This window comes from Phaethon aethereus (assembly GCF_964289735.1).
Source record: "Phaethon aethereus genome assembly, chromosome: 4".
In the NCBI taxonomy this organism is placed as follows: Eukaryota; Metazoa; Chordata; class Aves; order Phaethontiformes; family Phaethontidae; genus Phaethon; species Phaethon aethereus.
In genome coordinates this window covers 67,885,647-68,174,004 of record NC_138578.1, presented here as the reverse complement: position 1 = coordinate 68,174,004, position 288,358 = coordinate 67,885,647, and the positions used below count along the sequence as shown (strand labels likewise).

At 40.6% G+C, this 288,358-nt stretch overlaps 1 protein-coding gene across 3 annotated transcripts; it reads right to left on the bottom strand.

Moving 5' to 3' along the window:
- Positions 1–64,919: 64,919 nt before the first annotated feature.
- Positions 64,920–282,430, bottom strand: LDB2 (LIM domain binding 2; the record flags this gene model as incomplete). Of its 3 annotated transcripts, none has more annotated exons than XM_081999460.1 (8): positions 64,920–65,449; positions 74,452–74,603; positions 75,732–75,855; positions 110,062–110,145; positions 111,749–111,871; positions 117,055–117,227; positions 204,709–204,811; positions 282,299–282,430. In XM_081999460.1, 8 exons carry the CDS (start codon positions 282,428–282,430, stop codon positions 65,219–65,221), a joined length of 1,122 nt encoding a protein of 373 aa, XP_081855586.1. In that variant the 3' UTR covers positions 64,920–65,218. The 3 variants fall into 3 exon arrangements, with proteins under 3 accessions (XP_081855586.1, XP_081855587.1, XP_081855588.1); XM_081999461.1 differs by having other exon boundaries at positions 74,458–74,603; XM_081999462.1 differs by lacking the exon at positions 64,920–65,449 and adding an exon at positions 67,935–68,276.
- Positions 282,431–288,358: the final 5,928 nt, after the last annotated feature.

Here is a 288,358-nt window from a genome sequence, read left to right as displayed (position 1 = left end):
TCTGGTATCTACTATTGTAAGCTTTTTGTCAGTGAGGCTCAAACTTCTTTAGACTTTGCAATATCATTCAAAAAACACTAGATACTAAAAATGTATGGTTTAATTTCTTGAGTCTGCTGCAAGAATTATACTGAGTTATAGTCTTCAACATGATTTCAATCATGCTTAATTTTAAAAAATGTCATCACAGAGTAGACCTGCTGTGAGGAGGCAAGTCAACAAAACTCATTAAGAATTCAAAGTGCAATAATGCTGATTTTTTTCCACAATAAAATTATCAGGCCCTTTTGTAATACAAACAAGTTATTTTGTATTGGATTTGTGACTTTTAGTTCATCGATCCACTTAGTATGTGGGTACATATTCATTCTTCTACTAAACGCAATGCATCTCTTAGCAACAAACTGATATTAAGAAGCTTAGTTCTGAATCTTTCAGAACCACAGCTGTCATATATTTGCAAGGTGCAAAAGTATTGGTTGGAAGTACAATCTAATTCTGTCTCAGTCAGTTCTGTTTGGTAACTGAAGTTAAAAATATCTGTTAACGCCCACAGGAGAAAAATCATATAAAGATTCTTTCCTCCATTTTATGTTCAACATCTAAGCAGCACATAAATTTTTGCATGGGATAATCTTCACATATGAAAAATAAGCAGTATAAGAAATTGTTGTATAGACACTAGCACCCAACATGTTTCACTTACTAATTTTTTTTTCTTATCTCAACATAAAATTTACAATGCTAAAGTTTACCATCGTTTTCCTGAGTTGTAGGCTCACTAAAGATTAGGTTGACTCCTAGGTGAGCTAAGGGCATTACTCAACATCAGCATGTCCTTGAATAATTCAAGTACAAATCATGTTATGCAATACTACAGTACTTGAAAGTCAGGTTTGACTTCTCACTGGTACATTTCCATTATTTGTTTGCTTTGGATACTGTATTACATAGAACAGGAGCTGCTGCACAGTTAAAATCAATGGTGCTTTCCAGTGACAGCATGATTTTCCACACCTGCCATCTTTGAAATTTTTGGAAGAAATAATTCTTTTGAGATACTTTTATGTGGCATCTTATTCTCGGACCATAGTTTAAGGAGGACTGCAGGGCAGAGATACAGAAAGTTAGTTCAGTATTACACGTTTTTAAAAACGTGCTCACATTATATGAAAAATAAATTTTGTAATATTCTTTGATTTTTGTTACAACTTCTAGGAGTTCCCTAGTGTAATATTTTTATAGCTCTTTCCCTGTCAGAGATCTTGAATGTTTTTATCAAGGCAATACTTTTTCCGTGACCATCAGTGACTGTTTTTTCCTGCCCATGGTCTGATCTCCATTTCTCAGTGTCAAATTTTCTTCAGGATTTGTATCTTGAGCAAAATGCCACAACTAATGCTTAAACTGCTGCCTCTATTGGAAAGCAGATACCTGAACCTCTGACACCTGTTATGTGAGAAAAGTAGCAAGTGATCTTTTCAACATAACATAACTGACCTCAGTGATATATGGGGCATTTCCCCATAAGGTTCACAAATTTGAAAGTAAAGTAGCAGAAAGACTCCTAAATCTCTTCAATTCCAAGTTACTTTATTACAGTCTTCATCCTGAAGTGCTGGAAGAAAGGGTTTGTAATCTCTTTTTTAATCTTTTTTTTCTTCTTATAAGAGTAAGTTATAAGAGTGCAGCTGCCTTTGACTCCATGCTTATCTACTTCCTCAGCAGAGCTAAGCCAGACATGAGGCATCAGGGAAATAGGCGGGAGAAAATAGGTGGAGAAAATGCAGGTGGAAAAACGGTTATGAGCTCCAAAAGTAATGAACTAGGAAAAGAAGAGCACCTGGGGAAGAGGGTCTCAGCACCTAAATATGAGTTTCCAGTACCTAAGAATGAAATTCCCAGTATCAGACAGAAAGTGGTTGATGTTTTATTTAGGTGTCAGAAAAAACGTTACTTCTAAAAATTGGTTTCCTGATGCGTAAGTTTCAGTCTACCATTTCTTTGTATTTTTCATGTCCAGGGAGCAGAGGTGAAATCCCAAATTTAGAGTGGCCTGCGGTTTGTGCGTGAATTTACAATATGAGTTATCAGTCATGCCAAACCCAAGTGGAGTTTGAAATCTCTGTTATAAGAATCATTAGCAATCAGAGTTGCTGTAAACAGTCCTATTGATTTTAGTAAGTTGAAAATCTCAGCTCAGCAAGAGCATTTCTATTATGATGAAGTATGCAGATATATTCGTACATACAAACTTTGGGCCTAAAATTAGATTGTGAGATCTCTAGATAGGATCTTAAGTCTCTCACTTGTGGAAAGCATCTCTCCTCAGGAGAGAATTCAAATGTGTTAGATTTAAACATAAGGGTAAGTGCTTTTCTGATTTCAGGCAATAAAAATGTGTTCCTGAAAAATGTTGAGACTCCTGTAGGACCAACTGAATCAGTTAAGAGGTTCTGGGACCCCTAGTTTAGATTCCTGTTTCTGAAAATCATGGCTCATTTTGTAATTATAGATGCACATGAAAAACATGAACCATAGCATATACAGAAAAGGAATTGTATTGCTTATAAATGTATAACTAATGGCTCTGAGACCAAGCCTTCAGTCATTGTAAGTCAAAATAAAGTCATGGCCTTCAGTGGGCTGATGCAATTTTCATGAGGTTGGGACTGGTTTTGAATTATTTGAAGTTTGAAAGAAGAAATGTTTTATTGTTTAATTTAATTGTTATTTGCTATTTAAACATGCTATAATAGATTCAGACCACCTAATCCACTGTGCACAATATAATGAAGGTGAAAAGCTGTGTGCAGAACTGCTCTCCATGAACACAGGTGCTGTTTTTATATATATAAACACACACAAATGTTTATTTACATACACATGACAACAGAGTACTGAAATCAAGATCAACTTTAGGAGCTAAGTGTTGTTTTACCATTAGAAATGTTCTAAAATCAGCCAGTCTCCGGCAACGGTTCAGTGCTACATTTTTTAATAATTGTCATCCCTTGAGATTGTTTTTTGCTTTAGTTACTGTTTTTGTTATTAACTCTTACAATCCAATTGTCAAATGTGAAAACGGCATTTGGATCAAATTCAGCTCTGATTTAATTCCAGTAACACCAACGTACACTGCATGATCTTTTATATGTTAGTGTGCAGAGATGTATTCACGAACTGTGTCTATCAGTATATCAAATTGTATGTATCAATAGCACAGTTACAGCATCAAAGGAGTGATTTCTTCTGTCATGAACCAAAGACCCTCTATAGTAGCATAATGAGATAAGAATACATTGTCAACTGGAACTCAAAATTTCCTGTCCATTTTTTGCTCAAGTTTTATATTTTGAAGCAGGCAATTTTAACTTGGCAGGCTCTGCACAAATCCAATTACCATTTGGAACTCCAGGAGAATTGCTCTACCTTGATGAGTAACAGGATGCACTGGAATGTGTTTAGGATTGCTCTTTCAACCCTGGCAGATCATAAAGAAAGGCACTTACACTGAAAACGCTTGATATTCCTGCAAAGTAACCCTACCTGCCCTACATTTGCATCAACCTGCAGAGCATTAACTAAACATGTTTTTCCTTTCCATTTTCAAATTATTATTGTTGTGAGAGCCTGTAATTTACAACAAGTTATATGCACCAAAGCCACATTAAGAGTTGACAGAACTCATGGAAGGACATCAAGTGTAAAAGCTGAGTTTCCATCTGTCAGCCGTGGAGTTCACATTTGGAATATCAGAACATAGGCATTGGGGAAGCCATCAACTGCCTAAAGAATCCAGCAATTTAATTGAAACAATATGAAATATAATCCTTTTTGGAAAATGTTATGAAAGCACATTTTCAAACACAGGCAGCTGACTAAGAAAGAGTCCTGTAAATGATGCCTCTTAACACTATTATGTTTAAAGTACTGTCAGCATTTCTGTTACCAGGATTCACTATGGAGTACTAGATTAACTTTTAGCTCAGCCTCAAGAATATATGCTTCTTTACAATCCAATGGCTTGTTTTGGCCTTAAAAACTTGCACAGGTATGCACTGATGTTCATGTATTTTTTTAGAGCACCTGCACACAGAAATGCTTGTTCACATAACCAAGTACCCACACATTCTGTAGAGACGTTTATAAGCAAAAAGAGCCCTAGACAAGAAATTACCCAACCAGCTTGCACAGAGATGACTCCCATGCATGCGGATATTTTTGTGGGCATTAGTCAGCTGCTTCGTTATGATAACTTGATCCAAAGCCTGACGCTGGAGTTATTTTAGTGACCAGGATGCACTATTTCAGTTCTGTATTATAAATCCTTATAACATAACTGCTGACAGAACCTTTAGCACAACATTGCTAGCAGATCATTTATGATCATCATGAACTGCTAGTGGATCATTTATTAATTCAACCTGGGAATAAATGTTTGATACATAAATTTTAATAATTGCAGCCTTTCCCAGTTAGGATGACCCCTTTCCGAATGACTGGAAGTTACATGACTCATTCCCTGCTTTGTATAGTCCCAGCTGGCACATTCAGTTCCCTCCCAGTACTCCTATATTTCACAATCCATCACAATCATTCTCCCCTTTCCTTAAGTGAGATATTGTTTGAAATAAAATCAGGAGAATTATCAATTAAGATAAGAACAGTTGAATGTCTGAGTGTTGCCCCTTGGATGAATGCACAACTATCATCTTAACTGCAAGCAGCGTACTTTATGGTAATATATAAAGCACACTTTGTTTAATAGAAATATTTCATACTTCCAGTAAGATGGTTAAATTATATGTCCTGATGTGTCCGCAGAGCACTAGCATACATTTAATTTGGAGCCTATGATATGGACAAGCAAGACTAATAAAGCAATACCTGAGAATATTAACAGAAAAAAAGATAATACTGTTCACAGAATTACTGTGTCTTCTGATTTACGCTTTCCTACTCACAGCATGTTCCTGGCTTCTGGTGCTGGGAGTTAAGATTGCTCATGGTGCCAATTCACCCTTTTTTTCTACAGTATGTCTCCATGGCAGATCTTGTTCTCGCCTCCTTAGCCATGTTCGGCTCATGTCCTCAGTAGCCAAATTTTTAAAACTTTGCCTGAACATTATTGTTGGCCTTTTAGACCTCTAGCCCAACTCAAGTGAGTGGATATAACACCTGGCTGAATCAGCCGCACGGTCAGCATCATAATGTCCTGAAGGCACAGCCAGGAGTTGTGTTTAACTCTGGAAAATAACTGCTGTCCTGGGAGAGAGGAACACCCATTTGTTTGCAATGATGGCTCAAACCCTGTGATGCTAGAAGCTGCCTGTTTTAGGAAGCTAAGGAATAGACTGATCCTGAGCCAGATCTCTCTCTGCAACAAAGCCTGATTTCTGTGGGTTTCCTAGGAAGTAATTGAGCAGATAATTCAGCACTGAGAAAGTGAGAGCACTGACAAGTCTTACTGGGTTAGAGGCAGTTGGAGGTGACAAGCAGTTTTGCAAGGGAGCCACTTGCATTTAGAATTTTAGATCTGGGTTCAGGAGTGTCATTTTAGACACACAGGCCTAAAAATTGTAACTTAAATTCAGGAGTGGGTTAACAATTGAACTTCTCTTGTCAGAAACGGATTTCCAGGTTGGGTACAGCTCTAACACTTAGGCAGTTTTCCCATTTACTAAGTATAGCTATTCATTTTAATTTGCATAAAGAACATGGATATGTAAGTCCCCAATTACTTTAAAAGCAATATTTCAACTGATACAGTAAAGTAATTAGTTCAGTGAGGAAATAACATTACATAGTGGAAAGCTTGGTTTGCCAAGGATCAATTTGTTGACATTTGAATCCAGCTGGAAATGAAATACACAGAACAAAAAGTAGACTATTTTAGTAAAAAGCCATCTCATCCATTTGGAACAAATGAAAAGCATGCCTGCTTCTCAGCCAGAGGGGCTAAGTAACAGATTTCTCTGCATTAAAATGACCATTTAAAACGTGAGGTGAATAGAACAGTTTATGATTGGAGTTTATAAATTGGAGAGATACGGATTTGATGGGTGGACTGTTCACTGGATAAGGAATTGGTTGAATGGTCACATCCAGAGAATAGTGTTCAACGGCTCAATGCCCAGACGGAGATCAGTGATGAGTGCTGTCCCTCAGGGATCCCTACTGGGACCAGTACTCTTTAGTATTTTCATCAATGACAGAGACAGTGGGATCGAGTACACCCTCAGCAAGTTTGCAGACAACACCAAGCTGAGTGGTGCGGTTGACACACCTGAGGGACGGGATGCCATCCAGAGGGACCTGGACAAGTTCAAGCAGTGGACCCAAGTGAACCTCATGAGGTTCAACAAGGCCAAGTGCAGGGTCCTGCGCATAGGTTGGGGCAACCCCCAGGGATGAAGGGACTGAGAGCAGCCCTGCCCAGAAGGACTTGGTGATACTGGTGGATGAAAAGCTGGACATGAGCCGGCAATGTGCACTTGCAGCCCAGAAGGCCAACCGTATCCTGGGCTGCATCCAAAGAAGCATGGCCAGCAGGTCGAGGGAGGGGATTCTTCCCCTCTACTGCGCTCTGGTGAGACCCCACCTGGAGTCCTGCGTCCAGCTCTGGAGCCCTCAGCACAGGAAAGACATGGACCTGTTGGATTGGGTCCAGAGGAGGGCCACCAAAATGATCAGAGGGATGGAGCACTTCTGCTATGAGGACAGGCTGAGAGAGTTGGGGTTGTTCAGCCTGGAGAAGAGAAGGCTCTGGGGACACCTTCTTGCAGCCTTCCAGTACTTGAAGGGGGCTTTCTTATGAGAAAGATGGGGACAGACTTTTTAGCAGGGCCTGTAGCGATAGGACAAGGGGTAATGGTTTTAAACTAAAAGAGGGCAGATTTAGACTAGATAGAAGGAAGACATTTTTCCCAATGAGGGTGGTGAAACACTGGCACAGGTTGCCCAGAGAGATGGTAGATACCCCATCCCTGGGAACATTCCAGGTCAGGTTGGATGGGGCTCTGAGCAACCTACTCTAGTTGAAGATGTCCCTTCTCATTGCAGGGGGGTTGGACTAGATGGCCTTTGAAGGTCCCTTCCAACCCAAACTATTCTATGATTCTATGCTTAAAGCATGGGGAATCTACATGTTTCTTATTCCAGAAGTAGGATGATTATTTCTATAGCAGTTTTTCCTATATATAAAATGAGGATACTATTACATATGCCACCTTTCCACAGAGCCGTGATGCTTCATTGAGCAACAGCTGTTAATCTCTGAAATCCTCAAACAGGAAATATAACAGGACGGCAAATACCATAATTTTGAGTTACATCTGGATTTCCTTTGCTTGCTTGTTGCAGTTGTTTATGTACTGTCATATAAATTCATAGCATCTCTCCTACAAATAAAGCACAACAAGATTTTGTTTCAAGAATTTTCCTGTCTAAACTGGAGGTTATAATAACAAATCAAGTGATAGCAATGAAAAATAAGTGAGCTACAAGGGATGAAGAACATAGCTGTGGGAGTTAACAAAACAGTTACTATTATGTACATATTTTATTAGTTCATCTAAGTAACAAAGGCGAAGGACAAGGTGCTTTTTACAAGCGAGGAGGATTTCTTTCTCAGTACAAAATGAATGTGATTGCTGATATAACGGGTAAATGTAGGATTATTTAAACTGTCCAAAGCACAAAAACTTTGTGTCATTCTTGAAAATTATGGCAGGTTTTTATCATTTTATCATTACAAGCTTGGATTTAAAATATATAGGCCCCACATGAATATCTTATTTTTGTTTTTTTCCTAGAATCATATAAATAGCTACAATAAATTGTCAAGAACCATTAATTCCTATTCTAATTAATCTTACAACAGAACTGACTCCTTACGAATGCAATTGATCATTCATATTAGTGTTGGATAAACACTCAGACAGAAGATAGTAACGGTTTACTTTGTCCTCTGGAGATTGTGTAATCTTGCCTGTCAGAAATAACTATATAAAAAAAAATCTGCTGAAAAGCATAGGGACTGAAATTGAGTCAAAACAGGGATGAGGAAAAGCTCTTTTAAGAACATATAGCTATGCTACACAACAACTTCAAATATAAAATGAAGATACAATATTCATAATTGCATTGGTAAAGAGTCAGTTCTCTTGTAAGGATTAATCTTCATTCTTTTGGACATGAACCAGATTTTAACGGATGGGAGTTAGAAAAATCTGCCTACAGGAACAATTTTTATTCCAGCCTGGTATGCTTCAGGATTTCTTGCTCTTTCCTCCTAAGAAATCAGTTGGAGTTGAAGATAGGATGCTGGAGACCAGATACTGCCTCATAGTAAGTAAAGGTCTCATCAACTGTGGCCATGCTTATCTGTTTATCCAAAACATGCATAGATTTTATGAATTTGAGTATGATAGGTCTTTTAAGGACCACACAATGAGCGATTACTAGTAACTGAGAAGAATTCTCCAACACAAAAGGGGCCCCAAAATGGCTGTGTGCTGCCTTTCCATGTTTGCGCTCCCATGAATGAGCTAGGTCACTTAGAGGACTAGCCCTGGCATGCCTTGACCCTCTGCCATATTCTGCTTTCGCCTCCTTTTGCAGCTTTGACAAATTGGCATAAAAAGATTTCAAGCTGACAGAGATCGATCATGTCTCGCTCATCAATGGACACTGGTCTCTACCTCATGCTCCCATCATAACCCAGACCGAACTGGATGCCGTACCAGGGCATCTGACGCCGCCTGGGTTTCTGCTTGCACATGATTTCAGTGGCTTTCTGTGCATCAGCCATCAGAAAGGGAAGATTGCTTCTGGGTCTTTCACCCAACCACTTACCTCTTCCTAATTTGTAAGATTTGCATTTTATGCCATTTTGAAGGAGAAAAAAGTACAGAGACTTATGACTTCTTTGAGGAAGAAATTCCATTAAGTTTGAGTTTTCTCTGTATGGATTATTTTGGAAACACTAGTCATGTAGCCTATTGAATCTTTATACCTGTAATAATGATTACAAGCTGGCAATCTATGTTGATATTAAGTGATTAACATCATTAGTAATAATACAAAACATTGTGAACTGTGGAAACAATCAGCAATTAAATATATTTTGAATTCTAGAAACTTGCCCCAGCTAGGTTAACAAAGAACAACTGCAAGGCAAAACCAAAAGACTCCCCAAAATACCTGGTGCAATGAGTCGTATTGACAGAACAAGTTTGCTCACTGCTTGCAGAGGTCACTGCAAGACATGTCAAAGTGGTCTTGAGTGAATAGTTGGAGTAGGACAAAAATATGCTCTGTGTAGTCTATCATCCTGCCTATGGTTTGGCTCCTGCAAATGCTGGCAGGACAGTGAGCAGACAGGAGAAGTTATGGGAGACATTTAGACTAGGCCAGTGTACTCCAGGGGCTGCACACACCTGTGGTACCACATATACTTTTAATTATGGCATTTCTTAGCTCTCTGTTGACCTCAGGGACCTTCAGATCAGAACTCTGTTCGCTACTCTGTCTTACTGATGCATCCAGGCTTGTATTTATGAGTAATCCCTGGATTTTTAAAAATGCATCTTTCACTTCACTGTCATTTTCTTTGTAATGTGGACTTCTATCAAATCTATATAGTTGCCAGTGAAGAGTTCTTGCCAGCAGGTGAATTATCACACACTGTGCTATAATTCTGATGTGCACATAAATTGCACTTGTCTGCTTATTTATTATCGTATTATCTTCTTATATAAATTTCTCTTTGAAAGATTCACTATGAAGAAAATCCAAACATAAACAGATTTTTAAAGAAAGGCCCAGAATTCTCTAGGAAAATGTAAAATAAGAAGGTGACTATGCTTCTGGAAAATACTGAATAAATTTAGCACCAAAGGCAAAATGTTTTTGGCACTTCTAAACTCAAAGTTTATAGTAGAGAATCAAACTGAAATTCAACTAATACATGTAAGGAACAAGCACAATGTGCCAGTTATCTTTTATTCTATGCTGCCATCTTGTGACTGTAAGTGTGGCCTACTGGCATATAATAGCTAGAAAACCAAGCCCTTTAAAGACGACCTCTACAGTTCGGTGAGGACATTTTATTGAAATACTCTTTCTGTTCTTACCTTGAACGAATAGCAGGGAAAGAAAAAAGAAGATGCTTTGGCAATATTTCTGCTAATGCAGTCATCAGTGAGGAGTCCCAGGCTTGGCCGCTGTGGGTAGGACAGTGTCGTGGTTTAGCCCCAGCCGGCAACTAAGCCCTGCGCAGCCGCTCGCTCACTCCCCCACGGTGGGACGGGGGGGAGAATCAGAAGAGTAAAAGTGAGGAAACTCATGGTTTGAGATAAAGACAGTTCAATAGATAAAGCAAAAGCCGTGCAAACAAGCAAAGCAAAACAAGGAATCCATTCACCACTCCCTGTGGGCAGGCGGGTGTTCAGCCATATCCAGGGAAGCAGGGCTCCATCACACGTAATGGTCTCTTGCGAAGACAGACGCCATCACTCCAAATGTCCCTCCTCCCCTTCCTTCTTCTTCGTCTTCCCAACTTCATATATCGAGCATGACATCACATAGTATGGAATATCTCTTTGGCCAGCCTGGGTCAGCTGTATTGGCTGTGTCCCCTCGCAGCTCCCCGTGCACCCCCAGCCTTCTTGCTGGCCGGCCAGCATAAGAAGCTGGACTGTCCTTGACTACTTAGCAACAACTCAAAACATCAGCATGTTATCAACATTTTCTCATCTCAAATCCAAAACATACCCTCACACTGGCTTCTATAAAGAAAATTAACTCTATCCCAGCTGAAACCAGGACAGACGGTTTCCCAGTGAAGTCATTGTCCATGAACATTTCTGAGAAGGAAACCTCCGTAAAGCATCCATTAAATCAATTCCTGTCTTTTGGTAAACAGATCTACCAGGCAGCCCTTCTTCAAAACTCCCTAGAGAAAAATACTGAGTTAGCTATTCTATCACTATGGGAAAGCAGCATGAAATAACAGCCAGCCTGTGAGTTCCCTCTCTTCTCTGTAACATCAAAGAATAGACATTTAGCTTGGGATGAAATTCAAGGTTGAATAAGTAGGTGTTATAGAGCATTATATCCTCCTGTTTCCGCAGCTTTGCTTTGAGGTGCCTATTGAAGACGAGTGAATGAGAGCCAGTAGAGAAGGTGGCTATTAACAACTTACTTAACACGCAGTCAGATAGGCAATACCATGCACTGTAGCACTAGCACAAAGCAGAGCTGGTCTGGAAAGCCGCAGATTTTGGTGATGCTGCTCAGGATGAAGTTTTGCAAATGAAGGTGGTGCTACTCAGGATGAAGTTTTGCATGTGAAGGCACACTAGCTTTACAGTAATGGGTAGCTGATAGAGTAGATGTTCATGTCTAACACTACCAATGCACTATAAAAGCCAACTTTCAAAGCCTGAGGATGTACTGAATAACAATAACTCAGAAAGATCTGAGTGTGGATGAAATAATTTGTTATGCAAATATCATCCGATAGAGTAAAGGGCATAAATTGTCTGAGTATGAATTTAGCCTGGATTTTAGAGAAAAGCTTCTAAGCACTAAAGCAGTGAGGTTCTGGAATGGCCATCTAGAAGAACAAAGGAAACCTGGCTAGTCATAGGATGGGTCTTGTTAAAGTTCTTGAAAATGTTTTTAAGACAGGTTGCTGGCCAGAGATTGCTTTCAGTCCAGTCCAGTGTTGCTGAAGTTAACGAGATACCAAATTTTGAAAGCTCAGGGAAGAATGTTAGTTACATGTACAAATGGAAAGTGCTGTATCTTAACAAAATAATGTTAAAAACAAAACCAAACACCAAAACCCCCCAAAACTGGAGAGATCTAGATGTAGCTTGAATTGGAATAGGGGAGAGCTTGAAGGACATAGAGCTATGTGCACAGAGAGGAAACCACTGCCTATCAGGAAGGGAAATGGGAAGGAGATGGAAGACCTGAACAGAAAACAGAGACCTCTGTCTTACCCATGCTGCATTGAAAATGGCAGATTCAAAGACTAGTTCAAGACCATTGGACCTAAGTGTGCCTAAATTTCTCTCTAACACTGATGAAACTTGGCAGATTCACTCTTTCCCTGGGAGGTGCACCTGTAGTGGGGACGAGGAACTGCTGTTTGAAAGAATTCATGGTGTGTAGCTCCAGATCGGAAGTTTGCATGGGGAAGACTGAACAGTCCTTCTGAGACAACTCAACATTATTGAATTGTTTTAAGTATTTTCCATTTTAATTTGTTGTTCATCTTCAGTTTTGTTCAAACAGTACATGATCACTGTGAATTAAGAAATAACATTATTTAGAAACTAGGTGGAGCTATTTGTTTAACACATACAGCAAGTTTGATAAATTGCACTCGGTGCAGACTAAAGTGCATGGTTTATATACGTAGATGCTGCACCTACGTACATAAACCGTATCACCCATATTTCATGATGCATACATTTGATAAATTCAACGGATGCAGTGATACATTTAATGATGGATCTGAAAACTGACATATGGCGCACAGTGCACATTTGCAGAGTGGCAGTTCTTTTTATTTTAGAAGGTGTTTTCAGACAGCTTGAAGACGACAGTGGCAACTAGTTAAGTGGGCAGCAGAAATGGAGACTGCATTGGAGATTGGCTGGTAAGGAGAGACTTAAAAGACGACAGATGCTGCAGTAACAGATATTTTGAAATTATTGAATTGTAGCACAGTATACATGAGATTAGCATAGGAGAAGTATGGCATTTAGCAAATTTTTTTGAATATTCTATTGGATGTAGCAAAGTAAAAATAAATACATTGCCATTTACAAGTGCTCAGAAAGAAAACAGCAGGGTGGACATTGAAGAGAAGTGGCCATAAATTAATCCCCTGAACTACTATATGCCATGATGCTCCTGCTTTCTCAAGGTTTGCTTTGACAAATGCTACCTGCATAACCTCCTTTCTCTGAAGAGTGGCGACCAAGTGGTCAAATACGCAGCCCGTACACCATCTACATCCTAAATCTCTTTTCTAAACCTATTTTATGCTTAGAAACCGGAACCATGCGGTAAGAAAGCTGCATTGGGTGCCTTTCAATAAGGCCTCATGGCCCTAAAACCTCTCCTTCACCCTGTACCATTCCGCAGGGAGCTCTGCACGCCACCTTCATTCTGCACATTATGGATGCTTGGAGTCAAAATGTGCTGAAGGGTGACGTGCAAGTTGCAGCCATGTCTAGAATCCTATCTCAGCTCCTGGAGTTTCCTGCATCCTTGGCAAAATAAGGCTGTGCTGCTGCTGGGTGTGCTACACCTTAGAAGAACTGGGAAGCTTCTGCCTCTGGTGTTTCCATAAAAGCTTGAACTCGCAGTAGAAAAGCTGGGCTGTGTTTGGCTTACTTAGTGTAACTGCTGGCTTTACAAAAATAAATCATGATTTTTGGCCTTGGGACTGTGACTAATTCAGCCACCAGAACAGGGCACCCGTGGCAAAATAATACGCCCTTTATTAGCGCTGAGGTTGCAAATAAACTGATGGTTTTCTAATGTACTACAATCTATCATTAGTGTGGAGTAGATAATCTTTTTCCAGGTTTTAAAGACCACAGACGTTGATGATATTGCTTAATAGCTGGTTAAATACTCATAGTTAAGGCTGGCAACATTCTGCTAAAGGGCTTGAGAACTCAATCAGAATTATTTGATTGGATCATACAGTCTTTTCTGTCCCACAGTTTTCATTCTCTCAACCTTGCAAAACAAGCGTCATTTTTAAAATTACCTTTTCTCTCAAGTTTTCTGAAAGTTTGCAATGCTTGCAATACTCACCAGCAGATCATTTAACAGAGGAGAGTGCTTTGCTTTTTATACCTCTACCAAGTTAAAAGCTTGGTAAGAGCTTCCATTTGTGCTTGTGTTTGCCCTAAAGCTTAATTCCATAACCTGAAGTTTGCCTAAAGTCTTCTATTACTTCCTACTCCAGCTCCCTCCTCCATAGCTTAGGGTTTTCATCCACTCCTTATAGCTAGTCTATATATTTCTTCCCCTTTCTAAAGTCATCTTTTAAAGTCAGTTATCACTTTTGTTTCTCTTTTGCTGCCTTAGTGCTTCTTCATTTATGTTCTCTTTGCCATATCAGTTTGCAAGAGGCAAATAATGTTTTTTTTTTCCTCCATACAATCCATCACACACTATCTCCTCTGCCAGATTCAAGGAGGTCAGCAAATAAATACTTTTTGTGAGATTTCCATCTTCTGCTCAACTTCCATTAAAACAAAAGAGGTAATGCCCTCAACATTAGGGTTAAGAAGAATACGTGAATATGAATGAAGTCCAAGGACTTTTCTCTGATGAGAAAATAACCAGATAAGTATGGTCATACAGTAAGTATGTTGATACAGTAATACTGTATGAACATGTTTTCATCTACACAGAATTAGTGTTCTTCCCCAGTTTAAATAAGTTGCCTGAATACAGCATAGGTAGATCAGGAGTAATGCGGCAATGCTTCCATAAATCTTTACCAGGAGGTGTTAGCTATCCTGCAATGTGTCTAAGAAAAAAGACAAGCATGTTACAAAGTTTTGCATCACCCACTGGAAGTGATCTTTCCTTGGGACCACCAGCGAGAGATACTTTTTCTTTTGCTGATGGGAATTATATGAAGAAACTAGAGCAGACAAGGGGAGCTTTTGAGCTCAACCCACAATACCCAGGAGGAGATCAACTTTCCAGCTGATCTGGAATAAATATGTGGAATAAAATAGTGGAAATGAAGGAAAGTGCCAATGGGTTGCCAGCATGGAACCTATTGTCAAGCCTATCTAAACAGAAGTAAAGGTCTAGTTGGAGTGGCAGTGCTCTAGTGACAGGTGGGGAAAAGACCCTGAGTGTGTCTTCTCTGAGGAGGTGGGAAAGGTGAGCCATCCATCAGTGCTGACTGTCTGAAATGCAATGTAAATCCATAAACTGATTTTTTCAGCTAGAGAGAAAAGGATGAAGGGAGTGAACCTATTCTGTATCAAAGATACAGGCAGGTAGAGGATCAAGCACTATACAAGCAGTTTAAAGGGCAATATATCTTGTCAAAGTAAGCTGCAATGAGGCTAACTCATCACTATACCAAGGTACATACTGTACTCGGAGAGGAGGAGAAATTACCAGAAAGGTTTTGGACCATGCAACTGCTTGGTAAATGGTCTAAGCCTCCAAGGACCGTACATATGTTGTCATTTTAGATGATGTTGGAACATAGGCTAAAGATGGAGAAATACATCGTTGCATACAACAGCATGTTATGTCCTGGGAATAAGTATGAATTGTCTCTATCATTAGCCTGGACTAATGAAGGATCTTGAGTTTAAATACTAAGACTAATGAGCTAGTGTACTCAACAGAATATTCTGTAAATTCAGATAAATCCAGAATTACCATGCCTCTATCTTTATTAACAACCTAAATTAGGGAAGGAACATCTAGCCTCAGAACAGGGTTTCCCTATGCCCAATAATCAAAAATATTGAATTCTAGTACAACAGTGTGGCCAAGCATGAGTATCGAACTTGAGTAGCCCTGTTTCATCAGTTCCTCTTAGGTAGAGGAGAAGGTTTTGCTCTCATTTTCTCACCTAGTTGACACACAAAGACCTCATCTCTCAAATCCTCTTGTATTCCACTGAAGGGACATGATCTGCATGCAAGCTTAAAAATCCCTTTCAAGTGAAATAGGAAGAGATTCTTTCTAATAAAATTAGATATAAACTAATTGTTTTGAAAATAGATCCAGTACCAGTTGCTTGATCTGGCCCTGGAGCAGGTAGTAGGTTACTGTCAGATACTCTGCTACATTAAGCATCAGGGAGCCGCAAGCCTTGGAGCTCCAGAGCTGCAGGCACCAGCCAGGCGTCACGGTAAGGGCCTCGCCAGCACGGGCTCGTCCCACCACCCCAGAGCTTAAATGCAGGTGATGGGCCATGGGCAGAGGGTACGTAGGGGATATCCCAGGCAAGGCTTGTTGCAGCTCTTTCTCACAGGTAGCTGTTTTCACAGCAGCCTGAGCCGGTGGCACACAGCCGTGCCCTGTCCAGGCTCACCTGGGCCACAGAATCTCAACGCCTTGCATGAACCACTGGTGCACACGGGCTCGGATGCCAGGCGTATTAGAGGTTAAATCAGTGTGATCAAGAGATACTTCACTACCAAGGAAGAATATTTTAAGAAGTTCTGGAGCCTTGAATAACACGGATTCATTAATCTTGATGAACAAATGAATTTGTTTTAATAACCATGGTGATCAAGGACTACCTACCAATGCCCCAATTGTTTTGCTGCAGAGAGAGCAACTGATGTAGGTACAGAGAAAAGAGCGAGCCACGTGGTGAAGAGCAGGGCAGAAGTAAGCATTAGAAGTAAAAAAGCACAAGATAAGGACTTTGAATTCACCAGAACTGCAGCAGGAAGCAGCCTCCTGCAGGAGCCTGCAGGTAAGGATGGGCCAAGCTCCTGATCCAGGGCTTTGCTGGCTCGCAGGGTAATTTGGGGGACAATTGCGGCATTGCTTGCCTGGATCTCATGCTTCTGCCTTGACAGAAGGCTATTCCTTATCTTTTTAAGCTGGACAGGTCATATCTGCACACCTGATTAGGATTAACAAATTGAAGGTGACTCTCACAACCCACTCTTCAGCAATACGTTATATTTAACTCATAATATTCTAAACATGGGCAGGACTCATCACTTCACAACTACATTTTAAATCTCCCTATTATCTATTATTTTATCTAATTTTAGCATTTCAAATAGAGTAAGACTAATTTATTGCCCTTCTCCCAATTCAAGCCCTATCACACTGTAATGTTCTACAGTCTTAATATCAAAATAGCTCATTCACTACCACCTTACTCACTTTTCTTATTATGCTTGGATTTACAAAGGCTTGAACAGTTTCTCATATCACTTAAAGAATTCCTTTTTGTGCATACACATCTGTACTGCGTAGTCACAACATGTGAGATTAGTTTCATGCTTTACTAGAGAACTACAGCAAAACCACTTTGGTTACCTCCTACAGGACTGGTGAATCTCTCTCCCAGCCTCCTTCATACTCTAGATATTGTTCCTAGTAATAGAAGAACTAAAGGAACTGAGATTAGGATTCCTTTCAAGACAATTTATTAAAACCCCAGAAGGTCTATGTATAGGAGAAAATCTTCCAAAGCTAAGATTAAAGTTGGCACTTCAATAAATAGTGAGGTGCCTGAATAAATTGGTGGTGCCACAGGTGCTGAGCATCTGCCACTAATGTTAACTTCCGTGAGAGCAAAAACCAGGCAGCATACATGAAAACTAAGCTCTTTATGTAGGTACTTGAACATGCCAAAACCCAGGACTGTGCCCCACGGTTTCCATCCTCTTTGACTGACTTGGGTTTGGTTAACCTGTTCTCCATACACTCAGTTACTCTATAGCTGTTCGTCACAGCCACCCAAGATGGACATTCACACATCTATGCCCACTGGAAATACTCTCTTTCCTGCAGCTGTATGCTACTTGCTTATGCTAGAGATTACTGTCCCCAGGAGGAATCTTGTCAGCATTTGCTAATCTGCTTCAGACAACCACAATTGGGTTAATTTAAACAACTGATGAAAATGGTTTGCGCTAGTGGGGCTAAGTTTGCCTTATCCACCCAAGATCCCTTCCAGGAGCAGAGCCGTGGGGACAGCTTCCAGCTGCTGGCTATGCAAACAGCTGGGGGTAGAATGGTTGAACAGGCACTTGGGATCTTGGGGAGGACGTCTGTCCGTGGCCTAACATGGAGTTATTTGAGACACTGGGAAAACAAAAATGAATCACAAGAGCAACACCAAGTAAGGATAGAATCCAAATCAAGTGTTTGTCTCCAATTTGTTTACCATGAACGGAGATTTCTACTAGGATTCACTGCTGATGTCCAAATGTCCTTCAGCATCACGAGGACACTAGTCCCTCATGGCAAAGTCTTTAATGTCCCTAAAATTACTGACAGTGCCTAAGTGTCCAGCTTTGTAACCCGAGTACCCTCTTCTGCTTTATGATTTCAGAAGACAAAAGAAAATGAGAACAAGCGAATAAAATGTAATCTCTCTTTGGTAAAAAATCGTCTGTAGTAAAGTTCACAAATACATCTGTTAGCTTTCAGGCATTATTCACAGCAACAATGTCTGCCTCTTTTCCTTTCCTCTCAGTATAAAAATGAAGAGCTGGAAATCAACAGTTCCTTTTACTTCTCCCCAATATCTAATATTTTTTCCTCTTTAGTCAAGTATATAACTCAGTCCTCACACTCATATTTTCACAGTTGTGGTAATCCAGCATTCTCTGGGCTGCCTTTTGCTTTTTGCCAAGATATATTATTACCTCCTCTATGTTATGCTCTCTTCCTTCCCACCATATTTCTGGCACATTGCATGCCCCATGTGCTGGATGAGAACATTATCGGATTCCATGGTTGCAAATAACTCTGTTAATAGATCTAGATTAATGCCAGATTTAAAATAATGCTACTTCTACAGCTGTCTTTCAAGTGTGTGAACACAGACTGGCCTCATCTGGGCTGGTTTTGACTGCCGTAGTGCTCTATCCTATCCTCCACATTGTAAACAGGATCCTGTGGCCAGCATCTGAAGACTTAACCCTTCAAAGACAGGAATCATAGAATGGTTTGTGTTGGAAGGGACATTGAAAGGTCATCTAGGCCAACCCCCCTGCAATGAGCAAGGACATCTTCAACTAGATCAGGTTGCTCAGAGCCCCGTCCAACCTGACCTTGAAGGTTTCCAGGGATGGGGCATCTACCACCTCTCTGGGCAACCAGAGGGTGGTATCTCACCACCCTCATTGTAAAAAATTTCTTCCTTGTATCTAGTCTAAATCATCTACCCTCTTTTAGTTTAAAACCATTACCCCTTGTCTTATTGCTACAGGCCCTGCTAAAAAGTCTGTCCCCATCTTTCTCATAAGAAAGCCCCCTTCAGATACTGAAGAGCTGCAATAAGGTCTCCCCAGAGCCTTCTCTTCTCCAGGCTGAACAACCCCAACTCTCTCAGCCTGTCCTCACAGGAGAGGTGCTCCATCACTCAGATCCTTTTTTTGGCCTCCTCTGGACCCTCTCTAACAGGTCCATGTCTTTTCTGTGCTGAGGGCTCAGCTGGACACAGGACTGCAGGTCGTGTCTCACCAGAGCGGAGCAGAGAGGAAGAATCATCTTCCTCGACCTGCTGGCCACATTGTTTTTGATGCAGCCCAGGATACGGTTGGCCTTCTGGGCTACGAGCGCACGTTGCCGGCTCATGTCCAGCTTTTCATCCACCAGTACCCACAAGTCCTTCTCAGCAGGGCTGCTCTCAATCCCTTCATCCCCTAGCCTGTACTGATAGTGGGGGTTGCCCCAACCTGTGCGCAGGACCCTGCACTTGACCATGTTGAGCCTCATGAAGTTCACTTGATCCACTTCTTGAGCTTGTCCACGTATATGATATATGTATATCATCTATGAAGCAATAAAAATCAGTTAGCTTCACCATGAATCTCCCCAATTCACACACCTCCAGAGAGGCAGTAACATCCTGCTTGATGGGATGTTTTTACATGTTATCTCCAATTTGTATTGTATTAGATGCCAAAGTTAGTACCTAACATTTTTACATGGTCTGATGTGTTTTGCTAGGGATACACTTACTGGTTATTAACTGGATAGAACCTGATATTACCTTGTTTAATTTCTAATGTTATTTACTCTGTGATAACTGACTAACCTCAGTTAACATTGTGAATTGTTTGCCCTGTAATGACCAGATATTCCATTACGTTATGTAAATTATTTGTCTAGTGATTATGATTTAATGTTAGTGGTAATTAGAATTATTTGCCTGCTGGTAATGCTGTATAAATGATCTGTCATTAATCACAGGGCACACCTTACCAAGACCTCTAATGAGGAAAGCTGCAGTTTAATGTCAGTAAACTATTGGTCTCCTCTGGCCCATTGTTTTGCATCATGAGGAACTGTATTCTGTGTTTATTGATCATTCATTGATCATTACCATAAAGACCTGGGGCTTTTTTGTAAATACGTCTTTATTCTTTGATGTAAGATATCACCAGACTTTGAGCCACAATCAAAACGTGTAGCTGCTAAAATTTGCTCGTCGGATTTTGCACTCGCAGTTTTAAACCACATCAGAAGCATCTCCTCTTGAAGAAGGAGGAAGATCCATATTCCCAGCCTCTCACATAAATGTCAAGGGCACATCCTTGCCAAAGAAAAGGTACAAAAGGCAAAAAGCAGTGAGACCCCAGCCAGCAGAGTACCATCTTTAATTCAGGAAAAGAAACTTCCAAGGGGAATCTCCTCTTTCCCTGGAAGAAGCCAACTCAGAAAGGTTATCTTTCATTCTTTTCCACTTGCTGCTTCATTGCCATCACTTTTTTAGGAACCACTTTTATTCATTGTATATTGTCCTTGCAATAAACCACTAGTAAACTAGTAGGTGAGAAGAACAACAAAAATACACTCAGCATCCTTCCTGCCCCTGTTTGGTGCTTGCTATGCCTATTTGGATGAACTGACTCACTGTTACCATCTAAGCAGAGAATCCCATACCACTGGAAAGGTGAGTGTCCATTTAAAGCTGGGTGCCAGCAAGCCAGACCTCCGAGCTCTGCCGTGACGAGCCAGCACCGTATCCACACTGCAGACGTATACTGACACTTTCTGTGTATTGAAAACAGGACAGAACCATTAATTACCAGGATTTCTAAGGTAGGAATTAGAGCTTAAGGATCCAAAGCACAATGCCAAGACCCAGAAAAGCAGGATTTAAGGCATGCTCCCAAACCCCGCGCCTCCATGCACCCCTGCAGGCTGTGAGCAGGGACTTCAAGGTCACAGGAGAAGTCTGAGGCAGATTTTCACACACCCACCGTTAGTGCAAAACCTGCATGTTTTGTCTTCTCAGGCTCTGATGTTACTTATAATCAGACCTATCTGATTAACTAACTAAGATGACAGAGTTGTTCCCAAATAAGAGACATTCTGAAATGGGACTTATGCCTAGTAAAGATCCTTTACTATGACTTAACTGCAAGGCGTTTAGTGTAAATACTTTTTCTGAGTGTCTGAAAGAGCTAGAACTGTGTATAAAGAATGAAAATACTTGTCACAACACTTTCTGTAATTTTTGTTTAATAAAGAACTGTTTACCTATATAGCGATTCAGTCAGATTGCAATGCAATGTTTATCATGCTAAAAGATTTGAATAGTCTGAAAGAAATATTTGTAATGAAAAGCTTTATTTAGAATCACAAGGAAAATATCTGAAACCTACTGAACCAGAAAATGTAAAGGAAAATCAATGTGAATAAAATACCTCTTTTAATATTTTACTGGGGGAAAAACCAGAATCATTAATAATATTTTTAATTTTGAGCCTCTGTAGGATTATGAAGTCTTGGTTTTGCCTTGGAAGGTTAAACAAAAAGACTAGTCAGTTGGATAAGGGAGAAATGGATAACAGAGGGACATGAAGAAGAATTTCATACATTTAAAAGGTTAATTGATGATTGATCAATGCAAATAAATATAGAATATGAATGACTTTGATGAGTCTTTCTCATGGAACCTGTGTGCTTCATAAAATCTGAACTATGAAAGTCTAGTAAAACATTTGGAAGACAAGTGTCCATGCATTCTTAATGAGTAAGACAAAAAGAAGGCGGTGAATAAATTTAAAAGTATTTGGTGATGTGTCCTTTGCACCAGTCTGTACCCTTTATAAAATATCTACTGATAGAATCAAGGAGGTAAATAGTGAGATGCACATACAGCAATGTATGGGAAACGTGGTGGGTATCTTTGGTTATTCAAAATACAACAGCTACCTTTTTTGTGAAGCCAAATAAAATCAAGTGAACAGTTTGTCCACTAACATGATGTTTTTCTTAGACAAGAACATTATGTTTCTCCAAGTCTTTTGATAAACATGGAACAATCGTCCTATAATAACAAGAAACTGAAGAAATGTGTTGTATGAGTTCTGTTCGTGAGCATTTTACTAAAATAGCAGAAAATGACTTTTTCTATGAACGTAGGGATGTGTTTTGCATTTTGGCTCATTTAATTTCACTTATTTCTTTCATCAGCAAATGAAACCATGGAGGAGTATATTTTTTAATTTAGAGTTAGATACTTTTCCTAACAGTGATTCCAACAAATGTATTTCAATTTAAGTTAGAATACTGCCATCCATCAGACAGTGCATTCAGCTAAAAACGCTGGAATCACACAAGCATGGGTGCTAGACAGATGCCATGGGTAGCAACAGACTAGCCAGTGCTGCAGATCAGCTGTACAAGAAAACCAAAAACATAGATCTGGTTTCAAATGTGGGGATCCAAAGTCACAAATTAGCTTTACCAGTGTCTCTGACTTTTTTTTCCCCCACACTTAGTCAATTAATGAGATTAGGAAATCCCATTAATGCATCCTCTGTGTCTTTGCATATAGGCAAAGAAAACAGCAGGGAGCGTAGAAGGGTGTTGGAGAGGAGGTGTTCTTACAGACCTCACAATTCCTCGAAGTGTTTCAGAACATACCTATTGTGGTAAACAGTCCAGCTGCACCTATGCATTCCCTGTCCAAGAGCTGAGCTAATCTGAGCTTGCTGGCAAGCGTTTGTATGCGAGAGGGATACGAGAGGAGATAGCCTTATGGTCTGGAGGGGACAGAAGGTGTGGGACAGCCGTGTGTGCAATACCCACCATGTCCCAGACCCCTCCCGATCCTCCTGGCAATGAAGGGTCTGGCCCCGTGCAGACTGGGGAGTGGCAAGTCTTCCCACTGAGAGTCTTCGGACTCTCTTTTTCTTGTTCTGCCTGAGGGATCTGGGGGATTTCTAGCCATTCCTTTCTTCTCCAAGCTGAGGAGACTAGATGATTTGTAGATACTGGATTGATGCCACACTGTAGAGATGGGAAAAACGCCTCAGCAAAAGAGAACTACATATATATGCTAAAATACAGCCTATAAAGAAACTTACATAGCACAAAATAGGGAAATAAGTGTAAGAAAATACCGACAAACTTACTGCACAATAGTTACTGAATTTACAAAAAATTTCAAAAAGCCAATTCCAAGGACACACGTGTGTACGTTACAAAATAAAACATACGTCACTCTCTCAGCAGTTTAATTCTGAGTAATATTGACTAAACTTTGCTTGGCCTTCAGCTGAGAAGTAAAAAAAGGTAGCATCTTAGAGTTACATACTATATTACCTCAGTGCCTCCCTAATCCATAACGGAAGCATTAATCACTGTGTCTTTGTCATGGCAGCAAGGCAGTTTGCAGTCTGACTGTGTACTTGATTTATGAACAGCTGATGGCCATTGAACTGCAGCAATCCACCAAACAGTATTTTGTACTTCCTTTTGCTTTGAGTACAAATGTTACACAACGCTGACATTATATTCCATATAATATATGCAAGGGTAATTTTGTAAGCTCCTTCCATTTTTGCCTCTCGTTGGTCTGGTTTTCATGTCTTGCTCTTTCCTCCTCCATCACAAAATGCATTGTTGATCTCAAACCCCCAGCTCACCACCTTGTTTAAAAGTCTGGGCTTTGCCATGCTCAAGAGCAGGATAGGCACACTTCTATCTTCCAGCACTATCAAGGTGAGCTCCTGTCCCAGCTGAGCAAGAAATGGCACAGTCCTCAAGCCTGTTTTCCTTCTTCTCTCAGTAGGTTTCCTCTTGTCCCATGAGTTTCATGTGAAATTTGGAGTTTCAAGATCTGATGCAGATCCTTTGGGGCATGAGTCACGGATATGGCCAAACTCTACTTCACATAGTTGCTTTGGAAGGAAAAGGAAGGTGACTAGATTTGGATTTTGTCCTTTTGCAGATGCCTAAGAGGTGGGATAGTCAGCTTGAGCTACCATTTAGAAACATCCGGGAGGTCAGAGGCCCCTCCTCATCCCCTTCCGTATGAACAAGGCACAAGTCTTGAGTCCAAAAGCATTGGGCTCCAGTCTCACCAGTGTGTGGAGGGAAGTGACTCCCTGCTGGTACGTACCTGCGGTGACACGGCGGCTATGGAAACCTGCACACTTCACGACTGCGCTCGCTTCCTGTGTGTTTTCTGTTGCAGTCTGCTCTCTGGGCAAATTCTGCCCATTTTTGATGAAATATCTGAGTCCTCCCTTTCATGATGTTGTCTCATTCCTTAGACCCCCTCTGTGCTCTGGTCTGCAACTTTTAAAAGTCAAGGCTACGTCCAAATTTCTATTAATCACAAATCTATGACAGTGCAGCAGATTGCTGCATTCGGTAGTGTTTAGGAGGATATTGCTTTGTAAACTGCACTGTTCACCATTGCCTGTAACAAAACACTTTGTTGATTAATGGTGTCTAGAAAATAACAGTTAAATTTGAAGCATCTCAAATTCTGAAGAGTGTGTTAAGAAAAAAGAAAAAGCCCACCGCAAGAAAAGCTAGAGATATTAAGGCTTTATATCACCTCCCTAGGTAAGAGAATGAGGGATGTATTCACAAGTATTTGAAGGGTGCCTTGAAGAGATAGTGCTGCCCTGCAGGAACTCCTGGCATCAAAGGGTCTATAACAAGGCGTAATGGGATGAAATTAGGCAATAAAGCTAACCAGATAAGTAGTCTTTCATCCTGGAAGTACATTCCAAATGTTCATAAATGCAACAGTGATTGCAAACATTCTTGGGGGGGATTCCTACCAGCGAGATCTGCCGGGTATGGGCTGGCTCGGTGGGGAGGGAGTGAGGAAGGGGAGGCTGAGCGGCACCCTCTCCCCGTCCGGCACAGCGCTGGCTCCCTCGCAGCCCTCTGCCACCCCGGAGCGGGTCGGGCTGTGTGCCGTGGAGGGTCCCCAGGGGACCTGCCGGAAGCCCCGACCCCTGTAAAGCCGGGCCGAACCAAAGAGCTATTACGAGGCTCCACCTCACACTGGTGAAAAAAACCCTCGGGTAGGACCAGGAGCAGGGCTTGGTCCATATGTCTCCACGAAGCGCTTGGCCCAGAGCCCAGCCGGCTCTGTGGGACCCTGTCACCGCTGCCACGGGCATCACGCCAGCGGCGGCGAGGGCAGGGGCGGCGCCGCGCGCTGACCCCGGCGTGCGCGGTGGGCGACGCTCGGCTCACGAGCGGGGATGCAAAGCAGATCGCGGATGCCCGTGTACGTTAATTATTTAGGCTATAACCACCGTAAGTGATGAGAACAAATTACCGGCCCATTTCCAATGAGAGAGAGTTTGGGAGAAAACGTGCAACGAAGCAGAGTGAAGCCAGGTGGTAGGGGCTGCAGAGGGTGCTGGGGCTGGTTTGCATTACCTCTTTTGGTTTGCTGTTATTTTCTAATAAAAAGCTTGTATTATCATTTTTTTTTTTACACGAAAAAATTTAAAAATTAAAAAAAAAAAAATTAAGGGGAAAGCAACTCTGCACCCATGGTCACCCACAAGATGGAGCTCTCAGCTAAGGAGCAGGGAAGATTTTCTTTGTGTTACCGAAAAATGAAACGTTTTTGCTCTCACCCCTTTCTAATTTTTATCTTTTGCTAATATAATGCAGATTGGTTTTATACATTATTTATGGAGCCCAGAACTGGTATAGGGAATGCTGTCACTCATTTTAATGATTTAGACATGGTTTTTATTATTATTATACTCTATAGACTTTGGAAAACCTTCATTTGGATCCCATTTAGAATACAGGAAGTTGCCCAAAGCTTGGATGTGAACCTTAATTTACTGAAATCCTTGTAAGGCTGAGAATATTTACTGCTGGCATTTATTGCTCCTGTGAGAATCAGAGCGAGGGTGAGGGGCGGGGGAGAGAAAGAGAGGAAAGGAAAGACAACCGTAACTTCAGCCAAAAAAGCAAAGAACATATGTTGGAGTCGTGCTCGGCTGTGCGAGTGCAGCAGCAGGGTAATGTGCCTCTGAGCTGCTCTGCCGGGGCGAGGAGATGCCTTACTGCCTCGGAGATTCAACAGGAACTCTGACAGGACTCGCCCTCTGGAGAGCTGAGTCTGCTTTCCTAACGGCTCTCTTTATAATAAAGTGGGTTTCACGAGCAGTTAGGACACTTGGCTGGATGTACCCCATAAAGGATTGGGCCCTTTTTCTGCTGCAGCAGGAGTCCCTTTGGACTGTGCTCTGCAGGTAAAGACCATTGGGATTTTAGCTGTGTGGAGTTGCAGCCCTTCCAGGGGTGTCCAAGGGAAACCCGACGCAGGACCCCGGGCAGCCCTGGCTGGGGCAAGGGGAGTGCTGCAGGGGGCTGGAGGAGGTGACCCAGCAGCCAGCAGTGATGGAAACAGGAAAAGATCCCTTAGTTTTCCTCCTCCTTTCAGTTACTTTGTGCATGCACAATAATAATAAGCCTATACAAGCTTTGGTTGTTAAAACTCGTAGAGAAAAATATTCCTAGGACAGGGGCAATCTTTGCTCAGGCTACAAGTGCAGTTGGTTTCATCAGTCTCCAACCTTTGAGAAAATGGGAGTTCTACACTTATGGAAAAAGAGCAAGTGCCCCAGTAATTCCCACAGTGTTTTTTACTTTAAAGAAAAGCAGAGTAAAATGTTTAAAATAATTCTTTTAGGTATTTGCTTTATGCTCCCCTGGTCCTCCAGCCCCCTTTCATTCAGCTGCTTAACCTACCTTTCAGCCAGTCTCTCTGGTGGCTTGTTTGTCCTGCGCTGCGACAGTTAAAATGGTTAATAAAGCATTGTTAAGCTCCATGGCAGGAGGATGAATGAAGGGACCATGCCAGCTATTGCCCCTACCGTGGAGAAAAACAACAACGGTGAAAGTTTGATATGTCTACGTTGAAATTCCTCAGAAACCTATATATTACGGACCAGAGATTTCTTAAATGGAAACACTGTTTTGTGAATCTCTAAAGAAATGCAATGTTTTCCGAAGAGCAATTTAATTTAAGAGATTGCCTATTTACATGAAATACCCACAATTGTTTGTTACTATTATTACTGAGACAGCTTTTGATGATACACTGTCATTATTTTGAATTTAGTTATGCTTTGTTAGTATTTATTACCGGCACTGTGAAAGGATCAAGGCGTTGCTCAACAAGGCGTACCAGTGCGTGGCGAGGAGACGGTTTTTCTCTAGGAGCTCACAGCCCGAGTGTGGCCATACAGGAAAGCAGGGTGGGGTGAGAAACTGGGAGATGGCAAAAGCAGACAAACACAGTCTATGGAAAGCTGTCCCTCTCCTATAGGCCATATACTGTATGCAACAGCAGAGTGAGTCCCAGATACAAAAGACTACTGCTACGGTCTCAAATATCAAATACAGGTCAGTTAGAGAACATGACTGAAACAGCAAGTACATAAAATTGGAAGATCTATGTTCATGATACACTATCTAGATGCTTACAGTATAATTATAATGATAGCACCCAGATTGTCTCCCGCATAAACACCTCACGTCTCTCCAGTAAAGACGTTCGAGTACCTTGAAAGGCGTGCGGGTAGTTCAGATATGCAATGTCTGCTCCTAGAATTAGGAAAACTGAAAAGAAGAGAAGGGATTTGCAATTGCTTGTAGAGCTGGAAGGTTAGTGATCATTCTTTATCTCTTATTGTGTGAGTGGGAGGGCACCCATCTTAAACAAACCGCTAGACACAGTTGTTCATTTTTACATTAAGATGTCATTTCACATTAATTTAAAGGACTCCAGTGCAAAATGTGGTGGCATAGTTTCATTCTTAATAATCTCATAATGATTTCAATTTTGAGAAGATATTTAAGCATTGGAACAGATAAGGAGAACGTGGAAATTTGATCATTAGAGCTGTTTAGAGTAAGTTAGACAAATATCTGTCAGGGATGACATAGGTATGGTTGATTCTCCCTTGAGGCAGAGGAATAGATGAGGTGACCTATTTACTGTTTTCTAGGACTTATATGAGACTAGCTCCAGGTGCTTAAATGCAGAAAATATTCTGTGTCAAAATAAAGAAAAAGCCCAACTGTGTTGAAATAAAGTACAACAACCTGAAGCTAAACAAGGAATCTGTAGGAATCATGTAATTATCCAAAATCAAACATAAATAATATCTAAATTCCAAATTAAGGCGAAATTTTAAGAAAATACATAGAAGATAGCATGAGAAATGCTCAGAAATGGCATCCAAGGAACGTCAGCGCTGCTGTATAACAACATTACCAAATAAAATTATTCCAATAAGGGGCATTTTTGTGTTTCTAGTTCCAGATTCAAATGTTTGCCTAAAAATAGAAGTTATCTTTTTTTTCTCTTTGTGTCATCATAGTGTTCCCGTTAAGAATATAGTCAGCAGCTACTTTCGTTAAGGGAAGCCTGTGATCTCAGCTGCAGGAAGAACAATGGAAACATGCTGTTCTTCTCAAAATGCCCCTGTGGATACAGGCTTCTTCTGCTCTGCTTTTTCATCATAAACTCTCTTCACACCAGCGCCGCAAGCCTCAAAGCAGCCAGAGAAGAGTGGGGTCAGACTGGATTTCTAGGTACCTCTGTCACTTGGCACAGGCTGGGTGTGCGCTGGCGGTGCCCGCAGGTTGAGCTGCGGGATGACTAGGCTGCTGTTCTGAATTGCTTTTGCCATGCTGGTGCCGTGGTCTGGCCAACAGCCTGTAGACCGGATTTCTTGGCATCTTTCCTAGAAGAGCGCTCATCCTGTATCTCATACCATATGCTACAAAGGTAGCTGGGATTGATGGGCAGCCTGAGTTTTGCATGCGGTGGACATTGGGAGCTCAGCTGTAATCATCCTGTCTCCATAAATATGCCCTCAGAGAGACAGGTCAGGGGGTTTGGTGGGCTATATTCTGCTCATAGGAGCACTTATTCAAGCAGAGTATAGATGCGGCATCGTATTGGGGCTTCACTTCCACTTAGGAGACGTTTTGAAAGACAAGCTTCACATGAGATTTTCTCCATGAGATTTTCTGCAGAAGAACTTCTAAAAATAGCAACATTTAAAGAGGGAAATGGTTGTTAATGCTACAACACTGTCTTAAAGTGTAGGGGACAGACTTCCATAGTTTTAACTACCTGAAGAGTATGAAGAAAGATCACATAATCAGAGGAACAGACTACTACTTTTATTCAAAATACCCTTTTAAATTAGTATTAACTCCCAAACTGACTGCCCTGGTTTATTTATAAAACCCTAAAAATGTATAGCTATTTTGCGCTTTCCCTGTAAACAAGGTGGTTATATTTTGCAAGGCCATGACCTTCTACAATCATTTGTTTGAAGTCTTCATTGACTGTTTGATGGATACGCTGAAGAAGAACCAGGACCTTTGAGTTGACACCATTTTACTTCAGGATATCAAATGCTAGAAAGACATGGTCTTCTTGGTTCTATTTGATGAATTCTTGCAGGTGGGATTCAATCGAATGTGTAACAGGCAGTGTACAGTGACCTGATTATTTATCTTGTCAAATGGAGTCCCTGGACATAACTATCAAGCTGCCATTGATACTGGAGTATAACCAGCTCTGTATTAAACTGTCCAGCTGTGATGTGGAGACTGCAGCAATTATTTACTTAAGCAGCATAACACGCAGTGCTCAGGATGTTTGAAAGACGTGAGAGCCTGCATAATAGTATCTGCTGTCTCAGTAGCCTTTATGAAGCTGTCCCAATCTCAAATTTTCACAAGACTGCTCTAAAAGGTCATGTTTATATCAACTTTAGTGCAAATTCGTGGAACATCACCACAACTGGAGTGGTTTTATTCTTAATATTTTCATCAGCTACTTCATTCAACATAGCAAGGTATGATCAGCTAATGAAATTTCTAGATCTTGCCCACCAACGGCCTTCATTGGACTTCTTTAGTGGTGCAACAACTGAAGGGATTTCCTTCTACTGGTGCCTCAGTTTCCCTGATAGGGCTCTTTTCAACATGCCGCTGAGTTGAGGCAACGACATGAGACCTTTCAGTCATTTATGCCAGCTTCAGCCAGTGATACTTGTGCCAAAAGAAATACTAATACTGGGGACTCTTGACATGCCCAGTCTACCTTCTACCCCTGAATCACTGTCATAGCTCGCAGACTTGTTTAGTGAAGACTAGCTGTAGAGGAGGATGGTGACTGGCTACATCTCTCATGTAGCTCCACTGTAGAGTTAACTGTTGACCTGACCCTGTTTGGATCCTGTATAATTACAACAATTATCTAAAACAATAATTAGTAACTTATCTTAATTACAACCCACTTTTATAAAGTACAACTTGTGCACAAGTATTCAATTAATTTTAACTACATGGAGAGTTGAGAGAGTCTGTTAAGACTTTTCTGGACAAAGAACAGTTGCTAAATTTCTTTAAATGACCACTTTAATTTTAGCACAAATGAACAGATTTGTTTATTAATGCACAGAACACTCATCCTGGTTTTAAAGGATGAGAACTGTAAGTTTGGAGAAGGTGTGCTCATTTTTTGTACATAATAAAAATGGTGAATCTCTGCATTAGAAGCAAGAGGGAAGTCTCCCTAAACTGTAGGGTTGTGACTGGGGCCTCCATACCAGAACGGAGAACGCAATAACTTTGTGGTGAGGTGGGACAATGAGCCTTTTTCAAAGAGATTCACAAAAGTGAGACTTTTTACAAAAGATTTGCTGTGAATGGGACCTGATGCAGGGTGTCCCTGCAGCTGAGTTTTGCCTCTTCTCCATCATACTTCCTCCAACAGGCAGCCCCAAGAGCGGGAGGGGCTGCACCTCCTGCTAGTGCCACACTTCATCCCTGTGTTACGTCCACACATTATTTTCTGTTTGTCCTTAGGTCATCCTAAACTCATGTATGATCCCAAGCTATGAAACCATACCACATTTTAGACACAAGAACCAGCTTTGAGAGGTCCCCTACGTTCGCAGAAAATCTAAGCATCAAAAAATGCTGCATATCAACACCAATCAGAGTCTGTGATTCCTGGTATTCATGGGAATTAATTGGCTGTGTGAAATTTGAGAATTATACAGGTTCACTGCTAGAACTAAGTCACAATTAGTGCCAAGTGCTTTTACCACTAAAAAAGCCCCATGGATTAGGCCTTTCAGAATAAAGAAAACCTGCTTCTGAACTTTTTGCCGCAGTTGGATACTCAGTCATAGAATAGTCTACATACTGCCAGTACATTTACAATGTAAACGCTTTCTTTTCAAGGTCAGGGTTTTAAAGCACTAGACTGCTATTGAAACTGCAGGGGCAGAGCCTGAACAATTCTACTGGTTTTCTAAAAATAAGGAGCTTTATAGCTAAACTGCAGGATGTATTTTAAAAGAAAGAGTCTCAACATTTTTCTTTTTACTGCTACTTGTATCTCTACCAATTTTTACTGCTTTACACAAAGGCACATCTTTTCACAAGGCATGGCATAAAATCAACACTTTTCCATTCTAGCAGTTAAGCCTAGCCTTACAATATTTGTGATGTGCTACAATATTCAAATGCATTAACACAACACCTGACCCACCAAAGGGAATATAGCTTTACAAATAAAATGACAGAAAGGGAGAATGCCTGCTTGGCTAATTCAGACTTCTTAGCTGCAACTACTGTGTTGAATTTTACATTTTAAAATGTCATATTTTCATTTAAAACCTGCATCCCTCAAATACCTCATGAAATCCTGCAAGACTCTGAGGCATGAATGAAGCAATTGCTTCCTTCATTATAAATGATTAATTCTAATCAGTCAGGGCTTAGTATTCCCAAACCTTTAGAGTTCTCATGTTTAGCTTTTGCAGTGTTTGAAAATGTTTATTGACTGAAAGGTGAAAATGTTTTTTCTTGGAAAAGAAAATTTGGAAAAGATTTGCCGTTAACTGTGACACCTTAAATACTGAGGATTAAATGCTGGTCAGTTTGTGGCTAGGCATACTGGCAGAAAAACAGTGAGGTGTAGACTAACCTACAAGGTTACCAAAAGATCGTCCAGTGTTGCAGGTGAAAGCTGATATAGCTGCTTACGTCCATACTTCCCTGGAAGCCATGACAAATGGTCGTGTGTTTTCAGGTTTAGAGGGCAGCTCGGCGTGTGCCGGGCTGTTCCTGCTTCAGATTTCAGGGTAAGCTACTTTGGCCATAACCTCGCTGACTGTTTTGCCCAGCCCAGCTGCTACGCACAGTCCCGACGTAAAGCTCCAAGAGCGAATATAAGTGCCATTGGCCTTGCTTTCCTGGTCCTCGCCGAGTCCCAGGACTGAGGAAATGCAGGCGATGGTGAAAACCTGCCTGTGTGGATAACAGTGACTCATCTTTCATTTTCATCTGGAAGATTTTCTCTTTAGCTTTTAGTACCAAATTTAAAGGTGAAATACTTAACCTCTCTTTTATACACATCCGAAGATCTTGTTCTTCAATTCCAAGCAAGTCTAATACTGATGGTGTGTTAGCCATCATTAGCCAACGTGGGTAAAAGGACGTTTTTTACATACAAACTTTTTTTTCCTCTCATTTGGTCATTTAATATTACAATGGAGATACATATGTAGATAGTGTACATGAACAATTATTTTTACGTGGTGTCACACCTTTGATAAAGAATCTGGTAATGATAGCAAAAATCATTAAAAAGCAAATGAAACTGTGTTCTTTTGTTCCAAAATTTATAGTTCTAAACATAAAGCTTTCCTACTTATCCTAACATTTGTCCTGAACAACAACTTTTTTGAAGTCTGACAAAGTGTGGCAATTTAATTGTCCCAGTCCGAGTATGTCTTAGCTGAATTTAGGTACTAGACTGTAAAACTTCATTTTTCTTCTCTAAACATTTTCAGTTGCATCTACATCTTTCAACTTTGTTTTAGTGTTTCTATTAAGATTTGCAAAAAATATTATTTGGAAAATCTAGCAATTCTGTTAGAAATAACAGAATTGTATTTGATGAAATTTCTATAGTTATTAGGGCAAGACTCAACTATTACTAGTTTTAGGGTGCAAATTGTATCGTAGAGCTATATTCAATGCATTCTGATTTCATTCCTTCTTGAACCAGGTACACGAAGAAAAAAATGTTTCCATTCTTTAGCATATAGAAACTTATTGCACTCTACAACTACCTGAAAGGAAGTTGTAGCAAGGTGGGTGTTGGTCTCTTCTCCCAAGTAACTAGCGATAGAACGAGAGGAAATGGCCTCAAGTTGCACCAGGGGAGCTTTAGATTGGATATTAGGAAAAATTTCTTTACAGAAAGAGTGGTCAGGCATTGGAACAGGAGTGGTGGAGTCGGCATCACTGGAAGTGTTCAAAAAACGTGTAGGCGTGGCACTTCAGGACATGGTTTAGTGGGCATGGTGGAGTTGGGTTGACGGTTGGACTTGAAAACCTTACAGGTCTTTTCCAACCTTAATGATTCTATGATACATACGGTTTGCTATTACTACTGCCCAGCGCCAAAGCCAACATCTCTGTGCAAAGAAACAAGAGGAGAGCCAGTGGGTGGGCTCGAAGCATGAAACAAGGAGGGAGAGGGAGTGAGTGGGGGAGAGACTGTGTGCGTGTGTCCAGAGGAGTTAAGTAGTTAGAGCATCCGTTAGGGAGATGGAGGACCAAGACTCATATTCTTCTTCTGTATGATCCGAGAAATTTGCTTAAACTCAGGTCTACAAGATACCCAGTGGCCAAGTTATTTGGTTACTCTTTCCTTTCCAAATGTCTCATTGGAGCAGGGATATTCTGCTCATGTTAATTAACCTGGATATGCTCCTCCTTTTTTTGTTCCTGTGGTAACTAGATGAAGTGGAAGAGCACCAGTGGGACAGAGGGAAAGTTTCATCCTAAATAGACCAAGGGGTTGGAAAACATTGGTTAAAGTTCTTGCTGTGAATGAGAGCAGAGCATGGTTGCGGGATGTGTCTCACTCCTCAGGATCCTGCTGGAGGAGCATATCTGGTCAGAGTTAGGTGCCCAAATCCAGGCGGGTCAGCTGCTTTGGCTCCTAGGGCTTGTCCTCTCCTCTGAACTGCAATTGTATCTGCTAAAGCAGCTCGCTCTTCTTCCAGAAGTGCTCTCTACTCCCACAGGCTCCTAAATCAGGAGTGGAGATGGTATTAGATGGCAATCATCTATGAGTAAGATATTTTAGTGACTAAGTTACTTTGAGGATTTATTCATAGCTTTTACTGAAATCAGTGGGAAAGGCACATCTAGATTCCTCTGCAAGTCAGCCCTTAGGAGTTTCAATGGGAAAGGAATATCTGGGCATTATTAAATTTTATTTTTGATTTTATAGTTTTGCAAAAACATGTACCAAACATGGATTTTATTGCTCATAGTTAATCCAAGAAATGTGTCATAGTACAAGATGGACTGAACATAAAAGATAGCTGTTTTGGTTTTGCTTTTCAAATGTTAGCAAGTACACGGCAGTGGTCTGTAAAACTGTTAAGTAGATCAATAAATAATTCCAGTGATAGCATATTGAATTTCAATAGTCAGTGAAAACCAACACTCTGAAAACGCTGAATTTTGCTTTTCTAATGACTAAGTCTGTGTCATTTTACCATAAATACTCAACTTTAGCAATTATCATCAAGGCCTTATTCAACAAGTTTCTAATTTTAACAAATGTATTTTACTGCAGCAGTGAATTGTTGATACGATACCTATTCTTTATTCCTTGATGAGTTTAACCCATAAATTGATTATATAAGTAAAAATGTCTGCAGAGAATTTTTCGGTAAGCCTAGACAATAGGAGGAGAAAAAAAGCAGTGTTTGGGATATAGAACCAAAGGTCCCTTGGTGTTTGAGTTATCTGACACCCAGAAAGCTGGCAGCATTGAGTCCTTAGGAAGAAGCTCAGCTATCCCAGCTTGCCTGGGTAGCAGGATTTGTTCAAGGACCTTTGCTGTGGTTAGTCGGTGCTTACATGGTGGGACTTTCAATGCTGCAGTGCTGAAGATTGCAGCACCTAACCTTGCCATCTTGCCATCTCAGAGGACTGAGGTACAAGATTTTATGAACTGGAGGAGTCAGACGCTAAACATATGTTCCCATAAGGGACTGAATACTTCCAGATCTGAGCTGGGAATCACAGGCGGCTTTCCAGGAACCAGTGCCTGAAAAAATAAAGCATTGCAAAACGCTGATTTTAGAAGAAGTTAACAGAAAATATTAATAATGGATTGCTGTAAATCAATTTGTGTAATGAAAATGCTGAATAAAAGAGATAAAGGAGCAGCACAATTTTAGAAATGTATCAGAAAGAAGCCAAAACCACCAAAATTCTCGTTAAAGGATGTAAAAACCATTAATAGATGGCTAGCCAACTGGTGCTAAACCTTGTCCAAGCTTTTGCTGTTAAGGTATGAGAAAATGAGAACCTTTCTGCCCTGCAGGTGAGGACCTTGACAATCACAGATGTTCAGCTGCAGAGGACTGCTCCTGTAGGGCATGTAGATCTTTATTATCTAATCATTAATACCTTATTATCCAAACTTTAATACAGGCTGTGTTGTTACAAACAAGGCACGTGGATGTATTCCCAGGCAGACTAGATCTAAGTGCATTAGTGTGTATTCTGGGATTAGCTAAACCAGCCTGATCTCATACTGTGGTCAGTCCTATCTGCACTGTTTCATTTCTTTTTTTATCTTGATTTTTTTTTCTTGTCATCTCTTCTGACCTTTGGCAAACAGACTTGCTTTCTAAAACAGTCTATGAGGAGTCTTAAGGGCCTTAAATCACACCTGTCTGCTTCATATATCCTACTGGGTTACTGCTCCATGCAGCTGCACCCGAGAGACCAAAAGCCTATTAGACTAGGTGCTGTACAAACTTCAGTTAAAAAAAAAACGATCCTGACATGGCTTAAGGCCCTGGCCAATGGGAAATGAAAAGAGAAGCTGAGCAAAAGTAGAAAAACCACCACTACCATCTGAGGTAGTCATAATTAGCTATTAGACCAGGCACCGGACATGTGGTCAGCGGGGAGTGTACCCATCAGAGGTGTTCATATTAGGCATGAAATGCAACTTGACAGTGCCAAGAAGCTTTGAACTCTGAGTGGTACCTAAACAGGCACCAGATGAAGCTTTTGTCAGAAGGGCTCTGCTGTGAGCCAAATGGGCTTCCCACAATGGCAAAATGTTTCTAGGAACAGGTTCACAGTGAAAAAAAATAATCATTATAACTTGTTAATTTGGGCATAATGCTCAACAAAGCTCCCATGTTTCATGTGTCTGTTGCCAGGCAGGAAACTAAAGAGTGCAATTATAGCCACCAAAACACAAAAGTTACAGGTATTTCATGCTTTCCTGTCTGCAACCCACAACCTGATTCCAGACAACCCGGCATATGTAATACTGAGCCTAAAACCTACACTGTCCTATTAGGACTAACTTGTCTGATGACAACTTTTTACAGCTTCCTTCCCTTTCACAAAAAGTAAGTCAATGTGCCATGCAGTTCCTCTTGATATCATACTGTATTATTCCTCATTCCTGCGTAACATCCTTCTCGGGATAAATAACATGTAGTAAGCCTGCATGGTGTATGGAATTTAGTGCAATTTGTCTAGATTGGTCTGGTTGTTCTCACTGTGATTTGTCCCGTTCCCCATCACCCTCTCCACGCCCCCAAGCCTCCTTGAGTTTTACAGTAACACTTTAATGGTTTTGTGACCTACTAAGCATGAACACTGTGGAATGTGTCTGGGAGCTGTAGTTCACTACCTATATTTTAATCCAAATGCAGTAATGTAATAAAAATATTGGGTTCAACTTCTAGATACATAAAATATTTTGTTGTCATCAATGTGCTACTAAAATCACTTAAATCCTTTGGGAATTAATTAGGTATGTGGAAAGTAGCAAACTCTAGGGGAACTATTTAAGGTTGAGAAAATATATACCAGCCCAGTGGCTAATGCAACAACTTCTGCAATACATTTTCTGCATGCATGAGGTACGCTGTTAAAGCAGAAAGTTTAGTAACTTATACTGCTGAAAGTTGCACGATGACCCGCTAAGTCCCACTTAGCTTCCAGTAACTGTTCTGGGTACTGAGTACTTCTGAATAAACATGTCCATGTGGAAAATTATGGTTTTTTCCCTTGTACAGTATTTAAACAAGAGTATTCACATTCATGGCAGTAATTTTTGCCTGTGGAAGGAGTATATGATAAGGTCTCTATAATAATAATAGGAAAACTATTATTTGCTGGTTTTCAGATAAATGCTTACACATTATGAAGTATTAATACCTAATTACATGCAATAATCAAGTTTTGTTTCACAGTGCAAATGTCTATACCATTCGATTTGGCTTCATAGTTCTTCCTCGTTTCTGTATATGTATGTACATTAGTCAGCACCAAGCAACTCAAATTGGCATGAAAATATTACCTCACATGCACATTAAAATGATTTATAAAATGGAATCAGTAAAAAAACCCAAAGTGGACTGTTTATCACTGAGAAAGATCATGGTTTCTGACACTTTATTTAGTTCATTTATATACCCTGAGGCAGAGCTTTAACTGAAACTAACTTTTCTTGCCTTCAGCAGAGCTAGACTAGCAGGGACAGATTATGAACCAAATCTTTGATCTTGATTCCAATTTTGGTGCTAGCTGAAACTGAGAGCTGCTTTTTCAGTTGTTCAGCTCCACACATTGAAGCTGGACCTTTAGGAAAGTGGAGATTTCCCTGGAGAGTCCAGGTTTCAGCTCCACTCTGGCCCATTTGTAGAAGCCTTAACAAAGGTCTCACCGTTTACTAACATCATGATTCTGATAAATTTACGTGATTAGATCTTAAAGAGGTGAAGGGAGGTTTGGGGTTTTTTTTTCTTCTTTTTGCTCTGTAGGTCCTCCTGTTACTGAAAGGTCTTGACTCTTTAGGGAATAACAGCAAGCACTAATCCGGAACATGTTCAGACTGTTCTGCTCTACTCAAAACTATCTGTAGCTGTATAAGACCATGCCATGTTATGTCATGCAACACCGTACAGAAATTTCTGAACTTGTGGTGGGACTTCTTATTGTGTGTATGATGTGTTATTACAGCTTTTGGTCCTGGAGCAGGCTTGGACTGTCACTGCTTTGGGGGGTTATTTGCACTGGACTCAGCTGAACTGCGCAGAAATGCTTGTAGCCTGGGATGGATCCAAGCCCAGATCAAAGCCCGATCCGATCCTGCGGGGAAGGAAAGTTTTTCCCATGCCCCAAATCCTTTCTTTAGGGATTGCCTACTTCACATCAGAGCATGGGTGCTGACACTTTGGTGACAATCTGTACAAGAAAGATATTTGTCTTGCTTTCTCATAGAGTGCTACTGCTTTCACTCATTAGAAAAGCATTACTGACCCCCATCACACCCTGTATTGCACTCTACCACAAAGGTCATCTTCAGCCACGTCAAATCGTCTTCGCTACTCTTCCCAGTCTAGGTCATACCCTAAAACCACCTTAGAGGCAGTTCTGTCTTTTCCATACTGCCCTTTCAGGCATTGGGCTTGTCAAGAGGAGTCTTTTGGGCTTGTCTTCAAGCCCAGGCAGAAGAACATGAAGTGAGGAACTGAGATTTGTGGTGGTTTTGCTGCCTGAACTTTTGTGCTCCTGCTCTACAAGTCTGACTCTGACAAACTTCTCAAGGGGCAAATCCCAAAGGGAAGGTCGTTCAGTGGCTGAGAATCTGTCATATTCGTTCAGTTTAATGTGGGAGAAAAGTGGCCATAGTGTCGCAGCACTGGGGATTGCTAGGCACAGCGCTGACCTCAGTTAGGTTGGTGAAAATACACAAATTCAACCTGCATCCCATCTGCAGGGGAATTTTGCTTCACCTGCGTATGTGTTTTGTTTACAGCCCTTTTTTCTCCTTTGTTTGCTTTTTTTTTTTTTTTTTTTTTTGGTATAAGCATATAGTTACAGCTTAGGTAAGGAAAGAAACAAGTGCCCAGTCCAATCCTGCCTGTTGTTTGGATACGTCTCTTCAAGCGACACGGTTCATTCCCATAGGATGCCCCAGATAAGCCAGCAACACTCTGCTGTCAGAGGCATTATGAGCTCCACCTCGCCGGCGCAGCAAAGGCTCCGGTCCTCCCTCAGAGATGAGGCAGACAGTGCAAGAGACACAATTCACCATTAACAGATTACTTTACTATGTCTTCATTTCTGTGTTCATTTAGAGTTTGTAAGGTATTGCTCACATATATGGACACTCTCTCCTGCTTTGGGAGTTTTAACATGCAGGTTTAAGTTTTATCAGCTGATGAGCTTTTGAACGGATGCCTTCTGGTCTGCCAAATCTCTGCTGTACCAGTTTGGCCAAGCTGTTGGTTTTATTTGCTTTTAGGCACATTTGCACTGTTTGTTAATGCAGTGTAAAAAGCCTAACTAATTTCACCATCTTCACGTTTCACTCATACACACTTTCACTTCCTACAAATAAAATTCTCAGAGTCCGTATAGTCCAAACTACCCGTGTGCATGGCATCTGTATTTGCTGTTTATTTAGGAACAAGATTGCGGAGTTTCAGACTATTTCAAACGCTGGTTTTGAAATATACTTTTGGTATAGTTTTTGGATTATTCCTTTTTAGCACATCTTAAGTTTGAATATCAGAAACCCTTCTCCTGTGGATAAGGGTAGTCATTGTTAACCTAATTTCGCGTGGACTTTAAAAATTCAATCTTTTTAGCTCTTTAGGTTTGATTGTGCATGGCTTGTAGGGTTATAGCTTCTTAGTTTTAACGTCTATTTTTGAATGCTGGTTTGGGGTCAATGGTTAGAAACTCTTAGTATCACTTTTAGTGCCGAAATATCCTTTTGATTTTCATATCTGAAGTGACAAAACCTCTTATTGTTATCATTTTTGAAAAATTGCCAAGATACAGCCAAATCTTTCACTGCTTGCTGCACAGAGCTGGCTCTTTCCTTCGTGTCATGTACTGTAGAATTCATTATTGTAATGCCTTGTTTACTTACATTTCTTTCTGGTGATAATAGGCTTTTCAGCCTTCAGCATTCAAGGCCTTTGTCCGCAGAGGAAAAGAAAAGAAAAATCAGGCAAAATATCAGGCTCTTTCATCACGCTCTTCAAATCTGATTTCAAAAGTTTGCTGTTAACTACTTCAGTGTCATGATAGAGGAACAAAGACCTTCAAAATAAAAGATCTGGAATCAGAAATAGCTCTGCAGGGAAAGAGCTTTTGTTCATAAAGCTGTTTTGATGCAAAGTGTATCTTCCAAGATGCATATTCTCCTTTCAGTAGTAAGGGCTGCCTACCTTTCAATGCATTCCCCAGTGTATTTCTTTCAATAAAATAAAAAAGTAATGTGGTAGCACCCATACCGTTGACATACTATGTATGGTCATTAACCTTGCAAAGTACCAGATTTAACTACTGATCTGTACCTCTCTGAATACATGAATTTTCTTGTACGCTTCCATTCTTAAAGAATGGCAGCCGAGGCTAATGGGTTTCAAGAAGCTGTTGAAAAATTCTCAACCAATTTTCTTTGTTTTTAAAACCAAAATATTGTCTGAGAAATTTCTGACATTGTCAAAAATGTTTTATGAAAAATGTTTTTTTAACTTTTTTGATAGAAAGTGTTCACAAAATGCTATTTTTAGCTATAAGCATATTTCATGTGACTATTTAAACAGTAGGAAAAGCTTTCCTTACCACCAACAAACCTGTGGTGGTAAGGAAAGTGCATGTGTACTTAATAAGTAGGCTTCTGTTTTTCAGGTGATTTTTAAAAGCATTTTCTTTTTTAATACTAATTTCACTGCTGTTACAGTTCCTCAGACTTTCCTGTTTAACACCTGCTTCTCGATGCCTTTAAGATTGCTGCACCTTACCAGTTTGATATCATTGATGTCTGCCTAAGTAACTAGAATGTTTTAAAAACTTCTGGTTTATGTCGGTGAACACAAGTACACTATTCCAAAGGACAAAGCAAGGGGAAAACTTCTCTTTCTCACATTGGACTCACATTTTTTCCTGAGAAGATCTGCTCATTAATTGAATCCTCCTCAGGACAAGGCAGTCATTCAACAGGAGGGAACAAGAGAAGCATGTTATCATGTGTTTAAAGACCACGTACAGCGAATTAAAGTTCGTCATCAAACACTAATTCCAGAGTTTTCTGACTGCTCAGTGTTTGGCTTTGTAACTGTCAGTTCTCCAGGCTGTCTCCATTTGTTCGGCCGCTCCCATTATGAGATCTTATGACTTTGCCACATACAAAGCAGCTAGGCTGCAATTTTCTGTGCTTCATTTCTGCTCCAGGGTGATACTCTTCGGAGAGCTGGGAAATCAGTATTTCAGATGGCTTTTCCAGAGTTAAAACAGATTTCTGGCTTCTCCAGAGTTAATACTCGGAAAGAAATTATTTTTTCTAGAGTTAAAACACTATGTTTTTAAAAAGTCTCTATCATGCTCATACTATAGCAGAATTTGAAATCTGGCCAAGGGGGTTGTTTTGGTGTCAGTGACATTCCTTTTTTTCAAGCTTATGAAAACTGATCTGTGTTTTCTTCTTGCCTCTTTGAGATACATCAGAGTTTTGTGGCTAATTGTCAGAAGATTCCATCTCAGATGAGCAGGCTCCATCTTCTTGCAGCTTCTGCCTGCCAGTTAGACCGTTCTGTGCCTGAGCCATCCCCCAGCATGATAACCAAACTATTTTAGCTACAGGCCGCTGAATGTTACAGCTCTGTTGAAAGCACTTGCCCAGCGAGAATAACGGCGCTTTTGACAACAGCAGCGTGCCACGTCTGAAAGACCTCTTGGTCTATAGCAATTGCGAATCTTCCAGTAGTTTGGTGAGGACTGTCAACTCTGAACCTTCCTCTTGAATTTATTTGGTTTGCTTACCTGATGCTTAAGCTCTGGATAGCTCACTTTTATAATATCCAAGCTATGCATATCAGTACCCACTCTTCCCCATGCTGCAGAACAACGCAGTCCATCTGGAAATGTGTCACAGGCCCCATCAGCATACTGGAGAGTATTTTTACCTTTTCCCATCACATATGTAGTATTTGCTGATGGCTAAATACCATTACTTCAATTTGAACCATAAAAAAGCAGGAGCATATTTAAATATGGAATTTGAGTGTTTTAATAAACTGCACATGTTTGCAAATAGGACACTCGGGTTCCTATTTTACTATAAACAAACCTTTGTGAGTTGAGGTAAGGATTCATAAAAATAAACATTGTCATGTGCTTTATAAGCATCTTATCAATGTATAATAAACTAATTTTATTCATAGTGAGTCCTGTAATACCATAAAGAGGCTAATCTGAAATAAAATATCTTTGAAAATGTATGCTTTATTGAGTGCATGCTGCGAGCGCATCCATCTGTAAAACTGAACTTTAACATTCAGGTAATAACTGTGCTGTCAGTTTGGCATCTATCTTATGGTCAGCACTATGTCACTAAAATAATTAAGAAATATTAAGTATCTTAAGATCCTCCATTTGAAATGCTGCGTTAGAAACAGAGTTTTCCTAAGTTATTTTTACTTGCAGCGTTGGCACATGAGGATAAGTTTCTTTTCCTTTAAGGCTCTTGGAGCCCAGTGAAGTCCCACATTCTGTGCATTCCTGTGGGTTTTGAATTGCACTTAATGGGTGAACATATGAAGACGTAAAAATGCTTTACCCCCCACCATAAATTATTCATACCAATAGGCCACTCCTGCTGCTCCTGCACAGGCTGGGGAAGTTGGTGAACAACATATGGACAGACTGATATTCCTAAGTGCTTTAGTGTAAATCATGTTGGAGAGGTGTTAAGACAGCCAGCAATTCCCTAAAGATGGAGTGTGTGTGCTTTCTGCTTGGAGCATGTGCTCCTAAGAAACCCTCAACTTATTCTCCGACTAGAGTGCATTCAAAAAGATCCTTCCGAGTATATTAAGTAGAAACACTTCAGCCTTCATTAGCAGGCCTAAAAGTGAGCAAAAGCATTAAAGAAAATATTGGTACACAAGTTAGCTGTGAACCTGAGCCTGCCACATGCAGCTTTCAGAAAGCATTAAAGCAGGATTGAGACCGTGGCTTGCAAAACACCAAATTCATCAGGACGAGAGAGAGGGAGAATGAATGTCTGACGCAAAGGCAGGACGGTTCATTGGTGCGAGGATGCTGCATCCCCACACTTCAGATCAGCTCAAGCGTGCGGCAGAGACCGGCAGGCAAGCTGGGAGAGCGGCGTGGAAGACGCAAGCAGAGCTCTACACGTACGGCTGGTAGTTTTCAGGGTACATATGAAAGTCTCGACTATAGGGTTTTTCCCGTGTTTAATTTTGTGATGACAGCAGCCCCCCGTTCAACAAAGTGCAAGCCTCTGCGGATGTCGGTGGGATTTACACACAGATGTAAGTGCTTTGTTGAATTAGGGCCAATGGCACTGATGATATCAGTATGTGAGAACCAGATAGTAGGGATGTAATAGACTCATGAACCAAAACCCAGAAAGCTGGTATTAAAAACTGCAAAACTAGTTGAACGTTTCATCTTGGCACCCACAGGCAGGGGAAGGCAGGTGTATGAGATTTTAAGTAAGGACTCTGAAGAGGTTTTTAATTGCTTTAATTTTTTTTTTTGCTTTTATATTTTATGTCCTTGATTCCTTTTTACTCATGTATTTAAAACTAATAACAGTGTTATTTAAAATCATTTTTTCTTACTCCAGAAGATATGAAGCTGTACAACATAAACCCAAAACAATTATTTCTCCCATTAATAATTATTTTTTTATTAAAAAGGCGGTATGTTAAACTTAAAAGAAAAAAAGATACAGTTCAAATCTTCAGTCAGAATCAGAAGAAAAGCCCTCAGACGTAAAGACGCATTATACAGGCAGATCAATCTAGAGTATAAGGTCAATGCACTTGTGTGGAATTTAAGGATTACTGTAGGATCCGGATGTTTCTTTTTCATAGTTTCATGTTTGCCTGTCTTAAAATAAAACAGACTAAAAATGGTTGAATTTCCTTACATCTATGTAATGAATACATCCTCATTAGAAATCAATTAGCTCTGATAATTCCCATTGGTGCCATGGTTGATAAACTGAATGCCTATCAGTGTAATAAAAACATTGAAATATAATTTCTTGTTGTTCAAAGTAATGATCAACTAATCAGCAGCAAATTTAATCAGAACATATCAACATCAATCAAACATATCAGTGCTTATAAACTATAATAACCAGCTACGTCTGACAAGTTATGGGTATTGAAACCCTTGCAGACCATGTGCACGTTTAAGTATATGGTTTACACATACACGTGCAAACAGTTTAAACGTATAAGAACATAAAACTTCCACGAATAAAGTAGTTAGCCTTGTAGTAAATGTCCGTTGCTTGAACAACCTATGGTTTCTAAAATCTATACTGTGCTTTATTGTTAATGGATCCAAGAGACTCTTATAATCAATGCCAGCTCTTCTGCACGTCCTGTGAATGTGTCCACTTCTGTTCAGATGGAAGAACTTTAGCCTCTTCCCCTTTGCTGGTGGGCAGCAAGTAGGAGAAAGACTGGCCTAAAAACCAATACATTTTCCGAGATTTTCTTTCATTACTTGCTCAAAACAGTAAGGAGGAGGTAAACTGAGGACCCTCACCTGTTTATTTTCTGCCCACCAGTGGGTACTCAACCAGATGTAGGATGTCCTGCTGGAGAAGAGCCTGGCAGGACTTCGGAGCAGGGACCCTGGCTACAATCGAAATAGCTTACAGGGCAGTTCTCAAATTTGCATTGGGCTCTTTTCCTCCCAGTCATCAAAATTCAAGCTATTTGATGAAGAACGTGAGCTCAGGCATGTAGGGTATGTGGTAATTTATTAATTCCTGTGGTGGAAATGCAGACTTCTCTATTCAGGCCCTGACCTTTAAGATGTGTATATTTGCAGTGTTTAATTCTGCACTGCACATGTTTGTGGTAATGACTGAAGATCTGAAGAAGCATTTTGAAGAGCATTTATTTGATATTAAGAGAAGCATTTTAATTTATCTTCAAATAGACCACAAGTGTACATCAGAGCAGTGTACATCTGTTTGGGGTTAGTTTCCACGGCTGAATGAGTATTTTGTAGTAAATAACCTACTTAATTGATTCAACCTTTCCCTGTTTGCATATTTTCTGAAGATACTTTATAATTTTCTTGAATTAGTGGAAATTATTCTTTCAGTAGGTTCTCTGAAGATCACCTGTAGATTGCTTACATTTGAAAGACGCACTGCTCAAAATTAAAAATGTAAGAACTTTCTGAACATCACTTTCCACGTATCATTATTTCTATTCACAAATTAGGAGAGATTTCTAATGAAACTGCTCTGAGCTACAAGTTTGAATCCACTTTGTGAATAGTGTCATTATTCTTCAACACTCCTGCCTGTGAACTCATCTGCAGGAATATTCAAAGAAAGTAAATAGAAGGAAGACAAACAGCCAAGACGGATTCACTGTTTTACTTGACTGAATATTCCTAGAAAATATTTAGAAGTATTGGCTCTGTTATTAGTTATATAAATATTCATACAAATCTGTCTATCAGATTGCATCCCTGAAATTACTCAGGCCTTTTTAGGAACTTGGAGAGAAAAGTCTCTTAAAAATATATTTCTGCACATTTTCCAGAAGTATAATAGACTGGATATGGCCTTATAAATTACAGGCTTTCCCATACTCATCCAGTCATGGGGCCAAATCTCAAAGCTAACTTTAATGGGATTTTGGCTCAGCGAGGTTGGAGGAAGGGCAGCAGAATTTAGCCTATGATTTATACTGCTTTCAGAAATTGCTCAGTGAAAAAAAATACAGCAATGGTACTTATGTAGTACAGTTGCATGTAATTTATTTTCTGCATAACCCACATGAAATTTAATAAGATATAAAAAAGTCACATTTTTGACTGAAGTCTTACAAATTCTAGCTCTAGTGAAAATAACTACTGGCTTCTCAAATGAGTTGATCAAGTAAGGTAAAAAAGTGGAAAACATCTATTCATTGCACTGTGGTTTATTTGATTATTTTTATTTAAAAAAAGGAATTGCATTTCATGAAACACACTACCATATGATAGAAATTAGGAAATGTGCTGTAGCTGTGTTCTCAGCGGGGATGAAAAATGAGAATGCTCTGGCAGTCTAGGGAGATACGGTTCAAATTCAAGGGCCAGGAGTTATATTTGTCTCCAGAATAAAAAAACTGATTTTCATTAAAGGCGGTGGTACCCACTGCCTTAAAAAAAAAAAAAAAAACCACACCATTTTTTTTTAAATTGTGGATTTAGGAGCTTCCTTTGTAGAATATCAGAAGTTGGAACAATTACCGTAATGAAAACTTGTGTAAGCTATCAGCTTTGGTAACTTTTCCATAGATTTTTATACACGTTTGTGTGTGTTTGGTGATCAGATACCAAGATAAGGCAGCAGTCAACCCTGAAGTAGTCAATTCAAACAGGTTTGTGGCAAATAAATGGATTTCAGTGAATAATATTGTTTATGGACTCACCTTAAAGCAAAAAAGTAAACCTTAAAGCAAAGCAAAACAAAAAAGCAAAGCAGAGAGCTGCATGCACCCACTGGCGATTTCATCCAGCCTGCCACCCAAAGAATACCTGCCAGCCCCAGGGGCTTTGCTGTGTGCCGAAAGAATTAAGCAACCTTTGCAGAAGAAAATGATACAAAATTGGCAATTATATATATAATTTAATTAGGTCCAGTGGTAATTCTTCTTATGGAGCGTGTATGTTGATTACAGACCCAGGGACTATAAAAACAAACCAAAAATGCCCCAAGTTTTAATTGCCAGCAGTTCAGTAAAACTTGTTCCACATAGCCACAGGGCTAATGTGCGCTTGTTGTTCTCAACAGCTATAGCGCAGCAGCTGAGAGACACTGGGTTTGTATCTGGAGCAAGGACAACTCAGATTAGACATTGGGAATAGATTGCCTGGGGCATCGTCAATGCTGGAGGTCTGTAAAACAGAATTAGATAAATATTTGTCAGAAATGCGACAGATACGGCTGCCTTGATGCAATGGATCCCCGGCAGCTTTCCCAGACTTATGATTTAAGTGTATACAAAGCTATGTATACAAAGCTACAGCTTAGGTCAAAGCTATATATTAAATAAACAATAATCAAAAACTCTTCGCTAATATATTCTTTTGACACCTAAAATTAGTCCAGAACAAAGATTTCAATTGTACTGTTCAGGTTTAAAATTTGACCTAAACCATATATTTCCCTATAACTAAATACAAACATAATCACAAATTCTTTTTTTTTTTTTTTTTTTTTTTGAAGAGGGATGCCATTGCCTGGTGCTCAGAGGTCTACACTAAACATTTAGAATTCCACTAAGGGCAAAATTTTTCCCTTGCATGCAGTGTTCTCAGAAATGAGGTCAGGCATTTCTCAGTCCCTGGCAAGAAAACTTTCTGACTCATTACTCCACCACAAAGCATCCAGAATTTCCCCTTGGGCCCCAGTCAAATTGTTCAAATGCTTTGGAAAAATATATCTTTGACAACCCAAGAAAGGGAATATAGAAAAGAAGTCCTCATAGCATGAAAGCATTAGAGTCCTCTTAGATTTGAAGCAGAATGTCTTGCAGTTTCCAAGCTACTATTATTTATTAATTCATGCAATGGGTTTTACAAGCACTGAAGTACTTCACAGAATTATAAATTCTACTATAAAAACACAGACGTGAAAGTCCCATTGTTATAGACACTGCTGACACGTGATCAGTTTTCTTGTAGGACCCAGAAATCATGAGAAATCTTCGCTAATTTGGCATGGGAATGACTGAGCTCCCTCTGCATCATTGCTGGGGACTTCCAGATCCCCCAGAGCTTCCTGGCCCCGAGTTTAAAATGTCAGATGCTCACTTCAAGCATTTTGAAGGCCTCCCGCATTTTCACTTAATGGTTGATCCTATATGCTTATGTCCTGAAACTAATGCAGCTCATCCAAGCCTGCCAAGCAGTACCCAGTCTTCTGGGAGGTCTGGGGTCCTTTTCTGAATCATGAAGACTCTCATTCCTTTTCCTTATGACTAGCCAAGATCTGAGCTGGGCCTGTCCATTGCAAAAGCACGTCGATGCATTTTCACTCCACCCCTCCTTCCCCACTCAGGCTCCGGCAGGTTGGTCGGGACCTCTGAAGGTCCTCTGGTCCAGGCCGTGCTCGGAGTGGGTCCAACCATAAGTCTTCCCTTTTATTTTTCCTGGGATTCCAGCTTAAATTCTAGCTTTGTCCCCTTTGTCTACTTTCATTTTTTGGCTGCTAATACATTGTTTAGAAAAAGACTCCTTAAAGACTTCTTGTGGACAGAAAATGGACTCGTGTCTCCCACGGTCATAACCAAGAGAGCAGGTAGCTCAGGTAACTGGCACTGCTATCCTCTTAAGTCTTTAGAAAGCCTGTATACTCTGAGAATGGCTTACACAACAGGCATCAGAAAAGACTGTGAGGACGCAGGGCTGGTGGGAAGGAAAGACAAATGGCAACACTGAGTTGGTGATGAATTCATATCCCTACCTTGCGTTATCTATCTCAAGCAAAGCAGAAAAATGAGGTAAGAAAGGGCCACTCTCACGGTGTTGAACTGGAGGAAAATGGAAACCTACCCTTGATAAAATGGCAATACTAGAAAAAGTTAATAAACGTGTAACATTATTGTTATTGGGAAACCAGGAAAGATCTCTGTGAGGTGCTACAAAGCAGCCTTAAGCAAGACAACTGGCAAGAAGGAGCTTTTCCTGAGAAGGGAAGCCCTTGTCTGTGTACGTGGCTGACCACCGTCTCCCTTCTGTCTCCTCTGAATTGCTCATATAAACTCTGACACTGACTTTGGTACTGGAAGGACAAGAATCAAATGTTTGTAGGATCCCCAGGTGGTCCCAGACACCAGACAAGCCTCTTCAGAAGCATTCGTACATCTAAATAATGAAGTTTCTTTTTAAGCTTAAAATGAGTAAATAAATCTGAGTCAATTAGACTTAGATCAATTTTTAATCTCAAAAATTCAGAGTTATGCTTACATGATTAGCTGCTTTTGAGCCATCAAAAAATATCGTTGCTTTGCTTCTTGCACAGGACATGTCCTGGAGCTAGACAGCCCCAGGGCTCTAGGGCTTCAGGGTGACTTAAGACCATTCCAGACCTCTATCCACGCGCTGCCAAGGCCAAGCCCTCCATAGGTCCCCCTGCTACCGCTACCTCCAGTAACCACACCATGCAATCTTGTCTGGAAATTTCTCTCTCTCTGGCAAGAAGAAAGCTTTTCCACCCCTTTTATTCCATATTGGAAAGCAGTAACAGAAAATCATTTGTTTAGTGCACGATTATATATCAAGGGCAAGTGGTAACAGGCTGCTTTAGAGAAGGTGAAATGTCATGTTCACATATTATATTCTAATATTAATGATTTGATTTAATATTTAATATTTTCTTTTTCTGTTTAGATAAGAATTCAGCAAGCTTTCTCAATCATCTGCCACACTTCAGTTTCCTGAATATTGTGTGCCCTGTCCCTCACGGCACTTATTCACGCATTAGGAAAATATTGACATGGTGTCGTTATCCTATTTGTGCAACGGTCTCGTCTGCCATTGACACGTCTGTTCCTTTAATCAGCCGTAAGGGTGCCGATGTCTCGTACAATCAGTGACAGACGTTTATGAGCCTGACCCGGTAGCTCCTAACTCTGCACAGCTCCCGCTGATTGAAGTGGGAATTTTATATGGTTAAGGGCAGCAGGACCAGAGCAGTTCACGAAAATTATCCCTGCCGGCATTCGTGGAGGACAAAGTGAAAACTCCTGACTTTCAAACAGAGCTTCACTTACTGGGACTTCCTACACCACATTTTTCATCACCTTTTGGCTTTATGTGGCCAAGGATTACCCTAATTAAGAAAGCGCTTGGCTTTGTTTTCCTTCAGGGTGGCAGAAGAACTTTTCTTTTTTTTCAGCGTACTGCAGGGTGGTTCCTGGGAACCCTTATGGATTCCCAGGATCAGGCCCTAATTAATCTCATTTCGGGAAATCTTGAGACTAGAAAAACTGGCTTTCTGCCAGCAAATGAGACGCGTAGATTTTGTTGCTTAGACAGAAAAAGATTAGGCCGAGCCTCCAGAGCTTCCTGACCAGTCAAAGACGTGCCTCTTCAAGACACTTTTATCCCAAAGCAGCATTCATGTTTCCTCCCTTTCTACTGCTCTGCATTCGTCGTTAACAAAACCTGGCATATATTTGCCTTCCCTTTCTGAAAGAGCTTTTTTCCTGATTTAACAAAAGTTTAAAAGTCTGCCCATTAGCCCTCACGACCGCAGAACTGCAGGCCAAGGGCAACCAAGCCACCGTAATCCGGCCGGTAGCTCGCGGCGCGCCTGAGCGGACGGGTCGGAGACGGCCCTCGCCGCAGGTTCTCTCCCGCTGTGCGTTTCTGAAGGAAGGCTTGCGGGAGAAAGCCGAGAAAACAGGAGAACTGAGCGGTTATGCATTTCGGCTTCTTCCCCTACTCTTGCAAAAGAGACTGTTCTTACACTGGGTGCTGCAGAAGACAGTAGTGGGCTTCCGCTGGGCTCCCAGGGACTTCTGTAGCTATTGAGAGTTTTCAGGAATTTGTGTGAGAGTGAAATCTCACCGAGTGATTACCACCCTGGCTTTGCTACCTCACGATAAATGCACGAGTTGTTACCACAAGACGGACACGTTACGGGTTGTTTGTGTTAAAACGGCAGGGATAGTCCTCCCACGCCAGGGAACAAACTGAGGTGCTTCAGTTAAAAGTTTCATTTTCCACTTCTTTGCACCTGAGCAATGAATTCAGGTAGACATCTCTGGGGGGCTCCTTGGATTTTTGGGTGGGCTGAATCAGCTAATAGAAAAGCCTTTCTCTCTTCCCTAACGAAGGCAGTTTTGCCTCCTAACTTATTTTTGGTGAGAGACTGAATACTTTTTAAGCCCTTCCCCACATCCAGACTGGGTTCAGGAGTTTTGCAATGCTGAAGCAAACTAAGGGAGGAAACGGGGCGGACAACGGTGAAGGAGAATCAAATAACAGGCTTGCATATACCAAACAAGGACTTTCCGGAGGCTGTATTTTATTTTAGGTGGAGGTGGGTGGGGTGGGGTGTGTGTAATTTAGACTTTGTTTAGCTTTTAAACTGCCAGTGAAAGGACAAAAAAGGCAGCAACTTAAAGTGCACGTTCACTTGGGCTCGTCTCACCTTCAGCACTGCTTTGGTGCTTTGGTGTTACGTTTTAAGGAAAGAAACTCCCATGAGAATGACTTCAGGCCGTAAAGCTTAGATTTGGAAGTGAAATTTCTCAAAGCTTTGGAGTCTGCAAAGTGAAAAATGTGCTTCTGCCTGTTGTGGAGGTGAGGAAACGTAGACCTCAGTTTTCTTCACGTCCTGGCATAGTTGAGGCTCTGGGTTTTCATTTAGCCCCTCACACGTCTGTTCAGCTGCTCTCTTCTCTCCTGGGCATGCAAGAAATGGAAGGGTTGAGAGGGAGAGGAACTTATTTCATTAACAAATGGAGAGATTTTAAATTTTTTGCTGAAGTTTCACAAAATTAGAAAATGAATGGGGGAAACAGTCATTGTAACATCTTGTCATTGCTACCCTGCCTCTCCTCCAGCTCCCACCGGCTGTACTGACGTGTAGCTATCTGCAAATCTGTAAGGCATGAATCATCTCCCACGTTGCCGAGGTGAAACCTGGCAACTATTTAACAGCACCGCTGCAACGCTATGGAACATTTTAAGGCAGGAAATTAAGAATACCTGAGCCAACTAAAGCCGCGGGGGGAAGTTTAGATGGACAGAATTTAATTACCCATGTTGGAATTTGGCCAGGACACCAAAACTTACACCTCAACCCTCCTGTAAAGTGCCATCGGACCTTTAATACTAACAACTGGTCAAAACATCAGCTTTAGATCTGCTCCAAACGAGAACAGCACTAAAAGTCATCCAAGACCTGCTGAGGTATTCATTTTCTACTGACTGACAGGAAAGGGTACAACATACTGAATCGCACAAACCAGCTATAGCACAACAAGAAAAGTACCTTTCCTAGCAGCACCTTTTCTTCCCTAGAGGTAGCTTAATATTTTTATGAGAATTCGGTGAATTTTCAGAAATGCATCAAGTGACTTTGCAAAAAAACCAACACATTTCATCATCTTGGAAGTCAAAATATCCTCGTGTTCCCCTTGCAGAGTCCCCCAGTATACTTCAGTGCTCAGCCTCTTGTTTATTGCCCTAGTGTGGAAAAGAGACATACTATAGTGAATAACAGTGTGTTGACTTTAAAGGGAAGATTAAAGCCTGAAAGTCTACACTTTCTCAGTTCTCACATTATTTTTCTGAAGAAAGCTGTATACTGTTTAATGTTTATTTATGGTGAAGCTGAAAAATTCTGTGGATTATCTTTTCTAGAAGAGTAGGGTTTCTACAAATCACGGTTCTTGAAATTCCTTAGGCTGAGGAATTATGTCAGCCCTTAAAAGCATGGGTTCATTATTCACATCGTGTTATGCTGTTGACATAATTCCCTAACAGACTGGGACATGAGGTGTCCCAGTTTAATACTTCAACCTACAGTCACTGCTTTTACCTTCTCTAAATAATAAACACTTTTGTGTCTAAGTTCCTGTTTAAAAATCCTTTGAGCCATATATCTATATAAAAAAGAAAATCTGGGTTAGCTGTGGTCCACCAGCAATTTATCAAGCAGCATTAGTTATGTCTGTGGGATATTTTTCATTATCTGAGGATTATTAATAAAGACACTATATACATAGTGATTATTCATTGACTAATAATTGAGATAATATCGATATGAAGCCTAGTTTCATTAACACCTTAGTAAAGAGACTATGATTGTGAAGGGTATTTTTTCCCTCCAGTTTGTAATCAAAAGTTATTTAATAGTGAAATCAGTCTTTACTTATAACAGAGGTTGTGGACTTTGGGAGTTGGCAGAGCCAGCTGCTGGGCTGCTGGGAGCCAGACTCTTTTTGATCTTCATATTGAATGGTTTCCTTTGATCACCTAGACAATAGATCATAAAAGAACAGAGCTTTTACCCATATCTCCCTAAATTTGCAGGTAAATAATGAGATGGTCTGAACAGAGGCTGGAGTGTAAGATTTTTAACAAACAATTCTCCCCTTTGAAGTCGACTTAGTAAAATTAGCATATAAATGAGCAATGCTGCTACATCAGGACATGTGGCTGAAGAAGAGGTATAATTGGACTGAGGGGGTTAGTTTCTAAATGAGGTCGTTTGCTAAATGGCCAGCAGTTAGACTACAGGTGTGTTCGTTTTGTGAGTCAGAGATGAGATTTGAACAATGGGGTATGCTCAAGTTGGGGACCCCCGGCCAGCGTGGGCAAGGACTGGAGCTTTATAGCTAGCCTGGAAAGCATGAAGCTGGGCAGGCACAGACCATGCCTCTGTGGGAAGAGGTATCCTAACAGATGCTGTAAAGTCAGGCTGAGGTCCATTACACTGATATTTGTCTCTATCATCTTCATGTATGCAACGCTATTCATAAATATCCTATCAGTTCATCCATAAATCTCTTCAGAGCTCCATTTGCCATGCCTGTGAGAAAGGACCATTATGCTGAAATATCTGCACCGGTGGTTGCTGGCAGGGGCTGCACGGTCTGGACTCACTGAAATCAAAAAGCCAGGACAAGGGTTTATTGTGGTGGTAGCAGGATCTCTGAGCCTCACAGCTTTTCATTTCACCAAAATCAGCAGAATTACCTACCCCCGTGGGAAACTGCCACCTCTTTCTGGGTACCTTGGTCTCTCTCCTTTCTGCAGGGCCGGGACAGCCCCCCGGCACCAAAATGACCTTGTCCTTCCATGGCAGGGACACATGGCTGGAGCTCTCTCAGTAGTGGTGCTTCCTAATTTGCTAAATGAAAAAGAAGTTAAATTTAGTATTATGTTTTTGAGACAGCTTTCAACTGAAATTTCTTAGTGTGCTTGAAAGAATCATGCTCAGTTCAGTGGGACTTGCTTCTTTATTCGTTCTGACAAAAACCGAACTTGAGGTTGACAGGGGACAGTAGATGGCAGGGAGTGTGATCCCAGTGGCACTTGAATAAGCTGACAGGATTATGTTTTCCATGTGGTACAAAACCCAAGCTCAAATCCTCCCTGTGACTGGTTTGCAGGAAAGACGTGGACCAAGTTCCTGTGGACCTGCTTGCTATCCTCTGGCCCAGGTACTACTGAGATCATCTTTGCCCTTCAACAGGGAGATGAGATCACCCTCTCTCCAGTGTAACCTGCATGTAACACGGGAGGCTGAGGATTGAATCCAGCTCTTTCACATCTTAAGTGAGTGTTAAGGGCAACATTTTTGCCAGGATACAAATGACGTTTCAGTCTCTTGCGTACACAACCTGAAAAAAAGAGGTTTTGTACATCACATTTTCCCCCATCATAATTCTCCTTTCTTGTCCTGTTAGGACAGGACTACTGGTGAGTGCAGCATCCCGCTGGGATCTTTCGCTCGCTGCTGGAGCACAGGCAGAGGCTTTTTCAGGAGGTGAAGATGGGCACAGTGGGCTGCAGCAGCCAACGGTGCAGAGCCGAGTGCCTGCTCTGACATGGATGTCTGGAGCAAGACGGGGGTTTGGGGAGGTTTTCTGGAGGTGCTTGAGGTTGGGGAGCTCTGAGTGGGTTTGGGCAAGGAGAGTTTCATGCAGAGCTTTAGAAAGAGAGGTGTGGGATGGCAGAGGCTGGGGGTTCTCCAGCTGGGACCTGGGCACGTTGATGAGAAGGACTGCAGGATGTGGAAGACTGTAAGGGATGGGTTTGGAAATAGGAGCTTTGGCACAGGAGAGGGGGAGAGCTGGGGCAAGGGCTGGGTGGCAGAGCGATGGGCACCGAAGGAAATGGATTTATTAAACACCTCTGATTTAGACCTTGGGTTTGGGGTAAGAGGATCTCCTGTCCCTTTTCTTCGTCACTCCCCCCCCTTTTTTTTTTCCTGCTGGCAGCAGGAGTAGCTTAGCCAACTAAACAGAGCTGATTTGTTTCAGAAAAGTTGATATGAACTTTTTCTGCACTTCTGAAATCTTTCTGTCCTCACCTCTTATATTTATTAGTGCAAAGTGATTCACCGAAAGTTGACCTGAATTGTCAAGCTACTCTTCTTCTGGCAAATAAAGTCTTCACTAAAAACATATGTGCCTGTCACTACACTAAATGCATGCAGTCTATTTACTTGCTGTTTGGCTGATGGCTGGCCCCTTCCCAGCAGTGCAGAGGAGATGGAAGGCATTAAGAAGAGCCCTGAATATTGCTGGCTGAATAGTCTGCAAAAAAGGGATAGGGATGATAGGAATGGAATCCTAGCACTATTAAGTGGCACTTGGAAGAGTTTGCTACAAAGTTTCTATTAAAAAAAAATTCAATGGAAGCCACACAAATAAAAACCATGCACAGCGCTTTGAAACCACACCAGTGTGCTGCCCCAAATACATAGGATTAAAAAAAAAAAAAATTAAAATGAGTACCTTAGTTGTAGGCAATGCACTTGAATGGCTCAGCTCAGTATGGAATAACCTCACGAACACACGTTCCAGAAGCGGTCTCTCCATCGCGGGGAGGACGGGGGCCGGCAGAGCACGAGCATGCTGCGGCTCGGTCCGAAGTATTTTAAATAGCGCACGGGGGCCGGGGGGGCAGAGAGTAACGGTGGCTTCGCAAGCGACCGTGCCAATAGCCCGATTTGGAGCCGGCAGCAAGGAGAGTCGTGTGAGGCTCTGCCTGTCCCCCTGCCGCCGTAGAAAACGGGTGTATTTCCGCTAAAGCCATTTCCCCGCGCAAAGGGCGGGCGGGCGGCTCGGGCGGGCGGCAGGGCCGACGGGGCGGTTTCGTGCAGCGGGTGCGAGGTGTTTTAACGACGGGTTCAAATCAGGCGACACCGGCTCCCGGGACTCCCTGGAACCGAAAGCGTATCTCGGGGGATGGAACAGACACAGGGCTTTTTTTTTTTTTTTTTTTTTTCTTTTCTTCCTTCCCGTACGGCGGGGATCCATTTGGTGGCACAGGGAGGGAAACGTTTCGCTAGGAAATAGGAATAAACATCAAGGAAAGATACGGGAAACAGAGAAATCACAGGCTGGAGGAGGCTTAGTAGGAAAACAACTGGGGGTTTGAAAAATTACCAGAAAAATGATATTCTCAAGAGCACAAGCAATAGCAGAGGCTCCACTGAAAATGAGGTTAGTTTTGGAAATTAACATCACATCTGTCTAGTTCCAATAATCCTTGTCCATTTCAAAGCGGAGCTCACACCACAAGATACCTACTATAAATAATCGAATACATTATAACCTGGACATATCCTCTACATTGAATAATCCTGCTATAAAAACTGAGAATAAAGGAATTTGCTGGATGACTAGCACTTAAGAAATTGTTCCCTGGTGGGTTATTTGCAGCCTATTCTGTACTTCAGTAGGAGTTTATGTTGAATAACTCACAGCTGTGGAAATACCTGCACAATGGAATTTAATACCGCTAATAAAGGGGTCCAAATCGGCACAGCTCCACTCAAGGCTCACTGATGTTAAGACATACAAGTGTCTTGGGTCGTGTAGAGCCTGAGCGGCTTCAGCACAGAAGGGTGGATGCTCAGGCGGAGGGGCGGTACCAGCCAACGGAGGGGGGGAGTGGGGAGGGGGCAGCCCGGGGCTGGCGGAGCTGCGTGGGGCCGTGCTCCTCCGCCGGGCACGGCGCGCCTCCGCGACGAGCCGCCGACGTGCCACGAGGCCAGCGGAGGCCTTTTGTCTTTGCGCAGCAAGTGAGGTCCTCAGCACAGTCCTTTTGTGGGAATTTCAGGAAACGGGTTTTTTTTTTTAGGAACAACAGAAAGGGAGGAGGACTCAGTCCCACTTGCCGTGCTCTATACCGAGAAAACGCCATAAAGCCACCCGGGTACGCGACGGCCGCGTTACAGTCAGGGTCCTTCACTTCTGGTCACATTTAAAGCACCAGCTGCCAGCAGAGCATCCCGAGGTGTGTGCTTGTGGCTGGGAAGCCGGGGTTGTCACTCTTTACAATTTTTTTTTTTTTTTTATTGTGACTCTCCTGGATTAGTCTATTTTAAAATATTGAATGGAATTGGGGGAAGGGAGGAGAGGTGAAAGATGGAATAACTGATGCTTTGGGTGATCTATATCATTCATATGTCCTTCAAGCTACCTCTTGATCTATATCATTCATATGTCCTTCAAGCTACCTCTCTGCAATGTTTACAAGCGTATTTCTGTAGAGAGCTGGGCAGGACATGATCTGTGTAATTCACTCTGCAGCGTCGTGGCTGAGTCGGGAGCCTTGAGAAGGGAACCTCACCCACCCACCCCCAGCTGGATCAGGGGTGCTTGTATTTGATATTCGACTTTCAGCTCCAGCATTTTTAACCCGTTTGTTTTAAATCAAAATAAAATTTATAGTGCTTGTAGCTGCATGAAAATCAAATCTGGAAAAAGAATTATCAAAGTGTAAGTTAAAATTTCAATACCTGGAACTGAAAGAAAAAGTGCATTCAAACCAAACAAAAATGTTCTGGTTTAATAAAACAAAATAAAATTTTAAAAAATCATGATTTTGACGATCATTATTTCTGTACAACTATTCTAAATGTTTCACAGCAGGCTGCAGTCACGTAGGCAGGCGTTTTGCAGTGAAAGTCAAAGGGCTGCAAACCTTCCCACCAAGGAGGCACTGGCCTGGAGGAGACTGCAAGGTGCTCGGGCAGAGGGTGAAGTGTAGGTGGGTGGGTGTAACAGTCCCGGAAAAGCTGTGACTGCAGCCAGGCCTTTAACGTGACAAAATGACTTCACCGGTTTCAAGGTAGGACTGCCCGTGCGTCTTGTTTATTTTACCTCAAAGGTAAAGGTTATTTCAGATTAGCCATCTGTTAGTTAAAGGAGATCGTTGCAGTTAAGAAACCAGAGCAGTTTTGGCGCTGACCTGCGTTATTGCAGATGATTAAAAAATAAAATAAATTAATAAGATTAATAAAAAATAAAATCAGATCAATTTTCCCTCTCCCTTTCAAATCCTGACCTTGCAGCTACGTGCCCACCTGGGTACATGGCAGTGCCTGCATGAGGCCCATGTCTGGAAGGTTTCCTTCATCACTGATTGCAGTCGTCTTCCCCGGTACACGGGCTTTTCTCGGAAACGGCCGTCTTGTAGATTGCCACTTTCTGAAGCGTCAGACTGTTCGGAGGCAATTACTACACAGACCTTCCTTCCTTCCCCGACAGTTCCCCTCCCTACTTGAGAACCGGCTATGCTGCGGGTCTCATAGTAAAATCATAGGACTTGACAATTCTGTTTCCATTTTAAAAGCCCACATCCCACTCTTACATGGTCATGAGCTTAAAAATGTTGCTTCCCTGTGGAGTGCCACTGTTCAATCACTCATTACAAACTGTCCATTAGTATTATTTTTCGCCCCTCTCACCAGAATGCAGCTGGCATCTACAGTTAAGTCAAATCCTGCTGCATGAAATTGGTGAGTTAGGCCCTTCTCAAGGGAGTTCTGACTTAAAAAAAAAGGGGGGTGTTATTTAAAAATAATACCTTTTTCTGGGAGAAAGAAGGCTGACGTAGGTTATATTTTTCTGAGCTCTTAGGCTGAAATAACAGCAAAACTTGGAAGTTTGCTAAAGAAAGCCAAGTTGAAACTCCCTGTCCCTGTTGACACAAAGGCAAGCAGAGGAGATAGATAGCTGTGATGATAGGCAAAAATGAAATTGCATTGCCCCTACAAAGCTCAGGAACCACAATAAAGGTTCTTGATCGCTGTCCAGGGACACCTTAGCTATGAGCCCAGCTCCTATAAATTGAGCTCCTGCAGCACTTCACACCTGATTCACATCGGAGGAGCTGGTGATTTAAGCACAGAGACAGTCATGGGGCTGCTGAAAAACCTGTATGGAAAGATAGCTGTTTCAGTTGCTCACCTTTTGTTATCACCCTTTGGAACATGAGTTTAATGTGGAGGGGAGATTTCAAAGAAAACAGCTGAAAATTCCCTTTCAAAATGCAGTTTGCAGTCAAAGACAGACACAAGCCCCAATATCCGTCATAGTTCCTAAATTTCACACCTCCTGTCGGCTGAATTTGATCTCTCTTGGCAACCCAGGAGCAACCCACCTTGGTTTTGATGGGTTTGTGTGGAGCACATGCGAGTCCTGCATTTTGTTTTACACATAGCCAGAAGAAGGTGGAGAGTTAAAAACTTTGGGCAAAATGGCAAACAACTTTTCATAAGCTATCAAAGAGAGATGAAAGAAAATTGAATGGAAAAAAAATCCTCAACCCAGCATCTGAAAGCACCAAACACAGTTCTTAAAAGCTTTTCCAGTACTCAGACCCCCCAAGAGATCACTCAGGGAGGATGAAACTTTATGTGATGAAATGAGAGTTGCAGTCGAATGTGATAAGGAGCGTTAAATGCCTGCTTCATATCAAGCATTTGCTAAAACGTCTCCTAATGCACTTACAAAGGCGATGCTAGCCTTACACATTATAGCAGTTCAGTACAAAATTATACATAGCATCTCAGATGAATTCAGAGTTGTTGAGACAGAGCTATTAATTAAACTGGGGCGATGCGCAACTTGAGGATCTCAAGAGATCAGACAGAATTCCTTTTAGCATAATATAAAATACTGCTACACAATACTCCAGCAACTGTTCTGCACGCCACCTTCCAACTGGTAAGATCTCGGACACCTGAGAAGTATTTATGTCACAGAGCAGTGTACAAATTAAAAAACAAACCCAAGAAATCCCCACCCTCACAGAGGGTGAAAAAATCCCCACAACCACACAGGGAAAGAAAAGAAAAACAACCTGAAGCATTTTGGACTCCAGCTATGAACACAGACCTAAAGGAGCCTAAATTTGGGTGTCCAACAGGAACAGAGGCACACCGGCTGGGCCTTTATCTGGGCTCGGCTGCAGCACGTTCCCCTGTTAATGTGCAGTAATGGCATTCAGCACCTGAGTTATCAGGGATGCATTTAGCGACTTATCCAAACTGAAGCTTGTCAATCTCATCCTGCTTCCTGTAAAGTTGATGGAAGCACAACCAGGAGTTTCTTGGGGAGCTGGAGTGTTTGTGCTCTGTTGTGGCTGGATGCCCTTTATAAGGTTTTGGATTCTGTATGCACAAGTGTATTATTCTCTGATGTCATCTGTAGTGCATAATGGTGTTTCAAAGTGTGCTTATGGACTAAGACTGCCCACAGACCCATTAAAATTATTTCTTGATGTAAGGGACATAGTTCTTTTATTTCAGAAATGACTCACAGGGTCATGGTGGAAATCTAACTCCTACAGTTAGATTGCTCCATCGCTGTTCCTAATAAAGCCTCTCCCTTTGAAAGAACCAGTACTAGTCGCTGTCAAAATAACATGCTGAATTAGAACAGATTTTAATACTGTGAACATTCAGTGGAAATTCATATTTTCTCATGAATCATAGCAGCATGGTCCATAAGTTTAGGGACTTCCATAAGTGACTCTTATCTAAAGGTACCATCTGCCATTCTGCAGCGCTGGGGTACCACCAGACTTCCTAACAGAACCACAATGATGTGCTAGAGTAACATCAGTTCTAAGGGATGTTAAATACTCAGTAGCTCCTCTTACCCAGTAGAAGATTCAGGCCTTAGCCTTGTATAAAAATATGCTGTCAAAAAACTAGAAAAAACATACAAATCATCCAGTCCTACACAGTAAAACCAGCTGCTGGGGTTACTTGTGCCCCAGGGCAGCTTTAATTTGGACGTGCAATATATCACCGCAGGGCTACTTGATCAGAGTTGCAGTCTCAGGAAATATTTTCAGGACTATTCAATTTCCATTAGCAGTTTCTCCAGGATATATTAGGCACAAACTGGGTTTCCTTCAATATCAATCATTCATGTTTTCTCTTTCATCCTGTCTTTGCTAAAATGGGATTTTCATGGAGGCCATGAAATTGCAAAATTTAGTCTGTTCTTAGGGCTGGTTCTATCATTTAGGCTCCTTTAATGGTGTTTCGCAGCAGAGGCTGGGTAAGGAACCTCTCTCCGCCCCGGTGCTAGAGAACATCCAGTAATGCTCAGTATTTTGACGTTCCATTCAGTAGTTCCCCTCCCTTTACCCCCATCTCTTTCTGCACCCTTCAAGACTGATTCTCCTTGGCAGCTCTCTGGTAATGGGTACTTTTTCTCTGTTTGCCAAGGACACAAGTTGGTTACTCTTCTCCAGGACCAAGGTTAGAAATTAGTTGCTTATGACTTTCACAGAGCCCTGTGATGCTGCAGGCATACAAATGCTAGCTGTACCTCCCAAGGTCCCTTCCAAATTTAATTATCCTTCAACATTATTACATTCATACATACCGATGCAAAGATGATGAGACCTGAGGACACCTTCTTTCTGAAAAGACTACAAAGCTGGAAATATTGCTGCTTTTTGCTTGTCGTGAAAAGGGAGAAAGAAGGAGCTTGAGGAACTGGAATGTTCTCACGAGGGGCAGCTGGTGAGACCAGCTGGTGACTCATGTGAGTCGGAAGCTCCCTGAGAACTGGAATTTGCTGACCCAAGACACACACACACACACAAAAATCCCCAAACAAAGCAATTCAAAGAATAACCAAAACCCACCAGTGCTTATGATTCTTGCACGTTCCAAGTCCTTTGTAACAGCAACCAGCTTAGTTATCAGTGTTTTCTATTCACTTTACTCATTACGATTCTGCTTTTTTAAGTAAACTCCTGGAATTTCCTCCCTCTGATTTGCGAGGGCACTTCTCAGGGCCAGTATTTCCCTCCATTTAGCTAAGACAAACAAGAGCTTTCTCTTTGAAAGTATTTCAGCATCATGAGATAAGTTTCCTTCCTCCTTTTAATAATTGCAGGGGTCTCCAGAGGAAAATGTCAACAACATTATTTCCTTCCAAATTCTGAGAGATACAATGTTCTTGTAGGTGGTGAGATTAGATTCCAGTAACGCTGATCGCTGGTTTCAAGCTTTCATTCTTCAGGCAGCAACCTCAGCTCCCAGGAACGTGTTGCTGCAACTCACCTGTGATCTTTGTTTCACCTTCCCCACTTCTCTGCATCAGTCACGGAGCACACAAAAGCTGCAACCCACAGCCAAAAGGCTTAAAATCCAGCGGTTACGGCGACCGCCGTGCCTTAATTCTCTACCTGTAGGGAGTGTTCCCGAGGACGGGGCACGAGGGAAGACACAGGATCACAGGCTCCGTCTTGACAGGTTTACCACGTCATCTGAAAAGGGGTAAGGAAAGCCCACGCAGCGGTCCAGGGCATGGGGATGAAGGAGGCAGCAATGATGAGAGTGCGTGGTCAGCTGCTGCACATCTCAAACCAACCCCCTGAGCCGGCCCGTTCGGACATTGTCTTTTATGAATAAATAAGTGAATAAATAAAATCAGCTAGCTCCGTCTGTTATTCACCCTAACCACAAGAGGGTGGATTGATGGCTTATAGATGGGGGTTTTGAGGAGATATGGAGAAAGCGTCCTTCCAGATTAATTCAAGGACAGCACTCCAAGGAGTCTGTTACCCATTTTTCAAGCGTTCCTATGTTTATTTACTGAAACAACGGGAGTAATATGACATCATAAATCTTTTTAAAAATTGAAATCGTAGTGCCAGTCTTGAAAGATTAATAATAAGGAACGCCTTTTAGAGTGTGCTCACGGAAATGTAATATGAATGATTAGTGTTTTTGAACATTAGAATTACAGTGTATAATTGTAATGTTATAGCAGCTATATAGGAGCCAGTGATCCCTTAATGGAATACATTGTGAATTTAATTATTTACATGGAAAAACCAGGGCTGATACAGTCACTGAGTGATAGACCCGCCGTTTCCTACATCTTGCGAGTGTTATGAAGGAGAGCAGCGTTGCTCTCCATGCAGATACACTCAGTCCACGTTTGTTATTTTGTTAGTTTTAAATTCTACCCCCGCAGTTGACCTCCTTTGTGCTCTAGACCCTACAGAACCCTGGAGCGTCTTTTAGGCTACCTTCCCGCGAGGCCTGCCATAGGTGCCAAAATTCGCCCGACGAGGTTTTTGCTTGCAGGAGAGCGGTGTCCCCGTCACCGGCTGAGGTTCGTTCTTCAGGCAGGGAGGGAGCTCTCTCCCGCTGAAGAACCAAGGGGCAGCGCAGGGTGCTTTGCCCTGTATTTCTTCTGCAATGGTGGTTTCAAAACTAGTTGGCGGAATCACATCCGGCAAAAGCACGCTTAAAAATATCTATATATGCTTGGGAGACACATCTCCCCAGAGTGGCTTCTGGGCACATGTAGAAAAAAAAGAACGGGAGTGCTTCAGATGCTTTAGTAATGTCAGTAATATTAAAAGCAGAGCTTCAGTCACGAGCAAAACGTCACGCCCCTGCACGAAAGACAGGACCGTGTGGATTCGGTACCTCCGTGTCGGTAGTTCTCCCTGTACACATTTGCCACCTCGCAGGGCTGCCCCGGGGCGCGGGCGCGTGCCCCTGCGCCTGGCAGCCCAGCCCAGAGGTTTTGCTTCCTCCCCTGAACAACTGATTCGACAGCAAGGGGAAGAAAGAAGGAGAATTTTTTAAATCCTCTCAGCCCCGGTTGAGGGACTTATCATAAAACCATCAGACAGGATTCAGCAGAGCGGAAATCCCTGCTCTGATAAGCCCCCGCCCTGGAAGGCGAGGGAGGCAAGGTTCAGGCTGGAGGTGCGCTCGCTGGCCGCCCCGCGCTCCCTCGTGCTTGGCTCTTGCTGCTGTTGCCGACCTGCGGTGTTACATGTCATTAATGTTAAAAAAAGAGCATCTAACCAAACTGAGCTGTAGGCGATTCACACCTAGACTACAGGCCTTCCTTTTTGCTGGAAAGAAGGTTGTAATTCGGCAAAACATTAATTCCAAAAATTCCTGGTGCGTGATCCTGCGCCTGGGCGCGTGTCTTTTGCGTGCAAGGAACTGTAAAGGCACTATATAAGAGCACATTTTGTCAACACAGTTTATTGGCACACTTATTGGCAAAGCATACATAAAATGCAGTTGTATTATATAACACACTGACTCACTGTGTCTTTACATGATGAGTTGAACATATTAATATGTAAATGAAAAATTAGTTTCTTTTATAAAGTTTCACATAAATACATCGGAATTAAAAAAAAAAGAGAAAACAAAAAAACGGTTTGAGGGCTTTACAAAAATATTATACAAGAAATATACTATGAAAAGAAATAACAACAAAGCCAACTCAGGTACAATAATAAAAACACAAAAGTTTTAGATTTATTAAGCTGCCCACAAAGTTAATGGATTACATGGCTTTAAAATATCTGGATCGACAGCAATTTTACAAAGCATAAACTCTCATAGGACTGGGTGTCTTTTTCCACATAAAAATATTTTTCATGTCTTTGATGAATAAAAGACATTTCTTGTTTCAGCATTTTTATTAAATGATGGAAAGAGTATCTACTGGCATCAGCTAAATGTAAATTAAAAATGCTGGATCCTTTAAATGATTAACCAATGAAAGAAAAGTTAAAGAACAAACAAAAGTTACTTTAAATTACTTTTCCTTAAAAGCTGATTTTTTTCTGAAACAAGAAATTTCAGGTGCAAGTTGAAAAGCAGAAAATATATTACAATTGTAAAAAGTTTTACATAGTTACGTTAATGAGATCCTGAGCACTGATGACTTGTTAAAATATGGCCATTGTTTGATGAGGAAAAAACCAACCCCTTCCGATAAAATGCATTGTCGGAAATTTGCCATGAGATGCTATTTAATTTTCAATTATTTTAATTGAGGTCAGTGCCAGTATCATGTTGTATGTGAATGCTTCCAAGAAATGTATATGGAAGCTTATGCAAGAGTTTTCCCTAATTAAAAAAAATCAGATAGCTTTAGTTTAGAAATAGATACTGTATTCGTCAAAAGGTGTTTTTTTAATTTTTTTTTTTTAAGAATGCTGTGAAACAGTAACAATAACCCACTGACACACATTGCAGTGGGTACTGCTGCGGAATAGCCTATTGGGAAGCTTGTGGTGTCGGGTTTTCAGATTTAGTCTCCTGGTTAGCAGGAGGTTTGCTGTTCCACGGGCTGTTATTTCCCAGTGCAGGTGAATTGTTGAAATCTTCTTCATCATCCATGCCATTTGCTGCATCATACTGTGTATTCTCTAATCTAGTGATAAGCCTTTCGTCTTCATCCCCAAATTCGCCTCCCATCAGAGTTGGTTCTCCTACCACCATCACATCCTGTGAACAGCACCCAATATTTGTTATATGGAAACCTTGAGAGAGAAAAAATCAACTTAAAAAAATTATGTTAGAGAATTTGCATCTCTTAACTTTGTGACATTTGTACAACAGAGTTACAAGTTCCTGCATAGTAGGAACCAGGAGACAGGCTTACACTTTATTTCTAACTTAAATGAAGAACTGTAACACGTCTCTCTAGCTGCATGCTCATGGCTCTGGATCTCAGAAACCCCAGAACTGAAAAGCAGGTAGACTGAAAAATGTGCATGATTTTAAGCAAATAAGCAGGCTATGAAACTGCCTTAAACTCCTGCTTGAAACTTGAAAATGACTCATCCAGTCATTCTTTCCTGAGCCATTTTATTTGGAAAGGCACCAGGGTGCATCTCAGTTGCAACTTGGTGATAGGCGTATTTGAAAAGTAACTTAAAAGAAACCGCTTTTCTTGTCCTCAGACTTCCCAAATGTGGAGCACAGCACTCTGATAAAGATGGTAACTCTCTTATCCACAGCCAGCCAAGCCCTTTTACGCATCCAATATACTTGACATTCTGCTACTTAATTATGGTAATTAATTTAGGTAAAGTTTCCGATAAAAACAATGTTCACACTGATTTGACAATTTGCATAGCTAATTAAGTCATTAGCAAAAACCTGCTGATTGCCAACAAGCCCTGAATTTACCATCTGTTATTTCATGGTGCCTGTCACCTAACTCCATGTAGGCAACCCTGCCGCCAATCTGTGCAGTAAGAGGACCAATCTGTCCAGCTGGTACCGTAAAAGGAAGATGAAGAGTGCTAATTATAATTACACTGATGAAGCTAGTAGTCATCAAAAACTGAAGCATGCAAGAAAGAAAGAATTCATCTAATCACTGCTTTAAGTACAAATTGTCCTTCCATGAAAACAAGTAAACCGCCTACTGTACTCCAGTGCATCACACATTTGCCACAAAAAAACTAACCAGCGTGGGATAGAAAGGTGCAAACTTGAGATTGGAAAGCAAAGGTGCAAAGCCAGAGAGCTCTCTTGTTCTCTCTGTTCAACGGAGAAACAGGCTGCTGTGCTAACCGCTAAAGAAATACGTGGGACGCGTCTTTTCATGCAGCTCAGGTGCAGGGCATCAGCTAGCGTTTGGTAGAAGCGCAGTAATTCCAGATGTCTAGCTTTGTACCTGCTGATTTAAGCAGCCCTTCCAAGGATCCTAGCGAACAACAGATTCATATTTTAAAGGATCTGTTCCTCCTTATGAATGTAAAAGCATTTGTAAAAAGCAAACAGAAGACAAATGTTTGCATTCAATAAGGTTTCTTTTTAATCAGATTATGTGCTTCCTTCACCATGAAACAATACAAACTGTTGCCTGTAAGTATTTATAGTGTTTCTCGATATCCCTCAGCAAAGGCTGACATGCTACAGAAGGATGTTTATATCACATTTTCAGCCTCTGCTATGTGAAAAATTTATGAATAGATGGAAACTGTTACATGAATTCTTCTTTACGTTGTCTATATTTTGTTACTCCATATATCCATAAAATACTTGGTTTAGTAAAATCCACACACAGCTTTGCGACATAGAAGTTTAACAGACAAAAGTGTTTATAACCAGAAGTTTATTCTAATTTATTCCGCCCCTCTAAACAACAGACAACAAAGAGCGTGCACTGCTGAACCAGACCTGACCCCGTTGTATTGCGAGAGCTTTAATGACAAGAGAGACCTGGCAGAGGACAGCAAGTTGGGTTTGAGCGTGCAGTGTGGCAGGCAAAAAGGACCACAGTGGCTGAAATACAGAATCACAGACCGAGGTGGCAACAGTTCCCCTCACTTCAACGCTCTTGAGCATGGACCTCAAGTTCCGCCTGTTGCCACACCAGCAAGAGGTCGGCAACTTGGATGAGACTTAGAGAAGCGCATCAAAAATAACTATGGGGCTACAACAGCTGGCTGGGGAGGCCACGTGAAAGAATTAAGTATGTGTTACATCCACCAAATGATTGTGAGGGGTAAACATGCTTAACAGCTGCAAGTGCTGAAAGGAAGAGGATCGCTTTAGGCCAACCTGATGACATGTAAACTAGGGTAGTAAGATGACATTAAGTAAATGAAAATGTAACCCCCACTGCTAAGACAATATTTCTGATACTGAGGACCGCAGACTGAGGATTAATGACCCCACTGGAAGGGTGCTAGCTTTGCTGCTCAGGTCGCCTAACACTGGGCTGGGAAAAATCTCGATCTGTGGTAGGAAATTTTCGTGCATCAGCGGGGAGATGGAAGTATTTCCATCTCTAATTTCTCAGATTCTTTGCAAATATTATTCCTTTAATATAATGACACCCACTGAGAGGACAGTTTGCACTTGTATTTCTCTCCATGCTACTGAGTATTTCTCTCTCTCTAGGAATTAAACTACAATTATATTGAGGTTAGTGGAGTTTTCCCTCATTCTATTTAAAAGATAGATATCACAGCATTAGTTACAGGACATTTGAAAAAAAACCTCTTGACAATCCTGCCACTTATCGTTATGTCAGGCAAAAATAGTGTCTCAGGAAGCGCACATGCTGGTTCCTCCCCAGAGAGGATTCTGCTCCTCAGACTGAAAGCTGAAGACCCCACCGAGTGCACCCCATTGAACCTCCACTCACTAGATCCCGTGCAATGACCACCAACCTCTGAGGAGGACTGGAAGTGACTCCTTTTAGAGCCCCTCAATGCTTCTCCTTAAATTGGCCAGTGGGGGTCACTGCTGTTGAATGACACAAGGCTCCATCCCTCCCAGGGTTGAGGCTGCAGCTCTGGAGTGCTCCTAGCTCCTGCTCATGGAGTGAGAAGCAGAATCCAAGAATTAAACCCTAGTCTCTTGCACGGCAGCACACACTGCTATGGCCTAGTTATGGTAGCACATATTTGACTAGATTAGTTTAAAAAAGATTTAGACTGTAGTCACTCAATCTTATTAATTTACTCTGTGATTAGAAACAACATTTTTGGTCAAGGAATGTCTCATGATAGTAAAATATGGTTCCAGTGAAGCACTGTAAATAAAGCAGTGGATGTTTTACATTATGTGATAGAAATGTATTATTTAATAATATAACCACAAAAGCAGCTTTCATGTATATCATACCTTTCATCCTGAAATAACCCTAGTTGCAATCCAAACTTAAATTGATGCATATAAACTATACACAGAGATCACTTCATACACAACTCAAATGCAAGCACTTCTACTTAACAGACCGGTCATTTCTCGGGCTTCATCCTTTTTATACCTAGCCTCATAGTTTAGCTCTGCTATGCCCAGTTACGTAAACAAACTTTTTAAGTTGGGATTATTAAAGATCATCTGATAGCTAAACAATGTCTTACTGGAGTCTGGAGGCAAAAATGTGTGGTGGGCCACGTAAAAGTCCCCATCCCTGTGCCTGCCATCTTTGCTGCTGTTAATATGTAGACCCACTCGATGTGTTACGGTGATTAGTTCGTAGCTCAGGTGTCACAGTCCCCAGAAGTAGGAGAACAGTGCTTCACAAGCCTGAGATAATTAAAAACACCTGAAACTATCAAGTATATTGTTCAAGCAAGCCTCATACTCCAAGGACTGAAAGTTCCACTAGTTTTAGCAGCCAGCATACCTCTAAGTGCTAAGTCAAAAGAAGAAGGGTACCTCCTCCTGCCTTTCTTCCTTCTTACAGAATTGTTAGTGGTGATTATTTTAATAATTGATTTCTTAGCTCCTTGCCACAAAATTATTAATGACTGAGAGCCCCATTGCTGCCCACACCTGTAATGGTCACTGCCTCCAAGACAAAAACATCAGACTGACATTGGTGTTGAAATGATCTATGGAAGCAGAACTGACATTTTAATTAGGCTTCAGAGTAAACACTTTCCAGAGGAAAATAGTTATCTTTCACATCTCATCATAGTCCTCTCTGTTAACTTGACATTCTGGTCTTGTTTGGAATATTTTTCCTAAAGCGCAACAACTGGAAACCAATTTGTTCACTCTCATCTCCTTACGGCTAAATCTTAGATTCTGAATTGCACAGTTCTGAGACATGGGATAATTTCTGACACTCATCTTCTGGCCCTGGGACTGTAGCTCTGGTACTACTACATCCATTACAAACCACCTAAACGTACCCCCTGTTTCTGAAACACGTAAGAGATTGTATTGCTCCCTTCCACATTAGCAGATTTATTTATGGATTTGGCTTTTGAGGAGCTTACAGAGAACTACAAAGAGAAAGCGAGATTATTGAGGTCTGTAACTCACTTAAAGAGTGCAAGGAAGCTCTAATTAAGACTCTGGATGTAACAAAGAACATTTGATTTACTTAGTGGCATGTAGTGATGCTTTATTCTTTCCAACACAAATGATATTTCACTGGGTTCATGGTTACAGTATTACACTCAACAGGATCTTCATTAGTAAATGAAAGCAAAATCCACCTATTAATTTCTATGGTTGTGTCTGGGAGCAGCCTAGAGCAATGATACTTAGAGTTTGTGAGAGTTGTGCATTGTTGTTAAATTTCCAAATTCAAATAGATGAAAATGGATCGATGAGCACATTTTTAATTAAACTTAACAGAAAGTGATATTTAGGTGATATGGCTGTATGGACCTCTTCTGATGATCCTGCGTATACCTGTAATCCACAGATCACAGTGTACAAGTCACTGCTCTACGTACAAGGGCTGGGGCTTGCAAGAAAGTTTTTTCTGAAGCAGGAGAATATGAACAATGCAAAGGAATATGATTTCAGCCAGCAAAGAGGCTTGAAAACTGAGCAAAGACTAGGGAAAATACTGCAGCTAGCTTCAAATATTAGACGAAATTATCACTGTGTAAGTGATAAGGCAGTGACACACACAAATTAGATAATGAATTTATTTAAAATCATAGGAAGGCTAATATGGAAAGGCAGGTTTTCTATGAACCTTGCAGAAGGAGTCTTGCCCATCTTTGCTCCTTGTCTGGAGGAAAGAGGAAATTGTTAATTCCAGTTTCTGCACAATGGGTTAATGTTTCTTCCAAAGATCAGACGTGACCGAGGACATGAACAAATCTGAGAACAATTCAAATGATTGGCAACTGCTGAGACTGAGAGAGCTGAGTGGACTACAATTTCTGGATCCTTGTTCTGTCAACTTTCTTTACACACTAAAAAGAAGCCAATGCATCTGTGGAAATCACTGGAAGTGTTGAGCCTGCACCAATGAGAGCCTCGGAGAAGAAAACTTCCGGTGAGAAAAATTTGTACTATTAGAGAGACTTTTGGTTCTACTTCCAACACACTACAATGTGTTGCCTCAGGACTTACAGATTCAGGTCAAAAGAATCACTGGACAGGTAACCTAGGCATGAGTTGTGCAGTGCCATCATGTAGCACACTGGCTAACTACATTCATTTCAAGAATGTAGGAAAGGTATTAAACAAGGGACTTGGGCAGGAAGAGTCATATTGACAAGAGGAGATGCTGATGGTCTGCAACCAGTAGCACAAGAACTAACAGAATCACAGAAACCACATTATAAAAGAAAATGAATGTAATAGAGTGCAAGTGACTGTCAAAAGGGCAAAACTTTGTCTTTTATTTAGCAGGGTTGAGAAAGTATAAAAAATAGTTAGAGATATGAGGACAAACTGCAACTGACCCTTTTCAAATTACTGATGAGAGGGAAGATGCATACCCACTCACTGGCAGAGACCCTTAAGATGCTCTTCTAGACTGTGTTATTAAAGATGTATCACAATGTGTCAACACAGTCAAAGCACTCATAAATTTAAGGCAACACAAAGGGCACAAATGATTCTGATTGATTAGGCTGCAGCAACTGAACTTCAGGGTGCAATGCCAACCTGACCCATGCATGGAAATACAACCACATCATTTGCCTTTCCGGGCTTGGCTCTGTATTGTCAGCAGAAGAACCTGCCTGAAGAACTGATCAGATAATAACGCAGGTAGAGGAAATGGCACAACACCCTATTACTGAAGAAGAACATGTATGTGACAAAAAATGGTCAATCTCATTGATCAAGGTTTGCTTAGCCCCATGTATTTATCTGAAGATCTGGAAAGAGCTACGGGGAAAATAACAAATCTCTCTGAAGTTTCAAGCTTTGTCATAGCTGATGGTACTCCAGCTGTCACTGTCCTGAACATGGAATATTTGCCTCTCCAGACATGAAGACCTCATTAAAGAAACAGAAGTTAATGGTGTGGGTGAGAAATGTGGATGAGGGATATGGTAAGTTAACACATTTGCCTTAGTGTACACAGCATTACGGTATGAGCAAAACTGAGTAATTACTAATGTCCTAAACTGAGAAACATTACATAGAATAGAGGCTAAGAAAACATTCTCTAACCAGGATTAAGTTACTATCAAAGAGAAACCAACATAGGAGCATAAAAGTGACAGGAAATTAGGAGTTAGATTCTGTTATGGTGGAGAGACTGTCTTCGCTGGCTGGGAAGAAATCACTGTAGGAAAAGAGAAAGTTGGAGTTCATGACTTCATATTAATCCAAGTTTGGTATGGGTATGAGCTCATTGTTGGGGTTCTCCAGAGAGGATGATGGGAAAAGTGGAACTGAAACTAGCTCTGCTTATGTGAGTCATCTGGACAGAAGATGCAGAAGAGGATTTCATTCCTCTTCTCTAATAATGAGGGGGGAAATGCTTTTAATACTGAAAATGAATTATTTTGATAGGTTTTTTTCTACTGAGCAGGAAAGTCCTTGTGTGAATCACAGAAAGTTCTATGGCCAAACGAAACTTTTAGTTAGCAGAAAAATGTCAAATTGTGTTTGAGGATATCTTGTCTTCTGTTGCATATAAGGAAAATCAAATATTAACTACTGAATGATTCACTTCAAGGTAAAGAGAAAGGAACAGAAAGCAAGTTACTGCTACCTGCAGTTAAATTCAGAAAGCAGTGGCATGCCTGTAATAAGGCCCACTTCAAAGAATGCATAATTTTGAAGAAACACGGTAACATCTCTCTATTTAACCGAAAAGTGTTGAACAGTTTTACACCAAAATATCCTACTGCTACAATTATTTTGAGTTCTGTCTACTCTACAGGGTGGCCCAACCATCAATCCCATCTGGTTTGCTGTGCTTGCTGTGGGGAAGATGGGAAGAGCTGTTAGTATGTCAAGCCGAACAGCTGAGCGTTTTCCACTGTGCAGTGGGAAAGGAGAAGAGTCCTAAAAATGGAACCTGATCCTCCATACGAAAGAGTTTGGACCTCCGTACCAGTTTGCTACTCTGGTACGGAGAGCAAACAACATTGAAACGTATTGACTATGCAGCATCCTGAACGTCAATGAAGACTAAAAATCCATCCCTCATACCATGATAAACTTCACCATTATGTCTCAGATGCTCAACTATCATCTCCATCAGGAAGAGTAACCTTGACTGCTTCATCTGTCAGGAGTAGCCTTTCAGTACCTGAAGTCAGCTTGAATATCTGTGGGGGTGACAGGTAACTATCAGAGGGCTTAATTACACTCAAGCATACGAGCACATGTGGCTACCACTGAAGCCAACAAAAGTCATCTCTCCAGGGAGGAGCAGACTGAAAAGAGGCAGAGGGTCAGATTCTGGTCCTACTGAACTGAACTCAGAGCAGGGAGTAGCCGAGATACTTTAAAAACTTGGAGACAACAGGGAACTAGCTGGTTGCTCAGTTTTACACCTAATTGCTGATTTTTTCTTAAATATGGTTGATTATTGATCCAAGAGGTTTTCTGGCAGACACAGTTGGTGAGGCAGTGGCTCCCGCCACCAGGGGATCAGGTAGCTGGCCTTCTGACTGCTTTGTGCTGCCAGAAAAACCCAGAGATGCGTATATTAGGGAAAAAAACCCTGACTCTGGGGATGCAAGCCACGTGAAAATCTTAATATGACGAGGGAAAAATATGAGTTTAATGTACTGAAGCCCAAAGCTTCTGTAAGCTAGTGGATTGCTGAATCAGTTGCTAAACAAAAATCTTAATTTCATTTCACTGGTGTTAGTCTACTCCTCTTTTTATCTGGGTGTTCAAGCTTCCTAGGAATTGCCTGCTTTGTGCTAACAAAAGGCCTATATTCTTTGTCAGGCTTCAGAAGAGACCTAACCCTTTCTTATCTGCTGATCAGAAATCCAATAAAAATCCCTGCATGTTATTCCCGAGATACCACTTTACAGTTCCTATAACACGAAATTAAATTTCCCTAGCTTTAAAATGCATAAGCCATCTTCTTATTGACTAAGGCAAACCTGGTCACAATTTGGGGTCTGATTACCCCTATGTTGTGAATAAGGCAATAAATGTGATTATTAAAGTGCTGGTACAGTTCTGGAAAAGACTTGGTGTTTCCCTATATAATTAGGATGTCAACAGTTGCAGCTAGCAGCGTGGATAAGCTGAGACCCAGATTCCAGGGGATCTACCCCCTGCACGTGCAGTGGTTGGAAAAAGAGATAACCTCTGCAGGCAAGTTAATTCATAACCTGTTCCACTGAAGCACCTGAACCCGGCACCAATTAGAGGTAAGGTACTAACGGAGAGAGACCAGCGGTCTGCTCAGGTACGGCTGTCCTGTTCCACCGGGACTCATCCTCACTCAGCACCTGGCAGGTGAAAGCCTGCAAGACTCATGCTGTATCTAACAACACGAGGCCCAGTCTGAGTCCCACTGCCAGCGGCAGAACTCCCACTGACAAGAAGGGGAGTTGGGCCAGGCTTTAAAAAGAATAACATCTGGTCCTCAGGATACCCCTGCTTCAGGGTCATTTGTTAAAGCTGCACTGCAGAATGGCTTCTTCACATCTCTCCGCTAATTCCCCAGCTTCCACAGCACGCTGTGCAAGTTCACCTTCTGCTTGTGATAGTTTAGGCTCAAGAATGCACCTTCTTTACAATGCAAGGAAAGAATTAAAGCACCATAAGCGATTCAGGCCTAAAAAGAAAGTGAGACTTACAGGTACCTGACTTGATAGACTCAGGTTTGCAGCAGCTGACTTTTTCTTGCTGTTGGTACTATTTGCGTTGTTCCCAGCACTGCTGTTGGAAGTGCTGCTGGTAGAGTTTTTCCTTTTCCTCCGTTTGGTTGTCGGTTGTCTTGTGGGTTCTGCTGCAATAAAATGGTAAGAAGGAAAGCAAATGGCAGATATTGTGAAGTGTGTACTAACTAAAATGATCCATAAGCAGAAGTGCTGAAATATTTTTTCATCTAGTTTTAAATTCCTATGATTACTAGTAGTACTAGGTTTAACATATGAACTGTAGGATATTTGGACCCAAACCAATGGAATCTGCTTTCAATTTTGTATAAGGGACTAATGAAGTTCTCCCAGCATTATCTATAAAGATATTTGAAAGCATTTTGTCAACAGGAGTATCACGATGTCTATCATGACGTTCAAACTGACCATGTAACTTGCTGAAGGTCACACAGCAAGTAACATTTGGTGCTAAACAAAATTCTGGATCTTATTCTGATGTAGGGTACAGCCTCAACCGACCCAGCCAGAGGCAAAGGCTAAAGGTAGCTTTCTGCCTCACTGCTGCCATCGATACAGGATACGAGCCACTACCATTTCAGTTCCTTCTGCCTCTGATGTGGACTCCATCTTTACAACTGCCACTCCCAAGTGAATACGTTAGAGAGTATTGAATGCCATTTCTCTGCGAGTCTTCCAAACTTAGACCGAATCAGGACGATTACACAACTTTTCTTAAATAGGGAAAGAACAGAGGGGCAACTGTACTTTTCAAAATTTGGCCTGGGCACCCATGTGAATAGTCTTAGATATACAAATCTTTAATAATCTGAAAAAAGAGAGAGTTATTATTTTGAGGTGTAAGAGGAAGGAGATTAGGTCCAGGCCTGTAAATAACATTATATTAGTCTCAAAGACAATTAATTATGAATTGTAGCTGTAATTTCAGAGTCACAGCAGGAAGTTGAATTATACAAACGATGAATTCTAATGGAGCCAGTAGGCATTTTGCATTCCATCTACACATATTTTTGTACTAAATTATATCCTAGTCATAGTGAAACCATCTGAATGTGCACATCTATAAATCAGTTGGGCCAGACTGAAATCATAAAACATCAGAATCATTTTCAGGCTTACTTTTGGAACAGTGCTAATTCTTATTACTTTCCTTTGTAAGTAAACTTGCAGTAAATTTTCCCATTGTTTCCATATTAATTTAACCATAAAATAAGTAAAATACTGGAAATGAAACATACCTGGTGGGGCCACCATTCTCTGCCATTTTTGAAACAAGCAAGTCTTCAAGCAGTCTCGAGGACTTAGATTGTAAGTTTTATGTCTTGACATCAGTTCCTGCATTGGCTCCAGTATTACACACAACTGGAAGAAAAAGTCAGAATAGAATGATTTCATCCAAGCAAAGACTCAGTTGATCAGTATTTACATAGCTGGAAAGTATATTCTTGGCTTTTTCTACCCTTGCTAAGAGAGTATGCCTTGTACAGCTCAGTTTAAGCTGCACTGGGGTTGCAAGATCAAAACTCTGAATTGAGAAAACTTCTGCTCACTATTTGCTATCTTAAATATTTTGAAAAAAAAATCAGATAAACTTCAACTCTGGTCTTCCAGAATACAGAGATTTCAGAAGAGCAGAAAATCTTCATGCTTGACTGCCAAAGCTGCCAAGATGAATTAATAAATAATAAAATGCCCAGAGCGGGTCATTCCCATCTGGCAAAATGGACACACAGTCATCTTCTGACTTGCTGCACTCCACAATGAAGACTACCCAAAACTGAGGGTTGTACACATGATCTTTTATCTTTCTATTGCATGCAAAATAATGCAAATAATTTTGTTCCTTTCTCATTATGAGGACTATCCGTTCTCTTCCCATCAGATGAATGGCCTGTCCAAGAAAAAAAGGAAAATATTTTACTTTCCTTGTCAGCTGTAATGCTCTATTATGTTAAAGATGGAGATTTCTGAAAACATGGAATTTCAAGCAAACACCTTTTTTAAATAGAATCTTACATATTTTCTGTCTGTTCACTTAATAATTAAAATCACTGTTCGCTGCTTTTTGCTCCTGTTAGCACAGCAGATCTAGCATAAAGAACACAGTGAGCTGTTTTCTGTTCCCTCCTGTTTATCACGAAAGAATCCCTTCCGGTCAGTTAAACCCTAGGCAAAGCCACAGAAGACTACAGAACTGCACACATGTAATTGAGGGCTTACTGACACTTGCAGGATCCTTGTTTTTTGGGTCGTCCTACATGAGAAGAAAAAATCCGGGTTGACCCCTAAGTTCCACTTGAAATTTGCAGGGCTGGCACATAGGAGGAAAAGGTTCCTTACTTGCTAACTGAGCCCATTCGATAAGGAAATAGCTGACGCAGAATAAACATGGAGCCTGCATGCCATTTTTAGGGTCACTTTTCAAAGCAGCACTGCGTTTAGAAACAGGGGAAGGTTTGGCTTTTTTTTTTAACCAGCAGAAGTAAGGCAACAAGTTGGTCAAATTATTAGAAGTTAGAATGGCAACTGTAGAAAGGCCTAAGTTAAGCTGAGTCTTGCTTTGAGTTATTTACTTAATTTTAGCGAGTCTTGCTGAAGGACAATCTTAAATTTACTTCAGCAGGCGATGTTTTCCTTCCGTGCCTTTACAAATATATAAGGCATGAGGCAAATTCTTCTCTTGGGGCTGCAGAGCCAATCAATGTTTGCTCCATTCTCCCCATGTGCACCCCACTCTCAGTCATATAAATGGAGATGTAAAGTATGCAGGGAAAACAGCTGAAAGGGAGCTGCCATGAGGACTAAGAGATTAATTCATCATTTAAATATTATTGTGAATTGGCACTGCCTTTTGATGAGCCTTTCATTAACAGCAGTTAAAACAGAGATAACATAAAGCAGCAGGGAGAATGAAGAGCTTCAGTATGAGGAATTATTTTTTTCCAACTGCAAAAATTGAATCTGCAGTTGCCTTATTGACTTTTTTCTTACATAGACTTTTTACATATCTTTTTGTAGATAAATATCTGCAAGGTAATCTAATAGACAGAGAGCTCCTATCAGATTGTGCACGTTGGGCTCAGATTTTCCTCTGGTTCAATATTCTGGCAAAAATAAAGAGCATCAGGTCTTAAAATACATGCAGGATTCCGTCTATGCTGTGAAAGAGGTGTTGTATTTTGAGTTCTTATTCAATTTATTCTGTAAACCCCAGGCACTTGCTCAGATTTTGTGTGTGTGTGAGAGAGAGACTTGTGATCATAATTGACACCATTGCTTTGGTTCTCAAAAGTCTGGGTTTCTGGCAGGGCTCCCTGAATTGTCTCATTGTGAGGAGATAATAACTAGCATGAAAAAGATAGCTGTGATAATTCTTAACAAACTAGTTAGCCTGGGCAGAGCACTACACTCACATAGCTCTACAGCTGCTGGGACTAAAAGTATGTAAATAAACACGTAGGGTCTTCCAAGATTTCCTTAGGGACACTTTATTCATGACACATTTACTCCTCTGTATGTATTTACTGTTGGCAACAAACGGAATGTTTCTTCTTTATCATCTGGCAAAGATGTTTCCTATTGTGCGCTAACCGTAATGCGCACTGGGGAGGACTACGAGGTCCCTGCTGTCTGCAGGTATCTTGACTGCTAATCCTGTCTATAATGTCTTTCACTTCACATACCAGATTAGAATTGGATACGGACCCAAAATGTAGCAATGCCTGACTGATCTCACACGCGTGGACACAAAACGACATACACCGGGGCCCCTGCGCTGGGACATGGGACAGTCTCATCTCCTGGATATTTAGAAGCTGTACGGACTTGCGTGAATTCCTCTTCTGGTTCTGGGACTGGGGAATTCAAAAACATTTTCTCCCACTAAAGTCTGCAATTTGTAAGGTCATCTTTGGATGCCTGAGTAATAGGAGAGCATTGCACTCTGTAGTGACAAGTCCATTTTAAATGTCTCTGGCTCATGTGAGTTGGTCACAAATGTAAAACTAACCGACTTAACAATGATTGATATTAAATCTCACAGTCTTTTCCAGGGACCTTTGAGACTTACTTGATATCTAAAGTGACTCAAACCAAATCGCTGGAAGAGGAAAAGATTGTGGTCCAATTATCTTATGTCTGAGGAACCTGCCAGTGACAATGAGTAACTTGGTTTTTGCAAAAAGCTAGATTAAAAATGTGGGGATAAGACACATTTAAGAGCTAGGTTGGCCAAACCCACCTGCCACCTTTAACTGCTAGTGAGCAGGATAGCTTGCAGGTTGGTTTGACTGCATCATTTAACGAAGTGACTTCTTAAAACAAAGCTAATGAAATGTTTTACGTACTCCTACATTCATCGGCATATAGAAGAAGCCTGAGGCTTAGACTGCCTATTCCCCACAGATTACCTAATCTTTTCAAAGCATCTATTTTAACATTTTTTCAAGCATTGGACAATATTAAAATGTACAAGTCTTTACTGTAGTACTATAATAATAATATTTGGAACACCAAGAAAATCAATCTCTTCTACAAGCATTTCCTGCAGAGCTCAGAATCAGTCACCCACAAAATACACTAAAGACTTAAAGAGTTTAGTGCAGTGATGATGTATGATCACAGAAATAATTTCTACATTTCTAGGAACCCAGACACTATAATGGCAATGCTTGGCAAGACACAGTTAGAGATTTCCAAGCTCCACGTTTAGACAACACAAGAGGTGGGACTCATTTGCCTACACATAGGTGTCTAGCACCAGCTGAAATGCCCTAGGTTATGCTGGATTGGAACTCTCTGACCACTGTTGCTGTCCCAGAAGGACACAAGGCTCCATGTGGATGTTTCAGGCACTAGAAGGTATCTTAACCGTGTGGGCAGTTGAACAAAGCCCGAAGTTAGATGAAAAATTATGCTTCTCGGCTTTTAAAACACATTTGGAAGAATGTGAATCATAATAGATTATATACTTGCCCTCTGCAATCCTAAAACATACTGAAAGAACTCCACATGATGCTTAGTAACCCAATATTATAAGAATTAGTTTCCAGTCATGTTTTTCACTCATCTCAGTGATGTCTGACCATTACTACGGAACCGCTTGCCGTTTCACCGTGAGTTGGATCCATTGCTAGAGATGAGCACAGTGCTTTACAGTGAGAGAAGTCACTGGCATGATAAGTTTATATGTGTGGGTGCCCAGCACACAGTGGGACACAAGCACACGTTTTGGTGCTGTCAGTGATTTTGCTAGAGTTCCATATGGATCCTATGGACAATTCATCAATTACAGGGCCTGGATCCAACTTGAGAAAATGGTAATGTTACACCCTTGGGGCTCAGGGAAGTCAAAGTAGGGAACATAATAAAGCAAATTTTTTTTTGCGTTAGTAAAACACATCTGGAAGGATTTGATTTATTTTATTTTTTTAATGACTCTTTTTCAGAGGAGAAGACTAGCATTTATAGGTTTCAGAAAACAGTGTATTTTAAGAAGGGAGTTATACGAGGAGATACTGGAGGCACTGCAGACAGGAGTTAGAGGGTTCTGAGGATATGGATCCATACGTAATTTCCTGTAATACTTCAGTTATCAGCCGAGCCAAAATCGGCCTTCATAGGTAAGGGGTCAGATTCAGCTCTGAGATCACTCCAGCCACACCAAGAATTATTTTAGCCTTACGATTTTTGTTCTAACACGGGGTTTCTATTCTATTCTATTCTATTCTGATTCTATTCTGCGTTCTGATTGCAGGGAGGATTAGCAGAAAGACCAATGTGGAAGCTCTCTTTTACCTTACTTCGGCATACCATAAGCTTATGTATTCTATTGCTAATTTAATCAGCAGCTACCCTCTTCAGTGAGACCTCCTGTCTCCATGAGAATTTTTCCCCTTGCCGCAGCGAGGGTGCGCTGCGGCGCCGGCGCGGCGGTGCCGCCGGCTGTGGGCTGCAGGTGGCAGAGCTGGCCCGGCTATCAGCCTCCCCCGCTGCCGTGCGGGGCGCACAAAAGCACTGCAGCCCTTCAGTCCCTCAGTGCCTTCTGCAGTTTAAAAGAGTTCAGTCGGACTCGAGTCTCGCAGTGCTTAGGTGGTGAGACTGAGCTAACCACCAGCCAGTTTCTTTAAAGCAGGAAACACAGCTGGTCAGTAAGTGCTTGGGCAGCCGACGAGTGCCAAAGTCTACCAAATGCAGCAAGTTGTGAGAACTGTGTCTTCCCATGGTCACCAGTTTCATCTGCATAAGCAAAGGTTTCACTAACCGCAATATAAAAAATGGAAATGTCTAAAATTTTCACGTAGATGAGACTTAAAAATCTTAACATATCATGTAACATGAGGTATTCTGAATGAAACCAGCAAGGAACCTGACATTCCCTGAAGTTTTACTGAATTTACAATCCTTGCGTATACCTGGAATACACCGTGCAGCCTTGAAGGGATTCAGTGCTTTCTTTTAGAGCTCATTTTTTTATCCTCCGCAAAGATTTCGAGTTATTGACTAACAAATCTGAACACAGTGACATTTTATTTCTATGCTGAAATGCAGTCTTCCCCCTGCATGCCCTGTATGTGCTCCAGAGAGAGCGGCTCCAGTTAACGCTGCCGGTGAGATTCTGGCCCCAGTGCATTTCCCTGGGAAAGGTCCCATTGACTTCAGTGGGGGAGGATTTCTGGAAAGAACTGAAATGTCTCTGCACACTGTTTTATGGACATCCACAGGTACAGATTTCCAGAGGTCCATGATATGTTACTGATACATCTGTGATGAGGAAGGGGACATATTATGGGTATTCTTTCAGCCCCTGTGAAAGAGCTATACCTGAACGTCTGGCTTCCAGGAGTGGTGTCGAAGCCCTGTACAAGTGCCCTGCAGTCCCAGCAGTATGGCACTGAAACAGTAATGCTTTGCTGCAGTCCTCCATACAGTTCCTTCTTTGGTGTTAGAAATAGGGAAGGCTTATAGCGGAGTTTAAATTTCTCTGCTCATGCTTGTTTTTCAAAATTAATGTAAGTATCATTCCTCTGCAGAACAGAGGGAGGAATGAAAATTTCCTAGGAACATATTGCTGCTTCTTTCACTGGCCGGCTTGCAATTCACTGCTGAAAATAGCTTGTGGTTTTTTAAGAATCACATGTGAATACAGAACATTTTCATCTTAAGAACTGTCTTTGTTTTCCATTAAAAACCTGGAGATAGAAATGAGAAATGTTTTGGGTTTTTTATGAACCAAAAGAAATGAGGTTTTTTTTACATACTTGTTTTTCTGGAGGGGATTGCTTTTGCTTTGTTCTAAGCTGTTGCCCAGTATGTCAAGTCAAATATAAGTCTCTTCCATCAGTGCTTTTCAGTGGATCAACTATATCCATGCTCCTTCCCTGCATGATAAACTTTAAGCCAAAATAAGTGGTTTTGAGATTCCCATCACTCAACATACTAGTCTGCTACCTGCTTTCACTTTTTGAAAAGCCAGTGTATACTCCTGCTAAGATATGGACACTAATAAGAAGTGCTCATTGTACATCCCATGTAATGACACACATGGAATAAATAAATGATCAATTCTGAAATTTTGCAGTACTCAGTGTAGCAAGCAGCAAATTCAGTAACCACTTTGATTTAAATTATAAAAGTAGTTATTTTAACCTGACAATTCAAAATCCAGTCTGCACAGGCTTATTTATTTTAGTGAAACCTTAGATGATCTTTGGGACAGAATGAAAAGGCAGCTCGTATCGCCAATAGCTTAAGTAGTCCATTACCATAGGGTAATCCCTGACTTGTTTGCCGTGACTACTGTTCTCCCTGTATTTCCAATTCCTTCTGTGCCAAAGATTTTTAAATTGGCAGTGTATAAGCAGATTGAAGTCCTTGGTTTTGCTACATAGGTGGGGAACAATATGAGCTTTTGGTATCTAGAAGGAAGGGGGGAAACTGCTTGGAAATACAGTATATGCACATTTACTCCATTGACTCCTGAATTAAATATATTTGCTTTAAACAGACAGTAATGAAAAGGTTTAAAAACTGTCATTGAAATTTCTTTCTTTCGGCTTTGACTTAAAATCTCATTGAGACGAATGCGATCGATCGCACCTCTCAAAGAAATTGTTTTAGACTAGTTCAGGGCTCAGCAAGACAGCGCTGCATCAGCTTGAACTTGGCTCATATTTTAAGTACGTCTCCAAAACCATATGGAGTGGATATTTTGTGTTAGCTTTAAAAAACACAGAAACTCATTCTGCAGCACAATAGCATAGCAAGAGCAGATTCTGGGACAAATTCCATAACCTGAGATTTACTGGGTCTGGGATATACTTAACAGCCATCAGTCTGCACTGGAGAAGGTTCCATGTTTTGTGACTACTCACCGTGCTGAGTCAAGAAATATTTGTACTTGCAATCACCTAAGAAGCTAGGAATTAGAATTTCCAGCTTAGCACTTGCAATGATCATTAGCATCTACAGCTTATTATTTATTATTTATACAATGCCAGAGATATACACGGATATTTTACAAACTACTGAGTCCCTCGTTCTGAAGAGATTCCTATCTCAACTAGATAAGAGGGAAAATACTAAGCCAGGAGTAATTTGGCAACAGTAAGGTATGCACATGAAAACAACAATTTCATGTAGCTATCTACAAGTCCCTTGAGGACTACTGATATATATTTAAATGGTTCTCACGTGTTGTCACTTCAAAATATGGCTGTTTTGCTATGCAGATTGCCTGCTGCACATTAAGCAAAATGTCATTCATTTCATTGATAATTTGGTCATTTAGGAAACAATGTAAGACCAATTCTGCCACAAGGCTCCTGGAATTCACTCTTTCTTTCCTGTGTGTTGCCAAACCTGCAAGATGCAGTGGGATGATATGCAACTACAGAAGCTCCATGCTGGATTCACTAGTAGATACTCGGCAGTCTGTAATGTTTATTCATCCTATGCTCTGCCCTGAATGCCAGTCTAGGACTCTCCAGTTTCTCACTAACACCCAGAGGTAGCAAATGATTTCTCAATAATGCAGTATTCAGCTGCTCAATTGCTCCCAAGCTACATAGCTCATCATGTTTTTACACTGCTCTGTATCTGCAGCCATTTCAATTCCCAGCAACAGTGAGAATGGAAAGAAGCAGCATTCATTTCAGGTAAGGCTAAGCTTAAAAAAAAAAGTATTTTTCCAGGCAAATACTATGAGTGGGTAGGAAACAGAAGCAGTTCTTAACACAGCACAGCTATCACCAGCGCTGCAGCTAATTTTCTTTAGTGTGTTGAACCCCAGTTTAATTTCTTTCTCTATCTCTTTCCCTCTTTTTTTTTTTTTTTAAACATATCAGCTAGCTAACGACATCCACCAGGGCCTTCTCCTCCGCACACTCCGGAGCAACGCAGGTGGTTATGGAAACCTTGCTAGCTCTCCTGGCCATTAATTCCGCCCTTTCATGTGGTCACATGGGTGACAGCATCAAAACTCTGCAACCGGTCAGCAAGGAACCCAACCTCCTTTACAATTCACAAAGCTTCTCCCTCCTTCCCTGCATCCCAGCTGGGACTTCAGGTTCCCCACTCCCTGCAGTGCACCCACACTAGTGAAAGGGCTCCAGGCTCAGCACTTCTGTAACCAGAAAAGCATTCCTGTAAACCTCATTTGAGAGCCTCCTTAGCGCTCGGTGTTGTACCAAAATAAGCATTTCTTACGCTGGACATGAGCAGCGTTTCACAGTCTTAGTTACATCTTCAGTTTATATGTAATGAATGGTGTGAAGCACCTTCAAGACACCATGTAATGAATGCTGAACTGGACAGACGTGCTCTCCTTTCCCCGTCTGAGGGGCAGCACTCATGCTGGAGTCGCATTTGTGGAGACGAATTTGACGTCTGCCTTATTAGTTATCACTTTGGCAGTACGCTCATCATTACAGCATGTGCTGGAATGAATTCTGTTTCACAACACTCTTAAGCATTAAAAAAATGTTTTAGGCCTCCCAGTAGCTGTAACTATTTAATAACCCTCTCCTCTCAGACTTTTTGAAAAAGTATCTCTTTTCACAATGCTTGCGATTTTGCTTAATCTTTCTATTTAGATCTATAGTTTATGGGTTTAGAAAGGAGCTCTATTGTTTGTATTTTTGCTTCTCTCTTTGAAGTTTTAATACTGTTTTTAATAGATTTATATTTTTTGGACTCTTTGCAAGAACTTTGCAACTTTAAAGCATTCCCTGTTCCTCTCATTACCCAGCCATTAAAAGAAGGTTGTCTCAGTAAATGCTCTTTTTCCTATTCACCCTCTGTACAATGGGGAGATGTTTTGAAAAACCCTTCCTTCAACAGCATCACACAACTCTTACGAGCTTTTAATATTGTTTGCACCAGCTGGGCTCATGCCTCTTCTTACTTCCTACACGAAAGTGAACAGTGAAGGTTATCTGCTTCCTTTCCTTTTACTCTGATAACAAATCGGGCAACGTAAGGGCAGTTGGTTTCAATAACACAAGTAGATACTCCTGGAATCCCAATGGCAGAGGCAAACTGCATCCAGTTGTTCTATGTATTTTCAGCTAATGAAAACAAAAGGACTTGCAGGAAAAGTCTCATCTTCCTCCTGATGGGCTTAGTTCTGAAGGCTGTGAAAACCCAGAATCTGAATAATTCACCATCTAACTCTTCCTTATGGACCTCCTGGTGCAATCTGGCCTCACCCAAAGTATACAGATTGCTGTTTTCTGCAATGAGGTCGACCTGCTTGAGCCTTCTGCTTGAGCAGAGATCCTAAGTGCAGAAAAGGATCAATACATCAAATCACAAGCCTGTATCATAACAAAAAGTCTTGTACAGCCCATCATATTGTGTGATTCTTCTCTCACAACTATCCGTATATTCAATGATCAATAGGCAAGATTTGTGTCTTACACATCTCAGATCAGAATTAAGCTCTTAAATGATTTTAAGAGAGACCATAAAATTTATCTTTGTAATTTAATTTAACATTAGTGTTAAATTATATTGCAAAGTGCATCATGTTGACTGCATGATATGATCCTTTATACTGCACTTGGTATTGCGCTGAGTATCAATTTCAGAGAGCTTGTCAGGACAAAATTAAATTTTAATGTAAATCAGAACAGATTCATTGATTTCAGCCTATACTGGATTTGGATGGAGTTTCACCATTATGTGGGGGTTAAAGCTGTTCTGTAGTAATTAAGAGGAGGAAATAAGCACTTTTGACCAAATATTTTTTAATCGAGCCTCATCCTGTGAACTAATATCTCCTTTTTTTACAGCCAATTATAGGTTATGAATCAACACAGAAACCCAGTAGCTGTTGTTTTACCTCACTGTGTTTTGGTGGCCTGGTGCAAAGCACATGACATTTGAAAGCTTTCTTAATTACATTTTCTCTAGATAGTTCAAAAATCACACAGCTTACAATTTATTCTCATTTCATTATTATTGCCTCTGCTCCTAACACCAATTTTATTTCTTACATAGTACCGAGTTAAGAACAAAACAAGGGTGACTTCCGAGTCTGTTGTGCACTTCGAAAGAGGTTGGTTCCTCTCCTATTCTTTGCCAAGTGCAGATATTTAATAATCAGAATTCCTTAATAACCCACCATCACAACCAGTCCAAACAGTATCTTTAGGCAACAGCATCGGAAAGGTCTATTTCCCTGTTTGCCATCTCCCATCACTAGCACGTATGATGTTGCTGCGTGACAGTTCCTTCCTCTCTATTTCTCCAAAGGCAAACAAGCTACTATTCAGCAGTTCTGAGTCAAATCCTAACACCTGATATTTCTGATATGCAAACTGTTAGCTTTTTCTATTTGTGCAACAATGAGACCTTATCAGTTTTGCCGCTTTTCATTTTGACTATGAAATGCATCCACTATCACTCTTCACCTGTGTCCCTGGCAGCTCCCTCAGGTTCAGATGGAATCCGGTATGTTGTTTGTCTTGTTCAAACTACTGCTGATCCAAACCAAATCACAGCATTATAAAAAAGATCAAGAGTGTAGGGACTGCATTTGAATGCTGACAATTTTTAGCGTGCAGCTGTATTACAACTTGGAAATAAGTTTAGGAATGTTTTCATGGTGAAGCGGTCTGGAGAAGCATTCTCGGGCGAATGCTGCCTGAGAGATACTGAAAGCAGAACAATAGGAGAGGCTACGCCTGGCCAAAATACGAGCCTAAAAATTTAGTGGTGTGGTTGAAGTTTTAATTTAGTGTATAATTTTTTGAGGATACTTCAAAATAGGTGCCAGAGATGAAGACACTCTTTAGACTGAAAACCAAAACATCACCTTTGCCTTTGATTTTACAAATTCACTTTTGTACACTGCATTATTTTCAGGTTTCCTTGTACAAGAAATCAGCTTTCCTTCGTACAATAGATACACATGAAGAGTCATACATACTGAGGCAATACCACAACTATGAATCATCCTTCAGCCTAACGTGTACATAGCAACTCTTATCTTATTTACAACCACGCAAAAAGAAAGCTTTTTCCAGAGTATAAGCAGCTAGCTCTTCTGTGTCATGACTCTCTTCCCCGTCCGTATAAAATCCTCTTGTTTCTATACTGCAGCTCAAGCACAAATGCAGTGTTTTTCACATAACCAGTTCTATTTTTAGCCTGAATTGTAGGAAGTCTGCAGCATTAATAAATGGAAGAGAAGTACAGAACTACACCGCATGGTAATGTACCAATGCAAAAGCTAGCTTGGCCTTTAGCCAATGAACTGTGGTTAGATGTTAGAGCAATGAAAGTAAAAACACCACTTATAATGGAATGATTAATAAGCTGACAAACTTCCATGCCTTTATTTCATACTTTTTGAATGCCAACCTTATTAATACCAACATATTTTCTATTTTATTAGTGATATCTCTCAGCCTGAAGCATAGATATAGATATGTATATGTATTTTTATATATGCAATTGAGGTTTGCTTAATTCTGTGTTCAAACAGAAAGGAACAATGTAAGAGGCAGATGATTCTTCGTAGTGCAGAGCCTGACATAGGAAAAAAGGAATAAGGAAGGAGCTTTTCTTTAAAAACTAATAAAGCAACTCCACTAGACACTAAACCAGTTTTTTCGTGATTTTCTCTCCTATTGACTCTGCAATTCCCTTGTTTGGTACCAAAATTATGAAAGCAAAAATCTTCCAGAGCCGTTACACAGAGGACAAAAGTTCACAGTTCTTACAGGGACACAGAGTCTTCTCTAATCTCTCCACTTCTCACCCCATCCACAAAACTTGTCCCAGCACTGTTATGCTGTGGACAGATGGATGTTTATATAAAAGACCTTGTGCCTCAATAAAATTCCATTTCGGGGTTATATAAAAACAGTAATTACTGGAAAATGGAACTTTTTAATTAAACGTATTCGAAGAAAGTAGGGATTAATGACTTTAAAGTAGAGAGTATTTAATGCTTGCAGTCATAGATCATCCACTAGTGAAGCTGTATTATCACCATCAGGCAATGATGCTTTTAAGTATTGGTAGTGTGTGCGCGTTAATAATGCTTAAACTGTTTTCATAACAATATAATTAGTAACACAATTAATGTATACTATACTTATTATTGAAATAATGTTTTAATAAACTTAATTCACAGCAACATCCTCAAAATAAATAAGGACACACTTTGGATCAGGCTAGCTGTTCCTCGGCCCACTGAATTGTGGATGAGCTACATTTTGAATCTTTTTAGTAATGCTGATGTAGTAGGGTATGGTTCCTGGTAATTGCCCCAGCAAAATGTAATAACTGCCCAGCTGATTCTCTAATTTGTAGGTAGGAAGGAAATTATTACTTTGCACTTCAATTAAATACAGGCAATAAAACACGGGCAAAATTCTTTACTGGTTCTGAAATTGTGCCTGCACAGATCAGAGCCTGCGTCGTGCTCATCTTAAAAATCAAGCTCTAACTCCATATTCACATAGATCAAATGCTGTATGGTGAGTACAGAAACCCACGCGCAAAAGTCAAAAGAGAAAAAACCAAAAAAACCCCACCAACATTAGGTTTGTTTTTCTGTTAAGAATTCTGTTCAGGTACAGCAAAATCAATACTTTTCCTCCGACTGTACACAGTGTACTCAGAGCAGTTCTCTCAGGATCTGTACAAAACACAGGGATGGGGCTGAAGGTGGGTGGGTCTGACGGGCAGGTGGAGGTGTAACACACAGGCACACGCAGCCCTCGCTTCCCAGAACGCCTGCATCTCGCAGTGCCGTGTTCAAAAAACGTGTGGATGTGGCACTTCGGGACATGGTTTAGTGGGCACGGTGGTGTTGGGTTGACGGTTGGACTTGATGATCTTAAAGGTCTTTTCCGACCTTAATGATTCTGTGATTCTGTGATTCTACACCACCCGCCCACACAAGTGCTCGGGGGTCTGTCAGTGCTGTGGAGGTAGCCCCTGTGGACACACATCTAAACATCCCTTCTGAGAGGGAAAAGTGCTGTTGACATGGCAGCTGTGGCCAGACGGGGACAGTCCAGCCTCTTCCCACTCCCTGCACTGCAGCACAGCATTAGACAGAAAGATGGAGGAGTACCAAACCAAACCGACAGTCGCTACGCACTTAGAAAAATCAGATTGCCCCATCTGCCTGGTATCTGAATAAATTAGATACCGGATCATTCAACTGCCTTATAACACATGATGCTCTACCTCAACTTGACCTCCCCTGCACTAATCTTCTGTGACATGAAATGACTGAGATCCGTGCTCCCTCTTTCCCATGTATGTAAAGAAGTGAGCTAAAAAGCACATAGGAAAAAACAATCTCCTTAACCCTTTCCCTGCTTCTGTTTTTCCATCCCCAGTCTTTTTACAAGCCTGTTCTGCAGTAGTTCCTGAGATGCACCGGTGTCATCACACACTGCTTGGTGTGGCTGCTGTCTGGTCTCGGTGTGTGTCTTGATATGTCTGCACTGAATTTCTGGGTTAGTTGTACTGGTGAAATGGAAAAAGGAGAGCGCAATGATACACAATTGTTTCACAAAAAGAAACCTTTCCAATCGTTGTCAAATTACTTAATCCACAGACTACTTAGATGAATACCTGAGCTGCCAGCTGAACAGGAAATGTATTTTCTGGGAAGTCTTTCAAATGCATCCATTCATTTGAAGTTCTCAATAACACCAATATTGAAAAAGGTCTTCTGTGCGTGTATCAGTGCTACCAACTGCACTGCAGCACTGCTCTCAATGCCGTTAACTCTGCGACTAAGGCTGTGCTTCAGCAGCAGAGCAACCTTGGCATTAAAGCTCCTGGGTACCCGTGATGCAGAGAGATGTGGTTGTAGAAATTAATTTGACCAGTTCAAATTTTTTCAAAAATATTTGACAGACTACTTTTGCATCGGCACGCTTCATGCCGTACGAAGAATCATCTGCCAGTTCCATTCCAGCATCAGATCAGGTATTGCCCAGCACACAGAACAAAGTCAGCCTAAATTCCACGATGGATGTTATGTTAAGGTAACAGAAAAGTCATTTTGCTCCCATCTGAGCTGGGCTAAGTTTATATGACTTGGCAATCCAGTGCACAAGGATCCAGTACTAATGGGTGTGGAACCAGTGGGTACATTTGGGCTCCCAGCTAAAACGGGTGAGGCCCGTTCTCCAGCCCCCGGGGCGCGTGACAGAGCAGCGCGTGGGTACACACACCCCAGCTCTGCCTGCTGCCAGCGGAGGGTGGCCCCAGCCCCTCTTCCTACTGGAAACCCTCCCTCGCCCAGGCTGCTCTGCGAATCGTACCCAGACGCCGTCCGGGAGAGAGTGAGGTGGCAGGGGATAAATTACCTGAGAAAACGTGCCAACACCTCACCTGGGTGGGTATTTACACGCCAGCTCTCCGCTCAGTGCCGTAGCTCTGCTAGGTTTACGCACAGAAACGCAGCCAGTGGGACTTGTGCCAGGGACATTGCCAACCTAATGACAGCTGCAGATCTGGTGACTGGGATGTCCATTCGTTTTCCATGGTGAAGAAGAACTGAACTAATGGGACAGACCTACATTTCTGGATTGGGAAGCTGAAGTTTGTGATCGTTTGCAGATAGCACTGTCCATACGTTACTTATGCATATAGCCATGATCTCCCCAGAAGCTCACAAGACATGGTATCTGTCTCTGGAAGCTCTGACTACAGCAACAATTGTGATTTGGCTTTTGATACTTTATTTATAGAAAGATATTTACAATTTACATCTTCTTACATGAGCAAGGCAATGTGAATTTTACTTCTGGCACATGGTTTGGGTAATTTTGCCTATGCTAACACATCAATTTTCTTCAGGCAGTTCAGTGCTTTTAGAGAGCAAGGACAGATTTTGAACTTTTCTGCTAGTGTGATCACAGTAATGTATCCTCTATCTTCAAAACAGCTTTTTAATGTGTTCCAGCCAGGACTGAAAATATCACACAAGTCACAGAACAATCGTCAAATTCTCATTATCACCACTAGTGTCAGGAGAAGTCAGTTTTATGGGGAAGGAGTTACTGAGACCTTAAGATTCCTGTGGTCGTTTCTTTTTTTTTTTCCCCCAAGAAAATAGCCTCCTGGTAGAGCATGCGGCATCCAGAAAGACCTTCCAATGGTTCCCTGAACTACTCTATGTCCCATCAATATAATAAGGAAACTAATAATTCCATAATTCGAAATGGGCACTGTGAGGATACTTTCTGCTCTTGCCAAACACCAGTTACGTCTCAGTGAAATGGAAGCCACTGGGCTCAGTTTGGCAGTAATTCAGTAAAATGCAACAGCCTACGATATATACAAAGTCTGACCGGATTCTCTGCTGATGCTTTATGTCATTTAACAGCATCTATCTATGAATCAACAATGCTTTTGTGAGTAATTTTAAGGTATTCTGATACTATAAGAACTGAAAATTAAACTAGCTAAACAATTACTACTTTTTACTGCATTTTTAAGGACCCTTCTAATTTTTACAGTCACATTGCATAAGATTGTCCTACTCAACAGCAAAAGAAAGGACACAGAAAATTCTTTTCCTCTTTTTTTTTTCCCCCTGCAGCTAAACCAGATTTTTTCAACTCTTTAAAGATGGGACAGTATTTGCAGCTCTTGTGAGTCATCTCAGAGGCAGCCTTTTATCACCAAGTTAAACTTCTGTGCAAATGCCTTTTGACTTCCACAGCCATTATCTTTTGTGGCACAGATTGTTAAGTGTAATTATTACCAATTAAATAAGTAACAATTCAATTACATTTCTTACAACCATTTATATTACAAGGGAAAAACTGTAACTTCCAATATTTAAGCGGTCTCGATGAAGAGAATTAAACACATTTTTTCCGTGGTTGAAATGGGTTGGTATATGCTAATATGCCATATGACGTTTCAGAGAGATGCACCAGCATTTCCCAGACTACCGGAATATTGGGGTCTTTTTTCCCTATATTACTGTTGTTATGTTTGGCAACGCGTAAGTCCACTATCATCTTTTGAGTAATACACATATTTCCCAACAGTATCTGAACAACCAAGTTTCTCAGTTTTTGATCATATTTTACAGGAAAGCATCCTCAGTAACGTTATTGATCCAAAGATCAGCTGAAAGGATCCAAATGCCTATCACCTGCTCTGATCAACACAAACACAGTCTTAGGAAACAGCTGCATTGTCTAAACCAGCTAAAACACAGTCAGTCTGTGGCCGTATTCCCGTGACTGTGTCCAAGCCCAAACTGTGCATATACTCACTCACAGCATCCAGGCATGTCTGAGAAACCCATGCTGCTTATCCTCTGCATAATAATTCCCACGCTTGTGTTTCCTCTAGTTAAATAGCAATTCCTCTCTGGGTCTGAACTAGACTCCAGAGTAGACAATATTAAGCTCCACAACCTTCCACTCCTAAAATTGATAAATGAAATTATGAAATGAAAAAATAAAATCTCTGAGGTCTGTGAAGTGACATCATTCTTCCTTGCCTCTCCTGGCCACAGACTTGTAAGCACCCAGATTTTTTTCATATTTTTCAGAAACAATTTTCTTTTCCAAATGTATTTCAACACATAGTCCCACATGTCTACTATCCTTTCCCCTTCTGATTACTTGGTTCAGCACATGGTGCAAATGAACTGGCATATACAGTATTTGCTTAATCCTATGCTCCTTTGAATTGCTGTTTTGAGACTAATGCAGCTACTTTATTATTGTGAATTGTCTGCATTATGTCCTTGCCTATGCTGTTTGATTTATCGTGTTCCTCCCAAGTGGGTTCATTCTGGGAGCTGATGATGAAGACTTGTACAGCTTGGAGAGCCCTTTAGTTAGCTCCACTGAAAGGTGGAACCTCTTGCTAAGATATTTCCTGAAGTGTAAGAGATGACACAAGGTGTAAAGCACAGCCAGAGCCAGAGATTTCCAATCATTAAGAACATTCTGAGATTGAATGGGAAAAGTATGACATCATTATGCCATAAGTCAATTGATCAAGACATGAGGATAAATTAGTCTGCAGACACCACCGATCAGCAAAGCTTTAGCAGGAATATGTTCTTTCAGACCCCTTGTTTTTAAGTTTTTAACTAGTTTTGCAGTCTGCAAAAGAACCCTAGTCTCAGTCTTCTGGGAAGCAATATGGATGTGCACCACGAAGGGAATATTTAGGGTGTGGAGAACATGAAAAATGATGGCAATTTTTTTCTATTCACTAGGTATACCGCAGTTTCCCCAACCTTTCAGTAATCTGTGGCTGAGAAATGAGTTAAACTCTTCTCTTGCTGAGAAGCAAGAAGACTGCAAGTGTTCATATCCAACTGTATAACCTGTGATTGAATGACCCATCAAATATTGAATAAGCTGCTACTTGACAAAAATCTTGTTTCAGAAACATTACTACTAATTGACTGCCTTCTCTCCCTCCTCCCCCTCCCCCAGAAAGCAGGGCCCAAAGAAATCCGTGTGGAAGCTTTAGGAAGGGCCAGGATCCCAAGGACACCACACTAAGGCTGCTGTTTCTTGGGTGGCAATGCCAGCTTAAGCAGCACTGTGCTGTCCCCACAGCTGTGCGAGCCCCGCTATTCGTGTGGCTGTACAGCACACTAGCTGGGGGAACAGAGCCGTCTGAAAAATAACGAAGGGAATAGGCAGCATGTGGGCAGAAATGTGTGGCTAAAACTGGCGATGTGGGACAAATGCTGCTTAAGAAACTGGTACAGACAGCCGATCCATGTGTGGGTTTCTGAAAGCAATTGGAGGTTTTCCGCTTGGTGATAGACAAAAGGCATTTTTAGGACTGTGTTTAGAGCCAGATACTTGTTGGCTTGTTTAAGGAAAGCTATCTTACTTTAGTTCTAATTACTGCTGATTATCTCAGCTCCCCAGAAAGGGTCTTTCTGGAGCAGAGACTGATGGTACTGTGGAGGGTTGTGGCTCTTGGGTCCAGACTCAGAAGAGCTTTTGGGGATCACCCTTACTCCACTATGGCTGGGCTGCATAAGTAAGATGACACAACAGCTGGGGACCAAATCTCTTTGGCCAGAAGCCAGGAGAGATGACAACAGGGAGAAATTTAGTTCTATATTGCATTCAAATTTCTCTTTATCTGTGCATGACTTTTCTAGTTTTCCCAGTAGCCAAGTATGATGAAGAGGAAAAAATGTTTTTTAGAAGAACTGTTTTCCTGATGGAATTCCAAAGAATGGTCATTTATCTGGCAGGCTGAGCTAAAGCAGTTTTTCTTCTTACTGGGATAGAAGCCGCCCCCTGATCCTGGCAGAGTAGCAGCACTGGGAATTCAGCTTCATCCAGGGTTTGGTATTATAGTACCATGTAAAGCATTAGGGACATGTAAACAGACCACAGATGTTCAGCCACTTAAGATTCAAGAGACTGTGTCAAAGTCTTCTCTGAGCCTTGATACTCTACAACCTCATATTTTGTCTGATCCAGAGTTTAACACACCTCTGGGTTCATGCGAGGATGGGAAGAGGCTGCATCTGGGCACCAATAAGGTTAAATCTTTATTTTCCCTGGCTTTACTTTCCATGGCGATCATCTGTAACCCTGAGGTCTCCCCCATACTTACTTGTTCAGTGCCAAGAAGGCAAAAGAAAATAGGCTGGCCACAAGAGGAGCATGGGCACAGCTCGATCACTGGGTTTTACTGCGTGTACAACGCTGCATCCACTCTAATGAGGATCAAACCCCTAGGCCAATGCCGCTGACACCAGTGGGGTAACAGGTTTGCATAGCCCCTTACGTCTGGCAGAGGAAGGCTCATCTTCTGGCCATGACCATGTCAAAAGGTCCTTGAGTGGGGGGGATTCGTGGAACCTTCTCTCCTGCAGAAAGGTCAGCTTGCGTCTGGCTGCCCGGGCGGGCAGCAGCACCCAGCGTACGGAGCAATGGGGGCAGCAGGCAGGGCCGCGGTGTGCTGCTCCACCCTGCTGGCACCGCAGGGCCCGCAGCCAGGAAGGCTGCTGTGGGTTTGTTACCAGGTGTGTAAGACATCTAAATCAAACATTCAGGGAAGAATCTAAATCACGAATGCTCCCCACAATCTTATGTGGGGAGATCAAGCAACACTCTCTGCTGCTCACAGAAGAAAAAATACACAAGAACTCCATCACAGTCTCTAGATTAAGACTTTGATCCACCTAACAGCCTGGCAGTAAAAAGAAGCACTATTTTTTTATTATTATTATTGACTATAAAATAGCCCAAGGTCACCAATAAGCAAAATGAAGGCTCAAAATACCAACTCCATGTGCAGGCTTGAAACAAAAGTTAAAATTATATCAAATCAACAATAACTCATTCCCATGGTGTTCCACCTGCCCTCATTAGGTTATACAGAACAAATGTCAAAGAGATAACATTCAGGAAAAAGGTGTTCTTCTGATAAGGAAAATAGCTTTATAGCAGTTCCTTTGGGGGAAAATAAATAGTCTTCCTTCCCTCCTTTTAAAAACAGACCAGCTGATCTATTACTAGATTTGTGCAAAGTTTGGCACAACAAAGTCCTTAAACTGCAGTTATACTTCATTTTGTCTTAGTCAAATAACGTCATAAGGTCCCAAGATTATTATCTCACAGTGATTTCCAGACAAGACTTGCAGTTTACATGTACAAATATCTTTTTTCTAATTGCTAGCACTGCAAACGCTTCCTTGGAGTTTGAAAGTCAAGCTGTGCTCCTTCTGTCTTACATATCACCACAATAGAACAGTGCGCTCAGTGCTTAACAAATCTGTTGTAAAGTGGGACTCAGAAAGGAGGAACCCCTCTAATCTTTCCAAGCTGCACGACTTTGCAACACCAACAGAAGAAATCAAAGAGTAAATTCTTACTTTACAAAAAGAGGCACACAAGCACCAGAGGTACTCAAGAAGGAGCTGGCGTTTTTCTCAGATTTTAGACCAGTTTTGTGGACCCAAATACACATTTCCAAGTGTTACAGGTTTCCACAGCATTCAGGAGTTGTCCTCACATCCTGGAACACGTTGTGTTATATACCAGTTGGATGCTTGGCCGTTACACGCCTGCCTCCAATCTAGGCAGCTGGCCTCTTCCAGAGAGGCAAGTAAAGGTATTTCTGTCACTACTAGAAGTGCACATGGGAGGGGAGTCAAAAGAGACTGCCATTTCTCCTGCTAGCTGACAGCAAACTGTTATTACCAACTGTGATCCCAGTATGCAGGAGAACAATAGTAGCATTTTCCTGTGACAGAAAGAACGGGTACACAGAAGCAGGCATTTCCATTACTACAGATAGAAAAGGAATGAAAAGGTGGTAATGATATCAGGCAAAAAATTAGGAGAGGTGGTTTTCAGGCTCATTCTTGGTCTGTGACCATGGTCATACCCCTAAATGCAACACCAGAAAACAAAGGATCCAAAAGCACCTACATTTAAGCATTCAACTCCAAGACTATGAGCCATAAAGGTCTTGCTGAGGCACCTGTGTTTCACCTACCTGGGTTGAGGGGAGCCTGGCACACACTCAGACAATTCAGAATTCCCAAAATAGCGCGCTTAAGCCCCTTGAAGCCATAGCAACCCTAGTAAACTAAATGTGCCAGTGCTGCTCGCTGGCAGTGAGGCTAACTGGCAGGGAATAGCCCACCTTCATAATGCTAAGTGTTCTCATGCACCAAGGCAGGAGACCACATACAAATTGCCTTACCCAGCAATGGACTCTACATCATGCCACCTCCTGAACTGTGCCCAGGAATATTTGAGTCAGCAAAGCAGGCCAGGGACAGCTCTAGAAGAGTATAGACATTGCATTCAGGTACCTAAGAACAGCACTAGATGCTGTTTAATATACAAAGATGGACAGAACCTGAGAGTCTTGAATAAACAAATGAGCTCTAACAGACCTGGACGGCTTAAGCACATAGGAGTACAAGCTGAGTACATAGAAGAGCAAGAACTGGCACCTTCATTCCAACCTGCTATTCCAGTGGCTCTTCAGTAAACAAAATTAAGCCTAAGAGCACAGATTGGAGCACAGAAGTCCTCATTCTTAGTCAGCCACACTCCCTATCAGCTGAGACAATCTGGCTCCTTTTCGTACTCTGCTTTCTGACCCCGGCAGTCATGCCCTCCTGGTTCCGTCATGGCCCAGGTTCAACAGGTTGCTCACAGCACACACTTTTCTTTTAGCCTGCTCATGGTGCATCAGCATGTGAGGCTTTGAAGTCCCTCGGGTTAAGGAGGACATTGACACATACGTCAAGATTCCTGGGCAAGGGTTCTGGAATACTGAATAAAGCCGGGCATCACTTACTACCTCCAATGCTGTGCTGTAAAAATAAACGAAAGAATGGCTGGCTGACGCCGGCATGGCACAGACGCCTGGGGTGTCCCAAGCAATGAACTCCAGCCAAAGATAAGCCTCTAACTGAAGGCTGCAGTGAAGCCCCTACGCCTGACTGTGGCTTTATGTCTTTCTGAGGATCTTAATGCTCCTCACCTGTGCAATGCGTATAATGGCTTTTATAACAATATTGCTAGAATAAAAAATAAAAAAATTCAAAAAGATCAGATTCTGTGATGATGGGAGTGCAGGTAGATCTAAATTTTCAGAGTCCACAGAAAATATGAGAAGGCATAACAAAATTCATTATAGGAAATGGCTTTACTATGTTAGAACTTTCAGTCACATTTTCAATGATGTCATGGACATATACTCTAGTAAATGTACATGGATGAACTTTTTCCCCCCCTTCATAATTATTTCCATTTTATAATAGCTGCAAGAGCCTGCAGGCAATGCATTTTCTTGTACTTTTTGGAGCGCTGAAGTCATCTGTTTTTCCTGATGCTACACAATTCATTCAAGGTGTTTAATACTGATAACCAACCACAGATGCACTCCCTGGACTTTCCCATTGCCTCAGTAACACACTGCCTAAAATGGCCAACTAATAGATGGGGTTTTTTTTTTTCAACTAAAACTGGGGAAAACACAGAATTTTGTGTTCATGTGAAAATACCTATGTGATATGCAGAACCAAAAAAAATTTATCATAGATTAATCACTTCTGGGTTTTGTTTAATTTTTTTGAGCGCTCCCAAGCAGAAGGTTGAATTATTCATCTCCAAAGGTGTTTTCTGCGCAGTCATGATTTCTATGATATTCTATAGATTCATACAGCCTTATTTATTAAAACACAGAGAGTTAAGTGTTATTAAATGCATGTTTCTGACAGCCCCTGCAGATACAAATAAAGTAGCTACTGGGAAGAAAAACTGCCCATATTGCCTTATTCCCATCTTTAAGCTAGATTGTGATGACAAATGGTTGTTTTCACCTTTATATACATCACCTTCCATGATTACACATATAGATGAATAGCCTTTTGGACTGTATCCATAACTAGCCTCAGTCACTGTCTCAAGAACTTGATTCCAGCCTTAGTAGTAGGAAACTGAGCAAAGATGAACTGTATTAATTGTTTGGGAAAGCATATGTTTCTGTGACTAAAAAAAATAAGTGCGAGCAAAATTTAAGCAGCTCACGTTTTCAAAGCTTTGTCAAAGCAAGCTCAAAGAATATTAAATGCATGTACTTTTCCTCTAAGTTTTTTTTTCCCTGTTTTGGCCTGATTTTTTTATAGCACAGTATAATTCCACTGAAATCAACAACCCTCTTGCAGCTGATATCCTCTGAAGTTCTTTCTAATCTAATTCTTGTCCAGAAAGAAACTGTAAAAGAACAAAACTTTGAACGATTAAATCAAACATTGGAAGTTAAAAATGTAAGCTCCCTTTAGGTTTGTGTGAGAATATAAATTAGGGGTAAAAGCTGGCATGATACATCCATCTCGAGAAGTACTAAGCAGCCACAACTTCCATTTAAACAAAGGCATTATCAAGGACCGATAACTGCCTGCATAGCAGGTGTCAAAAAGGCTGCTTTCTTCTTTAATTTCATTTAAAGTAAATGGAGAGAAAAATGCCTAAAATACCACTCCAAACCAATCAGTGTTAAAAAAGTATTTTGTTTTCTATTTTGACCCTTCCTATGATTTCTCTGGTTTTCTATCCTCTTATTTTTGGTCCAGAAAGGAGACAGCGTTTTTGCCTCTAAACTGTGTTCTCAGCAGAACCAGGCTGATTGGCAGAGGCCTGGGAGCAAGCTTTGGAGGTCAGAATGTGACAGTGTCCACACGTCCTTTACTGCTGTGAAGTTCACTGATTAATCTGATAGTGTTCATACCTTGTATTTCTAAAGGTAATGAAATATATAAATAACAAGGCTTTGCACCGACTTGCGTCACTCTGGAGAAAGGCCACTGCTTTCTGAGATGTTATTCCAGTTTGTATACTTGTGTAATTGAAAGCAGAATTTTTCTTCACCATTTATTGCAGCAACAGGTTACAATTGCAAGCAAGCAACTAAGCAACTGCTTACTTTAGGCAGCAGTGCCCCACAGTAGGAATCGAAATATTAAAATGAGACTACAGGAACCAACCTAACCTTATACTAAACTAGAAAGAATTTGAAGCAGCTGAGAAATAAGGAGACCAGATGGTCTTCAAGATACAGTTAGCCACAAAGAAGGTGTACAAAAGAAACAAAAGCGTCATGAATACCATTTTGGTGGTAACATTGAAAGACTCCAAGAATATACATTTTGTTCTGAATCATCTTTCATTCTCCTTACACTGCTATCATAATGAGCAAGCTGTATTTCACGTTCTGTTTCTTATTGCAATTATTTTAATAAAATTAATTAATTTTAGAAATTACATTGTTCAGGGGCACTTAGCAATAAAGTATATGACATTCTCTCCTTTGTACGGCTGGATATTTCATCTCACACACTGGGCAGGAAAATCAGTAAGGCATCCAAGGATACAATGGAATACCACCATGATATTGGGAGAGTTATAAAAGACAGAGACTCGCTATTAAAATAGACTATAATATTTCAAATGACACCATAGAGCTAATACATCTTGTCAAAAGCTAATCAGTGGAAAGGTCCGGTGTAGCGTTTAGAAGACTGAAACTTTACTTCCTTCCTTTGCATACCACTATCAGTAGATTAGTCCATTTTATATTTCATTGCTTTGATTGGAAAGTCTCTAGAAAGAAACCTCTGCCTTCTTGCAGACTTGGGATCTACGTTGTGTTGAGGTATACAGTGGTAATACTCCTGAAGAAGCTGGTGCAGCAAAGCACCAGAGTGAGACAAGGTCTGCTCTGGGAAGTACTGTGGTCTCTCCCTAGTCACCAACACCGTTTTGTTTAGAGGGTGCATGCGTTTTCCTTGGAGGTTTTGATCCAGCATGGCTGGGTCCAATCCTGCTTTATAAATGAGACGCTATGAAATCTAGGCTAGGGAATACAGCTGTGGGCTTTTTTCATGTGCTTCATACTTACTGATGTAAAATCATCTTATCTTGGGTAGAAATGGTGCACAGTCCTTTAATTAAATCAGCTCTAAGTTTTGCCTGAATGATTAATAAAATGAGAAAATTCTCTGTCTCGCTATGAAAGCACTATTCTTTTGTATTCCTTCATTCTTTTCCATGCCTAAACCCTTTCTTCAAATCAGATCCCCAAGTTGATATTTTTTTCCTTTGGGCTCACCTAAGAACTATAATCTGTGGCTAAATCAAGTTAATTTTCTTTTGTGACAAAACTCCAAAACAAAAGAACAAAAAACAAGCAATAAAAATAACCAGTTGTTGTTGTTGTTGCTCATGAAGCATGGCATTTTCATGGCTAAAATTGCCCAAGGGAATGCAGAAATTAATTTCAATAAATTGGATTTTATGGCTATAAAAGACCTCTGAATAAATGAAAAACTATGAGATGACATTTGGATCAAAGGAGATATACCCATTGACTTTAATGGATGTTGAACTGGATCTTTGATTAACAAACTGCCTTATTATGAAGTAACAGTGAGGCAGCAACACCGACTGGAAAACGTAAGAAGGCACAGGATTAAGGAAGCCATTTGGGGTAGGGAGGAGTATTCAATGTAGCAGAGTTTTCTGGTTGTGCAGGTCACAGTACCAAAGGTGAAGCAGTTTGGACGGAAACCTGTATTAATATATTGAAAACGTCTTCTGCGTCCACTCTGCTCACAAGCCTCATGCATGTGTCAGTCCAGGTCTGGTTCAGCACCCCTGCTCATCAGCACTGCCTGTAGAGTCTCCACATTCAATCCTATGGGTCTACCTTATGTGAGGTAAACGCAAAACCATGGGCTCCTGTTTATTACTTTGATGCATGTGTTGATATTTCCCTTAAAATCAACGGAAGGTATACTCACAAATCAAAAGCAACGCACAGATTTGCACATTAATGACCACCAGATAAACATTGATATTCATGTATGTGTACATACAGCAGTGAAACAGTTCACCAAAGTTTTCTAATAGGTTAGTACAAATGGAGAATATTTGCAATTAACTGGTAAATTACTAAACAGTATGGCTCATAGGGTACCTACAAAAATGTGATTTCCATCTATATCTGTATGTACATATATATAGATAGAATGTTTTCATTCAGAACCAGTGCAATAAATCAACATTTTCTCTTTCTGGTTTTGTTTTCAGTTCAAGTTGTTTTGCAAATTACAGTCATCTGTTGTGAGCAAGACTCTGCTCAAAATTGTACTGCTGAAAGTCAGTAGTCACTGTACTGAAGTGAATAAATTTATAGCAGTGTGAGGCCATAGTAGGTCAGATACAACCACTACGATGTTCTCAGATCCAGAAGTAAGAAAGGGAAATTTACAGCTCAGGATCTGTAGGATTCCCCAGCACTTCCTTGTCTTCTTTCAGTGCTGCAAAATTTGGAGATGAAGTCTAACTTCAAGACAGGTACCAGCTGATGTGAATCCAAACTGCTGCTCTCTTTCCTGCCCAGCACAAGTAGCTCTCAGGGAACTATTAAGGATGGTCATCATTTGGGTGGAAAGGACCTGGATTAGTATTTTCATCAGTTCAGTCTCCTGACCCAGCTCCGACCAGTGTACAAGGGACGTGACTGGAAGACAAATTTAGCTTTATGTGTGCCAGTCTCTCAAACCCACAGCCACCCAGGACTATTATTGACTTTTGAAATGCTCACTCTGTTTTTTACTGTTTAGTGTCAGCTTTTGGTTTTTAGTTTCTCTTGTGAATATAAAATGTCAAGATTACAGAAGAAAAAGTGGGAGTATATAGACAGACTGAATGACACAAAGTGGTGAGGAGTCCTCCACACAGGATCAGGGCATCACACAAGAAAGATGAGAGCTCTTCAGGAACATCCTAGAAATAGGATCAAACTCAAGAGCCCAAAGCAAGCCTTCCAACATATGGAAAAGCCAAATTTGATCTTGAGATGCATCAAAGAAGATCTCTCCAGCAGAGATTGGTAAGTAGTAATGCCAATTTACCTATAAAAGACTGGCAGAGGAATGGGAAGGGACAAGCAGGCTAACCAGTAAAGTCAACTACATATAGAAAATAATTTAAAAAGATTGTATGACTTAGTTGCTTGTGATATCACAATAAACAGACTCATGAAATAATCTTTCTGAAGATTAAAAACACAAGGTGGAGGGGTATAGGATTCACTTTCCAAATCAAGAGCAGACCATAGGGCTGCCATAAGCTTTCCACAATGAATACTTCAGGTTCTAAAATAACAGCTTCCAAGAACAAAGATTTGAACCACCAGCTTTGCATTAAAGCCTATTTCTTGACCTATTCTGAGCACCCACCCCTCCCTGCATAACAATTTGCACCAAACATGCATGGATATTCAATATTAAACAACTAATTAAAATTTTTGCTGTTTTCATTGCTTTGAACAAGAAGCTGGTTTTGGTGTTTTCAGGTCTTCATACAAATCGTACCTCTGCGGCTCTCATGCCTAAACTTAATTAATAGTTATTATTATTTATGACTGCACCGCATACTAGTCCAAGCTTTAATTTGGTCTTCTAAAAACAGAGCCTGTGGCTGTGTTCTTGGACTTTTTTCTTGTCTTTTTTCTTTTCTGAAATAACATTATTAGTTCAAATCTTGTAGCTTGTTTTTATATGGCTAGTGCTTTGTCTTTGTCTCTCTTTTTCTCTTTTACCCTTCTGACTCTTTTGTTTTTAAACTGCTCCAACCTAACTTCATTCTGATTTCTTACTCATGGATGCTTCAAGGACTCACATCACTGATTATCATCCTTCCATTCTCATTAGTCCAAACCTTAATTTTATTTCAAAGGTCATATGGTCTCTATGTCCAGTGGGCATGGTAGCTGGCTTGTGTTCATATACAATATATCTTTCTCCTTAACTGATACTCATGAGCCTGGTAGTGCCCTTTGTGTGAAGACTGGCCATTACCATATCCAGAATACCAGTAAAATTTGCTATTTCTGCTAAAATCCCAATTTATTGTCTAATCACTTACTCTCTGTTCCCATTCCCCATTTTTCACTGGCTTCTGAAGTTCCTGCTATCCACAGACACTAAAATCTGTTTCTGAGCCATGAGAAGCAGCAGTGGTTGCTACTGCACCAGCTCACTGTAAGCTACAAAGTCTGGTTTAAAATGACCATCTTATTTTTCAAAATGTTATTGGGTTTGCTCCATCTTTTTTTGCTTCTGATGTGCCACAATTTTCCTATCTACAAAACACTTCATTTGTTTTAACAAAATGCACGGAGATCAATGGGCGAAAAGCACACCACTGTGTTATTAATATCAATATAAATGTTATCTTTCCAACCCATGTCCTATCTCGCTACTTCAGATTCCATCTTCTCCTCAGAACATTTCTAAGTTGGTGCTTCATTCTCTACCTGTCCTGTCTTCTGCAGCTCTCCAATCCCTGCTCCCTTGTCCCACACACTCCATCCTGACTTCTTTTTAAAAAATGTTGCTGTATCATTTTCTCTGATCTCTTCTGCTTATGGTGGAATAACTCTTGATATAACTATTCTGTGATGTTGTATCTTCATTAAAAGAGTGAAAAGCTAATATTTGACTGTATGAGCTGTTGCAAAGAATACATTTCTTCTCATTTATTATTCTGAAAGTAACATATAATACTGTCTGTAAGGCATTAGATGCATAAAAGAGAGGAACAGACACCACTGTGATCATTACTGAAATAAATGCTAAGAAATTACATTACCAGAAAACCTTGGCAGAAACAGCTAATTATAGTTGGCACAGATAGATTACGGATAGCCAGCTATAGTATCTGAATCCTTCCCTGAGAACCCTCTGATTTTTACTGCATTTTCCTGGGGAGAGCTGCCCCAAGCTGAATTGGTTTAGGTTGAAAAATTCCACCATCCAGAGAAATAAAGGCTACAAAATGTGTCTCCAGTTGCAAGGATTCTTTAAAATTTTGACAGTTTTCATAGGAAAAGCTCCAGAATGTTTAAATGATCCAAACCCTCTCCTTTGAATGCTTGTGAAACCTCAGTAGAACTTCTTATTTATATCCATTAAGATACAGCTACATGATCACATCCTCTGTTTCCCTAGCATGCCCCGCTCAGTGCACAGCACAAAGTCAATGAAGTTGCAGTGTGTAGGACTTCGTATCTACTGAAGACACGAAAACGTGGCAGAGGCATGAAGCAGGGAACTGCAGAACAAGAAAGGATGAGCTTAGAGTAACCCAATGCTGCTTTAGCAAACTGCCCCTGCCCCCAAGCTCTACTAAGTCATAGAAAAAGCATTTTCACTAGCGTGTCCCCAGAAACGCCATCTGCTTTTTCAACTATATAGCCAGCCTGAGACAACAGACTGCATCCAGTGGCAATACTTTTGTTATTAGTATATGGGACAAGAGGAAATTCCAAGAGCTCTGCAAAATCAGAATGACCACCTCCCTTTAGCTGACCCCTCTGAGTGCCCCGCTGCTCATCCACCATGTGCCTCAACGCCACGCGTGCGCACCGGGAACGACAATGCCTCTGCAGCTGGTAGGTGCTATGCAACCACCACCACTTCCAGTTGAGACACTGGAATGACGCTGCAGAAAAGCCTACGAGGAAACGCGTAGCACCGGAGCGCTTGCTACTGAGCGAGGGCTAGTCACCCTGTGCACTGCCTGCGTCAGGGGCACTGAGCGAAACACAGCGCGTGATGACGTAGTCAGAAGATGATGACACAATGTAACTCACAAAGAGAAGCGAATTCGTGTTGCATGGCTGACTATAAATATAGCATTTCTTTTCCCGAGAACCTGACTTTGCACCCTTAACACACTTGCATGTAACCTTTCTCCTTCTTCACTGAAGATATACAAACGGCTGTAAAATGTTGACCAGAGAGCTGCCACAAACTGTTACATGTTAAGAGCAAACTAGGTCCCAAATGATTTGAGTTCATATCCTTTCCATGCATGAAACTGTATTTAGAAAACCAAATTTCCCTGCACATTAGAGGAAGGTGTTGCATGCGTGTCTATTTTGCACGTGCAAAAGAAAATTCTACATACACAATGGGTATACATACAAATGGCTTTTGATGGCAATGTAAGTATTGCCTTTAGAAAACTGTGTCCCATTAAGTAACTCATGTTATCCTCCTAGCAGAAGAAATCCGAAAGCATCTAGTGAGGAACTAAATCAGTGAAAGTGGGGATACAGAAAATACAGTCCTCTGTGTTGCAAGAGTAACACTTCATTATTGGCTTATACAGAGAACAAACAAATCGGATAAGTTGTAGCTCAGATAAGCCTTGGTTAATATAGCCACCAAGGATGTGAGGGGAAATGGGAGCGTGCACTCCCCAGCCAAGACCCCTCTCCTGGCGCGGCGCGGGAGGGCTCTGCCACGCTCTCACTTTGCAAAGGGCAGATGCAGGCGCGGCTCCGCGAACACCGATACGCTGCTTGCCAGCGCAGACCACCGCGCGGGGAGGATGCAAGAGCCACACCAAGAGCGGGGAAGAGCTCTAAGACATCACGCCAACCCAGCCAGTGCGAGAAAGCAGAGACAAATTTTGAAAACCAGCTGGGCAAGATACAACCATATTTCACAGGTCAGGCCAGGTAGTCCTGCCTAACTGACAGTCGGGGCTGTTTTTTTAATAATGTCAGACATTTTGAGAGAATAAATCATTTTAAAGAAGGCAGCAAGAAACATCTGAGCTCCAAACTGTGAGTAGTGCTACTGGTATAAAGCTACTGTTTTTAGAGTGCATTCAAATCCATTATGCATTGAAGATCTAAATAAAATAGCTGAGCAACTAGAAAATTACATACGAAAAAAAAACCCCAAGGTAATGTGTAGGGACTAAATTATTGTAGCTTGGTGGAAACTGTTCTTCTGAGTGTTACCTCCATCTTCTAACTCTGTACAGGATTCCTCTTTGTTCCTGGACTCGTACTGACTGAGACTTGGATATAGGTCTTGGCCTTATTATCTGATAGTTCGTAATATCTACTACTCGATGACTTGATGAGAAATTACATTTTAAAAAGCTTGATATTAATTTAAAATGTACAAGGTTTTGCTCATTATTTCTGAGACAGCCTATTCCACTCCTAGTCAGCAGCTACAGCAAAGTATGCTGACCCCATTGATGAGGTAATCAATTATGCTGGAACAAAACAAACTAGTAACTAGAAAGAAAGGAAGCCTATGGTTTTATACAGAGCCAGGGAAAACAGGGGGAAAGAGCATTTGGCAAATGACACAAGACAAAACATTTCATTTCCAGGTTCCAAGAAGATATATGTTAAATTTGTATTAAATATGATTTACAGAATCAATGTTCTTCTATGCTGGACAGCTTTACTCGGAGTGAATGAAGACAAACCAGGGCATGCATCCAAAGCTGTGGCTCTACAGGCATGTGGCACTCTGGAACAGAAGTTTATGTGCCAGCAATTGCAACAATCCCAACTAGCAATGATTTAGCATTCTGTGATGTCTAGAGTGTAAAAAATCCAGTGTATACCTTTATATCACAACCAGCTGAAATCTAGGTTTAAATTCTGCCTTTAAAGAGACTGCAGCACAGCTTGCTGCTGTGTGCACGTTAGAAAATAAAAATGATTAATTTTGCCCATCAGTGAGGTTTTTGCTTTTGAGTATCACAAGCCTTTGCTGTGTGCAGCAGAAAAAAAATTAAAATCATTTTATGCTTAGTTTCAAAACCTTATTCAAAACCATGTAACAGTGCTAATTACTAAACACTGGGAAGACTGAATAAAATATCATAAAATGCTGATTTAAAAAAAAAAAAACCACAAAACAAAACACCTTACACCTAAGTGCATTTACCACATTTTTTAGTGCATGATTTTACAATCCTGAGTTCAGAAAAGATTTTCATGTTAAAATTAAGAGAAGAAAGTAATTGGGAAAGAAGTAAATCAAAATGGAAATATATTATCTAATACGAGCTCCCATGATGAGCTGAACATCTGAAAAAAAGAGCAGAATGATCAATTCCTCACCGCAAGAAAGAGAAATACAAAGATTGGCTTGGGAAAAAAAGGATTTCCTTTTGGAATCACCACAGCGGGAGCCAGAGGAAGCTTTGCACCCAGAGACCTAATGTTGTCTGCTAAGCTAACAAAACTAGTCTGGAAGAAGAAAAAAAGTAAGGCTTTTCATCCCCTTCCACTTCACTGCTCATCTCCCTAGTGTTTATCTTGATCCCAGTTTTCTTTTCCCGAGGATTTTTTTTCTCCCTCCCCCCCTTCTTTTCTTTTTTTTTTGATGTTGATGCCACCCGTGCCCTAACAGGGACCCCGCCGTTCCCATTTCATTGCCACACTCAGCAGTTACAGACTATGCCACCAAGGACCCTGCAAGTTCAGCACGGCCCTCCCAGCCTCGCGCAGGACGGGTACTGAGCACTGCGGCTGGTGCGGGCCAGCCCAAGTACTTGCTGGTGCATCTGGTCATGCTAAGGGGATCAAAGACCTCAAAAGCAGGGTAATGCCTCATGCCATAGGACAATTTGGAAAGAAAACATGGAAACAGCCTACCTAAGCCAGCCGCGTACTGCCCTGTTTGCCACAGGGGTGTAATGCAAAACTTGGCATGACTGAGGAGGAACTGCCAGTGGGGATTCCTGGAAAACGTGCTCAAGGATGCCTCACCACGAGACGACGACAGCATGGCGACACAGGGGTGTTGCCAAAGCACAACAGTCGCTCTCTGTACCAAACCACAGACTAAACTAACCATGAGAATACAATATGCTGTGCTGGTTTTGGCTGAGATAGAGTTAATTTTCTTCACGGTAGCTGGTATGGGGCTGTGTTTTGGATTTGTGCTGAAAGCAGTGTTGATAACACAGGGATGTTTTTGTTACTGCTGAGCAGTGCTGACACAGAGTCAAGGCCTTCTCTGCCTCTCACGCCACCCCACCAGCGAGGAGGCTGGGGGTGCACAAGAAGTTGGGAGGGGACACAGCTGGGACAGCTGACCCCAACTGACCAAAGGGATATCCCATACCGTATGACATCATGCTCAGTATATAGAGCTGAGGGAAGAAGAAGTAAGGAGGGGACATTGGGAGTGATGGCATTTCTCTCCCCAAGTAACTGTTAGGTGTGATGGAGCCCTGCTTTCCTGGAGACGGCTGAACACCCGCCTGCTGATGAGAAGCGGTGAATTAATTCCTTGGTTTGCTTTGCTTGCGTGTGCAGCTTTTGCTTTACCCATTAAACTGTCTTTATCTCAACCCATGAGTTTTCTCACTTTTACCCTTCTGATTCTCTCCCCCATCCCACCAGGAGGGGAGTGAGCAAGTGACTGTGTGGTGCTTAGTTGCCGGCTTGGGTTAAACCACGACATACACACAACAGAGACATATTATTCTTGAGTGTCTACACTGAAAAATTCTAATGCAATGTGTTATTCCTCTGAGGTTTTATGCCTTCTTCTTCTTGCAGTTATGCTACAGCAGACCTGCCCTGCACAACTCAGACTATAATCTGAACAGCAACTTTTACACTAACACACATAAGCAACAATCAGCAGTGGCTTATCATATTGGGATAGTAAGTACAACTACGGGCTGTCTATAAGCTATAGGGATACAGTGAGCGAGATCTCACCACACGGCTCAGTCCTGCACACTGTCCCCCCCGGAGTTCAAAACACTCTGGGGGTGGGACTCCATCCATAGGGAAGGTATTACAAGGTTCATAGACCTGAATGACGTGCAGCTAAAATATAGACTGTCAGGTACAGCTCTACCATAGGCTGACAATAACTGCATTTTCTAGTGTTCTTGTTATCTTAAAAAGCATGTTGAAATATTACTCACACAATTAAAAGGAATAAAATCAGATATTCTTGGGCAATTCTCCGGCAAGTTAGCTTGGTGTATCATTGAGCAAATTGCCTCATTTTATCTGCTAATGGCATGTCTAGAAGTAAGAAAAATCTGAATTTTAACCTTGAAATATGAACTCTACAAACCCATATTTCAGCGTATGCATTGTAAGCCCACACCAGGGAACGCTTTCAAAAATAAAAATAAACTTCCAAACTTTGAATGCACTTTAAGGGTCAAAAAACAATGTGAACAAATGCATTATTTAATCATAAAAACCACACTCCATTCAGTGCAAGGCTGAGGAGGGAGCTCAGGCTCCCAGAGGCAAGTGAATTGAGGACTGCTTTGAGGGACTGCTGCAAAAAGGGCTGGAGCTGAGCTTTCCCTCTGCCTGGGAGAGGTGGGGAGGTCGAAGAGCTGGAGAAGACAGGCAGCTCATAATAAGAATGAGTTGCCATTTTCTCAGGAACAGTGGGAAACGTCTTGCTTACAAAAAATAAAGCCATTATTCAAAACTGAGAAGACAGACTGTTAAAAACAGGGGCTACTCACACACTGCTTTGACTCCATGATAAAATTCTTATGCTCTTTAATGGCGCATTGTTAGCAGCTACATCTTTGATACAGTCTCTGTGTTTCTTCTTCACCCTCATTAAGGGTTAGGTCCATTTCTTACCTGACCAACACTGGCTCTGCTCTCATTACCTTGACTCAAAGCTAACAGTAACTTTTAAAAAATGCTCACAATAATCATCAGCTATGGTATGCTTACCCTGAGGTAGTTGAGGGTGAAGTTTGTCAGACCCATTCGAGTGATGTTTTTGGACAGCTGCTCCAGCACCTGAGGGTCTTGTGCCTAAACAACAGACGAAAAAAGAATTTTCACTGCTTTTTGTCTATTTGTTTTCTTCTATGTGCTTGGTGGAATGCAGGGAGGGTTCTTTGAAAAGAGGTGCCACTCCTATGGAAAAATTACACATTGATACTAATTTTACATAATAAACTACAGAGTTCTGTTTGTATAGGAAAATGTAAAACATTACGAAATTGGAGAATAAAGACTGTTTTCCAACATCTTTCTTCTGTCCCTGCCCTTTCAAAAGGGTAGACATAGGAGGTTCAGTCATGCACAGAGGTGCAAGTGAGCAGGGCCCCACCAAAGAACTTCCTGAGGGATCAGAGTACACTTTGAGCCTTCCATTTGTTGGCTGGGAGTCCCAAAAGACTAAGCAGATAAAGGCAGGAATAAAGGTATCGCTTTCTTTTTGTGGATAAGAAACTGAAACAGAGAAAACTCATCAAGGCACCTTCAGCAGAGCTGATCACATAAGTAGCATTAAGCACAGGCTGGAGAACCCTCTGGTCTAAGTTATTTTAATTCTAAACAGGAAAAATGCAAGCACAGTCCTTCACTGACCCTAACTGGGAGCTTTACCTACGAGACCAGCCTCCTCTTTAACATGAGATCAATCTCATTACTAAAATTAACACCTGCTGGTGGCTGGCTAACCTGCTTCCATTCCCTTTGAATTGCAGCAGCCCCCCTCAATACATAAAGTTGCTCATGGCCATCCTCATTGTCCCTTAATGGGATACTGTTGAAGAGTTCAGTAGATCAGCCTTCTAAAATGAAAGATAATTCTGGGACAAAAATGGTGGGGCAGGTTTGCAAAGGTATTTTCTTGAGGCCTGTAATAGCATTTTCAAAAAAGTCCAGGCTTAAGTTATTTAAAGTTCCTCACTAAGAATATATCTTTACCTATGGATATCTAAGTTCAATGTCAAAATACAGGCATATATTTCAGTCTGTGTTCTTACCCTTTATAAAACTATAGTCTTGCAATTAATTTTGTACATGGAGCACACTAGTCAGAATACTTCTACAGTGCGGAACTGAAAGTGGCTCTGTCCTCTGCTTCTCTGCAATGATTTACCTCATAATATTTTTACTTCAACTTGTAGAATATTTAATATTTTAATGTTCTATTGTGTGTGTTTTCATTCAATTACAAAAGAAAAGTCTTAAAATGTGAAAAAAAAGAGGATCTGGATTAAAATTCTAAAGGTTCCTAAGTACGTATACGGTAATTACTTTCTGTTTTATTCAAGTAGTTTGCTTCATTTAAAGACTAAATATAATTCATACCTACAATGATGCAAATCCACTGACTTTAGTGTAGTTCATATCAATAAGAACAGATTTTGGGCCCAAATCACACAGACCACCAAATGGGATTAAAAGAAAAACTATGTGCTAAACCAAAATGAAAACATAGCAACAGTGGCAACAATAGAGCACTGAGAAACAAGGGAGTGATGAAAGAACTAGTAAATGGATGTAGTTGCAGGCAAAACAAAATATTTATAGTTAATTGCCTTGGGTGTGAAATCTGCTGGAGTTCTTCATAAACCTAATCTCATCTCTTCGCATTAGGTCAAGTGACAAAAGGATTACTTACATGCATGGCTAGAATGCTGCGTGGGACTAATTCTCTGTACTGTCTAATAGTAAAGTGCCATGTTTTTATTCTCATAAGATCATCAAAAGTAAACTCCAAGATAAGACGTCCTTCTGTGCATACCTAGAATACATAAAATGCATGAAATAAATTCCCAGGAATTTTGTTTTCAATGGTATTGTATCATCGATTAAACAACATTCAAAAATATCAGAGGAGTATTCTATTGTTCATCTCTGCTAGATTAATTGTTTTTCGTCCTCTTGGGCAGAAAAAATGAAAGTGAGAAAATAACTTCATAGGCCTTACCGTGGAGACAGTAACTTATAATACTATAGATTTTACAGTGGTTTACAAACATAGAATATTGTGTGCGCTAAATCTTATTTATTGCATCAATTCTCTTTCCCTCGCAGTTCGCTACTGCTAATTAATGGCTGAACCTCGCAGTGGAGGTGGCTGTGGTGCAACTGCGCGCGCTTGATGTCAAGTTGCTGAACCGGTCATGCCCAACTTGTTTTACGTTTCCCCTTCCTTACAACCGCTTGGCATATAAACCTTCGTTTCATGTCCAGTTGGAGTACACAGTGCCCTGAACGCCTGTGGCCAAACCTGCTTTTTTTCCTGTTTTTTTCCTTCTTGTCTTTTCCAAGTGTTCTTGTCTTTTCCAGGTATTTTATGCTGGTTTAATTTTTCTTTCATTTCTTATCTACTTTTATTAATCCCCCCTTCCAAGGAAAGCCGGACAGGGTGTCTGCCATCAGGCTGCACAAGCTGCATTGCCACGGCAGGCTTGAGAGCCAGGGGACCAGAGGAGAGGTTGCAGTCGTGGACAACAGAGCTGCTTCCACAGAAAGCCGCTCCTGCAGCTTTGTGAGGGGTCTTGTCTGAGAAAGGAGAGAAAATATGGGAGGAGTAAATGCAGCAAGTGGGTACTACCTGGAAATGAAAAGTAAAATAAATTACTGGGGGCTTTTAAACAACTGTCCACAACTTTATGTGGAAAACGGCTGTGGCTGTGGTGGTCTTTAAGGTGCAAAATACATGCCCAGCATGGTATCCTGACTGGAGTATTGTAAATGGTGCATGATCTGAAAATTAACTCCCTCTGTTGTTGATCTTTTAATTTAAATTGGATGTTTAGACTTACAACTCCTATTCAAAGTAAACTTGCAAGTGCAGGGTACAGAGATGTTGTGGAAACAGGGTGCAACAGCTTTCAAAAGAAAAGGTTCCTGCAACTTTCATTTTAATGCAACTAATATTTGATTGTACAACTTGGCAGCCCAGATTCGGTTGAGTCTGTTGAGCCTTTTTACAAGTCCCAACTCAGACTTGGCCAGTTCCCACTTGGGCAATGTGTGGCTTTTCTGGTTAACCGTTCACTTAACATCATCATAGTTTTTCCTCCTGGTTGTTTCTGCAAAAACACACAGGTAATTTTAAGAGGTATACTATATAGACAAATTACTGTAGGCCTGTGAAGGAGAATCTTGCAACAGGTTCTCATCTGCCCTTTTAAACATACCTTAGTGATGCCTTCAAATATTTAATGTGACTTACTTTTGTCATTTGACCCTGATTTTGATTTTCTCATCAGTTGCACTATGATAAGAAATTACGCAGGGGTACACATGTGCACACATAAGGATTAATACAAAAAAAAAAAAGCAGCATTTTATATTAGTGTTCCTGTGTTGAGGCCAAAGATCCTGATTACTGACCGGTGAACATGAAAATATTTCGGGCTGAAAATATTTTTTTATAATAATACCTGTGGCTTCTCAAATGTTTCTTCTGTTAAGCTTAAAACCCCACAGCTCCTAAGAGATGTATTTTGTGCACTGGCATTAACAAATTTTAATAGAAAAACCGAAACACATACCTCATATCACAGTGGTAAAAATTTATACATCTTATAAAGGAATTTAATTTCCTTCTGTAGAGCAGAATTTTACGCGCTACTTTATATCAATAAAATCGGCGCAGTTCTTATTTTAAATAAGTCTCTCTTTTTTTCCTTAAAAAAACAAAAAAGCCTTTTACATAGAATCCAAAAAATCAAAAGGGTCTCCAATTAAGAAAACATTTTCTGTTGTGCTGAATTCATGTTACCGTACTGTGAGCTCTGACATTTTGTTTCTGTGGTAACCAAAATCAGCTGATTAGTTGGCATGGCAACAGAAAAGATGTAATCCCAGCAGACACACTCTAATCAATGCCCCCAGCACAGATGGTCTCCGGAGGATCAACAAGAAAGAGGCTGGCAGGCATTCAGTGTATCACGTGGTTGCTCTAGACTAGGCCAGGAAAAAAACTAAAAAAGAACATTTCTCAAACTAACCAATAGCTTTTTAACCCCTTCGCTGCACTTATTAACTGTAGGAATTTCAACTGCTCGCACCTATGAAAACCAACTCTGGTCCTGTGCCTTATTGCTCGGAGCCTCGCTCTCCTAACGCCGGGCATCCTTTAGAAGCCTTCCCCTTTTATTAATGACCATTTCTCAAACCTGAGTCGTTGCTTGAAAAGAAACATAAAGCTTATACAAATCTGGGAAATGCCTGAGATTTTCGGTAAGGATTAAAGTCACTGAGTTTCAAGGGCTTCACCTATAAAACCCAGCGGATGGCCCCACAGTTGGGCACGTGATGAGAACGCTTCGAACACGGGGCACTCACGGCTCTAGTGCTGAAGGCAAAGCTCGTCTCTGCCAATCTACCGGGGAATAGAAACATTGCTCACTGTAGAAAAACAGTTTGCCTACACATAAAGTTGGAGTGTTGGTAAACATGGTGAAAACAGAGACTTAGGAGGACTCCTAAAGCTTTCCTCTCCCTGGAGAAAAAAAAATGAAGCATCTGTCAGGTAGACAAACATGGTCATCAGGGCTTCAGTCTCTTTTACCACATTTAATTCATGCCAACTGTATTAAATTTTTGATAAAATTTATTTATATCTTGATAAAACAATTTAAGCGTGTGCCTCACTTTACAGAGACCTCTTGCCCTCTAGAGACAAGCTGGACTATTCATATTCTTACTGTTAGGCATGTTCTAGCCATATTTGTTTGGAAAAAAAATTGGAAATGCCATTTTATATATTCTTCCAATACTGCAGTATGCAGTGAGTTGCTCTAACTAGGACAATGTCTAAATGAGTAAAATGCAGGTGTGGATTCCTGATTCAATATGTGATGAGAACTGTTTCAGCCTGTTATATTAGAAGTTTGTGAATTTGTAGCTTACAAGTTGTTTGTGAAACTGAGACAGCTATTAACAAATGAAGTTAGTTTGTATTTTTGCATGAAAAAACCCCTTCGTGGTAGTTTCACTGGGTCAAATTCAGGCATGATCTAAGGAGCTATGCATTGGAGTGCTGCTTCTTATGGCAGGCCTGCTTTCTCCCACCACCAGTGCTGTGAGAGTTAGGAATTTACATTAGGAATGTAGAAGATCTGTGCCCTCGGTATCTCAGCTAAAAGTTACACACGCACAGCTGAGACAACATTCGGCTCTACCTTATTTCTGAGAGAGTAATATATTCTTTCCTCCCTTATTCCACCAACTGCTGTGTTTTATATCAAATTTCCTCTTACTAACACAGTCATATTTTAAACATGCAGCCATTAAACCTCCCTAATTCTTCTCCTAGAATACACATCACATCCCCACCTGAACTCTTCTACTGGGATACGGAGGTCCATACTGGAATCCGCAACAGGACCGTCAGGCAGTCCGTGCACTGCCAGGGCTGCAGAGCGGAGGGAGAGGCTCCCCGCACGCAGCGGGACGGTGCTACGGGACGCGACTGTGGCCGCCTCACACCAGGTGTGCACCCAGCCTGGTGCCTGCCTAAGGCTGTCGTTGACTTGCTGGATGCTACCCTCCTTTCCAAAGTAGCAACACTGCAATGTGCTGCCATGATAAGTGAAATAAATTAACTGAATTGAGAAAAGCACGTTATATCTACTGATTCAAAAAAAACCCTCTTTTGTTTGCTATTGCATTAAAGCTAACGCAAAGGGAAACGACACAGAAATCGTTTGAGGGAGCTACGTGAAGAAGCAGCTACCATATACCCTCGTCACATCCTCTGCACTTGGTCAGCACACACAACTCCTCGTGAGCAGTGGCAATGAGGTGCTACCTAGGAATATGTGGTCTCTCTGCATCTCTCTCTCTGTGTCTGGGGAAGTCACAGCAGGCTGGAGTGGGAGAGCTGGAACGACGACACCGTTAAACGCACACCTCCCAGCACACTACTGCTCTGCACACCAGCAGCTTCCTCTCCCTCTTCTTGCAGCCCCACTCCAAGAGCCGTGAAGATGGCAGAGAAAACTCTACGAAGGGGTGGGACTCGCATGCATGCTTAAACAGTGTAAGCCGTCTGGGCCTTGGTCATGATGCTGTCGACCGCTGGTGCCTTTTTTGACTCTAAAACCTCTGCAGTCCTGCAGGCCAAAGGCAACATGGACAGGTTATCTCCTCCTGCTTCCCCTTCTCCTTTTGTGCTTTTCTCCATGAAAAGGTTGAAATTCATACAGACAAACAGGTACAAGAAGGAAAATCATCATTTCCTGTTAACTTAGGAAAGAGTACATTTCCATTTTGAAAATCAGTTTACTGAGTTTTTAAATATATAAAAAAATTGTTTTCATTTGTATTTTCTACCTTTTTGGTACTGTTATTTATAAATACATAGCACTTAGTTTAATTACAGGACTAGAAGTGGCCAACGCATGAAGATAATTCACTATCAATTACAAATATTGAATATTCACTAACTGCCTGATCTAGAGCATGTTTAAATCAATTGACTCCTTCCATTGACTTCACTGCCCTTTGGACTGGCATCCTACTGTATTAAATCACTATTTTCCTAGAGATTTATAGTCCTTGGACCAGGTAAGTATCAAATGTAAAGCATACCACCCAAATGGTAGGTCCAAGCAATGTGAAATCTCATTGTTGCTTTAAAATCAAGCCCAGAGACAAGGAGATGGGCAGGCTGAATTTAATTCATGTTTAACTGATGGTTCTGGCAATCTGGCATTATGTGCTTCTCTTGCAAGCTTTCTGGCAGAATTGCAGAGGATGCCCACAGAATTTTCCAGTCACGTAATGAATATAGAAAATAGTAATTAAAAGGCTTCAAGGGGTTTCAGTATTAGAAATAATCTCAGTCTACCAGAAAAATGCAACAGCCAATATTTTTCATCCTTATACACACTGAAAAAGAAAAAAATAACCAAACCAACAAAAAAACCAAACCAACAACATGCTTTATTGAGTCTTCCCTGTTACCTTGGTAAACATGGGTTTTCCATGCTGAGTGACCATGGTGCATTGATCACAGTCCACTGTGATGGATGAGTTGTGGTATGACTCTTTTGAGTGCTTGAGAATGTAATACAGGTCTGTTACACCTCCTTCAAAGACAGTGCTAAAATAACGAGGAATGAGGGTCCTTCCAATTGCTGTGAGGAAAATACAAAGCAGAATTCAGCAAATGCTCTCGGTTATAAAATCTCAAACCATTTGCTAACAGAACATGAATAATTTTAAGTGCAATGAAATCAAACTTTCATTTAACGAATATAATACATGTTCTCTGTCTGCTGTAGAAATGAAGATGCGCCTGCTCCCATTGAAATCAATGAAAATGGCTTACTCCATTCAGAGGGAGTGGGCTCATCTTATTTAATCTTTTTACATTGATGGCGAGTTACAGTCACTCTTGAAACCATCTGCAAGGTTTTTTGTCCCAAGGTAATTATTATACAGAAAGCCACATGGTGTCAATTATGACTGAAAGTTGGATATTACTCATAAATGTATAAATACAAGCGGTGAGCACTTACAGAAATATACTCATACACCCAAAAAGGCAAAGGACATTTATGTAGGGGAGTTGTGCACACATATATGTTTATCTATGTGTGGGCATATGTATATTTATATATACCCATCCACACATACGCACACATACATGCACACACATTCTTGATTGAATAGAAGGGCTACTGCTGAGAAATCAGAAGGACCTGAGAATGCAATACGATTTATGTTACACAATATATGACTACCCACAGGTCTATCTAAGATCTATCTTTAGACCAGAAGTATTTATGTCGTAGGCTAAAAAGTCTGAGCAGATGCCTGAACTAGCTTATATGCACCACTTAAACCCCAAACTATGGACACAAGGTACCCAATTCTGCAACACCTCCTCAGGCAAAACTCTCACTGAAGTCATACCACTCACTTCAATAGCAGTTTCAGGTAAGTACAACAAGGTCTAATTCCAGATATATAATAGCAATAGTGAGCTTCTGGGTTTATTCCAGATTTCTGCACAAACTAGCAGAAGCACTGGCACCAAAGGCAATTATCTCATACGCAGCTGATGTTTTCTATCTCCTTTTTAAAGATAAATTCGAATGCAACCACAAGCCTGGTATGACAGAACACTTCAGTTTATAATAGACCGATACTTCCATACCGAATGACTCATTGCTTTGCATGTATTAATCAATCCACAATAATTCTGAGTGGTGGATACATAAAAATTGCCTCCATTTTACAGAGGGAAAAACCAAGTGATCTAAACTGTGTTTTGCAAGAATGAGAGTCACCATCAACAGGCAGGATTAGAGTCTTTTAGTTCCTAATCCTTATTTGTCTATTGAGATACTGTGGTGACTCATGCCTCCCTCATTTGTTGTATACTTTTGAGAGTAATTTCTAAAAAAATTATTTTCATAGGAATTTTGCCAGCATACAGACAAAAGCTCCTGACCCTAAAAATGTATTTGCAAGTGGGTGTTGTAAATTAAAAAGTATAGTGTTTTCACAGCAGTTCTGTGAAAATTGTTTCTGCTTTGTGCATTACAGAATCACAGAATCACAGAATCACTAGGTTGGAAAGGACCTTCAAGATCATCAAGTCCAACCATTAATCCAGAACCACCATGTCCCCTAAACAGTGTGGAATATTGCATGTGCAGTCATAATGCACATTATATAATGAAAATATAGAAAATTAGGACTTGTTAAAGCTTTTGCTGTAATATTAGATATTAATGTAATTTAATGTACAAAAATATACCATATTCTCTGGAAGTGGCTGATAATTCAATGAATGCTATGACTCTAGCTCCTAAAAAACCCCACCCACTCACCATGCATATCTTAATTTTCTACAGTCTTTTAATTTAATTTAGAAAAACTGAAGTCCAGTGTATCAGCATAGGACTCAACACAGGCTTTAACTCAAATTTTTCCATGTTCGTATGGTATATAGTAAAACATGAAATTTACCCACCAAGTTAATTTCTTGCTCCCCTAAGGCTAATTAGTGCAAATTAAATTTCCTGCTAATCATCCTAAGCAGTGAATGTGTGATATGAAAATCCAACATTCCTACTGATTGTGATAAACTTCCATTCACGTGACTTATGCACTGCATACATATCTTGAAACTATTTTAACTGCAGTTTATAGCCCATTCCCAAAGTAGCATGGTCATATTGGCATTGCTTTTTGTGTTGTATCCACAGCTACAACACATTAAAGGGTAGAAATACATTAAACACCTTATTCTTACTAATTTTCCTAGTAAGCATTATCTATGTTTGCCACAGAGATGTGCTACTGTGAACAACAAAGTGGGGGACCAAAAGGATGAAGAGGAATAGAGGTGCACACATGGATGTGCCCCATGTAACTTGATTTTCAATGACAGATGCACATGCAGGCCCTGTCCGTCCGTAAAATTGAAAATAGCTAATGTCAATGTCCAGCATAAACAATTATAGCTAATATTCACCTCCAGGAGAAACATTAATGGAAACCTGTATTAATAAGCAGACATGTCCTCAGCTCACCATGTTGCCTTGCCACAGAAGACTGAAGCAATTTCAAGGTTTTGGTTCTCTTCATGAAGCCCGCAATGGCTTAAAAAGATCATTTCATTTATAGGATAAACATGAAACTCTCTACAATGGTAACAAACCTCTCTCTCTAACAGGAGACGGTATTTCCAAGAACAACAGAAGGCTGCGGAATAGCTCTTATCAAGTCTAGGGTTCATCACAAACTTTGTGCATTTTAAGTGCAAAGGACTTTACCTTGATTTTTTCTCCTCCACAATTGTGTATATGAACATTCAAGCACATACATGTGTGGTCCCTCAGCTCTGCTGCATGCATACATACAATCCTTTCCTGGTCACAGAGATATGAACGTGGCAAACGTGTTTGTCTTTCCCTTCTTGCAGTAGATGGACAAGCTCAGGTGTGGATGTACATACTCCACCTGTGTCTGCCACTGCACATCTCAACAGGATTTTAGCAACACCATGTACCTTCTGCCAGAGTCAGCTGAAGGCTACTTCCTAGGAGGACTCCAAGTAATGTGAAGGCAGGATTATGGGACAATTTGGTACCTGTGGCCACTTCAGGATGTAGTTTAGTCATACTTGGGCCAGGAAAGTGAACTCACACCTTGCAGAGCACAGAGCAAGCTGTACGCTAGCTTGGTCTGGGGTTTGCAATTCCCCAGAGACAGTCGCTGACAATAATGGTAAGTACTGTCTAAATAGCGCATGGTGTACTATCTAATCGCACCAACAGGGCTGAATGAAGCTTTACATGCTACTGCTGTTGGAATTCCTTCATGTTTTACAGCTTGACTTTTAGTCTACAGAATACATGTTTAAGAATGCATCTCTCTGCATGGTTTTGTAGGGCTCCTCCCTCCCACACCACGCTTCCCCAAAGGAGCATCGTATGGACACCCGCAGTGCACAGATCTTTGCCACAGAAGCTCCAAGAGCGAGCGTTTGCAGTAGTACAGGGAGACTCCGGTAATTCCCTTTCCTGGTGCCAGGGCCCTGAGAGCACCCCAAGATCACCCCTGCTCTGGGCTTGGGCTGCCAGGCAGATTTTCTTTCCAGCTTCTCGGGGGAATCCTTGCCCAGCTACTGCAAGGCTTTCTGCCTACATCCTTGTGGAGTTCCCTGCAACGGCATCTCCCTCCGGTCCTGTCTCCTACCCAACTGTTGCTCTTTATTCTTTCTCCAATCTCTTTGCTCACCTACTGCCATGGTCCAGTCCTCCCTTTTCTCACCTTATGGTTGGTTGCTTTGCATCAGCTATCTTCCAAGTTCACCGTTCAATTCCCAGTACCTCCCCGTCTTCTCTTCTCTCCCCCATCCTCGCATGCTTCCACTTTTTCTCTTGCTCAGAGAGGCTCATTAACCCTTCCCAAATCCACTCTATTTCCTCATTCTCCTTACTTAAGCAGGCCCAGCTATCTACTTTCAGTCTCCTTGTTCTCCACTCTCCCCAAAATGCCAGCTTCGTGCACACTTTCTCAGTGTCCTTCCTACCCAGCCAGGCTGCCCCAGCTCCTTGTCCCAGGCTCCCTGCCTCAGCAGTCTAAGCCATCCTGCTAGATCTTGATTTTGTGTTTTTTCCCCCTCAAGATTCTCTCTCTGACCTTTTCCCCATTCTGCCTCCTCCTAACAGCAAATTCTTCCTCCAAAGGAAACCCGTCTCTCCTTCCTTCCTTCACCTTTTCATCCAGCCAGAGACCAGGCAAGAAGACCTCTTCCCTCTGTGCCCCCCATCCAGCCAAACATCTCCCCATTCCCTGTGTTTTTCTCATTGACTTCCAACTCTCCCTTGCTTAATCATCCTCCATCTTCTCCTTTCATCTCCCCCTCTCTACATCAATGTCATCTTGCCCTGATTTTTATCTTCTCTTCTCTTTCCTCCTCTTCCCTCTTCTTTCCTCCACATTCGTGTTGAGTTGCCTCCTTTGCAGGACAACCTGGATCCCGGGCGCATCCACCAGGAGTGCCGGAGAAGGAAGGGCTTCCTTCTCTTGCGTGCAGCACTGGCTGAGCCTTCCTCGTGCGCTTTGCAGCAGTAATGTCTGTGAGTTCACATAGCCCTGAGCTGCAACATGTCTAGTTACTCTTTGCAGCCGGCATGTGGATAGCCCCATTGGGCTCCTATGAGGAGCCTTACCTTGTTCCAGGGAAACGAGTCCTTGGAAATTTTAGCTGCCAAACTCTAGTAAGTACTCTGCACTGAGTACTTGAGAATGGGCACTTTTTTCCCCCAAAGATCCAGCAGGGTAGCACCTTTGCAAAGGTGAGAAACCCTCCTCCAGAGCATACAGATTCTTGGGCATTTAAAAAACAAAGTTGCAAGACTTTTGTAGCATGGGCAAGACAATATTTTTCCATTTTGGGGGAAAGAAGAAATCTTTTTTATCTTAAATAAAAAAGAACTAGGTAAAAGCAAAAACAATTTCAGCTTTATGGAGTCAAGTTTGGCAAAATTATAAATAAGTAGAAAGAAGGCCTTTTAATGAGACTTATCAAACAACATTAATAATAGATGCTATATCATCTGCCTGCAAGAACACATTAGAATAGCCATGATTGCAGATGCTGAGGCTCCGCGCCCAATACTCAGGCTTAGGAAAGCAGACGTAGGTTCATACCTGCATCTTTACAAACACTAATCCAGAAAAGACCTGTGAAATATGACACCCTGCATTGTAAGATACTGGATATACTAAAAGGAAAATTAACCCGCCCCTCAGCATTCAGGCATTAATTCCAGATCACTGGAATGCTGCTTTAAATTATCATTTTGTCCTGGGCAGCATCCTCCATCCCTAGCTGAGTATCTGAAGTTGTACTATTTCCCACGAGAAGTGGGCACTGCCCCTTAACATTTCCTTCATTTGTGCTAGCAAATCCCTGGATAGCTATGCAAACTGACAAAGATCAGCTGGATTTAGCAAGACATAATAGTTATTTATATGAAAGTGTCTATAAGAAAGGCAGATCTGAAGTGACTCTTCTGCATAAAATACAATGCTGTCGTCTGCTGGAATGTCGTACCTTTAGCCTATTCAGTGGTGTAATGGCTTGGCTATACATGATTTTGTATAACTTCCTGGTGCATCAGAGACGTAAGTACAATTTTGGAATTGAAGACAGACAGGCAGATCTGTGACCCTCCCCCGAATATGAGCGGTCCAGAAACCAATTAATCCAACTGATGAACATAGGCAAGAAGCTTTATAGGTCAGTGTCCTGGTTTCAGCTGGGATAGAGTTAATTTTCTTCCTAATAGCTGGAATAGTGCCATGTTTTGGATTTAGTGTGAGAATAATGCTGATAACGCACTGGTGTTTTTAGTTGTTGCTAAGTAGTTGTAGTGCTTATACTCAGTCAAGGACTTTCCAGCTCCCCATGCAAGTGGGGAAAGGCACAAGAAGCTGGGAGAGGGCACAGCCAGGCCAGCTGACCCAGCCTGGTCAAAAGGATATTCCCTACCACGCTGCAAAATGTCATGCTCCGTATATAAACTGGAGTTGGCCAGGGGGTGGGAATCACTGCTCGGGGACGGGCTATCAATCACCAGGTGGTGAGCGATTGCTGCATTACGCATCGCTTGTTTTTGTATATTCCTTTATCAGTATCGTTATTGGGTTTTTGTTGTTGTTGTTGTTATTTCCTCTCCCTTTGCTGTCCTGTTAAATTGTTTTTATCTCAACCTGTGAGGTTTTTTTCCGATTCTCTCTCCCATCCCACCAGCAAGCGGATGTGTGATGCTTAGTTGCTGGCTGGAGCTAAACCACGACAGTCAGTAACAGTTATATTATATATCGTTTCTTAAGTATCATTCCTGGGGAATTCTAAAGAAAAGAATGAAACCATCTGACATATTAAATGGCCCAAGGCCTGCCTCTCAGGGAGGGACACACGTAGGTCACACTCCTGCTTTTTGACCTGGGCATTCAATGATCATGATTAGGGTTCCCCTCTGTCATCCTGATCCTAGCAGTCATTATTTTCATGCTGCCTGTTCATTTATTAGCCCTTTTAAACATGTTTGACTGAGTCTGAAATACTTTATTCTCTGATGAATATGTTTAAGTTTAAAAGTATTTTCCATCACAAACTGTGCCAAAAAGTCCAAAGATCTCTAGGTGGGAACGGCCATAACTCATGAAGTTCAGGGTTTTTGCAAGCCTCAGACTAGCTATGGGTGTAAAGCCAGTTAAAAAATTACTTTGTAATATAATTGTGGTGCCGCCACATACCATGTACTGTTATTTTTTGGTTGTTTGTTGTTTTTTTCTTTTTTCCTCAAGGAAGATTTGAATAAAACGGAAAGTAAACATGTTTTTCCAGGTCACAGGAAACTGGTATTATTTGTGGGCTAGGAATAGAAGAACACTTCCTCCCTTTGTGTCCCAAAGATAGGCTGTCAAAATCTCCATTCCCTCTCTACAGAATGAAGGTTCACAGTTTCTCTGCAGAAGCAGGGCTTGATAGTAACCCCCTCCTTGCTCACTGAAGTGTTCATGTCTTGCCTTTACAGTAGAAGCTCTCAGGGGCACAGACTTGGATGTAGCATATGCATATACATATACACCATGTAAGATAACTGTCACGTTCGTATAGAAGTGAAACAATGCAAGTGTTAATCAGTGAAATAAAAATACTGGTTTTATTGCTTCCAGGCTGGTTTTTGCAGCTCTGAATGCTGTCAAGTCCTATGTCTTCAATTAGAGCTATGATATAAAATAAGTAATAAAACAGACATAAATACAAAACCATAAAATATAAAAAGTCTTTAAAAGTTCCACAGAATGAAAAAAACACCCTGTGCCTATTGCTTAAAGGAGCTCTGCCTGGAAGCTCTGGTGCAGCCTGCAGCTGATCATCTCATCAACACGCTATAGAAGGGCTTGAGGAACTCCACTGGTTGGGGCTGTGGGTTTTTTTGGCTCCCAACGCAAAATGTTGAGCCGTCCCATAAAGCTTGAGGCAGACTCTGAAAGTCTCTTGCTTGAGAGATTATCACAGTTGGATCTCAGTAATTAAATGGAGATGCTACAACTAACTCTCCCTCAGCCAGCTGTAAGGGCTCGGGAAGCCAGGAGGCAACTTCCCATTGATTGCAAATGAGCTTTCCTGAGCACTGCAGAAGAAAGCCTGAGCTTTCTGTTAGTTGTTAATTGACATCTCTGGGCATGGCTAATTGACATCTGTGTGGGCCAGAGCCCGGCATGTTCATTTACATATGTTTTTGTAACCGAAATAAGTAAATCAGTACACACAAAGCAAAACTTCACGGAGTTACATAGCGATGTCATTGCTGTGATTCTGCCTACACTTCTATTTGCCCAAATTTGTCCCAGTGAAATAGCACATCAGGTGTGTTCCCTCCCTGACACAGTCCGTCTGGCTGGGATGTGGAGGGAGGGATCCCTCCATGAAGCTGGACAACAGTAAAGCTCCAGTTTCCAGTACTGTGACCCAGCTGGGAGGCAGGCTGCTCGTGGGAACCCCCTCCACCTTTATAAGAGTGAGTGGATTCAAACCCAAACAGCATGAGTCTGTCAATTCCCAGGAAAAGCTACTGTCAGATTTGATAGTATGGCATGAAAGGCAGTGAAAAGACAGTCTAATAAGTCCAAATTCTGTCTCAGAGACATGTGGGCCATGTTGATTAAACCACCCACATGTATCCAAGGCAGAATCTGGCACACACAGACCTTTCCTTTTTTTTTTTTTCCCTGTCTAGTGGGAAGATCAGGTTCTTATAGAATAAAAATTATAATATATGGTTATTTTCCACTTATATGAAATTTTTAGTTATTTATACAAATTAAATATTATGTAAAATTAAATGTATGATTTACAATATATTACAACAGCAGTAATAATAACAATATACTACAGTCTACTAGTATACTATTAATAGTAGTATACTAGTAATACACTACATTGTATTGCTAGTATACTATTAATAGTAGTATACTAGTAATACACTACATTGTATTGCTAGTATACTATTAATAGTGGTATACTAATAATATACTACATTGTATTTAAACTTTCAGAAAACATCTGTATAATCTACAGACATCACATATTTTAAACTCCATGAACTTCAAAAGACAGTGGAAGTACTACCTCCATGTTGCTAATAAAGCACAGCTCCTTAAGAAGTAAAATTAGCTGTATATACATTCTTCCCATGTCCTTACAATTTTGTTTTTACCTTTGATGATCTACTTAGCACTTCATGAAAACTGGGAAAGTCAACCATTTTGACTTTGTTCTCAATTTTGTAACAAAACTGCAAAGTAGGATGAGTAACATGGATTCTGCACTGTGACTCAGTAACTTGAATCCTTCCCACATCCAGAACGCAATGTTTTGCCGTGTTCTTGTTTTGATCCATGATACTTTCATGGTATCTGCAATATCTTATTTATTTTATGTCAATAATACTGCCTACAGTTAAAAGCTATAACCAAAACCACCAAAGCTTATAAAATTGTAAATGTCTTGGTTTCCCTCTCCAGTTCCTTCTATTCTGTGTAATTCAAACATTCTGTTAGGTTTGACTCTGTCTTTTCGCCGATAATTATTTTCTAACAACATTTTACCCTGGTGAGGATTTGCCTGTATAATTTTGATTCAGTTGACTGTGTATTTCCTTTTCTCGAAAGTCTGTAACTAGCACTTCAGTCCTCTAAAACACACTTGAGTCAAGAACAAGCAACAGAAACTTCATGACAATGAGCCTTCAGCTTAACTCCCCACACCTTATGACCCTTATTCTCATAGACACACAATCTGCAACTCAGTCTTAAATCCATCATCTCTCTGAAGAGAGCCAATCTTTTACTATAATTCATTTTGGTAAAAACAGCTATAAAAAGCTCTATGTGCCTCAGTACAAAGCTAAACTGCATCAGCCTAGTTTTTCATTAAGGCTCAGCAAGTCTACTTATTAGAATAAAATTTCCTCCCAACCCTTTCCTTATTATACTGGCAGCACAGTACTAGTGTGCGGAATTGCTCACTGCAAAATTCAGTCTTCAGATCTCAAGTATTTCAGCCTCAGGCTAAAACAGTGTGGACCAGGGGAATTGGAGAGCAAGCGGCAGAGTCCAAGACACCTTTCACAGGATGGCAGCTGGGCTCGGAGGGCACCTCTGGGGACCATCTGGTCCAACCCCCCACTCAGAGCAGGGTCACCTGCAGTGGGTTGCCTAGGACTGTGTCTGGCTGGGTTTTGAATATCTCCAAGGATGGAGCCTTCATGACCTCTCTGGGTAACCTGTGCCAGTAGTTGACCAGCCCTTGAGGAAAACGCTTTTTCTTACGTTTAAATGAAATTTTCTTAGTTTCACTTTGTGTCCAGTGCCTCTTGCATTTCACTGGGCAACACTGAGAAAAGTCTGACTCTGTCTTCGTTACTCTGTCCCCATCATATATTTGCACATACTGATAAGATACCCCTTCTCCAGGCTGCAGAGTCTCAGCTCTCTCAGCCTCTCCTCGTATGGGAGATCCTCCAAGCCCTTAATCACATTCATGGCTCTTCTCTGGGCTTGCTCCAGTACATCCAAGTCTGTCTTCTAAATGGTGAGCCCAAACTGAATATCCTACTCCAGATGTGTCTCACGAGCACTGAGAGAAGGATCACCTCCCTCAGACTCCCTAACGCAGCCCAGGAGGCTGTCGGCTTCTTTGTTGCAACGGCACATTGCCGGCTCACGGCCAACTTCAATTCTCAGCTGCCTTCCTGCAGGTCCCATAACCAGCACCTCAAATTCAAGCACCAACAGCAGAGCACAGACCCCGCACAGTTCTGTACCAGCTTCGAGCTTGAAGTTTTCGCTCTGTATCCAGTGACAACACTCTAAGAACCCAGGGAATCTGCTAAGTGATCATAAAATGAAAACTCAGAGCCCATACAATTTGTTGTTTAAACACTGAATTAGGTTTCTAGTAGTACAGAGCAGGTCAGACCCTTACCCCGCATTGAAAAATTCATAATTTCTCATGGCAGGCACATTTCTGAGGAAGCCTATGGTCTAAGCTGATTTTTTTAGGCTGGAGGGGAGAAGCGTTTGAGGGGGTTACCCATATTCTTTTTCTACATACAAAAGACGTACCTTAGATGAGGAAGGTCCAGTTTTAACTGTAAAACTTCCACATTTTATAAGTCAAAACCATCACTTCCCAGCAAAGTTATATACACACATATTTTAGTGAAGAGAATATTTGTATTTGCATAAAAAATCTGCACTGTGAATGTCAATAAAGCCAGAACAAATGGTTTGCCTGCTTGCAGTATATAGCCAGTCACACTTCTGACTGTGCTAATAATTCTGTTTGAAGAAAGAGTGTTTCAGTTAACTTTGTTCAACAACTGCAAAGAAGAAAGTTTTAAAGGCAAGCCAAAGAGGTTATTCACAGCTGTATGACAAACCACTGTCAAAACATAACAAACCACAACCAAACTCAAGCAGAAAATGACAAAATGTAAGACTGTAAAAATGATGGAAATTGTGCAGGACAGGCATTTTAGATGAACAAATGCAATCTGTATCAGCATAAAGGACCAACACACAACAGGAAATGATACCCAGAAAAGTCGTCTCAAGAAATAAAGGCAAAAACATAAAATTAAAATGACAGGACACCAAAAGGAACAGACAAAAAACAGGCAAACCATCCAGTTGTATTAAATCAAGCACACCGCTGACCCCTGACTTCATCTGACCTAGCAGAACACTAAACATGGCAGTAAAAAAAATTATGTAAAAGCACAAGTAAAATGACATTAAGATAAAGTCACATTGGCCATACCCTCACATACTGCCACAATTCTTTTATGCAGGTACCCAAGCGGGTCTGGGGCAGAACCTAGACAGAGAGCTCAAAACCAAAGCTTAGTTGCTGCAGAAAACGGGTGTCTGCCTTTCTGTGGCAAGTTCGTGCTGGTGGTGGGTTAACTGACCAACACACACACCTCACAGCGATTGACTGAGTTAAACTCTTGTTGATCTGAATCCAAACAGTTCCACGAAAATTAAGCAAGCCACTGGAACCACACCAGTTACCACCTGCAAAGAATTTGGCCATTATGCTGAGGATCATCCTCCCTCCAGCTTGTATAAATATTCAAGCTATTGCTACGAAAGCATGCGGGAAGATCTGTTGTTCTATATTTGCTGGTGCAAGGTTGTTCTGAAGACAGATGTCTGCAAATGCAATTCTACCAGTTTCTGATCTCCACTCTCTGCTCTGAACCATGTTGAGATGGGAAGCTGAGGCAGGAAAAAAATATCTTACATGTGTTCTAGAAATACTATTAAACATTTACAGCCTATATGAGGAAGAATAAACAACTCACAAAGTACTGACCTGAATAATGCATAGGTCCCTTTCACCCTTAGAAATATTAAAAGAGAAGCTGTGAGTGACTGAGACAGAGTATCCACACAGTGGACAGCTTTTTCACTTCTAAAGCTCCTGCTTTACATCCAGGCAAAATCAGCAGCAACATACACTTCTCATTAGCTGCGAGACTGATAAATCCTGGTTTTGGTTTCAGTCCATTTTGTTATTTGCCAGAGTAGCACCTCACACCACCACCACCACCACCACGCCTGATGAGAAGCCTGATGAGAAGCCTGAGGACAAGTACAGGCTGCTGGGACCTCACAGGGCTCAGCTCAGGCAGAATTTACCTTTCTGGGATGCTTTCTGCAGCTCTCCACAAGCTCCCTTCTGCTGAGGGAAAGCTACTAATAGTACTTATGGCAGCTATAAGTTAGTTAAAACTACTCCTTCACTGTGGTTAGTACAATGTAAACATAGCCATGAATGTGTCTATAAAATATATTGCAGACAGCAACTTGCTCTGCTAAAATTCCAAGTAAACCAAAAGCTACATGTTTGCATAGCGTGGCATCACATCTGAGCACGTAAACCCTGTGAAGAGGCAGGATGTATTTGTGTGGGCTCCAAGCCAGATGAAAATGGCCACACAGTATCTGGTCAGCTTGGCATGTGGACAGAACGGTCTCGTACAGGCATTTGCCATATAGGCATAGCTGACCTCCTCAACACTGGAAGACTTATCTTCATGGCAAGACTGAAGGCCACGAGTAGGCAATGTGAAGGAGAAAGACAGTCCCTTCCCTGAACGCAGGACTTCGGGCTCAAGCACTGTGAGTCAAGCATCACAGCACGGTCCACATTCAGGTGAAAAATATCAGAGGTGAAATGTGTTGATAAGTGCATCAAAAGGGACATAAAGTAATGGGGAGTGTGTCTGGAGAACTGGTGGGAGGTGAGGGGTTACGGTGGTATGATAAAAGATACATATGGCATTCTCAAAATTCTCAAACTGCATTGAGCACATGTGGATTGATAACCAGCATGATTTTTCTGGTAATTTTATGCTCTAGACATATGAACAATATCTCACCAGTGGATAATATCAGTTGTCGGTTATATACATGTTTTATAACAACCAGAACCCTCTTTTTCAAAAAGCCATTAGGGGTTGGCTTTGATTTCTTTTTTTCTGCAGCAAAGGTTGCTTTCCCACTCCCTTTCTCTTTCAAGCTCATGGAAGCTAACTACAGAGAAAGTAAAAAGGTATTCAACACGCTAGACAAAATAATTAGGAAAATATTCTACCATTTAGAAATATTTTGTTGGTTTTAGAAGTGCAGCTTGTTTATTACCCTTAAAACGAAGGCAAGTGTCCTGTGTTCTGCTATACAAATCAGATGTCTGACAAAATAACGTCAAATAACAAAGAACCACTTTCAGAAAAGGGCAAGCAATGTAACATGTTTATAAGCTTCAGTCAGAACACACGTTATACGCAATTTTTAATAAAATTTTATGCAGCAAGGAATGCAGAATGCTCTTAACTTGAAAAAGGGAACATTAGTAATAAGTGCTGTAACAAATCTGTGCTCAAGTTGAAATAGCCTCTGCCTATGTTTTCTGTCCTTTTAGCTGTATGATACATTTTTTCCACATTACACAGAGAGTCATCATATCATCTTCTTGATATATTTTTGCTACAACAACTTACCGTGAAGTCTGGAACCACTACACGTAAGAGGCAGTTCCCGTGACAGTGCTGAACTGCCACTGGCAGGACAGCTTCAGGGACCCCCGAACATAAACCACAACAACCACCACCCGGGATCAGCCCAAATGCCACCCAGACCAACACCTGTGCCTGACAACAACCCAACTAAAAAACTAAGGAAAAAATGGAAAAAATAAAGGACAAGAGTGACATGATCCATGCCCTGGTCCATCACACCTGCTTCCAAAAATGAACAGGTGGAAAGCTACAAAGGTGATGGTTGCATTCAATTACACGTGGAATTCATGGCTACTAATAGCTATTAACATCCAAGTATGATGGGATCGCAGGGAACCCCATGCTCCAAATATCAACCTAATCACTCTTAATTTAATTACAGAAAAATATCCACACTCTTTATGATCACAGACCAGAAACATAAAAAAAAAAATTCTCTTGGAACATGTTTTCTTACAAAACTGAAGAAATTCAAGGTGGGAAGTTCTTCTCTAAAAGTTTAGCAATAATATTTATCTTTCAGAAGTGTTGATACAGTTACAGTGCACCACTACCAATAAGCATCCCTATTGACATCAGGGAGAATGATCCAGATCGATAATTTGATGTTCTGATATCTTAACATGAGTATGACTGTCTAATTCAAAATACTTTTTTGATGAATTAAATACATTTTTTCAAAATCTACCAGTTTTGGAAAATGTACAGAAATCACCGAATGTGGGAAAACCAATTTAATTTGGTATCTTTCACGTTCATTATGGTCAAGCAGGATTCTGAATAAAAAAATAAGATGCTCCACTTTGCAATGTAAACATGCAAATACGGTGCTGTCTATACAAATATTTGAAATATCCTCCTGGCTTTCAAATGATTTGTACGTATTTCACAACTAAGAATATATTTTTTAACAGCAGCATTGCAAGATCAACTCAGGATCTGGAAACAAATTTGTGTGGCAATTACTGTGGTGAATAGTTAGCTGACTTATTTGTTTACAAAGCCTAACACCATATAGTAGTAAGCTTGGTAGGAACCAATTCATACTTTTGTTAAAAGACAAATAAAAAAGTGCTGGAAAAAAACACAGAAACTGCCACTCCAAAATTGTTATGTTGTGGACATCGTTACACAGAAGAGTAATAGAAATAACACTCCTACAAAGTCATTTTTTCACCATAACCATAGAAAAATATCTCTGCCTTAAGTCATTCTTTCATCACTAGACTTGTACATGAATACAATTTCTTTGCCTCAGCCTTCACTGGCAGTCTCTCCTCCCAGACCTCTTGAGGGGATGGACCACAAGACAGGGACTGGAGGAGCAAAGTCTTTCCCACTGTAAGAGAAGATCAGGTTTGAGACTACCTGACCACTTGAACATGCACAAGTCTATGGGACCTGACAAGATGCATCACAGAGTCCTGAGGGAATTGCACTCATTTTTAAAAAGGGTCAAAAGGAAGACCCTAGGAACTACCAGCCTGTCAGCCTTGCCTGTGTGCCTGGGAAGATCATGGGACAGATCTTCCTGGAAGCTATGCTAAGGCACACGGAGGACAGAGAGGTGATTCAAGACAGCCAGCATGGCATCAGCAAGGGCAAGACCTGCCTGACCAACCTAGTGGCACTCTATGATGGAGTGACTACATCAGTGGACAAGGGAAGAGCTACGGATGTTATCTGGACTTCTGTAAGGCCTTTGACTTGGTCCCCCACAACATCCTTCTCTCTAAATTGCAGAGGTAGGGATTTGATGGGTACACAGTTGGGTGGATGACGAATTGGTTGGATGGTCACATCCAGAGGGTAGCGGTCTACGGCTCAATAACCAGATGGAGATTGGTGACGAATGGTGTCCCTCAGGGGTCTCTGCTGGGACCAGTACTCTTTAATATCTTCATCAATGACATAGTCAGTGAGATCCAGTGCACCCTCAGCAAGTTTGCAGATGACACCAAGCTGAGTGGTGTGGTTGACACACCTGAGGGACGGGATGCCATCCAGAGGGACCAGGACAAGCTCGAGGAATGGGCCCATGTGAACCTCCTGAGGTTCAATAAGGCCAAGTGCAGCATCCTGCATCTGGGTCGGGGCAGCCCCTGGTATCAGTACAGGCTGAGAGCAGCCCTGCCAAGAGGAGTTGGGATACTACTGGATGAAAAGCTGGACAGGAGCCAGCTATGTGTGCTTGTAGCCCAGAAAGCCAACCGTATCCTGGGCTGCATCCAAAGAAGCAATGGCCAGCAGGTTGAGGGAGGTGATTCTGCCCCTTTACTCTGGTCTGGGGGGACCCCACCTGGAGTCCTGTGTCCAGCTCTGGAGCCCTCAGCAGCGGAAAGACATAGGCCTGTTGGATTGGGTCCAGATTGGATTGGCCACCAAAATGATCAGAGGGATGGAACACCTCTCCTCTGAGGACAGGCTGAGAGAGTTGGGGTTGTTTGCCCTGGAGAAGAGAAGGCTCCAGGGACACCTTATTGCAGCCTTCCAGTGCTTGTAAGAAAGATTGGGAGAGACTTTTTATCAGGGCCTGTTGCAATAGAAGAGGGTAGATTTAGACTAGATATAAGGAAGAAAATTTTCCCAATGAGGGTGGTGAGACACTGGCACAGGTTGCCCAGAGAGGTGGTAGATGCCCCATACCTGGAAGCATTCAAGGTCAGGTTGGACAGGGCTCTGAGCAACCTGATCTAGCTGAAGATGTCCCTGCTCATTGCAGGACTAGATGATCTTTAAAGGTCCCTTGCAACCCAAAGTATTCTATGATTCTATGAATATTTTCAAATTATTTTTCCCCCTGTTAATCCTGATCTTAATTCAGACATTATTCAAGGACAAATCCTGGTCTCATGGATGTCCATTTAAATAGCAGGAATTTTGCTTGCATAACGATAAGAACTGGAGAAAATTATCTTCATTTTTGTGAAGTTAGTCATGTAAGAGCTAAGGGCAGAGGAGTGCTGTGCTGCGATGCAGGATGGGTAGCTGCACTGTTTCTCCTCCCTATGTGTCTGGATCATGTCAATAAAGCACACTGCGCACAACTTGAAAACCTCAGAAACCACAGGCTTTGCTCTGTAACTACTCACTATCACAAACTGAATTCTACTAATTTTTTTTCAGAAAAATTGTGGATTAATTCAAAACTAAAATGTCATTTTGCTACAAAAAAAAATGCAAAAGGAGGAAAAATCACCCACAGTGAGGCATAAGGAGAGCAATTTAGACAAATAAGAGTTGTTCCCAGACCTCTGCACAAATCTTGGACTGAACATGACATTTAAAATTTTTCTGGATCAGCACTCATATTTTATACAGTACTTTATCCTCATCCCTCCTATCCTCCTGTTCCTAGAATCAGCACAGCTAGAAATACAAATTAAAAGGTTATTCTTGCATACCTCACATCTGGTTAGTGTTAGGAAGTGCTAAAAATCATACGAGGGAGTTTATTCTCGCAGGCTTTTGAGCCTGAAATTCCTGTTGTTTCCTGCCTTTGCAAGAACCCGAGTTAAATGGTCCTTCAGAAGGGATGGCTATTTTGCTTGCCATTGGAAAAGAGTGAAATTACTTTGATCATCTGAGCTATGGCTTGGAACTTGTAAATAACCCATTAAATATTTGAATGTACACAAGTTAACGCAGAAAACAATTCACAGCAACCAACATGATACTAAAGACTCTTCTACCTTGGGCTTCATACCCAGTAGGTGCCCACAGTGACTGCACAATATAACACAACAGAAAAGACTCATAGGGTGGTTTGGTTTTGCCACACTGTTCAACCGAGTCTCACCCATTACTCCAGATGAAACTTGTATCAGTATATAGGGACCTATATTTCTAAAAGAAGAAAATATTGACCCTCTCTTACAGTATGTTCTTTGTGTCTAAATAATATGCCCACTCCAGGAGCAAAAAACATTCAGCAAAGTGATTCTGAATTTCTTCAGGCTAATCCTCTATGCCTACACACTCACACAATATCCTACCAGGGCGGAACAGGAGCTTTGAGCCATACGTACATGGTGCCGGCAAAGCAAGCGTGCGTTTGATTTCCCAAAGCTATTCCCATGAGGTGGTGTGCAGCGTAGTCACAAGCAGTGGCTCTGAGTGACACTTCTCACCTTTAATTTCTCCTAAAATTCCACCACTTCTGAGGCAGATGGCAGGCTACGCCCCCAAAGAGGCAACTTCACAGGAAGCCTTCGCTCTGTGTGGGGATGCGGCGTAGGGGAGCTGAACTTTTGCTCCTCCTCTGTTATTTCCACCTGCTTTTTTCCCCCGAGTTTCAACACTTGTATGTCATCCCATTCACATTTTACTCTCCCATGTCACAAGCTGTCTGCTCCATTCAATGTCCTTCAAAGGGGTACTCATATGGAAGTCACTCACAAGAAGGTCACCCAAAGGCTTTCCATTGAAGAGTTTGTGTTTGCCACTTGCTAAGTTATCGGTACTCCGTATGTTCTGAGGAGTGATAAGTGCACCCAAAACTGCAGACTCTCAAGAAAGGTGATGAGAATGGTTGAATTTCAGAACACAGGTTTTCATGCAACTGTGAGAAGATTTAAGAGCAAATGGTAGTACTAACAAAACAACATTTTTGTTTACTGCATCAGAGCTGCAAGTTACACTTGAGGAATGACATTCTTAACAGTGTCAAGAAAAAGTGGTGTTTACTTTATAAGGAGTAAATTTTAACCCAAATGCCATCAGAAACCAAGAAAAAAAATCTTACTTTTTTTAGAGAAACATCTATGTTTACACTCCAGTATCACCAAAAAAATTACAATGTCTATGTTGTGGTTGTCTTTTTTGTCTCCCCAGTAATTCCAGAAATTAGGAATATTTTGTATAATTCTATAGTGATTTATTTGAGATACCTAGCCGTTATGTAACTAGCCAACTGATGTGGAATAATCAACTCCTACTCATACGCTATACTTACTATACCGACTGTGGTACGTTGGGTTGACATATCTTAGGCAAATGTAGCAGTGCTCCCTGCCAAGTTTGCAAACTAGACTCAAGAGGGTGGCTGCCAATGGATGTTTCTTAATGGGCATGGTGAGATGACAATTATGGGGGATTCTTCCAACTACCTATCCACCTATGAATCATTCTCCTAGATTTACCAGGTATTACCATGTTGTCTTTATGAACTGTGATACTAAGCAGGAGTCTCGCTGAAACATCGAATAAAAACTGTACCACTGGCAACATTAGATATGTTGAAGGAAAGAGTCACCGACCGCTTGCATATCTGCTAACCACAGGAATACACTGTTGCAAGATGGATGATCCATATTATCGATATTGCTTTGGTGTCACTGTAATGGAAAACTATACAGGGTTTTTTTTGTCTTTTTCACTATTTTTTCTCAATGCATCACTGACAGTAGTAGTATGAATCTGCTCCTGTTTGAAATGTAGTGGCCTAGAAAATATATAAACTGATGACAGTGAGTCTGCTACAGAGTGGAAGGATCCCAGTGGGCACCCTTTATAAGATTATTCCAGTATGGGTCAACTGTTGCAATATCCAGCAACCTAAATATCATTAAAGGAGTTATTCCCTACTGTGTCCTTTCCTATCTAACACCTTCTTGAGCAAAAACTTGGATGTTTCCTCCAACACATATTTTTGAGTATCCCACTGATTTTACTTGTTCTTGGAAAACACCCTGGCGATCTGCAGAAATGAATCGCATGTTGCAGCATTGCTGTTTTCTGTGGCATGACAGTCCATGCTAGAGTGGTGTGTTCGCCTGGTTCACTCTACACCACAGTTCTGCTTCCTGACTCCTCTGCAGGGTTACAAGAGACATTTACTTCGTATATGATTTTGCTGGTAAAGTTAAGATCCTCACTACCTGAAAAGGTTTCAGAAATGTAGGCTCATTTTAAGAGCAAATCTCTGTATGGTCTGACACAAAGTTAATGTCATGAAAGACATTGATAGCAAGGGATGATTCTCTTCCAGAGTTGCAAGATATATTTTGAAAATAGGAAACAGACCACTGACTTTATTTATTTAGGCTTTTGAAATGTGCAATACAGAACCCCTTCTCACCATCACTGGGGACAGTCAACAGTTCAGTCTTTGCTGAGATACAGATGGGACCCTGCCTTTGAGCAGACAAACTTTCCTGTAACTCCTTACAACGAAGGCTGACTACACGCAATACCATTTGTCGTTGCAACACGCTGACAATTAGCATATGCAAATCATGAATTAAAATATGCAGATTGTATGTAAATCACACTTATTTTTAAGAGGCTTGCCTAAAGAGGGGGATGTAGCTGTCACTTTTAACAATAGCAAACACCTAACAGCAAACGCCTACATGTAAAAAGATGTAAAAAGATACAGTAGTGGTGCAGTGTTGGAGAACATCTGAACCCACATCCTCTTTCAATACACAAAGTAAGTTTTTATTAGATTTATTTTTTGTACTTGTTCACGGTGCATCGCATACATATGCCTACTAGCGAATGTTTTAAAACAGGATAGCTGGAAATATTGCAACAGATAAGCTTGCAGAGAACAAAATTTCCTCCCTGAGTATGTAAGAGAGCATATAATGCTCTGTGAGAGAAATGGTAAGCACTAAAAAAGCCCTTGTACCATGAATAAAAAGACTTGGGCCACATTATTATGTCGCTGCTTTGCTGTGAGCAGTTGAGCCCTAAAATGGAATCATAAGCTTACGATGAGCCCCAAAGTCTTCCTTAATTTATCATCATTTTCCCTTTAAAATCTTGAGAGCAAATTTCAAAGCCTCTCCCATGTCTCCTATAATGTCCTATGGCACACAGTAAACTGGGGGCAATTATTTTGTCAAGAAGCAATTAATTATTTTCACTCATGTCATGAAGACGGGTACTGAATGTGTGGGAAATTGAAACAGAACGCTTACTGCAAATACTTCCACTGCAAATACCACTCTTACAGCCTAATTCCTAAACTACGCTCAGTTTGATAGACGTATAGTTGTAGGACAGTAAATATTACTGAAGCATTCCAAGAGAGGTCACAGTAGTAGCAGCTAAATGGATATTATTCTGGTAAAGCTTATCCCTCTTTGCATACAGGCATGACGCATGCCGTTATAAACGCACCATCATGAAAGGGGTAAGGACGCCTTCTCCACGTGAGGAGAGGCCGGTGCTCCACAGGCAAGCACACGCAGTAGGCTGAGTGGGAGCAACGCAAGACGTGACCAGCCTTCGCTGCTTGCTGTCAACCTGCTGGGAGTTACAAGCCCACAGGGATACGGCTTAATGGCCCTCGTGAAGGCTCCTACTCCAAAGCAGGGCTTGGTGGTGGCTGAAGCTGACTCGGCAAGGCAGCGCGTGACGGAAGCCCCCCTCTGAGGTCACTCACCGCCAGAGGAAGAGCAGTAGCAAACAGCAAGAATGGTCACCTTTAAAACAACTACAGCTGTTTCCACACGTGACTGTGCTCTAACAGTGTGGCTTGCAACCATTATTTAATTCTAATTTCAGCTAACCATTTTGTAGTAATTGATGGCCGAATAAGAAATTCAACAGCTGCCTATATGGCTGAACAAATTATACTCTGCTTATAATACTTTCTTAACTCAGCCACCCTCTATGGCTGAAATGTTTGATTGCTAAATTGATTTTTCATTAATTTAATCTTCAAGGATGATTATTATTCTGAAGCTGGACCACACACAATAAAAATAGGCATTTTATTAGTCATATAGTCATAGGGCACATAGGCAAAAAGGCATGTGCCCTGGCTGATGAATCCTGGCTGATGTATAATTTGTTGTTCCAATGCCAACTTGCAGAACACCATTACTTCATCACAGTTGGTCTGATAGAAGTAAAAAAAAATTTGGGTCCCATTAGTCCTTTTAAAAAATCTTGACCTTGAAAATATGAAACTACTTGGAAGAGATTATTAAAAAGCTGTAATAATAAAAAATAATCCCAATACTGAAATTTTAAACTAAGGAAAACTCTTTCTCATTTCAGGAGACATTTGTTATCAGGAAGACAGTGTGTCCTGAAAGTGCTCTGTGATAGTAACCAGGTAAATAAATGTTTTTAAAACCATGGAATGTGATTACCATAAAATACATCCTTGCAAAAAATATAATCAACTAGCAAAAGGTCTTTTATACAAGGCACTTTACAAATACATGTCACTGGAATTACTCACACAAATAAATGTTTCCGGGAGAGCGAGGGGGAGACCTTAACACTTTTTCAGTGAAAACCTGCAAGAAAGCAGCTGCACCTACTTCAGCGAGTAAGAGACGTGGTCAGCAACATACATTAGCGGTCAGTGCAAGCCATCTCAAAACTCCTGCTTGGTAATGTTTTCAAATTATCTTTTTTTTTCTGGCAATCACCATTTTCAGCTCTTAACTTTCCCAGCCAAAGCAAAGCAGCAGAATACTGCTTGCGGTCTAGAGAGGCCAATTTTATTTCTAAGGTTAATATTCTCCCTTTTGGCGAGTTTTTCCTTCCATTTCTGAGAGTAACCCATGCCCAAAAGACTTCAACATGATGCCCATCAACTAATGAATTAATCAGCTACACGGAAAATGCCTAAAGCCCTGGACTGACCTGAAACTAGTAATGTCTCAAGCAACTTAGACCCACCAGGGACCTGCCTTTAACACTAGATCTTAAAAAAAGGACATGGAGAAGAAATGGAGGAAACACTAGCTTCTGTGTCATTTTCTCTCCATATTATGGGTACATAAGAATAGCAACAGCTTGGGTGATGAAGGTGTGAGGAAAGGAAGTGTAATAATACAAGAGACATAGATGGTTCTTGACATATGTCCTTTTTGCTGCTTAGCAACATATTAGTGTACTGCATTCTTTTTTTGTTTCAACTTTCTGCAAAAAGGATGTTTATACTGGAAGAACTGGGGTTTTTTGCAGAACCATATACACAACCTTCTGCAATGTCCATAATGGTAAAACAGCAGATACTTTGCGCTGAAGAGAGCCCAGAGGGTTTTATAATTGCAATACTGAAATATTTTTCAAACAAGACAAGTGTTCTCCAGTGTGCGCCAGGCAAATCCAAGATGCTGTTCCCTAAAAATTTTCTCCTACTTTCTTTTAGTAAAAACTCTTTTCATTTAAAGTGCTCTATTAAGACATACCCCCCCTCCAAAATCCATTACTGTAGGGGAGTAATGTGAAGAACCACTTCACCATTGAATTTAGATAACTTGGAATTGCTCTTCACGAGAGCCCCTTTCTTTTCTTGCCTATATTTTTAAATTATTTTTATTTCTTAAAGTCAGAAAATAATTTAGCCCATTACAAATACTTTTATCTGAAGTACCTCTAATAAATACACAAATCTTCTGTGTACATTTGAGCCATGGTTTAGGTATGAATGAGGATACCTCTCACGGAAAGGTTGCATCTTGCTGTTCAATATCAATTTGAGGATAAATAAGTTAGCACGGTCTAAGTAAGCTGTGCCACATATGATGCATACATAGGTGATTAACAGCAACAAAAAACATATGACCTCATAAATCTGCAGATTTAGTCCCCAGCTGACTCAGCAAATCACATCATATAATCTTTTCCATGAGTTTACTAAGCTCGTCTTAAAACCAGTCCATTTCTTCCTCCACCACTACTACTGATTCAGACACCATTAATCTGACGACTGGAAACGTTCTTCTAATTTCCAGCCTATATCCACTCATATCCATTTGCTTTAGTGTCAGGTGCCACTTTTCTCCCACGCTGCTGTTTCCCCCCCCGAAGAGCATGTGGACAGCAACCCAGTCTCCTCTCAACCTTGTATTACTGGCGTAAATAAGCCACAACCTTTTACGTTTTTTGCACAACATAAGCTTCTGTATCATTCTAATCATCCCCATAACCCTTCCTAATGCTTCCTCCACTTGGTTTTAATCTTTCTTAAAAATGGGTGTCCAGTTTTTCAAAAGCGAGCTCTCCAGTGCTGCTACAACATTAACATTTCCCCCTCTCTGCAGGAAATATCTCATTTGATATTTTCTAGGATCACATTGCTTTCTTCACAGCTGTATCACATCAGTGTATCATAGTTATCCTGTGACTGATTGTTACACACAGGTCTTTTGCCTCCTCTGTCATTTTCAACTGGTAAGTCTCTAGCAGAAATTCTTTTTAGCAGCCCTTAAGTGCCATCCGTACTCTTAAATTTCATCTCATTTCTATTACTTGAGTCCTCAAGGTCAGAACATTTTTCCTGTGTAATATTCTGATCATCCTTTATATTAATGATGCCTCACAATATTTTGCCACCACCAAATTCCATTCCTCTACTTCTACATTTTGTGCCAACACCATTAATTAAAATGTTAAGTAAGTCAAGTCCTCTAGATTGATCCTTGAAAAATCCTGCTGATATCTTCCTTCCAGTGTGACAGCTCTCCATTTAACATAACCTGTTGTCATCTCTTTTTTATTCAGCTCCATTCCATTCTGCAGTACCACTACTAACATTCACCATGCTGAATTGGGCTAATAATTTCCCATGTGTGATCCTGTATCAAATGCTGAACTCCAAATAGTATGAGAAATACTACTTCTCCTGTATCTAGGTATCAATGTAGTTGGGATAATAACTTTGATAAATCTATGTTGCGTTTGTTCGAACATTCTAATATTGTAGTTGCTTGAAACTAACTTAAAGGTCAGACAAAATGAGATGGTAGTAAATTACCTCTTAAGAAAATTGTCATTAAAGAAATTTTATTTCAGAGCAACTCATGAAATAAAGATGACTTGTATGCAAGAAATTAACTAAAGCACTAAAAAATCAGCCATTAACCATCAGTGATCTAAACTGGTTGCAAGAAAAAGGATAACTTATAACGCAGATTTCGTACAGAGCCTTAGAATACAATGTGTTGCAAGAAAGAAACATTCTCATATGAACTTGTGTTTTGAACATAACTATCTTCCTATATCTATTAACAAGCTAAGCATTCATGCATTTTCACAATGCACGAAAAGAAGTGGGAAAGCACAGATCTGTGAGAATATATCAGGCTTCTCATAGAAGACGGAACATAGCAAGAAAAAGCTGTTATAAGTGCTAGGCAGAAAAATAAAAAATGACACATACATTAATTTCTGTTCTTCAGACAGACAACGCATTTTCCAGGCTGGTTAGAGACTTGATCAGAGGCTGATTAGCGTCGTGCTCTAGCAGGGTTATTGAGCTTACTATTGCTAGCAAGTAAGTCAACATCGTTGCAAGAGCTGTCTCTTGTTACCCTAAATTCAGTAGTTAATATGTGGCCGTGGAAAGAGTTTTGGAAGATGTTTTGCACCACTGGACCCAGTTTTTCCTGGAGCTTTTCAGATCTTTACTGGGCACCTGTACTCACCCAGGAGGCAACCACTATGAACTGATAACAAGGATGCTTCTGAGAGCACGTAACTAAATCAACATGCCTATCTGCAGCTGAAAGAAACGTCTGATCCGACCGTAACACTGCAGCTTGCCTGAGCTTTAAACATCACATTGAAAGAAACCACAACTAGCGAACACGGCAGTATGCTGTCTAATTTGAAGGGATGGTCCGAACGAAAGACTGCCCAGGCTCAGCCCAGAGGCCAGCTGTGCCTCCTGGGATTGCCTCACTGCCTTCTCCTGCTTTCTGGAGCTCCATGGCCGCACGTCCATCACGTGCTGGGAGTGTTCCTGCCCTTCGTGACATGCTTACACGTCCCATCATGGCTCAGGAGGCGTATATGACAGGCTCGTGGCTGCCGTATGGTTGCCTCCTGCTTTACCTGGATCACAGGACAACCACATCTGTAGTCAAACAACAGAACAGGGGGCCACCAAACACTTCCTCAAGGGCCTCTATAGGATACTCCAGCCAAAAGGTTGGAAATACTGCCAAGAATATGTCAAATCTATCACCACTAGCTATGCCAGTTCCCTCCAGAATATTACATTAAGGTCAGTTCTGCAGCCTTAGCTCCAAATCACTTAAAGATATGGGTGTAGGATGTTTAAAAGACTGTTTAAATCTCAGGAGTGATGACCCTTTTCCTATGGTGCAATGTCACTCTCTATCACATGAATATAGTTAGCTTCCGCAGCAGCTTCCTTCTCTCCTCAGGTAAGACTGAGATGCACGTTTCCAGGCTTGAAAAGCAGGTTTTGAATTTATTTTCTTTACCCAGGACTTTGTTTATACAAACCTATAATGTAAAATGTTTCTACAATTTAAATATGATCTATTCATGACTGTGAATGGGTTCCTACGTCATCATCACACTAAATTTAATCTTGTTTCTCAGAATCGTTACAGAACTGCAAGAAATGCTGCTGCCACCTCACAGATTATTTAGTTATTGAAATTAGTCAAGATCTTCTGGGATACACTGTAACATGCATGAAGGCAAAACTGGAGTTAACAGGAGGAATGGTAGGAAAAAATAACCGAACTACACATATTTTCCAGGAAGAAAAAATCAAGGAATTGATTACAGACAACAACAGCAGCAAAATGAAAAAAATATACTGTCTGGAGAATGAATCAGATTATATTAATTAAAAGATGAAAACTATTTTTTTCTGAACAAAGCTATCAGGCAGGCTATCAGGCAGATTCCATTTTCCCCTACACTTCCTATATCAGAAGTTAAAGTTTTAAGGTCCAATGCCAAGTATATTGGTAAGGAACAGCTGAAAAAAATTGAGGAAAATCAGCTGTTTCCTAGATTACCACAATAGCTTCTCTTACCTTCTGTTAAAATATTTTACATCAACAGCAATATACAGTATTCATCACAGATACAGCTGAGTATAAGACAAACTCATGTTTTTCCTATGTAATGAACTAGACTATACAGCATTTTCTAGAGCAGTAACTTGCATGACTGTGGGATTAAATTTCTCCATATGCTTTTGAGCAGTGCTCTTGCACTGAACTATAGTACTCTGAGCAGGAACGTAAATGGGGACAGGCCCCACTACTTCTCATTATGGGTGGTAACAATAAAAACAACTAAAAATAACAGAGTTCATTACTGTGTGAGCTTCTTCTATTACTACAGGAACTGCAGGTGCCAGAATAATTCCTCATTTGCTGTCCAGGGAATATCACAGGAACTTGCACTATAGCTAATGCCAAAGTCGTCTTTGTAACCCATCCTGTGGGCACATGCATTTTACTGATCTCCTTCACGGGAGGCAGCACGTGTTTGCTCACTCCTTTTTTAAATGCCTTTCCAAAAGAAAAATAAAGCAAACAGGAGGAGTACAATCCTGTCCAACCATCTTAAGAAAGGCCCAGAATGAAAAAGAAATCAGTTCTGTAACACGTTCCCTTCATTTCTATGATTTCATGAGTCTTCTCCCTGGCCTTTCCTCGGTGACTTGGAGGCTCGCACAGGCACAGTATAACCTACTGGACAAAATCCTGCTCTTAGATTAGCTGAAACCTGTAATACCAACTGCTTTCCTGCAGGTATAGTGTAGGAAAAGGCTTGCATGAAGTTCATTCACATCCCTCACAGTGGAGTGGATGTGAATTAAATAGGAGAATTTAACTCACCAAGGTGAATTTCTGGTTAACTTCTATTTTTTCACCGTTTAATTCTTTTAATAATATAGTCTTAATTTGCTATGGAAGAAGAATTATTCATAGTTTAAACATACAAATACAATGATGTCAAACAGCATTAATAGCTCACTATTGTATAAACTGTTACCTCCTTAATTTACACGTATATCTAAGAGGGTGTGAGTACATCTACACAAACATATTCCAAATATAATCACCAACAAATCTTGATTACAAAACAAAGGAAAACCTTTAACAATCTAACAAGGATTATCACATAAATTTTCAAAAAAGTACATGTAACAGGCTAACATGCCAAATAGCTGTCTTAACATTTCATATTTGGCACTCAGATGATGAGTACCTTGTACTTAATAGTTGAAGACACCTAAACAGAATGCTGTTCAGTTATTTTAGGCTGTGTAAAATTCAACATACCCTTTCTAACTTACAGGTTTTTTTCCAAGCTATGTGACAAATGGCTATACTATTTTAATAAATAACTTGCATCTAATTTGCAGATTCATCATGCGCAGAGCTCTTTGGAAAATTCTTATGCTTTTACCTTCATATATAATATGTGAACATGTACATTGTAATGACCACCAAAAATATTTTTATAGGGTTTTCGTCCCTCCCAGAGAAGTTTAAAACTCAGAATTCAGGGCTTGAGTTTTACACCCTTCCTTTGAAAAATGTAATGTTCCCTTCCATTTATCAGGTTTTAATTTAAATACTCAAAAATACATTCATAAAAAATCGTATTTAGAAAAGTAGCAACATATACCTGGACCTAACCTATAGGATGAATTAAAGTAAAAACTAAAGTAGAATCTACAGTCTGCACATTTTGGGAAGTCTTTCAGTGTTAGACTTTTCTCTGAGAGAGAAGTGTTTCTTACTGGCATGTTATTTAATATGGCAGACAGATACTATCCAGCTGCTCCTTTTACATACAGGGAAACATAAAAAACAGACCGGAGATGTCTTACTATTACTTTTGCATGCTCCTACTTTGAAAAAGCAACTTACAATATAGAAAACAGCTTACTGATTCTTTTATGAGTGGAATACATAGCACAACATTTGATCTTGTATGCAAGGTACTTCTTGCAATGGGAAGTTATTCTACAAGATAGTACAAATTAAATAAACTACAACTAGGGAAAATCAACAGCATACAGGTGCAAAGAGTAAACACAAAAAAAGAAATAAATGGATAATACAATTCCTGGATATTTGCGAAAAACATTACTTGTGTTATTACATTAATCATATTAGTCATGTAAATCACAATTAAGTGAAAAGGTTTTTTTAGAACACGTTGGGTTTTTTAATAGCTACAATGATATTCTCTGAACTAAACCAGCTAAAAATCAAAGTAGCCTAAGTGGAACAGTAAACCGTATGATCCATAGCAGCAAATCTTGTTTTCCAAATCCAAAATGTTTTAATTGTATATATTCAAAATGTTCTTGTATCATAATTTTCCAGATATCAGAGGTAATGGATTTTACTGCTACATTGTATTCTACAGCCTTACACTCTTAATTTTATGAATCCAATACAGAATTTGACCCTGACAGTTAGAAGCTGAATATTGTCCTAAGTATCTAGTGTCCCTACTGACCACTCAGTTGACAGTTGACCAAGATTCTTCCAAGGAAAGCCAAAGCCTTCCAGTTTTAATTAACAGATTGTAGCTACTGTCCTTCCCGACTTATCAATTATCAGTGAAGGTGTAAAGAATCTTTTTAAATAGCTATTGTAATCAGATAAAAATGTGGAAAACTGACACTATTTCCTCTTTTAAAATACCACTGCTGCCAGCAAAATTGGCTCTCACCTGGAGAAGAGCTAGAAAACCACCTGCCCTCCTGTTGCCACACAAGAAAAACAGACTACTAATTCTCAATACTCTTATGCGTTTGCAAGAGATCAAATGATATTAAAAATGGCCAGCCAGTACACTACTGTACCTCCTCCTGGAGCAACTGAAGGTTTTATTTCCACTTTTCTATCACACCAAATCTCATGGAGAGTGCTACATGCTTCAGTGCTGGATACACATTAGTCCCGTGGCAATGTTCCAGAAATTACACATTAGAGGGGCTCATACAGCCTGGAGATAGATTCATGATTAACTGGTATTTCTTTTTAAAATCCTAGGTTGGAGTGCCTGAATGTTGACAGAAAACAGATTTGTATCTAATGCAATGGGGGACTTATTATTTAAATATTTAAACAGTAGTCAGCACTGGGCTTTTCACCTGCAAACCGTTCAGTAATCTAGATTTGATTTATGAGATTATGGGTTGTTCACCATGGCATATCAGGTACAAAACAGAGAGGCCAAATTGTTCGGTGGCATCTTTGTCTTACTTTTCAGGGATGGTTCTTAATTCTCAGGGGTTTTTGTGCATGTAGCTAAAGTCAGGATGCTTTTTGCATACACTGCTCCATTGCAGTGTGTGCAAAGAGATTGTCTTCCCTATTCTTTTGTTCCATAGAGAAGTGACATGGGGATAGTGTGTGTTTACAGATGTTCTTGCAGTAAAAGTTGTTTGGAGGAAAATACTCAGCTTTTTTGAGCAAGTTACATGTAAGCATGTGTTACCTGTTATTAAGTGCAAAGCCCAACAATAGCACCATACAATTCTTGTTCAATTATATGAGGTATCAGGTGCCATTCAACAGACAAGATCCAACACACAACGTGACAAGTTGAATGTGTTGGGATATTTGAGTGAAAGGCTGGTATATCAATTCAACTTCAGTTCAGGGATGATGAAGGTACTTTCTAAGGCTTCTGTGCAGAGCAAAAAAGGAGTGAGTGAGTTAGTGATGGCCAGACACTTTTTCAAACACCAAAACACGGTGTTAGGTACTAAAGATCTTGACTAACAGATACCATATTCCTGCTGTCTTTGTAGTACCATAATATGACTCCTTCAGTGTTTTGTGACTATTTTACCTTTCATGAGACTTTAAAATTAAATGTAGTTTCAAATATTAAACACTCCACTCAGGGTTTACATTCTGTATACATCCAAAACAGCTGTCCTACACATTCCCTCATTAAGCACGTAAGGAATGCCGATATTAGATTCAAAACAGACACGTTCTCTTTCAACAGGCTGAAGTTCAAAAGAATAGACATTGCCTATTGCTAATTAAACGATATATACACTTAGGTTATTTAAACACATTTTCAAAACACATGGGTTGAGTACTGAACTGCATAGCTGAGTCACACACCAAGACAAAAGTCAGTAAAAATTACAGCTGTCCACTGCAGCTGTGGTATCCATTATGCTGGGACTTAACAATAGACAACAATAGAAATCCCATTGCAGGCCAGAAAGCTAGGGAGAAGAACGGACTATAAATCAAGCAAGTAACATTGCTGTTGCACTTTTAAATGATCTCTCTCCTTTAGAGGTGTCTAAGTAATGGCTAAGCAAATTGTCACAATATTTTACCAAAATTCTTAAAATGGATCACTGAATGTCATTGCATTTTTTAAGGATACAGCTATGATCGATTCACATTGATGTGACTTTTTGAATTAATCTAATTTTCACGTGGAGCTGCTGGGGTGGTTTTTCATCCTGGGAAGGTTACCTACCTGAAACGCATCCCTTTGAGATGCACAGTGCCAATCGGTGCCCTAACAACAGCTGGACTTGTGTCTTGTCACACGAAACCAGAGAGGCTGGTGGATATATTCTGCCCTCTGTCCCTCCTGCCACACCAGGCAGAGAAGGGAGGGACAAGAATATGTCCTTTATGGATGTAGCAAAAGACGCTTTTCTAGTTTTGTGTGAAGGGACATGCATATTCCCAAGGATATAACCTACAATAGAAACACTCCTAAAAGGGTGACGCAAAACAAAAAGTTATATGCCTGCAGTTTAACTTTACCTTAGTCGGTTATTTTTGTGAATGAGTATACGCTCAAGTTAAAAACATCTAATATATTGGCACAATTTTTGCCAATAGGTGGAACACATTCTAAAATAACTTGCCTTAATTTGACAGTAGGAAATTAATAAACAACCCAGGGTGCTGACTTGAATTTTAAACTCTGTAAGAGGCAGCAGTTGTGGACTTGGCCCAGCCAGAGAGATACTGATAATTTTAGGGGCCTAACCTGACCCTTTCGTTCCCCAAATCCTGTTGGAGATTATTCCATTCCCATCCCACAAATAAAATTGACCTCTAAGTAAAAAAAGCTTCCAGCCCTCCTGAAGTTTCTCCTTGCCCCATTACTTCTTCTTATCATGGGGTCTATTCCCAGGGGCTTTACCTGCAGGCAACCTCTGCCAACACCCAAGGAGAATCTTGAAAATCTAATACTATCGTTTTTCTTTTCAGAAAACACCTTTTGGACTTCGGATGGCAGCAGTGATTCTAGAAGGCAGATAAATTTTTGGAACGCATTCAAATATACATTGAAAGTCGCTACTGTTAAGTTTTGATGACTTTCTTTGGTTTATAGTTGTAATCAATTTTTTCTAGAAATCCAATTCTTGAATTTTTGGGGGGATTTGCATGATCATAAATCTTACAGCTAGAATGCAACTGTGGTGAATTTATAGCTGCAGTTACTATGAGGCTGAAAATTTTTAAAAAATGTCAAAGAATATAAAAAGTTAAAAACAATTTAAATTATTTTCTTTAGGGATATTTCAAAATATCACTTGGAGATTGTAGAAATTCAGAAAGAAAACTGGATTTCCTGTGGTGTCTTGGTCTTTGGGCTCTGGTCGAACTCCCGGTGAAATCTGTGGGATTAGCAAGTACTGGCTTTCAGCCGTACATCACAGGTCTTCACAACTGGGACTTCACAACAGTTTGTATGGGCTGTTCAACACAAGGCGTATAGTCACCAGGAAAAAGAAAACTACAAATAGTTAAGCAGTTAAATGGAAGTCAGTTTTCCCTGCCAAATCTTTGGGGTCTATGTCAAATTCTTAAAATTACATTTATGTCATATGGCTGATTCCACAAGGTCTCAGCCTGTCCTTTCCTCGGACTAATCATGGCTTGTGGGTTCTGTGGGGTTGTGCCTGAAACATCTAGTGAAAACTCAAGAGCTCCAAGATGGAGAGGCCATCAAATAAACCAAAGCTTTCCTTGCTGCCTGGGCAAGGTTTCAGCCTTGAAGGACTATGCCACTGAGAAAAGCAGATCCCCAAAGAAACAGTCCTTAGCACGTGTTCAGTGAAATGGTATTTCTCTGGATATATTTCCATGGTATCCCCCAACACCAGCTCTGGTGATTAATTCTGCCTGCAGGTTGCAATTTTTTCTCTGCAATTTCTGTTATTTACCTCCTGTCCTATCCTAACTTTGCTTTGTGTTGTTTTATTGTGAGTAGTGGCTCAGTTTCACATGACTGAGCACAGCCACACGAGACAAGACCTGCCAGCACATTTTCTCACCTTTTTAAGGGTGGCCTAGCCAGTGTAATCGATTCAATTGCTACCAGAGTCAGCTAGCAATTGACTGGCTGAATGGGATATATGAGTGAGAGAGAGAATCACAGAATAGTTTGGGTTGGAAGGGACCTTTAAAGGTCACCTAGTCCAACGCCCCTTGCAGTAAGCAGGGACATCTTCAGCTAGAGCAGGTTGCTCAAAGCCGTGTCCAACTTCACGTTGAGTATTTCCAGCGATGGGGCATCAAACACCTCTCTGGGCAACCTGTGCCAGTGTCTCACCACTCTCATTGTGCAATATTTCTTCTGGTATAGATCTAGTCTGAATCTACTCTCTTTTAGTTTAAAACCATTACCCCTTGTCCTATCACTACAGGCCCTGCTAAAAAGTCTGTCCCCATCTTTCTCATAAGAAAGCTCCCTTGACGTACTGAAAGACTGCGGTAAGGTCTCCCTGGAGCCTTCCCTTCTCCAGGCTGAACAACCCCAAATCTCTCAGCCTGTCCTCAGAGGAGAGGTGTTCCATCCCGCTGATCATTTTGGTGGCCCTCCTCTGGACCCTGTGCTGAGGGCTCCAGGGCTGGATGCAGGACTCCAGGTGTGGTCTCACCAGAGCAGAGGGACAGAATCACCTCCCTCGACCTGCTGGCCATTGCTTCTTTGGATGCAGCCCAGGATACGGTTGGCTTTCTGGGCTACAAGCACACATAGCTGGCTCCTGTCCAGCTTTTCATCCAGCAATATCCCAACTCCTTCTTGGCAGGGCTGCTCTCAGCCTGTACTGATACCAGGGGCTGCCCCGACCCAGATGCAGGATGCTGCACTTGGCCTTGTTGAACCTCAGGAGGTTCACATGGGCCCATTCCTTGAGCTTGTCCTGGTCCCTCTGGATGGCATCCCGTCCCTCAGGTGTGTCAACCACACCACTCAGCTTGGTGTCATCTGCAAACTTGCTGAGGGTGCACTGGATCTCACTGACTACGTCATTGATGAAGATATTAAAGAGTACTGGTCCCAGTAGGGACCCCTGAGGGACACCATTCGTCACCGATCTCCATCTGGTTATTGAGCCGTAGACCGCTACCCTCTGGATGTGACCATCCAACCAATTCGTCATCCACCCAACCGTGTACCCATCAAATCCCTATCTCTCCAATTTAGAGAGAAGGATGTTGTGGGGGACCATATCAAAGGCCTTACAGAAGTCCAGATAGTCAACATCTGTAGCTTATAATTATTTTTTAACTTTCAAAATATCAATAATTTTTTTTTCTTGTAAAAATATTTTGAGTTATCCTAGGTTTTTTGTTGTTGTCTGATCACCCTCAGAAACATGTAGGAAATACTTAAATGCTAAGAAAACTACTTCAGTTGAGGAAGAAATATATCAGCATTTCTCTGAAATAGACTTCACAGCTTAAAGACTTGCTGTTAGTCATTATTTTAATGTAATTCTATACCCTCTTATTTCTCTTTTCAAAAACCTTAATATGATTTCAGCATGACTGCACAGCCTCAAAAATTGCGATTTTGTTTTTATAGAACAAAAACTTTTCCCAGTACTCACCTATTTGCATTTATCTGAAAATGCATTGTACGGAGAATTCTGAGTCACTGCGAACTGTGGCATAATAAAGCTCTTCTAAGTTTCTTTTTGAAAAGTGGCTGGAAGTTGCAAATCTGAAAATAAGTTCGCTATTGTATTCTGTATAACTTCAGCATGAAATCCCAGTCTCAGTTGCCCATCCATGCACAGCGTTGAATTTTCCATTTAACTTAATAGTCAAGAGAGTTCAACAGATCAGACTCCTGATTACAAAACAGACTTTCAGCGTATCTGCTTGTGGAAGGCTCTTTATTCAAGTAGAGCTAAGTCAACAAGGATCCCAAACCAGCCTGATGAACATCTGCACCTCAGCACAACAACAACTGGGGCTTGCACCCCACCCTTGCCAGTACAGAATTCATGCACCCAGCTGTTGAAATACTCCCTAAACAAGCAAAATGTAAAATCTGTGTTTGAATGTATCTTCCCTTCTCTTCCTGTTCCAGGAGAAAGGAAAAAAAAATAATATATATATATATACACACACACCACAATACCTTATTTTTGGAAAAAACCAGGAATTACATGTTTTGGTTTTTTTTTCAATACAATGTAACTGTTTTACACAAAGAAAGCATGAAAATGTAGAATGCTAGGGTTTGTAATTAAATTGCCAGTATGTGTGCAGCCATATTTTAAAATATTCTGGATTTTCAGGTAGGTAAATTCATAACATGAATACCACATTAATATTGTAGAATATGATTCTGTAAAAGAGTTATGCATGTATTAAACTCTACATGTACAATGAGCCCCATTGAATTCAGGAGCTGGCTTGAAAGAGTACTGCAAATGACACAGTTCCAAAAATAATGAACTGCATTATTCATTACATATATAAGAAAATAGCACAGTATATACATATGTATGCCTGCGTACATTTTTATTATAGGCAAGAGCTCCGGTTAAGTTTGTTTAATATTTTTTAATATAATACATTGGTTTCAGTTGCTTATGTCTTTGCCAAGCTATAATTATTTAGCTGAAATTTTCCAGGCTAGATGTTTGCCTCAGATTAAATTTTTTTTTTAACTTTCAACAAAAGCAGTTTCTGTTTTTCTGAAAAAAAAAAAAAAAGAATTTTAGGGAAACATGGGAAGCTCAAATGCCTTGATGCACTGAAGCAAGAATAGGCAGTACGGTAGGATGAAGAGAAAGGGTAAAATGCAAAGGTTTCCCTAGTATCCAGGATATGCTTGTTACTTTGTTGAAAATCCACTTTCAAAAATCTGTACTTTTCACATAATAAAATACATCAGAGGCCATTAGATCAGTCACCTCAGTCACCAAATGTTCTGTCTGTACTGACCATGCTCTCCCCTTTGGATCTGGCTGCTAAAGTACATCTCTTGGAGACTGAATTTTCCATAGCTGCCAACTAGAATTCAAGAAATGAAAACTTATTCTGCACAGCAAAAGATTCTAATAATTCTCAAGACAGTGCTTGTTTGGTTTTAAATTGTAGAAAATGGGATTTTTTAATTTTTTTTTTTTAATTCAAGAGTATTTCAATAATATCAAGGTTGCGGACTCAGTAATAACATAAGGCTCATGGCAGGAGACGAAACTTTACATCTAAAACTGTCAGTCATGCAGGGTGTGATTGAGATGGCCAGTGTTAAGTGTCTGGTGCCATCTGAGATGTTGTAGGGTACCTGAGACATCCCCATGGGGTTGGCACAAATGCCACAGCCATCATGAAGACCCGCACCCCGCCGGAGCGGTAGCCAGAGGCCAAGGCGGGCAATGCGAGGGCACTTCGAATGGCACTGGCCATACAGGCTCCGCAACCTAAAGCAACGCAGTGTCAGAGCTCTTCACAACACACAAACGTCAACTGGAACAGATGAAGAGAAGGGTTTGATCAGAAGGGTTCGGAGCTTGTTTCATGAGAAGAGATTAAATAAGAGATAATGTTTTCAGCACAGAGAAGTGAAGCCTGAAGGTGGTGTACCATGGCAGCTTAAACTGATGTAATTCACAGCTACCATATGCCCGTCCTTTTTTCTATATGTCTATATTTCTCTCGCTCTTTTTCTGTTCCAGCCACATGTTCCCTCCCTCTCCTTCGCACCGCCACTAGCACATGTGCAGTCAGGTGGTGAGTGAGTTTAGGGAGCTGCTGTGGCAGGAAAATAACCCAGCACTTAGAGTAATGAAGCTTCCATGGACCTGCACTCTGAAAGATGTGATGCAAATGAAATAGGGGGGAAACATGGGAGAGGTAAAAGGACTATTTAATCTAAAAGAGAATGTTGATGTGACAAAAAAGTAGCTCTAAGCAATCATGGAGAAATGTAATCTAGAAATGACAAAAGATTTTCTAAGCATTACCGCCTTCTCTTCTAAAATAACTTTCCAGCAGCAGTAACGAGAAAAAAAATCCTAAATAATGGAGCCTGACCAATTTAATAAAGGGATTATATGACATGGTGGCCTGTGGTACCAAACCACTGGACTTACTGCATTTCTGTGTTATACCCCTTTACTACTGTCATTCAAAACCAAACTCCTTGTTCACAAAAGCAGCCTGCAACAACGGGCATCAGCGTGATCTGTCGATGCCCTCCAGAGTATGCAAGAACCCATGTGGGCTCAGTATAACGTGTACCTTAGTCTGCTACCAGCTGTGGTTGGAGCAGTTGCCTGCAGAGCGCTTGTAACCCACCACAAGACGCTCTCGTGTGCTGAGAAAGTTGCAGGTTACTGAACGTGTCGTATTTATGCCCTCCTTGCACTTACCACTCAAGTGCCACGCATCTGTTGCTAGTGATGCAGGAGGACCCCTTCAGCATCACATCACAAACTCAAAAGTTAGAAAACAACTAGTGTTTTCTAACAAGTGTTACTGTTGCTTTGTCAACTCTAAATTGAGGTCTTGTCCTTATGTGCAACTTCTCATTACATGAGCTCCATTTATTTTTTCCACAGGCTTGTAAAAGGATCGTTTCAAAACATTCTGCTAATATACTACATACATCCTGACTTACATGCAAGGTGGAAGTAGTTACTACCTACAAAACTCATTCCAATGCGTTTCTTAGGCCAACACGAAGGTAACTCTGTACTCCAGTTCCTCATTTCACTGCATGCTATAGTTCACGCATTCCCTTAGGACACAATTTTTATTTTTAGAGAAGCCTCTATTTGCTGACTGTTGTGAAAGGAACACTCAGGAGATGCGATTAGCAGTCACTTGTTTCAGTAAACATTGAATGTAACATATGCCTCTCAAGTAATGTGTATCCAAACATACAATTTACAAATAATTAACATCATGTTAATTAGTCACATTAATTTATGCCACTTTGTGGAATTATTTCCTCAGAGTCTTTAGGAATGCTGCCAGCAGTTTGAGCCAAAGAGTGTGAAAATTTGCTTGAAGTAACTGTTGTGACTGGCTGTGACACACAGCTTGAACAACAAGCAACTAGGGGCCATAAAGACTGATTGAAGATCAGGAAGCCGTCGAGGTGGAATGCTGCTGACACCGCACGGCGCGGGAAGCCGCCGGGGAGCGCTCCCCGGGCAGGGCTGGCGCACACACGCACGCTTCCTCGCGTCCTGCCCCACGCCTCTCTCAGGAAAACCAACACGTGCGGGAGGAGATCGGCAATATCCTGACAAATTCTTGTAATTACTGGGGGTTAGTTCAGATGATGAATCTTAGAAAAAAAGCTGTTGATACCAAACATAACTTCAGAACTGATAAATGCCAAAATTAAGCTTTAACTTCTCAAAAACAAAAGAGAAGCCATGTGGAATATTGGCACAATCTCAAAAAAATCAGGCACGGCTATTCTTAAACGTGTGAGGATGGAGCTTCTAAACACAGCTGTACATTTCAGTAATACAATATGAAATGTGCCTTGTACAGAAGAAGAAAAAGAGTTGTCATCTAGGAATTGAGATGGTGAGGCCATACACAGTAAGAAACAAAAGAAGCTATCTGCAGTCACTTATGTTTTGCAATCAATAGTTCTGCTTTCATAAGTAATGATATATTACAACTATGTAACATTTGTATTGGGATTGCAACTGTTCCATTTTTAGGAAAAATAAAATTACTCCAGATAAATAACTGACTGGGAAAGGAACAGCATCACCAATTTCTCTTAATGTACCTGAATTCCAAATTATGGGGATATTAGAAACACCTCAGCTTGCAGTATACATTCATTAAATTTCTATAGAAAAAAAACAGATTGCAAAACCAGCTCAAATGATAAATACACACAGCATTCTAAGAAGGCCGCACTACGACTGATAACTAGACACCCAGAGAGGCAAGCAGGTATACAGATGATAATGCAAAAACCAACGGGCCCTGAGAAATGTATTAAGAATCTTTTTTTTTTAATCCTTCCTCCTGTGCCAAGGACCACGAGCCATGATGTTAATACAAACTGACTTATGCAGCCTCTGAAAAAACTACACTGTTGGCCCACGCTTGGGGTTTCGGTACAGGGAAAATCCCCGTTGGTGCCTGTCTCGCCTTATTGCATCACGAGGAGCGTTGCTCCCCCTCAGACAGACACAATACGCCAGCGAATGACTTTAACTACTTGCTGGGAAATACAGGTTTTCATCTGCTGCTCTTTGTAAAACTCTTCAGAAGCGACTGCTGGGACTTTAAACAGGAAGGATGACTGATGGTATTGGTGTGATCTGTTGCCCACTGCAATCACTGGACAAATTCCGCTTTTCCAATGAATGACATTTCGGTTTGCGCGGTGTACATCTGCACGGTACTTGTATATATGAGCATATTAGCAAGCGGCTGCCTCTGCTTCTTAACAAGCTCTAGGAGGAGCTACAGATAGGAGTGCCATAAATGTGCACATTAAATGGCATCTGAAACATAGATGACACATACAGGTTTGAAGCTCTCCATCACCTTTTATACACTTGTCCCATATACAGCTATAGACAAAGGTACCAACATGCTTGCCACTGCACATAGTCTAAGATTATTTTCCCCGGTCCATCAAAGACGCTTTCCCAGAAATACTGGATCATTGTAGGTTATCTAGCATAGCCAGCTGAGCTAGCTATAGAAATAAACAAACAAGTAAACAAATAATATATAAGACATTTTATGTATAATTTTTTGTATATGCATATGCATAAGTATATGAAAACCACTATATTCCAAGCATTACAAGTTGTTTTGGGGGATGCTTAGCTGGCTCATTTTGTCTTTTACTGTCTTTACCCTTTAAAAATAATTAACCAGACTCTTGTAGAACAGTGTCTGAACATGTGAAAAGTACCCATTAAAGCACAGGGTGCCACTGAGAATTTGAAAGCAGGGCATCTTTCACAGGGTTTAGATAGACTCTGCCCTTCCAAGTGATCGGGAAGGAAGCAATACATCCCTTCTCAATCTAAAACCTCACTTGGTACAAGCAACCATTCTCACTGCATACCCATTCTAAACGTATTTTAAGTGGGAGGAGAGATACCCCATCTTTTCTTGGAGCTGATGATAAAACATCCACTACTGCTCAGATACTTTTGGAAGTATCTGTTACAGAACAGAGGTATGTATTTCTAAGTTTGGTTTTCAAGGAGTAACTTTTAACGACTCAGTTCAACTTCTCTAAGGATACGAACATCCTTACATTGAACATCCTCTAAAATAAGGACACTGAAAATATTTATACTTATGTAGGCCCGGATTCTGTGCATAGGCTGTTTGCAGGATTGTGGTACCTTCCTCTGTTGAGTCTGACTCCTTGACAATTAAAAAAATTTTTTCCTTGTCATTTTTCATGCTAATTCTGAGCCTTTTGCTAGAGCAGCAGTCCTGATGAAAAGCGCCCGCAGTACACGCAGGCATGTCTGGACAGATGGCATCCTCATTATATTCAATAGGAACACTTCAGTTCTAGCCGGTGTTGCACCACCCCTCAGCTCCCTTCAGTGCGGCTGTTGTGCTCACCTGTTGTCTCTCATGTCATCTTTCCAGTGTAAGTTCTTTTATGGCCCTTTTTTACGTATCATTCATTACATGTGCGTATACAGCAGCAACACAAAAGGAACCTAAGTACTAACTGGCCACAAAACAGACCACATTAGCAACGTGTGCCATTAATTAATAAAAATCAATGGCAGTTATGCTGGAGACATCGCAAGAAGGAAGAGTCTAATGCAGGAGACAGTAAATTTGTTTCTAGTTTGGGTTGAAACAACGTTTTCTAAATTAGTTTGAGTTTAATTTATAATTTATACACTCTGTGGCCAAAAGGGACTGCTCTGATCATCTAGTCTGACCTCATCTATACACAGGACAGAATTTTTCTGAGATGCAACTCTTTCAAGAGTTATGTCATTTCGTTTTAGAGTCTCCAACTGATGAGTCTCCCACCTTCCCTGATGAGCTGTTCCCATGCTAAATTACCTTAATACAAGCAAAATCTGTCTCCAAGGCTGAATTTGTCTAAATTCAACTCTTACCCACTGGACCCTTATATGTGTTTGTTTGCAACATCCAAGCTTCCATCAAGCCTGTCTTCCATAGATAATTACCCATGTCCAATCCTAAAGTTATGTTTCAATCATCAAGTGATTCAAGTCTTTCTGCTCCTTGGATAATTCCTTTAAGACTTCTAATTGTACATTCTCTGGGCCTTTTGTTTTTGTAGCATTTCACTATAGCAGATACTGTTTCACCTTCTCGTTCACCACAGATGGTAAACTTTCCATTTCAACCACTATAACATCTCCTACTTCAAACACTGAATAGAATTATTAATTGAACGTTTCTGACTTTTCTGCATTATTTGATTTTACATTCTGTATATTGCAATGGACCTAGTCTTGGATTAAGGTGATTTTTCTTCCTAATATCCTTTAAAATCTTTCCTATTATTTTAATTCTATTTCTACTTATATCTCATTGATTTCTCTAGCTTCTCTTATCCACTTTATGGATAAGATATGTTAAAAACATGCGTTTTTAACCTGTAACTTAAATTCACTGCTTCTACTTTCACATTTTCCCATTATTTCAGTATTTAATTGTATTTACTTTTTAAAGATCACAGAATCACAGAATCATTAAGGTTGGAAAGGACCTTCGAGATCATCAAGTCCAACCGTTAACCCAACACCACCATGCCCCCCCTAAACCATGTCCCGAAGCACCACATGATTCTACTATTCTTCTATTCAGAATTTTTTTTTCATGTTTTTACAGTCATGGCTTTTGGATCAACCGGTACAATCTCTTTCAACAATACCAAGGATTTATAATTCCAATTTTAAATATAATATTTCTATCATTTATGCCAGGAGAGATTTCAGCTTTGGTAAAGTGGTAGGATTTTTTAAAGTATTACAAGTAGACATTATTGGCTGGTGCCATAATTTCTATTCACAGATATAACAAATTCATGATCACTAGTTGCATATGCAACAAATGCTTTTCGGATAATCAGTTAACTCCTCGTTCATCAGCACCCCCTGTACTGAGCAGTATTTCCTGTGCTAGTGAACCAGCATCTTTTCTTTAGGAATTCAAAAGCAACTGACTCTGGTTACATCCAAATTCTCCATCACACAGCAACTGGGGAATCTTTACGTTCACTAGGACTTACGTGCCCAATGGGGAAAGCCTTTTCTTCAGAGTGTATCAGGTTTAACAGTGAGTGTCTATGTGTTCAGAGACTTGAAGAGCTTTTGGCTCATAGTAAGATGAATCACTGAGATAAGAATGAATGTATCATTTGGTCATTTCCTGAAACCACATAAAATCATTCCCTGAGGTACACACCTGTGACTTTTCCCAACCCCTTATTTACTTATTTTTTAATCCAGTCCAACTGTTTTATTTAAGCACTTCTCAGTGGGGAGCACCATAGGGCCCATGTGATGTTCTCCCATTTACTCTAAACCTCCTCTTTTTCACGGTAGGCTACAGTTCTCATCCAGACCACACTGATTACTCCTCTCCCTTTCAAACAACTGGGCTTGCCCTTTCAAGCATTGGTGGTCAGTCCATAGCCTCTCCATTACAAGGTTCTTGCAAGGTCTCCCAGAAGCCAGCTCCTGCTTTGTCAGGGGTCCTTTTATGGTTCTGCTGTGGCAAAGAGTTGCGGTAATGAATTCTGGGGCAAAGACACAACACTTCTCAACACTGTGATGATCTAACATCTAATGATCTTAACTTCTAATGATCTTAACATCTAAGAAGAAAATATGATCTTGGAGAGAATTGCATGCCTGCTTCCCAGTGCATAGAGCTAAATACATTTTTATGCTTACCTACATAAGCAGAAGACAAGACAGCCTTTAAATTCTTACATAAGCAAAGGCATGAATAAAGCCAGACACATGCAAAGGATTCTTACGAGAAAGGACTCAAAACTCTGGCCATAGACAGCTGAATGAACAGAGATGTGAATTCTCTCATGGGTGGGGCTTTTCATTGGTGATGTGGTAGTATCTCCATCTCTCACAGAAACAGGCAGATGCATGCAAAAGGACAGTTACACAAATTAGTTTAATTTACACAGCTAATCCTCAGAGCTGTAAGTTTGCATGCGAGATGTGCATTATTTGCTTGATAGTCAATCACGACTAAACTTATAAGCCCCTATTAAAGATACAATATGTATACAATGTGTATATACAATTGTATTAAAAATACAATATTTGAAAGCTTCTTCAGTCCCTTGATGTAAATGCTTTACAGTTCATACTGATGGATGACTAGCTATATTAAAGCCCATGCTGAATCAGTCCAGAGCACAGATTTATTGTGGACTTTGTATATTTATTAACTTTTGGAAAAGGTTATAGTCTAGAAATAGAAGATATTTCTAAGTGTCCCTAGTATGCTTGTGTGCCATGCACGTTTGTCTGGAATTTTTGTTTTGTTCCATTTCTGAGAATGAAAATTGGACCCTGTTTCTTTATAACACTAACAAACTCCCAGCAAATCTGCATGTCGGGGTGAGACTGGATTCCATAAAGGAGAGGAGTAACAAAAAAAAAAATTTCATCTTTTTAACATGGGACCATGTGCCTGTGGTAGGAAATGTGCATCTACGGTTTAAAAAAGCCTAAACTCCCTTTAGACCTTAGGCTGTCAAGTTATCTGTGTACAACCTTACAGGTAAGCATAAATTACAGAAAATAATTTATAATAAAACCACAGGCAGTGGCCTGTAGCATAACCAAAGTGGGCGAGGGAGAACAGCAGTGCCCAAGGCAAGCAGAAACATACAGCCACATTCTGCCCCACCGATGTGGGACCACACAACCTGGAATCCAAGGTTATTTTTAAATAAATATCAATGCAGAATTGAAAAGATACTTTAAAAGTCATTTATGCTGTATGTTGATGTCTTCATACTGTTTTATCTCTATATGAAAATATATAGTGAAAGGAGTGAAGACAACAAGGGTTTAAAGGAAACTTGAGTTTTTTAGCTTTTTGTTCTGCTTTGAAAGCCTCCTTAAACATATGTTTTTGCTTACATAGACAGAGGTGAGTAAATCGGTTGATCAGCATTCCCCTAGAGCTGCCTATATTAACTTTCTTGGCATGATCTCATCACTTAAGTCAATATGACTTAAGAGTTTCTCTAACAGTTTATTCACCTCTAATTTGTTACTGTTCCTGAATCTAAACTTCAGTCTACTGAACAGAAAAAGGGAAAGTTTGTAGGAATGGAGAGCCCAGAGGTTTACTGTCATAAGCAGCAGACGTTCCCCTTGTAGACCTGAATTAGTGAGCTGCTTTTCTTCAGGTGTAAAAAGTTCTCCATATGGTCAACTTTGTGTTTAGGAGTAAATCAGAAGTATTCCAAAAGGAAAGTAATCTTTGTACCTTTACCACAGTCCTCCATGTTACTAAATCAAATACATTTATCCCTCTTCTCTCCAGTCTTTGCTGCGTATCGCCTGGCTGCAAAAGCCAGACGGTCCATTTGGAAAAGTATATTGTGGGGGAATGCCACGTGGATGTACTTGGAGACACTGGCTCTTTTTCTTACCACTTCTGAACGCATTCAGGGAACAAGTAGATGCAAATCACCAATTTGTTCACTCAGATGTTTACTTATCGGCTTATTTTCCTAAGTGACTACATACTTACAGCCAATAATGAGGCCTTCGTTTACACCTAACAAAGGCGTGTTTGGAAATGAACAGATGTAGGATGCAATTTGGCAGCCGCTGCCTGTCCCCAGTAGCGGGTTGTACAACCAGGCGGTGAGAAAGGAAGAAGAAACGTGTTCATGCTCTAACCCCGGCACCATCCAAGTGAGGGGACTGGGGGCACCCACATAAGTGGGTCTGCCTTTGTGGAGACACAGGAGCGTGGCGTGGCTGGAAAGCGGCAGGGTCCCGCTGCGCGGCACTGCCAGGGGCGGGTGTTGCGGCAGGCGGCGGTGACAGCAGTGCCAGCGGCCGGCGGAGTGCTGAGATCCAGCCAAGCCACACGGCGGGAGGCTGCGTCCTCCAAGCCACGGCACGCTGCTCCGGGGGCTGCAGCCAGGCGATGCAGAGCCACGCAGCACCCTGCCCGGCGGTGCCCAAACTGCCGCAGAAGAGCCTACAGACGGGTCGGGAAGCAAGACTGAAGGAGCCGGGGGGACTTCACACAAGAAAAGACTTCTGCGTCAGTGAACAGATTCTTCTCCCCCAGAACCACTCGCGGCAAAGGCTGAGCTTTCTCAGCCTGCTAACTAAGCACGAGCAGGTAACGGCACAGCCTGGCGTGCAGTCTCCAAGGGGCCTGTCTTCCCACAAAAACTGGCCATCAGCAAAACAGACATCAACATATTTTTTTGCTCTAAATCAGCACTCTCTGCTGAGACGCCCGCTGAAAAGAAACGTTTGCGCTGAACCGCAGCAAACAGCAGCAGGAGCTCACCAGGGGCCCCGCAGCGGCACACGGTCCTGCACAGGAGTCCCAGCAAGCTTAGCTGGGAGGGATGGCAGTCAGACATCTGAAAAGTACCAGAAACCCTAATAAAACACACATTTTAGCATTCATTCAAAGAAGCTAACTGCTTGATTCCCTCTCTTCCATCAACATGGAATTTTCATAAAACAGCAGAACATGTCTCAGATCTACACACAGAATTTGATCTAGTTTTCTAAGCACATACCTTTATCCTCTTCTCATATAACTGAAAGTGTTTCTTTTTTTTTTTTTGGGTTGTGGGATTTTTTTCCTGTTTGACTTATTTTCCCCCTGTTCTCTTCTTCCAATTCACATGTGTTGCTCGTGGACACACCAGTCTTCTTACAAGAAATAAATCTAAGGTCCTGACCACTGGGGACATTGGAAATCTTGTAAAAAAAATTGAGGGTAAGGTGTTAGTTTTGCTCAGTTTGCCAAAACCTAATTTGGGTTGTCACATTATGTCTTTGTAGCCTTCCCTTGTAATTTCAGCTGGATAGAGCTACACACTATTACCATCCTTTGTGTAAGAGCTGCTTCCTGTGCTGGCATTTCTGGTGAAGCAAATCCAACCTTTTATAGGTTGGGTCATACCTTCAAATGTCCTTTTTGTTCTAGTGAATTCTTTCTGAAGCCAAATGTCTGTTGCCATCAACAGCAGTTTTACCAAAGTAGTGAACAAGAACAGTAAGATCGCACTTCAGCAAAGTAATCATAACCCAGGCTTAAACTTAAGCATCTCCTGTTGAACTAATATACTGATGCAGAATTGATATAATGGGAATATATGACAGTATGTTATTGTCCTATTTTGTCTGATCAGCTTATATCTCATATATAAGAAAGAAAACTATTAAAACATGAATGATAATAATAATAGAATACATAAGACTATAAGCTGAAGTAAAATAGAATAGAAGCATGGTCTCCTGATACTCGAGCTAGCTCAAAAAGCAACCTGTCCAGGGCAGGGTATTTGATCTCCTGGGGAAAAATCAAGAATAGCTTTGAGTTTTGTACAGGCATTTGCAAAGAAGAATTACATATAGTTGTTTAACTTTTTATATTCCTGAGCAAATTCCCCATCATCTCCTTCAGTGGTTCTTTACTCCAGTTTTAACAGAACCAAGATATAAATTCAGGACCACCGCTCTTTTTGATATTTAGTCTACGTAGCTACAAATACAGAACTGTTTGGCAAAAGACCGTTACAAGTTGCCCTATGGTGCATTTCTTGGGAGAGCAGCTGCACTTTGGAGGAGGCTTTCATGAGCTACTTGCCGTAATTAGGCTTTAATCTAGAAATCCCATTATGTAGATCAGTTTGTATTACTGTAGTTGCATTTAGAATTACCCTTCACATTGTACTGGAATAAGCACAGGACAGACAAATATTTTCAGATTGCTACGCAAAGTTTTAAGGCTTGCATTTTCCAGCATAAATTGCACAGGAGTCGCATAACTACAAAACCACGCAGAGATCTGACAACACTGTTTAGGGTCAAGCTGATCTCAAATCTTTCAGCTGAAATGTTTTACTTTTTTCTTTTTTAATACCTACATTGTTAATACTCCATATAGCCAGCAAGACACATTCCTTCGATTCCAAGTGCTTAGAATACATTAAATTTGGAACTTTTTTTTCAGGTCAAAATAAACTGCACGGAGTAGATGGCTCTGCAATGAATCAGGATAACAGGAAAACAAAACCCCCCCAACAGTCTGTTGGACTAAATCTGTTGCTGAAACAGCAGCCTCTGCCCATCTCAAGTATTCCAAACGGTTCACACTAACAGTTCACAGCGGGTATTTTATACAATTCCTACAGACTGTGAAATGCAAGTGTTGTTGAAAGCACTGATGAAAGGAACCTCCATTTAACACTGCGTAGTGATAATTGCGCAGGAACGCAGGCACAGTGCGGAAGCATGGTTTGCATGAGGTGTCAGCACCACCTCCTCATGATTAGTACGGAATTAGTAGTCAAGGATTAGTAGTCATTTGAACCCCTTTTCACCTACATCTGCTTTCAGTCTGCACCAAATGAAGATGTCTGATTTTCAGCTTTACCCATGACACTGACTTCTTTCTGCAGAGAAAATGTTAAGAGTGTTTCAGCTCAGTTTACAGGCAGATGAGTCACTACACACAGTTGTGCTGAAGAGGGTTGTGCTGTAACTTCCCCTGTAACAGGCAGTGATGTAATGGGCACTCGGGATAACGCTTCGCATCACAGGAGTCAGGCAAAAGAGCTGCAGTTCGTACAGCAGTTGCTCCTACCTGCTGCCTTCTAGCTGGGCCAGCACAGACCACTTCTGCAGTCACAATCTGAGGGGTAATGAGTGACAAAAAGGATGGTAGCTCCTACAGGTGTCAGATCCACCTATGTTAACTTTTCATATAGCATACCCCCAGCGTATTTTCCCAGAAATCACATTTAAACACCACAGGCAGCACCAGCATTTGGGCTCGGAACCTGGAAGAAAACCTAAAGGTGGCACAAGTGGGACTGCAAATTCATCGGAGGCTGCTCCTCCCCAGGAGCCTGGACTGCAGGCCTGTTTTCCTCCTGCAATGCTTTGGGCCATCAAGCTTCTGGACATACTTTTGCAGGAAATGTAAAAGTCAAGGCTTCTTGAAAGGCCCGTGCCATTCCACAGAGATCAGGAGCCCTTGTACAGGGATTTTTCCATGGGACGGTGATGCTACTGCTTTCACTGAACCACTCCTAAGGTTTCTGTGTCGAGAGACCTTCTTTCCCCAGATTTGCTGGTTCCTGCATTGTGCTGTTTCTCTGGGCACATTTAAACAGCTGTCGCACCTCGCTCACGAGCTGGCCACTGTGATCCAGTTTTTATTCTACAACAGTAACAAGTCCTACCTGTTCTCCAATAATGGCCCAAATCATTTCAGTAGCACTAATGCCATCTGTAGTGTTTCAGACCATTACTTGGAAAACAGCAATTGTGCTGTTTTATGTGTCATCTATATAACAGTTTAAGTTTGTAAATCACCTCTGGATCCTTTGTGATTAAAGGTGCTATATAAACTCAAGCTATTATCATTCCTACATTTTGCTGCTCCATAAATGAGAAAGATACTACAGCAGCTCCACGCCAGCAATATGTTTGTGATCACATAACCCTCCCTTCCCAATATTTCATTTTTACTGGAATTACTGATTAACATGAACATCACACCTTTTCCTATATCCCACCCCTTTGTGGGGCTTGATTTTTATGCCTGGCAACATTGCACTGCCTTTCTGTAAGTTGTTTCACTGGAATCAGAGAAGAGCAATTAAATTGGCGATTAGGATGCAAAGCGTGCAGGTCAGTGCAGCGTCTGCCAGGCAAACCCACCTTAAAAACACAGCCTGAGAGTCCCACCCATTTCTGAAAGATTCAGGAGACTATGGAAAAGCACTTCATGCACAAGCTGCAGCAAAGAGCTCCTTTACAAACAATGGGATTATTTCCATTATAATTGCTTTATATTGGGAAAAAGTTAAGGAAAACAATTGCTGATTTCTATAGAAGGTTTAAAATAGGAGGCAGTTGATGTCCCAGTGTTCATTCTCCCCTGCTTCCCCCTCAACTTTTCCTTTTTGCTTCAGCAGGTTTTCTCTCACCAGGGCCACGCTGAGCAGGTCCCAACTGGAGAGTTTGCTATTTCCCCTCCTCCTTTTTGACGTGCCGCAGCAACCCGAGGGGAGCCCATAGTCGAAACAGATAATGAGCTAAGACAAATAATGCAAGAAAAAATGGCCAGGTAAAAGTAATTTGACAGCATGCAGTTGATATTTCTCAGCAGTGAGAGGGAATGAGGTGCACCAGGCACACTCTGCCAAAATTTCTGTCACCAATGTAAATTAAGCAACATGGCAAAAGCAATCAGAGGGTTAAAAGAATCTTGTGTTTGCCCTTGTTTGCCTCATTTCTTGTTTCTCTCTTAAACTGCACCACTGGGATGAACCACAAGACTTCCCTTCTCCTTATTAAAAAAGCAAAAACTGCTTATGCAGCAACTGCAGCAGGGCTCTGTTGTTAGCAGATAGTAAGGATGTATGGAGATGAGCTACAAACAGTATCTGTATCAGTGGAGACACTTATGGGGAAAAAATTGTTCTGTGAACATTACAAATTCTGGCTCTAATTAAACATTCATCTCTCACTCTTCCGGGGGTAGAGAAGAAAATCATTGTCCTTTTATACTGCAGTTAAAAGTGGAAAACATTGCATCCAGAAATACAAAGAAGAAATATTTTTCTATTCTGTGACAGCAATGAAAACTGAGGGTTATGCTGACTGAAGGTAATTACTAGAGCTCTTTGCTTGTTCTTAAAAAAAAGAAAAAGACTGTGCATGCCTCAAAATACTGCCTTTTAGAAAATATCTGTAAATCATTCTGTGCTATAATTTCCCTAAACCGTGGGTACAAGTGCAGACACGATTCTCCCCTTGCTGAGCTTCCTGGCCTTGAAAACATGTTCGAAGGTACGCAGATGCAAAGTTGAACAAAGAGACACAGATCGAGAAGGAGAGGTATTCCCAGCGGAGAGCAGGTTCACTGAGGGAATGAAACATTCCTACTTCCCAGGTCTCTGTTGAGGTAGATGAAAGGCATCACCAAGTTTCTTAAGTGTGGAAAGAGGCAGATGAATGTTCCAAACATTAGATAGGGAATGACCAAACGACCAAAAATGACCAGTCTCACCACAGTCTCTTTCTTGCTCTCTCTCACAAAAACGTTGGATGAAGAGTGCCAAAACCTAGAGCTAAGCAGCTTCATGAGAATAACTTAGTGACATTTTGGAAGGGCTTATACACTGCTTTGGGAACATCTCCAGTTTGCTTTTTCCTCTCCCCTGTTTGAGTTCTTTTTCTGTTACCTGTGCTTTCCTCCTTTTTCCAATGGTGCATCCTCTAGGGGTTCAGTGAAGCCTGAAGTTCTTTCTCGTGGAAGGGAAAGAGAGGGGGATTGTATCTATCAATAGTAATACAACATTCCACATCATTGATACAAATATTTTTGACTTTTTTTATGCGTTTGGGAAAGGCCTTGGCTGCCAAAGCCCATTGTCCATAGCATGCTCCCATTAACCTTCAATATTTAGGGAAGGGGAAAACTCACTCCGGTGTTTTTGAAGATCTGATGGCAATGAACTGGAGCTCAGTTCTACGGAAACACGTGGCACCATCAAAGGCGGACGAGAAGGAGGAGAAGCAGTCAGTGTACAGATAACACAGCTGGTCTCCACGGCCTAAAGGTCCGGAGATCCATAATTTGTGTGTTCTTAGATTACCACCATGGATTCTCTATTTCCCTTGCTTTTTTTTTTGATTGATCTGCAATGTTAACCAACATAAAACAATGCAAAGTGACCACTGAGGCCACAAGACACGAATAAGTGCTTTCACAGCTTCCTACCTGCAACGCCACTGAGAAGAAACGCACACAAATCCAAGTCTGAGAAGTGGTTGAAATGTAAAATACTATTATTCAATCATATGATTTCAGTTGAAAGATTAAGATAAAACTTTACTGCAGAACATTTGTGTTCACTGCAGAAGATTTGTTCATGCCGTCAAATCAGTAAACTCAATTTGATTTCTTTTTCAGCCCTGTCCTGTCAAAAACTTGGTCATCTTGTTTCTTACATGCACTCTCAATTTCTGACCATGGACTTCTAATGCCCAAACAAGTTACATGGCTTCTATATGAACTAAGAACTAGATGGAAAAATGACCTATTACCTGCTATTAAATTTACTAGGCAGTAGTGAAGGAAACAGAAATCTGAGATTTTATTTCTAGCTATGGGAGAAGCATGAATTTTAGTGTGTATGGGCAGGACAGCCAAGCAGAAAGAACATGTTTTTTCCAAACAAGTGGATAAAAGTTGGATCTATCAGCTTGATTCCTGTCTCTGCCTGGAGAGATCTCCTGCAGCCTTTCAGATTATTTAACTGTAAACCAAAAAGGAATGGTTTGTTTTCCTTCTAGATCTTTTAGCATGTGTAGCAAGCTGAAGTATTAATTATGCCACTAGTCTAGCAAATTATACATACAACATGATGGGATTTCACTGACCTAAAACTGAGATAATCCAGACTGTTATACAATACTGAAACCCGTGCTTTAAAGACCCAGTATTTCAGTTCTGGAAGAACTGTCACTTATTGCCTTTATAAAGGAGAATTAAAGTAAACAATTTTTAAAAATAAAATTAATAATGAATAGATTGTTTTGTCACTGACCAGATCCTAGACTTTCGGAATATCTTCTAGCGTTGAGGTTAGACCTGCTTTGAGATAATTTTGGACCAGTTGGCCTTCAGACAATCCTAGCAATCTAAATAGTTCTATGATTCACTTGACTGTCTAATTTACAACCCCGTCATATTTGAAGGCTCACACCACACAAGGAGGCTAAATTAGCCCCCAAGAACTGACACAAAGTGATTTTTGTATGTCCATGAATCAGATAAATAATCAGAATTTAGTTCTATAAATAGTCAAATTCCATTTAAACATGAAAACAACTTCAAGATGAAGAAAACCTGGCATTAGTTCAGGCTACAGATTAATTTCTTAAAATAATGTGTGCTCAAACATTTATTGGTCCTGCCAAATTGTGGCAAACCTTCATGTGAGGTAGTGGAGTGTATTATAAAGAAACCAAAGATAAATGTTTTCACCTAACATATATAAAAGAGAATAAGATTTACTAAATAAAATGTACTTTGATAATGCAAAATTCCGTGCGGTTCTTTGCCACATTCCTAATTTTTCCTGTTAGATAACTAACATCACTTGAGTCTAAAACACCAAGAGACAGCTATAATCTTCCTCATGTCTTAACCCAAGTCAAATATTTATTGAAGGAATCTGTTTTCAAATTATGCAAATACATTTGCATTGTAGTTTTCTGTCAGTTTGATAATAGAAGGAAATGCTCACCTGCTCACTAAAATCATGCTTTTATTCAAAATCTTACCAGAAAGACTCATTTATCATCTGTATCTTCTGACATGATAAGTAATTAAGTAAAATAATTATAATTTATAATTGGAATTATTTTTTAATTTCAGGGCTAAACATTCAGATAAAGCTCTTTATTATGTAACCTCTACTACTGTTGGAATCATTTTGATGGACAGGAATTTGCAAATACCACCTTAACTTCATCCAAGCCTTCGAGGAGAGCTACCACCATGAATAAGCATGCAAAAGTGGAGACTCTCACAGATTAAGTGTAGGAACTGCTCACAAACCTCAAAAGTAATCATAGTAGGAAAAGATCCTACCGGCCTTATCTTTATTAAGCCTCAAAGTTAGAAACGCTTAGATCCGAGCTCAAATCTAAAATTAAGTTAAATTAAATTATATCAAGAGTTTAGGTCCTGATCATTGTTTTCATTTTTAATTTTCTCCACCTAACTCTGACATATGTGCAGCAAGTACAGTTTTGCTGTTTCAGATTTCTAGTAAAATTCATGCTCTGCATGACCGTGTCACCCTTCGTCGCATTGAAGTCAGAAATGGTGGCCTGTGGGTGAGAGCATCTCTGGCTCATTGATAGTGCCCTGAAGAATGCAGTCTACCATAAACTATTAGCTGATAATTTTACTGAAAGTCTAATGATAGTTGATGACTTTCTTAAATATCAGGTCTAGGAATAAGAATCAGCCTTCCTGCGATAAAAAGAAAATCCTTATAGACTTAGTGGTTGCAGAAGAAAACCAAAACTGAACCAGCACACACCCAAAACATTGAAATCAAGTGACAAAATTTAAAAATATTATGTTCTTTAAAGCTTATGGTATTTTGGGAGAGTGATCTATCACTTATAAGCAGCTAGTTTTGGCCATGTTAGTTAAACATTGGAGACTGAACCTGTTTTCTGGAAAAGTTCATTAAATAGATTCCTAACTTTTTTGGAGTTCACAAAAACAGCATCTGGTATTCTCTAGACATTGACCAAGATCTTCCCTATTGCTCTCACTCTGAAAAGTAATCCCACTCTGCCAGATTGCCTTAATCACGAAAACAAAGCACGAATAAAACTAGTGTTGGTATAACACCCACATTTATTCCTCTCCACCTTTTTCCAGCAATGCCCAGATTCTTAAATCTTGGGTTTAGTAATTTTTTATTGTTGCTGTTTGGGAGTTTGTTTGTCTGTTTTAATCTTTCCTTGGTAATCTGAAAGGTTTTCATCAATAGCCTTCAGAGTCTCATTGCAGCTTTCTTGTTTCAGCTCACAGAAATGTCCGCTGGACACCAAGGATGCTGCTGCTGCCTTCTGTGTAGACCAGCTCAGGCAGAGAGAGATAAAAATACCGACATTGCTACCTGTAGACTACATAAATACTTCTAAGGCAACAATGCACCACGTACCAGGGTGCCCTCTTCTTTCTGCAGGGCATTACAGCAGAGAGGCTCCGCACTTACCACCAGCGTAGTTGTACCTGAGCCCTATCTATCACCTACCTGAGCTAAATCGGGAACAGCTGGATGCAAGAACTAAAATTTCTACTTCTTCAGCTAAAGGACTAACACAGAAACAACAGAAGAGTTCAAATCAGGCTGTGGTCTGGCTACCAAAGCACGGCATATAATTGTACAGGCACCCCTCATTTGCCCTGAACATGCCAAAATAATCACTGGAAAGTGGCATTTAGATCTGTTCCAGAAGAAACCTGGATTCCAACGTTCGCTCTTTCTGAGGTGACTTTGCAATAGTCTCACTGACTTCAAGCTAAGAGCGATGCATGTATACTGATCAGAGAGATTTGCCATCATCTGTATTTCAAGCAGTAGCCCAGAGACGTGAAGTTTGGTTGAACAATTCAACAATTTTGCAACACTCCTTTCTGTTCCAAATTTATCACATAGGTGGAATTATACCACTCACACCTGGCACTGTGTGAACAACTCCTTTTTCCCCAACCCCTTTCTCTAGTAACTTATTCACTAAGTGTTCTTTGTGAGACAAACATCATTGTTGTTATTGTATATACTGTCATTGTTATATTGACATACTGTTATTGTTATATTATTGTTATATTGACAAAATGATTGGTAAATAACTTTACAGCAATATTTATTGCTTAGCATTCTAACCATTACTTTCTCCTGAAATCCACTGGAAAAATAATGGCAGGGAAGATACACCGAGGACTCAAATCACTTTCAGGCTATCAGAATTTTTAGTGGACTGAAAATAAGATTATCATCATGGGTATATTTAGCACATGTGAATTTCTCATCAGAGAGTGGTCAGAGGCAAAAATAGCTTTGAAGCAAGTGAATACTTTAAAGAGACAGAGATGTTGGGGAATGTTTAAGAGCTGCCACATAAATTAAATACAAAATTTAACAACTTTTCAAATTATTGTTCTTGCCTGTGACACAATTAGTAGAGCTATTTATGTTTGTCCAAAACACTACATTTTCTCAAAGATCACCAATTCCTTCTGCAGTAAAGAGAAAGTAGTGAATTTAAAAGTTGGTATGCATTTCCCCAAAAACAGTCTTATAATGCTGTACATAGAAAAGATCCACCCCTGAAACACTGATGCACAGAACAATAATTATCTTAGTAATGTCTTGTCTACATTAATACTTGACAACCTACTTAATGTGTTTATTTATTTAAATAGAGTAGCATTTACCTAAGCTATGGGAACATCAGCCAGCCCAAAGACAGCTAAAGATCATGAAGAAAATGAAAGGACATCATTACTAACGGGCTGTGAGCAGCTTGCAAAATGAAGACTGAAGGCAGGCAGAGAGATGCTAGGGTGTGTGGTTGGGATATTATGATGAAAGGGAAAAGCAAAGTTTGATCCAATGAGCAAATTTACTGGAGTCAATGGAGAAGCAGAAGTGAAGCAGCTTTAAAAAATTATCCACAGTATCACAAGAAGAAATACAACAAATCGGACAGTATTATTTTTGACTTTGGCTTAGGATGGAAGTTCTTCTTGAGCATTGTAATCTGGACAGTATGGGTTAAATTACAGAGAGATTTTATGTAGGAAGATGTTGCAAATATGTGAAATGAGGACCTAGAGAGTCTCTCCACTGCTTATACAAGACCCAGTAGAAAGCTACACACGAGCTTTAATCATGTAGGAAGCATATCTGGGAGCTTCTCATCCCCTGCAAGAGCAGAGCTCAGCTAAAGTGAAGTTCATGACAAAGTGAATTCCAGGCAACATCTACTGCCTTAACACCAGCACACTGCACAGTGCGCAATATCTCATTCAGATCAGCAGGAGAGCCTGCTTTCCTGCATGCTCCATTCCTGCTTGCATGGGTCCTTCAGATTTAAGATGTCTCAGCCAAGGAACTTGGCAGCTCCAACTTCCTTCCATCTTACATTACTCCTCCCAAAGGACAAGTCAGAAGTTCTTCTGAACCATGTCAATGAAACAGGACAGCATGTTTGCCTCAGCCTTTGAGAAATTCAGTAGAAGTTCACCATTTCATGAATCCTTCTGCTGCTGAATACAGATGTATTTAATATGGAGCCAACATCTACATTGACTAATCTCTAATATTCAGCACAACTGAAGCAATTATGACCCATCACAGAATCTGGACTGAAGGCACTGTCTCTTGCTCCATCTCTGATTTGTCAGGCAAACTTGTCCAAGTCATTATTTCTCTCAATCCTCTACAGTCCACTTCTACAAAACAGATATGCAAACAAGTGTACCTACAAATACCACAAATTATTGCTCCAATGGGTGCACCTTTAAGATAGGATACTTTCTCCTTAATAGACAGTGTAAGATTTGACTAAGCGTGAATGTTATCCTTTCCTCCCAACACCCGGTATCTAAAAAAGGGTTAATTCAAAAACACCCTCAGAAACCAGAGAACTACAGGTACTCTTGATACCCTGAACATGTAATATTTATAACAGTCATACAACTTTAATTTTACTTCTTTGCCTTGGAAAAAAAAGAGTGCAATTTTTCTAAGCACAGCACTGCAGAAAAAAAAAATGAAGCGCTCGTTAGTTTGGAATTTTCCATTCCTTTTTGCTTCTGCCTGAAAGGCAGAAGACTGTGGGGGTTTCATAGTGGAAAGAATTTAGGCCTGTCTCCCTTTGACTTGCAAATTTTAGAAACAGTGCACTATCCATCTAACCAGTTGGCAAGGATTTAAGGTTGATTTAATATGCCTTAAGCCAGTCATGAAGCATTGTAAAGCCTTGTCTCCTCTTCCTCCTCCGTCAGTCACCCTTCAACTTGTGTATAAAAGCTCAGTCCCTGTAGAATCTACACCCATAACAGTGGTGGTCACTAGTCTCACTTTAAAGAGTCACGGTAACAGCAGTTAGAGATCGTTAGAGGTCTGGCAGTGATACTGCCATAAGCTCCGAATTTCCTTGGGCAAAACGATGCCTCACCTGTTAAAACTCATGCTGGTCCAAAATATGGTCCCTATGCATCAAATACCACAATTAAAAAACAGTATTTTTGCAATATAGACTGAAAAGTGATGAGAATCATAGAATAGTTTGGGTTGGAAGGGACCTTTAAAGGTCACATAGTTAAAACTCCCTGCAATAAGCAGGGACATCTTCAGCTAGATCAGGTTGCTCTGAGGCCCGTCCAGCCTGACCTGAAATGTTTCCAGGGATGGGGCATCTAACACCTCTCTGGGCAACCTGTGCCTGTGTCTCACCACCCTCATTGTGAAACATTTCTTTCTCATCTCCAGTCTAAATCTATCCTCTTTTAGTTTAAAACTGTTACCCCTGGAGAATCTTTCCCATCGCATTTTCAGCACTATATCAGTATGTATTTATATGTCCTCTTTTCATATTTTAGTTTATTTTTTCAGATCTCTAGAGTAGGTAGTAAAATGAGAGACCTAAAATACTAAATATAAATTATGGGCAAAAATATATCATCGTTGAATTCACTTAAAAAGCTCTTCAGAAAAAAATTTTCTAAAGCGCTTCCATCTGTTGTCCTCAAACCATATAGGAGTTCTTCTACAGTGCTCATCACAGTAACTATATATATAAAGACACTTGTCCAGTCTATGCTTGCGGTTTTTTTTCTTCTTTTGACTTGTGCTTTGAAAAGCTGACTTTTTGGGGAAGGATCTAATTAAAGAGACAAGCATATCTAAGCTAAAGCTGTGTACCTTTTTTTTAAATTGCTTGAATAGTCATAAGAACAGGTAAGATTGAAGAAAAACCTGCATATTTATTGTGTCACAACTCCCCTTGCACTTTCAGGGAGTAATTTGTACCTAAAATCCCATTTGTACATGTTGCGCTCTCAACTGGACACGACCTTTGAATGTAAAAAGGTAGGTTGGTGCAGACATGATCTCCCACAGGGCGAAACGGTGGGCTACTTATCATCCCATCAACCTCAAAGCCTAAGTCACATTTGACATCAAACTAATGTCGCTAGGATGAATGACATTCACCTATTAGATGGTACTCAGAACCAGATAAGCTAGAGAACTAATGTAGTAAAATGGAGCCATCGAGGAAATATTGGCACTCTGTTTCATGGCTACTGTGCTCACTTCAGTTCATGTAATACAAGGAAAATGCTATTAATAGTCATACTGTAGAATTCATACATGATTTCATCAAAATCCATACAAAGACAAAACTAGTTAAAGGCATAGTCAGTAACCCAGCATCTCATTACTTCTGTTTACACACTACTAGTTTTGTATGCACCTAATGGTTCCAAGATAAATCAAGATTTTTAGCACAGTTCACAATTAAAAAAATTGTCTGAAATGCTTAGCACATTTTGTGTAAAAACAAATGTCTTCACATTAGGTATTAGGAGTTCTCTTACACATACTGTCAGATGCATTGCTCTCAATTTTTTCAGAGGCTGAAATAAAAGACCTACAGCAGAATCAAACCAAGCTCTCAGTCCCATTTTGCAGTCATATTAATGGACAAGGTATAGCAAATCGGCAACAAACAGATCAGCAAAACAACCTTATCAGTAAACCACTTGCTACACTCTAAATTTTGCCATTCAAAATGTTGTCTGCAATACTTGAAGAGTTATATTGATTTTATATCTATCCCTGAACTTGTCTGTGTTTAAGTTTAAAGTCTGTGAATAACAGTTAGCTTTTAATAAAGTGCCATTTATACAATCATACTGCAAACAAGGCTGAATTTCACGCATGCATGGGTGATAACCTGCCTTCCTCCTATCCAAAGCAAGGAGAGGACTGACAGTTATGAAAGGTAGTTTCTGGGTTTGTTTTTTTTTTCATTTGGTGTTATTGTCTGTGTTTTTATTACCCGCTGCAGATCAAAGAAGGAACCCCTAGTGGCTTTGCTTCTTCTCTCGTATGCTCTATTAGGAGAAAAGAGTAATCTTTGCATAACCAATTATTTATTTACTGACACTTTCAAGCTCTGAGGCTAAAATGATTTGGGCAATTTAATTAGGCTTTTTTGCTTGCAGCACATTGCCAGAAATGTTCTACCTTTGGAAATTTTTTTTTTTATACTCACAGTGGCATCCTGTCCTTTTGCTAGAACCAGAGTCAAGGCTCAGGATCCAGCTCTTGCAGCTCGCCACTTCAGCTGGCAGCAGCCCATTACCATTTTGCGCCATGCTGTCTTCTGTACAGCAGGCAGCTAGGAGAATGGTAAGACCACACCAGTTAAGCATGAAAAAGTGAAGAGATACCAAAATTACCTATGCTCGTTCCTCACGTGTCTTTGTTTTTATTCCAGAGGACGTTGTATTTTCAAATAATATTAGCAACATTTTACAACATTCAATTCTACAACATCTTCCAATGTTTTACAATGAAAACGCCCCACTGTCATAATCTCTGCACCTCCATTGCCCGGCTCCATCCACTCTTGCCAAGAAACATAGATTAAGAATATTTTTCCATACAATCTGCCCTACGTTAACCAATTAACAACAAAATTAATTTAACAGTGAATGAGTTGGCTTTGAGATTTTGTTGGTGTCTACTGGGGAAGCCTGGCAGCTAGAGGCCTAAGGAAGAAAAGTATGCCTTCTCCAAAATCTCCGCAGGGCCCAAGTCCGACGGGGTCAGGAGTGTTACTGGCTCTGATGGAGCGGTGCAGGCCAACAGGCAGGCCTGAGCAAGCGTCAATGATGTGTCTATTTGGCAGCTTCTCTGGAGAAAACAGCTTTGTCATAAAGACAAGGAAAATACAAAAACCATAATTATATCCTTCTATGATAGGTGGATCTATGATGGATCCAGGTAGATCTATGATGGATCTAGGTAGATCTATGACAAGATCTGCGCCTGGTCTGGCACTTTGATCTCCACTCGCAGCCTTTGGCGAGGAAGCTCTGGTGAAGGAAGGTCCTGCAGGGAGGTGTTGTTCACTTCACTGCATGCAAGTGAGAAACAGCACTGGCCTAATGTCAAAGCCGTGTTTGTGGGGCAGGGAGTCGAGCCGGGGTTGATGAAGGGGTGTTTTGGGGAGATGGGATCTGACCCCGTTGCAGGGGAGCCTTGATCAGTGCCTGTCAGAGGAGTTACAATCGGCTAGTGCTTTAGATAGGAAAATTGCCCAGTGTAAAGCACTTGGGCCTGTCGTGGAGCTGGCTTTTTAAGTGTATATTGGGTTCAACAATTTTGCCTGCTTCATGGGTGATGGAATTGAAGATCTACTCCTGAAGTGACAGCAAGGTGACACAGCTGCACATGAAAGGAAGCTCGGGGCTCCGTCAGCGAGAAAGGCGGGGGGGTGCAGGGGAGCGGGAGCTGGGGCAGAAGCTGCCGGAGCTCAGGAGAGCTGCTGTGAGGCAACAAAACCTGTTCTGGAAGGAAGATGACACAGATCCCTTCCTCTGTCCTGTGCCATCAAATCCAGAAGGGCAGTTTGAACTTCAGGGAAGAGAAGACTGTAGAGACCCTATGGGAAGTCTACAGGAAAAAAAAAAATTTAAAAAAAATTAAGCTTTTGCAAAGGACTGGGTGGAATGTTGGCCTTGGAAAGATGGCTGGGAAAAAAAAAAAAAAAAAGAATTTGAAGGAAATAAAAAATATGGGAGATACCTGAAGAATGATCTTTGAAGATTTAAATGTGGGATTGATATTAGGTAGAAGTGAAGAAACTAAGGCAGCAGATGTGGCAAGTGATAGGTTAGATACAGACTATGCTACATTGGTCATGGTGTATATGGCATGACAGATCTGGTAGATTTTCTGTAGTGCAACCATAGTGTCATTTCAACTCCACAAGCAGTTAAAAACATCTGTACAAAGTCTTTTCCTTCTTTTGTTTCTCTGGGGTAGTAAAACATGACTCTGTGTGTGTAGGAAAACCTGCTTGTTTGTGTTATGATCATCAGTTAGGAGATTAGGAGCTGAGGAGAGGAGGAAGCATTTGGCTCAGTCCCTAAAAATTGAAAGTTCTTTCGATGTGTCCCTCATACCTTACAAAGTCCTGGCCTCAGGTGCCTCCACCCATTTTCAGAAGCACACTGCACTATACTCTGTGCTTTCACTAAATTAACCATATGCACAGAGTCTTTCCTCCGCTGCACACCTTTGTAAGCTCAGAGAATAAGGGTTTTTTTCCCACTTTCTCAAAGGCTTCCAGCTCAGTCAAATCAAAAGCAAATTTCTCTAGAAAAAGCAACAGCACTTCTCCTTCATGAGAGCTACTTCCATGCCAAATTTCAAGTTTCTACCTACAGCCAAACAAACTGTCGGAGTCCACAAATATTCTCTGTAAAAGTGGAAAATATGTTTTATCTCAGTCCGTATTAGAAGATGGTTCAAATCTTGTTCAGACTGGCAAATAGGATTTCCAGTCAGGTATGCAGCAGGAGCATTTTCAACCCCAAAGTAACCACTCTGGCAACTTATAAGTCACCAAAACCAAGTTCAAATGAAAACTATTATGCAAGTTCAACATGTAATACAGTCCTCTAAGAGATTGTAATTGTGACTGAAAATTTGCTAGTGACTCTTGCCTCAAATAATAACAGCAAATAAAATGCGTTTGAGAAAATTAGCTTTGTTTTCATATTTGTTTTGCATACGTGGCAGAAGTTGCACACCATCAGTTTTACTCTTCCCTGCGAAGAGGCATCTGCCAGTTGTTCAGACATTGCAGGCAGTAACCAGGAGGAGAGAACTGAAAATTAAGGTTCAGGATAATAGGATTTAAAACCACAAAAAGCAGCAGCAAAACAAATGGATGGATTCTAAAAATGGTGGGCACCCTGCAGTCCTCATGGGCCTTGGATTGCCATTGCTTGCTCCGCAATATTGAAGATCAGGTAACCTGCTTATGTCCTAAATAAAATTAAAATCTAATTGAGTCATCTTTTTTGGAAAATCCTTGCCATTACCTTCAAGCCTGTGGTTCTCCTCCTTAAAAAGCAAATCAAAACAACAAAAATCCTAGCAAACAGTAAAAATATCTTGCCTTCTCAAAGACTGCTTGCACTTAAATCCTGTCTGACATTTGCCTTATGCAATGTGGTCTCAGGTGAAGAAAGGAACATTTTTTTAATGCCTCCCCCCCCCCCCCCAATCTTTTATTTTGTGTGGAAAAAAGTTACAGGTAAAATTCTGTTTCCACTGAGTGCTACATAAATTTGTAAGTCAGAAACCAAAGGAGTTAATTTACATCTAAAAGCAAATCAGCACACACAGGAACTAGAGCATAGAAGAAGCCCTGAGATAGTTGTTTGTTTATGATAATAATTTTATTTATTTTTGTGGCCTGTATGCTTCCTCTGGTAGCCAGAGCAAAGGCACAATTATAATAGACGCAACCTGATACAGTCCATCTATCCTTTTCTGATCAAGCAGCAGTAAAGATGGATACAACCTTTTCTGCTTGGTCTTTTTCACGACTTCTGATGGTACTGAAAGCCTAAACTAGTATTAAATTCTGTATTATGTACAGTTATTCCTAAAATGGCATAGAACATGGAAAAAAAATAGAATTATAAGACAGAAATAATTAAAAGCTTATACAAAATAACATTAATTCACTCCTGGATTAAGCTGTATTTTCATCTTTTCAACTATTTTAACTTCTAACAGGAATATACACATCCCTCAGAAAATGCCTGTGTACATATATGTGTATATATATAAATAAAAAAAATTTTTTTTACACACCCCTAAAATTAATAAATCCATCTTATTACTGACAGTTAACACAATTTGCTGGACTGGTTCTTTTCAATGGCAAAGCTGAACCCACTTTCAGAGTGATAATTTCTAGGGTTAATTGTCATAGCTTCCTCGACGCAATCTTCTCCACCAGCTTTACTTTATCTGCTTGAGCACCAATATGCCATGATTAGCATAAATTAAACTAAATAAATTCGGTGGGTTACTATATTATTTTATGCTAATCCGTTTATTTATTTATTTTTAAACATTTCAAGGTTAGGGATGGGTGAGCAGTGCGATGGCGAATTCCTAACAGCAGCTTGTTCAAATTCAGCTCAGAAGCGCTTAAAAACTGTGTGATATTTTTCAGAAATGTTTAGAAGAAAAAAATCCAGTGTGAAAAATGTCATCAAGTACAAACTGCTATATCATTATATACTGACCTTTTACAGATGTACCCATGGCACGCTACTGCGAGGCAAGGAACTCAATACGTGCAACTCAATAACACAGAGCAAGAGAACAAGAAGCACCAAGCAAATTTGCTTGCACGACTCAAATGGGAGGCTTTCCTGCTGTTAAAAAAGACGCATCCTGACCTCTTTCTGCTCCAAGTAATGTTTTTTTACAGACTTTAGAAAGGAGTTTGCTCATCTCAAACAACTGGTTCATGCCAGCTGCCCGTGCCGGTACTCACAAAGGCCTTCCTTGTGAACCTGCTGACTCCAAATAAACCAGAGGCAGCTAGAGGTGGTGCACATGAGGAACGTACAGCCAGAGCCGTGCCCGTGACCATCCAGCCAAATCGGTGCCTCCCTAATACCATTCTGCTCTGAATGGAAATTTTCTCAAAAGAGAGGTGAAGAACACATCTAGTATGTTTATTGTTGACTGAATCTCTCTCTTCAGGAGATTGAACACAAAACCGCAGCCAACTAACGTTTGATAAGACTGTAATTGTTCAAGGGAGGTATACGTTCTCCATCCTGTTTGTCAGCACAGCTTGTGCAAACACACTGTACCACATCATGTAGAAATGAAACTAGCAGTGAGATTCGCAAAACGCTTTAATTTGTGTCTTGCACATGACAGCACAGTAAAGACAGATGCTGCTCTTGTTTGTCAAATGTGCAGCAACGTAAGAGGTGATGGGTACAGAAGCAGACCTTAAAGGGAATGGAAAGCCGGGACAAGATTTTTATCAGAGAGTTTTGATAGAGTAAGAAGGTGGGTAGAGTAGCTGAAGTAGAGAAAAGACAGTGAAATTGTAATTGTTCCAACTGTGCTTGCACAAGCTGAGCTTTTCATTTATTGATGATGTTAAAATTATCTTTGTTCTCTATTATCAAATTTTAAAATATTTTCTTGTTTGGCCAGTTATATATAAGACAAATTGTGACTGTTACTTCTGTTCCAAAGAAGATGAAGAAAGAACATGACAGTACAGATACACAAAAGGAGACACAGTCCCTACAGAGACAAGGACACAGTCAAACACAAAGGTCCAACCAGCAGCATAAAAACTCAAGGCCAGATCCAGAATGCACAGCTAAGCCAAGAAAATTCAAATTTTAAGTGCCTAGGCTTCAGAAGGGACAAATTGATCACTTAAAGTAGGTCTGTATAGTTTCTGCCAAATTAACTGATAGCCATAGGCAGCTTTTAAGGTCCCTGCTTAAATTAAGTGTCAAAGTGGCAGATGATTTGTGCATGTTCCGTACATTCCACAGTAGCAGAAAACAGATGAAGAAAACATACAACAGCAATGTCCCACTAATAACTTATAAATTCTTACTAGTCCTTCCAAAACCGAAGATTGCCACATGACTAGTCCTGCCAGTGGACTGGCTGGTCTTACCGTATATTGCCTTTCTGTATGCCACCAGAGCTAATGTTCATGGGGCAGAAGACATACATGACAGCACCTTCTGCCATCCAGAAGCATATGCCAGCAAAAATTTGAACTGAAGGCACCCAGTTTGGAAGTCAGAACCGACAGCAAGGACAGGTTAGACCCTCTACCCAGACCTTCTTCATTTTCAGGGCTCATACACTGTAGATGCCAAGTCTTGGCCAGGACTCTCATTTTGCTATCCCCCAGGCTGCTCATCCCTCACGTCCAGCAGCCAGATCTCAGTCCTTCAGCCAGCACTGCACTAAGTCAGTAGGGAACAGAGGTGTGTGCTCAGGTTAAAGCTGAGGTAACTCGTCTGAGATCAACCCCAGAGCAGTCAACACCTTGTAGGACCAAGACCTTGGTGAATAATATGAAAACTGTTGTCAGTAGTAACTGTTGACTATGGAAACTGGTTCAAAAACACGTATGAGTTTAAAGCACTTGAAAAAAGGGCAGTTAAAAAAAATGCACGAGAGCAGATACCAGATGCATTGTATCACACACATTATAGTAGCTTTCCTTCACAATGATTTTCAAGATTATATCTTAAGGGATCAAAACCTAGAAGCATTAAGAAGGGTGTTAGACGCTGAAAGCCATCAGAATCCCTTGTTCTATCACTCTGAATACATTATTGCATCTTACTTTCTAATGCTGAAAATGGATAGATTTTCAGATAAAAATTAGGAGAGCTTGAACTGCACTCCCTCTCTGGGTTCTTGTAATGTATGCATTTTAGTAATGTTTTGTGTAAAGCATTCAGGGAAAAAATCGCATACATTTATGGTCAAATTACTGGCAGCTTAGCTTCGCAAATGCTGTAATTTAACTGTTTACAGTAAATTAAATTTACAGTTTGTAATGTAAATAAATTGCTCTTTTAAATTCAAATAATAGTAAAGAATATGTGTATAATACAAGTTCTGTTTAATAATAACAGACTATTTTCACAATAGATAAAATTTACTTATTTCAGCTTGTATTTATTGCTAAACAATCTCACAATAACAGGGATTGTTTCCAACTATAAATGTGTGTTAAAACATTTAACTTTAATAGCGGAATCTTGTCAAATTGACGTACAGTAATAGAACGTCATAAAATCTTATTCCAAATTGCAAACCGAAGCATTAAAAATTAACTTTATAGATTAAGAAAGACAGGTTGAAATTACTATTGTATGGTGAGAAAGTTAATTTAAAGCACAAGTTAAAAATTTGATTCTGCTTAATACACGTACAACAGAAAAATCCTAAAATTGTTGGACATTTCTAAAAAAATCAGAAAGTATTTAGGCTTCAGTTCTGCCAGATTCAGGATGATCTCTGCTAACAAACATTGCTACCCTATCAAGCTGCTCTGACTTTAGTCCTCTAGGGTGTGCAGAGGCAGACAAGTTTGCAAGATAAGGGCCCTTATGTTAAAAATTCATAGGAAAGGCCATGTTTCTACCGTTTCTGAAGTTCTGAGGAGATCAACGGAACACATGAAACAAGACGGTAAGAGACAGAAATGACTTCCTGCTGACTGGCGCTGTTGGAAGCAGCACATGGGAAATGCACAGCATCGAGGATTGCCACCGCTGCCCAACTTTGGGGCATTCTCTGCTTCTGGCCTGCGACAAAGCAGAGCTGGAGACACAGAGTGCCGATCCACTGGCAGGAGCAAGCACGCAGGTACTTGCAAAGGCCCCAGGTGAAGTCAACATGCTGAGCTAAGCCGAGATAACCCACTTCAAAAATGGGGACATAGTTTCGTGGGAACCTTCCAACTAGAAGGCTAAATCGCCGGTAATTAATTCCCCGCTGTGCCGACCTAAAGACTTTGTGTCCGGAGGAGGGTGTCCTTGCCTGGAGCAGGGGGTTCCTCGCCCTGCGGGGCGGCGCGGTTTAAAAGCCCGCACTGGCCAGCGCTCATCACAAAGGGGAGGGAAACGCTGAGCGGCGCAGCACGCCTCTGCTTCGGGTCCTACAGCACGAGCGCGGCCGTACCGACCCCTGTCTAGTCTGCGGCTGCAGCCTGTCCTGATGGAGCCAGTCCCACTGGAAGCTTTTCCCTTTGGATCGAGTCCTCAAAATACGCCTTTATGTATCCATCACAACCTGACCCTGCATTTCAATGGCCAGCTGTATGAAGGTCACAGCAACACAGGGTTTGTCTCACACAATCACGATTATCCTTTTGATACTAATTCTTTCATTCATATCTGAGACTCTTCGCTTGCTTTCTATTTCGTCTGCTTCCCAGATACCAAATTTACCTCCCTTAACAATGTTTTGCCCCACAACTGAATGCTTCATGATAGACACACTACTATACCTTAAACATGACATTTCCTGTAGAGCAAAAAAGGCTCTTAAAGGGACTTTGCGACTTTACTCTCCTGAAGCTAAAGAAGGCCAGATATAAACGAGGATGGCAGTTGGCTGTCAGTACTTCAACAGCAGCCCCACTACTTCAGTCCTTTCAAAATCAGCAAAATAAAAAGCAGGTCATTCAGAACAGTGTTTTGTGGCCAGACACCTGCAACAGAACTGAACATGATCTAAACTCACAGCCTGGTACCATTCAAAAGCCCACCACAAAATATAACATGCTTATTGATGATTTGGAAGTGAGGTCTTAATAGTTGGTTTTCTTAAAGCTCTGACTATGATTTTCTGAGATTTTCCTCTTCATGTATAGCCAATGGTTTTAAAAAAGGACTTGGTTTATTAACAGTATCTATTATATACTGATGTGTATTCTTTTGAGGATTACCTCAGCTACCTGAATTCATGTTGAACTGTATTGTATTTGACACTCCGCCTGCACCACAGTTAATACAGGATTAGGTACGAGCTAATATGAGGACTAGCATGAGACTGAGCCTTAGTACTGGAAAACTCAGACAGCATCTTAACCTCACTAAGAACCCAAAGTGCTTTACAGATGGAATATTCAGCAACTGATCACTCAGGCTGCGCCATCCTAGAAATCTCTCATATCAGGGTGTCAGTTGTACATGAGATATGGTAAGACTACAGCAAAGATGGCAAATTTGCAAACATAAGCTGAAAATATCTAGCAGTCTTCTAAAACAAGGGACAGTCTAGCTATTAAGAACAAAATCAGCTCCCATCCCTTTGCTGTTCTAAGTCACTGACAGCTGGTTCAATCTTCCTACAAGTGGCTCTAGTTTATTTAAGAAGGCTCCACTTTGCTTGTACCACCTCTTTCAATTTTCTATTTCCTGCTTAAAGAAAAGAAAAAAAAAAGGATGGCTCATTGAGAATGTAAAGTATATAAATCATGTATCAGAAAGATTAAAAAACATAAGTCAAAAGCATTGCTTTACTTGTTTTACAAATTACAGGAGTTGAGACCCATGTCTCCTCATGTTGCCCCCAGAGCTGTGCCAGATCTCTGCCCACTGTATCACAGTGCTGGCAAGAACGCTGCTGAGTTACTCCTTGCAGCTTTCTCTGCAATGGAACTATTCCCTGCCGGTTCAGCTTCGTTTAGTCAATTTTTAGTCAACCAAATTTCCAGGTGGTCATGTACCTGGTGGATTAAATAGTAGTTGCTTTCCAATTGCTGCAGAGAAATATGATTTTATTCCTATATTTGTTTCCTTTGGAATTTAAAAATAAATGTGACCAACAACTCTATCTGTGGTTCTGAAAGAAGCTAAATTCTAGACCAAGCTAAAAATTAAATTTAAAAACATCCATTTCTTCCAACACTGGACCAAACAACTTCATCAGAATAAGAAAACGAGCAGTACTGCTAAAATGATGTGTTGTCCTGCTGCTCCACCTTGCACTCCCCTATCTTTCTGCTATTCATTTAAAAATAATGCAGATACTTTCACACAGAGCATCTCTGTGATGCTTTTTATTTATCTGGTTCTTTGCACTTCCAGCTAACATCCAATGCAGGAGGTCCCTGCTCTGTTGTGAAGGCATCTTGTTCAGCTTCGCAAGCAAGCAAGCTGTGAACTGCAGAGTCCGTGCTGGAGCTGCAGTGCTGGACTTTAACAGCAATTCTCACTTAGCTCTCAGCATCCAGAAACCACTCTGCATTCAGGTGATCCTAACTTAAACATAAAGTATACAATGCTCACCAGAAATTAAATGAAAAAAAGGGAAAATACTACTTCTGCCTGCACTGAGAAATCTGTTGGCAGGGCTGCGCGTTCCACTCCTGTACAGGAGAGAACACAGTACAATTTTCATCAAGCTTTCCAACTGTGTCACAGAAAAACTGAAGCCACGCCACCGCCTTACATTCACCCTCCAGTGAAGATGGCAGCTTGCTCCACCTCTTGTTTGACTTCAAGGATTTTACCCAGAACAGTGGCGTTTCAGCAGTGACAACTATGCCTGCTAATGTCATGGTGGTCTAAGCTCAAACCCTGTTTATCACAAATGGAACAGTGTCTAAGCATGGCACATTCCTGAATACAAAGAATCAGCCGTGGTCAAGGAGCAGGATTTGATGAAGTTCTGCCACAAATTCCATTTTAAAACTCCCTGTTTTCATGTGGAGTGGACACATAAAAATCAGGCTCTGTGTAAGAAAAATTAACGAAGCTTTGAAAAAAAACCAAAGCTGCATAATCTGCTGTATTTCGGTTGGTTTTATCCGCAAAATCCCAGATCTTTGTTTAAGCTACAAACAGACTATAAAAATCAGCTCACTGGCCTCTCTCCTTATTATCCACATCCCTGCACAAATCAAATGAAGCTTTTGCTGTAAAGCTGATAAAAAACACCACACACATGAGCAAACTGATGTATTTAAAAAGTGGTTATCATTTCTAATCCTTTCCTCTCTCTCCAGGGAATATCATCTTTCCAAGGAACACACAAAACTCCACCACTGAGCACACATCAGCACTTATACTTGTTTTGATTAGGGATTTTCTAAAATAACAATGAACAAAGTAGTCTGGCATTATCATTGATTTTTGGCACCTAGGGAAGCAGTACGACAGTCGTCCAATTGTTTAAAATCAGTGAATAGCCAAGATCAGTTCTGACAAATATTTGCGCTCACATAATCTATTTCAGAGACCTCACAAAATGAACTACAGTACCTGGTTTGATAGCACACACATGCTTTTGCCATTTCTTTGTCCAGAACCCAGAACCCCAGGTGTAACCCAGAACAAAAGAAGTGGTCGCAGATGCTAAACTTACGCCTGAGCTCTCCTAGCAGGCACTGGGATTTGTCTGAGATTTGGGGTATCAACTGAGGTGCTCTCTAGTTCCAGCTCCTTGCCAATTTTGCCAGAAAAACAAAGCAATTTTTGTTTTTTAATTTATTGTTAAATTCACTCTAGAGAATCAAGCTTAGACTCAGGCATGAAAGGACTAATACTCATTTCACACGAGTGTAAATCTAGTCTTGCAACTTGCCCCAAGCCAATGAGTGACAGAACTGGGAAACCAATGTGGTATCACATTAAGGTCCCACCTCCTAGAATACAGTCTTTTAAATGGAATGAGGATGAAATTCCTCTCAAAAGATTAAATTATCAGCCACTGCACTCCCTGATTTCAACCTAATTTGTTACAGACTTGAGCCAAGGGCTAGAAAGTTTGACTTACAACTTAAGCGGTAATGAGAGGTTTAAATGTCCCTCTTCCCATTGTGCACATTTAAAACTTTGTCCATTCAAAGACATTGCCTTATAAATAAAACTACAGGCATGAGTTATGATTTTTAAACTCTTGAAAATACACACAGACACACATGCAAAGAATAAGGAACAGAAATACAACACTTAATTTAATACACAGATTTCTGACTGCTGCAGAATGGAAAAAGGTGCTACTTCAACATGGGCTTGAGCACAGTGAGTCTTACATTCACAGCTGTGGTATCTGTGCAAACACTGTGCGCATTTCATATTGTGTGTGATTTTTAACTTGTGTAACGCACCACGTGCATTACACTCCCTAGCTTCCATCCATTTAACCCTGTATTAAGAGCCTCACCTTTTACATGAAGGCAGTAGGCGGTTTATGTAGTAGGGAGCAGGGTGAGGTAACAGCACGCTCCCTGCCAGGCGCTGGCTGATCTTGAAAATAGAAAAGGACATAGAAACGGAGATGCAAAAAGTCTTTGCTTTTTGTAAATCTTTAAGTGATGGTAAACAGCAGGAACAGCACTTTAGAAGTAGCCGCAGAAGTCTGTGAATTATGAAATATCAAAATAAAATCTACTCAATTGATTGAAGCCATTTGCATCTTGTAGAAATTTACCCTGTACCTAAGGTCCTTCTATTTCAATTTTTTGGTCCTCTGATCCTTTTTGTCTTTTTTTTGGACATTAGAATACATAAAGCCAAGACTCAAGCCTGGCTTGCTTTGGAAGCAGCACAGACTAGCTGTCTGAGAAAATTAAACTTAATTGAATGTGGATATGTATTTTAAAGGAATGGAAACCAAACTGATGTTAGGGAAGGAGCAAACACTACATTCCAGCAAATTCTCCTCTCTTTAGCTAAAAGAAGTTGTCAGTGTTTTTTACTTGGCAATTTCTGTTAAATGAATAATCAGATAAAACAAATAAAAACAGAAGTAACACCTGCTTAGTCTGACATGAGCACAGAGGTGAATCAGATTCAGCCTTTAACAGCCGCCCTCGGGTGCCTGAGGAATCATAGCAAGGTAATTCACACACCGTTAGGCCAATTTTCAATGGACTTCTGTCAGCTGAACAGTTGATAAAAGCCGTCTGGACGATCAAATACTGCATAGCGCAAGAAACAGAAAGTGGTGAATGTATGTAAGCCCAATCAGTCTGAATGACAGATCTGCCTCCTCACTGCCTAGTTTTTTGTTACTGGTTTTGACAGCTATATATATCCCATTTTCAAGAGAGTTCAGAAGTCCAGGCCCTATCTATATGGCATTTTTAATGCACATCTACACAAATGTCATGGCATTTCTCTAGGGGAAAAAAGTGTAGAAGTTGATTTTTGTGTCAGCTAATAAAATTATTGTATAATTCATTCAATTATATTTCCTTAGCCATGTATTTATATGGATACCTAACAGTTACAAGACAAATGATAGACATAGACAAGATGATGCAGTCGACACAGACTGTCACTACTACCCAAAAAGATATGAATGAAGAAGTGGTATGGAGGAGGCTCAGCCTTTCACAAGGACTTAACAGGTTACCTCTCCTATCCAAAATGAGACAGCTACGAATCACTAACAGTTTAGCCTCACAAATCCAATGTACAACTGCCATCTGATTGAACAAGCATTGCCCTTTTCTAGCAGACATTTAATAATGGAGAGAGACACCAGCATTTATCTTCTGCATCTAAGAGGCTTTCTCACCTATAAGAAACTTAGAAATATAGACCAAAGGTATCCCGGATGCTGAAAACTTAATAGGTTGAAAATGCAGGCTATTTGCATGACAAGCTTTTTCCATGGCACAAGATTTGCTCTTAAAATCTGCCTTGATATTGAGGTCTGCATTTTCAAATGCACTAGTGGTATCAGCCACCTAACCTCACGCTGGCTTCTGACATGCATGTGGCATTTGCCTCTTCTGTGTGCCTGTGACAATCCTCCCCTCAACCACGCAAGTAACTTTCATGGACTCTGTGGAAAGTTAGGTGGTTTTCAATTTTGAAAATGAGGGCAAATATTTTAAGACCTTAAATACATGTTCTAGAACATATTTTAGGACTCTGTTGTTGAAACCTGTTGTCCATGTTCATCACCCTCACAGTCTAACGCTAAAGCACTCCCTCGGGAATAAGGAATGCAGATACAAGAAACGGAACAAATGTAAGCAGGACTGGTGTTGCAAGTAAAGACAAACACTTTGTTGCAAACACGATGACCAAAATTCACACCATCTAAGTCCATCTAAGATGTGGATGGACCTCCATTTGCAAGAGGGTCAATTAGAAAGTCTCCACAGTTGATTTGTGCAGAAGATAACTCTCTGATGAGCCTGGAAGAAGCTCCCAGTACCTGTGCATGTGGAAAGGCAGCTTGAGCTGTCGGATACCCATCTCCCATGTGTGGCAGTGTTTAGCTTGGCAATCAAAGGAGGCAGCTGAACTTGTCCAACAGAACAAATCTTACTGGAATTAACTGGCACAATCTGAGTAGACAAGATTTTGGTCCTTTGCTAGTTGCAAGACCTTCTCCATTTGTTGAGGTGTAATTTCAGTCACAAATCATAGCAGAAGGCAGCAGCTTTATTTAGCGCATACAATACATCATTTGCACAGTATTGTCTACAGTAGCTTTTGGTTACGAATTAAAGAAGAAAAATCTCACTAAAGAGGTATGTAAAAGCACGAAGTCTCAGAACAGCTACTGGTCAGAAGTCACTGGGTACAGAATTTTTCACTTCTGGGGTAAAAAAAAGTGGCATAGACAAAATAAATGAGAGCATAGTAATCTTCTTCATAAAAACAAGAGGTTACATGATAAAAAGCTGAAAATGACTGTGTGCTGAAACGGAAACTGTCTTTTCTCCATTGATAACGTGATGCAGTCAGACACACCGTAGAAGATTAGTAGTAACCTGCAAGGTTTTATTACCTTTGATTTTTAGCTCTGCACTACATAAAATTAATTTGTATTTTGCTGTAGAAAATGCAGGATTAATGATGCCAATGCGGAAGAGAGATTTTTTTCCTGTGTAAGTTCTGTGAATTCTTCTCAGACCTCAAACAACACTTACAGCAGAAGAAAAATATCTGCTTTGCATTTTGTGGTGTTATACAACTCACAAGAGGTCCAGTTTAGATCATGCAGGCTTTCAAACTTTTGGTTACATAGCTAGACCTCATTGACTCTAATCTTAAAACCAGATTGGATCTCTTAGAATGATAAGGAACTTAGCATGGTATTTGGCAATTTTCCAGATCCTGAGAAAACAGCAGTTCCCATGCTATTCCAGTGCCTTCTCTCCAAAATGAGGCAAAATGTGGCAAAGGTGGCCATAGCAGAAAAATAAGTGAAATAAATAGTAGTAAAAGAAGAAGTTAACTACAGAAATAATTTTCTAATTAGGCAGCATCTTGTCCAAAGCTTTAGAAAGGGTGGTCTAAAGAAAATATCTGATTTTGTAGTTAAAGTTCATGAATTATAACTCAGAGGATTTGTGTCTACTTCCTAGCATCTACATATAACTAGAGCAAGACAATTCATCTTGGAGTCATTCTTTTCAGAGTTTTTAGAATACTACTCATCCAGCTCACTGTGTTGCCTTTCACAAGAGGTATGACCTCAGAACACTCAAAGATGGTATTAAGAAAAAAATCTATATTGATGTTTAGTTAAAAAAAAAAATCCACAACAGTCTGGGGAGGATCACTATGTTTTTCAGGTGCTGGGTTTCCCTGCACATCTGCTGTAAGCCAAATACTGAGCCTCCAGTGCATCTTAGAAATGAACACACAAAAATAAATATTTGGGATCTGTTCTTCTTCTAACTCCTTCTCCAGTGTTTACCCCACTGGCAGACATTACAGTCTCTTAAAGTCCTTCATTCTCCCCTTACCACGTGCCCCTCAGTGTCTCAGGTCACCTTACCCTGGCCAGCCCCAGCAGTGACCCTCTGTCTCCAGCTAGAAGAAGAATTTGCTCATGGTAGGGTCCCCACTGACTCTTTTCATGCACTGGAGAGGAGGGGATGAAGTGGCAGGTAACACGGTGCTTGGAGGAGCTCAGATGTCCAAATACTGCATTAATGAGGATTGGAAAACTGTTCCAAACTGTGTCAAAATTGTGGACCACGACACTTTCTGAGATTCTAAAGTGTGGTATCCTTCTAATTCCAAAAGACACTTTTCTGACTACAGAGACATAGCAGTGATGAATGCCTGTGTCCCACTAAAATTAAAAGATATAGCACAGTCTGATCAAACTTCAAATGAAAGGCAGGTAGTCTTCAGTAAAATTCTGCATAGCAATGCATTGCTATTTGAACGGGGAAGGAAGGTCTGGACTGAATCTTGTAAAATCTCTGACCAAAACTAGAAAAATAATCCCAAAACCCAAAACCAGACAAATACAGATACTTTCTAACAGATGGCTCAGTTGGGTGGGATGAATCAGTAAAGTGGTATTTCCAAAGCATTTCACGGACCCTTGAAATTATAAGCATACACGTGCATGGTGAGGGGAAGGCAGGCTCAACGCATGCCTGTACATGTTGCGAACGGGAAAAACGGCTAGTTCTTCCTACCAAGAGGCAGGGAGCAGTTGCTAGAGCCAATTCAGCTTCCATCCACATGGGAATTACGGTCATCCCAGAGGCTGCAGAGAGGCACTTCTGGATGTCACGTAGCTTGGTAGTATGCACTGACAGCTTAGGAGCGGGTAAGGGTAACGAGTCCTTCACAGGGGGGATCCAACAGGCCAGAGCCTCTTCCTGCCCTCTCCCACTTTCATGTTGTCAGATTATGCCCAAGGTCAGGATGTGAAAGGGTATGAGGGAACTGGGCACTCAAGTGCCATAACAAAGTCAAAAAAGAACTGAGTACTTAAGATGTCACGTTAAGTAAAAGCAAAGAACTTTGAAACACCACTACCCACCCACCCCCCGTTTTGTTTTGTTTTGGTTTTTCTTAAGCAGAAAATTGGACTTTCCTACTCTGCAGCATATCTAGAGCACTGGGTGAAGGACCCTGATGAGATATACCTTTAGCAAAGCATCTTATGACCTTTCAGCCATCCTGAACTAATTTTCATTGCACTTTTGGCAATGAATAAAATTGGGTTGATTTCAAATAAAAGGATGCTCTCATGTGGTCTGTGGGAAAACAAATAAGAGCTTGAGTCACTCCTGACATGTCTTGAGGAATTCAAGGCAACAGATTTAATAGTCTATATTAAATGTATTATCCCTGAAATAACTTCTGGCAGTTTTGAAGCGCCTGAGAAAATACTGTGTATTGGAGACTTGAGGAAGATCATCTTTAGTGCCACTGCAATTGTAAATAGTAATGATGGCAGACAGATGAAAGCTTCTCTGCTGTTTTGAAAGAGAAATACATTACAGAAATCATAAAAGCATCTTCAGTGACAGCAAAGGAATCTATACAAAAGCTTTGTAAGAATAAACAGGATATTAGCTGAGATTCATTATTGCTGTCTTTGTAGATGTCTATATTTAAGCTCGTTCAGCAACAGGATAAACCTGATTGTTGCTATTCTCAGTGAGCATAAGGCATTTAAGATATGAAACAGGAAGTTAGATTTCTTCTGGAGGAAGAAAAAGAAGAAAATGTAACTTGTAAGAAAGGTTTCCACTGATCTAAGTCTGTCAACAGCTCTCAACAATGCCACCAAACAAGTCTGAGCTACATTTGAAATATCAAAGAAAGGAAGAAACTTCCCTTTGAGGATTTGTAGCCATTCTCACATCATCTAAGGAAACTTTTACATGTTTTGTTAAAGGATTCTTGTGTTATCTGCCATCCCTGCAACATGAACCACATCTCTCTCTAGTTTGAAAAATATTTGATGAGTTAATTGTTCAAAAATAACAAATATAAAATTATAAAAAAATAACAAAATAAATAATGAGTATATATTGTTCTGTTTTTGATTTTAACAAACAAAGTTAGAGGGGAAATGGACAGGCAAAAAATAAATAAATCACATACTCTTTGGTTTATACTGAGACAGGGAGTTCTTGCCATTTGTGTCACGCTGGGCAGAACTCATCCAAACACAGGCAACTAAGTATGGCATAATTGAAGTATAATAGTAGAGATAAGAAATGGAAAAAAAGAGTGGCAAATGATCAGAGGGAGTCGGAGAAGGAGCTGCTTACTTCAGTCCAGAAAAATCTAAAACTCAGTTAAATTTCCAGACCAATATTTTGATGAAGAGTGCTGGAGCTTTGCCATGAATTAACAAGTAGATTATTTTTCTTTAAAAGATACAGAGCTAGCTGGACACTAGCTTAACAAGATAATTATCAAATGAAAGAGAACCGCTGTACTGCTGTGAACCTGCATAAAGACTCTTATAATTACTGATGTTTTGGCATATCTTTGTTTTAGAAGAACCATGCATTTTAATATTTTTACATAAAATATGTTCAGCTACGTTGTCTGAAATAGTAGGTTTACTCATACGTAATCAATCAAATATTATCTTTCCTAGTGTGCTTTTCAAACAGGAAAGCTATATATGCATGACATTTTACCAAGTCGGTTGTGCCAGAAACCTGGGAACCCTAATAATTATTTTATGAAAAAGCAAAAGTTCAAGTTTCATGAATAAGTTTCATAAACAACGGTGAGACTCTAAATACATACCACGATGTTTGTAACATTGATTTTTCCTTTCCTCAAGTGATCGTACATAATAGCAGTCATGGATATATTAATGAGAAGTTTACATAAACACTTGTGAAAATTACTGTAAACCTTCTCTGCCTCTGAAAATTTTGGTCTTTGCCGCTTTGCCTCATCATTGCATAGGAAAGGAATATGAGTGTAAACCAAAAGCACCGTTTTGCCCAAGCACTGTTGACCTGAATCTAATGAGTATATTAGGATGCCATTTTCTCGTTGCTTCCTTCCCTTAAACTAGTGAGACATGTCAAATAGCATCTTTCATAAAGTAAAACAGGGACAAAAATCAGAGTATAACTATGATTGTACAAAGAAGGAAAAGAGAAAGACATACGCATTTGAAAAGCTTGCAAAAAAAATCTATAATGTTCTTCAGTGAGAATGAAAATCAGACAGTCATGTGTGCATGAAAAGCTGTACATGCTATTGTAACACAACTGTCTGATCCAGGCTCCCAGCTCTTTTTCTCTAATATTAGAACTGTTTCAAAATTTCATGGTAAAGGGCTCATGGTTGTCCCTTTCAATCCTGCTGACTTGTGCTTGCAAATTCAAAGCACACAAGAAGAAGTATAGTTTAGATCCTATCAACAGGTCTAGAGAAATGTGTCACAGTCTGGTGAGTAGATGTATCAGTTCCATAAGGACAAATTACAAATGCGGTGCAATTGCAATAACCCTTACTTTAAACAGAAGTGGAATACTCAATTAGAAAGACATGCAAGCCAGAAAAATCTCACATGCCAATATTACCTCATTAAAGCCTTGCTTAAAAATGGCTGTAACATGCTCTCTGTAAATAATAATTTTTGTTTGTTGTCCCTGCATATCAACTAGCACTTTCAGTAGATACTAAAATGTCTTTAACCAATCATTCAGCTTAAACAGCATTGAATGACTACCTCATGATACATTGTATAAACAAGCAAAAATCACATAGGAGGAGAATGTCACTTTGTAGAAGAAGGTATAAATGCTGGGTCTGTCCTTTTTCTCCAGAAGTGGCAGTTCTGTAACAATGAAGGCAAGGAGAGAGCTGGGCCTTGCTAACTGTCTCATGGGACACTTCATTTTTCCTTGTAGCAAGATGCACTAGTGGTGGCCAGGTGGAGAGGACACTGCTCTGTGGACTTGTGCCACAGCTCTCACTGACTTCTGCTGAGAAGCTACACTGCCATTTTCTGTACTAGCTAGCATTCCCCATGGATATTACTTCCTAATACTTTTTTTGTGTGCTGCAGGTGACCAATGCACTGATCAGAATGACCAGGTCCAGATATCTGGGTTTAGGACAGCAGCGACTTGCCAAAGAGAAGCCCGCATTGATCCCAATTCTAGCAGTTGCAGCAAAAGCTTCACCAAAAGCTAATGTTGCATGGCAGCGTGCTCAGATGCCAGAGGATGTTCAAATCAAAACTGACAGCACAATCTTAATCCTGCTTCCCTGCACATCTGTACTGCAATAATGCAGACTGTAATTACCTGATCACATACATTTGCACAAATGAATTTGATAGTATACAAATTTACTATAATCTAGATATATGTGTGCACCTTTCTACAATCAAGGCATATTAATAGTAATTTGAAGTAATGTCAGTCCACAATTATTTCTAGTGACATATGGTTACATTCTTTTGAAAAACTTATTGCTGGGAGCAGCTAACGTTATATTTATTATATCTGAGCTCTACACTGTAGAATCACACCATCAGATTCTAAATAGGTATTTTATTGTTCCTATTATTAAAAAGAATTGATGGGGGAAAAGAAGCTTCAGAAGGTGGCATTTTGGGATGTAAGGGTGGCTGTCAAATATGCCAAAAATGCGCGTGACGCCATTCCCTGAGCGATGGGGTTTCCATACAGCCCTAGGATTGTCAGCTGGGACTAACTGCTTGACCCAACGGGGGGGAAGTGGTTCCAGAGCAGAAAAACCCAGCTCCTGCTGAGCCTGGCCCCTGGCTTACCCCGAGGGAGGTCAGCAACACAGGCGGGGCAGAGACACAGCTGAAGAGCAAGGCTGCAGCCCTCAGAAAGACTGAAATAAATGAAAAGGGTGGGAGGCGGCACGCTGAATAGTCTACCTTCTCCACATCGCTAGAAGAAAAAAAACAAGCAGGTGTTTGGGGAAGAGGAATTGTCATCAGACCAGAGATGAGCATTATCATAGGAACACGATCAGTGCTGCATATGTAGAATAGACTCCTCCAGGACTAACATGATTTTTTTGGAAGCAAGGGAGAAGAGAAGAGAGTTATTCCCTTTATGTTATAAATGATATCAAAAGTAAAATTAAACCAACTTTTTTACTGAGGATGCCAGACATGGCATCTGGCAGGATGCCTAATGAAGGCATTATCACAAAGGGGTTCCTTCTCCAGAGCTAAATTCACAGTCACTTTTTAGCTCGGATAAGGACCGCTTTTCTGAAGTCAGTGGCTGAATCACCCTGCTTTGGTCTGCACTGTAGAGAGGTCTCCAAGCTTACAAACTGGATTGCATGCACAAGAGAGGAATCAGATGGACTCCAGGAATGCACCTAACACACATCAGCCATTAACAGGCATTTAGTTCACTAGACCGGACTGGACCTAGTCCAAAGAAAACTTCTGCAAAACACGTTTGGTGTGGATGTTGTGTCCTCAACACTAGCTGTTTTGCTCTTCAGATCCTCTCCTACTGCCCTGCACTGCTCTCCAATGTCGATGTAAGCCTCCAGCTACTAGCACAACAGATTATAACCTTAAATCAACAAACTGACCCTGAGAGTGCTAACAGTACAAACTCTGCCTTTCTGGAGGTGGTTAGAGATGCTGGATCACCGAGTTGGAATGTATTGTCCAGATTTTTCTTTTCTATTTACTTGAGCACCTTCTCCCTACAGTTCTCAAATTGTACGCAAGTTCACATTACAGGTTGCGCACATTTTATGAAGTATAAGATATCCTCCATATCATTTTCATTCTAAAACTACTAACCAGTTCATTCAATTTAGTTGTGCATGCATGATGAAGACAAGCAGAATATTGAATAGTAGCAGTCTGGAAAGGGCAGAACTCCTTTGTTTTTCAACTTGATAAAGATTTTTTTGGTGCAAGGCCATGTTCTAGTTCAACATCTCTTTGCCTGGACTTTTTTCTTTCTCTCTTTTTTTTTTTTTTTTTTTTTTTTTTAAATAACCATGACCTGGAACATCCCTTTGGATTACAGAATTTGATGCATAGCCAGCCAGGCATGTGCAACTGTCCCTAAGAGCCAAGCCTCAGCAGAAAAGCTGGTGTGCATACAATCTTAAAAGAAAAATAGCTGTCAAAGCAAAGCTAATTTGCCACAGAAGAAAGCACTGATCCTCAGTGAGGGAATACCAAGCTGGTTTGAGTTCAAGATTGCTTACAAAAAATTGTAAGGACTTGATTTTACAAAAGTGTATTTTTAATCTCTCTAATCTCATTTAATAATGGATAAACTGGTTTTCCTTAAGGCTGAAAGGTGGGGGGGGGGGGAAAGGGTGGTGAGGGAGGAACAAATATAGAAAACCTTGTTTTTTGAGAGTGAAAAAAGTTTTAAAATCTCTGAGCAAGTAAAAGAGGGAAGGAAAAGACAAACAGTTATGCAGTAGGCTGCTGCTATTACATGTGCCACCAAAAATATGTTAGTTTAATGCTCTCTGGACCAGGGTTTCATTTTACCTCATTTTAGTGAATTAATTCATGTGCTACAAAGGAATTTGGTTCTGAATGAAAGGAACAAGATTGATATCAGGATGAAAAGTAATGCCCTATTAATTCAGGTCCAGACATTAAAGACAAAAATAAAATCGAATTACACAGTATTCTAGTATTTCTGGACTAGATAAAATTGTATATAAAAGCCTTTTTCATAGCCAAATGGAGATGGGAGCAGTAATGGATTTTTAAAAGATACAACCAAATGGTCAATATCTACTTTCAGGCACCCAGTGAACGGCACAGATGATGTTGACTCAAAACCTGCTGCTGAACAGATAAGATGGCCACTGGTGCTTCTCTGGACACATTCCTCCACTACATTCAAAATGGTAAACTTCTAAGATTAGCCCATGTCACAGATGAAAAGCAGCTGTTTCAAGCTTAATGGTATAAAAAAGGCAACACTGGTAATGAAGGAATATCACTTTCAAGACACCGTACTCAAGGCACAAGCTCCTTTGGCTGAAGGAACACCCTTACAAGTGGGCAGTTCAGTAGAGGTATGGAAGAGACATCACCTAGACTCTTATCCAATGCTAAGCTGCATGTGATAGTGCCCTTGAGCAATAAACTTTTCTCAAGCACCGAATGATGATCAATGTCTTGGCTGGGTGACAGCAATGAAACAGGCCTACACAATGACACCACAACATTGCGGGTAACTACATGTGCTGCAGCGTTACCTCCTCAGCAGCCCAGGCCATCTGTAATGCATCAGAGCTAGTCTGTACTCCTTCTCTTGGCTTTCCCAATATAAAATCAAGGTACCAACACTCACTTTCAATGACTTTGAGCCAAGATCCTTCACAGAAGAGCAGCTCTGGAATACTGGACCTAGAAGGGCTAGCACTTCTTCCCATGCAGGCAGAGCTGGGCACTGAACAATGTCCTTCAGGAGGCAGGACATTCCCAACAGTTCAGTAGAAGAGTAGTTTGAACTCCACAAAAGGAAAGGAGTATCACAAATCTCAGTCACTCTGTTCTAAATCCAATACATATTCCTATAAACTGTCCTCTCTGATATACATGGTTAATGGTATCTATATATTGACTGCATTTGTCTTGAAAAACCCTAAAACAAATATTCCAACAAAAAAAAAGGAGAAAGAAATGCAAGGTACTGCATACACTGCTATATGCACCAGAATGAACTTAAAATACTATGGTGTAAGACCTGCATGGATCAGAATTGTGGAACAGCAAAATGTCAGCAACATTTTAAAGGTAATATAATTTGGAGTGCAGAATTCAATATGATAAAGAATGATAGCCACTGCATAATATTTCAGTCTTCTCATACACAGCAGACCTTTAAAAAAAATTCATGACTACATTAATTCAGGGAAACTTCCAATATGGAATTGGGAACAGTATCTCAGTGTCCAGAGTCAGCTTTTGGCTCTATTTCTGCTAATCATGGTGCTGCAGCTGACCCAGTTTAAATGTATTTCTATAAAGATACCATAATTTTCGGTGATGTTGCACATTGTGTTCTCCTAAGCCATTTGAAAATACTGCACTACCGTAAATACCTAGTGCCTAAAAATAAGGTGCATCATGTGGAACAGCACTGGTGCATCATTGAAATACAATGCAGAAGTTTTATTAAAGTTTTATTTGTACAGTAAACACAAACATGCACATTTGTGTAATAAACCCAACGCTATATTAGGATGCACATTTGTCTATTTGACTGTGTTCTATTTGTGTTTGCGTACATGTCTGCGAGATTAAATTTGTGGGTAGAAGTCCTATTTTGCAGTGATTTTTTTATTATCTGAACTTTAAAAAGATCATCTGCACCTACAAGCCTTATCCTGCTAGTGTCCCAGAGCCGTGAGGTCTGCAACACTATTACCTGCAGTGTTAAATGTATATGCACAATATATAATTTTCAAATTATTATGAAGTTATCATAATATGCATAAAGCTCCCAGACCCATTAGGATTGATATTGTGGTTCACTTATACCTGAGGATTCAAAAAGGAAAGAAAAAAGTCTGATGGTCCATGTTTAGTTATTCGGGGCTCTATAAAAGGAAATTCATTTCTAATACCTTCAGGCAATCCCTATGCTCCAAAGTATTATAGTTTATACTGGTTTTGGGTAAAACTACTATATTTAGTTAAATGCCTCTCTCTGGTCTAGAAACAAGATGACAATATGAAAATATGCTCTGCCACAAGGTTTCCATTTTTTTATGGTATTGCTTAGGTCATTCATAGAGTGGGATGTTTCACTTCTGAAACAGAAACAACATAAGTGTAACAAAAGCAAAGAAATAAAATTAAAAATGCAGAAGAAAAATATTTCCTGACTATTAAGGGAAAGATACATATAATTCTAGATTTGGATGAATATTGAGACTTAGTCTTGTTTCTTACAGGAACTCCATAAGTACGTTAGAACATTTTCCTGCAAAAACATAACATATATTAACTGACCATCTTAAAAATCACCCGATAATTTTAAAAGCTTAATATTTTCAATTTCATATAAACATATTTTAAAATACTGTAGTATAGCAACATTTTTATTTATAAATTTTTTTAAAAAATTAACAATCTATATTTAATGTACGGATACCGTTTGAAGCCAAACACGGACCTGCCTGCCAGTTATTCAGCAAAACAGAAAAAGTATTGACCAGTTCTTCACAACTGCCATCACACTCAGCAAAGAAAGAAATCATTTACCCTGAGTTTGTAATTGTGAAAAGTTGTTTAATATTTTAGTGTAAAATTTCCATGATTTTGCACGGATTTCCAGCATATGCTACATAATTCGGACCAAATGGGTGAACAAAAGCCAACCACAACAAAGGGACTGTTTGTACTGGGCAGGAAAAAAAGACCATAAATCACTGTGATTCTCTCGTGTTAGTTTTGCCTTTATTCTTCCTCCTCTCTGAACGGACCCTAGACTCCTATAATGTATCATGTCCTATTATATTATGCTGTCAATCAAACTTGTTTCTCTTATCTGTTCGGGAAATATTTTGTCTCTAAGAAACAAAGAACCTGGGCAACAATGGATCAGAGTCTAGTATTTACTCTTTTACAGGCATAGAAGGCTCTTAACAAGAACCGAATATGTTTTATCCACAACCAGAAAAAAAAATATCTGCTCCATTAGGCATATTTTCTTTTTTGGTTTTGTTTAAATCCTATTTACTTCTTGACCCAATAAATCAGGGCATAATGTATTAAAGCAAACTTCTTTTTGCTCTCACTGTAAAATTAATTTCATGGCTTTACATCTTAGTTTCTGTTGAGTATAATTCAACGTAGTTTAAAACAGGTAGCATCTCTTTGGTTCTGGTAATCTTTCCTTGTCTTTAGGCATTGGAATGTGTGAGCTTTCTCTCCACCTCACTGTAGCCAAAAAGCCAGAGTAAAGACTCATCGTTTACACCTTTGTTACATTAAAAGATATCTTTATTTTCTGTAATGTTTCCCATTAAAACTCAGTTTCAACATAGAATTTAATAACATGTATAGGGTTCATAGATAGTATCTTCCTTCTGGAATGCTCTACTGGGGAGGAAGAATTGCAGAAGTTAAAAGTTCTCTCATCTATAGAAATAAAATACTGAAGAAAGACAAAGCTGCAAAGATAGGCACAGCAACAATTCCAGGTCTGACAGAGGATCTCTGCATGAAAAGTTGAGCTGGGCTTTCAAGTGCACCTCTATCCGAGGCAGAATAATGTTCTGCAAAGATAACTGGTCTAGGTCTAACAAACCTGGCAATCAAATTAATTAGCACTGGTGAATCATTGAACTAACAGACCTCTACTCTTCCCAGGGCATAAGTAAGTATCTTTACATGCTGTGCCACACAGATACAGGCACATTTAAAGCTAGCTCGAGTATCAGTACCTAGTGCTGTCTTGTGCCAAGCTAAGTAAACATAACCCAGTGACTTAAAATCCCCACTTTGACCCATATCTATTTTTCCCTACATATTAAAGAATCTCAGAGCTGATAGTCAAGGAAAAACCTCGCAGACCCGACAGTGAGAGCAGCAAAAGGAAGAAACCCGCTTTTCTCTGTATAGAGAGGAGTGCTGTAAAACACAATAATGTGAAAACCAGGCCTAAAAATTTTTGGTGTTTTTCATAAAGCTTCAGTTTGGGGCCATGAAATTAAAGCAGCAGCTTAGCTTATTGATTAATAATTAATAGCAGCTTAGAGACAAAAAAAAAAAGGTGAGTTTACAACCCTTACAGTTTCTTGGACAGAACTGTATATTAAAAGTTAAAAGAAATGGGAGGCAAGTAAAAGTAGTATTTTTTTAAAAATCTTGTTACACTTACACAAACAATGATTTACAGGCCTGATTCATGTGCTTTGAACATTTGCATTGGCTGTGGGATTGGGCTGTCCAGGTAAGAGCAGAGGGCAGAGAGAGCCCACTGGGAAACAGGCTGCGATAAGAAACCCATGGAAAGGAAAAGTTTAAAGCAATCAGGGAAAAGAAGCCCCCGGAGGAGTTTGGGGACTGCAGTCAAGATTAGAGAAGGGCAGAAGAGAATATGCAAGTTCCCAGCACAAACTCCCACAATACTCTCAGGGGCTTTGAAGAAGGAACCTCGGGCAAAACACCGTGCTCCTCCTTGTCTCTGGCAGCTTAAGGCAAGATCTGGACAGACCCTGAGAACAAGGAAGGAAAAGGACTGGGAGTTTCCATAACCCAGAGAAAAATTGTGGCCATGGACAATGAAAAATTATTTGTCCTTTTCCCCCACCACAGACACAAGATTGTTTTCTGGAATTTGTTTGGTCCAGAAGAGAATATTTTAGTTCCCCAAAGGGGGAAACCGTTGCCAAAAGGAGAGAAAATGAGGTGGCGGACACAACCAGTGTTACAGATGTAAGCAAATCTCTCACAGGCTGAAGCAAGACAAAGGCAGGCGATTTTGAGCAGAATCATGGAGCAAAGGCAAGAAGTTGGAATCTTTCAACACTTTGAACTCTATAAATGACTTCTCAAAGGATGCCCATTTCTCTTTTCTAGGGCTTAATCTTGGTTTGTGCCTGCAAGAGTAACAACAAACAATTTGTCTCTTCCCTCCCAGCCAGGTCCAATGTTTTTACATACTAAAGAGCATGCACGCTGGGCGAGGTGGTGGGTGTCTCGCTGGGGACAGTGTGGATGGAGACCAAGCACTTTTGTTTCATCTACTCCAAAAATCCACACTTGGTGCTGCCACCACGCAGCATACTCTGGCTCATCTAACAGGAGCCCTAGCCCACTGGCCAGCGATTTCACCTGCTACTTGTAATAAAGATACTGGGTGTCATTATGGTCTTTGGGAGATGGCAAGACCATCCATAGTCATAACGGAGCACACACACAGCTTGGGTGAGCAAAACAGAGACCTCGTTCTGGTCTGTGTGCTCAGCTAGGACCTGCTACAGGTAGGAGCAATTTTCTGCTAATGTTAGTACCAAAGGGGAGCAGACTGCTCTGTTCTCAACTCCCAGACATGTTTTCGAACACAAACTTCCCTGGTAGGAAGAGAGGATTGCTCTTAACACACAACCTGCACTCTGTGCCCTCCCCAAGCAATGCTGGAGGTGTCCCCGAGTAGGGACTTGGACAAACTGGCACCCCCAAGGCTGCTCTCAAAGCCTGCTCAGGTGGCAATGGAAGTCCCAGACCGGAACAGTTCAAGTATGCTCTTTAGAGTGTCACTAAACAGGAATATTGCTCATGTCAGAAAGAATCACTAATGCTATAGTTCAGAATTACATAAATATTTACGTAGGAAAGGAAGCGTGAATGAACAGAAAGAGCGCTATATGCTGAGCTTTAATTCCAGATGCTGAGGATAACAACACTAAAAGCGACAACAGTTTGTGCAGAGGTCAGAAATTAAAACCAGAGGAAAAATCCTGTGTACTAGTGGCTTTTAAAAATGTGCCCACTGTAATTTGATCTTTCAATCACACTTATCAGGAACAATGCTAAGAATCACAGTATTGCCCTGTACCAAACTGTCCCAGTTACAGATAGCACAACCATTATCAAGCATTTGTGACAACAGGAATATTTTATTCTTAGACAAATTCTTTCATATGCAGCACTGTTTTCCAGAAACATGACTCCCTCTGATCTAACTGGACATTAATTGCTTTTTTGCTGATGTATCTGTGCCTTCTGGACTGATAACACAACTCGCAAATCTGATATCTGACAAGTTGACTCAACCTAATCAGGACAGATCAGCTGTTACCAACATTGCTATAGGCTGTAATTTGAGGACCTTTACAGAGTTATCACTTGCTTTGAAAGGCAAGAAACTGTAATTCTGTCAACACTAATCCCAGAACGAGCATTCAAAGTGGCTGTTTTTTTTTTTTTCTCCAGGAGAAGGTAACACTTGTCATATAAATACCTGAGATAATTGATAAAAGGAATTAGAAGTATGCGAGTGATACACTGACAATCAGTCACTCTCACGAAAAAGAAGAACCTCACAAGATTCCAAACATTAAGCAGAGAGCACAAGCCGCCACCGTGAAGCAGGGGTCACTCTGAATGGAGTGAAACAATTGGCAATGCAGTTTTTCAATGTTTTCTTATCTCTCTGTTGCTTAGTGCTAAAGCTGAATGAATTATTCACTTCAAACATATGAAGTTCGATGAATTTTACCCCTTCTTCCTGTTCAGCATATGTGAGCAATGGATACCAATGCCACCAGATTTACTCACTGCTTCACCTTTATTCAAGCTTGCATTTAGTGCTTGATTGAGAGTATTCTAGACTTCCATTGCTGTTCAGACAATATCCAGGGCAGGTGTGCAAACAGCATAGACCCATGCAGCTGATAGAATAATGATCATCTATACCAGCAAGGACATAGGGTTTTGCTATTTTTTTTTCTGACCCTTCTTTAAATCTGGAAGTCCTTCCAGCAACAATACTGAAATTTCCTACAAAGTTACCTTTCTGTGAACATTTCTGCCCACAAGACTCAACACTCGAATGTTTATAGAAACAAAATTAACAAGAGCACAAGCACAGCCAAAGCAAATTAATTAAAAAAATCCAAAGAGTATATTGTATTATTTGCCCTGCTCCACTAGGAAATAATTTATTTTCATGTAATAAAATTCAGAGGAATTCCACAAAAAAAAAAAAAAAAAAGGATTCCAAACCCATGCAATTCTTTAATGGAAATTGATGGTCACTGAATACAAAGAAGTGACTTTGTCATTGCCAGGGTTGCATCTGTCTCTTACAGATAAACTGTGCTTAGAAACTCAGGCTTAAAATTAGAACAAAAAATATATCTCTTACTGTATCGCTTTGGTCCATCTTCCAAACAAAATGAAAGGGTTAAGGTTGCATCATCTTCAAAAAATTCAGTTGCAAAGGCATCCCACCAGAGGTTGTCACTATCCTAGGAAGCAACAGATCATTCACTTAACAGGAGGCAAAATGAAAATATGTTCATCCTTTGTAAAAAAAATTCTACAAGGTCACACATAGTTTGTACTTCTTCACCTATGATTTTGGGGTGTAGATGTCTATATGATATTTCAAACTAATTTTCCTAGATAAGATTCTAGTTTTAATTTAAGAAAAAGGCTAAAATATTTAATTTACTATACAATAAACTGTCTTGCATTTTATTGAGCACACTAAAAATGTAGAAACTTTCATCTCATAAACACACGCGTTTCTTTAAATGTTAAAAATTATTCTATAAATCATTTGCAAATAAAGTGATTATGACTCCCCCCACCTTTTCTGGGCAGTGTATCTCAAATGCTTGGTCGTAATAATGAAAAAAACTCAGTACTTAATTCTATAATGCTACATAACCCGATTATCAGCATGAGTTGACAAGAAAGTTATTTAGAAACTAAATATAATAGCCATTCCACTCCAATGCATTTAATAGAAATACAATGCTACTGCACATTAATTAAATACCAGCTAGTTACTTAAATGTAATTGTTGTGAGAAATCTTTACTTTTCAGTGTGATACATGAAGTGAAAACAATATTTTATGACGACCTGCGTATACTTAGACTTACAATAATAGACATAGCTGGAACATAGCAACTATTAATGCAGTGTACAATGTAAGGCGTATACCAATACACTGCTACAGGTGGTCTGTTGGCTTTCACAATCGAACCAGGCATTTTCAGACCTGCATGATCATCAACAGGCACACAAACCTTGACGTCTAGCACCGGTGCAAGTGGTCCAGCTTGCAAGGGTTTTCACAGAAGTAAGGCAACAACAGAATCAACCAACTGTTTAATTCAAAAGCTACGTATATATTTAACAGCTGGATTTGAAATGTTTGGTGCAGTCTCTTTTGTTCCTTTGATGCCCTGAGAGTTAAATTACTTGCAGCACACAGGATCAGGAACAAAGCTGAAATACACTTCTGAAGATGCCCCAGTTGCACTCCTTGGAGCCACTCCATCCCACTCGCGGCAGCTGCCTTCCCAGCGTGCAAGGCCAGGTTCATTCAGCGTAGTGAGAACCGAGTACCTCTTAATGTCTGAGCAATATATAACTAAGCTAGAAAACATTTGTTACCTTCATAGGAAAAAAAACCCTGAGATAAAATGCCGATTTAAGACAAAACAATCATCTATCATATTCATTATATATACACATGCAGAGAAATAACTATCTGGGTTTTTTAGTTCTGCTCCTGTTTTTCCTGAAGATGTTACTGTTGGATTTCACTCCAAGCTGCTGAGCAGGGTATCTCCTGCCTCACAACTTTACTTTGATTTTTGCCAAGCATCCACTGGAGAATTGGTAAGGGCAGGTTTTAGCATTCCAGCTCCTACCAGAGGCACCCCCGAGAGACTCTTGGCTGGGTCAGAACCTGTAATTCATCTTCCTTGCCAAGGCTCATCCCGCTCGGCAGCGGCAGGACAACAAATGGCACGGCCCTGTAGTACTTGCTCAAAATTCAGTCACACAGAGAGGTATCAAAACCATCCCCATGTCTTAGAAATCTGTTGTTACAGCAAGCTGCTGCTCTTTCCTCTTTGCTAGTGTAAACCTGATGAGTGTTTCCATGTGCAAACATCGCTGCATTGACTAGCCGAGTAGCCACAACGGTAAGTACAGAATATATACACAGGTGTTCAGCAGAAGTCCAGCAACCAGCTTCTAGCAACAGGCTTCTGCGCACTGACCCTTCCCTCGGGACAGCCTGGTGGGTGACGTTGTCAGCCCACATGGAGTGTATTGTCCAACAAGTAATTATGAACTACCACTCTTCGCCACTGGCCAAAAGAGAGGCTGCAGTATCGTTTAACTGGGATCTTTCAGACGTACTTGTCATAGGGAAGGATTTAGGCAATGTCACATACCACATTTGCAGCTCTTGTTAACTCAGTAGTTCAGTATCCATGGAGCTACTCATGCAACATCCAACGACACGGGAGCATCACATAGTCGGGATGCAAATGCACATGGGAAAGACAGAGAAGAGTAGGGAAAGTGCAGGGCCTCACCTCAAAACTACACATATTTGCGCTCGCTCTTGCTTCCAAGAAGTCTGAAGGCAAGGAAAATGTGGAGACAGAATTACTGTGGATTCCCTCCCTGGATATATGAAATATCCAGACTGTCACAGTTTGAATACTATCCAAGGTCTTTATCTTACACTTTTGCATATTTTATGTCAGAGAGAAGGAAAAGCAGAAAATGCAACACCTCAACCACAAAAAAACACCCCAAACGTTAATAGAATATATAAATCCTTTGTCAAGCTTGGATACGCTCTGCGGATTAATTCTCTGCTCCACCCTTGTCACAGGTGGGCCCAACTACTCTCACAGCCAAATGGTGAACAAAACCAAATGAGGTGTCCCCTAGCCAAGCTGAAAAAGGATCCAGTTACTACGAAAAAAAAGAATAATAATAAAATCACCCCCTTTTTCTTGCAAAAAAGGGATGGTGAAGGCAAGGCTGCCCCCAGGCATCTTTAACTTATGCTCTGACAGGTTACGGGGGATTTTGCCAGAGTAATTATTTTTCTATTCAACAATAATGAGAAATTACCATGGCAACCTCCCTTTCACATAGTGCACTCACACGCTCAAACATTGAAATAATGGCCTAAACATAACAAAAAAACCCCTACTACTTTAAAAATATTTTGTATTAAAATAAACTTAAGGAATGGGTCAAAGGAGAGAAGAGGGCAGAGGCAGCCAGTGAGTCAGGTCAGAAGTGAAGATGCCATGCTGCTGTAGCCAGCTACCCAAGCAGCAAAATGTCTTCTGCCACAACTGTCATTGTTCCCTCTGATCCCCTCCACCCCGGTATTATTTGTAATGTGAAGCATGGCTCAACTCTGAATAGGGTCTCCAAGCAAATGGAATCCTAGGGTTTCAATATTTTTTCCTGCCTCTGATTTCTTTGGCAAATGTAATCAGATTTTAAGTACAATTATGTTCTTTTTCCCCCTCCATCTAAAAGTCCCACATGTTCACTGTGTGATCCGAGAGTCAAGCTGGGTTCGTCTTTACACCTTACACACTTACATGATTAAGAGTCTGCAAGCCAAATGAGGCTTTTCTACTTGCCTGTGATGGCGATTGCTGAACCAAAATAGATCTTGCAACTGGAATATAAGGCCAGCTGAGCCTATGGCATTTTCTCCAAATTCCTTTATTTTTGTTTAATGACTTGGAAGGCAGAATAGAGTTCATGTAAAAAGTCAGTACATGAAACCATGCTCGAGAGAGGATGCAGATACCTTGCAGGACAGAATTGGAATTCAAAATTATTTTGATAGATTGCAGAAAGTACCTGAAATGGAGATGAAATTCAATAAAGTGAAGTGACAAAAGCACAAATACAAAATGGGGAATAACTGGCTAAAAAATACTGTAGAAAATCGTCCAGATCATAAAGCAAATATGTCAGCAATGTGTTGCTCTTGCAAATAAGGGAAATGTCTTAGATATAATTCCCTTCCACTCCAACAAATACGTCTCTGGAAAGACTTCAACTGGAATACTCTGTCCACTTCTGGAGTACTGTGGCCAGGCCTGGACCACCCACTCTTAAAGAATTTCACAGAGAACAACATGAATTCTTGAGTTTAAAGACACAAGCAAACAAACAAACCAGCCCCAAAAGACCCATAGGAAGCAAGGCAGAAGGACGTAGCTGTGTTTAGTGTAAAACAGAAGCAGCTCACCGGGAACTTGATGAGTGTCTTCAACTATATGAAAAGATTGCTATAAAGAAGAGCGATCACTTGTCCTCTAACAAGGATAGAAGAAATGATAATTGGCTCAGTTTGCTGCCATCGCAGGTTAAGTGGTTTAATCCCGTTACAGATGTCTAGGCTAGTGTTTTGCAGGGGGGAAGGAGCTGCCGAGTACAGCTACTGTGTTCCTGAGAAGAGCGGATGCAGAGGTCTCGCTGCCTGCGAGCCTTGGGCAGAGCTGCCCCATCGTGGCAGCTTCATGGCTGAGAAGCAGATTTTTGTTTTCTCCCTCACATCTCTTTTGGCTGCACACATGTAACAGGTGTAAACAGCTTCTTAAGACGAGAGTCATGGAAACAAATAAATGAGATTCTGAATACACATAGGAAACACACCTGTTCTCAAACAGGACTTTTTTTTAATATGTAACCACTTTTCAGGGAAGGACTGAATTTTAAACATCAACCTATGCGGCTTGGCATTGGACAAGGCAAAAATAAAAAGAGACAGTGCCCTTGGGAGCTTACATTTTCCTTCTGGCACTTGCAACCCTCCCCTGTTGACATGTACTATTTTTCAGAACTCTATACATCCACACTCCTGTTGCCAACATATGCGCTTCTCACATTCATTCAAGTTAATGCTGCATGAGGAAACCGCTGGCTCCCCAAGGAGAGAGTGGTATTCCTCCCCTTCCCCTGTTTCCAGCAAATCAAAGTGCACTTGAGCTTTTAAAGTGCAGTTCAAGATAAGATTTTGTCATTAAATACACCTGTAAAAACTGCACAGCCATTACAAATTATGAAATTCACAAGATAAGTATCATAAAAAAATTGTGACACTAATGTTTATACTCAGAGCACACTGACAGACCATTAAAAATAAAATGCCTGAATACAAGAGACCGATAACTGTCCCCATTAGCTTTAAATTAGACCCATCTTGAGTCTACCCAACATATTTAAGGTTCCGATATAGATTTCACAGGAGTAACAAATTAACAGGGATCTATATATCTTAATTTTATACATTTGGACATTTGAGTACCGGTCCGTAGGTCTGATCCTGTAATGCACAACGTTTTTATGACCTGGCATAGGGTTTTTTTGCTATTTATATAAATTCTATATCGAATACTGACATTCTGAGTCTTAGATCGATATTCCTGGAAACAGTATGAACAGAGTAAGAGAGTGGAATACTCATATACAGAATGTAGGTGAGAAACCCATATAGTCAAATGGCTGTCTGTTATCCATACAGGTACAAGAAGACGCACACCTATCTTACATTCACAGCATCTTTCCTAGCAATATGTGGTACCTTGTACAGTTAATAAAAGCACCTGAAAAAGAGACCAAACCTATTTCCCTGGGCTGGTTTGTAAGGTCCACTCCCAGTGCTTTTGCATTTGTTATTCTATCTGATTTATTTTATCTTAAACATACAGGATGTTTTACATAGCATTAAACATACCTTTAATCTTGCGGCTAGTGGTGTCCTACAGGAGCTCCAGCTCCCCTCCCCCTGCCAGGAACGCCCAACTCTATTCCTTCCATTTGTTATTTCACACATATTCACAGTTTTAATGGTGTTGCTTGCTTTTATTTCACTTACCAGTGTGGCTGGATGCCATCTCCCAAACAATGTGTAGTAAAACTGGCAGAAAGACTTTAAGACTTGGCTTTGGTCATAAGTAGTTTTCTGTTCCATTATATACTTGCAATTTCTTGCCAAAACTGCTCAGTGCCCAAAACATATCAGTTTCTTCAGCTTACTTAATAATTAATTAAATTATTGTTTACATTCCACTTTGGAACTTATCTTCGTTTGTACAGTAAAGAAACAACACTAAGTTTCTGTTTTATTGAAAAGGCAGAATATAGTCAAGCAACAAATCCCCACAGCAATACTGCCTGAGACTGACTCGGGTGCAAAATGGGGGCAATGTCTCTGCTTCTCGTGTAAATCTGGAGCAACTTTAAGAATCCCATGGAGTTACGGGAAAAATCTCATAATGGAAAGCCACTCTTAGAGATTGACTGGAAATCATTAATATATCAAGGGTCCTGTTTTTATTGCCTATATTCCACTATGCTGTAAGGCAACAAAATACAGGGAGGGGAAAAAAGCAGTAACAGCTCTTTTTCTGAATGAGAAACTGTGAAAATCAAACATTAATTCTTTGATTTCAGATAAAAATGGAAGAAACAAAAAAAAAAAAAAAAAGAGAGAGAGGCTTTGCAAAACAAGCAAGTTGATTCATGCTGTCTTCTTGATGTACTCTGAACCCAGGGATGTGCGAATCAGCATCAGTACAGCAAAACAATTACGCTGTAATGATACTGGCCATACACATCCGCTTTTCAGATACGCTCCTTTGAGATAGCGTCACTTAGAGTCTCAAATAGTAAATCCACACTGGGCAATTATACCAGGGGTTCAGATTAATGGAAACATACTGACACTGATACGAGGAACAGAAATATTCTTCTTGTGTTTTGAAGGATGGTTGACCTCTTCCTTGTTATTTGGCCACTAACATACGCCTGAACAAGAGACTATTTGTTAAGAGTAGGTGTGCTAACTGCTCGCTAGGCTGGGAAATAGCAATACCAGTCTACACACAGTCATAAAAGTATAGTTATTCCATTACATCTAAGCCACCCAATTTTTCCATCTAAACAGATGCTACATGTGTATCAAGTTGGATATCCTTTTAAAATTGGAGTCCTTAGAATTACGGAGATTTTCTAACTTAAACTGCCAGGAAAAGATAAGACAGAGAGCTCTCTGGTTCAGTCTAATAACAGAATCAAAAAAGAATGGCTGGTCTCAAACCTATTATTTGTTATTGTTTAAATTTTACTGCAGCTTGTGGACAAAAGAGGAATGAATCCTTAAATAATCACTATTCACTATTCATCCACAGCAGACAGACACAGATTGAAGAGTTTAATACTGCATTGTAAGCAGTACAGAGCAGAAAGGGTTAATTTATGAAGTGTGTCATTTCACCTGTTTCTTTAATTTGAATTCATTATTTCCACTCCTGGAACTTCTGCACAAGAATGGACAGGAGAAAGAAAGGGGGAAAAAGAGCAATGAAGCTGGGCTCAAGACATATTCCACTGCCAGTTTCTTATAGCCGCCATGGCGTCAGTCTTGATAATTCACAGCAATATTACTAATAACTATCAGAAGATGCTCTTTTGTCCCTTCTAAGTATATGGGATAAGATTGCACTTGTTCTCTATGGATAAGACCTATAATCTGGCTGTGTGAACAAAAAGACTGAGCATTAACAACTAAATCATGTGCAGTTGTTAACAGAAATAGACACTTCCACTCGTAGCATAGTATCTGTTTGGACTTGGTATGTATTTAGTGCATGCTAAATCCATATTCAAAGTTATTTTAAATTTGAGCCCTCTTTTCAATAGGCATGTGGATGTCTCTAGCTGACTGGGAACAGTAATCCATTTCCTTAGTAGTATTCTCCATCCTGATCATTGCAGACAAATCACAGACTTGAGTTTTGTGTTTATCAAAAATGAACCACAGTTACGCTTCCCTATTCTGCCACAGAATATCCCACAGCCTCAGCCTTTGAGAATGGATTATAGAGATGAAATATTAAGTGTGTCTATTATCTATTGTACTACTGTCAGTCATATGAATGTTCTTATTTTATTCTGGCATTTTGACCTGGTTTCTTTTTTACCTTGTTTACTTCCATCTATATGAGTAAATGGAAGCTACTGTGCCATCTATCCCATTGAAAAGGCAATAACTGGTATTGCCATCAGTGAACACAGAGCATCAAATGTTGTATTTCACCAGGGCACAGAAAAAAAGTCATATTCCCAGCAACATTAGTAGAAGAGTCTCTCTGGGTCTAGCAACCCAACTGCACCAACTCCCAGGGCTCTAAAATTTAGTAAACACAAATGCCTTTATCAGTTATTACAGTGAAAGTAAAATTACTACTGACAACATTTAAATACTACAGTGGGAACACGATGAAGATAGTCCTTGACACCTCCATTTCACTCTGGACTCTCACCACCTCTTTGTTCACTGAAGTCTCACGAGAGCACCACGCATATTAGAGACAAGTACAAAGCTGAGACCTTCAGAGGTCTCTGCCTCTGAACAACTACAGTCAAAGCTACAATCTAACAGACTGTATTTTGAGAGGTAAGAAACAGCTCTTCAGCTGAGTTAAGAAAACATACTGCTTTTATCTCTTGTGCTGCCTTCTTGTGCAAACCTAGTGGCCCAGATAGGGAAGGGAAACCCAGATAATCAAGACATGGTTTAGGGAACATGGTGGCACTGGATTAATGGTTGGACTTGATGATCTTGAAGGTCCTTTCCAACCTAGTGATTCTGTGATTCTGTGATAAGACAAACCATGCTTCTCCCTACGTTCCAGCTTCTTGGAGGAGTATCAAATGGTGACTGGGCTAATTAGTGCAGCAATGAAGAGTTGATTTTATCATAAGCAAAGATTACATGGGTTGAAAAGTCATATATGTGAGGAGATAGATCTCTATATGACACTTAAACACCCTCTACCCTACAGGACTTTAAGAAAACTCTTGCTAAGATTCAGCAAAAGACGTTTAAAATTAAGGATATGCTTAAATGCTTCGCTGGACTGCGATCCAAGTATGCATTTGTTAGCCTGCAAGTCAAATTAATTAAAGATTATTACTTCCTATTAAGCTTTGCAAGCCAGGTAAGAGCATATCACAATGTTGGACAGTTCTGTCTAACCAAAGAGCTGTTATTTCTTGGGAAGGTACATGAAATGGTGTATCATATGTCCCATCTCCTTTAGAGGACAGGTAATCTCATGCATAAAACCTGAATTTAGTAATAACTACTCAGAAAAAGAGAAAACATTTGAGAGTGAAGTATTTAAGAAATAACTCCCTTTTGTTGCTATTTACAAGCATATCTACACTTTAAATTATTTATTTTTGGCTGCATTTATGTGCTTAACAATATAACTGTGGTTCCAGGTGTTCAGGTACCATCCAAAGAATTTGTAAGAGCACGATATAATTCCAGATAGTGCAGAGAAGCAAACACTAGGGAACCTTACAGGAATTCTGGTGAGAAGCAATGGTAAAGCACAAAACTGAGTTCTTCGTTATGTATTATTACCTAAAAAATACTGTATCTTTGCTACATAAACAGTGTATACTCTCTAAGCAAAAAACTACTGTGGGAATTAAAAAATAGTTTCATAAGAGATATAATCACCTGCAAATTATGACCCTTAAAAGTTCACTCACATTTTTTATTCAACTCATCTCAGAAGCCCCACTCATGACTTTTTTAAAGGATTACTACTTTAGTATAACAAAAGTACACTCCAAGTTAATTCCTGTATACATTCTGTACTTATTAGGATTAGTAATCACAGCCATTTTTGTCAACTAGCAATGTCACTCTATTCACAAATATTATCTGTGCTAAATGCATGTTTCAAAATCTAAACTTTACTTAAGAGAGGAAAAAAGGTGGGGCTGAGGTACTGAGTTAAGTCCATATTTTAGACTTTACTTACTTGGTTCAGTTTTCAACACTACAGCATAATTAGTATCATCTGTATCAGTCCTTTGGGTCACTAATCAGCTGAAGTTGTCAGATGCTCAGGTTTTTCAAAATAATACAGCTCCATTTATTGCTTGTAATTTTTGATATACAAACACATGTGCATTCAAACTTAATCAAACATTACAGCTGAGATTTTCAAAGCTAATTAAAAGACTTATGCATCCATTTTCCATTAAATTTAGTGGAAATCCGATGTTGGAATAATCTGTGCAAGGCTCCAAATCCCAGCATGGAAATGGAACTTGTTACATCTGCTGAATCAAAGCTGGAGGGTGAAAACAGGGCTGGGATTCATTTCACCCCAAGACAGTTGTCTAAATTCATATGAGATAAAAAGCCTCCCAGAGATATCTGTCTCTTCACTGACTGTAGAGGGAGCCTAGAGAATAGTTCAGTCTAGCCATGTAACTTTTACAGGGATAAAGGTAGGTAAGATAAATCCTATTCTACGCACCTATCAAGAATTTAAAATTCAGGAAGAAAACCGGTTGAGTTTTGAGAGCTTACATAGTGAAGGACAAACATAAGTGAAAAGCTGGGTGAAACAACCGTGTCTACTCTGTCTAGATTTTTACAGTCTTGGCAGGAAAACCTATAAATGATGTTCAAGTTTTTTGCTCGCAACGCCCAAAGATCTCCAGGCTGCCAGGTTCCTGCTGTTTCATATAAAAAGCTCTGAGTGGCAGACAGAAGTTGGAGCATTGGCTAAAGATTTCTGCCAGTATGAAATGTTTTAAATGTAGAAGATGTGATTATTTGCCTGGCTTCCTAACTTCACTCCCCAGATAGCCATAGATGCCAGCAAAGGCCCTCAGGTCCAGTATTTTACCTCACTCTGAATTTGCATAGAAAATTCCTGTACAAAATACAATTAAACTAGAGGCAGATTTGTTCATATGTATCTTCTTACACCCTCAGAAATCCAATATATAAGGAAATCTTAAGTCAAGACAACACATATCAAATATCACCGTTTCTCACGTATTATTCTACTACCATCAGATCAGTCTCTCCCTGTTTCCGTTGTGTAGAACTATCCTTCTCAAGCATGTAACACTCACTAACAGGCATGTGACACCCAAGTCTGATTAATCATAGACTCATAGAATAGTTTGGGTTGGAAGGGACCTTTAAACATCACCTAGTCCAACCCCCCTGCAATAAGCAGGGACATCTTCAACTAGAGCCAGTTACTCAGAGCCCCATCCAACCTGACCTTAAAGGTTTCCAGGGATGGGGCATCTACCATCTCTCTGGGAAACCTGTACCAGTGTTTCACCACCCTTACTGTGAAGTATTTCTTCCCTATATCTAGTCTGAATCTACCCTTAAATGGGGTAAATGGAAATGCTGTAAAACCATTTCCCCTTGTCCTATTGCAACAGGCCCTGCTAAAAAGTCTGTGCCCATCTTTCTTACAAGCACCCTTTAAGCACTGAAAGGCTGCAAGAAGGCATCCCCGGAGCCTTCTCTTCTCCAGGCTGAACAACCCCAACTCTCTCAGCCTGTCCTCACAGGAGAGGTGTTCCATCCCTCTGATCATTTTTGTGGCCTCCTCTGGACCCTTTCTAACAGGTCCATGTTTTTCCTGTGCTGAGGGCTCCAGAGCTGGATGCAGCACTGCAGGTGGGGTCTCACCAGAGCAGAGTAGAGGGGCAGAATCACCTCCCTTGACCTGCTGGCCATGCTGCTTTCGATGCAGCCCAGGATACGGTTGGCCTTCTGGGCTGCAAGTGCACATTGCCGGCTCATGTCCAGCTTTTCATCTACCAGTTCCCCCAACTCCTTCTTGGCAGGGCTGCTCTCGATCCCTTCATGCCCCAGCCGGTACTGATACTGGGGGTTGCCCCAACCCAGGTGCAGGACCTTGAAGGAACAACAATCAGGAGTCCAGGTTGCTCTGACAAAGCGAGGATGTGTTGTGATTAAGACATTCACAGATTCTCAGCATATACCATGGTTTACAAGTTTTGATGTTAAGAAGCACAAGGTAGTGGACTTTTTAAACAGACATTTGCATTTAGAAATTAAAACTCTGATTCAAATAGAGATGTCTGAATCACCTGCTTATAATTAAAAAAAACAAAAACCAAAACTTCTACTGTTATTGCTGCTATAATATTGTACAACGGTGTAACAGATCACTGATAAGGGTGTTAAGGTTGCTAAATCAAAGGATATTTAGTTCCTGTCCTGAAAGGCACCAAAAGAAGTAAGAAAGAGAATGAAGCACACACATTGGGGAAACACAGAGGTTGTGATAACAGAGTGGCTTTGTGTGTTTGTTTTAATTATTAACTTTAAATTTTCAACTTCAAAGAAATGGGAGAATTTATTCATGCCAAGAAGTGCTCCCTTTCAAAACTCGGTCTGCACCGAGCAAAGTACAGCTTTCTTCTAAATGGCACATCTTATCTTGTCAACCTCATTTAAACTAAAAAGGCATCAGTAGTAATAAGAAGAATGCAGTTTGGTGAACAATTCCTTCACAGAAGCCAGCTATTAGATACTGTAACAAATTAAAAACTCCAAAAGTCTATGCAGGTCCCCAGAGAAATGCTGCTTAATAAAGCAAACACCGATATTGAATGTGACAGAATTCCATTTGCTACAGAATCCCATCCAACTGAGTTTGGCTGCAGCTGAAGCAATTAGAGAAAGCTGTGATTTAATGATTATGCTAAAACCCTAGACAAACAAAGCTCTCACCTACCAAGTGGCCACTTAGCTGTATCACTACCACCAAAATGTATAAAAATCCGTGTAGGATTTCATTTGCTGTCAGTCAACTAGTAGCAACATGAGCAATTATTTACTAAAAATGTCTAGTTACTAGCTACCCTACTGCTTAAACATGAAAAATGTATAACTCTAAATTTAAACAAAGTAAGCAACACCAATTGTGAACTACGTATGTCAGGGAAATCACCACTAAGGTCATCCTTGTAGCTGAGACCTGATATGATCCAGTCGAAAGATCATAACAGGTCAGCATTTAATTTTTTTTTTTTTTTTTTTTTTTTTTTTTTTTAGATCTCTGTGTTGTATATGATAATCCACTGGGGCCTCACCTCTGGGCCCATAAACACCTAATGAAATTTTAAACATCTTTTCATCACAGCAGTAGCCTCCAGTGAACTACAACATATAACTGTGGACCTGTTGGATCAGCAGTAAAACCAATTCACTTGAGATTTCTTAGCTTTTGATAGATGGCATTTGGCCTTCCCTATTTTCTAATGCTTTCAAAATTTCTTGTATAAAGTTGTATCAAGCAGTATAAAAAGGACTGTATGCATGTGACAATTTGGAAAATTTGTTTATGGAAAGCTTGTAAATTTGCTTGGAAACTATGGAATTTCTTGGTGTATTCATGCCAGCCGATAAACTCCATTGTGAAAACTGACTAATGGTCTGATTTTTAACTCTCACATTAGTCTGAGCGCCAAGTGAGTGACACCTAGGTCTGCTAATGTAGATTTTTACCCTTATTGCCTTCCAGGTGAAAGCATCTTCTGACAACGAGCAAGCAAAGCCTTGGGAAAAGCAGTTCCCTTCCTCCCCAACTTCTTTAAGGAACAGGATCTAGAGGCACGGCATGTATCTATAGCCTAAACAAAAATACCAGTGTTGATACAGCCTTTTAAAACCATAAAGAATATGAAGTCTTGGTTGGACTTGATGATCTTAAAGGTCTTTTCCAACCTTAATGATTCTGTGAAAGCTTAAACACACAGAAAACTATTTCAAGAAAGAAAACATTTTTGCATAACATGGTGAATCATGCACAGAATTGCTGCAGAGAAGAGTGAAATGACTTAAAGAAGCTATATACAGGAATGCACTTCTCGGGCAGCTCAGACCCATTTTCAAAGATCTAAATCCTCATGTCTTAACAAAAGCGTATAGTGTGGGGGCTTGGGGTTTCATGTTTGGGGTTTTTTTAGCTCTAGCTGTGCATTTCTAACTAGAACAAGCAATAATCATATTCAGAACCCTTAATTTTTTTTTTTTAAGTACTATGTGTTCCTCAAGATTGCCAGAAACCCAGAGCATCTGCAGTTTCAGAGTTTTTCTGGAAGATTTGTGTTCAGCCTACTAAAAAGCCTGAAAAGGCAGCAGTAGCCTTGACAAAGCCAAGAAACTACACAGTCCCATTTCTAGGAATGTGTAACTGCCAGAGGAGCTGTCACCTTGAGAGTGAGACAGAAAATCAGGAAAGATTCAGTGCTCATATCATCTTAGACTAGAGGAAGCTTATGTCAAGCTTAGCCCAGAATATATGGATCCACATCAAGCATCTTGGTTTCTACCAATGCAGTGATAACCACTGTGAGATGTTATCATGTTTCTATGTACTATGTTTAATCAGAGCCTACAAAATTGAGCATAGCTGGATCTGTCTCTAGGTCCTCAAATAAAGACTACATCAAAATCTCACAGATCCTCTTCGGAGGGTGCTGGCTTCAGGTGCTGACTGTTCAAACATCTTAGGATTCTCCTTCCACAATCAGCTTGACTTTCACACCTGATTTCTATATGACACTGAAGGATCATCTCTCTGCTCTAGAACAAATGACTTTTCTCTCCCTCTCGCTTTCTCAGTTCCACTTTCTGATTTGGAAGAGTTTTTTCTACAAGCAGATGCACTGATACAGATGTGCATACACTCACTTTTTGTTGATAATCCCAGCTCCTGTAGTAGTGTCTACTGGATCAAGACATCTGCCTTTTAAGATAATATATTAAGTTATCTCTGGTCTGAGGCACTCTAGAATGCATGTGAACTTTTTATAACCTCCACAACATGTGAGGTCTGAAAGCTGCAAGAGGCCCATGAAAAACTGCCAGGTCAGCACAGAGCCCACCATGTATCTAGCAGCCTATCAGCAAGGACAAAGGAGTGTACTGAAGATAAAATACGCTTTGTATTAAGCAAGCAGCTCCTTGTTCAGACTCCTGTGAATATTCTAGTTCAGTAAAGCTCAACATCTGGCAAAGGGTCAGATCTGGGCTGACTTCCTTCTGACTTGATTCAACACTCTCCAGTACAGCTGACAATCGCAGGCCTTCACTTCCTAAAGTGTCAGTGGACTTGCAGAACAAGTATAGAATCAAAGCAGCTTCCCCCTCTTCCCCTGAAAATAATCGTGCACCTTGATCTGAAGGGACCACAAGCAGGATTATGCTGTCAGTATTCTCCTCATCCCTCTGCCAATATTCCTAGCACTTGTTAGTAGCAACCAAGGAGGTGATACCAGACTGCCCAGGGGAAATGGCCTAGAAACTGCAGAGATACTGAATATTTCCAAGTGTATTATCCAGTGTGCTGCAGACATACGATCCTATGGGTTGTCAGTTGATACGTATCAACTGAACCCAGTGGTCAGGATGGGATGTGAAAACAAAAGCGTCCTCTACAATGTATAGGGTAAGTCTCACAATCAAGAATGTCATAGGGAAATAGCTAACCTATTGGACCATCAGCAGCAGTGCCTTGCAAACGTAAAAGAAGACATGATATTCCACAAGGTTCCTATGATAATAAGCACAGCAGTCAGGCATAATAAATATCTGCTAAGAAATATAAGGTGAAAAGGTATTACTGTATGAAGTAACCATAGCTCTAAGAATTGGTGTTTCCTACTTGAAACTACACTTTTTTTTCATTCCTAGCAAATGTCTACTTGCCAGGTGTACTTCTTAGATTTAATCAAGTGCTTTTGTACTTCCAAGGTGGCCATCTGATGGATTTTGAGAGAGAAAACCCCAAAAGTAACTTACCCTAAGGTGAAACAGAGAGAAGCAGGTATATAATTTGTTCACTTTGACTACTGCTACCATAAATACCTCTAAGAAAACTACTATACATCATGTTTCAGCATATTAAAAAAATACTTCCCAGCCAGATAATGATCAAAATAATTCTGGATTAGACCCTTCCTGATCTACAGGGTCTACCCCAGGTGAGATCTAGCAGTCTCTGTTCTGCATGGTGTAGCGTGGGGAGCAAAGAGATAGACCTTGTAGCTTAACATTTGAAATTGTCAGTCTAGTATCTACTTTCTTGCCACAAGTCTACAATAACTAGGTCCCTACTGTAGGCTGTGCACTCTGTATCTTGTCCTGTCAAAAAGTTAACTTGAAGTCAAAGCTCTCAGGTTAAAGTGTGTTCTTTTTCTTAAGAACAGGAGCCTATCCCAATGGTAGCCATGGCTGCAGAGAGAAGCTTGAATATGACAAAATGCATTTAAACGTGAGCAAGGGAATAAAGGGAATTCCAACCTCTTTTTCTTCTTCAATAAGATGACATTTAAGCCAATTGCATGATCCTTCAGAGCCTGGCTCTGCTTTGGGTAGAAGCACTAAGTGGCTTCCCTATTTTAATTGATTATGTTCATTCTCATGGCCATCAATATCAGATAAATGGAAGATCACTTGGAGGCAGGGTGTTAAACAGAGTGCAAATTTCTCATTTGGAGCAGAAGAAATGCGTGACCATCTTTGATATTATCTTTTCTCATTCGGCTTCTTTGATTTGAGTGTTGGTATCAAAAGAAAGTGACCTGAACATATTAAAGACGATGCAAGTTTCACTATTCCCTGTTGCGTATGACTTAAAACTTAACGGTTCATTAATATCCAAACAGATTTGCTTTGGGGAGACCTGATCAGAATTCAACACTAGATATCGTAGGCATCTGAGAGTGCTGCCAATGCGTTTTTAAAAAGGCCCAGAAGCAGCATGTCTTGTACATTATTTCCACTGCCTTCAACTGCAAAACTGGTATCTCTGCTTCAGTGACAGAATAAATACATGGAAATGTCTTATTTTTTTAATCCAGTTCTCAAAGGGGGAGCATTTTGCAGCAACATAAGAAAAAAATAGCTTATTTTATCTAATTCATGACATACTAGCCACTGGTAGGAAGAGAAAGATGGCAGCTCTCCTTTGATAGAAAGTCAACAGAGAAGTAATAGAAACTGACAGGTTTTTATGACTGACCTCCTGATACCCACCAGTGCATAAACATGCGGTTGTTAAAGCTTACCACTAGGGCCAGGGTTATCCCCTCTTGACTAGGAGTCTGCCAAGTCGTAAACAAATAAGCTAACAATAGAGTTCCAAAATAATGTGTTCTATTTAGCGGATTCTGCCACTAAAACGTCACGTCCAAGAAAATCTCCAAACTGGAAAGTTAAGATTTCACCGTTTCACGTCTTTACTTTCCAGATGTTGCACTAAACTTGCTAAGTAGGAAGGCCATCTCTTCAGTGACGAGTAATGTCCCTCAGGGCTCTGTATTGGGACCAGTACTGTTTAATATCTTCACCAATGACATAGACAGTGGGATCGAGTGCACTCTCAACAAGTTTGCAGATGGTATCAAGCCTAGGGGTGTGGTTGACACACCTGAGGGACGGGATGCCATCCAGAGGGACCTGGACAAGCTTGAGGAATGGGCCCATGTGAACCTCCTGAGGTTCAACAAGGCCAAGTGCAGCATCCTGCATTTGGGTCAGGGCAGCCCCAAGTATCAGTACAGACTAGGGCATGAAGGGATTGAGAGCAGCCCTGCCAAGAAGGAGTTGGGGTACTGCTGGATGAAAAGCTCGACAGGAGCCAGCAATGTGCACTCACAGCCCAGAAGGCCAACCACATCCTGGGCTGCATCAGAAGCAGCAGCGTGGCCAGCAGGTCGAGGGAGGTGATTTTGCCCCTCTACTCTGCTCTGGTGAGACCCCACCTGCAGTGCTGCGTCCAGCTCTGGAGCCCTCAGCACAGGAAAGACAGGGAACTGTTGGAGCAGGTCTAGAGGAGGCCACAAAAATGATTAGAGAGATGAAGAACCTCTCCTCTGAGGACAGGCTGAGAGAGTTGGGGTTGTTCAGCCTGGAGAAGAGAAGGCTCCAGGGACACCTTATTGCAGCCTTCCAGTACTTAAAGGGGGCTTGTAAGAAAGATGGGGACAGACTTTTTAGCAGGGCCTGTAGCAATAGGACAAGAGGTAATGGTTTTAAACTAAAAGAGGGTAGATTTTGACTAGATATAAGGAAAAAATTTTTCCCAATGAGGGTGGTGAGACACTGGCACAGGTTTCCCAGAGAGGTGGTAGATGCCCCATCCCTGGAAACCTTCAAGTTCAGGTTGGACGGGGCTCTGAGCAACCTGATCTAGTTGAAGATGTCCCTGCTCATTGCAGGGAGGTTGGACTAGATGACCTTTAAAGGTCCCTTCCAACCCAAACATGATTCTATGATAGACACCCTGGAGGTGGTGAGGTGGTAAGCACTGATCACAGTATTTGGTTGCAGAGCAAGACGTAACAACTCCCTTCCCAGGTGAGCATTTCTGCTCCACTACGAGGCCAAGCTTCTGTTAACATGATTGCATCTTTTATTTTATCCAGCCCTTTTGATTAGCTTTAAATCACTGTGACAAACATCACTTGAACCCCGCCCTCAAAATTTATGGTGCTCTTTTGTATACAGTTATTGCTATATACTATTTGGAAATAAAAGTGGCTTTTGAACTGTAAATATTCTGAGAAGAATTCTATGAAGGCAAGACCCATAAAATTGTGCCAGAGAAAGTACATCCCACTTCTGAAGGATTCAATTTAATGCCTTGTCCTACCACTGCACTGCTCAATAATCTACAGGCAGTTGTTTGTAGTGTAATAATCAATAGAAGTCGTCACTGAATAATGTAAAAATGTTGTAGGGAATTTTTCACATTACAAATCTGATCTCAATTTGAGTTGCTTATGTAGATTTCTGCAACAAAAGTTTAGTTTGTACAAATGTATGTGAACAATGAATTTAGGGGCAGGTTGCCAAGATGAATGCAATCATGAAAAGAAAAATCATTTTGTGATTAAATTAAATTTACTTCCCGCAGAGAGAGAGGTAGCTTATAAAAAATGAGTTGCAGAATTAGAGAATAGAAAAACCAGCATGACAACCTGCTATTGCTACTAGTTAGTCTGCCACATGATAGGATTTCTGTTTGTTTTAAAAAAATACTAGAAAATTATGAGTGAAGGTGACCAACCATAAAGCAAGAGTAGCAAATCTGAATAGAGACAGGAAATTTGTTACAAGCAGTTCATGAACAATAAACAGTGAGATGTAGCACTTATCTGAATGATTTCTAAAAGCAGTCAAAAAAATTATGATCTGCTTTTGAACATTTCATGAATAAAAAACTTACAGAGATGGTAGAAAGAACAGGAAGCCAGGACCAAAGAATGCCTTTATCACCTAAAACAGACTAGGTCAACTGAAGTCCACCCCCATCCATGTCTTTAATAAAAAGCCTCGCAATGCAGTCTCTCCCTCTCTGAAAACAGTCATGTCCACGTCAAGAGACTCTAAGTCAGCTGGACTTCAGCTCCGTCCTGTGCAAGACCTCTCCTTCCAAACAGCCACAACGTGGTTTGGCAAGTCCCAGACTACCTAAGCCCCTGAAGGGCTGGGCCACTATGGGTAAAGAGGAGAACGTTCCTACATGAGAACCTCATCAGTAAACTATTTACACAGAAGGCCCAAATTCAAGTCTCTCTGCAGCTTGCAGAGATTCAAAACAGCCTTCTCTTGCACCCAGGCAGTGCTCTAACTTCAAAGTCTAAGAGAGGCACCTTTCATCCCTTTTTAGCTACTCTTTTGAGGCTCTGTCACTGTTTTTAGAAGGGAACACAAACTTTCAGGGCCAAGAAGGGACTAAGCAAGAATGAACTCTAGAGCTGTGGGAGCCAAGCACCTCTGGCAGATACAGATCTTGTATTTCTAGGAACTAACCAATAGCTTTTCATATAGAAGGTCTCTAGTCACATCTGCATTAGTAAGCTGCAACAAGAGCACAACAGTTGGTGCCGATGATCCAATGCCCACAATATATGGATTTTGGACGGTGAGGGAGGAGGAGAGAAGAGTTTAATTTCCATGAGCTTGAGACTAATCTCATGGGCGTAATGCCAAGGAGCAGTCAGAGACCTTAAGGTCCAGTCCACACATGCCAAGACGGCTCTGCAACGAGACGCAACATGCAGTAAGTGGAGACGTTCAGATAATTTGCTTCAAAAGTGGCAATCCAAGTACAAACTAAAACACTAGCAGAGGTGAAGATGCAGCCCCTATTACCTTTTCCAGACACATTTAAGAGGAAAAATAGTGCTCACTTCTGTGCCCAGTTTTTGAGAAGAAAATTTTAGATTCCTATCCTCAGGGATTTGGGTGGGCAGCCTGTGTCTGGGTGAATCCCAGCTCTGTGCTGGGTGAATCCCAGCACCAAGAGGTGTTGATCTTTCACAACAAATGAAAAAAATAATCCCCTCCTCTACAGAGCATGAGCTTAGTGTTGAGAGACTGCTCCAAGGTGCCTGGCTATCACCCTATGCTTTACGTGGAATCAGCCTGTGGTTTTATTCCATTCTGCGGCCAGGCACCTAGCTGTGAGATGACTAAATCTCACTTTTTTCCCCCACTTAACTGGTTTTAGCCGACTGTGTCAGCTAGGCCACTCTGCCTGTGAGAAATAATCACCAAAATAAGCAACCCAAGGGCTTTTAATTATGCAAGGAGTAATACTCCAACAGCACTACACACCCAGCTCATAAGAGAGATCTGGGGCTATATTCTGAGCGCAATTACGCTAAAGCAAACCCCACCAACTTCAGAGAATCCCTTCACTTTCTGTGACAGAATCTGCGTGACAGAAATCAGAATTTGGCACCTCGGGCAAGTTTGAGCCTGACATGGCTCAGAAATGCTTGACAGGTGGTGCCTATGAGAGGGTCTTCCTCTTCGTTCCTTCCAGGGGGAGAGCAAGAAAACCTCTCTGATGGCTTAGCTTTAGGAGTCTCTTTGCCAAGTACCTGCCAGACACCTAAAGGCATTAGAGAAACACAGATACATTTATTCTCTTGAGACCAGCTGGCTCTGTTCGAATATCTGAAATAAACCCCATATTTTTTAATGGCCTGGTTTGTTTTTGCAGAAAGCTGAATCTTGGTATATAAGCTGTCATATCAGATTCTATTTTATTCTTTTATTTTTACAAAGCATTGCATAAACAGGAACAGCTGGTGTTGATTTATAAACACCAGAGTTGTCTTGAGAGTTTAGATATTATTTTGCCAACATTTAAGCCTAATCATTTGCAAGCAATTGTTCTGCACCATAGTGGACAGCAGTTCTGCTGCTGCCTGGAGACAAAGATATTTTCTAATCATAATACTAATAATGTAATTCTGAATTACAGTTAGAAGAAGGATCTTATGTGCATAGACGTGTCAGTCCATACATCTGTGTGTCTTCTTTTATCCATGACTTCTTCGTAGAGAATGCCACAATAGTCACTGCTCAAATCTCTTGTAAAATTATTGCAGCCCATTGCAATCAGCCAGGCCTTGGTCCCTATGAGAACCTGCGTGTCATTTGCACATGTCAGTACCTTAAGATGTGAAAATGCAACCAGTTGTTCAGCTTAATGTTTAACCACCTTAACCAGAGGACATTTTTCCCCCTGTTTTGTTCACAGTACAGTTGCCAAGTTCCAGAACAAATATTCTCCAGACAATCGTCTCTTCCCCTATTTTTATCCTGATTCATTCCCATTCCAGGGCTGTGCTGTGCACTGAAGAAAGCAGGAGTCACGTGATCAGATACTGTGTGATCAGTTATTAGAGAATTTATTATAAACTAAAAGATGCCTTTTAAAGGTTCATAGGTAAATTGAATTCCTGCATCTCCAAGCGGTGGCATTGGAAAGTCAGACAGTTTTTATTCTATTTATTCTAAGTTTTAATAAAGGAAAACCAAAGACTTGGTTAATAAATCATTAAAAGATAGCAAACAAAGGGTAGAAATAACTGGCGAGCTTTCACAAAAGAGGAAACCCACCAGCCCATCTCCCAAGGACCTGAGTTGTTAGGTATAGTCTTGTAGGACTTCGAGAGAAGATAGATAACAACATGAAAAAGTCTACCAGACATGGAGAGTCACTCTGGCTAGCCAATTTGAATGCAAAGAGTTGTGTGAAGTTTAACATACTAAACAACAATAAAACAGCAGAGTCTATTGATGAATGCAAAGTAATGCATATGAGGGAAAACGATCCTAATTAGGTCTAAACCACAACGGACCCTAGCTATTATCACTCGGCACAAAAATCTCGGAACCATTATGGATAATTCCATGGAAATGTTGGTTTAATGATATGCAGTGATAAAAAAGGCCAACCACATACTTTCAGCTCGAAAAAGAGGTAACTGGGGATGGGTACAACAGAGGTTTGCAAGTCATAAAAGTTCTGGCCTTTGTCTGTGATTCGGCAATGATTATTCAGTCTAATATTCATCACTGTAATAAATAAATTACCAAAAAAAAAAAAAATCTGGGGACACCTAATAAAATTAGCTCACAGTTTTAAACCCAGTAAGAGGAAGTAATTTTTCATACAATGCACAAACTGCAGAACTCATTGCTGCCGGGCTTTGTAGAAGTCATAAGCGTAAACAAATTTTAAAACATATTAGGTGTACTCGTGGAGACAGAATGCATTGGTAATGCCTGAACGCAGTGCTCCAGGTGCAACCTCCCATTTGGGATGAGCTGATACATCAGTAAAAAGTGTTTGGTCCTTTCCCAGTTTCACTCACACTTTTCCAAACCATCTGCTGCTGGTGGCAGGATAGCGGGCATCTGACCCCTCTTCCCCACAAACCTTTTCTTCTGCAAAGGTTGATTCCAAGGCCTGATCTTTTGTGTAGGAAATACCAAATCCCATAGCTCCCTTTGGTTTCCAGTTTCATATCAGTGTCTCAGCCTTGATTAACTGTTTCTCCGTTATCCCTTTCCCCCTTGCTTTCCCTCATTACTTCCTGATGACATTAACCAGAGATAGCACTATTTCTTTTCTCAGCTAATTCCGCTGTCCTACCTGCCTTCATTAAACTTTCTCAAAGATTTATAACTTTACCCAATGTGATGCCTTTCATAAAAATGTTATAAGACAAAGATCACTCTCCTGCCAAATTTCAGATCCTTATTCCAAAACAATAGGATGGGGGACAGAGGGAGGGAGGAGAAGCTACAGCTATTCAGAGCAAGGTTTGCCAGGACTTTTCAGTGTGGTCAAGACAAATATATTTTCACCCTACTTAATGCCTGGAAATGTTTGAATCATTTTTGCTGAAATTTTCCAACAGATTCAACTAAGAAGAAACCCAGCATGGAAAGCTCCACCCCACAGAGATGCCAAATGGTTAAAGTCTGGCAAAGTTATCAACAACTGCAAACAGGGAGTTATCATGGAGAACGTTAGGCAATCTTAGTAAAACCTCATCTATTACACCACCAAAGAGCACAAAACATAGTATAAAACATGTGATTACTGATGCTTCTGATATAATGAAAGCATAGCCTTCTGTGATAGATTTTGGCAATCATTTCACTGCACATTATTTTAAGAGTGCATTATTTTATTTCGCAAGATGTCATCAAATCGAAAAAATCCTTTTTGTCATGGGCCAAAAGGACTTTTAAAACTAGAAGTAATGAGAACATCGGCAATGACTGCAACAAATAATGCCCTGCAATTCTCTATGTTTACAAGTATCCACAATTTTTTTTTTAATGGCTTATATTATGATCGATTTTCAAAAATGGGAAAACAGCCGCGATTCAAATGTGCCTTACTAACCGTAGGAGACAGTTTTAAATGCAGCTAAGTGAAGGGATTCGCAGCTAAGACTGAGGCTTGAGGCAAGTAATTTAGCCCACCGAGCGCAGTGCAGCCTGGCTTCCCCTTCCTGGCGACGAGCGCCAAGCACCAGCTCTCAGCCTGTGGTGCCAGGCCGCCCGCCTTGCGCAGCGCTGGCGCTGCGGAGGTGAAGCAGGACACATGCCACTGGAGGCACTCGGGCTCAGCGGCACCCCTCAGGCCGGGTCCGAGGGGATGCCAGCTGCAAGGCCCTGTGCAAAGTCCCTCCCTTTTCTCTGGCCCCTCACACGTGACTATCAAGAGATGCTGTATAGGAATAAACAAAGGAATAAAAGATAGATTTGCATTTGTGACTTCTGAGTCTCCTGCCTTTACTTGAATAAGTACTGGTCCATTAAGCTTGATCTTCTTTATTAATTACATTTAAGGAGATAAGTACGCTTGCAAACTCATTCCCAATAATGGCCAAGCTCTTAGCTCCCCGGAGAGCAGTTCACATGTCTTCTTTAAGGCTCTGTAGGCCAGAAGAGCTTTATTTTTCATAGATCAAGAAGACTTAATTGAGCTCACTTCTTCTGCTTTCTGTATGTAAACAGAAAGAGAACAGCTTCCAAAGATGAGCAAACTACTAACCAGTTTACAAGATTTGACCATTAATAAACATGCTGTTTTTAATCCAGAACTCTTGCAGATCTTCACATCGGGACCTGTGAGGTACCTGCCTGTATTTATGGCACAGGGACCCTTTCAGTAGAGCACAACTTCTCTGCCACTAGCCTAAAGGTAAAGCCAAGCTACATGCCATGTGCTTTTCTTCTGAATGTACATAAAGCTTCTAAAGGAAAGTTTGCAATGAACTTGAATGAATTTTGTAGAGATAAAATACTCAAATTTCCAGGGGCTTACTCCAGTTGAACTAAGTAAGGGGTGATACGGGCTGCCATAAGAGGGCTCAGTGGACAACTCGACTCTGATTTGCATTTGAAACATGAGAAGTTACTCTGCAGGCTGAATAAATGACGCTGGAATACAGGTGGTGAAGCTACTACGCAAAGCAAACCCCATCTCCCGACCCAGTTTACAGTCCCTGGTTTTCCCTATGAACTTGTCAATACACTAACCTTTAAAAATAGCCTTGCACTGTGAATTTGCTGTCAAGTAGCTTCAGTTTTTTCAGCTGAAAAGAATTTTAAGCTCAAACGCAGCAGAGCCGGTCTCAGATGTGTTTGACTCTTTTCACCAATGGTGCGTAACACCGGCACCAAATCCCATTTGAAGAATCTTTTTTTCTCAGATTGAGGAGAGAGAATGCAGGTTGGCTGCTCACAGAAGGAGTCTGCTGGGCAGGTAGTCAGGGATTTTTATTTTTTTCTTCTTTTTTCTTTTTTGGTCCCCTTTTTTAAACTGATCAAATTTCATACAGAGATTAATGGAGAAACAATAAACATGGGAGCCTAGAACAGCATTTTTGCAGAGACAAGTTTCAGGATAGAATAACGCTTTAATTTTTTCCAGGCTTCCCACAGTATTGCTGGCAAGCCTTGAAAGCTGTAGAAGAGCAAGCAAATGGATTCCAAATCTCTACCATGGGCCAGATTGTATTGAGCCCTGCATGGGACTGCAAGGAGCGAGCACAAGGGGAGAGAAAACAAAGAACCTCCTCCTGTGCCGAGGCATAAAACAGCAGGGAAACATGAGCACTGCCTCATGCGAAGATGAATCATGACATCAGTTTCTCCAAAAAAGGGCTGGGAAGAGTTTAGGAGTGATTGGCAGTTGTTCCTCCTTGGCACCAACTATCTGAGCTGTTCAAACACAAGGAAACATCTTTGCAAAGGACTGCTGCAATTTACCTGCCAAATTCCTTTAGGACTCCTGAGAGGACTTCAGCCAAAATGCATGCTGAGACATCTTTAAAGGCAAGCCCTTCCTCTTCCAGCCTGTCTCCAGCACAGGCCCTGGACTCAGTCAGAGTATGGAAGGGATATCTGAATCCCAGGAATTGAGAAATTCCCAGGAACAAATACATGTAATGGGTGGACTGACTACACAGCCTAGGCTTTCCCAAGATTTTTGCTGTTCTTTTTTTAAGTCTGTTCTCTTTATGATCCTAGAAACTGAGGAAATATTACTTCTAGAAGAAAAAAAGCCTTGGATATTTTATCACACTACCATCATATACTTGGAAAGCAGTAAAATGTTCCGCTGGTTTGGTTTTGTCACACAACAACTAAAGGTGAAACCAAAATGTGCTTGTTGCCCCCGCATCTAACAGAGTCTGGTATGCTTTTGCACCTTTTCATTCTTTCAGTTAAATACGTATGCAGCATTGTCAGACTTTAGACTTAGTGGATTTACAAACTCTCTAAAGCAATTGATACAAGTCTTTCTACTGAAATATAACCTCTTCTTGCCAAAAGGATTATTTAACACACTTATTTAACATAAACAACACTGTTCATACAGAACAGTGAAACAACCAGAGCAAAGAAAGTAGGTCAGATTGGAGGGCAACAATAAAACCATCTTCCTTACATCTTCCTGCCTACCAAACAACCCCGTCTCTGAAATCCTCTCTCTTGCTCCTTGCCATTTCTTTCTTTGTTCAAACGTCTATCTTCGCTCCTAACCCAAATTGTCAATTACAGGGATAAACATGTTCTGAAGAGACTTCGTGGTTCCCTCTGTAACTACGTGCAACAATACTTCCTAGAGGCATTTTTTTTTGCACAGATTTCTGCCACTGCACCTCCTCTACAGCAAAATCTGGAACACATCTGATCGAGATGGGCATAATCAGCAGACGACTGACAAAATTTCTCTCTGCTTTTGAAAACAGCAAAGAGCGCTCCGTGTAATAATTTATCAGCCTAGCCACATGACAACAGTCTCTTTTTAACCATGCAACCAGAAGACCTCTTTATTTTCAGCAACATTACAAATTAACGGTATTTTTGCTAGTGTGCTTTTCAAAGGTGTGGGACTAATTCGTTTAAAAATAAACATATTGGAAATTAGTTGACCAGTCTTAAATGAAGATATACGCAAAATGCTTCAAATAGTAGAAACGCTCTTTTTGCAATCATCAACTAACTTGCAATTCAGTCTCTTAAGTGATACTAACATTTGAAACAGCTAAAACACCAAAAGATACTCCTTAATGCATTTTTATCCTGTACAGCTTAATTCACAACTGTTGTGGATATATTGCCACTTTTAAAAGTTGTTCTCATGCAACAACACAGGTGCACAGAGTACATGGTATTCTGTAAGAAAAACATCACCAAGCAGTTTTCCTCTCAGCTGGCCAGAGTTTCATCCATATATACCAGCTGTGGGTGCAGCAGCATGATCATTTCTTATACCCAAAGAAATGGCAAAATTATTTTAAGATTAAAAACTCATGCAGATTGCACAGTTTTAAAGCGTGATGCATTCACGCATCCTTTGCAAAAGAACAGTCAAACAAGTAGCCTTGGTGAGGCAGAACTGTTCACGGTTTTGAACTTAGATCTCTAAATGAATACTCCTTTCTCTCCCTTACACTGGCCCCTGGTGTGTTTTATGTGAGGATATTTAATAGACCCCATCAGCTCATAGTACACAAGGCTCAGAATTGGTTGCCTTTACTGAATAGGCTGGGAAAGCTGCCTCAACAAATCTGTTCATGCTTAAGGTCTTGTTGCTGCCAACTGACGTGCTTGAAACGGCTGCCTTTCCATCCTCTGCTGTTAGTTGAACTGCACATTCACAGCAGAAAGGGCAAAAGATATACTCTACAACTATGCCAAAATGAAAAGCAAGACCGCTCTTATGCCCAAAATTCAACCCTGCTGGTGCAGAACTAGTATCTAATTTTCCCTGGCTCAAGAATTTTGAAACAAAAAAACAATGGTCCTGAATTTCATGAGTCCTCTAGAGTCTGAAAGACTTGTGAGAGCTCAAGCATACTTAGAGACTTTCCTTCTATTAGCCATAATAAATACATTTAAGCAGAGAAAAAAAAGAAAAGAAGATGTAAAATAACAATAGATTCAAGGTTGACACTGAGGCAAAACTGATGAAATTGCTGGAGGATTCTGTACTTATATAAAGACCCTGTCATGCTGCCAAGGTCAGCTGGAGCTTGGGTTATCTGTTGCCCGAGGCTACTCTACCTTGTTTTTCATTCAGGGATCATTGTTCTTCAGTTGTTTATGTGGATTTTGTTCCACCCTTTTCTTCATGCTTTGCTCCCTTTTCAGCTTGTGTATACAAGCTACAGCACATACCAGGAGCCCATCCTGGTTGTGCACTGAGAAATCCAGACTGCTCTAATGGGAAAGAGCAGGTCTGAGTGAAAATAAGAGTTTTCCTCTTTAAAGGGGAGAGAGAGGGGGAGAGATAGAGAGAGAGACGGAGAGAAAGTATTTAACAAATCCTTTGTGAAAAGTGAAAAATTCATCAATTATTTTCGATAGTTCATGTGTCTAAACCAGGGAGCCAGGGAGGGCCATCTAAATATCTATATCACCATAAATGAGGTAGTTAAACAATACAGAGTTTTTCCTCTATTTTGCTGTCAGTTAATACATTACATTTATCAGTACTTAGAGATTCATCAGAGGGAACAACATAAAGGAGAAATGAAGGAGACATGAAGAAAATAATGGCGATAAAGGCAGGCAGATAATGCAACATATTATATTATGCACATAACAGAATAATTAAGATTTTAGAGTGGGGCTTTTAGGTAAGATTTTTATAGTAAAATGTTGTATAGCATGGGGCAGGGGGAGACTTAGAGACCAGAATCTCCCATCATGAGTGTTACAGTTGTCTTTTGCATCAGTTCATTTAAAAAAAATGCAAGGTATGCCAAAACTTTCTTATTCCTTCCTTTAGGGTCAGTAGCTGCAGAAAACTTTAGAGGAAACATTTGTACTGAGTTGTAACATACAATACATTCAGCTTTCACAGGGAAAATTATAGGAAAGGGGCAGAATCAAACCCTACCATTAGCAACGCCAGCTCCCGTTGACTGAAGTGGGAGTTGGATTTGCTTCTATCAAAGCTGACTTTGGCAGAGGTACTCCCAAAGAGCCATGTAATAGGCTTCCTTATCCTTTCCTCCTCGTGAGGTTTGAGATGGTTTTTAAGCTGCTGCATGACTTACATGCCCCTGAATGCATGATACAGACCTAATTAAATATTTTGCCTACTTTGGAATTCAAACCGTCCATTTGTTGTGCAAGAAAGGGCAAAAAAAAAAAAGTTTAATCTAAAAAGAATAACAATTAGTGTTATTAATGTAGCTATTTTTCTCTTGTTTAAGTTTTGCTTCAGATATGTTTCTGTTTTTAGGGAGATTTCTTTTTTTCCAATAGTCCCCAAGGTTATTACATCCTCCAGGATGATTAGAACTTGCTGGTAAAACAAGTAATCTATACAACTCCAGGACAAAAACTAGTGCATACATTTGGAGGAAAGTGTGTATAGAAGGAATCACTGTAAAAATCTAAATAATCTGATACTTAGACCTGAAGGATAACCAACCACTGGAAGGCTAAGAAGCCTAGATTTTTAAAAGACTGCTTGACACTTAAAATCAGACAGGATCAGCTCAAAGTTCCTCAAGCACTAAATAAGAACAAGGTAAAAACATGGTCTACTCTGCCTAAACTGTATACTTTTGCATTATACATGTATGTTTTCCATCTATTTTTATAACGAATAAAGATTGTATAACAGAAAAAGACACATCACAGCCTTTGGTGAAGACCCTTACATTGTAGAAAATAGCTTAGTGAAAAGGAAACACCTGGAAATTTTTTCGCAGCAGAAGAGACTTCTTTTTCTTTGAGAAAAAAAGCCTAACTCACTCGGTGTGCATACAGAAAGTTCATTCGCTTTCACAAAAAAAAAAAAAAAAAAGTTTCAGTAAAAGCTTTGAAAAGCACTTTCCAAACAGTGAACCTCATCAGAAATGGTTTTATGTCCCTTGTATGGGATTTACAAAATTCTTTGAGTGAACGGCATTAATCAAGGTCACTATTTGATACAAGATCTGTCCTGACGCTGTGTCAGTTACACAGCTTTGGGAAAAGATCTTTAAACCTTTGTAGAAAAGGCTACATGGAAATAGCTGATAAACCGGTATTGATTTTCACATATCGCCCTTGTCAAAAGGATTTATTGATGTGTCAATGCATGTTGTGGCAAGGATCATAGCAGAATAGCTTTAAAGGATTTATGGTGAATCTATAGGCTTTAATACACTCTGTGGTAAATAACTAACAAGCAGTGTGTATATTGATTCTTGTCATGTGGTCAATGGAATCTTTAGCCCACTAATTGTTAGTATTGATGAACAGTTCATGATCTAAATGAGCAGCAGGACATCATTCCTAACCAGCATTGCTCCAAACATGCTTTTCTTCACCATTTACCCCTCCAGGAACAGTGCTTACTCACAGAAGTATACATCAGGACTCTTGACTTCCTAACTTTAGTTGGAGCCTGCGTAGGCTCTTATTGTTCAAATCCCCATCCTCTACCCTGTGGTGGTTCCACACAGCTTTAAGCACCTTTAACTCAATTTAAAATAGTCATAGGACAGTTAATTGTGGCTGCAACTCTCACCTGGATTATTCCTCATTAGGACCTCTAAGTGGGCATGTTACTCCAAATTCAGACACCTGCTGGTACTACTAGACGTTTATTATTTTCAACTTTTAAAGAATTCAACATTTAGATACATGAGGGTACATAGACCAGATTCTGATTTGATGTCTGCAAAGAATTTCAGGAGAAAAGAATTATTATTGGGTTTGTATAGGTGTGTGCTCATTCCTGGCAGCTGAATGTCTCAGGCATGACTCTTAATTTTGTTATCTACAAACACAATTATAAACAATTAAATAGTTGTAAAAAGATTTATCAGATTTACTGCTAGTGTAAAATCGATACCCAGAACTAATCTAGCTGGTTTATTAATTATTAGTTAAACAATAAGTAAAATTTCCATTCATACTTATGCAGAACACAGCGTGTGTATGCAGAGCATTATCGATCCATTCCATTAGCCTTGCATCTTACACAGAGTAATAAAAACAGTTTACAATGTTTTTCAATGTCTATCAGATACCTCAGAGACCCACTAGCCTGGCTCTCAGTATCTTAGACTCATAAAAAAACTAACAACACTCTCATTAAAAAAAAAAAAAACCCAACACCCCAAAACAAAACAAACAAGAAAAGAAAGCAAGCCCTAAAGCTTGAAAGCTGGTCTTCAGTACACTCCTTTCCCCCAAAAATTTTTTTTGGGAAAAAAAAAGTTAACATTAAGCTTATCAGAGTTGGATTAATTTGAGCCAAAGACAGAAGAATAGATTAAAATCTGAAGATCCCCAAGAGCAAAAGCAGGGTTTTCTCTTTCACATATTTATCCAAAGCAATCTGTAGGAGGAATGCTAGGGATGGGATTTCAACCTTAAGTTTAAATACTGACAGATCATACTGGACATTTAACATTACCTTCTTTCTTTGTTGGCTCTTTTTTTTTTTTAATTTGAAGCTTTACTTGCCTTTGTGTGTTTCTACAGCAATGTTTCCAAGCCCCTTTAAAAACTGGTTTTGCCTTTGCACTGCTCATTACCATTGCCTTCAGATTGCTATGCCTTCGTAAAAAGGGCAATTTGTGGCTGGTGCTGAGCGTTTGAGGGGACAGTAGCAGAACAGACAGTCTCGGCGTTTAGCCTACTTTAGGGAGGGTTGCTTGAGATAGCGCTTCTCTTCACACCAGACCTATAGTAACCAGTTATCAGCTTAATAACTAGAGAAAAAACCAACAATTTTCTAATATTTATCAGTTCAAAGCATGGAGCCAAGCCGGTACTCATACATACATGGAATGTACAGTCAGAGAAACCATTTCTAGCACAGAGCAGTACATTTTAATTTACATTGGATCTTTTATTCCCAATAATTTTTGGGTAATATGATCAGATTGCAGCATACAATCTGATATACAGTTTACAGAAGCCATAACAAGTCAAGGGAAACATACTCCAACATTTTCTCTTGACTCAATTACAAACTTTAACAAACTTTCTGATCCTGATTAATGACAACACTGAGGCATGCACTTAACTTTATGTATATGCCCAAATCCCATTTATTTTAGCAGATCTTAACAACTCTCCTGTACAGGGATTCTTTCCCGCAAAAGAGCCTTCATTATAGGCTAGCTACTGGCCTCATTTCTTAGCCTTATAAATTTTTACCATTATAAAATTATCTTTTTGCTACATTGAGGTCATCTGTCTTAGAAGCAGTGGATATGAATAACATACAGCCTGACTATCTTATATCTAGGGTAACAACAGGGAAGGGAAGGAAAGTAAGTTCTTAAATCTTTCCAGCATCCGTTAATCCAAGGTCTCATTTCAGAATCAAAAAGTTACCTTTCATATCACACACACTAATCTACTGAGCACTGGTTTAGATCTGAATAAATAAATTTTTAACCTGTTCCATCAAATTGTATTATTTAATTCATATAACACCTTCATTAAGATCCAGAAATCCTTCTCACAACATAATATATGATGAGGACAATAGGAAGTTATTAATAAAATACACTATGAAGGGTAATATAACTAATAGGTTATGTTTTGTGAGGTTAGAAGACTGACTAATTATTGGTATTGTTCTTTACAACCTCCTGATGAGATTAATTATAAAGTATCACATGGGACTTCATCATCCTCTGCTCAATTCAATATCTAGCTGGCCATTTAGCTTCATCTGAATATCATTTTCAGCAGCTCCTTTGACAGCCAAATGTTACAACTAAGCAATCTAGGCACCCATGGCAGGCACTGTCGTGTATCTGTGTAAAAAGCAGGAAAGGGACTAGTTAAAAGTGCAGAAAAGGCAGGACAGAGCAAGGAGATAAGTATGCTGCATCTAAGGTGCGGCACCCAAGCATGTAGAAAAAAGTAAAAAAACCCAACAGTTCTTGTAAGTTCTTTGACAGGCAGAAGTGTAGTCAGAGAAGTCAGAATGATATCACCTTTTCCTGAAATTTCTGCCCAACAAAAAAATACCACATTTTTTAAAAAGTATAAACTAAATAAAAAGGACATTGCAGCAATTTATACCTAAAAGCAATGCAAAAGAAAAGGCTCTAATTAAGAAAGTTTGGGAGGCTCTTTGATATCCAAATTCTCCGTTAATTGTGATTTTTTACTCTCTGAAGAAGTTTTCTTAATCTTGTTCCACTCCACCAGAGCAGCATTCAGCCCTACGGAAGAAAATATCAAAGGGGTGGCTAAAAGGTGAAGATTAGTGGTATAATGTTGATCAAGGGTAGCAAGGTTTGGAAAACAAGTTTAAACCTGGCAGGTTATTATTAGTATGCCACCTGCACACCAGGCCAGAGCCATCAGAGCCAAAGGCTACCTCAGAAGGATGGGTTTATCCATCCCTATCTTACATTTCTCCAATTTCATTAATATTCTGTAAATTTTAATAAGCGCAGTTGTACAATATTTTAAAGAATGGGAAAGGGATTGAACTGAGAATATCTTGATAAAATGAGGTTGGCAATGGTGCATATGGTGTTTGCTGGCGACATTGCCTGGGCTGATCAGAGAAAAGGCACTGAAGCTCTACCATGAGATATTTTATGTTTTCAGTAACTATCAGCACTGTCACTAAAGGCTGATCAGCAAACGTCTCCTGTGTCCAATTATCACTACCCATTTTGGTAAATGACAAGCTATCAGGATAAATGTGTCTTCCAGATTCCTTCTGGGTATTTAAACAGAGCACATTTCCCTGTTACAAGCTAAATCTGTGGGCATAAGCACTATAAATGCAGTTTACTGAACTTACAGCAAGACTGCCTTTCTTCTTTTGAAGAAACCAAAAACCGTTTTACGGTTTGAGTACAGTGTCTGCCTCTTTTCTTTTTTTAATATAGAGATTGTTTGATCCTTTCTACCTGACACTGGGTCACAGAATGAAAGCAGGACTTCAGAGGAATCAGGTGAATCCAGTCACTTTCAAAGTGATTGTAAATTGCAGCAATAAATGGGATTCTACCTAAATACAATTAATTTCCCCTGCAAATCAGCCCAATGTTATAACAAGGCAGCTTATAGCCCTGGTGGTCTCTTCAAACTACACTGCGTGATGAAGCGTTAACTATTCTTTGCTGGCATAACTTGAGCCCAGCTTCATGCTAGTTTCTTTGGGCAGGTCTGTGAAGGATTTCTTAGATCTCATTGAGGAGAAACAGCTGATTTCTCAAAGAGTTCCAAAACATGGATGCTTTCCCCTGGGAATACCGTCTCCACTGGACAGAGGGGCTTTTCCTCTACAGAACCAGGGACCTTCCTTCTTCATCCACTCCTATTCTTACCCAGGAAAAAGAGGGAAATGATAATATAAGAGTCACCTCCTTAAATATTTCCCTGCTGATGACAAATGTTTTTAAACACTCCCAATGTTACAATTTCAAGTGTTAATTTTTTAACAATTTTTAACTGTAACCTGTAATGCATTTGTAATTAGAGTTGCCCTTAAAGATGTGTGCAAAATTCAAGTGTGCAATTAAGTGTCTCCAGCCACTGGAACACGCTGCCATGAGGTGGCTGGCAGGGGCTGAAAGGCAGGTCCCAGGGGCACTCTCACTGCTGCTTTCTGCAGTGGCCACACTGGGGGAAAGATGGGGCAAAGGAGGGGATTTCGATACAAGCCTGACTGTTCTCAGTGCCTTGGTTACATCCTCCTATGTCATCCGGTTGCATCCCAGCTAACAGCATGTAGAAGATAGAGTCCCCATTTGTTTCGCTGCCAGCCATGCGAGAAGCTCCTCAAGGAAGCCTTCCCTGCAAATGGCGAGGCAGACATCTCCACTCCCTTCCTAGGCTCCTTGAAACCACCAACGAAGGGCTCACTTCACAGTCAAAATTCAGTCATATCAAACGTTTTGCTGTGTAAGTACAGCCAAGAGACTCCAGTCAAAGGCACAGCACTAGGCAGCACTACAACATGGAAGAGCTGCAAATTAAGCTATCAAACTTACTCAGGAGGCCACAGAATATCCCCAAAAGGACACTGAAGTAGCTGAAAGCCGTTACTCCCCACAACCTCTGGGGTGCCAAGTTCTGTGCCATTACCCCTTAGCTATCCGAGCAGATTGCAATGTTTATTTTTCTTGAAATACATTTCCAACTGTTTTCAACATGAAAATATTTTCCAAAAACCTCTGCCCTTGCCAGGAGCAAGCGTTTTGGTGCCTGTCAGGATTGGGGCTCAGTGCTCAGCTCCTCTCACTTTTTGGTGCTTCCTCTGTGAAATGGGGAGTTACCGCTTCTTCCCAGCCCTGTTAACCTTGTTTATTTAGACAGAAAACTTGTTGGGAGAGGAACCGTCTCTCACCATATGCATGTAGAGTACTCCGAACAATCAGGCCTTTGCCTCTCCAGGCACTATCAACATTTAAGAAAGCCAAGTGATGATATTTCTTAGAGAAAAATGCAGGGAAAATTACTTAAAAATCACCAGAATTGACATAAAACTCTCCAGCAGATGGGGGCCTAGCACTCCCTGAGGGCCCTGCTTATGTGAAGACCAGTTACTTGTAAACATTTATAAATTCTGGCAAATATGTACAGACTTCCACAGAAGTAACTGCATTCCCCTCCTCTTGCATCAGAGGCAGCTGGTGCCATCTGACATATACCCCATCCCTACACACATATATGTGTCTGTGAAGTGACTTCTTGTACCTGCTGATGTGTTGAGGGCAAAGGAAAACCCCCATGAAAAGGTGGTTCTACGAAGCTTTATTTTTGATGGAAGAATCACCTGTGCAAGACACACAGAGCAAGCATTGCAGTTGGCTCACTCACATTACTTTACATCTCCCAGCCAAGGTAAGTCATGCTGTTTATTTACCAGTAGGGGCATTTTAGCTTAAAGTTTGCCTGACAAAATGATGAAAATTTTTTCCAAAATACAAAATTACAAGTTATACTGTCCCACTCAAGTGTTTCAAGTCATAAGTCATTTGTATTTACAAAATACAGTGGCTGCTGAATACTGTAATAAAGTAAGAAAAATCAGATTCAAATTAAGAGAGGCTGCAGTAAAATCAAATAGAAAATATAACCCTCTCATGCTGAAAAACTAACAGATTATAGAAAGAGAATGATTAAAATTAGCTTTATGATAATAACACTCACTAAATAAAACCAGTCCTTTAAACCCCGTGGGACAACTACACTAGCAAAAAGGACACTCAACAGGACCACAGCTGCAATACACAAAAGGCACAGAAATCCAACTGGAATGAGACACCTGGTTCCCATTTGCTGCTCTGAATGTCCCCAGCCCTGACAGAATCCTCTGGTAAATGAGGTTTTCATTAGGGAACAAGCACTGGATAACTACCTAGATAAATATGGCCTACCTGTAACGGCAGGCTGAAGCCAAAGCACGCTGATGGTGTATTTCTAGAGAACACAGAAGGTGCACAAAAGTCACGTTATAATCTGAGAACAAAACCTCTGCCTTCGTGAATTTGGGAATATTAATATATAAGAAGGACTGTGGATAAAAACAGCCAAGTAGTTTCCTTACGCTACCTAGAGGGGTCTGTCTGTAGGCTTTGAATCCCCGTCCCGAAGCACCTGGAGAAGCCCTCAGCAGTTTGCAGGGCTGCATCATGAAGCTGGGCTGGCAGCCCCTCAGCCACGGAGCTGCTGCCAGGGATCGAGTCAGCCCTTTCCAGCACTGTTAAAAACGAACTTTCCAGCAACCATCTCTGATTTCGCACATTCGCCAGCGCTGCTCCTGCAGGTACACTGTCAGCACAGCTCACAACAACCCATCAGAACAACAGGTTGTTATTCCATGTTTGCATTCCCAGTCCTTGCAGTGCACTGGAGGCTGATGAGGGTTTGCCAAAGCACTAACTGTGACCTGGAAAGCAGCACCTTGATTAGCGAGGCACTGAAGAGCAGCAACAGCAGTCATACAACTCTGGCATGCCAAAGCATGAGGACTGATGGCTTTTTCCTTTTTTCCCAAGGTGAAGAGGAAACTCACTCAGTGCTTCTAAAGTACAGTTTTGCTTAATTACACTGCCTGATCACCTGAAAGCACTGTTTGCAGACAAACGTAGATGCTAAGTGTATAAGAACAAGCCACCTGATAAGGATGGCTATGCAGGTGGGTTTGAATCCCTTTCAAGACAGAAGTTATTTACATCTGTTTTGAAACACGGTACCTGAGGCTGTGCTGTATACTTGCCTCATGTCCGGGTATAACCTGGAGAGTCCAGATTTCAGGCTTTCCATGAAACCTGGCTGCGCCCTGGACCGCTCAGAGCGGCCCCTCCATCCCAGAGGGAGAACAGCCCCCTCAAAGCCAGGGAGAGCACCTAGTGCTGTCCCAGTTTGGGTCCAGATGGCTCTGGCGAGACTCCCTTAGTGAAACACAGCCAGTGCAGCTGTAAATAAAGTGGGCTAAAATTTGCATGCAACTCTTGGGTGTTACCCACCCTGCCAGGGTAATGAGCTGCTGGAGTGGGAAGGCAGGGGAGGGGAGGGGAGGAAGGGGAGGTGAACAACCGATACCCTCCAGGGCTGCTGGAGCAAGGGGTGAGGGCTGCTCTCCTGGAAAAGATGCAGCTGCCGGAGTGGATGGTTTGTGCAGCTCCAGCGCTGAACAGTGAAGAATGCAGCACATGAGAAGTCAGGTAAGAGCGGGAAGAAAAGGCCTGAGGGAGAGCACAGGTAGGAAGCATGGTATAAGGAGCAAGGGCCATGGAGGCAGGGGTAGCCAGAGCAGGGAAGACTGCCAAGAATCCTGTTGATTACTTATTTTATAAGCAGTCTATAATTTATAGTTACAGGCTGTGCTTCTGCAGGCAGGCAGTGATGGCTACTGGAAAGTTTGTACTCCAGCTACACAGTAAACAGAACCCTTGAATGGAATCACCTATAACTTACATAATTTGTTTTCTGTGTAATAATTCTCTCCTGCATGCTATTGTGCTAGAAATTGTTTCTTCTAATGCAGGTGGTTCTTGGAGTTTGCTTTCAGGACTACAAATACATTCTGCTCAGGGTCCAGAGAACCACTCTCTCTCCCTTCTCCCCACCTGCGCTTCCTCTTGTAAGTCAAGCCAGTGTAAGTGATTTTACAAAACGAGGAAGTTATATAGATGTCAATATCACATGACATGTACGTTTTAAGGAGTTTTAGGAGAGGTATACAAAAGTGTTGTTCATCTCAGCTTGTTCTATTTAGGAAGGGTTAGAATAGTGTTGCAAATGACATGTCTGCTCCGATAAAACGCTAGAGGGCTTGGATGCCATCTCGCACTTCGGCAGAACGGTAAATACAAAGAGCCCTACTATGGGAATATGAATATTCACTAGCAACGGAGGGAGGTGAATTGTTATGCAAGTGGCAATATCCATTGCAGACACTAAAATTTCTCTTGCTTCACTCTAACGCACAATGTTCCTCTGCTTTTAGATAGATGTATCTGAATATACTTTGTGTCTTTAGCATTTTTATAAAGTCTGACATGAACTGATTTAGTTTTTAAAAAAAACTGAATACCACATTATTTGTAATATATTACATTAATCAGCTTGTTATAAACAGCTAAGAGAAGACACAGTTTTCTACAAGCTTAAATACTTTTCTCTGCAGAAAGTAATAGATGAGTTAAATACAAAGAGGAAAGCTTAGTGAGGTGTAAAGACTCATACTTGAACTACAAAACTGACACAATTTTAAACCGACTTAATACTGTTCTGATTGTTTGAAAGTCTCAATCATAATATTTGTTAAAGTATTAAAGGTCAGAAAAAGGGGTTAGAAATTCTCTGAAAAATGTGTAAAGGAGATACATATCCACCCCCAGCTTTAGTACTCAGGGCAGATATTGCCAAGCCTCCAGGAAGAATTTCAATAAAATAGCAAAAAAACCCTCCACTAGTAGATCTGCTGGAAAAGTGTCCACAAAGAGACATTATTTCATCGCTTGGACGTAGTAGGAAAGCCAAGTTTGAATTCAGCCTACGATCACGGGATGGACTTCACAAACAAATAAACCACTGAGAATGGGCTAATGGAAGAGAATAATTTGGCCAGAGGAAGTAACGCAGAAAAAAACCCAACCCAACCCATTACTAAAATGCATTATATTATTAACTGTTACCACAAAGTATGACAAGGCAAATAAGGAATAATTCAACTGAAGCATTTAGCCATTTTCTTGCAATTGTCTGCAAATAGGCTCCTGTTATTATTATTACTATTACTCTTCAGAGTTGCTCAATGAACAGCGTATCGAACACATCTCAGCATACAATGTTTGCAACTCTTAACAGAGCATATTCCTTAGATAATTCATTAGATGCAGTTCAACATTTGCACTGTAGAACTGGCTGGCTAAAGCACAGGATGAAGTTTATGTTCCCTGACTGGCTAATATAAACTTACAAACAATTTCCATCTACAACAAGTTGCAAATATAATTTTTTTTAATTTAATCTTAGCTCCATCTTCAACAATAGATTTTTACAAACCTTCACTTCAACAATTCCTCAGCAACATAATTTTTCATTGAAAAGCATCACAATGTCTACATTTGAAAAAAAACCCTACAGGCGCATTGTGGTGGACTTCAGTCTCTTTATATTTAAGTTAGCAATAAAAATAAGCCCCAAGAAGAGGCTTCAAGTGTTTTTTTGTTGTGTTAGGAGACGGCAAGGAAAAACACTTGCATAAATGCATTGAGCCCCGAAAGCCACTTATGTGCCATGTTCTGCACACGGTAGCAAAGCATTCAGAAGTGAGGCAGATAATATTCTACGGAGATGCATTAGAATACTTCTCAATTTAAATTTCTCAAGACCTCCATTACAGCAATAAAGCTCACCCCAGTAATTTTACCCTTCTGAATAGGCTGAATATTAACTAAATCAGAATCAAACTAGTGTGTGAAGCTTATAAAATAAAAAAAAAAAAGATAAAACAAAGCTGCTATGCAGGAGCTGGAAGTTATTGAAACTTCCAATAACAAACATAACTTTTCTGTTATTCTTTCCCAGAACTATGACTCAAATACAGGGAAAATTAATGCTTGAGGTTTAATTAATTGAATTACTGTGCTTTTCGCCTGTTGCTTCATTATGATTAGTACTGTAGTCACTATAAAGCAACTGTCATTTGATTGAAGGGGACTGCAGTCTGTGACACAGTGATATATAAATATAGAATACTAAAATTTGATTAATTGTTCATGCATTCATTTTATTCAGATGCTTGCAATAATAGATATCTGTCTGTCTTAAACCTCCCAGCCCATTTTCACTGAGCTACTCTTGTTTCAATGAAAAATAAAAATGTTGATAGACCTAAGTTCTGAATTGGAGAATGACATTAACAGGAATATATCACAGCAATGCCACTGCATATCACAGCAGATGTCATTGCCTACGGATAATCTGTAGAGAAGAGAGGGGTCTTTACTTGCCAGTCCTGTTTGACCCCATGTAGACCTTATTCATATGCCACAATCCCTGACACCAACCCTTTTGGATCATGACCACACCTGTTATATGGATATGGATATGTTTTTAACAGAGTGAAATGTTTATTTCTTTCTGCAGATGAATTAGCATTTATTAGATCTGTTCCAGTGAAAAGAAACCTTCCCAGACTTTCAAGAGTCATGTCACTTCACAAATTTTAGACAAACAAGTATCCTCACACTTATTTTACAGTTTGAAATTTGGTGGCTTCCATACAGGAAGGTCACAGTAGCACAGCCAGATAAGGGGAACAGAGCTGTGCTGTAGCAGCAATGTTACTTTTTTTCCCCCCCCCCCCCCAAGCTCACTTTTTCAGTATTCTAATTCTCACATAATTTCCATAAGAGGTCTATACTGAGCAAATAAAACCAGAAGTAAATTCAGATACTATTTTTAAAAATGGCACAATGAATTCTCTTCACTATACCATTACTTTTAGAGATACAGACAAGCCCTTTGGATAGCAGGGAATTATTCTTACTCTCCTTCTGGGTTTTTTTTTGGCTCTGTGCACACCTGTATATGACCCAGTATGCAGTAACACACCAGCTTGGAGGGGAAGAACTTGTTCCTCGTGTGCTATGGCCACCGTTCTGTTTATAGAAAGCCCTGTGTACTGTGGTCAGCCATTATCTTCCCAGCCTGCAAACAAAATCAATTTTGTAATTGGCAGGATCAGGCTGCAAGATTTCAGAGGAAATTACTTGATAAACATTGCAAACATTTTCCCAACTTTGTGGCTACCAGACTATTGCTCAAGATGTTTTTTTTCCCCCAATCTAAATAGTGTATGCATCTTATTGATATGAAAAAGGCTCAGGTTGACAAAGAGTTGCACAAAACAAATTCTGCTCACTCTTTAAGTTGGTAGACGATATTGTCTGACGTTTTATGTCTCCTCCATGCTAGGCTTTTTGCTATTAAATTCCATCAGAATGTGGAACATGAAGTGCACTTTTGGACATGAAAATCATTATACTCTGGGAAACAAAGGTCCTATTCTGTAAGGTAATACGACCCAGATCCACTAAATGACTTAGATGCCAATAGGAAAATTCAGGCAATAGAATTGTAAAGTGTTGTTCTCAAAATACCCCTGAATTCCTCAGTTTTGGATTTAACTGGAATCGGTTCACAGAACTGGCTTAGAAGAGAAAATCTTTTGTAAGATTTATCTCAGCCAGGCTCCTTCAGTGTAGCCATCTACATGTGAGCGGCTTCTCTAAATTTCTCATAGTTGATGGAGAGAAAGAGATGCTCTGAAGCTACAGTTCAGCTGATCTATTTTACATGTCCACAGTGAAAGGAGATAAGTTGTTTCCTATGCAAACATGCTTCTCTCCAGTGATTATAAATGGAGTCTAGAAAAGTGACTCAGAGGAAGCCATCCACATTTGGTCAAGTGGATCCCATCCCTCATGTTTGCAGAAGTCTTGTCTTCTGCACGTAATCAGAACTGTCGCCAGTGTGCTGGGAACAGGGTAGGATCCCAGATTTCCCCACTTCCAGGTAAGTCTCCTATTCTCTAACCTGTGGTCTCAAGTCCCTTCTCCAACCCCATCCTGCCTGGTGAGCACGTATGTGCGCTCTGGGCCCATTTGCCCACCATAAGCAAGAGCGCCGAGGTGGGCACCTTACAAGCAAGCAAATTGGGGCAGGAAAGGGATACATGGCTGCTCCAGGAAGCAGTCGAGCTGACGGTGCTAAACTGCAGTAAGTCTCTCCCTGCAGACCAAAGCAAAGGCTGGATTTACAGCTCCTCGTTTTCTTCCCGCAGTACCTCGTGGCTAGACTGGTGGGTTCCCTGCACACTGTTTCAGCTGCTACAAATCCCATTCTGAGAGTGTGGTTAAGCAGCACAGCTGAGACTGTCCAACAGCTCTTCTTTTCAAAATGAGCAGCCTCTCAGCCTCCTTCCCTTCCTACCTTGTCCTCTCCCAGCTCTGCAGGCCCTCAACCTCCCAGGTTTGAGCTCATCTGACTCGTCTGAGGCCAGGTCATGTCATTCACCTGGCAAAATACGGGTGGGATTTGTCTGTTGGTTTGCTGGGGTGACTTTCCATCTCTTTAGCAAGCCAAATCAATTCATGGAGGGGTTCAGGACGTGCCATTGCAACTACAAGAGAGGGCATGGCGGGAGGGAGACCACCTTGACAAGTACCAGCAGCTTAAGAGGTCATTGACCAAACAGCCGGGCTGGCAGCAGAGCCAAGTTAGCACCATCACTCAGCCCTCCCACATCCCTTCCCATTCCCCCCCAGGCCGCGCTCAGTCCCCTCTCTCCCCGCTCCGTGCCCAGAGACACCACACAGCCATTACAGCCGCCCGAACCGTTTGTCTGGCCGCTTTCTAACCCAATTCTGTGAACTGATTCCAGTTAAATCCAAAAGCCGCCCTTTTTGTAAGAGGCAGCGGTTTCACAGAGAGGGGTTAGAGAGCAGACAGAGTTAAATGGGCATAACCTCCAGCTGGGGTTGAAGGGTGCTCCCTTTGCTCTGGATCTGCAGCTGCAGTCCCAAGTGGGGCAGAAGAAAACTGGGCATCACTGTGCCTCCCTCCCGGCTGTCTCCCACAAGGAAGGAGGAGTGATGGGAGATGCTCAGCGCTATCTAGGGTTGAGCTCAAAATAACATTACCTAGCCTGACCAATTCTGGCATATTTTTCCATCTCTACCACTAGAAACCACAAGACATCCTCCAACGATTACATACAGTTAGCATAGGAAATTACATACTTCTTGGCAGAGCAAGTATCCTGGAAAGTTACACTGAATGTTATTTCACAGAAACGTGCCACCACTACACTTGTTAAAATTCAACTGAACTACAACTAGCTCTTGCATTAACATTTAGGAGCAGACTTAAATTTTCAGGAAAGCATCCCTAAACAGAGGAGAATATTACATGCTGTTTCAAATGTTAAAAAATATGGTTGAATTCAAAAAACCGTGCTGATAAATATAAATTTGTGTTACATAGCAATTCTGAAATGTGCAGAATTATGCAGCTTTAAATGAAATATAGTCACCTCAGCTTTCTTGGATGATTTATTTTAGATTATTACAGACTACTTACACTCTGCTCTACTGTTATTTTTTTAATTTGGCAGAAAAACATATTGTTAGCTATATTTATAAAATGGTGTGTACATATGCATACATACATACATGCATACGTATATATATTGCTCAATTAAAAACCAAAAATTTAACTTTTTGGGCTCTTAAATATTTTTAGTTTTACCAACTGTAAAACTTCAATTTTCTGGATGAGAATTAAACACTTAATGCATGAACTCATCAGATATCCAATTACTAGGAAGCATAACAGTTTGAAAGTTTACTCAAATAAGGAGACTAGTTTGGATTTAGATGTAATCAACCATGGTAACTTGTCTTTTTAAAAATATTTTTAAAACTACATTGTTAGCTACGTTACTGATATAATGCTCTGAGTACATCAAGTTTCTCATCTTCCACTTAAGACTGAAATAGTTTCCAGCTGGGAATCCTTCTGTGGGATAGTAACTTTTGTTTCTTAAATGCAACAAAAGAACAAAAAAAATTCTTTTTTTTTTAACAAATTAATAGCTGATGTGAGATTTCATTGGAGGCCTGGGAAATTCCCAGGCAATCTATGTCTTGGCAGGTCTCTGGCTACCACAGGAAAGCCTGGACAGATTTATAATGCAAAATTTTGCACATTTTCTCTGGCGGTGAACACAGGATCTAGGCATTCTCTGTCATCACAGAATTCATGAAAAGAAAAATGAAAAACAATTAACAGAAATTCCTTAAAAAAAAGGAGCAAATCAACTAAAAAATCTTTGCATTTGACACAAGAAAATTAAATTAGCTTTCTATTGTCCCCAGTTGCTTTACCGGAAATCTTTCCCTGATCCACAAAGTTACACAAATGCTTTTTCCAGCATAAGGAAAGAAAGGCAGGGTGGGCAACAGGGGTAAGCCCAAAGAAGAAAGTCACCATCTTCAGTGACAGCAGTGGCTTACGCCTGCTAACAGTGTTTCTTGGGAACTGCAGCTTCTCCCTGCTCTTTGGGCTTTGCAGGCACTAATTTTGTACGTTATGAGTCACAGAGACGAAACGTGTGGGCATTGCTCTGTAGCAAAGAGTATGCAGTGGAGCTGCATTTTATTCTGCCTAATTCAGCCTACCTCCTAGGAATTAAACATATGGGGGGGGAAGAGTATCCCAAAATCGGAATTTGGAAAGACACAGGCTGTTCATACAGAGGGAAAGGAAGGTGAGAACTGGCTGACAAATTACAGTCAGAATCTTGAAGATTTAAATCTCTGTGTGGCTAAATGAGTGTAGGTGCAAACTATTGCAGTTTCTTGACTTGGCTTAGAAAAGCAGAGAGTTGATGGATGAAAAATCATAATTGAAAGGATGACAAAAAGATATAAATAGGCAACAAAAAAAACCCCAAAGGAAATCAGAGGGGGAACGGTCAAGAAGAGGAAAAGCACAGAGAGGTGGTGACTTGGGGGTGGGGCTAGAAGTGAGTTAGAGGAAGTTAATATAATAGTAGCAATCGCTCTCACGTATCCTTCCTCAGAAATCATTTGCCAAAAGAAACAACTGAACATCATTTCTGGGGACAAAAAAAAGAAAAAAAAAAAAAAAGGAAATGAGGATACTAGTTTTCCATCTCCCACCCTTGAATTAAAAATAAGATGACCACCAGAGGAGGCCACATGTGCAGGTAGGGAGGAAGAACAACATCCCTAGATCAAGGAAAGTAACCCACACAAATCAGCTGAAAGGAGCTCCTTGCTAGAAATGCGAGGTGGTGAACTCAAACACTTATGGTCACAGAAGGAAACTGGGGAATATAATCCAGGATACAACTATCACAAAGATAGAAGCTATTTTTGCAGAACCTTACCTACAGCTTTAAAAGTGTTTCCACCTAGTCAAAATAGCTCATAGTCTTGCCTTGCAGGACAAAGTTTAGCAGCATATGCTTATTTCCAGAGATTCTCTAGCTCCTCCCTAAATGAGCTTTGCCTCATTCCAGTTAAAATTTAAGTTACTGATTATTCCTTTTCATTTCCTCAAGCAATTCTAGACTAAGCATTGTGCACACCTGTAAAAATCCATATACCCTAAGTAATAGCAGAAACAACAGAGCATATGATCTTTTAGCCTCCAGGAAAAAGCAAACTCCAGCTGCCTTTCAGTCCAGGCTGAGAGTTGCAGTTGGATCTCCTGGAGCACCATCTGAGGTTGACCCAAAACATGGAAGGATACTCAGAAAACTATCTAATAACAGCATCCTTCTAGTCCATCCATCACTTAGTCCAATGTTCAGGCTGCAGCCAATGCTAGTTGTGTCCCAGTAGGCTGTACCTGTGATTCCCTGAACAGCCATCCTCACATGAGGGAACTGTAACTACCTGTATCACAAGCAATTGCTCTGAAGTAGCGTAGTGTTTAAGAAGTGAACTGAATCCTTCTTTAGCCATCCTGAAGGTAAATAATGAAATAATTCAGTCACTTCATTTTGAGATAAAGTTGGACGAACTTTCTGAAACTCTGCAGCAAACAAAAACTTGAGAATAGGGTATTTCCTTAGCAGGACTGCTTTATAATACTGATGGATTGACATTGATTAGACAAAAATAGCCTATGTGTGAGAGAAAGAGCGAGCGAGTGACTAACTTCCCCCCCCCCCCCCCCCCCGCCTCTGTTATCCATTTCTAGATCTACAGCCACTGCAAGCACAGCATCTCCTGTCCCCTCCTATACCTTCCTGACTCCATACAGGATATCCACCCCAAGGCAGCCTGCGTTCCTAAAACAAACTGTTTCAAGATTCTTGGATTTCTTTTATCTGCCTATAAAATGCCTTTCTGCAAACAATGTACTCTCCCAAGGCAGGGACACTGAGATACACCATGGCATCTCTTTGATACCAGAAGAGGACGTGCAGAAGCTTACATTTAAGAAAATACCAGACTGTCCAAGTGAGGCTGAAAAGGAGAGCCTAGAGATCTATAGATAAACCTAAAATTTAGTTTGTCTGTTGCTCTGATTCACCTACTTGAGGAGTCTCCCTTCCCTATTGACAAAACAGGGAACTAGACTCCTCAATTTGGTACTTAAAATTAAGCAGTGTGAGCACTCTTGTAGCCATCAAGCCGTTACGCTGTTATTCTTCCAACCAGTTCAAACTGCTCATCTCTTGCAGAGTTTTCTGTTTACCCAAGACCACCTTGCCAGCCCTCCTCTTAATCTCCTAGAGTAGTTTTGCCAGCCGCACCAAGCGTGGGCATCGCCATCTCCGGCAGGGCCTTGCAGGGCAGGCTTATGCAAGTACCAAGACCAGCTTCCACACTGGGATAAACTGCAACTAATCACTTTGTGCTTGTAGATGCATTAAAAGAATTAAATAGTTAAGGCTCTCAGAGCATTTTTCAGTGTATCTATGGCACTACAGCAGTGCACAGAACATCGAAGAAATGCCTTCTCCAATAAAAAGCAATCATGCTGCATGTTTACAAGAAGTCCCCATAAGGCATTCCTCTCATCTTCCTATTTTAATGTATTCAGCATCTCCAGTAAAACTGCAAGGCAACACCTCCTTTCTGGATTTAAAAAAAAAAAGAAAAAAGCCAAGAGAAAAAAATGGGTTTGGATAGCTGCAGTCATATGTACAGCCTCGAACACTTCAGGGACTAATTATCTTCTTTGTATCTAAGGTGAGGTATGCTAGGCATGGCTGATGAAAAGCCATTTGTAGAAAGGCTAAAATATGTAACAGAATTGGCTGTATTTTGCCCTGTTCCTACATATTTCAGTAGCATAAATGCAAGGAAACAATATAATTCAAAGTACATGATTAGCGTAGTCTCTTCATCTGCTTGAAAAGGGTTTTTGATAGATTACCTAAGCTCTGTGAGTCTGTTGAAAATACAAACTCTGAAAGTTGCTGTCCATTAACCTCGGGGACAGAACAATTAAGAGTGCTAGAAGGAGCAAGAATACAGATTCTGCTTTTCTAGTTCGCTTAACTTCTGAAAATATCTTAACGTCATGTCATTTTGCAGTAGATACCAAAACACTTGTAAAAAAGTAGATACAAAAACATTTGTAAAAATAATCCTTTGTATTAAGATACTAAAAACATATCAAGCAGACAATACAAATCACGGCTAGGAAACATCCTTCTGTCATAAAAAAATACGATTTCTTCTGACAGTTTCTGAGGATCTTTGATATCAAAGTCTCTTTATAAGACACTGACAGTCATCAAGTGGATGTTTGTCAAAGTACATTTTCCAGATGTCTAAATAAAACTGGTTTACTTTGATGAGTTTTATACTGATAGCTGAAGGTAGAATACAGGCATTGCTTCTATTTGCAGCTCCTTACTTCAATGGCTTGCAAATTGGCTTTAATGCTCCATCTATTTTTGTTGTGTTTTTTGACAATTAATTATTAAAATCATCGTAAAATGCTAAAATCCCTCACTGCATATTTTAGGACAAAAAAACTATACAAACACCCCTGGCCTGCACGCTTATTACAGCGGAAGTCGTAATCATGAGGTTGGGATGGCACAAGGTGGTCACATCAGAGGACAACCTCCAGGGCACGTGATAGAGGGTTTAACCCTGTTCCTTTGAAAGAGAGGGAAGCCCTGGCATTGATTTCAGCAGGAGCAGGATCAGCCCCTCGGGGAAAGGCTTTGACTGAGCCGATGAGCTGCCTCGTTCCCCACAGACACACGTGCCGAGGAGGAGGGACACCAGCACACCTGCGCTGACACCCGTTCACATCCTGCACGTGTTTTGGGTGCACGGAAGACCTCCACACAGTCCATGGAAGTCCCTCCGTTCTGACACCTTTAATCCCATTTGGTCTGGGGACAAGTTTTGGCCTGTAAGTAAGGCATTTTCTGGTTTTTTAAATCACAATATATACTATGAAAATTAACCTTCTTCTGGCATCTTTTATCTTTTTGGTGGTTCGCAAGTTCCTTTCTTACACAGCTCAAATAAAACATGACATTTGTTTTAAAACCTACTGGAAAACATAGCTGTACAGCAGAAATCTATTTACAAAGGTACCATGCTGTGTTATCAATAGTTACATCTCATAAGCTAATCCAAATAGTTTTAAAAAGAGGGTTACTGTGCCCAGCATTTTTTACAAATATTTATCTCCGTTTACATAAACCAGGATTCAGGGAATGGAAAAAAGCAAAGCCATCTCCATGTGGTGACATTTTTACTCTGTTTTCTCTGTATTTATAATTTAACTGATGAGGATAAATTGACTTATTCTTCATTAGTAGCCAGTCAGAAAATAATAACTTGGCTGCTAAGTACAGGCTGAAGCATAAACAACCCTGCAAAATGCCTGAGGAAGTTAACTGAGTGAGCAGAGCTAAAACCAAGGGACTATAAAGAGTTCTCTACCTGTAAGGAGAGCATGAGGTAACTGTGGGTGTGTGCTGATGGGAGCCACAGCGAGTCCCCACGGGCCCCACTCACCCACACCAGAGACGCCCCTTCTCGTCCAGCAAGCAACAGGGGGCAAAGAGTTCCTTTGCAGCCTGATGCCGCAGCCAGCTGCTAATCCACGCTGTGCCCCACAAAGACACGTTTGCGGAGCCCTGCACTGATGGGGGACTTTACCTAAACACCATTCCTAAACAGATAAAACAGTGGCCCTATTCTAGGGGAGAGACCAAGGACCTCTAAGGTTAAAACCCATGTGCTGCTGCGGCCTTGGCTGGAGAGCTGCCCTGGAGGGATACAGTAAAACACACATCCATGGATGCACAGAGAATAGAGGGCTGCCCATAAAGGCACGCATACAATGCCAAAAGTTTGCACGTAGCAGACTACATGTGCATTTCAAATACTGCAAGATGAGATGGTTTCCCTAAGTCACAAGCACTTTGGAAAGCATTACTGGTAAATCTAACTGCTTCAGGATACTCAAGTCCCAGAGAATCATAAAATGTAACTCTAAAGATATTTTTTCCTTCAGTAAAGAGAGAGATGAACAACCTCCTTATTCAATCACTGTTAGCTTATGAGATATGAATTTACAAATTAAAGCAATTTTTTGTGCTTGTCCTCTGCTGAAGTAACACTTGCGCTAGGAAACAATGCAGTGTTTAAAGTTAAAGAAGTGTTTTACCTAGAAGAGTTGTAAAGCTGAGTGGAAAGGGTGTTGTTAAGATGCATTTTTAATCAGATACAAATTTAACAAAAAAACTACTGTATTTTCATTTGGCACAGGATCCAGTCCGCAGCATTATCAGTTATCTGTGTCGCCTGGAAGGAACTCTGGGTAAGTCACAGGAAAAAGGTGGGAGCATTGTCGTGGTTTCCTGATGGCCAGAACACTACAGTATTGTTCTGCTTTGCTTTTTCCTTTTTTTTTTTTTTTTTTTTTTAAAGAAGGGGTTATCGCATCATGTCATAATTATTTCTGCAACATCCTCTTTCCATACAGGACCTGATGCACTATTTATTGACTTTGAAATCTGCATCAATATACACGTGCAACTCAGTACTGTTAACTCTAAAAAACAAAGTCTAATCACCTAGTAATGTTGCTTTTTAAAGATACTACTGGTACAGCACTGTCTACGATTTCACTAGAAATTCTATTTCATGTAGTTTTATTTTTTCCAAATAGTATCTTAAGGGACCAAGTATTCCACTTTTTAGTCAAGATGTGTGTTATTACCCCAGTTTTACTGAAGCACAGAATTCTGTCCTTTAACTAGAAAAGAGCTGAGGTATTATCAGTGAATTAAATGCCTCCTGTAGAAGTCCAGCAGACTGTATAAATAGAGTTTATGGAAACCTAATAGGCATATTGGTTTTATACAAGCTCTCAGCAGAGACATAGACAGTGCCATACACTAAACCTGAAAAGATACAGGGAAGAAATAGGCAGTGCATGTTAAATACACTTATTTTGGGTGGTGTTGGGGTCTTTGCCCCCCAATTATTTGTGGAGGACATACAAAACTAAAAAATTATGTTAGCACTTTAAGACACATTCTCTTTTAAGAGCATTGATGAATTACTGTCTCAGGCTCAAGGGGCCAACTGAGCTTTGTTTCTTCTGTTTCATAGGACGGAAACATGGGAAGAATCCTTGCGATTCAATAGTGTTTCAGTATTTTACTGCTGATTTGCAATATATGATGAGGACTGCTGCTCTGAATAGGGAAGAGATCCAACACTTCAAGAATATAACAGATCCAACATTCGACATATTCCTTTAATGTGTGAAAAACTGCCGTGTTAGTGAGAACAGATTCAATATTTCAGTTCAGTATGAACATTATGGCCAAGATTATTTAAATCTGACTGCCGATACATTACTAAATCTGAATTAGGCACTTTAATTTAAAGTAGCCTGATTTAAAAAAAACAACAAAACAACACAACAGAACACTAACAAAACCAATTAACATGACCAAGAGGTGATCTAGAGGAGGAGGGTAAAAGCCAAGAGGTATGTACAACAACAGATCTCCAACCCTGATTAACAGGCTGAAGACTTAAGTAGGGATGCCTGAGATAAAATTTCTATAAAACACTGTTTCCTCCTGCTTTTTCTTTGGCATTCTGGATTGCTTAACGAAGGATCAAGGCAGGATTACATGTGCGATGCTGCACCATCTCCCCCATGTTCTCTTATTTCAAGGGAAGGTAACAATGAAATCAGATAAAGTTAGAACAAAATATGCTCTTACTATACATACTTATGTATAACATATGTAATGTGTATTTGGGGAGATATTAGTTAGACTTGGGAAAATCAGTTGTAGTCCAGAAATCTCAGACTGAATCTTAACAGTGAAAAATAGGGCCACGAGAGCAACAAGGGTTATCAGGTGTATTTATTCCTTCTCCAGGTTCCAAAGCAGTGCTTTTTATCTAATGGATTGTTGTCTCTTCATAAAGATGTTTTCTTATTTTTTGTCAACTAACCTCTGTTAGTCATAGCGCTAGGGAACCTTTGCCTTAGAGGGCTCTTACAGAAGTGCCTGTAAGAAATGCCTTTAAGGAACTCTATTTTCAAACCCAGTCCTCTAAACATAGGCCATTCTTGCTACATAACCTGGGGTTCAGACCCAGACAACGAGTTACCACCATCTAGCAGGTGTCTGTACATCGGTCAGACAGTAACTGATTGGGTACATGCTGTTAGCCCACCACAAATTCAAGGTAAGGCACATTAGGGAAACTGCTAACACAAAACATTTAAGCTGATGTATTTCATTCCATGCTGTGCAGGTTAGGAGTATGCAGGGTCAGTCGTGAGCTGCTGAAACTGCCATTCAGGCCTAAAAGAGGATGCTGAACTGAAAATGCTCCTGTGTGGCAGGTCCTTTTCTTGTTTCAATCGGTCAGCTATGTATTCCCTATTTAATCATACAAGCGTAGCATCAGCATTTATCAACTCTTTTGACACAGGCTAAGACAAGTGTTTTTAACAGCCATACAGCCAGAATTTTACTCACTTCTTTGTTTTAGGAGACTAATTTTATAACTAACAGAAGATTAGTGTCATAGGCTAGAAGGAGTGGTTTTGCTGCATATTCCCCACACCCAAAAGAACAGGTGTTGTTCCACCTGGAACACACTGAGTGATGATTAGTGATGGGGATAGCTTAATTTAGGGAGATTACAACAGCTCTCAGGAGAGGAAAATCCTGTGGGAATGGAGCATACAAACAGCCCCCAGGGGGAGAAGGGTTAAGCTGGATCATGCCCAGGAAAAAAAGCTCAGAGTAGTATTTCTGTGTAGTGTTATTTTAAATACACATGCTAATGGATACAATAGACTGTAGAAAACATGTGTGCATGTGTGAGAGAATTACATTTATTATTTGAGTGAGCTTCAGTCTGCATTCAATTCTGTGAACATACATAAATGTTTGCTGAAATTACTCAAGCATGACAGCTCTTTTCTGGATCATCCTCCTGAACTATTAAGCCCAAAGCTAACATATAGACAGGAAGAAAAAACTGTGCAGCAAGTGCAGCAAATTCAGTGCAGCGAGTAACTGCCTGTAACTGAGTCATGTTAAGTTCTTGGTACTTCTCGGTCTTCAAGGCCAAAAGGATCAAAGCAGCACCTGAGTCAACAAGTAATGTCCAATGTGGTTTTCCACTACGTGAAAACAGAGTGGTCAGGAGACACTTCTTTTTTCTGCCATCAGCAGTTTTGCCCAAAGTACTGCGCAGGTTAGTTCACACTCCCGTAAGAATTCTCTGCTATCGCAGCCACACACATATTTTTACGTGAAGATAAATCATGCTCGAGCTGTATAAATCATCTTTCCATTTCTTTCATGCTATCACTTAGAGTTATGGAGGTGGAAAAGGGCTGGCTTAAAAACTCTCCATTCCTAGGGGTGCCTCATCAGCACCAGGGAGTTTCAAGTTTGAACAGCACAGAGTTCAACAGAAAATGTATAAAATATAACAAAAAGTTTGGGTGTGTGGAAACTGCTTAGAGAGTTGCAATAACATAAATTAAACAATTGCAAAGGATTGTCAGATAAGGGGTTTTGCCATCCGGCCAGGCTGTTATGGTCACGGGAGGGAGACTAGCACAGGGAGTAATGTGCAAAGAGTTGCCTCTGATATTCTGATTACACTTTATGGAAGAACAAATACATGAACCAAATTCCAAGTGAAAAGGAAAATGGAAGAATGGAGTTGAGTCTAGCTAGCAAAACTAAGACAGAAGATACCTACAGAAAAATATCTCTAACATATTCTGAGAGCTGGGCAGAGCTCTCCAGAATAGTGCAAATCTCCATTTGGCTAGAGTTGACACTGCTGCATGGGCAGCTGCAAGAAGGAAGGTTTTTCATTATCTGGCAGCTTTAGAAGCCCCGTAAGAGGTGGATACCTACATCATCTCATCTGTTTTGATATTGAACTAAACATTTTTTGCAGTCTAAATCAAAAGCTCTGAATTGCAAGATGAAGGAGATTATAGGAGATATTCTGGCTGCTGCATTCATAGTACAGGTGAACAGTTGTGCAAGTTCCCAGGACCTAACTCCCGGTCAATATGGCAAAGCTGTTACTTGTGAAAGTTGTTCTCTTTCCCATGGGAATTCAAGGAAATTCAAACTTTAGCAGAAAATAAGAGGAACATAAAAGCCCTCAACCATCCTCTTTGTCTTTCCAGAACTCCCAAAATGTGCGCATTTTAAGTATTTTTAAAGCCAAAGCAGTGCCAAAGACATCCAGTTTGGAATCACTATGTAGTCAAGGGGAAAGGGAAATGAAACACGGAAAGGGAAGGGGATGTAAAAAGACAACATGGGTTGAGTAAAGGACCTATCAATCACCAGCTAGCACTGGGGCATCCTGTGCATTGACAGCTACTAAGGACATCAGCTTTTGCAAACCAAAGGTGAGAGAAACCAAGGAAGGATTAAAAAATAAATGGAAAAACAGGAGGGAAGAAAGAGCTCTCAAAGGCCGGGCACTTTTCTTATATAAGGTAGGTCTGGAGGAATCCTTTACTGCAAAAGCTGAGAAAGCAAAGGGCTTCCATGGCCAGACATCAAGCAGCATATGCTGGTAACTTGGTTATGAATGAGGGAGTCCCTCAAAAAATAAGGCAGTTCTCTGATTTAACCCAATAGTAAATTTTGGCCCTCAGTATATTTAGCTTTCTGTTGTTTGCTGTTCTAGCAACAATATGCCTGTAATTCTGGCAGCAGTTCGTACTGTAAATACTCACTGCATTAAGAATCCTGTGGAATTACTGACCATAATGGAAGCATCATGCCTAATGCTGTGTTGTTAACGCTTAGTTGTGCCACTCGTACTGTTTGTATGGATGATCGGGGTGGACACAGTGCACGGAAATATTATCTTCTCAAAGAAGAAATGCAAAACCCCTGCACAAAATGTTTTTGAGCTAAATAAGTAAAACCTTCGGCCGCAAGCATATTCTCAGCAATGGATTTTTAAATATTTTTTTTCCCCACAAATATTTTCACAGTCACTTTCTGGCAGCATGACCTGACTACTAGAAGGACCCTGCTAAAGTCGCTGTCTTTGGGAGACGAAGTTACTAGACAGCACCCAACACTGCAGCAAAAGCTAGGGCCTGCCCCCAGCTATATGACCTCCGCCATGCTCATTTGCCCATACAGTATGGGTGTATGACTGACTCTCCACTGGTTTGTAAGAGAGAAATAACTCCTCTTCCTTGCTATTAGGCTTTTCATATAGTTCTCTGCACTATAGTCCATTCCTGTGGGGCTTCCTAAGAGAAAAATACCTGACCTCTTGGTACTGCAATAAATCCTTCCCAGCAGATCTGACTTTAGCCTTTTAAAGCTCCTCTATCTGATCATATCATCAAGCCTCTTCCTTATCAGCCTGCTTTATGCAACATCTCACCTCCTCCCAGCCTCACTTCTGCAACCATCCACTTACAGCCTTCCTTTCCTTTTCTGACTTGTGCCAATGACCAGGAAGGGAAGCTGGCAAGCGAGTGTGCAACCACCACAAAGCAGGAAGAAAGCAACAATGGGTATGAAATCCACCCATCCAGCTAAGTTACAAAACCATATTGTTAACCATCCTGGCTCTCTGACCCCATTTAAGTTCCCTTATGCGGAAAGAACAAACTAACTATTTCCATCCCCAGCGGGGAAGGAAGAGAGAGATATCATTGTTGTTCTGACACTTGGGAAGTGCTCAGATACAATGGCAATGAGTGTTAATACAAGATCCTAGGCAGGCAGATTAGGACATTCTCAAAAAAATGTTTCACTGTAAGAGAGAGATATGCCAGTCCATCAATGAGCTCTTCTCAGGAGCACCAAAATAGTTGGACAGGCTGATGGAAGAAACATGCAATTTGTATGTTAAAGATTCACTGCTAGCTTTGAGAGCTTCACTCCTTCCATTCATCCAGTCATCCAACTTAATGCTAATTTTTGCTGATCCCAGCTGAAACAATGAATTGTTGTGTGAATGTAGAGGCACAGAAAGGGGAAAGGCTTCTAAAAGCTCATGTACAATAAAAACTATAGCAAAAGTTATCTTCACTGCAGAAATCTGTGCTGAAAAATCCCATTTAGGCCCCAGATTTACAATGAAGTTGGGCACCAAAACAGACCTGTATGGGTGCAGAGCTTCTCAGTGGCAGATCACTTTATAGATGAGCGTCTATGAGAACATAACATGCAACCCAGCCCAAAGTGATTTTTGAAAAAATGTTATGCAGGAGACAATGTTGGCAGTCTAAATTTTCCATATAAATGTCACCTTCTGAATGGGAGCAAGATGGAGGATGGATGGAAGGAAAACAGCAGAATTTACCCACTTCCTTTGTACTTTCATCCAAGGAGATCAGTTTTTCTTAAATGTAGAAGGCTTGCAAGCTTGTGCTAGCTTGTGATACCCTAAGAAACAAAACTGCAAAGCCTCTTCTGACATGCCAGCCTGTGAGAGCACTGACATGTGAGAAAGTGTTCAGTCTATAGATGCTCTTTCCGAATTTCTATGCAGATCTCACTATCTTTGAGAATTTAAACAGATAATGTCTGACAGTTCAACTTGGGCATCCAGGCCTCTTTTAATTTTTTTTCTTTTTTTTGGGGGGGGGAGGGGGCAGGGGAGTGAGTGGGGAAGTGATGATGATTTTTTTAAGGCTTTCTTTAGTATCAATTAGCAAACAGACTTGGAAGCTACAGTCAGAGCTAATGAACTTCAATGGATCTCTGTCAAGGTCTCTGAGCCTACACATTAGGACACAAGTAGAGGACAATGAATCAGCTTATTTGTAATCCAGACACTGCACAATGGAGTTAAGTGTTTAAAATATGACAATGAAACCAAACAATGCACCATTTTTCATTCTTTTGATATGCAGACACCTACAAATTTTAAACATAAGGTATGCCAACTCCTGTAAGGCAAATAAAAATCCGCCAACAGCGAGTTTGCTCTTCCTAGTTACCTTTTATGAAGCCCTTAGAAGTAGTCCTGCAGGTCCCAGAAAAACCCTCCCAGAAGACCGCCACAAACAGATTAAAAGAAAACAGGAAAAAAAAGGATTAATGTATTTTAACCACCAGGTAGAAAACACTATGCGAATTCGAACACAACATAACAAACAGTGTATCAGACCTTTTTAAAAAACACACGTTTCTTCTATTTATAGCACCACTCGTGAGGAATTCTGGTTTCTTGCCTTTTTTTTTTATATGTAGCTGACAGTATTATTTTTAACTAAAATTTCAAATACAAATCTTAGACAAAATCAGATGGGGAGTGTGCATGGAAAAGTGACAACAGAATTTTCTAGGGTTTTGTGCATTTTCAAGTGCACTCTCCTAAGTGATACTGGATTCAACTATGAGAAATTCACAGGACCTAAATCCATACTTTTTATAGAATATGTATTCAGTTGTTCCTTTTGGCAATATCCTGTTGAGAACACACTGCATATTCTATTTCAGTAAGTAGAATTGCCATCACACACTAGGATGGCTGTAGACCATCCTAGGAGCTTACAATGTTGTGCTTTTTTCATACATGTATTATTTTCTTACATACTGGTGGGGCAGAGGGAGGTCCTGCAATATCGTCTCCCTTTACAGCTGTAAGATATCAAATATATTTGTAGATTCTGTCCTTCACCTTCTCCTCTCTGTATTAGAGGCGAGGGAAAATGGTCAAGTAACATATTTCAAGCCATGTATCAGTTTTGGCCTTTGTATAAACACAATGGTCACACAGGCCAATTGTGCACACTCATCGCTAAATTACGTTCCTGTAAAAACAAGAGTTACTCTATTGATCATCACTAGGTGACCCTTCTTAACCCATCTGTTCAGTCCCAAGGAAAGTTCTTCTATGAAAAAAATAAAAAAGGGCATTAGAAAGAGCGTCAAAGCTGACTAACCTAAATAGAATCAATCAGCTATCTTTACTCTTACTGCCTAACAAAAATAAAAGCCTCTGGGCTGTTATAAAACCAAAGCTGTTACTTTGCCAATATTTTCCTTATTCTGCAAGCTGGCCCACAGCATCATTGAGTTTGAATCTGTTTTTTCATGGTGTTCCCAGGAGCCGACCATGAGGGTTTATGCCAGTCTGTCCTTTCCTGATCTCTCTTACCAGGCAGGCTGGCCAAGCAATGCAGAAGAGATGGCACCGTATCTCCATGCATGTGCCCACACAGCCAGGACAATTAAAGCTAGCTTCAGGGTCTGCTTTAGTTCTCAGAGCTTTGCTGGCATTCCTGTAAGTGAAATGACTCTGGCTAGTTTATACAGCTATAATGCATGATGCCTAAAGTTTAAAAATGTGTTCATTTACTAAACCAACAGTTGTGGAAAGGATTTAAAAAAAAAAAAGAAAAAAAGAAACTGCACAGCTATGTTTCATCTTTGTTCACAAATAATTTGCAAATAAAAGTCTAGATTGGTTGCTACTATAAAAGCAAACAGACGGTTGAGTAAATGAGGTTTTTCACACTGAAATACATAACCTCCTTTTTATCAGTGCATATTATTGATTAAAAAGTAGCATCAGTTGTGTGGACACAGATATTAGCTATTGGTGAAGCATTCAGTCTTGATGGCATTATCTTTTGTTTTTCCCATTTTCCTATTTTTGTTTCTCTCTGATTAAGCAGCTTTTCTCCTCTGAAGATCACTAGATCACCAGACAGTAATCCACTCATAAGCACAGTCAAAAGATGCCCTAGATAAAAGATTAGGGTTATGATTCACAATGTGTGCAATGGATGTATTATTCAGGACATTCTTGACTGATACCACTGCACAGCATATTCATTTGCAATGTGATGATTATGATAATTTTCACAATAATACTGAAAGAAGTTTATTTTGCTATTATTTAAAAAAAAACCTACAACAAAATTAACATCAAAGTTGGAAAAAATCGGTCTTTTGGGTGCTGCTCCAGAAAGCCTAAGAAATGGTGCAGAGAAGTACAATATTAATTAATGAACTTCACTAGCAAAAACCTAGCACCATATTATTAACGATCTTTCCAGGACCAGAGGACAAGAAGAGTTAGGTCACAGGAGGTATAGGTCTGAGTCTGAAAGCAGGTTGAAAAAGAAAGGCTGCTGCTCCACAAATGAAAGACAAGCAGCATGGTTCATACTAAAAGGACAGCAACCAAGAGGGACACGGATGGCCCAGACGTATTTTTAACAGCCAAATCAGAAAACAGGTGAGATTTGAACACATGAATCTTCTGGTCATGACCAGATTGCCTCCAGTGGTCTTGTCCAATAAGCTTCAATATGATCTGTGGTAGAGTGCAGCAAGTCACAGGTACTGATTCAGTTGCCTTGGCATGGGCCAAAGGTTTTGGAATGGACTGAACCCACTGCCAGGTCTGTCCCACATACCTCCAGAAAAATCTGCACTCACAGGGAGGGCAGTAAGCAGGTAAATATTTATTATTTTATTTGCATGTTCAAATGGCTTGCCCATTCAACACAGAGGGAGAAATCCAAGGTGACATTTTAGCCAGGTAACTCTTAACTTCGCATTCAGTCACATAATTTATTAAAATACAGTACAAGATACATCATTATTAAAGTGTTCAGTGGAAAGAAGTCTTTTGATAGGCATTGTAGATCTAGCCTGTAAAGTTCCAATTAGGGAGGAGAAATATATATATATTTAAATTAAAGATTGTAACTATCATTTTGGACTTTCTTTTCCACTCCAAAAGCAAAAAACCCTCTCTGCTCTGCAAATGAATTCTAGACTCATTCCAAGTGATTCTATAAATCACCTTGGGATGACATGCTATAGCAATAACCAGAAGTCACTACAGTCTTTTCCTTAAGTCACAAGCAGAATTTTAACACAGAGATTTTACAATTCTGTAGTACCCCTTTCTAGATCACAGATAGCTGAGTCAGGTCTGTGGTACTGTTTTTCAGGGCCTTTTTTTTTTTTTTTTAAACTACATTGTCATATAAAACAATAATGCTTTGCAAATCCTAATAACAAGGACCTAAAGCATATTTTGATGAAAATGTACTAATGTGCCTTCAACATTTAATTACTGACACCTCATAAAATACTGCCAACAGTCCAAGGAGAGGTTAGTTAATGTCATAGATTGATGGCTGCAAGTACAAGCTCAAAATTAAGAATTCTTAAACTGGACTAATCACAGAAGTTAATGACTTCCCCAAATTTATTTACATCACATCTCAAGAATACAAAGCTCATTGGCCTTCTCCCTTCTAAAAGCAACTGGATAGTTAGCCGTGGCTCCTACATGTTTAAGAAGAAAAAAAAGCCTTTGAGAACAGTTTAAACAGTAAAATTGTGATGCAAGCAGAAATATGTAGGTCTTAAGTCTTAATAGAAGCTATGCTTTGTTATGCAGCATACAGTAGACTGAGGAACAGCACAGTAATTATGAAAGTATTACTTGAAATATTAATACGTGATTTTTTTTTTTAATGGTTTTAGTAGGAATCAGTAGACCATGACTGAAAAATACAGATACATTACAAATACAGATATTTAAAAGGGATCAAGTGGTGGGAATTGCATTTGAGAGAGAAGTGATGCCAAAGAAATCCTAGACAATAAAAATTCATGTATACCTAACTAAATATTACCAATTATTACACAAAAGATTATCTGTATAGTGAAGATGGTAACAGAAATACTTAAGGAGAGTGATGCTAAAACGTGAACTTACAAAGGAAATACTACAGGTACAAAAATTTACATGAAATTTGGCACATGATTTCAGAAAAAAAGCCCATCCCAACTCAGATTAACCAAGGCCAACTGAAAAAAAAGGTGAAAATATTCAGCTCTGAAAATACACAGTTGTTCAGATCTGTAACCTGTATTATTTTATGCTTTTCTATTGTATCTATTTCATTAGCTATATTGCAGTAAATTAGGTTTTGATTTTCAAAAACTTTGCAGCATTTTTTGATTTTGTGAGTTCCTTCAGACTCCCTGCAGCAGCATTAAAACTTAACCATTTCTTGTTAGCAATCTAAAGAGAAGTTGGCCTAATTAACATTGGTAATCGGTTAAAATTGGTGACTTAGTTAACATGACACTGGTGCTGATGTTGGCTCCCAAAATTTACTCCAAAACTGAACACAAAGCATGAATGATAGATAGCCTTCTCTAAGACACTTGCTCTGTTTTATTGTTTTCCTGTTGTGAACTACTCCACTTAAAATATGCAAGATGCCTACTGGAAGAACAACTTTACAGGCAAAGATATGACAGAACTGGGGAGCAAGTTGAGACAAACTCTGTAAGGATGTGGCACGTGTGCCCAGTATGAGAAACCACTTGAGGACTTAACATGGTGGAGGAGGGAAGAGGGAACCAAAGGAGAGATGAAGCAAGAGAACTCACAAAAACTGAGACACACTAACTGAAGGCATCGTTTGGAGGAACTTCAAAGCAATCTATGAGACTCTGCAGACATCACCATCTGCCACAAACTTCTAAAGATCTGCACACTCAAAGGACTACTTCCTGCAAGACATGAACATCTTCACACAAAAGATTAGAGATACATCATCAACTATCTCATCCTGACCATTTATCATGATAAACCTGCCAAGTGCATTAAATTTGCATAAAAGGATGCGGTCGCCTTTAATAAGCTACCTATTTCTCAATTTCTCAGTGGCAAAAAATGAATTGAAACACATTTACTAAGAGTGCTGCAACTAATTGTCAAGTGAACAGTCTTTTACAGAATTGCCATGCTACGATTTAGCTCCAAGATTTTGTAAATGTGCTTTTTCGTTCAAGGCATAATTTTAGGTTGTCAGCTATTACAACATTGTGCATCTCTAAATGAACAAGAAATGCCAACTTAAACTTGTAAAAAAAGACCCCTCTCTCACAATGTCACTTAAAAGGAAAAACCCACAGCATTGGTATTTTGAATGATAATCAGTGGTGGAATCATTTGTATCCTTTGCAGTTCCCTGTATCAGCAATGGAGGTTCTAGGTGAAACTTTAACTAATTTCACTTTTCTTTAAGTTTTTATGCTGACATGTCTAACATTTTCATGTGTACGTGGTGACAACACCCAAAGGGAAATCCTGAAGGATATTCAAATCTTTGTAATCTAGTGAACATTTGTTGATAAATAATATATTAGCTTTTCACTGAGTTATTCAGCATAGTTTTTTTTAGATAAAACCTAGCAAGTTTTAAATGTAGCTCATCAAAGTACTAGAAGTTAACCAAGGAAATCATCTCCGCTAGAGGAGATTATCCAGTCTTGAACTTTCACATCAGGTCACAACAAATTTCAAAATGTCCTTTTAAAGACACCGTACGCTGCATCAGTAAACCCTTCTGCTTCTACTGTTCCCTTTGGGTTAGTACCGTCTACAAAGATGGCATTTAAACATTTGTTCTGTGCATGGTCAGTCAGACTGTATATTTGCTGGCAATTTACTTATGAAAACCTTTCCCTTCCTAAATCTAACTTTCACCATTTACTGTGTTATGCTCCTTTTTCCCCGAATCCAAAAGTAAAGAACGGAAAATTCTGGTAAAACTCACAATGTGAAGCATACCTTGAATGCACCAATAATCTGCAAGTGTGCATCCTTTTTCCATCCTCATCCCCCAAAATGACATGGTTCCCAATTAATTCTTTCCAGATATTGTGTTCAGCCTCCAGTAAAATCAGCAAGCCATAGAGAAAATCCCGAATACGTATTACAAGAGGGTTTCTGTGGGACGGGGGACTCGGCCTCAGCTGAGGACTGTTACCTGGTAATGAGCTCCTCTTTCCACCAGCCACTATAAATAGGATTTACAACCTTCCTCCAAAATGCCTGTAATACTCTAGGTTAATATAGGAGATCTCACCCCCTCTAGTGACTGGTCCCAGTGAGAATACGATACAGTTACTTACTGATAGTTAACACAAGCCTTTGCTTCAGCGTTCCCCTTTGATGCCGAGGGGCCCGGGTGCTGTGCGTGCCGCCGACCCCGGTGCCGGCAGGCCGGCAGCGCTGCCATGCCGCACGCGCTCTGCTGGAGGCTCCTACAGCGGGAACCCCTCCGGGGCCTTCTCCTTCCCTAAGGGCCGCCCGTAAGTACTCGATTAACGAGACCAGCCTGCACGGTTCTTTAGTTTAGAAATGAAATGAGCTGGCTGAAAGAGGAGCAAGGCAGAGAAGCGTATTTACAAAGCGACAATAGGAGCCTGCAGACGGGAAAATTTAAGCCCCGGCACAACCGTTGCCTCGATCAGACATGGCCGTTCCCTTCTGGGTGCGGGGCTGCCTTGCAGAAAACCTAACAGCACTCCAGCTGAGACCTTTCCTTAACCAACCTCCGAAAAAGCCCGGGAGCAGCATTGCCCGTTGCCCACATGCCTGTCTGTAAGAGTATGTTTGCAGCCTGCCCGGTGCTGTGCTGACAGAACACCTCAGAGGCTTAATCGCGCTCTCCACGGGCTCGAGCGCGGGGGAGCCGCAGAGAATTAGCAGAGTTTGTGGAAACTCAGATGACTTCTGATGAGGCCTGGGCTACCGGCCTAACAGCCTCCTTCCCCCTCCAAAAATATCACATGATTACAAAAGCAAACTAATAATAATTTTTAAAAATGTTCTCTGATGAGGGTGCAAGCAGGGGATTATTTGAAAGCATGGTAGTGAGAAAATTTCAGGCCATCACACTTTCACTGAAGACTCCAACAAGGTTGCACCTCAAAGGCAAAGGTGTATGGAAAGCAGATAAATGTAATGGTGAAGCATTTTCTGCAAGAAGCCACAGAAGAATTCAAGAGTCTGTTATCCTTGTGAAGAACCTGGTAAAGTATTTCTATCATCACAATAAATAAATAAACTTACATTCACCACAGTCACCCTCCTCGTGATTCCTCTACAACTACATTGTGGGGTCCCAGCTTTCTAGCCCAAAACACTTTACCATGCAACTGTTTCTGTTGTGAGAGCTTTCTTTAATGGATTCATGTTCAAAGCGTAAAAGGCAAGCAGCGATACACATTTCAATATTTCAAAGCATAAATAAAAATCATAATAGATCCCAGATGTTTCATTTCCTCCAGCCCTTGTCAATGATTGAGCTGGTGCTGATGTAGATGATTTTTTAAGATCAGTGGTCAGTCTCATACTGAAAAAGGTTTAGAAGTCTGGGAATTTCAAATGCAATTCCTAGAAATAAATAAATTGTTGAGTAGATGCAAGGGAGACAACTATGAATGCAAGTGTCCGTTATTTTGTAAACTTATTTTATGGCCTGAAATGCACCCACCGGTTTTAAAAACAACTAAGTGTGAAACAGAGAGTAACATTCTGCCAACTTATATAAAACCTTGTAGAGATGATTATTTCAATCTCATTTTCTTAGCAAAAGAACTCCAAAGGTTCATACAAATAACAAACTGAAGGAATCCTTAATTTAAGGTAGATACATGTGCTGTTGAAGCTAATGGAGAATTTGCTGTTTATTTCAGTAGAACGCAGCTTTGCTAGCTGCATCCATTTTTCTCTTATTAAAGCAGCAAGTTATCATTTACTACACTGAACAAATAAAGCACTATTGAAGAAAGAGCATCTACAGAAAAAAGCTGCTGGGCCCAGTAACTGAGGCCACGCTGCCAAGCACACAAGTTTGCAACTCTAGTGAGCAGCTCCATTCTTTTGCTCTGATTTTTACTGGGAGAAGTCCTCAGTCTCCTAAATGAAAGCAACCAGAGAGGGGGGGTTTGAAGCCCATATTTAGCTTGCACAGACCCATGATGTGTGCACTTGACGTCATAAAAAAGCTGTAAGTCTGCCAGGTCAGCAGCCACAAACCCCACATGCTGCCAGGCGCAGGCTGAGCAGACACTAAAAGGCTATGAATTTCATTTAATCGTCTCCTTTCCCCTTCCCGGTAAAGCAGTAGAAGCTAGCAGCTGCTGGAGAAAAAAACGTTGAAAAACATTAACTATGACTTTCCAGGATTTGGTTTTGATTTGTATCAAAAAAACCCAAACAAACAAACAAAAAGCCCCAAAAACCTAATAGCAAATCTTGCAAAATTCGTTATTTATTAATAGAGCTAACAATGTAGTCTTTGGGATCCACTTTCAAGGAGTGCGTGGATAAGCTCAGCTAAACAATATACTTCATACAGCCTGCCAGGTCTACCCACTTTTCTGCTAATTTATGTGCCATACATTCCTCTCCAGCTAAATTTCTGACTGAGGAAAACTTCACCCCTTTTCTTGTTATTTGTTTTGCTACACAATATTCCTTAACAGCGAGTACTGCTTGTTCTTAACCATGCTTTCTATTATGCCTTTGGCATTTGTGAAATGGTAAGTGCAAACATAATCTAAGCCCCTGAACATGCAGTTTTATCACATAGCCAACTATGGACAACACTTAAAAGCTGAATATGCCCTTCTAGTCCTTTTAAGGTGCATCAAATTAATCTCTAAGAACTAAGTCACCTAAAATTGCTAAACCCATCAGAATAGGTAGGTTCCACAAAACAAATTTTTGCCAAACCAGCTTCTGCACCTTCTTCTAGCACTGTCACATACAGGGCCAAATGCTCATTTCATTGACGTAAACAGGAAAGCTTTGCATGAGATGAGGAGCTGCAGTTACAATATCAGGCTGAAACAAACCTAGGAAGCTTGTGGTACAGAAAAAGATCTTTTTTTCTTTTTTTCTTTTTTTTTTTAAATCACAACAGCACCATTGGCCCACATACTATGTTATTTGCAATCATGCATCTGTGTGCCATCAATCTCTAAGGAAGGGAAAGACTGCTGGGCTGAGCTCTCAATTTATGTTTCTCAGTTGACTCGTATAATCACACTCAGTGTTCTCAAGCTTAGTGCAGCTATTCTGGTAGCAAAATTTGCACACCAGGTGGGTTTATCCAAGTTCCCATGGTCCTAATAGTTTCATATACTTCCTAATAATAATCTTGAAAATTATATAGGTAATTGTGTTTCTAAAAAGCCACTTTCAGCAAAATTAGGAGAGTTCTTTCCTCTCAACAGGAAAAATATCTTAATAAAGTAGCTAGTATACACCTATAAAAAGTGGTGAGAAAAAAATATTTTAAAAATCTACCCTTTTCTGATGCTGTCTTTAGATGCAGCATTAAACAAAGCTAAGGGAATTCTGGGGTCCACAGATGATGAAAGGTCTCAAAATAGGATGGGCACTGAGCAGGACAAGGATCCCTTGGCCCTGCAATACTGTGAACTGGATGAGGCATTAATATTCATATTCTAGACTGTGATGAGAAAGAAGGCTCTAGCCCCTGTGCAAGGGTGGGCCTAACCCAGCAGTGGTGCAGCGAACTGCTTCGCTTCCTTATTGAAATTCAGTCCATCTAATTGATACTGCAGAAGGCAGTAGCGTAATGAAATGGAGCAGAGATCATTTCAGTAGTTTTCCCCCCATCTACGCTCTCCTGCTCCTGACCAATGTATAACCCTGCACAGGACTCCACTCTTTCCAACTTTAAGCAGTCTCAGGAACGGTTTAAGTTCCTATAATATGGTAATCATTAAAATACTGCTATCAGATCACCGTTCAGAAACGTATCAAGACTGTGACTACCTTCATTTGTGTAACACCAAAAATGTTTTAGTTTTGCTTAAGGTAGCCCAGTTTCTTTCAAAATGACAATATAAACAGTGTCTTCCCCTCAGAACTAGAATAAAATAGTTGTAACTACCTTACATATTTGCAAGCAAACACAGGTAATGTCTGTTAAAAAGCAAAATCCATTAGACTTTGGAACTGTAAGTAGTCTCCAAAAGGCAACAGATGTGGGGACGGGGGAGGGGGGGAGTTGGTTTTGTCTTTTTAATATTCAAAGTGGGTCTGTTCTCACTGGCTAATTAAATCAGTAGAGTGCAAACAATAAAAGAAAAAATAAGTGTTGCCTTTCTTCCCTAGAACAACCTCCCTGGCTCATCTCTACTTATATATTACAAGAATTTATTTATTAGGAGACTTTACAATATTCCCTCCCCAAATCCTCATGAAATAAGATACATATTCCACAGTGCCCTCGAGAAGAATATACGTTTCCTGCAGAATTTAAGATAAGATAGTCCTTCCACTGTTAAGAGAAAATGGACTTGGAACAAGTTTCTCTGATTGATGTGAAACTACAGAAGAATCACACTAAAAAAGTAATGGATTTAATAACAGTATCAGATGTACAAATCAACTGCCAGAATGCTGCCCCAAAATATATTTGTACTTTCTTGGCAAAGCCAGTGAGTTTGCACGGGTGCACTGAATTATTTGAGAAGTAATGAAATGTGTTAATAACAGTCATCTTCCAAGAACCTACTGTCTTGTGGTATTTTCTAGTCAGATAATTCTTCGTAGTGCATAAATACAGGTAATAGCAATTAAAACATTTTGACTTGTAAAATCAAAATTAATGTGGTATATTTAGATTTGGTTTTGGAAGTTATTTTAAATACTACTAGCTACTTTTAGCCTTTAGTTAGTTACAATACATAGCACAGTATTAAAAATGGGCTGCATATAGAGACCAGAACTCCACTGTGCCAGTGCTGTACAAGAACAGAGAAGGTGGTCACAGCCCTAAGAATCTTATAATAAATACAGTGGTACACATCATAAAGACAGGGTTTTGTATGAGCATCAGTAGCCACCTAATTTTAAGAGCATAAAGCTTAGCAAAGGATCAAAATACCTATGCATGAAATTAAGTAGATTGCGTGCCCCGAACCCTGTGCTGCTACTGCTTCCTACACCAGCAAGTTAATGCAAGTTTGGGCATGTACATCTACATGCTATGTCTAAGTGAAAGTGCCGTGGACGTACCTGAAGATAAGGGACAACAGAGGGATGCAGACCCCTTGCATTGTAAAGGAGTGTATCCAGCAGTAAGTCTGGCCATGAAGGGCAACCATTTCAGCTCAGTTGTTGCCAAGTTTTTGAAAGCATCAGAGCCAAGGAAAGTGTTACAGGACATAATGCATGAGTTTATGGGAAACTCCTCTCAAATGCCCAGGATCACCATGGAAGAAAACATGGGCGTGCCTGTTTGAAGATGTAACAAGTGACAACCAAGAGACTAAAGTCAGGTACCATGAGGTCCTGAGCCTTTACAAATGCAGAGTTTCTTCTCAGCTCCATGCATTATTGGCCCAATTTTAAGTTTATTGAGACTTTCTCAGCAAAATACAGCTTCGCTGTAGTTAATGAATTATCCACAGCTGAAACACTGATCTGTTTAGCCCCAAATTCAGGGTTTTACAGAGTTGCATGCCCACTGCCAGATGCTTACTATACCTTGGTTACTTTTAACTCTGCTACTGTTTGAACGTACGCAGCACCAAAAAGTACTTTACTCCCTTCAAGCATTCTTTTGGTTAACCAAATTAATGGTTGCAAACAAATAAAATATTTACTCTGTACTGCAGCCAGAAACAGTGTTTCTTTATGTAATCTGAATGATGAGCTAACACCAGAGCACTGGAGATAATAGCAGCAGGTCAGACCGCACAATGATGCCCTGTCTCATGACACTGCACAGTAAAATACATCATACAAGGAGGCCGAACAGAAATGAGCGCACTACCGCTTAACTTAACAGTATCTCGAAAACATAGTAAAGTAACCCAGCAAAGAGATTTGTGTTGATAGTCATATGAGAAGGTACTTATCAATACCCATTAACCTCTGGATTTTACGTGTTAGTTTTCTAAAAGATGCTTGTGTTGCTTCATAAGCCACAAGGTGTCACAGTGGCTCAACGGGTAGGATTCTTGTCAGTCTAGACATGCAGGTTGTGGCTTCAGGTATCAGTGCTAACACCACTCTGTACGAGGAAGTCTGTGCTATGCTGTGTATTTAGAAGCACAACCCTTTGGATGAAACAATCAGTCAAGGTGTAACTCGGTTGCTTCAGGATGCTCTTGATGTGGGTGTTAAATAACCTTACAGCACCGTCAGAGAAGAGATGTACTTGGTGCGCTGGCATCTTGACCGATCTTTTTACTTTGCATTATTAACCCTGACAGAGTGTTAAGAGGTACTGAAAAGAGCTGAGCTAATCATTCACATCAAATAATTTATTTTATGAATTCCACTTCATTTTACTCAGAGTTGCTAGGAATTAATAACAATTTCTTTGAATACATTAATTATTGAAATTTAAGACATATTTTTGCACATCTTTTAAAACAAGCAGTGTGCTGTAAGCATTTAATATTCTGCTAAGACTATATGCTGTGATTGGTCATATATTGTGTGTTACTGTTTCACATCCTTGACTCGTGAGCACAAATGGAGCTAGAGCTTAAAATACCAGGAAGCTCTGAATTTTTTCACCAATTCTTTCTTATTACATTTTTCTGAAGTAACTGCATGGTAAGCAGTGCCCTGTCCCACAGAAAAAAAATGCACGTACATCATATTTACTAACCTGTGTTTTTCCCATTGCCACCAGTCATTGCCATTACTTTGCCTCACATTCATATACCAGTTCATCCCCACTGCAAAGCAATCAGAGATTCTTCTCTGCTGTATTTATTTTTTAAGTATCAGGGTTCTATCTAGAAGGTTCTGGAAACTCCAGAACAGGAAACACTACCTCTCAGCTTAGCCGATATAAAATAAGCAACTTCTTTTCAGAATGCTTAACAAATTGAAATTTGCATTCTGCAATTATTTGTAAGAATAAAACTCCATTGATCAAACATTCAGAGAAACGCATAGAGAGCACGAGCATAGCCAAAGCAAATTCACTGTTAAACTCAAGTGAATATGCTTGTAGCATTTGTTGCACTCAGGTAGCGAACCTTTACCCACTGTGTTGGCTTTTCATGTCCCATTATTCATGCCAACACATTCATTAAAATGGGCCTATGCTTTTTAACATAATCAGCAGTGTGCATAGGTGTGGCCTTCAAAGAGTTATTACCACAGTTTACTGGCATGCTGTTCGTAAATACAAGCAGAACTCCAGTCAGTGCAAAATGCCAAGCTTCCCACAAAACATATGGTAATTTTTGCTCTGTAAAATGGCTAGATGCGCTATATAATGCGTAATTGCAGCACGTTATATCTGAACTTCTAATTGCTTAAAATGATACTTCAAATCACATCAACATTATTATTACCTAATTACCCTAAGGGTTAACTGATACTCCAGTGATTAAGTCTATGTAGAAGTGATGGAGCTATTGTATTGCCTTCATCCACTACAGCAAGTGGTACGGTTGCAAACGCACATACAGAATCTATATCCTTTCAATTTTTAACGTACTGGTGTGGCAAAGAAGAAAGGTGGAGAAATGCTGGCTGAGCACCAAAGGAAGAAGGATCCCTCCTGCAAGATGCTGAACAACTTCAACAAGAAGAATTTTCATTTGCTCTGAACTAATTATTTTATAGCAGTTCTCTTCCTTTCTAGTCACAGTAACATTATCGTGATGCAAAATGGAGTAACATGGAAACATTTTTGGTACTTAGAGAGGATACAAGAATTATGGAGGATGGTGACACTGATCTGAAAAGGCAAGCTACTATCAGAATATGCGGGATGGAGCAAAACAGGCAGTTGTAGGCCTTCTTCCACTACTGTATAGCCCACGCGTAAGACTTCTGTAAACTGCATTAAAAAAACATAGGATTCTAGATGCGAGGCATTTCATATTCCCTTTTTCCAACTGTAACATACTATCCTGGTTGCAGACCTCATGGCAAAGCAGATTTCATGTCTGCCTTGCCAATCAAACCCTGGAGGATCTCTGGTCTGTAGAAGAGGAGATGGTCAGGAATGCTGGTGCTGCTGACTACCTTCCTGAGGGGTGAAGTGTGCTGAGAGTGCTTCATCTTAAACGGTAATAAACCTAAAAACTTTCATTCTATTTACTTTCTTGTTTTCCGAGCATTTTTCTCTCTCCGTGTGACTACTGCATTTAAAGATTTAGAATATTTCTTTTTGTTTAATGTGGTCATTAATATTTCAGAAATCTCTTTGTAACCTGCTCTAGGACAGATGGCAGCTCTTTCTCCGATTCAATCTTCTGCTAATGGCTGAGGCAAAACTACACAACCAGAACAAGAATCACAATAAGGTACATGAAATATTTTAAATGAGCAATGTACTGGAAGTCATAATTTTCTCAATTCACTACTTGAGAAAATAACCTAATAAAAAATGCAGTTAGAAAAAAAATGTTTTAAAGTCCAAAAGAAAAGTAAAAATAATCCGCTGCACAGCTGATGTAAGACTGCACAGAATAACACTCCAACAGGGACAGTTGTTTTTTCCAGGTATTTTGTTTTTGAAGAATAAGCACAGTGGCTCTATAATTAGGTCTATCCTTGGGTCTGCCTTAATCATGGATTTCCAGATATGATCACTTTTAGACATAATGTTTCATTTGTCCTCTGAATGCAACAGATAAGGTCATCCAACTAGCCTGTGCAATTCTTCTGGATCGTGAAGGATGCTCTTGTCTGCAGCTAGCAGTTGTGTAAAATGGACAGGATCTGGACAGATACTGAATCTGCTGTACATAAGTACATGATGATGGCAAAACTATACCCAGAGATTAGATTTCCCCCTTCCCTTTTTTTAAACACACACACAAATGGTACGGACATACTTGAATGTTTTTGCTCAGCTAGCTAGGCTTGGCAAGCTGACTCTGGCTTAGAATCAGGAAAGAGGGGTATCAGCAGGTATTGCAGATCACGTGTAACAGATATTACAGCAATGTTCTAATTTATTAGTTGCTTGGAAGGATGCAATGACCTAGCTATTTAGTTTGCAGGTATTCAGGCAGTAGAGTTTAAGTACGTTTAGAAACCTACATGAAGTTATGGCTTTGCTGTGTCAGCGTGAGTTTGTGAGACTGCCCTGGCCGAGTACCTGGATGTGAATATTGACAACAGAAAGACTTTAGGGAGAAGTTCTAGCTTAATACTTATATTTTGGCTGTAGTTATCAGAGTTATTCATAAAGAAGAAGGCTGCTGAGCTCAAGCCTCACGCTTCAAGTTTGTACGTTGCAGACAGGATCACCACCCTGGCCAGGAGCTTCATCATAATTATGTCTCCTTGACAATGGCGTAATAAACAGCAAGGTAGTGCCAAGACAACCTAAGTCTCATGGAGAGGACAGCCTGCTCCTGTAAAATTTATGGCCTTCGCAAAGACTCTACACTACCAACACTCTTGAGTCCTGAAGAGATTATAGGCTTAGAATGCCACCAAGTCCTAGTTCATGTTTAGTTTTGCAAAGGTCTCATTCTTTCAAGTCAGTGGTTTTTCAAGAGCCCCATAAGGTACAAAAGTACCAGAGTTCTCTCCAGAAGCATCAACTGTTCCCATACTGAGGTTTAGGGTCCGCAGGTGGTTCTAGTTGATCTCCATTACCTCAGGAGTACCAAGTGTACTCTTCAGCTTAGATCAGCAATTTACAGACTTTAGGTTAGCAAGGCATGGCTGTCCACCACAACGTGACAGTGATGGAAACAGTTTTCTGACCATAAGCAGCTTTCTCTCTGAAATTCTAACAGTAACCAAACACAAAAAGAATGTACTGGGGCAAAGAAAGACACAACCCTAAGGGGAAGATTCAGCCAGGGCTTGGGGAAGGTTTCTTTTGCTACTATTTTTGCCTCATAAGTAAGACCACTGAGACTTGGCCAACAGGCCCTGCCCTACCACAGTCTTTTTTGGAGACTAATAATCAGCCACTTTGGGGCAAACTTGTCCCTGCCAGGATCAGCCCTCTGAGGCTTCAAGTAGCCCAGAAACAACTTTTGGAGAAGAGCACCCAGCAAAACTGAGGATATACGCCAGCCTGTTTACACAGTACAGTGCAGGAAAGCAAGCTATTCTTGGGGAGGAAGCAACCGAACAAAGTATCAGCACGGTTGGAATGCCTGTTTACAGCAGATATGCAACTTTTGGCAAAAAGATACAAAAAAATACCATTTGAAGTGAGGAGTCCAGCTAAAAATACAGCAATGAGTTTAGCAATCTATCCGTACCCTTTTTCTGTAAACAAAGTGTATATACTAAAAACAATTTATTTTTTTAATCTGATCTTCCAATCCTACTGCAGGCAAAACTCCAGCTTAAATAAGACCACAGGACTGGGACCTTGTTATGATCTCTATTTTGTTCCTTCTCACCATCCAGAGGCTTCTATTTTTGAGACTGGATCTGCATAGTAAATCTTGTTTACATCAGGGAAAGACTGAGTTAAGTGGTTTGTTTTTTTTTTGAAACGGCTTAAAGAGAAAAGAATGAAAAAGAGAAAAGGAAGGTTTGAAAAGGTTTCTGGAAAATGGTCTAGTAAGCATCAGAGTGATCTGCAGAGGAGATCCATTTTTACACTTTCACACTGACACTCTCCCTCCGCCCTCACCAGCCCCTGCCCCCAAAAGCTCCCCCTTCCTTACGTGCGCAGTTTACGTTCCATATTATAACTTACGGGGAAAAAAAGCAGCAAGACATCCCTGATTGTAAACTAAGGGTCAGCATGGAAAGGAAGTAGAGTCTTTTTTTTTTCTCCCCCAACCTCCTAAGAATTGTTAGTTTGTAACAATTTTAATTGAAAACAGCTGCAACTGAAATTTTTAAAACAGATAAAAAAACCTATATGAAATAAAAGATAATCAGTTAAAAAAGAGCCTTGAATCCATTCTGAAGTCAGTGTCTGCCTAAAGGAGCTCAAGGGTTTTCTTTTAAAATTGACCTTTTAGTTTCAGCAAAGCATGGTTTATAAATACTCTTTTAAAATACTTTATTCATGTTCCTAGAATTGCTAAGCATTAGTATATTTGCGGGTGAAAGAAAATTTCCTCAAAAATACTTTGAGGCAGAAGTTTATGTGTTTTCCGCTCAACAAAACAAACTTATTGGGCAAACTCAGACTTATGTACACAACACGAGAGATCTGTTTGCGATACTAAGTTGCTATGTGAACAAATGTGATGTCACAACATAGATTTTTATGACTAATCTATTAAATATGCATCAGCAAGAAGAAGAAAAGATTATTTCATTAGATAGCTACGTAAGGAAGTAAAATAGAGACTTCCATTAAACAGCAGAAATTTTGTTTTCCTTTGATTTACTTTAAATATTGGGTTGAGTATGAATGTCTGTCTAAGCTTCCAGTTCATTTAATGGCTTTTAAATAATCATAACATCCTCCTTTATTAATTTTCTTTACGTTTTCTTCCATCATAAAATCTCTACTTTTGTTAAATTCACTGTACAGCTTAATAGGAATTTAATATGATTTGATTAACCTGATTGTCTTTAAAACAAATATGCTACTAATCAAGTTCTCTAGTCACCCTTAAAACACTGCTCTCAGCCAGAGGGAAAGCGACGATTTGCATAGGATGGTGATGTAAAGCACAACCTCTTGTAGTGACAGAGAGTTACAGGTGAATTTTATATATCATGATACGCAAAAGTTCTAACAATATAGGGGACTAAATGAACAAGTGAAAGGCTTAATACATTTCTTTGATTATTGGCAATAAAGCAACACCTCAAACTTTAAACTGTCAGCAACTTTAAGTGATCTATCCACAGCGCACTGTAATGTTAAGGAAAAATAATTATATACAAGATATAATCACCTTTTGTTTTAAGTGGGAGCAATTTCAAATTATTAAAATTTAGAACAGAAAAGGATTTACAACATCAAAGGGGAAAAGAGGCTTTTCTTTAAACATCAAGTTTTATGAAAAACAGAGAAAATATGTAAGCTAATTTACCTATGTTGTGTATTGCTGCCTAGAACTTTAGAAACTGCTGATTATGCCACAACAGGATTGCTTTCTTGAAATGTTAAACTAGCACAGATATAAAAATATTAAGATAAACTGAGTTTGAGTGAATGGTAATGAAATCCTTAAAACCACACACAGAGCAAGGAAACAGCTGCATTTTGGTTAACCAGAAAGTTAATCAACTATGATAGAAGTAAATAAGTTTTATCTTTATATCTGCCAGAGATTACTAAACATTTAAATATTCATTTTACTTCTTTAAATCAGGATTGTTCATGCATTACAAAATGGCACTAGATGCCCCCAAAGCATTATTAAGAAAGCACATATTAATTTCCATTTAGAAAAAAGTATTACTAGGTTAGATTTCTTTGAACAACTTTTAAGGAAGGTAAGGTGTTCCTGTGCACTAGTTAGTAACTCAGGCTCCCTAATTTACTTTAGATCACATTAGAATTAGCTAGGTGGTGGACTTTTGCCAGTACTTACATCATAAAACCACCCCCTGCCTGGGTGTGATTGGAATTCTTCGCCTAAGACTGACCCTGAATTTAAAAAGGCAGTTGTAGGTTCTGCCTGAGGAGCCCATAAAGTTGCAAGAAGTTTGGAGAGCAAAACTTTGCACATCTAGCACAGGCTAGAGTTGCTAATTCTTTACTTTCATGACTACCATTTCTTCCTGAAGAAAACAAGAACAACAGATAGCCATGCTGTGTCTAAATGACCTTTATTTATCACTCTGTACTTTGTCCACTTAACACACTGAGCACATCCTTCACACTGTTATTCCCTTCCACCCGATGCTGACACAAACCAGGGCGGAAGCAGTGGATTTCTCAGGGAGTGTCCCCAGGCGCAGAGCCACTTTGAGGACACTTCTACCTTCCCCACCACACCGTAGACCCTGCTGCTGGGCAAGCGGGAGCAGGAATGGCATTTACCGGTGGATTCCCTAGCGGTGTCTCTACCGGCCCATTGCTTTTTTTTTGAATCATTCTCACCTACCTGCAAGCTCCATAGACCAGCTACAGGAATTCACTACAAAGGTGAGTTCTACAGATTGAGGGGAGAAAACAGGCAGACATGACATACGGATACTCCTTTCATAGGCTCTCCGTCCATCCTCTGTACAACTCACTTGAATTACACACATTTTGCTCTGCGTTGTAACTTCCACCACAGCAAGGGACAGCAGAGAATCTGACTCAAAAAAATTATTAAGAACATTTTTATTTTGTAGGAAAACAGGAAAACCCCAAAGGCTTTCCAAGGATATATTCGGGATAGGAGATGTGGGTTCCCATTTTTTAACACATCCTCACTTGCTACTGGCTCTCTCCAGAAGTTGGGTCCAACTGGAATCTGCCAGCTTGCTACCCCCAGTCTTTTGGAGAGTTTCTTTGTAATTCCTTTCCCCTTAAGCTGCTTTACTTGTGTTCACCTACCCCCTGGGGCTCACAGAGCACAAGCAGCCTCCTCGGAGACCAGTGCCTACATTATTCCAAAGACTGCCTGAAGAGAAATGTTCATGCAGTAAGCCTGCATCACCCGCAGCACAAACACATTCCTTCCATGACATACAAGGGCTCCATTGGTCTGGATTCAAAAAAATTCAGAGCTAGTTACACATGCTCCAGAAGCCTTCAGCTACCAATCCCAAACATGCTTGGAAGTGCATAAAATTGATGTCAAACTTCCACTCCCAACCTGCCCCAGAAGCCAGTGTGATTCTTTACAGGCTGTCCACACCTAGTCACTGTAAGTGCCCCAGGAAACTAATTTTTTTTTTTTTATTTTATGAAGGAAGGTGTTTTAATTGGATGATGAATGAGATCAGCTGAAGGTAGCTAGAAAATACATTTCACCAAACAACAATGCTTACAGCACAGAGCTCAGAAACTAAAGCACAGAGAACCAGAATGTAGAGACTGAACAATCGCAAGGCAAAAGTGTTTCTACGCTGAGCAAATAAAAGAAATACTGGAGCATAAGGCCTTCATTAACTAAGCACTGTCTGTCAAAGTAAAATGCTGCTGCAACCGACGCCAGTACTAGCAAGGAAGAGTAGGTTATCGCTTTTTGCCCACAACAATCCATGTGAATGTGCATAGCAAAAACCGCGATTAAACGTGCTGAAGTCTAACTCAGCACACCTCAGCAACGCAGGAGGGGGAAGTTGTTTCACAAGTCCCTCAAAAACTTTTCCAGCGTAGCATTTGCAAAGGAGCTGCAATCAGAAACTGGCCAGTTCTTAAAAGTACCACTAAAACAATATGCAAAAAGGCTAAATTAGCACTGGCAGCCTTTCAGAACTGCTTGTCTATAAAACCCTGAAGGAATCATTTAATGATGCATACTTTCTCTTTTCACTTGAGAAAGTCTAGAAATTATTACATTTATATGTAATAATATACATTTATTACATTTATATGTAACGAACAGAGTTGCAAGACACTGACAAGTAAACAGTAGCAAATAAGCCCCCCAGCCCCCCTCATTCTATCTCAACGGCAGTGACCCTCAGCAGCCAGCAACGTGGGGCCAAACTGCCAAACAGTTGCCATGATTTTGGGAGCAATGAGCTGCTTGGAGTTCTTAGCCAGCACGAAGTGCATTTACCAGTTACTCCACAGCAATGTTTTAAGACTAGCAGTGATAACAGTGTTAGAAAAGCAGTTACCCCGTAGCGGTTACCCAATCAGAAAGCAGGTCACATCTCGTTAGCTGTATCATATACATTAAACGTCACAGATTCTCCATGGCTTAGCTGACAATTCAGGCATGTGTGTTTTATTTTATCATAACCTCATGTTCTCTTAAAGAATTACAATACAACAAACAGCTCAATCTGAGATCTTTTACCATGCTTCAAGGCATGAATTTGGCAGATATTTGCCTCTATATAAAGCCATTCACTGTAAAAGATTAATACTTTTTAAAAGAGTTTTCAGGGCACCACTAGTAAACTACTACAAAAAATTGCAGCACCAAGAACGTTTGCTGCACAAACACAGACACATGGGCAGGAATGCAGCCTGCTTCAGTCCACACAGTTTTCACTTCAACAGAATAAAAAGTGTGCTTTCTTTAACCATGTAAATAACAAGATGCAGCCTCCACTATTTTTTGTCTTTAAGTGACAAAAGTATTTCCCCTTCCCATTCAGCATATTCTTCGTGGTGGCTGATCTGGGTGTAGAAGCCAGGGTGTATAAACCACTAACAGATTATACAAAGCAGAACCAAGAGTGAATGCAGTTTACATTAATTGGGTACTTTTGACAGCTATATGATAAAGTCGTGAACCGATCATCTCCCTCGCTAAAAGCAACTGCATTCTAAATTGTAAACATTCATTTCTCTTGTCGGTCGTCCTGACCATGTGTTCTTTAAGTGCAGCCTAGGAATAAGTTCTTAAAACTCTGCTCCCGCCTTCTGTTATCATTCTTTTTTTTTAATTTTAACGAGTTTACAGAACAAAACGAGAGAAAGGCTCGTCTCGCCCCCTTAACCTGCAACATTTCTGAATTAGTTTTGTGCAAAAGCTCAAGCGATACCTTGCAATACTATAGCCGCAAATGCCAGCAGGACAGACCCTGAGCAAACAACACATGAAGGCAAAGAAATTTCCTGAGACCAGCCTTATAATGAATCCTGAAGTGCTGTACTGTAATTTCAAGATTTCAGCCTAAGCTGGTATCTCCTCAAAGAGTTGCTCTGCGTGGAAACATAATGAGGGATTACCCAATTAAACTACTAAATTAATTAGGGTTCGTGCCTGCATATACTCTGCTGTCTGGTGGGACGCTTCAGCTGGAATTCGGGCTGAAACCTACCACGGTCCATGCACAGGAAAACAAGGCTGAGGGACTTACCTCCGTCCGCGACTGCAGCCTCTTGTTCATTTCATATATTCGGTACTCTGGTTGCACCATGTACGGTGTGTGTCTCCTATAAAACGGGCCAAAAGGAGAAGAATAGAAAGGGTCATGTGGTGTGCTGGACATCTTGCCTGCTTGCAGAGATTCAAGCTACACAGAGTATCATCAACATCCATACAGAGCACATGGGCTGTGTGTTCTTCACAGTACAAAGTAGCAGCGCGCACACACACACGCATCCAGGCTGCCCGCGCTGGCTGGGAACTGCTGCGGGAGCCCGCGGGAGCGGGCGGGGGAGCGGGCGCCCACAGGCTGGGGGGAGAGGCGGGGGGAGGCTGGGGAGCTTCAGGCACCGCCGCTCGCTTTTAAAGCAGCGGTTTCTGGAGGGGTCACTTCCTGTCCGCGCTGCAGACGAGTTCGAAAAATATGATTTTCCTCTCCGCCTGACGGAGGTCTCAGGTTTGGGTTTGATTTTTCCCAGCCAGGACCCCTCAGGAGCCTGGCAGCAAGGCTGGTTAGCATATAGGTGGTTTAAAAGCTGCCTGAGCCAATCACCCTCTGCGAGGAGCGCGCTGGGGTAATGTCAGAAACGTGATTACTACAAAATACATAAACACAGGCCACAGCAGCCCCCGCCGCTCGCCGCGGGCGAGTCGCCCGCTCCCAGGCGGTTCCCTCCAGCGCAGCGCTGCCCGCTCAACGCGCTGGCGACGGGCTGCCGGGGCTCCGGCAGCCCTCGCCACCCCGGCGGTGCCTTCGGCGAGGGGCGGGGGGGGGGTGTTGCACCTCGCATCGCCAGTTTGGGGGGACGGCTGGGGGAGGGAGGGCGGCCCTGCTGCCGCACCGGAGGCGGGCTGGCCGGGGAGGGGTAGCCTGCACAAAGGAACACCCGCCCGGCACCGCACTTGGCACAAAGGCGAGCACTCCAACCCCCCGGGAAAAGGGAAAACACAAAGAGCCAAGGGGGAGAACCAGACCCCCGAATAACTGCTGGCAGTTCCCTTCGGGCCGGGGCCGGGGCGTTAGGAATAAAGAAATGGATCATTTTAAAAGCAGCTGTCCGGCTTAAAAGGTGGCGGCAGCTGTAGGTGGGAGCCTGGTCCCTGCCGCCAGGATCGTTCCCCTGCACAAATCCGGTAGCGGTTAGGGTACCTCGCAAATGAAAGACAGCTAAAATTGGGGAGGGGGGGTGTCCGAGGGAGGAGAGGAGGGCAAAGGGGAAGCAGTCACCCTTCGGAGGTGAAGGATGAACTTTTATCTGTTGAATCATACTTGCAGGAAAGTGCTGGGAGCGGATACCACGTGAACGAAAAGTCCTCTATATTTTGAGGAAACAAAATGGGCTCATCCGCTACGTGGGAAAGTGCGAGGTTTAAGAGAGGAGCCTTCAAATTACCTGCACAAAAAGCCCTTGAAGCACAGGCTGTGTCTTTACACACAGCTGTAAAGGATCAGGCATTATTTACAGTACTGAATAAATGTAAAAACAACAATAAACAGCGCTGAATTAATCTCTCATGTAAATTCATTCAAGCAAATGGAACCACTCTAGGAACAGATTTAGTTAACTAATATGATTAAGAGAATAACAATCAGCTGCATTCACAGCAGCTCTCAGCCAGGGTGCCTTGCAGGAGCACTGCGGGATGGCCCATTTCACAGATGAGGAAATCAAGGCACACACCATTACGTTTTCTAAATTTAGGTAATAGTCCCAAAAAAATATTTGAGCATGATACGGCTTCACCCACTGCCAAAAAATTAATTCGACTCTGACTGAATGTAGGGGTATTTTAAGACAGATTTGAAAAATTCCAGTTTCACTGGTATTTACCTAAATCTGGAAAATCTGAGCTCTCTTTTCAGGCTAAGATATGAGAGTTCATCGCTTTATCCTACTGACCACTGATCTTGATCACAATTTATCTTTGACATACCAGTCACTGTTTAGCAAAACTATTTCTGTATGCTCTTGTGGACTAAGTTTCCATAAGAAGTGACATATTATGCTGTTTTAGAGACTTCCCACAGCTTGTCACTAAACACAGAGTCAACAGGTAATACATGGGGTATTTCACTTCTCTTTTTCAAGGCTCCCCAGCTATGTAGCAAGGCTATGCTGCCACTCCAGTACCGTCACAGGAGGTGCTGAGTTTAATAAATAGCAGGTACAACCTTTGGCTCAATAGTGCTGCGATGACAGTGACAGTACTCTGCCAGGGTTCACTGGCCGCACAAGAAGCCTCTAACATGGCTGCATACCTAGGAGAAAACTTCCCTGCATGTACCTTTTACTCAAACAGATCCCAGCAAGGCTACCTTAAAGACTAAAACCAAAATGACCAGAAAACTTACAGAGTTACAGCACTAATATACACAACATTTATGGCTGAAGTACTACCTACTTAAATAAATGTAAAGGAAAAAAAATCAACCCACCAAACTGTGGATTTTACTTTGCAAAGCAAGTCCAAAGTAAAACATATTTGCCCAAGAAGGGGCACTGCTTTTTGTGATTAAAATGTTGGAATTTTGCATAGCTGGAAAACTATATCTGTTTTAAGGACTTTTTGACTAGGCTAAAATTCACCGTTTCAAGAGGTTAAACATGGCAATAACATTAATATTTTTCATTCTGGCTGGGGTGGGGAGAAAAGAAGAGGTTGCTTTAAAATAATTTTTAAAAACCCAAAGAAGTTCACAGAACACTTTCAGCGTACTGAAAGTGAATGACCATTAGGACTTACTTTCATAATTGGGAACCCCAGATAACTTCCCCACACCCCATAAAAGAACTTTTGTGTACGAGTCTAGCACAAAGCAAAAATATGCAGTGATATTTTAATAATTCCCATTGATTAACTGGCAAATTATCACACACCTACAGCCCACCGGCAAGAACCGCGTCCCAGGGTAGGAACCTGCTAATTACAGGTCTGGCAGCACTTCCAGTTGCCTGTTATCATCTAGACCAGCGTGATGCACAGAACAGTAAAACAGAAGGCAGAATCAAAGGAAAATAAAGTTACAGGGATCCTGATAGTGTCATCTCGATTCGCACTTGGATCTGCTGCCTTTAAAGTTTTGTGCGCTCTCTGGGAGTGCCAGTTTGCGGGTGTGCAGCCAGCCCCATTGCCTGGGCTGCTCCCAGCCCCCGCACCACTGGCATCAAGCCACGACCCAAAGCGGCTCTGGGGTCAAAGGCAAACATCAGGCCCAAGATTTAGGATAATCAATAAACTCTTTAATCTGGAAAAAGAGTTTAATGTGAGCAGATGAAAAAAAGAGGTGGAGGAAAACAAGAAGCAGCAACTATTCTTTCAAAATCTGAAAATGCGTGTATTTATGTGCCTGCACATACACTGCTACAAATAGAAGAGAAAACTGTGCAGAGTTGCATTTACACGGGTGTACACACGTGTGAATCCCGCCACTTCTCAGGGCTTTACCCCACCGCTCAGACCCCAGAAAGGGAGGGCTGTAGCCCCACCTGGGTTACCTTGTCCTCAAACCTCCGCACCCCATAGGCTTGCGCAGCCCCTGTGTGGGTGCTACACCCATGCATGAAAGGAGCAGAGAGGGACCAGGACATGGGCCCGCAATCCCCACCAAGGAAGGGGAGCTGGGTAAGACAAGGGTGCTGTCAGACCCCACCAGCGGAGACAGAGCCATGTTCCATGTCCATCTGGCCGGGAGCTATCCACACAGGCCCCGACGCCCCAAGGAGCCTCAAGACATGGCGCACTGGGCTGGCTGATGTCTGGGTGCCGGATTGCCCTCTCCTGGGCAGAAACAGAAGGGCCCACGTAAGGACAGGCAGAAACAGAAGGACTCCACTCTGGGAGTTTCCTGGGCAGAAACAGGAGGACTCCACTCTGACGGCTTTGGAGGACAATTTCCCTTCATTTCAGGGGATTTTGTGGAGAAGCAGCATGGCAGATGCCCTTCCTCTGCATCCACCAGCGTGAAACCCGCAGTGCCTACGAGTAGCTGAGATGCACTACGATGGAAGGACCAAAACCCAACAGCAGAAATTTCCTCCAGGACACAGGCAGGGAGCGAGAAGGGATGAACCAGAATGGTTTGTTAATCTGTTCCCGCTGTTTATGTGCTCACACGTGGTTGGGTGGTGCCTTCTGCTTGTGACGATTACTGCAGCCCGGGGGAGCTGCCCCCCGGCAGCCCCTGGTGCGGGGGTCCCACGCAGCCTGCGCCGCGAGGGCACCCACGCTGCCCACTGCCACCCCACCCCACCACGCAGCATTGACAGCCCCGGAACACAGCGCTGCCGAAAGTGTCATGCGCAACCGAGGCACGGTCCTCGCTTTGCAAAGCTGACAATCGAAGCAGCTCTGAAGGCTGCACTATTTTTAATAACCACTTGGTAATAATAATAACGCAGAAAAGAGATACAGCTGTAAATAGGTGTAAATGCTGTATTTATCCCTGGTATGCGTTGACTGTTCAGCCTCTGTCAGTAATCAAGTTTATAAGGATACATTTAAGGTGGTTTGTAGCTGTTGAAAAGACAGGAAAGGAGAGACTGATCTTAGTTAAAGATACACAGCAAATGAAGAGCTAAAAACAAGAGGTACTTGAAATGAGATTTCTTGCGAATACTCAAGTAAACATTAATTTCTTGAAAAAAAAAAAGAAAACTACCTTTTCAAACTGTCCTTTGTTTATAGAAAAGCCAGATAGCATTGAAGACTTTTGATAGAGTGACCTTAGGTAAAAGAACAAAACTGTTTTCCTATGGGTGCTCATGAGTGACTAAATGAAATTTGCTTATCAAAATTTGGGATGCACAATGAAGAACCACCAGCAGTACCCCATGATCTGTAATACATGCTCAGCTGCTGAGGTCAAACACAGGATTTTGTCAGGTTTCAGAACTGAATACTGCCATTAGTTTCTACAGCTATAGAATAGAGTGTACCAGATGCTTGCAATTTATGAGAAATATAGCTGCTGCAATTTGTTTTCCTTAACTATTAATATATTGAAATAAAAAACATATTCCAGAAAACACTGTCCTTTCACAGACAATTTTTGGACAGTAAACTAAAAAAATCTGTTTAATCCATTGTTAAAAATATTTCCTGGGCTCAGTATACACTTCCAGGCTTTTTCCATGTAGACTACTTTTTTTTTTTTATTGTGATAATTGTCCTTTTTTGTCATTAATAAATGACATGATTATTTTTATCAAAAAGTTTTTTGAAAGATCTGTGAGTGGGGCCCATCAAAACTACTGTGTTTCAGAGCTTAGAGTGCAGCAAGAAGGGTTTACATCTTTTAAATGCTTCAGGCTTATTGCAAACTCGAACCCACCTTGCATAAATTACATATAATGATAATTCGATACATGTGACAAATGTAAGAATACTCTTTACCTATTTAATGCTAGTAAATTAGAATTACAGCTCCAGCACTGTAATTCTGCTCTCCACCAATGATGCTAGGAGTATCTCTGAATAGATGATAACACAAAAGGAATAGGTGATAACACAAAAGGGATTTTAAATATTTTTTTAGTTTTGCAGTGTACACAACATCTTTGTCTGCCGTCAAAATGGATATTAAATTTTGTCTGGGAACTTTATGAATGCTCAGTTGAATGCAGTCTTTGAGGAGCCTGCCCATCTCTGACCAAGCAGTCTGTCTGTTTTTGCCACGCAGAACATGCACAGCACCTGCAGCAGACAGAGCTGGGGAAGAAAACATGAGGCAAACTCGAACTGGTGCAAATCATATCTTGGTGTTACAGCGATGCGCCCTCTAAACATACCAAGACATAGCAGACAAACTGACCTTTTGGAGAACAGAGTTCCTCTTCCATGGATCATTTCTAAATATCTGCCTTGGTAGTTTCCCACCCCACATGTTTTTTCTTCCCCCCCACCCCCCCATATACACTGGTGGAGTTTGGGGTGGATGATCACTGGAGGCTGATGCTGCTAAGTGCTATGTAGAGCAGCTGAGATTCTTCACCCAGAGTGCTCAACAAGTTTAGCTGAGTGTGTTTTCCCTGAAGAAAGCTTGAAGAGCTGA